Here is a 288,358-nt window from a genome sequence, read left to right on the forward strand (position 1 = left end):
CTCCATCCTTTCATCCTGTTTCATTTGTCTCTATTTTATTTACTATTACTTGAAATTATATTTCATAGTTTTGTGTTATTGTCAGTTTTACATCTTTCCATGATGACTTGTTTCTTGTCTCTTTTGGTCAGTGTTTAGTACTTAGTAGTTGCTCAGTAAATATTTATAGACTAAAAAAATAGGCTTGTCTGGTTTTTGTGTAGACCCCCGCTCCTCACCCCCCCCCCCCTTTTTTTTTGAGATGGAGTCTCAGTCTTATCACCCAGGCTGGAGTGCAATGGTGCCATCTCGGTGCACTGCAACCTCCACCTTCCAGGTTCAAGAGATTCTCCTGACTCAGCCTCATGAGTAGCTCGGATTACAGGTGCCCAGCACCACACCTAGCTATGCTTTTTCATATTTTTAGTAGAGACAAGATTTCACCATGTTGGCCAGGCTGGTCTCGAGCTCCTGATCTCAGGTGATCAGCCTGCCTCGGCCTCCTAAAGTGCGAGTATTACAGGCATGAGCCACCACACCTGGCCGACCCCTTTCTTATCAAAGTTTTCAACTTTGTCTTGAATTATTCAGAGGGAAGCTGGTTTCCAAATTGCATATAGTGATGTAGCACTAGATCTTTAAAAATGTCCTAGTCTGTAAAACAAGATTGTATTTGTTTTTTAAAAAGTCCTACCAAAGGAGTAATAGACATTTTGGAAAAGGGAATTAATATTCATTGATCACTTACTATATGCCCGCCATGATGCTAGAGGCTTTCCAAACGTTTTATGATTTACTTCTCTCAACAACTATTCTGGAAATTGAGTGTGAGAGAGAATAAATAACTTGACTAAGGCTGTATTGGGTTGAACAGCATCCCTCCAAATGATATCTCCAAGTCCTAAATCCCAGTTCCTGTAAATGTGAGCTGATTTGGAAATAAGGTATTTTCAGATGTAATTAAGGATCTCAAGATATACTGGATTTTAGTGAGTCCAAGATCCAATGACTATTATCCTTTCAAAAAAAGGAGAGACACAGAGACACACTGAGAAGATGGCCCTGTGAAGATGCAGGCAGAGATTGAAGCAATGTAGCTACAAGGCAAGGAGTGCCACATATTTCTGGCAACTACCAGAAGCTAGGCAAGAAATGTGGAATGGGACTTCTGCCCTCCAGATCTGCGAGACAATAAATTTCTTTCAAGCCATCCTGTTTATAATAGTTTGTTACAGTATCTTTATTTTACTAACACAAAATCTTGGGCTGGTAATGGCAGAGCAAGGATTTGAACCTGGATCTGTTGACTCCAAAGCCTGTACTCATTCCACTATCCCAGTTCGCTTCCCTGAATTCTATAGCAGAGGAGCTATCCTTGATCGACATATTATAACAATATAGAAAGATGTAAACGCAGAGCCCTATAACCAAACGAAATCTGCAAGCATAGTTGTTACCTTTGGTCATAGTATCGTCTCTATTCATGGCCAAAGTGCAAAGAAGACCTCACAAAAAGAAACTCTCAGCTGACTCCAAATAGAAAGGGTTGCAAATTCCAGGAAAGTGAGAAGAGAGATGCAGAGGAACTTAGCAGCAATAGCTATGAGAGTAGAAGATAATAAAGAGAGATTTAACTGGAGGGAAAGAGCAGCCCCTCCCTTTGAAGAGAAATATTCAAAGCACACAGCCGACTTGAAAAGGAGTCATGAAGAGAGACACGCAGGCGGCAAGTCGGATTTAGACCAGTCATGCAATGCTATAGCAAAAAAAAAAAAAAAAAAAAAAAAAAAAAGGAGCTAATATCATTTCGAGGTTCACTTTCAGAGGTGGAAAAAATCACATAGCTGACAGGTTGCAAAGTCCCTTTTTACGAGGCTCTAATGAGAAGATAGATTATTTCCGAGTCGCTTCAAACCAGAAAGTAGAAATGCACCAGGGTAAGGTAGGAAATTGATGAAAGGGTTAAACAAAAGTAATGCATGCAGAGGATAGATTGATTTCTGGGGACAGATTAAAAGCACTAAATATGTATCCTTGATGAGGTGATAATTAAGGTCACTGGGGAAGCCAAAGGAGCTGTCTGGGAGGAGATGAGAGGCCAGTATGCAGGCAAGTGTGGAATAGCATACAAAATCTCACACAGGCAAGCAGGTAAGTGGGAGTGATGGGGTGCAATCCACAAAGGATCATTCACAAAGTCTCAGCGCAACCTTCTGACAGGGTGAAGTCTATTGCTTCTCTATGTAACTCAAATTTCAAATGACCTTTCGCTGTTCCATGAGTGAAGTCATTTCCTTTGAGGAAAGGTGCTATATAAATGCAAACATGTAAGTCTGAGCTGGACAGAGTGCTAGAAAATAAATACATCCCGGAATCCTCCTGCCCTGATCCTCCAGAGACAGACTGGATGTGACCTCATGGATCTTTCTTTTCATCTCCTACTTATGGGAATTGTACCTGACACCACCAATTTTGTGGACCTTTTCTATCTGGGAAACTTACAAATAAGTGATATTACTGGAGACCACAGTGTTTTAATAAAAACGCTCTGAGATCCGTCTTCACCCAGCGTTTCTGGAAGAATAGTTATGTGGCTAACACTAGTGAGTCTGGAAAGCCCTTCAGCAGGAAAGACTGGGTCCTGATAGCAGAAATGTGACTTAACTCTGTTACAGGGATATCCAGGAGTAGACTCTTGTAGAAATCAAGTTTGCCCACTCTCTCTGCGTGTGCATGTACATCTCAGTTCCTTTGAAGTTTAGTCATATATTATTTAAGGTTCAATCCAAATGTTCCTTCTTCTGAGAGGCCTTCCCTAATTCCCAGGTCCTCAGTGAGCCTTCTCTGCCCTGGGTATTGTATCTCTATTTCACCGCTTGTCACAGTCTGAGTTGTCGCTTACTGATCTTTCTTTTACTGGCCCCTGTGGCCCAGGGCCTGGGAATCAGAGGTCAAAAGAATGAGTGCCATATTCTGCTTCTGTTCACCCCCTGAGCACAGCCCACCTCATAGGACCGCACTGACCTGCAGGGTCTAATTACCTATTAACAGAAAAGACACTAAGGGTGATTTTCTCCCAGCTGTGAATTAACTAAAAAGGTCACCCAAAAATGTGATTTTTCTCCCCAAGGAAAAGTGACATCAAAAGCTAATGAAATCTGAACTTTATCATTACCCACTGAACTTTTCATTTTGTTTTAGGATATTAAAAGAGAGAAAGAAGCATGCAGAAAGGGAAGAAGTTGAAGTCAGGGGTAGATCTTAAAAGGCTCTTCCACATTAGTAAGTGATCTTTGACCTTAGGCCACACACCAAGTGTAGATGGGTCACTGGTAAATTGAAGGCATTGTAGGAGGTTCAGTGTCATGTCTATTTAAAAAGATATATTGAGTGCTTATTATATGCTTGACATTATAATTGATAATAAGTATCTCTTGGGCTAGTATGGTGCCTCATTCATAGTAGGCAGTTGATATAGATATCTATATATCTATATCTATATCTATATCTATATCTATATCTATATCTATATGCTTTTAAATGAATGAGTGAATAAAGAAGTTTGAACCTCAGTGCTGTGGCCACAGACCCCTGGGGGTCCTCATTACAGAAGGACCTACAAAATTTCCCGAACTGAAAGTCATTTTTTAAAATATTTTAGAACCTAAATGATCTCTAATGATACTTACTGCCTACATTTGTTCTGGGTTCTAAAAGGAGGAGCAACTACAAAGTAGAATAGAACTTGTAGAGCAAGAGAAAGAGCTAGTGCCAGAGGGTCCAGCAAAATAGGGACGTGCCTGAGACAGCAGGATCCACGGAGGGTCTGTAATGAGGAGGGCAAAACAGGCATCTTAGAAAAACTCCATGTCTTTACCAGAGATTTCAGTAGATCAATTTATGATCCACTTTCCCATTTTCTGGTGTAGTAAGGATGGGAGTCTAGTACCAAATGAATCTGCATGTCTTACCACACTCTCTGGTTTAGCAGCTCTCAAATTTGAGATGCGTAAGAATTATTAGCACTATACATATGACATAACTATTCATTTACATAGCACTAGCAAAATTCCAGGCATTTGGAAAAGCCATTTAAATGCAGATTCCCTAGGCCCCATCCCTAAGGATTCTGATTCAGTAGGTCTGAAGCTGGAGCCCAGAGATCTATATTTTTAATAAAAGCCCCAAATGAGTCTGATGAGGGTGGCCCTGGGACGAAACCTGGAGAAAGCTATTTTAACTCCGTTAGCTTTATCACCTTAATAAACCTGCCTGTGTCATCATGAATGTAATGAGCCCCATCTAAAGTGGGGAGAGGTCTTTCCATCATCTTAGCCTCATCCTAATGGGTTGCAAATAAGAAGCCGTAGCACCAAGAAGTTAGTAATTCTTAACCAAAATTGCAGTTATTTAAAGGCAAGACTAGGCAGACATGACTTTTGCCTCCCGTTTCTTTATTTAAATTATCTTCCCTGATATCAAACTTAGTAGCATCCTGCACAGTTTGGAATTAAAGAGTATTTCTGTTCATTGGTCATAATTAGGCCCCTCTAATGAATATTCCATCAAGACTTCAGTTTCCAAGATACGCATGAGAAATGTTAAATCTTAGGCAGAAGTATAATATAGTGAGAAGCCCTGCTCAGTTTCTACCTTATAGAAATGTGATGATTAAATAAAATATTTTACCCATAGGAAGTCCTCAGTATTATTCCACAAATATTGTATAATCATTGATCCAATAGCAATAATACATTTTGTTTTTGAAATGGCAGATCAACACTTTCCTATCAAACTTCTGTTGTGAAGTACTTGCATTTTAAGAAAAAATCTCTTTCCCTCTGGCTGTGTGTGTGTGTGTGTGTGTGTGTGTGTGTTTATAAAGTTGAATCATACAGAATTGCCATTATTAACAATTTCTGATCTATGAAACAGCAATCTTAATACTGTCTACCTAGTATATTATATACTTATGTCACAGCCCAAGAAGTGAAAAAGTTTTTAATTTAAAAATTAAAAAATAAAAAATATACCTATAATCACAGTTTTGACAATACCATATTCTTACCAACTGAACTAAAATTTGACAATACCACTTGTAGCTCCAATTGTCAGAACTGATCATACATTACAGAATATTTACATACATACAATTGATTAGTAGGCAGGAGGAATTTCATGCTCAATTCTGTACTAGAGAGTTTTATATTTTTAATGTAAATCATTCTGACTTTAGTCAGAGGCATCATTCCTCCCACCGAATGGAAGAAAGCCAGTTTGGGCTGTTCTTTCCAATCTCATGTGTCTAGTCCTTAAAGCAGAAGAAAACATTGACTCTGAAAGGTCACAAGAATATTATTGTTGGCTATCGACTCTGAAATCCAAACAGCTCTCAGATTGCAAAAAACATCAATTCTGTCAAAAGACAAATTCCCGTTAAAGGGTCAATAAAATTGTGTAAAAGCAGAACCCCTTATAGAATGCAATTAGAAAACACAGATCAAAGGAGAAGTCAGGCCAAAGGTAGTTTGCTAAGTCTAAGAAGGGACTTGAGGAATAGATTTTTACATGTGAGCAGAGAGTCAAGGTTAAAGGAGGCAAGATAACATTTAAACTGGAAAGGTGATCACAATGTTTGTAAAGGCAAAGGCTTACAAAGCAAATTCTGTCCTATCAGCAAGCAATCGCTCCTGGTGACAGAAGAGGCAGAAGAGACAGATGAAGTAGCAAAGGTCCCTTTTCACAATACTTACTGTCAGCTAAAGACAAAGGACTAGCCCTTTTGGTTTGTTTCTTCCCTTCTTCTTTTTGAGTCAAACTTACTGAAGTATAATTTACAAAAGGAGGAGGAAATTGAGAGGTAGAGACGGACAAGCAATGTATACGTCTGAAATGTGACAAAGTGACAGGTGAATGGTAACAATTCATTAATCAACCAAATATTTTGTCTAGGTGAAGCCAAGTATAACAATATTTTCAAATCTATGACTCTATAGAAACATCAAGTGACTCAACATTATGTAGGCATAGGATAAAGCTGTGCCAGGGTGAACAGCAAGTTAAATCAATAACAAAATCAGATTAGAGGTGTCTAGTTCTATATTTACCCATTGATCAGGCATTTTGAAGACAGTGTCCTCTACTTGCTCATTCTTTTCTCCTTTCCCATTTTATCACTCTGCCCTCTGCAATTTGTACAGTCCAACCTCTATAGTAACATCATAAAATGATCACCAATCTAATCCAATGACAAGTTTTCCATCTTCATTTTTTTCTTTTTTTTTTTTTTTTTCTAAGGTGGAGGAGTCTTGCTCTGTTGTCCAGGCTGGAGTGCAATGGCGCTATCTCAGCTCACTGCTACCTCTGCCTCCCGGGTTCAAGCTATTCTCCTGCCTCAGCCTCCTGAGTAGCTGAGATTACAGGTGCCTGCCACAATGCCTGGCTAATTTCTATATTTTTAGTAGAGATGGAGTTTCACCATGTTGGCCAGGCTGGTCTCAAACTCCTGACCTCAGGTGGTCCACTTGCCTCAGCCTCCCAAAGTGCTGGGATTACAGGCATGAATCAATGCACCTGGCCCATCTTCATTTTCATTTTATTGTGTTGTGACAATTGCTATCCTAATCAGCTTAATCTCCCTGCCCCAACCTCCTGAAACTCTTTTCTTCTGTGGTTTACCTTCCACTTCCATGAGAGTATTTTTTTTAATTCTTATTGACATCTTTTCTTATATTGATTCCCCCCATCAATGTATGTATAGCCCCAATACTGTCATCCCTATTAATTAATTTTTCATTTTACAACAGTCTTTCCCTGAGTTTCCCTCTGCTTCCAGGACTTTTATATATGTTGTTGACTTTTAAATCTATTTTTAAACCTCTCTCCATGATACAAAACCCACATTTCTAACTCTGTGGCTTTGAGTAGTTTTGAATCTTCTTAATATGTCAGTCAATGTCTTTCCACCCACTCCAGCTGTCCAGAGGTGAACCGGAGCCCCAGTGCTCTGTTACATTCAGATCAGATTGCCTCAAAGTCCACAGAAGATTTACTGCCTTCTCCACTGTGCCATCTCCACCTGGATGGTATGTGACCTTCTCAGGTTCAGCATATCACAAGGAGTATTTTTCATTTCCTCTACATCTGTTCCTGCAATTTGTGTTGCCTATTTTAGTTAAAGCCACAGTAACCATCAAATCATCTCATAATCATCTTACCGTCTTCCTCCTTACCCCAGATCCCACTGGACACCACCTGCATCAAATCTACTCCTGAAGAGTTCTCAGATGTGTTCCCATATCTCATTCCTCCACTCTAGTCTTTACCACAGTCCCTCATCACATCTTTTCCTAAACTGGTTTTTAGTCAATAGTCTGTTTTTAGTCTCTCTGGCCCTCTACTCTACTTCCAAGGCTAAAATTAATCTCCTGCATTCCTGGCAGAGGCATCTGGAAGGCATATCTGCTAGAATTATTCCCATTTTTAGATTTTGTCAATGACTCTCCATCACCCTCAACATGCTGCTTTATGTATCATTCAAGACATTTGACATTCTAGTCCTAACCTCTTCTAAAAGCCCATCCTCTTGGCATCCTAATTACTTTATCCAAATTGCCCTGCCATGAACTCTCACCACTCTAGTTTTCTTTGCTCATCTTAGAACAACTTTGCTCATTCTCTATAAACCACCTTCACTGCCTGGTCAACTCCACACCCAGTTTGGTTGTCACTTTCAGAAAGAAGCCTCCAATAGGCCATAAAGTTACTGTTAATTGTCTCTCCTCTTTGCCTACAAAACGCTTTCTTCTTGCTATCAGTAGATTATATGACAATCTGTTTTTTCCACTTCCTTCCTTCATTAGGTAAATGAAAAAATATTTTTTGAGCACTTACTTGGAGTTGACACTGTTCTAGGTAACAGGGACCAATTGTGTGATGGGAGCTGCTCAGGCCAGCTCACAAGAGTCAATTGTACACATTTTTCCTAATGTCACATTCAGTGATGTCACAACAGTAGCTTGAAAGTGGCCACAACAGGAATATTTACACCAGAGGGATTGGCAAACACTACAAATCAAAGCTTATTTCAAACCTGTTTTATCAGTACTCCATCAGGGTTCCACCATACCTAAATCTTCTTACTAATGAAACACACAACTCTAGTGAAAGAAAAGCAGACCACACAAATGCTAAATAAGAAAATAATTTCTAAAAGTGCTTGAAGTTGCTAAGTATTAAGAAAACAATAGAATGAAGTGGACTATTCCAGCGTATTTGGTACTCATGTGAACAGCAATAGTATCAAGAATTAAGAGCAGGGCTAGAAGAAAGTGACAATGAGGATGAGCTAAATTCGTCCAGAAATAAAGGCAAGAGCCCCAGGGTCAGTAAATGATTTCAACCATTAGGGGCAGAGTGTAACAGTTTAATACATAGAGCTCGATGTATATATTATTCATTTTGTTTTATTCCTAGTGTCTGGTAGAGCGTAATAGATGCTTAGAGTTAAACTAGATAGAATCTTCTTGTATCCAGAGCCAGGTAACTAGTTCTGGGTTGCACATTCTTCTGCTCTTAACATATATTTTTATTAAAACCAACGACTCAGAGGGATAAGTTTCTTCCCTTACCATACAGAGTTTGCAGCAGCACATTACCCCACCTCCCTTAGGAGATAGAAGGGAATCCAACTAACCATTAATTATTTGAACTACTTTGATTAACATCCCTAGAGTTTGGTCTTTTCACTCAGGACTTCTCAAACATTAACATGTATATGAATCACTCAAGAATCTGACTGTGCTACATATTCTAATTCAGTAGGTCTGGGATCGGGTCTAAAATTCTGCATTTCTAATAAGCTCCCTGGTGATGGAGATGATGCTCTTCTGAGGATCCTACTTTGAGTAGCACAGTTTGGGCTTTAACCAATATTTGTTTTCATCCCTCAACAGAAAATGCCCTCTTTCTGGGAAATGTCATGCCTTCTTTAGGTAGCTGGTAAGTACTCGTGACTTACTTTCTGTGATCTGAAGTGTGGCTCAGGTAATTTCCTATTTTACGATTCCTAGTTCTAGTTCTTAAAAACACAGAATAATCCTAAACTCTCTTTCACATGGCCGCCTTTAAGTACTTAACAGCAAGCCTTCTCTGTCTGAGCAAAACACCCACAGCTCCTCCTGCCACTCTTCTGGCTAAGCAGCTTTGAACATGCCAGTCATTGTCTTCTCACCCATTAACTGGCCAGGCACCAACCAGTGTCCCACTGCCCCATTGGATCCAGTTAAAGTCACCTAAAAGTTCATGGGACCTTGACTGCCTTCACCATGCTGCAGTTCTCTGATGGTTTTGGATCTCATGTTCCAAAACTAACAAACTTCTCACTCCGATTCCTGCTTTAATTTGTTTTCTTCTTTAAGGTGCCTATAAACCAAAAAGTATCTGAGACAAGTCTTAATCAATTTAGAGATTTATTTTGCCAAGGTTAAGAACCATGGCCTGTAATACAGTCTCAGGAGGTCCTGAGAACATGTGCCCAAAGTGGTTGTTACATCTTGGCTTTATACATTTTAGGGAGACAGAAGTTACAGGCAAAGACAAGAATCATTATATGTAAGGTATACATTGGTTTGGCCCGGAAAGGCAAAACATCTTGAAGCAGGGAAGCTTCCAGATCATAGGTGGATTCAAAGATTTCTTGATTGTCAATTGGTTGAAAGAGTTGAAATCCGTTTGAGTTAAGGTAAGTTAAGGGGAGAGGGATATTGCAGAAGCCAAAGTTCTTGTCATGTAGATAAAGGCTTCAGGTAGCCAGTCGACTTCAGAAAGAATAGATGGTAAAATTCTCTTATTGAACCTTAAAAGGTGTCAGACTCTCTGGAAAAGACCTATTAAGAAACGAAGTTCTCTACTAAGTGCAAATTTTCCCCACAAGCTTTGCAGGGCCATTTCAAAATATGTCAAAGAAATATATTTGGGTGTAAAATACTTTGATTTCCTTCAGGGCCTGCTGTCCTGTGATGCTGTACCAGAGTCAGGTTGGAATTCAGTATCTTCTTGCTATAATGAGTCTGTTTTGTCAGTCTAAAGATTTCTGTTTTAATGCTGGTCACTTTTGGGTAAACTCCAAAGGGAGGAGGGTGTGATGAGGCATATCAGATTCCCATCCTTCCCCTCCCGCAACCCCATCATGGCCTGAACTAGTTTTTCAGGTTTTTTTTGGAATCCCCTTGGCCAAGGCAGGGCCCATTCAGCCTAAGTTTATTCAGGAGCTTAGAATTTAATTTTTTCTTAATATGCCTTTAGTTAAAAATTATCCTCAGGTGAAAGTGGCTAGCATATTTTGGGGTGGTATATTCTGCTACCCTTCATGTGCTTCTATTTGCATATTCAAAGACTTACCCAGGTGATGCATCCTGCTGCTGGTCAAAGGCAGATCTCTTAGGGTCTCCCCAAAAGTGAAGAGCACTATGGAGGTTTTATCTCCAGCTGATGCTGATGGTTCTCTCTTTCCCTCACAATTACTAGGTAGAGAAGCTAGAGTCTGATTTGGGTTGAAAATTTGGGATTTATTTGTTAAATTCCTTTGAACTAGGCTCAAAACAAAAGGCAATGCTCCAGGTGTGTTCTGACCTCTACTGAGCGGAACACTCACAGCCTGCCGCCATTTTAAATACCAGCCACTTGTGAATGCAGCGCAGGATCAAATTAACTTTCTTGGCAGTCTTGTGGTTCTGTTGACTCACCCTCAGTTTACAGTAAACTCGTGCCTCTGAGGTTTTCTCATGTAGCTGCTGCTTTCACAGTATCTTACAAATGGGCTTGTTCTCCTAATAAGAACCACTTCTCTGGCCTCTGTTGCCTGTCGAATATCATGTTTTAAAAATTCCCACAGAAATGTATGTTGTCTCTCTGATTAGATTACCCAGGGTGAAAAAAATACCTTGACAGAAAAGGCTGCAATAAATCAGCAAAGATTTCCACATCCTGTTGTAAATTGCAACAGGATGCAATTCACCTTGCAGGATCTGACATTAACTCTTTCTTCCCGGGACTGGTGAATATTCCTCCCTCTGAGTCTTTCTCCTGATTTGGGGTTGAATTCAAATTCTAGGCCCCAGAAAAACTGAATGGCTCTGCAGAAAAAACGATTAAAGGTAGGTTTCACATCATCTATATCGAAAAATTCTCGAAATGGAATTTGATTTCCTCCTGGTTTGGTGTTATGGATCACTATTGGTTGGGGTGTCCGCTAATTTAAGAGGGCCGCACGTCGCAAATATGCAAATATACAGGTGACACTCTTTGGACAAAACGTTGCTGAACTTAAAGTGTCATAGAAGTTCCTCTAAAACATTGATTTGTATTTTGTTGCTCTTCCTTTGTTCATTCACACACCCTGAGCATATCTATATCATATAGTTTATCATAAACTAATAATTTAATGCCGTGCCCATTATCAAATTGCAAGCTACCAAGAGCAGATACAAGATACAAGTCCCACTCAATTTTGCAGTCTAGGTTAGTCACAATTTCAGTCTTGAGCACGCATCAGGATCACCTGCAGGTCATGTTAAGACACAGATTCCCAGATCCCACTCCTGAGTTTCTGATTCAGCAGCTCTGAAGTGGATCTGAGCATTTTCACTTTTAACATTTCCCATGTGACACTGAAGCTGCAAGTTCAAGGAACAGATTTTGAGAACCACTGATCCAGAGCACAGGACAGTGTTAATATCATGACCTTGACAAATACTTCATGAAAGACAAAAGGCAAGAACATGGTAAGAAACACAGAAGGAAAAAAAAATATGTGATTAGGGCAGCAAAACATGAGATTAAGGAAGGGAAATTAAGTACTGATTTTGGACCTACCTGGGAATGTCTCAACAAAGTGTGAAGCAGGGTTTTTGCCTTCAAAGTCTAAATCAGAAACATTCCTTTTATTCCTCCCCATAGATTTACTGGAAATGATTTGGATTTGGTTGCTTCCCATTTTAAACTCTAAACTATATTGTCTAGTTAGTCTAGGGAACTCATTTGTTTATCTGTTTCTCCCTGGGGCAGAACATTGAGCAGCCCCAGGCTGACTTTTTTAGCTATCGCCCAAAGTACATTCCACATTCACATTCAAGAAAGTGTCTCTTCACAACTAAGGGCCCCAGGCAAGCATTTCAAATCCATCATTACAAATAAAAATTCTAATTTTTCTTAAAGTATTTGATGTTGCTTGATCTTAAACTTTTGTTTAATATTATGTGGACCAGAGAACCACTGGGTCGACTAAGTTTTTCTCTTTTTCACTCTGCTGTGTTGAAGGTTTGGCATTAACATAACAGTATGGTGGTAGTGAAATTCAATTATTCACATATATCACAACCACAGTGCTATCGTGTCAAAAGAGAAGAAATGACTGTCTTCCATTGAATTTATTATGCTATAGAAAGAGGAGATGACCTTTTTAAACCAGTAGTCTAATTAAATCTCTAATAGAACACAATGTTTTTGCCCCTAAGAGACATTAAAAGTTTGATGTTCCATTGGTGGAGATTGGGGCCGGAGGGCATGTAGTCTTTCTGGACGCATAGCTCTGCTACTTGTTTGATCTGTGAACTTGCACAAGTGATGTGTTCACAGAAGCGTGGCCTCATCCATAAAATGGGTACAATTGAAGTTAAGATAAAAACTTGAGAGCGGGTTAAACAGAACACAAAACCTCAGCATATGGTTGGCATTTAATAAGCAGTCAAGGGAAACCTGGATGAATTGTTATGAGCACCTGGGTTGTTTTGCTTTGCTTTGTTTTTCCTACAAGAGTACGTCGTTTACAAATCTTTTTCCCCTCTAACTTGTTGAGAGAGCATGCATTGTTCACCCGGCTGTTGTAACAATTCTCACATGATCTGTTTGTTATGCCAAGTTATTTGTTAGAATAAATGGATTTTTTAACAAGAAGCTTTTCATGAGAATGAGGTGTTTGAGGGAGACAATGCAATATGTCGTATGATTGAGTTCTATAACCTGGGTCGACTAAAACGATATTAAACCCAAGAATAGGTCAACATAAATTAACTCCTAGAACCACACATACCTTACCCCACAAGTGTCAATACTCCCTACCACAGCTACTGATACAGAAAGCAGTAAACGAAGAGTGCATCAGACGAGGCACCAGACTTCTCTGCCCTCAGTTGTGATTCTCAGCTTTGGTATCTGAAACATCATTTGATAGCTGGTGACCTTTGGGTCTCCGCAATCTAGCAACATCTGCTTCCTAGGATTTCTGGTCTGAATTCCTCCTCCTTTCTGATTTTCTTGTGTGTCTTCTCTTTCCATCTCTTCCTACTTTGCAGAGCCTGAGATCTAGTACTCCTCAAGAGGAAGGCTGGTTTCATCAATCTTTATCCATATACAGGCAGTAATACCTTCAAAGATGTATCTCTCTGTCTGGGTTTGTGTGGGTTGGATCAGACAGCAGGTAGAAAGGGAGTGTAATATGACATTCACAAGAGCCAACCCGTACAGTTTAGTTAAATATGTTTGGAAGCAAAAAAGTCACGTACTTTAAAATTATGCAGTGTGCTTCCTGTGTCATACTCCATATAGCCACCTTGTGTTTGCCAAGATGCAGTTTCTCATCAGCAAATCACTAGCAATGCGAACCCAAGTGGAACAAAAATCACCAACCTGGAAGCCCTGTGATAGGCCAGATCTCATTCATAGATATGTTTCATGATGTTCACAGGGTTCAAACTCATTGCCAGCATTTGAAACTTAGGAGATTTTACATTAAAATCAGATTTCCGGCTTCCCTTGAAAAATCAGAAGATCTGACTTGAGCGCACATTTCAGAACGCAACAACTGACTACCACTGAGTAGCAGCTGCTCTTTTCAATGGGCAGAGCTCTCCAATATGCTACTGTCATCCTGCCTGGATGCCTGCCAGGTCTCTGCTGGTGAATCCTGCAGTTCAGCATCATGTCGTGTACAGTGGTCTCTCAGGGAAGGCAGTTCAAGGCCTTCTTGGCTCTGCCTCTACCACTTTATGCCTCTCAGGACCCAAGCATTTTACTTTTTTAGTGAGAAGGTTGCAAGTCTATTCAGTTTGAGTCACATTTCTCTGCATAGTGTCTTATCAACATGGGAAAAAAGAAGGTTGCGTTTAGGCAAATATTCTTGTTTGCTCTTGCATTCCCCTACTTTAAAAATCTAAGATTGGAAAGCGAATTTGGGGAAAAGGACAAAGAGCAGTCCCTCTTCTCTGCTTTGGTTCTAGCTCAAGCCTGTGTCTAACCAAGGCAAAGAAAGTCTTACCCTAACACAGTAGAGATTATTGTAGTTTGTGATCAAAACCTTGTAGTGATATTTCTGGTGTTTCTCTCCAGAAACACATGAACTTCAGAATGAGAAAGGGATAAAGCTGTCCTGGATCCCAAGTAATATATCCACATACTAGCAGGATTATAAAATACTGGTTTTAAAAATACTGCATTAAAAACAAATGATTTCACTGTTGTGTCATTACTTGGTGTTAAAGCAATTGTAAATGTTAATGAAAATGCAGGTGCAGAAAGCAGATGATAAGACTTGTTTACAAAGTGGCTCTCCAGCTTAACAATACATGTTTCTTTTATGGTTTATAGATATCATCTCAAATAAAATAATAATTCATAAACCTTTGGCAATATGTCCATGCACTGACTAGACTTTCCTTACCCCAACTTGAGAAACACAAAATTTGCATAACAACAATTATTCCTCTATAGCACATTCCCTCTGAGATATCAGAAATCAAAAAAGCAAAGCACATCTTAAAACTCAACAATAAGAAAATAACCCAGTTTTTAAAAGGGCAAATGACCTGAACTGGCACCTCACTAAAAAAGATGTATAGATGTCAAAAAGGGTTACAAAAAGATGTTCAACATAGTAAGTCATTAGGGAATTACAACTCAAACAACAGTGAGATACCACTACACACCCAGTAAAATGGCCAAAATATAAAACACCAAATGCTGGTGAGGATATGGTACAGCAGGAACTCTCACTCATTGCTGCTGGGAATGCAAAATACCACAGCCACTTTGAAAGACAGTTTGGTGGTTTCTTACAAAATTAAACATACTCTTACTATAGGATACAGTAATCACATTCCTTGCCATTTACCCAAATGAGTTGAAATTGTATGTCCACACAAAAACCTGTTCACAAATGTTTAAAGCATTCATTCAAGAGGAGGTTCATTCAAGAGAATGAACCAAGTACATCAAAGATTTGGAAAGTAAAAAGGGCTTGAAATAGAAACCCCAAATGCCTTCCAATCCCCGGTTGCACCTGATTCATGATAGCTAAAGCTTGGAAGCAATCAAAGTGTCCTTCAGTAAGTGAATGGATACATAAACTGTGGTACCTCCAGAAAATGGAATATGTGGTACAAAAAACAAGTCAGCTATCAAGCCATAAAACGAAATGGAGGAACCTTAAATATATATTGCTAAGTGAAACAAGCCAATCTGAAAAGGCTTCATACTGTATCATTCCGACTATATGACATTCTGGAAATGGCAAAACTATAGAGACAGTTTTTAAAAATCAGTAATTTCCACCAATGGTTTGGGAAGGGGGAAGGAAGGATGAGTAGGGGAAGCACAGGGGACCTCTAAGACAGTAAAACAACTCTATATGACACTACAACGGAGGATACATGTAATTATACATTTGTCAAAAGCCATAGAATGAACAACACAAAGAATGATCCTAACGTAAACTATGGACTTTGGTTAGTAATACAGATATTGTTTTATCCATTCTTAGAAATGTACCACACTTATGCAAAATGTTAATAATAGGGGAAGCTGGGAGGAGACAAAGGGGAGAGATGAGAACTCTCTACTTTCTGTTCAATTTTTCTATAAATCTAAACCTGCTCCAAAAAAAAAGCCTGTTAATTATCTTTAATCAAAGCATGCTAATTTCACAGAGTTCAAGAGAGGAGGAGTCAGGACTGGTTCTGTGTCTTGTCTCTAAACACCATTTTACTCTCACTTTATTCTTAACAAGATTTCAGAACAAAACCAGATTAAATTCTGTTTAATGGTGAGTTGTTCAACAATTATCAGGTGTCCAATAACATCAGATACTAATAAACAGCGTCTTTATATCCCTTCCCTGAAGTGTAACTTAGACGAAGACAATTTTGGCCATCTCTCTGTCTTTACTGAATATTTTACTCAAACTAATTCACACAGAAAACTCAGTACTGTTGAGTATCCTTGCCAAATTTACCAGGGAGCTCTGTTTCTAAGGAGATCGTAGAAAGAATGTTTTCACTCCCCCAAATATGCCATTTTGCTTAAACAGAACCATAGTAGCCAAATCTCAGACCACAGTCTGTAGAATAGAAGCTGATTAATTCAGTAACTAGAACACTTTGTCACTCAGACTCCTTTCTTCTCTACTTTTTTTTTTTTTTTTTTTTTTTTTTTTTGAGATGGAGTCTTGCTCTGTCACCCCAGACTGGAATGCAGTGGCACCATCTCAGCTCACTGCAGCCTCTGCCTTCTGGGTTCAAGCAATTCTCCTGCCTCAGCCTCTCAAGTAGCTGGGATTACAGGTGCCTTCCACCATGCCCGGCTAATTTTTGTGTTTTTAGTAGACACAGGATTTTGCCATGTTGACCAGGCTGGTCTCGAACTCCTGACCTCAGGCAATCCACCTGCCTTGGCCTCCCAAAGTGCTGGAATTACAGATGTGAGCCACCATGCCTGGCCCTCTTTACTCTTTCAACCAATGCTGCCTCCTGTAACCCAGCCCGAACCACACAATATACACACATGCACACACACATACACACACACACACACTCACACACAGCCTGAGTCCAGGTCCGTAAAATATGAACTTTTTGCGATATGCTGAAAAATCAAAACCTGGCTTCAACTGGAGATTGGACTAGCAAAATCAATGTCAATGTCAGCCTCTAAGGGCAATTTCTGTATTCCATGTGATGTTAAGAATGAACGAGGTACATCAAAGATTTAGAAAGTGAAAAGAGCTTGAAATATACAGCCCAACTTGCTTCCAATCTCCGGTTGCACCATCATCCTCCATACCAATTTCCCTCAATGTAGAAGTTAATGCTTACTGCCTGCATTGTATCGAAGGACAATTTTTAGCGGCTGCACAGATTTGTGCAATAAATCCACAAAGAACCAGATTGAAAAGAAAGCGACATCAGAAATCAAAAAGCAAAGCATGCTGATTTCACAGAAAACTTAAAGATGTAAGATTCTCCTTTTTTTATTTAAAAAGTCACCAACAGGGGCCGGGCACGGTGGCTCAAGCCTGTAATCCCAGCACTTTGGGAGGCCGAGACGGGCGGATCACGAGGTCAGGAGATCGAGACCATCCTGGCTAACACGGTGAAACCTCGTCTCTACTAAGAAATACAAAAAACTAGCCGGGCGAGGTGGTGGGCGCCTGTAGTCCCAGCTACTCGGGAGGCTGAGGCAGGAGAATGGCGTGAACCCGGGAGGCGGAGCTTGCAGTGAGCTGAGATCCAGCCACTGCACTCCAGCTGGGGCAACAGAGCCAGACTCTGTCTCAAAAAAAAAAAAAAAAAAAAGTCACCAACAGGACAGAAACCCTATAATGTCTCATTTGTAATGAAAAGGACATTCCTTTAAAAACAGGCTTGTTGCTAAAAGCTGAAGGAATGTTAGCTGTATTTCTTTCAAACAATGTTGTTTACTATCTTCAACTTCCAAATTTGTTCTTTTAAAAAAAAGATATTCTTCATGTCGCCAGTTTTGACTGCTACATATGAAAGAAAGGTGAGCTGGGTGCGGTGGCTCACGCCTGTAATCCCAGCACTTTGGGAGGCTGAGGTGAGCGGATCACCTGAGGTCGGGAGTTTGAGACCAGCATGACTAATATGGAGAAATCCCATCTCCACTAAAAATACAAAATTAGCCGGGCATGGTGGCACATGCCTGTCATCCCAGTTACTCAGGAGGCTGAGGCAGGAGAATTGCTTGAACCCAGGAGGCAGAGGTTGCAGTGAGCCAAGATCGCATCATTGCACTCCAGCCTGGGCAACAACAGCAAAACTCCATCTCAAAAAATAAATAAACAAAATAAAAAAAGAAAAAGAAAGGTGAAAATAGCAATCATTGCAATTCATAATAATTTATACATAATTTTAATTATTGGGCTCATTCACCTGCCTATCCAACCTACTAAAAAGTAGAAAAGATAATTTTGTTACCTGTTAATGAAGGTTGGTATATGTCAACCCAACTGTACAGGTATTGTTAAAAGGTAAAGCACATAGAAAATATAGCACTGGAAAAGAAGAGGCAGATAAATGTGTGGTGATCCACAAGCTAGTTCAGCCACTGTGTAATTGAGAGTTAACTGAGGAGTAAATATTGCCTGGCCTCAGGATCAGAAAACATGGATTGAAGTTTTAGATCTGTTTGTGATTAGATGGGTAACTTTGTCCAAGTCCCATAACCTCGACGAAAATTTAGCTTTCTTTGAACCTATTAAATGAAAATATTACCTTCTTTCACAGGTTTGTCATGAGAAATAATTATAATAAAACAAATAAAAGTGTGTAGATCTGACATATGGTAGGTAATTGATAACTGTTGTTTAATGAGAATATTAATTATCATATAATTGCCTAGAATTTCATATTGCAACTCTGTAATTTTTATTTCTTTGCTTGTTTGTTGAGTTTTTGTTGCTCCCCTAAAAAAAGCCATCTATTTTAATATCTGCTGAGGTGGCCCCGATGAGTTTGTTAGAAATGGCCGGGCGCGGTGGCTCAAGCCTGTAATCCCAGCACTTTGGGAGGCCGAGACGGGCGGATCACGAGGTCAGGAGATCGAGACCATCCTGGCTAACACGGTGAAACCCCGTCTCTACTAAAAATACAAAACACTAGCTGGGCGAGGTGGCGGCGCCTGTAGTCCCAGCTACTCGGGAGGCTGAGGCAGGAGAATGGCGGGAACCCGGGAGGCGGAGCTTGCAGTGAGCTGAGATCCGGCCACTGCACTCCAGTCCGGGCTACAGAGCAAGACTCCGTCTCAAAAAATAAAAATAAAAATAAAAATAAAGAAATGGATGTAATTTTAACACAATTTGTATAGGTGGATGGTCGATATGATAAGCTAATGATGTAAGAAAATGCTTGCCTGAAATTTCACATTGCGTGAATCTTAAAGCAGAAACATTTGGGGATGGCTCAGTAGTTCTGTCTCTAGTGACAGAATCTGAAAATCCCTTTTGAAGTCTCTGAGGGACAATCTGTCCTCGTTCTTCTCGGAAAAGAAAGTGGAAATTTGCTACTCAGGGGCTACAGAAAAGAAAAAAAAAAAAAAAAAAAAAAAAGACAAAACAAAAACACACACACACACAAAAAAACAAATGGCAAACAGACTGCTGCAAATGTCCACAGGGCCCTCTGGGTTCCTTCCACTAAAGGATAAGCTTTCGAGTTTTTTTGGCACTTTCCGTAGAAGTAATTAAACTTTGGCAACTTTCGAATTTCACTGTTTCTCTTCTCTTCCAGATGGAGTGGGTGGGAAGGGAGGGAAGGGGTCAGGCTCCCCTTCTGAGAGATTCGATTCAATACTTCTCTCTGAAAAAAAAGATTTATTTTCTGGTAGGTAGTGTGCCAGCTTTATCCCATTCTCAGGCAGAATGCCCATCTAGGAAGTAAAATGGATGGATATTAGAAAATAAGGGGCTAAGCAGGACCGGAAGCCTGTGTCATTGCACTAACCTTCAGCCAAGTGCCCAGATGCTTGAGACGGTGGGGGGGCAGGGGGTGGGGAACAACAATATTAAGATAAATCTTAAATGGGTTTTATATCCCTATTCTTAAGTCAGTTTCCAACTATTTCCTAAACAACCACATACTTAACACCTAAAAGTGGGATGTTAAAACATGCATCAGATACTGGGTCCTTTGGAGGGGAAGGTTTGTGCTGGAACCAAGGAAATCTGTATTTGGAAAGATACAGTCCAGAAAGTCTACAAAGTAATGTGGAGAAATGGATGATGGTGGGGGTGGCTGAATGTTGAGGGGTAAGAAATCTTGAGTTCTGAGAATAAAAGGAAACCACCTCCTCTGGTTGAGAGATGCCAGAAGTTGCCCACATTCAGAATACATGTGGACCTATACTGCCTTTATCCTATCATTGCTTTCTTCTGAACTGTAATTGAACCATTTGGCATAGGGTTTCATCTACAATTGCAAGTCAGGTCTACACCCAACAACATGTCAGCAGCCAGGGTGAGAGGCCTGATTTAAGATGTGTCACTATTATGAATGAGGCCTCCACTGGTGCACTGCTGGAGGAACAGAGATCCTAGCATTCCACTTAGAAGGAAGGCTTTTGATATCGACTCCAAGAGATCAAAGCCATAGCTGAAGTCTCTCTTCCCTCCAGGCCTTATTTTTTTTTCTACTAATGCTTTTAACTTCAGAATTCTCATTTTCATAATCCAAAGACATTTCCCCTAGTTAAGTCCTAATCTTTAAATAATTTCCCATCTTGTTTATAAACTAGAAACAACCCATTCCACTAAATCATGATTATGATTTCACAATCCTGTTGTTAACTAGATCATTCATGTATTCCCCACTAGCTGGGTATTTTTCAACCCATTACAAATCTTTTCATATGCAAGGACTATATTAAACTCGACTGGAATTTGCCCAGAAATAGCCCTAAGTAACTGATAGCATACCCGGGTTTCATCTCAAATCAGGGCTATATATTTTGTGACTCTATTTCCCTCTCTTTGAAATGAGGATGAATTTCTTTTTATCAATTTCAATTTCATTGTTACTTGGTGAGCATACAACACCACAGCATCAACAGCTACTTTTTCTTGAATACTTAATCTCTCAGTGTACTAGAAGTCGTGCTGAGCACTTCACGTAACAATCAAGTTTAATCCTCAGAATAATTCTATGAAGGAGGAAATTTTTACACCAACCCCACTCCCACCATACAACATATGATAAATTAAGAATCTAAAACTCAGACTCATTGTTAGTGAGGATTAGGTTTTCTGTGGCACAGGGATTACTAATGTCTGCCAATGTCACGATATTTTAAAGAAATAAAAAATGGAAAGTAAAGAAGACAGGGGAGGATAAAGGAAAGAGGAAAAAGAGAAGAAAGAGAAGGGAGAGAAGAAGGAAGAAAGGGACGGAATAATTAAAAAACAGTAACTACTGGTGGTTTACATTTAATGGAGATAATTCATAAATTTTGCTTGTCCAGGTAATCTAGTGGAAAGAGTATGTGGTTAAGCCAAGAGCCCTGGGATCTGGCCTCAATCCATTTATTAAGCAGCTATGTGACTGTAAGCACATATTTATCCTGTCTGTCTCCATTTCTTTATCTATTGGATGGGGTAATGATGATAATTTGCCTAAACCACCTCAAAATAAAATAACATGGTGAATGTAGAAGGGATTGGAGAAATTAAAACTGTTTTTAAATGGAATGACACAATGTGTCATTACTGAGGATTCTGCCTAAAACACCAGTTAAAAACGTCTCCTTTGCTTTCCCTTTGTCCTCCATAGCTCACCACTTGTGCCTTCTTCTTAAGTCTTAATTGGCTGGGCAGAAGCTTGTCTGTCTTTTCAGAAACAGAAAGAACCTTACTCGTATCTCTTTTAAAAATCATTTATTTATTTGTTTATTCATTTATTAATTCATTGAATTAATTAACCCACTTGCACTCAACAGAAACTTGATTAAAGCTTAGCTTTAAAGTCACATTTTTGTGAAACGCACTACCTATTTTCAAGACCTCAATTCTAATTCAGAATATTTCCAGCAAATGCAAAATAATTGTATTATCAGCATAAGCAACATATAATTGGAAAGGTAAATATATTAAAAACAAAATCAAATAATGTACCGCCCACTTTCAAAATTCCAGGCTGAGGATTTGATAACCTTCAACTGAGTGTTAGCTAAGTCTATAGAAGAATCTGCTCATTATTAATTAAATCTGTGTAACTTTCTTTTGACAAAATGACTATCAGAGAGCAGACTTTTTCCCTATTATTCCCACTATCTCCTTTGACAACAAATGACCCTGTCAGCTGTTTGCTCCATAAGGGTCTGGCTGGAGGTTAATGCAAACAAGATGAAATGGAATAGTTGTAGTTACCACCAATCCTAGGGTATTTTAATATCCAGGAGGGTTTTGCAAAAGGAAAAGTCTGGAGAAATTACAAATGGTGTCCAGCAGGCTCTGGACCCTTGGAAAATGTCAGAGCTTACAGGGAATACTGTTACAGACTTCCTCCTCTGCCTTGATTAAATTAGCATCAGCTCTCCCAGGGGTACTACAGTAGTATTTAGAATGTTTAAGATTTAAAATGCTTTGGAACTGTGCCACTGAAAGAACAAGTCAGCCCAATTTTCTCTCTTCTATATTATCTGAACTTGATACTGTGTAGCCATAAAAGTAGATTCAGGAGTTGCTTTGGAGGTGAGGGTAAGGGTAGGAAAAGCAGGGCTCCCCACCCAGATTCTTTCTGGTTCAGCTTCCTTTCCTAGGAACCAGTTTCCAGGCTATAGGGATCTCTCCTAATTAATCTACCTAAGGTGCCTTCTGTAGGAAAACAAAAAGCAGATTGTTTGAATGATACAGTTAACCCATCCCATACTGCCAGGGGATGACCAGAACACAGTCTAGGAGGTATACACAGAGGTGGCTTGACAGGTAGGTTGTCACATGGCAGTTTTCAGAAAACCACATCCCGTATAGTCCTTTTGCAAGACCTTTAAGATATTCTGGGCACTTGATGAAGTATATTTTGGTACCATGAACATGTACCACCTGTCTGATAATATTTGTGTTTCTGGAAGACTCCATATGTGCACAAGGTTTAGTGCACAGTGGAGAAATTAAAGTCTAATATTTGAAAGAAATAACCATGTCAGTTTAATCACTTTCCAGACTAAGCATTCATAGCTCCAGCAGTGATAGGCAACACACTTTCAAAAGTCCTCACAAATTTGTTAACTTCCTCCGAACCTATTTCAGTTTGTTGACATCCTTCTCCAAAGATGTTGCCCAGAACTGGGCACATTATAAACATGCTCAGATCAGTAATAACTAGAAAGAAGCAATCACTTTTTACTTTTCAAAAATTAATTCAAAGTTAAATCTAAGATGGCAAATCAAGTGTACCATCATTTTGGGACTAAATGTAGTGCCAATTTAAGTAGTCTGTATATAATTCAGGGGGTATTTTGATAAGTTTTGTTTTCAATATGGGGGCTTTTATTATTAGAAGCACATTCTTTTATATATCAAGCACCTACTGAACCCTAACTATGATATGTAAAAAAGGTCTAGGATATTGTCACCCAGTTTGTTATTAACCAATTGGATCTCAAGCAAAAAAAAAAAAAATAGTTGTTTACCACAACTGTTCAGAATGAGCATAGAATTGGGGCTGATGATTATCCAAATCATTTGGGGAATCTATTTGGGGAATAAGAACTTGGATATTGGGTAAGAATGAAAATTACTGGCAAGGATAGGAATTGATAGCTTACTAGGCCATTGTGGAAAATGATAATATCACTGCTTATAGGCACTTACCCAAAGAAACACCAATTTACCATGCCATTATATATGCATTCACTTATCAATCCATTCATTCACTTCCCATTGCATTTCCCAAAGGATTTGAGGTACTTAGAAGAATGCATAGCATAAGTAAATTCAAAACATAAAACTAAAGCCAGAGACAATGTCATTTAAAATAAGAGACTGAGACCAGGAAGAAAAAGCATAAATACAGAGACAATTTGACCCTACATGGTTAAAATGTTCAATGGCAAATTTGTCCCCGGGCTTTATAGCAGCTAAAACAAAAATGGAAACATCTTCAGTTACATGATTCACATAGTCTTTAAAGAGAAAATACAACAAATTATTAGGGGAAAAACATATGACTATAGAATATTCTCAAGGCAGATAAAACAACATAATGCTAGTAAGTGTCCCTTTGTAACCTTTGTAACTCTGGCTTAAAAACTTAGTAAAATTTTTAAAAACTAAATAAAACTAGGTAAAATAAAGTCAGTTCAGTGCGAAACTAGTCACTATTCTCCCAACAGGTTTATCAACATCTCTCAAGAATCATTCTGAGACGTAGACTCTTAGCATTGAAAAAGACATTAAAATTAATAATCTATTTCAACCTCCCCGTCAAAGATGGAATATTATACACCCTCCTATTACACTTGAGAAATGGCTAATCACTCTGGAAAACATTCAGTAGCCCACTACTTTCTCAAGGCAGTCTGCTCCATTTTCAGATTTCTTGTTAATATCAAATTCATCCTTACATTGACAATTCAACAGTTGGCCCTAATTTTACTGCCCACAGAACAACAAAATCTAAGTTGAATTTCTATATTTAAATACCATTAACATATCTACAGTAAGTCATCTCAATGTAATATCCTTAGTATAGGTGCAGCCATGTTTTAAATTGACCCATTGTTTGTGAGGACAGTCACAGCAGTGTTCCCAACAGTGGGAAGCATACATACAGACGTAAAAGCGCTAAAAGAGTGATCGCTAACTCTGGCAGAAGTCATTAAGGATATTAGCTCTGCCCTAGATGGAATACAAAACAGTGTCATTGTTGACAAGAACAGTGATGGACAATTGCATTGCTCTACATTCCTTTTGGGCTAGTCATGGTGGCTTCTATATCATTGCTAATATTGATTTTGCACTTGGATCAAACAAGCAAGGTAGAACTGGCTATATTCTGCATTAGGGAAAAAGCTACTTCGATCACTAAGGTCAATCTCCATAGCCTCTGGAATTTGTTGTCTTGGCAATTGGCGTTCTTGGGTTCAAAGCATCTTACATGAACTATCAATTGTCATTTTATTCATAGTGTCAAGACTATGGTCCATTGCACTCTACTTGGAGTTTTAAATGCTTCTTCACAGTTTCTCCCTTATTATATGATTACCATGATGATACAACTAAAAAGTCAGTATTTCACAATACAGTTGACTATAGTGGCAGTCCTCTAGCAGTGAATATATGAAACCATGGACTTCTCTGAATGGGTCAACCCCTCATAAGCAAGAAAATGACAAAACTAAGGACCAAAGAGATCGAATTTACAGACAACAGTCAGACAAAATATGATGATAGAACTCTGACCCACATAGGAAGTCCAGAAAGCTATACCACAACCTCCAAAGCAGTCAGCTCAGGATGATCAGGACTGTATCAACAATGGCAAACTTTCTTACTTTTGTTCCCTCTCTTTTGTCTGTTTCAGAACAGACTAGAGAAAGCTAAAATCCTCCCCAAACCAATCACATAAGTTGCCTCACTTCTATTTATCCAGTTTCCCCTTGCCAACAATCTCCAATTAGATCACTTGAAGTTTTCCCCTTCTTTTCACTTACAAAGCTTTCCAACTACCTAACTGCTTCTGCATCTCTGCCAAACACAAGTGATAGTAGCTGACTCTCTTGATAAAGCAAGCTCTGAGTAAGTAGCCTCTGTCTATTCTCATTTGAATATTCTTCATTTATTTCCACAATACATGAATACTGCAAGTCCATCTTAAATATCCTCTTGAGTTCTATTACATACTATATTTAGGAGCCATATGCTTAGGAGTTTAATTGCTTTATGGAAAAAGATGTCTTATACTTCCAGTGATACACTGGTAAACTGATTCTGGGGTCAGGGGTGATGAAGGGAAAGGGCAAGAGAAGCCCTGATTTGCAGAATTTCCCAATTTCTCTGGTATAAATACCCATACCATGGCAAATTTCAAGCTACCACTATTTTAAAAGCCAGCTTGTAAAATTTCTGAATATTGAACCATCAGTTCCTGTAAGCTGGTGTGAGACGCTCTAGCACATCACTGCATGTTTATTTCTTCCAAAGCTTTTAACATTGTTCCTGACAGAGTAAACACAGAGTAAATGGTCAAAAACAGATAGATAGAAAATAGTATGTAAATAGATGGATACCTGGCTAGATAACTAGATAAGAGAGATGGATGGATAGATGGATGGATATAGGTAGATCAGATAGACAGATCAATAGATCAATCTATAATGGATACATGGACAAAGAAACAAATGGACTGATGGATGGATGAATGGATAAACACATAGATAAATCCATCTTACTGTGGAAAATAAGAACAACCTAATTTATTCCATGTGAATTTATTAAATATTGGTCACATGTTGGTCCATATTTTAGGTACACAATACTAGTGAGCCAAACAGACAAAGATCCCTGCTCTTGAAGATTAAATTTTAACAGGAGTACAGACAATAAATAATAAATGTAATAAGTAAATTTTATGATATTAAAAGTTGATGAGTAATATGGGAAAAAGAAGAAGGAAAGCAAGGTAAATAGATTCAGAAACTTTGAAGGTAAAGATGAGATATTTATCGTTTTTGACAGAACAGTCAAGGTAGGATTTAGGAACTCTGAAGGTGAAGGTAAGATATTGATGGCTTTTGACAGAACAGTCAAGGTAGGCTACATTAGGAGAATGAAAGTTGAGTGATGACTTGAAGATAGTTGTTAGCCAAGTATATCTCTAGGAAAAAAAAAAATAGAGGAGTCCACCAGGTGTTTCCCAGGAATTGCAAGAAAACCACAGTGTCTGGAGCAGTGAATGAGGAGATGTACTGGGAGAAGATCACATAGGTGTGGGGGCCAAGGGCCCTCTGAAGGACCGCTGAAAAATCAGTTCTCAGAAAGAAGATTAATAGGAGAAAAGGCACACAAAGTTATTTAATCTGTATACATAGGAGCCTTCTGAATGGAGATGTAAGCTCCCAGTGAGGAACATAAGTTTATATATCATCTTAAGGTTACAGAAAGAATGGGGACTCGGATCCTAGCAAAAGAGGTTATGGGAGGGGGTGGAGAAGAAAACTTTTGTTGAAGGGCAATAAATGATCACTACAGGGGGCTCAAGTGATCCTCCCACCTTGGCCTCCTGAGTAGCTGGGACTACAGGCACATGCCAATATGTCCAGCTAATTTTTTCTTTTGTGTGTATGTTTGTAGAGATGGAGTTTCCCTGCACTGTCCAGGCTGGTCTCAAACTCCTAGGCTCAAGCAGTTCTCCTGCATCAGCTTCCCAAATTGCTGGGATTACAAGTGTGAGCCACCACACCCAGATGCCTAAGATTGGTCTTTTGAGATGTTTTTCAGACTTTAGCTTTCTGGCAACTAACTCCACAGAGATGCATGATTCATACCTAACTGGCCCTGTGGCTCCCACCCGGAGACCAACTCAGTAAACGAAGATCATTTTCCAGACCCTATGAATTCATCCCCAACCAATCAGCAGCACCCATTCCCGTGCCCCCTGCCCATCAAATTATCCATAAAAATCTTAGCCTCTGAGTTCTTGGGGAGGCTGATTTGAGCAAAAAACTCATATATATCACTTGTCTAGCCCTGCAACAATTAAACTTCTTCTACTGCAATACTACTATCTCAGTAAATTGGTTTTATCTGTGCAGTGGGAACGAAGAACACATAAGGTGATTATAGTCCAAGAAAGAGGTGATGGTCCTTCAGACTCAAAAAGGAATGAGAGAGACAGGAGAGGGTTAGAGGAGATAATAGTTGATAATATAATGACATGGTGAAAAGTGGTAATTTTCTTGATTTATTAGAAATGTAAAGGCAAGAGAATTTGAATTTTGATCAATATAAGAGAGAAAGAAATTCATACATGAAGCCAAGGATTCTCAACTGAATAACAAGAAAGACAGAATTGATAGCAACTGAACTTTTAAAAGGTTAAGGAGTAGGTTTTGGAGAATGTATAAGTAGGTGAGAGGAGCAAGTTTTGAAGCATTCAGTGTGGAACATGATGAGTTAAAGATGTCTGTTAGACTTTTAGGTTTGGGGTTAGAAAAGAAAGATCCAAGCTGGAGATATAAATTTGGAATTAACGAGATAGAGGTGACATTTTAAGTTATGAGACTGGTTGAGATTACCAAGGGATTGAGGGTATAGAGAGAGGAGAAGATGACCAAGAACAGAGCTTCATGGCATTTCAACATTAAAAGTTCAAGGACAAGAATTGGAACCAGCAAATGACATCAAACAATAGCAGCCAGAGAGGTCAGGGAAACTCAAGAAAAGATGGCGTCCTGAAAGCTAAGTGAAGAAAAAAGAAAGTGACCAACTTAGTCAAATGCTGCTGACTGATCAAGTGAAATAAGGACGAAAGACATAGCATCTGATTTAGCAAAGTGGAGGCAATTAGTGAGGTTAGCAACAGTAATGTTATTTGAGTAGGCATAAAGGCCTCAATAGAGTGGGTTTAAAGAAAAGGAGAGTGAGTATAAAAGTAGTGAAATCAGATAAATAAATCTTCATGTGTGTATAAAATGAAATACTCTGTAGTATTCAGGTGTATTTGCTACTGTAAAACTATGTTCCAATGTATGATTGAGATTTTTAAAAATAGATTTTACTTTGTACTATTCTGGTAGTGAAGGGATATCATGTAGCATACTAACATGCTCTCAAATTACAAATTTTAACATTGACATACATTTGGAAAACAGAACAAAACAAAGATATTTAAAGGCACTGAAGAGTGACCAATAACCTTATATCATTATAAAAAGCATTCCCACAAAGAAAACTCCAGGTTAGATGGCTTCACTGGTGAATTCTATTAAATATTTGAGCGATGAATAATAGCAATATTCTTCAGGTTACTTAATAAAAAAAGAAGAACATTTGTTATTACATTTTCTGAAACTAACATTACTATGTGAGCACAACCTGACAAAGATGTTACCAAAAAAGAAAATTACAAATATACCTCAAAATCAAGGATGCACTAATCTTTAACAAAATATTTGCAAAATGACTCTAGCAACATATAAAAAGATAATAAATCATGAACAAATATGTTTTATCTCAGGGATGCAAGCTTGGTTTAAAATCAGTCATGGCTAGGCACAGGGGCTCACTCCTGTAATCCTAGAACTTTGGGAGGCCTGAGTGGGAGGATCACTTGAGGCCAACCTGGGTAACATAGTAAGACTTCATCTCTATTAAAATAAAAAAAATAGCCAGACATGTGTAACGGAGTGCACCTATATCCCACCTACTCGGGAGGCCTAGGCAAGAAAATTACTCAAGCCCAGGAGTTATAGGCTGCAGTGAGCTATGATTGCACTACTGCACTCCAACCTGAGTGACAGAGCAAAACTCTGTTTCAAAATTAAAAAAAAAAATCAATCAGTGTCACATAAGATAAAGAATCTCAAAAACATCAAGAAGAAGCAGAAACAGAAACACATATTGTATGATTCCATTTATATGAAATTCTAGAAATGAAAAATATAATCTGCAGTAACAAAAGGAGGTTAGTGGTTGCCTAGAGCTACAGATGAAGGATTAACTACAAAGTAGTATGAGGGAATGTTTTGGAATATTGGAAATATTTTATATTTTGATTATGGTTGGTGATTTCAGTGGTATATACTTTGACAAAATTTATCAAACAGTACATGTAAAGTGGGTGAATTTTATTGTATATAAATTACATGCCAGTGAAGTTGACATAACAATTAGTCAATGTAATTTATCTATTAACTGAATCATGCAGAAAAATAATTATTATCATGTCAGGTTTCTCAATTCCTGGTTGTTGAAAAAGACATTTAAAAATATGAAAAAGAGAAAACTTAGAACAGACTCTTTAGTGTTGAACTGGAGATATCCTCATGCTCTCATGGTTAAATAAATGCTATCTATATCTCCTATCTCCTAGGTCTGTCTGATGAGACTCATCAGTAGCAATGAGCACACCAAATCCACAGATCTTGGCTTCTAAGTTCTTTTCTCCAAAGAAATATATATATATAAGGTTCCTTGGGACAAAAGCTGATTCCACAAGTTGGACAGAGAAAGTACAAGGTTAGTAAGAAACATTTTGTGGTGCCAAGAACTAAAAAAGTGCTCACAGAATAAGGACATGTCAAAAGGAAAAAGCAGCAACATGAAGGGCCTCCCTGTGACCACACTGGGGCAACTTGAACAATAAAATAAATAATGAGACTGGTAGACTATAATCCATTGATGAATCCATGAATCCATACTGCGGAGAGAGAGAGCAAGAGAGAGGATAGAGACTGAGAGAAAGGGAGAGGGTTTTCCTTATCATAGAATGCTAACTAGTAAATATGAAGTAATGATGAAGTTAGAAAATCCCAAGGGGATGTTAAACCAGTGGTTTTGTTAGAGCAGGTAGCGAGGCAGGTATGAGCAGGGCAGGAGATGGTCCCCCACTCCAGGAATGTCAAGCAACCATTTGGTGTCAGTCTGGCAGTTGTTATATTGTCTCTCTAAAATGGTAATTAGTTATAGCTGGCACCAAGGAAAGGCAGTCTCCCAAGATATAAAACACTTGAAGCCAGTGATCAGCAGCATCCCAATAAGATCTCAGAAGGTGGGTGAGTGGGCTCACACATGGGTACTAAGAGGCAAAATAGCAAAGTTTAACTATTATATGACCTTCCTCTGGAAACACTCAATTGGTAAGGGAAAAACGTTTCTAATGAGCATGTGCACAACTTCAGTAAACACACTGCACACACGGCCCCTCCCAAGTGCTGGCAGGCCACTGTGCATGCGCACAGCTCACCCCAAGGGAAAAATCAAAGTAAGAGAAACGGAAACTCTGGAACCATGCTAATGTATAAAACAAGTCAAGGACCAAACAGCACACTTGGATCTCTCAAGTCTCCTGCTTGGCCCTCTTCATTTCATTCCTGCTCTAAAACTTTTTTAATAAACATTCACTCCTGCTCTAAAACTTGCCTTGGTCTCTCCCTCTGCCTTATGCCCCTTGGCTGAATTCTTTTTTTCTGAGGAGGCAAGAATCGAGTTTGCTGCAGACCCATTGGATTTGCTGCAGCTAACAGTTTGATAAGAAATGGGACATTTATGTGGCCTCAGAGTATTTGACTCATTACAGTGGGGGAAAATGACTCATTACAATGGGGGAAAATAGTAACTTTACAGTTTAGAAACCCGGCAGACAACACTTTAACCAAGTGATCAAATTTAACATCACCAATATTGGGATGACCAACACTATGTACCTCCTGATGTGATGCATTGAGATGGGTCCACATTACTTCTGTGGTATTGTGATATCGTAAAATATATATTTGGTCTTTGACCCCATTTCCTGGCATACAACTTCTAAAATCCTTAGAATCTCCAGTGATGTTTTTGTATGTTAATTTTTGACTGGTGGCTGGCAGCCCCTGGGTAGCTTCAGGATGGCAATTGGTCACCCAAAAGACCAAGATACAATTAGGGCATTGGGATTTTCAACTCCACTCCTAACTTTTAGAAAGAGGAGAGGGGCTAAAGGTTAAATTAATCAACAGTAACTAATGGTTTAATCAATTGTGCCAATGTAATGAAGCCTCCATAAAAACCCAAGAGGATAGGATTTGGGGAGCTTCTAGATAGCTGAACATCTGGAGGTTCCTGGAAGGTGGCCCGCCTAGAGAGGGGATGGAAGCTCTGTGCCACTTCCTCCATACTTCACCCTATGCATCTCTTCATCTGTATTCTTTGTAATATCTTTTAAAATAAACTGGTAAACACAAGTAAGTGTTTCCCTGAGTTCTGTGAGCCACTCTAACAAATTAACTGAATTTAAAGAGGTAATCGTGGAAACTGTGACTTCAAGCCAGTGGGTCAGAAGTTCTGGAAGCCTGGACTTGTGACTGGTGTCTGGGAGTGCAGAGGCAGTCTTGGGGACTGAGAGAGCACTTAACCTGTGGGATTACAGATGAAGAGATGCATAGGGTGAAGTATGGAGGAAGTGGCACAGAGCTTCCATCCCCTCTCTAGGTGGGCCACCTTCCAGGAACCTCCAGATGTTCAGCTATCTAGAAGCTCCCCAAATCCTATCCTCTTGGGTTTTTATGGAGGCTTCATTACATTGGCACAATTGATGTAGGCACTATATGTAGGTAGATTGCATCAGAACTGAATGGAATTAGAGGACATCCAGCAGGTATCCAGTGGTTGGTGTGTGGGGGAAAAACCCTTACTCATTTAATCACAGAAGTATTGCATTGATTGTTGTGTTGGGAAAGAGAATAGGAAAAGGCTCTGAGTTTGTGTTTTTCTCCTCAGAGGTACACTTATCAAAGATGCATAAAATGAATCTAACAATGAGAAAGCAATCACACAAATACAAATTGAGGGACACCTTCTTTAAGTGTCAAGGTTAAGACAGATAAATGATAAGTAACTATTCTAGACTTAAGTAAACTAGAGACCAAACTAAACTTAAAGTGGAATCTCAGACTAGATTCAGGACAAGGAAAGCACAGCCATAAATGCATATTATTGGGACAATTGAGAAAAGTTGAATACAGACTCTGGATTAGATAATCATACTGTATCAATGTATATTTTCTCATTTGATCATTTCATTGTAGTATGTGAGGAAAATAAAAGTGTTTTACACCAGAATATATTTCTTTGACATATTTTGAGATGGCTGTCAGAGAGCCAGCAAATAAAAGTAGCTCTGTAAAGCTGACTTTCCTGGGGGAAATTTACATCATCTGTAGGGAATTTGCATTGATACTGCCAGGCCTTCTCCCTTGTCTGGATCCAAGAAAGATTAACTGAGAGTCTGACACCTTTTAAGGTGTGAAGGAAACATTTACCATCTATTCTCTCTGAGGGTTGCTACCTGTGAGGTTTCATCTACATAACAAGACCCCCTTTGCAAGCTATATTAGTCTGTTCTTATGCTGCTAATAAAGACATACCAGAGACTGGGTAATTTATATAGAAAAGAGGTTTCATTGACTCACAGTTTAGCATGGCTGAGGAGGACTCAGGAAACTTACAATCATGGCAGAAGTGGAAGCAAACAGTTCCTTCTTCACATGGTGACAGGACAGAGAAGAATGAGAGTGAAGTGGGGAAAAGCCCCCATACAAAACCATCAGATCTTGTGAGAACTCACTATCATGAGAACAGCATGAGGGTAACCACCCCCACGATTCAATTACCTCCCACAGGGTGTCTTCCATGACACATGGAGATTATGGGAACTACAATTCAAGATGAGATTGGCTGGGGACACAGCCAAACCGTATCACAAACCAAGCCTCCTCTTCTCTCCCTCTTATAATTTGCTTTACCACTATATCCTATTTTTGGCCATTGTCCAAGCTCCCATTCTGTGTGTAGCCTCAAGATGTACATAAGCTTTTGTAGCCCACTGGAGAGGGCAATCACTGTGGTTCTCCCTGTGCACATAGTAATAAACTGGATTTCTTTTATCTTATTAATCTGCCTTTTGTGAGTTAATTGTTCAACAAACCCTCTGAGGGCAAAAGGGAAGTTTTCCCTTTGCCCCTGCATATGTAAGAGAAATATGTTACTGTAGCTATTATAAGAAAATGTCCTTGTTTTTAGGAAATGCATACAGAAATATACACTAAAAGGACATGATGTCTCCAAATTACTCTCAAATGATTACAAAAACATATATGTGGACAGATAGAGAAATGATAGATTAGATAAAGAAGTAGACTAATAGGTAATAGATAGGATGGCAGGGAGGAAGGGAAGGAGGGAAGGAAGGAGGAAAATTATAAAACAAATGGGGCAAAATGCAAACTATTTGGCAAATCCAAGTGAGGAAAGCAAAGATCACCTGGTGATCATCAAGCAGGCCACCCAGAGGCAAAACTTTTTACCTGAGGAATTTGAAGTAATTGGACTTCCCTACTATCTAAAGCAGGCATCTGGTTCCAGGTTTTTCTACCCAAAGTTTATAAGTAATTAGAATTTCTATACACCTCCAGAATGCATGCATATCGAATCTTATTGTGCAACCCTTGCTGACATTAAGGCACAAAAATGTCTACATATTTAACCATTTATCATGACCTATGTGACTGACATGATCCAAATTATCCGTAAGGTCCCACTTTAAGTTCCATAAATACCCCTAAGCAAAAATTCATCATGGGGCAGTTAGCCCTCTCTTGCTGAGATACCCCACTGCACTCTTCTGCAGTATACTTTCTATCTATAATAATAAAACTTTCCTTTTCAAACCTATACTGTCATCAGTAAATTCTTCCCAGTCTGTAAGTTGATCACTTTCTGATGCCGGGGCTCTGACACCTCACCCAGCACTAAGTAATCAGTACTTCATTCTGTTCTAAAATGATACCCAAAAACAGTATATTTCAAATCAACCGTCATAAGTTATTCATATTAAAAAAGATTTTTGTCCTTCTGTGTCCATGCTCACAGTGTGTGTGTGTATGTGTGTGTGTGTGTGTGTGTGTGTGTGTATGAAGATTCTGAAAAGATATGCATAAAACACTGTGAAAGATACATGAATGGGAAATATTTAATATTCTTTAGATCTTTTGTGATCAGCATATTCTCAGTCTCCTCAATAAACATTGATAACACATATTTGCCTTCAAAGAAATAATAAAGGCTTAACAGAATTCAAAAGACACTTGCTTCAATTTCCTCTGAGGAAGAGTCACTATCAATAAATATGGGTTTTTGTTCAGTTCTTGCTGCCTCCTCTTAAGGTCAGGTTTAATTCTTCCCCAAGAGGGGAACTAAAAACAAAGCTTAGTCACACTGCAAACAGAAGATTCCAGAGTCAAACTCTGCTTCAAAGGTGAGCCTGCTGTGCTCCATCACAGAGGCCCTGACACACACTCCAGGGATTGGATTTGATCAGGTTGTGGTTGCCGTGGTGTCTGACCCCAGGCAAATGAATTCTATATGCATATGAGCTTCAGCCTTATTAAAAATGTGGAAAAGCCAAATCCCAGATCCCAGCACTCCCTGCAGCAACTTCTCCCTTGCAGGACACAGCAGGCAGGCCAGTCCTCAATGGTTACTGCTGCCAGGTTTCTTCTGGTAGGGGCAGGAGTAGGGAGGCATATCTCATTGTTTAGGACAGCAGAATTACTACTGGCTGCATCCTCTCAGTCAGTGATAACTGGAAGAGATCAACTGTGTAAGAGGGCCTTTGATAAGACCTTTAGGTGATCAAGGCTCCCTAAACATAACTTCATTAATCACATTCACATTTATTCACACTCTGTAGAGTAGCCAACCCAGGCTCATTCTGATTTCAAATATCATAATATTTTATTAATGAAGATACAATGCATAATTTTAAAATTCTCTTTATGAACTTTATTCTTAAACCCACAGGTAATTTTCTAACTGTGCAATTAAACATAAGCATTACTTATACCTTTACGTAAGTTTATATTTAGGATAATGAAGAATAGTGTCAGCACATATGTAAGTTATTAGTAGTCCTTTCCATGTAAATGCACACATATACAAAGCAGTTACTTTTTCAGAGACAGGTTGGTGTCTAAAAGACAACTCTGGGTTCATAGTGAGTCGCTGGAGCCTGGGGAAGAACTAGAAGCTTCCTACTGTGCTATGATTCTTGCTTTGTGATTTTTATCCTAATGGTCCCCACCTCTGGATGTAACACAGCCCAGCCGCTGCTGTGTGATTACTACATGGATTCTCAAGGCAGCATCTTCCCTGTCTTGGTCACTTTCTGTGGTTGTCTGTGGGTACTCCGACTTTAATCAAAACTTATTTTTTCTGTCTTCTGAGTTTCTCTGAATTACTGTACTTTTAAAGAAAATATATACTAAAAGGTACACACCCTCACTGCTCTAAACTGAATGACAACTGAACATTTCCTTCAGCAAACCCAGGGCCACTTGACCTTTATGCCTTTGCTTACGCTGTTCCTTCTTCCACGAAAGCCCTCCTCCCACTTGCTGCCTGTAGAATTAGACCCACTTTCCCAAACCCTAACCAACACAAGCCTCTCCATGAAGCCTTTTTAACACCCCCAAGCAACCAAATATAATCTCCTCTTTCTCCAAACACTGAGATCATGCTGCCACATGTGAGCTCCGATTCCAGCTACCTTGCTGCACAATTGCTTAGTACAGCATATCCTTGTAGCACTCTGAGAGGAGGCCAAGGAGCATAGAGGTCCAAGGAAAAAGAGACAGCAACCCAACTTAGTTTGAATCCCTGATTCCTCACTTCCTTTCTGATTTTAGATAAATTATTCATTCTCTCTGTGCCTCAGTTTCCTCATCTGTAGAAGGAAGCTAAAAACAATACCTGCTCATAAGCTCATGGTGGGCGTAAGCTAAGACCATGCCTGCAGTGTGCTCAGTGAAGCAGAATAATTTAGCAGTAAGAAGAGAAGCCTCAGTTGCAAGTCTGATGGGTTCTAGTCCTAGCTCTTTAAACGTACTGAGAAATGAACTCTGACCCTTTTACTTGCTCAGGTTCCTTGTTACGGGGTCTGGGGAGTCATGCCTCACAAACCCTTAAAGCTCATTAAACAGGTTTTTATTTTGACTCAGTATATTGTGGCTTACTTTTCAATCAGACGCTAGTATGGCATCACATGACAAATAACGGACCCCACTTAACTTAGGCATTCCTTTCTATTGACTCCAAGTTTTTAAATGAAGCTTAACTCTGTCAACCAATTGCCAAATAAATAAATCCTAAACCTCCCTATGTCTTATAAGCTCCCACTTCGATATGTCCTGCCTTTTCAGACCAAACTATTGTATACCTCCCATGAATTTATTTATGATTTTACCTGTAATTCTTATCTACCTGAAATGTATTAAACCAAACTGTAACCCGATTGCTTTAGGTGCACTTTCTCAGGACCTCTTGAGACTGTATTCCTGGGCTACTGTCACTTACATTGGCTCAGAATAAAACACTTTATATATTTTCAGGGAATTTGGTTTTTCTGCCATAATTACTCTCTGTGTGATCTTGGCCATGTTACTCAACTGTTCTCTGCCCTAATTTTCTCATCCTACAAGGTATATGATAAAAATAGCAACTACCTTATAGGTTTATATTGACAGTAAATATAACACATGCAAACATAAGAACACATAGTAAGTTCTAATAAATATTATGATTTATTATAAGAACCACTCTGAGCTAGGTAAACTCATGACAACACTTAAATAACATTACTTGCTATCATTCAGTTATGAATGTTTATTGAGTGTCCCTAGTACCTCGTCCAGATAACTTCGAATTACAGACTAGGAGAGAAAGAGAGACAGAATGAGAAAGTAAGCAAGAGAGAGGGGGATTTATTATTCCTTTCTCTTCTCCTTTCTGACTCAGTTTTTTAGAGCATAATCTCTCAGATGAGAATGTTCTTGCCTGTGAAGCTGAATCTGAATTCATGGTTCTATTCAGTGCAGGGGCATGCCGACAGGCAGCGTGCCTGTATGTCTCAATAGACACTGAACGTCACCAAAGCCCTTGTCACAGTGAAAGCAGTGGAATGTGGAACATATGGCTAGGTATTCTTAATCATTTTCTTCCCGCTTCATCCTCACAGTCTGTCTAGAACTTTGAGCTCCTTGTCTCACCACTGTTCTGAATTTGCTAATTATTCCTTTCAATCTACTTGGAATGTAATTCCTGGATTTCACACCTAGTCTCCGGTCTGTGCAACTTAACCAAGTGATGACAGAGGAAGCCTTCCAAGAGAAAACAGTTCCTGGACTCCTTGAACCTTTATTTCTCTGACCCTTTGTTTATTTTATGTTTAAAAGGAGTGGCGTCCAAATAGCTCAGTCAGGTAAGGTGGCTCGTGCCTTTAATCCCAGTGCTTTGGGAGGCTGAGGCAGGAGGATTGCTTGAGACCAGGAGTTCAAGACCAGCCTGGGAAACATAACAAGACCTATAAAAAAATAAAAGTAAAAAATAGCTGGGCATCATGGCACACACCTGTATTTCCAGCTACTCGGGAGTTCAAGCTTATAGTAAGCTATTATCACACCACTGCACTCCAGCCTGGGCAGAGACAGTGAGACCCTGTCTCTAAATAAATTAATACATAAAAATAAAACAACAAAAGGAGTTCTGTGTGTATTTGCACACTTGAAATCTACTGATTTTACCTTCACTCCTGTTTTACTCTTATCTTTGGCCAGCATTCTATCTTCTGACTCTATCACACTCCAGCCTGCTTCCAATCTCCAAATTCTGGGGCATTTGCACAAATAATACTTCCAGTTCTGAGGAAGTACTAGCCAGAGCAATCAGGCAAGAGAAAGAAATAAAAAGCATCCAAAAATGAAAAGAAGAAGTTAAATTATCTCTCTTCATAGACAGCATGATTCTATATCTCTTCCATTATATACAAAAGTTAACTCAAGATGAATTAAAGATTTAAGTGTAAGACCTCGAATTATAAAATCTTCTAAGAAAACCTGGACATCGGCCTTGGCAAAAAATTTACGACTAAGTCCTCCAAAGGAATTGCAACAAAAACAAAAACTGACAAGTGGGACCTAATTAAACTAAAGAGCTTCTGCACAGCAAAAGAAACTATCAAAAGAGTCAACAGACAACCTAGAGAATGGGAGAAAGTATTTGCAAACTATGCATCCAACAAAGGTCTAATATCCAGAATCTATAGGGAACTTAATCAATCTAACAAGCAAAAAACAACCCCATTAAAAAATGGGCAAAAGACATTAACAGACACTTCTCAAAAGAAGACATACAAGTGGCCAACAAACATGAAAAAATGTTCCACATCACTAATCATCAGAGAAATGCAAATCAAAACCATAATGAAATACCTTCTCACACCAGTCAGAATAACTATAATTTTAAATGTCAAAACACAACAGATGCTGATGAGGCTGTGGAGAAATGCGAATGCTTATACACTGTTGGTGGGAATGTAAATTAGTTCAGCCACTGTGGAAAGTAGTTTGGAGATATCTCAAATAACTTAAAACAGAACTACTGTGTGACCCAGCAATTCCATTGCTGGGTACATATCCAAAAGAAAATAAATCATTCTAAAATGATCAGTCTAAAAGACACAAGCACTTGCACATTCACTGTAGCACGATTCACAATAGAAAAGATATGGAATCAACTTAAGTGTCCATCAGCAGTGGACTGGATAAAGGAAATGTACATAGATACACCATTGAATACCACACAGCCATAAAAGATGAAATCATGTCCTTTGTAGCAACATGGATGCAACTGGAGGCCATAATCTTAAGCAAATTAACACAGGAACAGAAAACCAAATATTGCATGTTCTCACTTATAAGTGGGAACTAAACATTGGGTACATATAGATATAAATATGGCAATAATAGACACTGGGGAGAGGGGTAGGGAGGGGGCAAGGGTTTAAAAACTTAATATTAGGTACTATGCTAAGTAGGTATATACCTGCTAATATTAGGTACCAGTACCTTGGTGGCAGGAGCAATTGTACCCCAAACTTCAGCATCACTCAATATACTCAAGTAACAATCCTGCATATGTGCCCCCTGAATCTAACATAAAAGTTGAAATTATTTTTTTAATTCCAATTCTCATATCTAAAAATACTTATTTTCCTCTTAGATAAAATAATAGCTAATCATATTTATATTCCCCAACTAATAACACGATGGTGTTTTTTAAAAAAATTCAAAATATTGTAACTTTTAAACTTTAGGAACTACAAACGCTAGGGCTTTAAAGATTATATAGACCAGTAAATGTATTTCCCTGACCCAGGCATGTTCAAATACCATTAATGTTGTATGGTAACTTAGATAACTAAGTCATTCTTTTGATTTTTCAGCTAAGGAAACCAAGACTCAAAGAGTGAACCTGAGAAACTAAGCCTTTGTAACTAAGCAATGGTTCTCAATAATGGGTGATTTTGATCTACAAGGGGACAACTGGCAATGTCTAGATATATTTTTGGTTGTCATACTATAGAGGTGTTACCTGTATCTAGTGGGTAAAGGCCAGGGATGCAGCTAAATATCCTACAATGTCAGCCTATACTACCAAGAATTACCCAGCCCAAACTGTCGAAAGTGCTGAGGTTGAGAAACTTTCCAAGCCAGAGAGATCACCCTTGCTTAAGTAATACTTTTAGGATCTCATTCCTGTCACATATCCATGATTATTACATAAGATCCTCATAATCAAAAGTAAACTCATTTCCCATGTCCTTGTTGAAGACAGGGGTTTGGCTTGTTTCATTTCACCACCTTCCTTGGTAATTTATTTTGTATTTCCTGACTGAGACTACAAATGATCTCATTTTTGTACCTATGTTGAGCCAGCAATGAAGTAGCTATATCAGAGAGATTGTGGGGAGAGGAAGATTTGATTTCTAGGTAACATTTGGGGGTTGCTCATGATAGCTGTACTCAACCCATTCATGGGTGACTGAAGAGTGCCCAAGGAGTGTTATGACACACAAATTGATTTGTTATGGAAACTGGCAGTGGGTGCCAGTGGTAAATGAGATTTCAAATGAATGATAAAATGATGATCCAATTTGGAAGTCAACATAATGGTTTTTGCAATGGCCTCTTTTAGGATATCATTTCATAAGCACTAAACAAAATAAACAACCCATCCTTTGAATTCCTTTCTATGATAATTTATCTGAATGAGAAAACTTTTAAGAAATGTTGCCACCAGATCTTGTCATTAGCCAATGGGGGAGGAAGGGAAAGTAAGAAGGGACCTATCAAAATCAAGAAATGACAAATATTGAGAAAAATATTTAAGATAAAAGTGGTCATTTTATTCCTATTTTTCCTTCCTTTCTTTTGTCTCTCCACTAAGCTTAAATGTCCTGTATATTGTTGAACTAAAAAGCCCAAGTGGAAATACAACTTCTCACATTGACTGTGAGCAAGGAGTCAAGACCACCCAGGCTTTAATTTGTTGAATAATATTTCATAACATCAAGTTCCATAATTTTTTTTCCAACACTTTGACTTAGTAATTACCCTTTTGGAACTCTCACCTACTAATTCAAATTATTGGAGTGAGTGAAGGAAAGTTTACATATGAAGATCTTATTTCTAGGGCTGCACAATACAGCAAAAATTTGGATGCAACCAAAATGTCTAACAGTTGTAAGTAAATTTTACTATAGTTAATGTAATATTGGAACAAAATACAAATATTAGAAGTATGAAGTCTTCAAAGCAAAGTGGAAAATTCTTATTATATTATTTAAAAATAAGTGGTTCCAAAATTACAGCTAGATAGGAGGACTAAGTTCTAGTGTTCCACAGCACTATTGGTTGAATATAGTTAACAAAAATGTCTTGTATATATTTAAAAGCAGTGAGAGGATTATGAATGTTATCAACAAAAAAATGATAAATGTTTCGGCTGATGAATGCCCTAATTACCCTAAATTGATCATTATACATTGTATACATGTATCAAAATATCACTCTGTACTCAGTTAAGTATGTACAATTATGTCAACTAAAAACAAAAGGAAAAAAATTAATGATCCATAAATGTATGTACAGATTGAGTATCAGTCTATAAAAATGTGCATGTAACACAGTCTAGAATAAATACCAAAATAACAAAAACAATGATAAAAATAAATTCATACATTTATGGTCCACATTGCTTTTCTTATTTTTTCCTGGGCTTTTCTATAACATAGTTAGAAATATATGCATATATGTATATGCATATATAGTTAAGTTGACTCAGACTCCCTGTTTTCAGCCAAAAGTATACTTTCAATACTAAAAGTACAAATTTGCATTTATAGCAAGTTAGTAGTAACAAGGAAAACTATAGTCAGAATTTTGGAGTGCATAGAAGAATAAGCATTATAATTTAAATTAGGCTGCAACAAGGATAAGGTCAGCTGTGTCGAAGCAGTAATGAGTGTATGTTAGAAAGTCCCTCCTGCCGGGCGCGGTGGCTCACGCCTGTAATCCCAGCACTTTGGGAGGCCGAGGCGGGCGGATCACAAGGTCAGGAGATCGAGACCATGGTGAAACCCCGTCTCTACTAAAAATAGAAAAAAATTAGCTGGGCGCAGTGGCGGGCGCCTGTAGTCCCAGCTACTCGGGAGGCTGAGGCAGGAGAATGGCGTGAACCCGGGAGGCGGAGCTTGCAGTGAGCTGAGATCCGGCCACTGCACTCCAGCCTGGGCGACAGAGCGAGGCTCCGTCTCAAAAAAAAAAAAAAAAAAAAAAAAAAAAACTAGCCGGGCGAAGTGGCGGGCGCCTGTAGTCCCAGCTACTCGGGAGGCTGAGGCAGGAGAATGGCGTGAACCCGGGAGGCGGAGCTTGCAGTGAGCCGAGATTGCGCCACTGCACTCCAGCGTGGGCGACAGAGCAAGACTCCGTCTCAAAAAAAAAAAAAAAAAAAAAAAAAAAAGAAAGTCCCTCCTAAGGTTAACTCAGCAATTTCACATTCTCTTCCATTAATGGTCTGATTATATACTCAAGAATTTCACAGAAGAAATTGGCCATAGACTTTATCTATCAAGCCAAACACAGCTTCTTTTCTTCCTTAACATCAAAAGAAATTGGTAGTTCCTCTGCCTATGCTTCACTTTCTGATGCATATAATCATCCAAACATGCCACAAGACAATTGTCCTTCTTAGATTCCCAGTATCAAATCCAGTCCAGAAACCTGGGAGCCATCATAGACTTTTCCCACTTCTTCCTCCTTCACCACCTCAACCAACCAATTATCCAGTCCGGTCAGTTGCACCTTCTGGGTATCTCTTGATGTGTCTATCTTGTTTCTGCCCTCCCTCCAACCATGGGCTTTACAAAAGCCTTCTGACTGGTCTCCCTGCCCCAAGTCCCGTTCAACGTTCACTTGTTAACAGGCAGCTATGATCGATCCCATTACTCCTCTTCTTAAATCTTATCAATGGATTCTTACTGTCTCTGAAATAAACTCCATCCCCTTAGGATAGCTCATAAGGCTCTTTTCTTCTGACCATTGCTTGCTTCTATAATTCTCCAATAAGTGCCCAAAATCAAGTTATATTTTGGCATGGAACACATTTTTCTCAGTGCATTGAGACTGATGTGGAGAAAGTAGAAATATTAGCTTCCTCATTTTAGTCACTATGATAATTTTAATATAATCTAATATCACATTCACATTTTTAACAGTAATAATTCACATTTAATTCATATTACATTAAAAGTAAAATCTCTAAATATTTGTTATAAATTTTGCAGTTGAGTGATGGCTTCTTGTTTTAACCAAAGTCAAGACTTCCCAATTAGCCTTTTAAGTTCCTCTTTTGAGATTTTGCCCAGGATTCCATTTTGCTAGATCTTTTTAGACACAAAATTTGTAACATAATGCAGTAGCTGCTTGTCCCAGCTTTTTGACATCTGAAAATTTCATCAACATTAAGACAAAGCAGTATAATTGAAGAACACTACTGACTAGTTGTCAAGCATTTAGAATGCCACTGAAATATTCTTCATCTAGGTTTTCACATCTAGGCTTTTACAAAAGTCTTTTGTTATACCCTAGGCTGGGTATAACAATATGCAAGCAAGATGAAAGGATGATGGTGGTGGTGAAGATGAGGATTAGCTAGTATTTTGTGTCAGGCACTGTTAAATTAAGTTTAGCCTAAAGCTGCCTGTATTCGTCTGTTTTCATGCTGCTGATAAAGATATACCCGAGACTGGGTAATTTCAAAAGAAAGAGATTTATTGGATTTACAATTCCACATGGCTGGGAGGCTTCACAAACATGGGGGAAAGGCAAGGAACAGCAGCAAGTCACGTCTTACATGGATGGCAACAGGCAAAAAGAGAGAGCTTGTGCAGGGAAACTCCCCCTTATAATAACCATCAGATCTCATGAGACTTACTCACTATCACAAGAACAGCACAGGAAAACCTGCCCCCACAATTCAATTACCTCCCACTAGGTCCCTCCCACAACATGTGGGAATTCAAGATGAGATATGCATGGGGGCACAGACAAACCATATCATTACACCCTTGGCCCCTCCCAAATCTCATGTCCTCACATTTCAAAACCAATCATACCTTCCTAACAGTCCCCCAAAGTCTTAACTCATTTCTGCATTAACTCAAAAGTCCACAGTCCAAAGTCTCATCTGAGACAAGGCAAGTCCCTTCTGGCTATGAGCCAGTAAAATCAAAAGCAAGTTAGTTACCTCCTAGATATAATGGGGATACAGACATTGGGTAAATATAGCCATTCTAAATGGGAGAAATTGTTCAAAAGTAAGGGGCTACATCCCACATGCAAGTCTGAAATCCAGCAGAGCAGTCAAATCTTAAAGTTCCAAAATGATCTCCTTTGACTCCATGTCTCACATCCATACCATGCTGATGCAAGAGGTGGGTTTCCATGGTCTGGGGCAGCTCTGCCCCTGTGGCTCTGCAGGGTATAGCTTCCTTCCTGGCTACTTTCACAAACTGGTGTTGAGTGTCTGTGACTTTTCCAGGCACATGGTGCAAGCTGTCAGTGGATCTACCATTCTGGGGTCTGGAGGATGGTGGCCCTCTTCTTGCTTACTAGTAAGTAAGTCCCCAGTAGGGACTCTGTGTGGGGGTTCCAACCCAACATTTCCCTTCCACACTGCCCTAGCAGAAGTTTTCCATGAGAGCCCCACCCCTGCAGCATCCAGGCATTTCCATACATCTTCTGAAATCCAGGCAGATGTTCCCAAACTGCAATTCTTGACTTCTGTGCACTTGCATGCTCAACACTACATGGAAACTGCCAAGGCTTGGGGCTTACACCCTCTGAAGCCATGGCCCAAGCTCTATGTTGGCCCCTTTCAGCCACAGCTGGAGTGGTTGGGACGCAGGGCACCACGTCCATAGCTGCACATAGCACAGGGACCCTGGGCCCACCTGGCCCATTAAACCACATTTCCCCCCAGGCATCCAGGCCTGTGATGGGAGAGGCTACCATGATACCTCTGACATGCCCTGGAGACATTTTCCCCATTGTCTTGGGGATTAACATTTGGTTCCTTGTTACTTATGCAAATTTCTGCAGCTGTCTTGAATTTCATCTCAGAAAATAAGATTTTCTTTTCTATCACATTGTCAGGCTGAAAATTTTTCCAAATTTTTATGCTCTGCTTCCCTTTTAAAACTGAATGCCTTTAACAGCACGCAAGTCACCTCTTGAATACTGTGCTGCTTGGAAATTTCTTCCACCAGATACCCTAAATTATCTCTCTCAAGTTCAAAGTTCCACAAATCACTAGGACAAGGGAAAAATGCCACCAGTCTCTTTGCTAAAACATAACAAGAGTCACTTTTGCTCCAGTTCACAACAAGGTCCTCATCTCCATCTGAGACCACCTTAACCTGGACGTCATTGTCCATATCAATATGAGCATTTGGGCAAACCCATTTGACAGGTCTCTAAGAAGTTCCATAGTTTCCTACATTTTCCTGTCTTCTTCTGAACCCTCCACAGTGTTCCAACCCATGCCTGTTACCCAGTTCCAAAGTCACCTTCATATTTTTGGGTATCTTTTCAGCAGCACCCCACTCCTGGTACCAATTTACTGTACAATTTCATGCTGCTAATTAAGACATATCCAAGACTGGGCAATGTACAAAAGAAAGAGGTTTATTGGACTTACAGTTTCTACATGGCTGGGGAGTCTTCATAGTCATGGTGGAAAGCAAGGAGCAGCAAGTCATGTCTTACATGGATGGCAGCAGGCAAAAAGAAAGAGAGCTTGTGCAAGAAAACTTCTCCTTTCAATAACCATCAGATCTCATAAGACTTACTCACTATCACAAGGACAGCATGGGACAAACCTGCCCCTATGATTCAATTACTTCCTATCAGGTCCCTCTCACAACACATGGGATTTCAGGTTGAGATGTGGGTGAGGACACACCCAAACTATATCACTGCCTCCTTACATATTTCAAGTTCAGCCTAAAGACCTCTTTGTACATAGTGAACTGTAACCTAACTGGATGTGGAAAGAGACTATAACTTACTCTTGTGTCTATCACTTTGACTGGTTTCAGCCAATCAAAGGCAGCCAACTATTCAAACTATGTTCAAATAAGGCAAACACCAAGCTGCAACCAATCCAGCTGTTTCTGTACCTCACTTCCACTTTCTGTACATCTCTTTTTTCTGCCCATAATTTTTTTTCAGTGACAGTGCCTGTGCTGGAGTCTCTCTGAATCCATTCTGGTTTAGGAGCTGCCCGATTCCCAAATTGTTTTTCTCTCAATTAAATTTTATTAAATTTAATTTGATGTTTTTCTTTTAACAACACTATAAGTGCTTTATATACATGTACTCTGCAGGAGGTACAATCATTAGCCCCCTTTTCTTTCTGAAGACTACACTAAAAAATTAAAAAGCATAAATAATTTACCCAAAGCACAATCAATAAATGATGGAGTTAGCATGTAGAAATGCTAAAGTCCATGTAAATATTAATTATCTTCTTCCTTCTCTCTGAGTCATCCATTATTCAGACAATTGTTTATTTCACTAATTTTCTACTTATGGGAGTTAAGCTTGTTTGCACATTTTTATCACTAATAAGCAATGACATTCCTGTATATCTATCTTTGTGTAGTTCTAGAATTAAATTTCTGGAAGTAGATTTCAGAGTCAAAGGTCCTGAAGGCCCATCATGATGGGTCAAGACGTAATCCAAGCAATTTGAGAGGCCAAGGTGGGAGGATTGCTTGAGCTGAGGTGTTTGAGATCAGCCTGGGCAACATAGCAAGACCCTGTCTCTATAGAAATTTTTTTTTCAATAAACAAGCCAGATGTGGTGGTGTGTACCTGTAGGCCCAGCTGCTTAGAAGGCTGAGGCAGGAGGACCACTTGAACCCAGGAAGTCAAGACTGCAGTGAGTCATGATTGCACTACTACACTCTAGCCTGGGTGACAGAGCGAGATCTTGTCTCTAAAAATAAATTGTTTTTTTGGTTTTTTGTTTTTTTAAGTTCATGAATTTTAAAATTTGAATATGGCTAGTTTGTGCTTTAGCTTTTATTTTCAAATTTTTGTTTATTTATTTACTTCTTTTTTTGAAACAGGGTCTTTCTCTGTTACCCACGCTGGACTGCAATGGCACAAACATGACTCACTGCAGCCTCAACTTCCCAGACTCAAGTGATCCTCCTGCCTCAGCCTCCCTTGTAGCCAAAATCTCAGGTGGGCCCAACCATATCTAGCTAATTTTTTGATTTTTTGGTAGAGACAAGGTTTCACCATGTTGCCCAGGTTAGTCTTGAATCCCTGGGCTCAAGCAATCCTCCTGCCTCAGCCTCCCAAAGTGTTGAAATTACAGACGTGCACCACCACACCCAGCCCATGCGCAATAACTTTTTTTTTTTTTTTTGAGATAGAGTCTCCCTCTGTCATCCAGGCAGGAGTGCAGTGGCATGATCTTGGCTCACTGCCACCTCCGCCTCCCGGGTTCGAGTGATTCTTCTGCCTCAGCCTCCCAAGTAGCTGGGACTACAGGCACCGGCCACCACACCTGGCTAATTTTTGTATTTTTAGTAGAGACGGGGTTTCACCATATTGACTAGGCTGGTCTCAAACTCCTGACCATGTGATCTGCCCACCTCAGCCTTCCAAAGTGCTGGGATTACAGGTGTGAGCCACCACGTCCAGCCGTGCAATAACTTCTATAATTAAAAACCTTAGGACCAGGTGCAGTGGCTCACATCTATAATCCCAGCACTTTGGGAGGCCAAGGAGGGTAGGTCACTAGAGGTCAGGTGTTCGAGACCAGCCTGGCCAACGTGGCGAAACCCTGTCTCTAATAAAAATAAAAAAATTAGCTGGGAGTGTTGGTGCTCGCCTATAGCCCCAAGTACTCAGGAGGCTGAGGCAGGAGAATCACTTGAACCCAGGAGGTGGAGGTTGCAGTAAGCCGAGATCACGCCATTGCACTCCAGTGTGGGTGACAAGAGCAAAACTCCATCTAAAAAAAAAAAAAAAAAAAAAAAATTTACAAATTTTGAGAATTGTATAGAACATATGTTATGTGTGTCCTTAGATTCCTTCAGGTATGTCAGCTCCTGGATCCCCAGTTGTGAACTTTGCCTTAGATGCCACCAGTTCTTGTTGGGCCCTTGTTGCACCCCTTGGGGTTGACCAGTCAAGTTCCTAAAAAGACCTTCTTCTTTGCTGCTACTAGAGAGTCAAGTCAACCATCCTTCCACCTCAAGTTTCTGGCTTCTTCCACCATTTCTTGACTTGGATGAGTGGCTGCAGAAGGGACCAGATAGTGCAACCTTAACATGTCAGTTTAACCTTCTGGGTACACACTTGGACTAAAAGGAAACAGGAAGGTAGGGTGGTGCACAGCATGCAGATAAATGCTCTTGCCTTCCTTTTCAACTATGTACAGCCTATCCAGCAACAGCCCACATAGCTGAGTGGACCTCCTTGACTGCTTTGACCATTGTAGCAATGCAACACTCTGCATTCCTTTCCATTGCCCTATCTCTCACTTCCATTTTTTGTTTGTTTGTTTGTTTGGTCTCTGGTAGTTTTCTGTCTCATCTGAGAAAATAAAGTTTATGAAAATGTTTTATAAATTATATATCATTTTGAAAAGGGAAAGTATTTTGATTATTGTGATTTTTGTTATTTTCAGGAATACTTAGGGGTAGATAGCCAGAATTTCATTTGGAAAAAAATAATTAAGATGGCCCCAATTTAAATTTTACTACTCTTTATCAGTCTGAGGAGTTTGAAACATTTTTTATCTTTCCGATTCTGTCTGCCTTCGGGGAGGTGTAGTTAATTATAAGCTTCATAGAAATACCAGCAGTACATTTCAGCGTGCTCCTAAAGAGGGCACGTTGGAATAAGGAGGAGGATCATGTGCTTGCATACTCCAGTGGACTCGGATCCAGCAGGATGCATACCCTAGCATGCAGTTCTATGGTGAGATTAGAATACAAAAGGAGAAGGAAGTAGGATGAAAGACAACTAGGATGAAAGAAAAATCAAGGACTTTCTGACCCTGCCCTACTTTCAAAGAATTATCTTCTATTTTACCAGATGTTACCTTTTCCAGTTTCATAGACACACGCATACACAACCAACATTTCCGGAAGCCTAAATCATCATCTCCTTCTTCTGTGTTCCCCTATGGCACCACTTCTTTCCATACTCTGCTGTCATTGCTTACTTAATTATCTGCCTTTGTGGCTGGACTGTAAACTGTAGAAGACATGAAAGTTGTCAGCTCTACTCCCTGTCATATTCTTGGCACTTAACATATTGCAGGATTTAAAAAAAAAAAATTCTTGAATGGTTAATTAAAGAAAGAATGAATGAAGAATGAAGATGAAATGACTATTGTCTGCCTTTGGTTATGTGCTTTTAGTTGTATATACATAAACCCAGTCACAAACTTCAGCTTAAAACAAAGTAGATATCTAGCAAATATATGTTGACTAATTGATGAAACAAACATTTAAATAAAAACATCTAATTATTGGCTTCTAACAACAGGATTCAAGGTTTTCTAAAATATTCTCATTTACATTCAGGGAACACAGGCATATATACAGAATTATTGCTTACTGCTAGAAAGAGAGATGATTCTTAAGGCTGTTCTATTAGATTGAAGAAATGCAGAAGAATGTTGAAGACTTGAACCATCATCTGCCTCTTATAGTGAGACATAAATAATACAGGGTAGTCACAGGAGAATAGAAAATTCCAGGCAGCAGTGCCACATTTATGGCAGCGGCGGCGGGCCTTCCAGAGCAGCCACTGCCATCACGCTGGCTGCAGCAGGGAAGCGCAGGCGATGGCGACAGGAGAAGCTGCGGGAGCAGCAGTGGTGATGGTCGGACTCCTGTGCCCTGCACCCTCGAGGCAGCCGACTGCACCGCCCCCAACATTGCGTGACTGGGCAGGACCAGCTCCCAGGCCCAGAGCCTCCACAGCTCCGGGCCCTGGCCCCATGTTGCTGCTCTCACCCACCACTACGGCGGGATGGGTGCGGGAAGGGTGCAGGCAGGAGGTGGACAGTCTCCAGAGCTTGCCCCTGGGAGCCTCCTGGAGCCCGCCACCCCGGCAACTGCCACGATGGGGTCGGGCTCAGCTGCCAGCCGGTAGGAGAGCAGCACGGTATGGCACGGAGGAACTTGCAGAAAGGGGCCCAGCGAGGACTGGAGTCCCCGCCCCAGACTGCAAGGAGGTGTGGCCTGGGCTGCACACTCCATGGAGCTGGCGGGAAACAGGGACAAGTGGGAACGTTGCCCCTTCTGAGCTGGCAGAGCGGGAGCTCCACAGGTGCAGCTGCAGCCTCCCTGTCACGGCTCAGGACCTGGGCATCCGCAGAGATGCGGGCTCGGAAGTGCCTGCGGGCTCGGAAGATGCGGGCTCGGAAGTGCCTGCTCCCACTCCCTGGCTTCTTCCCGCTGTCAATGCCCACTCCAAACTCAGAGCAAAGTCAAGGCTGAGCCTGGGCACTGTCACAGCCTGGCCAGATATGCACACACTCGGGGTAGCACTGACATGCAAGATGCCTGCCGGCTTGGCCCCCTCAGAACTTTGGGCACCAACAAGCATGGGAGGGAGGCTAAGGGGGTGCTGAGAACAGCTGGTGCTGGCCTTCAGGCTCCCCTTAGCATGAACAGCCTGGGTGTCATGAACAGCAGCAAGAGGCAGACAGTTTCCTGGTTGAAGGAGGCAGGTCCCTAGTGAAGCCCCACCTTCAAGTCAGGGAGGGCCTGAAGCCTGGGGGCTGGGCCACCAGACCCCCAGACCAGAGGCGGAGATTGTGGTGCTTTTTCCTGGGCCAACCCATGGCTGCCCATGGATCAATCAGCACCTACTTCCTCCCTTCTGAGGCCAATAAACACCCCCTCCCTTGACTTGAGCAGAGGACAGAGAGGATAGAGAAGCAATGGGGAGATGATGGGATGACCAGCTGCAGAGAAGAATTACCTTCTCTGCTGAGAGCTGGACACTCATCAGGATGACCTGCCTAGCAGAGAGGAGCTACCTTCTCTGCTGTGAACTGAAGACACGATGGGACAACCAACTGCAGAGAGAAGATACCCTCTCTACTGAGAGCTGCATAGTTGTTGGGATACCCTGCCTATGGAGAGGAGCTGCCCACTGTGGGCCCTCTGAGCTGTTCCATTGCTCAGTGAAGCTCCTCTTCATCTTGCTCACCCTCCACTTCTCTGTGAACCTCATTCTTCCTGGGTGCAGAATAAGAACTTGGCACCTGCTGAATGGTGAGGCTGAAAGATCTATAACACAAACAGGGTTGAAACATGCTCCTTGCTCACCATGTTGGGGGTGAAGAGTAGAAGAGAAGAGCTGCGGCCCTTCAGGGATCTCAGACCTGGGAGCTCCCTGGTCCAGGGCTGTGACTCCATCTTTGGGACCCCCTGCAGTTCCTGGCATCTCCAAACTTCAGGGTGCCACCATATTCCCCAGTGCCAGCCAGCGAAGCTGCTTGTGGTGCACCTGTTCCAGCCGCAGCTTCACCAAGAGCCAGTGTCCATGCCAGCACCTGGAGCTGCCCACCCTACAGCATCAGCCAGCATGTCTGACTGCAACAGCCAGACCACATGCTGCTCACACACCCCTCACTGCCCCGTGCCTGACTCTCCCTTGACAGGCATGGGATCCAGGCCAGTAGCAGGAGCCAAGTCCAGCCTGCCAGGTCAAGTGAACGGAACAAGCCCAGAGAGCCCAAGCAAACCTTGGGCAAATGCACCTCCAGCCACAGAGATTTCCAGCCAGAAAAGTGACACCCCCAAAATCCCATAAAAACACGACTACCAAAAGGAAACTGTTGAAATAGCTGCACAAGCTGGGGCTGAAAAAGACCCTGAAAAAGAGTTTGTGGACCAAGCTGGCTAAGACCGACTAGATCCAACGTGGTGCTGGATTTGACCTAGGTTTCTCCTAGAATGTCATTATATGCTCATTAACATACTAACACTCATGGGCACCATGACAGTTCGGGGAACACCCACATTTGGTGTAAAAATGGGTGGCATCACAGTTCTGAGAAATCCCCACTTTTTCCAGGAATCTTTACGAATGTTCTACCCCTTGATTAAAGAAAGCCATAAAAGTAGTGGCTGCAAATGCCTTTGCACATGACTCTCTCTTGAATGTGCCTGTACTCCCCTTTCTTGAGTGTGTACTTTTCACTTTGCAATAAATATCTGTACTTTCCCTATTTTCTGACTCATCCTTGAACTCCTTCTTACGATGATGTCAAAAGCCTGGGCAACAGCCGGGGTCAAGGTCCTACCAGTGTTTGGGGACCTCCCCCAGCCCACTGGTATCAACAGTCAAAGAGGATATTATGGTTTGGGATCCACTCCATTTTATACAGAGAGAATACCCCATGACAACTCTTCATATCCTGGACTCTGCCCTTCTCAGTATGGAAATGCTACTCCAAGCATCCCAGGTTGAGTCAATCCTTTTTCCCTACACTACAAGATAAATAAAACTCTGGATTAAGTCAATGCTTTCTTTGATTTTGTTTGTCTGTTCCTTAAGAGTATCTGGCTTATTGCATTTACAACAGTCACATGGGAGAGTAAGATTTACAGAGATAAACCATCTTTTCTTCTTCTTGGTCATTTGAAACCAAATTATTTTTAAAAGATCATGGGTCCTTTGAGGCTCAGAGGATTATCCCAAGTGCCAGACTTCCTCCTTATTTTACATAGAAGGAACAATTTTCTACAATGGGCATTTAAATTTCATGGTTCTCAGGGCTTTTCTAATCCCAGGAAAGATCCCTGCTGGCAGCTTTATTAGCATCTCTGCCTCTTGATTTTTATTTAATTCCTTTTAATATTCTATCATGATGCTGACAGACATTATAGAACTGAGGGCAACAGAATGAGGACAATATTTTACTACATAATTAAGACTGCAGTGAGTTAATAAACTGCTCATAATGTGCTTTGAGATCATATCCGAAGCAGTTTTTTAAAAACAAAACAAAAAAGACAACAGCAAGGTATCACTTGAATTGTGGTTAATAAGGAAGGACAGAGTGTCAACATAAATGGCCCAAATAGTATTTCTACTAAAATGATAGATTAGCATCTGGCTTTTTTTCTTTCTTTTTTTTTTTTTTTTTTTTTTTTTTTTCCTTGTTTTCTTTTTCTTTGAGACAGAGTCTTGCTCTGTTGCCTGGGAGTGCAGTGACATGATCTCAGTTCACCATAACCTCACCCTCCCAAGTAGCTGGGACTGCAAGCACTTACCACCATGGTCAGCTGATTTTAAACTTTTTTGTAGAGATGGGTCTGCCTATATTGCCCAGGCTGGTCTCAAACTTCTGGACTCAAGCTATCCTCCCACCTCAGCCTCCCAAATTGTTGGGATAACAGGCATGAGCCATCGTGCCCAGCAGCATCTGGATTTCATATTTGTATTTACAAAGAAATAAAATGGCATTCCAATGGCAAAACAGGCAATTGGAAAATTGTCCTCTTTTCCAAGACTTTGAGAAGGGAAAGATATTAGAGAATATGGGAGTGAAAATAAAACAAAACAAACAGTTTATGTAGCATTAAAATGTTGGCATAGATCAACAAAGTATCTCATACTAGGAATTACTTATTTTCAACTTTTAAATCATATTTATGATATATACAGCATCTCATTGTCGTTAAAAAATTTTCTGGGAACAATATCCTTGCCTTAACAGAAAAGTTGGAGTTCCCCAACTTCTTATGCTTGACCCTTCACTCTTTCCAATCTATCTCACCTCTTTGATCAAGGGTGTTCAAAATCCATGTTTCTCAAATTTATGGGAAACATGGATCACCTGGAGATCTGGTTAAAATGCAGAATCAGTAGGTGGGGCCTGGGAGTCTGCATTTCTAACAAATCACAAGTGCTGCTGATGCTCTGCTCCAGGGCCTATACCACCACTTGTGAGACAGAGCATCCTAAGAAGATTAGCATCCCATGCAGTCACAGAAGATTTAGACTGCTTAATCCAATACACATTTAATGAGATGCTTCATTGTTCTTGTGCTAATTGATAAGTAGGCAGAAACAGTCAGGGATTTAAAGCCTCCATTTGATTTTCATAAAGTCAAGCCAAGCACTTCTGGAGCTGATTTAAGAGCAAAAACTAGGAGACTGTAAAGGGCCCTCTAGAGATCCTGGAATCATAAGTTAGGGCATGATCTCTTCATCTTTTTGGGGGCGTTGCTCACCCTTTTAAGAATAACTTTAGAAATACAGGTATTCTCCCCAGAAAACTTATACATAGCAAACAAATAATTTTGTATGTATCTGTTCTTGAACTCTTGAAAGTCCACATAAGAAGATTGTTCAAAGATACCGATTTAAAATACCCTGACCTGGGAGTGTCCCAGGAGCTAGAGAAAACAAAGAAACAAAGACATCTTTAAACTCTCAATGGGATATTAGACAGTTTCTTGTAGTAGAATTAAGCTAATTACCTAAAAGCATGGATGAAGAAAAAAAAAAGTAAAAATGGGAGCAGGAATAGACTTTGAGACTTCGTGACAAAAGCCATGGGAAATTTTCTATCCCAAAGAAGATCAGAAGCAAGAGAAGAAAAACAAAAACTTGTCTCAAAACATCTTACCTTTTACATCTGGTCTGACTACCCTGCCTCAGTCTCTCAGTAACTGGTCTCTGGGCAGCTAGGCTCTGAATGTCCAGGGACACTTGCAAAAATGTAGATTCCTGGACCATGCCCCAGATCAAGAAATCTCGGGACACAGAGTTCAGACATTCTTGCAATTTAAACATTTGCAATTTATAAACTCCCCGAGTGATTCTCATGCACATTAATTTTGAGGTGGTCCTCAAACTCTCCTCAGATTACATTAACGAAAGTAAGACACCTCCTCCCCCAATTCAAAGATCAAAATTATATTCCTTTATAGGTTACCTGTAAAAATGATTCTGAGAATAGTGATCTAAAATATTTTTGCATTGTGCTCATAATTAGAATAGACTTTTAAATTCAGCAATCTTGGGGAAATTTAAATCTATTTCCTGCCCTGCCTCAACTCCTCATGCCTTTCTTTCTCTTCTCCTAGAAGAAGGCTCACTAATTGTCCTCTTCCCCTTCCCTTTTCTGGGACTTCACACACAAATTAACTATAATATAGATTATGTAGCACAGGAAATTTGATAGATAGAATAAATGAGTGGATAATAAAGGAAATGTCTAAATGATACATACAGATATTACTTGGATGTAGCTAAGCCTATAAATATAGGTATATGGATATTAGTGTCTATGAAAGCCAAAATCTGTGGTTCTCAACCCTGGCTGCATATTACACTTCATAAAATCTCAGAGTCTTAATCTCAGACCCCAAAGTTTCTAATTAGGAAGGTTGGAATAAGATGATTATGGTTAAGAGTTGGAGCCTAAGTGTCTTTATCTAAAATAGAAAAAGAAAACCACCATTAATGATCCTAATAGTCAATAAAAATACAAACAGTAAACATGTATTGAGTTTTTACTATGAAAATGGTGATAAACATCTTATAGGCAGTAGCTCATTCAGTCTTTACAGCATCTCCATGAAGTAGGAACTATGAGGAATACCATATTTACCACTAAAGCTCATAAAAGTCAGGAACTGTCTCAAGGTCACAACTGTGAAATGTAGAGCTCTCCCTGGAACTCTACATCTGATGCAAGAGCCCGTACTAAACAAAAAACTCTGCTTTCTTGTATATATCTATGATTAAAAACCATTGATATGGATGCATGTTTGTGTATATATGTGTGATATATACATATACCTGTGTGTTGGAGAGAAAGAATCTGTGTGTGTGTGTGTGTGTGTGTGTGTGTGTGTGTGTGTGTATCCTGATACAGAGGCAATTCTGCAGCTCAGGACACTCTTAGGGAGGAGAAGTGTCCCATCTGGGCTGTGCAAGTCCAAAGAACTGTGTGAGAGCAAAGGTTCTCTAATGAGACAAGGAGAGAAGTCAAGAGGAAGTGAAATGAGAAAAGGAAGCAACCTAGGAGGTTCCCTGATATAAAAAAATTGGCTGTTTCACTGAAGGTCTACTCTGCTCCTTATTCCCCCTGCTGATGGAAAGCTGCCACTTCGTGTGTTACATTCTTCTCAGCCCTCTTTGGATACTCTGGAAAGGTGAAATAAAGACCAGCCAGGATAAAATGAAAAGGAGAAGGGAAATAGTGGATAGAACAGCCAAAGTCACTTGACAACTAGCTAATTCGTGCTAAAAGCAGAGTGCTTTCTTCCTAGAAAAACATGCATACTCAAGAAAAATTGCAGAAGATTTTTAAGGGCTTCAACATTACACTGGGTCACCCTGGTCTGGGTGATCCATAAGTCCCCCGGATACCCAGCAAAGTTAGACTTGGTCAACATAATGTAGCAGAAACCATACCTATCTTTTAGTTCCAATTCTGTCTTCCTATTATAAATAAGAAAACTGTGACCCAGAGAGGTTAAGTGGCTCACCTGTTGCTGCAGAACTGCTTAATGACAGCCAAGTGCGGAAGGTGGGTCTTCTGCCCCTTTTACCAACCACATTCTACTAGGCAGAAAGCATGAGGTAAAAGCAAAGATCCCAGCAACTTATCTGTCTGGCTTCAAATCCTGGCTCAAAAACTTCTAGTTGTGGGACCTTGAGCAAGTTACTTAACCTCTCTGTCTCAGTGGCCTCATTTGTAAAATAGTAATAATGAGAATAATAATAAAACTGATGTTGTAGTGCTTTGCTGTACAATAGCAGACATGAAGTAATTTAAGAGATGTAAAGGGCTTAGCACACAACAAGTATGATAGACGTGTTTGTTATCATTACTGCTACCTTCACATTGTGTATGATAACACTGGAGCAGCCTTAATCAGCACTCATACATGCCATGAGTCTCAAATTTATCTTCTAAGATGTTCCAAGAAAGTCTGAAACTTTTCATTTTCCTCAACATGAGGTAGAGAGAATATGAGAACTGTTATAACACATTTAGGGCTTCACCGCATGGCAATATGGAGACAGAAATAAAAACCTTCCCTAATTCTTGGAAAGAATTTTATATTTTCTTGTGTGACCCAGTTTATTAGGTTGAATGGTATCTTGCCCAACGCCCAAATTTATCTCCTTATCAGAATGTCAGAATATGAGCTTATTTGGAAATAGGGTCACTACAAATATAATTAACTAAGTTAAGATGAGGTCATCCTGGAGTAAGGTGGGCTCTTATTCCAATATGTCTGGTGTCCTCATAAGAAGAAGAGGGGAGACACAGAGATAGAGGCTCACAAGTAGAGAAGGCCATGTGATGATAAAGGAAGAAATTGTAGTGATGTATTGACAAACCAAAAAACACCAAGGATTTCTGGCAATACAAGAAACTCAAAGAAATGAATGAAACAGTTGCCTTTACAGAGAACATAGCACTGTCAACACCTTGATTTCAGGCTTTTATCTTCCAGATCTGTGAGAGAACAGATTTATGTTGTTTTAAGCCATCCAGGTTGTGGTAATCTGTTATGGCAGCTACCGAAAATAAATATATCCAGCCTACAATCTGGGCTACTGCAAGAAACCCGGCTCTGATCTGCAATCTCTAGTTCTGTAGTAGAGCGCTTTGTTCCCTAAACAGCTAAGGCAAGTGGAGTGAATGAAGGGCCACTGGGAGCCTTGAACATGGAGTTCCAATGATTGAATTTCCTATATGAAATTAATCCGCACTAAACCATCTCCAATAATTTAAGTGCCCATTTCCAGCATGCGTGTTTTCTAATCTAAGCCTTTTTGAAATACTGTTTTAAGTTGTTTACAGCAGGAAACAGCCTCGGAGATGCTGAGATTTGCATATAGAAGAACTTTTGGGGAGTGCTTACTGTAACAATACCTGTGAGTTACTAGGGAAACAAGGTTGGGCAGAAGGGGAGGTTGAACCACAAGGGAATTGCCACAGAGGTGCCAGCTAATCCTATAGGGAGATCTAGAGCTGGAATGGCCCTTTGGAGTCACCCCAACTGAGGCAAAGAGATAAGGTTTTTGTATCCCCACAGATCAGCTATTGGATGTAGGCTGCAGGTAGGGAGGAGCCATACCTTTTGGGCAAGATGGGGTCCTTTAGTTACAAGCAATTCCTGGTTATAGACACAGCTGTGAACAACCAGGGGAAATGAGTGCCTGGGTCCTAAGGAGGGATCTCAAGGGTGGACCACAGCATCTACTACATGTATAGATGGAATTCTTTCTGCCTAATTATCATCTGTTATTAGAATGTGGCCATAAGAGATTCCACACCTGAACTAGAATTGCCTTACTCTGGGAAATAATCCATTGGGTGCTCTCAAATCATATCTAGTGGCAGGTCTGAGAGGTCTCAACCCTGCATTCTTGTGTCTTTCCTTCTTTCACCCACACATTTTCCATCTCCGCCCATTGCAACGTCTCTTAAAATCTCCATTTTAGAATGGCATCTGATCACATGTGGACAAAAATAATTTCGTCTCTTTTTCTACTTACCCAAGGACAGTGAGAATAATCATTTAAGGGCTTGGAAATTGCCATTCATTTACTTGTTCACTTATTTACTCACTTGTCAGCCATCATTTTTAATACCTACTTTATACTATACTAAGCATTGAGTATAAAAAAATGAAAGAAGAGATTGTGAAAGGCCTTACTCATGACGATGAGGAGTTGAATTTTATCGAGACACAAAGATACTTAGAAGGATTATGGGCATTACTGTGACTTGAATAGATTTGTGTTATTAAAGGAGCCCTTGTGGGTGGTAGAGCGGATGCACTGCAGGAAGGTCCCACAATACAAGGATGCAACTTGCAGGTAGAGAATTTAAACACAGGTTGAGTCACTCTTCAAACCTCAGCTGAGTTACCATCTTCTGTCCTTCTCTAAGATCCACTTTGCTGTCCAAGTTAGCAATGTTGCAAGGAGTAAGTTGACAGCCTGCTTGGGTAGAGGGACTCACATCCTCCTCCTAAGCTACCAGCAACCCCTGGGGCCCAGCCACTTGCCTTTGTGTATGCAAACACACCACATATGTGACCTCAGGTCACAAACACTCAGTGTAAAGCCCACAGCTGTCCACATAGACTGGATGCCTCTAAAAAAAAAACGAGCCCCCAAAGGATGCATCATTCCATTTTGGCTTTTTCTTTAACAGCCTCAATAGCTTTGGGTCCGTCCCTAATAGGTAAAGTAAATCTCTCAGTGGGTGGGATTTCCACATTAAATACAAGTTATAGATCTAAGTGTATGACCTAGCAACAGAGACTGTATCCCAAAGAAACAAAAGCCGGATAATTTTTTTTCTAATTAGCCAACCATAGACGGGAAAATAGAAGAGAAAATATCATATTAATAATCATTATTTTAAGGTAATAGCTTATGTTCTTTAATGTAGTTCCAATATAAATGTCACTGTAAGAAATTATATTTCATTTCAATACTAACAAATCAGGTACTTAGTGTGCTGGGGGAGAAATGATTGGAGCTACTTTAAAGCTGCATTAACCAGAGAAACTGCAAAAATATTTATATTCTTATGAAGGAAGGAAAGAATGCCCCTCACGGGTGTATTTAAGTATCCTCCATCTTTTGGATAAATGGTAACACTAAACAAAAAATGGAAAGATGACCTTAGAATAATAACCTCAAGACTCAACTGGGACTCAGCTTCCCAATGTACAAAAAGCATTTGCAATATGTTCAGGATGGAAATTTCTATGCTGCTTTATAGCTCATAGACTGCATTGTGTACCTCACACAAAAATCACCAAAACACCCAACTCTGGACTGGCTTCCTTCCCATGGGGTGGGCCCTCCCATATGTAAAATTACTCACCATGCCCTTGCTCACTGCCTGTGATTCTGCTCAGTTACTCAACAATGTTTGTAAGGACAGGAAAACAAAGAGAAGGAGAAAACTAATACATTCGGAGAGGTGTTTCATATAGAGAATGGGATTGTTAAACCAAAACCAGGTCTAGCACTATTAGGGCTTTCTCTAGCCAGTTCTCCCTCCATTCTTCCTTCTAGTAACCCCATGCAAAAGCCATTTGGAAAATTTCACGGGATAAATGCTGTGCCAATACCTGAAGGCCATCCATTGAGCGAGCCCTTACATTCTTTGTCCTCTCCAACAGCCTGTATGTACACTGCATGGTAGAGAGTTGGTGAGGGCCTGGACCGATGAGTCATTTAGTTTTCAAACAGCTCCAGAGGACTCTGAGTTTCCAGCTCTGAGTTTCCAATGCCATCGTTGATACTTATGTGACTAGAAGCTGTTAGTTTGAATTGGTGCTTGGAGAAACAAACTCAATGAAAGTCACGAAGCCAATAAATCTCTGAAGAGGTACACGGAGTTGTCCTTAAAACAAATGACAGGCCCCTTCCCATCAAGACACATACACAGAGAGAGACAAAACCTATGTCCATAAGGCCTTAAAGTCACAATTATTTCAAGCTTTTTTTTTTTTTTTTTTTTTCCAATCTTATATGCTTTGAATGACAAGGGAGTGAACAGATTCCTGATTATATAACCTCCAAGTACATTCACATATATGTTTTCTTTTAGTCCTTACAAAATCTTGTATGGTAGGATAAAAGGAGTCCTTATTAAAATCTGCATTTGATATATGAAAAAAAATAGGTTGCTAGAAGTAAGTAGCTTTCAACACTGCTGGTAAGTGAAAGAGTGAGATCTCTTGATGGCCAATCTCATGCTCATCCAATGATTTCAGCTCTTCTTATTCTTCATTTACATTAATGTGGGTGAATAGGATTAATTCAGTCAAAGAATTTATTAATTCAGTAACAAAACAATTATCTGAAGCAAGTCTTTAGACTAAGTGGCTATTTGACAGAATTAATAGTCAACATGGGTGGTTTGATAGCCCTGAGTTAAAAAAAATCTTCGACCATGTGAGAAGTTAGATAATGTGCATCGCCTGTCACACCCTGTACTCTCCTCGGTAACTAAGAGATTTCTACAAGCTCGGGATTGCCTAGGTGCCAAGTGCTTCCTAGCTGTTCCAGGAGACTATCAAAGCTAACACAATGAGCTCAGTGCTGGTGAGGTCCAGGTATTCTTGGGGTTGAATGGAAGTCACTGAGGAGGTCTGTCAGCTTGCCTAAGAAATTTACAAGAGTCTATTACCCTGGCACTGTCAAAATATCCTTTATTTATGCTTCTCTATGGGGGAGTGGGAAAAGCAGCCAGAACAGCCTGCTGTAGCAGCTATCCAGCTGCTCATGCAGTTAATATAGCTGTAGAAAGAATGTGATTTATACAAGAGCACTTTCTCTCAATGCTAGCATATGAGTCCGAAACCCACTCATTCTGGGAGACCCACACTGTGCACACACTTTTGTGTGCTCTGGAGACAGCAGGATAACAAAGAGAGCTACAGATTTAGATCAGCACAGAAGATGGAAACACAATAGATATATGTACCAACAATATCTACAGACTGACCTATGCTCTTTATGATATACATAGAACTAGTCCACTTGCTGCAGAAGACAAGAATTTTGTGCATATAACAGAGTCAGGCAGGCAGAGGTTCTGTAAAAGTTGGGGATGCACGTCAAAGGCTCCTTGCTGCTTTCTGGTGAGGGCAGCTGATTGAAGAACTAAATTGGAAAGCATGCACTCATTGCTTCCAGGATCAACATAGATGATCCTGCAGGTGAAAGCAATTGTTGATCCAGTTTTTCAAGGCAAGGGAGCAGGGCCAGACTCTATTTGGAGCCTTCTCCCCCTTTTCGGCGAGAAAGCAGGAACAAGCTGTCTGTAATTTCTATGTATTGCTGCTGGACAGAAAGCATGGGTGTCCTGCAGTCTCACATACCTGATAGGGGCCCTGGTTGCAACCACAGTAGCTGCTTTCCATGGTGTAGCTTCTGGACACCCCCATCTCTCTCCACACCACCACCCGGGCCGTGGAGGCTCGAGATTTCTCCACAAGGAAGCTGCAGCTGCTCATTGTGAATGCTGGTGCTAGTTTATCAAGGATTTTGGGAAGAGTCTACAATTTAAAAAAAATCAAACTATGATTAGTTGTGGGTGACTAGGGATAGTCATCATAAAAATAGCTTCTCAACATTGTTAAGCGTCTATCTATAAAACACTTGTTACTTTAAATCATTTATTAACTCTAAGAAATGGCTATCACTTTTAAAAAATCATTTTGCGGATAAGGAAACAGGCTAAGAAAAGTTAGAAATAGGCCAGGAGCGGTGACTTATGCCTGTAATCTCAGCACTTTGGGAGGCTGGGGCAGGTGGATCACCTGAGGTCAGGAGTTCAAAATCAACCTGGCCAGCATGGTGAAACCCTGTCTCTATTAAAAATACAAAAATTAGCTGGGTGTGGTGGCAGGCACCTGTAATCCCAGCTACTCAGGAGGCTGAGGTAGAAGAATCGCTTGAACCCAGATGACGTAGGTTGCAGTTTGCCGAGATCCCGCCACTGCACTCCAGCCTGGGAGACAGAGTGAGACTGCATCACAAAAAAAAAAAAAAAAAAAAAAAAAAAAGTTAGAAATAAATAGCTGAAGTCCAGAAAACTATAAAGTTGCTGGAAAGGAATCCAAATACCAACTGGTCAACTCCATAATCTTTCAGTTCCACTTTTCTGCATTGCTATGGACCAAGGCTTGCACACATACACTTGGCCTCATACATGAAAGAGTTGAGACTATGGAAAGCCTCAGATTTCACAGGGACTTGAAATTTACAGACTACATCCAGCCTCACTGTTACTTAGCAGGGTCATACTTGGGACTCTTCACTTATTTCACAAGGCCAAAGGGGCCAGTGATGATTCTAGAGAAGAAGCACACATAGTTCACTTCTTTCCTAAGAGTGTATAATTGCCAAAATGAACTTTTCGTCTCATCTTCTAAGCCAAAAATCTGAAGCTTGATCAATTACAAAACTTGAAAATCCATCCTCTCTGGGTTCATATATCCCACCTTTTCTTGGGGTAAAAATACTTTATTTATGACTACTTAACCTCCATTTAGAAGGCATCTCTAGACACTTGACACCTCGATTGACAGAAAGGGATCTTCCAGCCACTGGACCTCCTCCCCAGAGGACAATGACTCAGAGTTGATAGTATACACAGTCCTGAGTCAGCAGAAATACTGCACTTAGTCCCAGAACTTTTATAACATTAACAAGAAGGATTCTCTGATTTTAGTGCTGGCAGAATATGCATAAACTAACACATAATATAAAATTACATACATTAAACAATAGTGAAACCTTGGGCTTTTAGACAAATTACAGGGAGAAAGTAAAGAAGCATAACAAGTTAATGAGAATATAAATGAAAGAATTATTTTTAAAGAGATGTAGTTTTGTTAATTTCTAGAACATTGAGCAAATCTCTTACTATCTCTGGTACTTACTGTCCTCATGTTAAATGTAACTGTTAACTATAATTATTAATTATCTTATAAATTATGTTATATAAATATATTAGCATAATTATTAATATAATTTACTATGATCTCTAAATTCCTACATAGCCTCCAGACTTACAGGTCATCTAAAAAAAGGGAGATAGAATGCTAATGTTGTCTTCACTTGAGTGTCTACAATTGTCTCCTAATTGATTTCATCCTATCTACCATCGTCCCTCCCTTCCTATAATCCCTCAATCTATTTGTTCCTTCAAAATGCTCATTACAATTACAAATGAATTATTGTGTATGTATTAGTTGCTTATTTTCTATCTCCCCAGAAGCCTAGAAGTTCCATGAGGGCAGGTCTGTGTCTTATTTAGGGGAAAATCCCTACACATCGAGCAGTATGTTGCTCATAGAGGGTACTACATAATTATTTGCTAAAATAAATAGAATCTGCTAGTCCAGACCCCTGGGGGTCTGGTCAAATAGACGTAAATATATTGTTTCTATATCCTACAAGTAAAGTGATCAATAATACTTGTAAATAGATTTAATTTATCATTAGCGTACTATGTTGCAAAAGTTTACTCTTACATTGTTTAAGTGACTTCACCTTTTTTACTTAAGTGAAACTATTTTTTTCTTCTGTAGGTTGTGTTTCTCTCTCTCTCTCTCTCTCTCTCTCTCTCTCTCTCTCTCTCTCTCTCTCTTTTATAAAGACTTTATTTAAAGCAGCTTTAGGTCCACAGTGAAACTGAGAAGGAAGATGCAGAGATTTTCCATATGCCCCCGACTCCTGTCCATGCATGGACTCCCAATCATTGACATCCCTCACCAGAGTAGTAGGTTTATTGTAACTGCTGAACCTACATTGAAACATCATCAGTCAAAGTCTATAGTTTACATGAGGATTCTCTTCACTTTTGGTTCTGTACATCTTACGGGTTTGAAAAAATGTATAATGATGTGTACTCAAAAGTACAGTATTATCTAAAGTAGTTTTACTGCCTAAGAATCCCCTCTGCTCCACCTATTTCCTTCCAAATTCCTGGCAACCCCCATCTTTTTAGTCTCCATAGTTTTGCTTTCTCCAGAATGTCATACAGCTGGAAATACAGTATGTAGCCTTTTCAGGTTGTTTTCTTTAACTTAGTAATATCCATTTAAGGTTCTTCCATGTCTCTTCATGGCTTGATAGTTCATTCCTTTTCAGCACTGAATAATAATTTATTGTCTGTTTATAACAAGTATTGGGCTGGAGCTGTCTTTTCTTGTGATGTCCCCATTTTGGATTTGGTATCAGAGTAACACAGGCCTCACAAATGAGTTGGCAAGTGTGTCTCCTCTATTTTATGAAAGGATGTTTTTATGATTAGTACTATTTTGTTCTTAAGAGGTTGATAGAATATATCAACAAAGCCATTTGGGCCCAAACTTCCATTTGTAGGAAGAGTTTTCATTACTAATTCTACTTTTTTCCACTTAAAATAAACCTCATCAGACTGTCCATGTCTCCTTGAATCAGTTTTTGTAGTCTGTGTTCGCCTAAGAATGTATTCACTTGTTGGCATTTAGTTGTTAATGATACTCTTTTTTACTTTGTAAGATTTGTAGTGATGTCCCTTCCTTCAATCCCAATTTTGGTAACTTGTATCTTTTTTCTTTACTTTGTCTGTCTAGCTAAATGATGATCATTTTGTTGATCATTTTAAGAAATCAAACTATGAATTATTGAATAAAAAGCATGTTATTTATGGATGTTCTATTGTTCATATGATTTTTATTTCATTGATTTTACTTTGGCTTTTATTTTGTTCTTTCCTATACTTTGAGATTTATTTGCACTTCTTTTTCTTGTTTCTGAATGTGGATGCTTAGATTATTGATTTTAGATCTTTCTGCATTTCTAAATATTCTAAATTACAAAGTTCCCTCTATGTACTATTTTTGCTGCATACTATAAATTTTGATATATTGAGTTTTTTTTTTATTCACTTAAAGATATTTTCTAATTACCCATTGGATTTCCCCTTCAAACCATAAGTTAATTTGATACACATTGTTTAATTTCCAAATATTCACAGATATCCCAGATTTCTAATGAAAGTTAATTTATAATTTAATTCTGTTGTGTAGGTGCATATTCTGTGCATGTTTTCCATCCCTTAAAATATATTGATATTTATTTTATAGCCTATTATAGGGTCTATGCTGGAGAAATTTTGATGGGCACTCAAAAAGAATATATATTCTTTTGTTTTGAAAAGAACTGTTATATGTAAGTTAGATCAGGTATTCTCTACACTAATTTTCTGTTTGATTATTCTATCACTTACTGAGAGAAGATTAGTAGAATATTCAACTATTATTATTAAATTTTAAATGCCTTCTTTCAATTTTTTCTTCTTGTATTTCAGAGTATATATATTCACATACATTTATAATTGTTATACCTTGCTGATTAACTATTTCTTTCAGTATTATGAATTGCACCCTTAGCCCTAGTAATATTTCTTTTTTTAATGTATATTTTGTCTTATGTCAATATAATCATCTTTATTATGGTTACCATTTGCATGGTATATCTTTTTGCATCTTTTAACTTTCAACCTGTTTGCATTATTGAATCAAAAGCATGTCATTTATAGACAATATATACTTGAATCTATTTTTAAAATCTGGTCTTACAACCTCTGCCTTTGGAATGAAGGGTTTGTTCATTCATATTTAATGTCATCATTGATATTTTTGGATTTACATTTGCCATTTTGTTGTTTGTCTCTATATGTCTCATATATGTTTTGTTCCTCCTATACTATCTTCTCCTCTCATTATATCTTCAAATATTTTTTTAGACATTTATTTTCCTCTCCTTTTGGGCCTCCCATTACATGTTGGTTGATATGCTTTATGCTATCCTATAGGTCTCTACAGTTCTTTACTTTTCTTTAATCTTGTCTGTTCTTTGAATTGAATAATTTGGGATTAATCATCAAATTTACTGATTCATTCTTTACTATCTTGCCATCTCAAATCTGCTGACAATCCCATCTAGTGAATTTTTTATGTTGATTATGATACTTTTCAACACTGTCTCCTTCCTTCCTTTCTTCCTTCCTTCCTTCCTTCCTTCCTTCCTTCCTTCCTCCCTTCCTCCCTTCCTTCCCTCCCTCCCTCCCTCCCTCCCTCCCTCCCTCCTTCCTTCCTTCCTTCCTTCCTTCCTTCCTTCCTTCCTTCCTTCCTTCCTTCCTTCCTTCCCTCCTTCCTTCTGTTTTGAATTCTCTATCAAAGTTCCTTATATATTGAGTAATGGTCATCATATTTTGCCATTAACTTTTGCACATAATTTTCTTTACTTATTTGAACATATTTTAACAGTTACTTGGAAATAATTATAAATCCACTATCTTGGCCCACTCTGTTTCTACTGACTGCTTTGTTTCCTAAGGATGGATTTCACGTTCTTGATTCTTTACAAAATTGTAATTTTTGCTTGAAAACTGGACATCATAGATTATACCTTTTTTTAGCATCTCTGGATTCTATTTTTTAAATGTTTTTTAATTTTTAACTACTTTCCTGGATTAATCTGCAGAATATTTATTTCTTTTTTCTTCTGCAATGTGTGCCACTGATGTCTCTATGCAGTTTCTACATTCTTATTTAAATTATTTAGCTTGACATCTGTGGCTGCTTAGCATAGTGGTTATACAATAATTTGGGCAAATATGGTACTCAAATATCTTGAGTACATAAGACTTCCACTCTCTCTTGATTGATTTGTAGGTGATTTGGGAAGACATTCAAAATTGTGGCAGTTCTTAAGTCTCTTTGGGCTTTATTTCTCACTGGGCTCTCTTGGGTCTCCTCTGAAGAGACACATGTTTTTCCATAATCCATGTGATACAGTTTAGATATTTGTCCCCACCAAAATCTCATGTTGAAATGTAACTCCAAGTGTCAGAGGTGGGGCCTGGTGGGAGGTGACTGGATTACAGAAGTGGATTTCCCATGAGTGGTTTTGCATCATCTTCTTGGTGCTGTTGTCACAATAATGAGTGAATTCTCATGAGATCTAGTAGTTCAAAAGTGTGTGGCACCTCCCCCTGACTCTTTTTCTGACTCTGTTTTCACCATATGAAATGCCTGCTCCCCCTTCACCTTCTACCACGATTGGAAGCTTCCTGAGGCCTCCCCAGAAGCAGATGCCAGCATTATGCTCCCCGAACAGCCTGCAGAATCATGAGCTAATTAAACCTCTTTTCTTTATAATTTATCCAGTCTCAGCAATGCAAGAATGGCTTAATACACCATGTATTTACAGAGAGCTTATCTTAGCTTTTCTATGACTGTCTCATTTCTAAGGTCTCCCTTGTAAATTTCTGGCTCTGTGTGTGTGTGTGTGTGTGTGTGTGTGTGTGTGTGTGTGTCTGTCCTTTTGTTGGTAAAACTGCATTGCTTGATGACCAAATAGAGTGGAGTCAGGAGCAGCCCCAGTCAAAAAGGTTACAGACCCCTGCTGTTCTTACATGAAGTTCCAACAATTTTCAAGAATAAATGCTTCTCAATTTATCATCTGTATTTGGTCAATTTCCAGAGTCTTAAAAGGGCTGCTTTTCAAAATTTTCTTCTGTTTTATATTTGCGTTTTGCAGAGAGGATTCACTGACCTCTTTATACCAATGTAACTAGAAGTAGGTACCATTAAAGTTGATTAATAAAACTGAATAAATGTTGCAGAATGAATTTGAAATATAATAGGGCGCATAATTGTCTCTTCAATACTAAGGGTGAATGACCAAAAAAAACCTCTTAGATAAGTTTAACATGTTTAGAATTGTTCCACTTTCGATGGTAATGAAGGAATCAGCCTCTCAGCATCAGCAGGCTGCTGACCACTGGCAGATATCATGATGATAACATTAACCTGTCTTACAAGGACACTCTTCGCTGAGTCTCAATTTTTCCATCTGTATAATGAGTGGGTCCTTTCAATTCTGAGAAGATCCATTTGTATACACAAAAGTCTTTTTAGGCAGATCACCAGTGTTAAGATAATCATTTACAGATCATTATGTCCTAGATTTAGAGTGTCAGTGATAGAGGGAGTTATATAATACGTGGGACCCCAAAAAGCAAAGCTATTTGGGTTGAAAGCAAGGGATGTGACCAAACCATATTCACTTCACTACTTCCACATATGTCATAGTAGCCCATGAATCGCCTTTAAGGAAGCCCAAGGCACCAACAAACTCGATGTAATAAACTATGTAGAAAATATAACTTCCTCATTTCACAAGGGAGAAAAGTGAGGCTCAGGCAACTGACCCATTCACAGTTAAAGGAACTTATAGGTGAGTATTAATGTATAGATGGATTAATCTCTTCAACAGCATTGCTATTAAATACCACTGTGCTTATTCTCAGAGGCAGAAACTGGCATACCTATCTCTGTAATGTTACGCCTTTTACCTTAGCTTACGCTAATCTGGGCCTCAAAATATTTTTTGAATTTATTAATTAAATAACATGAATCATACACAAAAATTAAAATATAGTTAATAAGAACCCATGCTATAATTCCCTACAATGTCTGACTTCTGCCCCATTTCACGTCAGCTTCATACAAGAGACTTTTTTAAGGTTCTGTGTCTTATACCTTTTCCTGTGTATATAGGGAATTATCTATCAATATTATTACCTTCTCTTGGAAAAAGAGAAGTAAAAAACACACTGACTCTACATTTAAGATAGGACCATGGTAGATTTTTTTGATTCAAGATGTATCACACATAAGAGATCATTTTATATGGGTTGGGTCCACAGGAACTGCCCAGATGAATGCTTTAATTTACTCAACTAGTTTCCTAAATAAGATTAAGTTATTAAGCTTGTTATGGTTTATCATCATTACTCTGGTTGAGCCTTACAGCAAACAGATTATTGAGGATAACTGTTGATTCTGCTATAAAAGCCTTGGGGTGGTTGTATTGATCAGCGGCAGTCTATTTTTGATGGACTGGGTGAAGAAGGCTAGAGAAGAGGGGACGTATTTCCAGGTGAAATGGTGATTTGGTAGATTTTTACCTCTTAATACTATCATTAACCCTGGGAATGAAGCTGTTTTGCAGATAGTAAATTGCATACCCAGAATAACAGACTTAGAAGAGGCAGATACCATCATAATTTTCTACTTTTTCTACATAAATTGTAAACAAAGACCAGTTTTCATTTAGTGTTTGGGCAATTTTGCTTCTCTGTTTCTTCTTGATTCTCACTATGCAATAGCTTGTTGCCTATATCCTGATGGAAAGATGTACTCTTTTCTTTACCCCTCCCTAATTTCCTATGTGGTTTCATGGAGGAACAGTTGAGCTCTAATCACTAAAACTAAGGTAAAATAGAATTAGGGTCAGCGGATTACTGCTCCGTTTATTATGGAATGCTCAGGCAGAGAAATATGGATGGTTTAATGGCTTATGTTTGTTCATCCCTTCCTATTTATTTGAAGTCCTTTTGTATTCAGTATCATTCTGTTCCTTCCATAAGCTATGTAAGAGAGGCAGTATTTTTACTATCCTCATTTTACAGATGGGAGAAGGGTGGTTCAGTGAGGTAATGTTAATGACCTTATAATCACACAGTTAATAATTGAATAATTGCCAAGTCAGGCATTAAGATGAGTTCTTTTGTCTGTAGTTCTCATGCCTTTTATACAATATCAAACCATATAGAAAACAGAGGCAAAGCAACGAGGAAGTAAGTCATAATTCAACAAAAATTAGGAGAGGTTACACATGCCTCCAGCCTGCTTGTATTACAACCCTATGGTTAAAATAATCAAAATGCTTATTTACCAAAAAAAAAAAAAAAAAAAAAATTAACAAATGAATGGGGCATGGTCTTAAAGGTAAGAATAAAGAATATGGACACAGCATATCTGGTGTCATTCCCTACAGCGGCTTACCCTGTAGTTGACGTCCTCTAGGATAGTAGATGTGCCTACAGTGCATGCTGCTTGCCACAAGGTTTCCTTGACGCTACAGCCATAAAGGAACACATTCTTCTTTTGGGAGTGGCCATGGAAGTCACAGAAAACCTACAATAGCCCAACAAAGGAGAAAATACAACCAGGTCACGTCATTGGTTTCTTAAATCCACTTAAATCATATCTACTAATGTTCCATTGCTCAAAGAAAGTTTAAAATGTCAACTTTCTCAGATGGATGCTGTTGAGTTAGCAGAACCAACCATGTGGGAATCATTGATGTCTTTGGCAAGAGTGGTATTGATTGTATTGATGGAGTTATCAGGGGAGAATGTAGACTGTAAGGGTCTTTAGGAGTGAACAGAGTATGAAGAAACACAAGTCATGTATAGCTCTTTTGATAAATTTACTTGTGACTGGGTAGGAGGCATGGGCAAACCTGGAAAAGAAAATAGGAACAAGGGCATTTTGGCCGGGCGCGGTGGCTCAAGCCTGTAATCCCAGCACTTTGGGAGGCCGAGACGGGCGGATCACGAGGTCAGAAGATCGAGACCATCCTGGCTAACCCGGTGAAACCCCGTCTCTACTAAAAAAGTACAAAAAAACTAGCCGGGCGAGGTGGCGGGCGCCTGTAGTCCCAGCTACTCGGGAGGCTGAGGCAGGAGAATGGCATGAACCCGGGAGGCGGAGCTTGCAGTGAGCTGAGATCCGGCCACTGCACTCCAGCCTGGGCGACAGAGCGAGACTCCGTCTCAAAAAAAAAAAAAAAAAAAAAAAAAAAAAAAGGAACAAGGGCATTTTAAGATATCTATGAGCGTTTTAAACAATTTGATGAGAACACATGGACACATAGAGGAGAAAAACATGTTGGGGCATTTCAGAGGGTGGAGAGTGGGAGGAGGGAGAGGATCAGGAAAAATAACTAATGGGTACTAGGCTTAATATCTGGGTGAGGAAATAGTCTGTACAACAAAGCTCCATGACACAAGTTTACCTATGCAACAAATCTGTACTCATACCCCTGAACTTGAAGGTTAAAAAAAATTAAAATATAAATCAAAAGGAAAGATCCATCTAAAAGGAATGGGTGAAATATCCTAAAACAGAAGCTAATCAATCACCCTAATTTTTCTCTAGGTTCCAACGTGGTAAAGAATGACCATCAAAACACAAAGGGCTTATCAAACAAAGGATTACTTTTCATTCATACTAGAGATCAGCTATGACTCTGCTTTGTATATTTCTTCATTCTAGGATCCAGGCTAAAAAAGCCCTAATTTGAAACATGCTATTCTTGTGGTAGAGGAGAAAAATGGTCAAACGTAGAATCAGGTAATGGCCATTAAAGCTTCTACTGAAGTGCAGCAAACATCATATCTGCTTACAGTACACTGATCAAAGAAAGTCACGTAACCAATTTTATCAGTGGTATGGGAAAGTACATTCCTCTTACAGGGAGGTTCTGCAAATCATATGACAAGTGCAGTGATGCAAAATCTTGTTATAAGGAGAGATGCTATAATGGAGAAAAATAATAAAATCTAAAAAATGACCACAACTTTTTTTTTATTCTTGCATGCATGACCGTTTGCAATAGACTACGTTCCATCTTCATCAATAGGTGAAGTACATTTTCTTCCCCTCTTGAATATGTGCTTAGCCGTTGATATGGTTTGGCTGTGTTCCCACCCAGATCTCACCTTCAATTATAATAATTTCCACATGTCAAGAGCAGGTCCAGGTGGAGGCAATTAAATCATGGGGGCAGGTCTTTCCCATTCTGTTCTCCTGATAGTGAATAAGTATCATAAGACCTGATAGTTTTATAAAGGAGAATTCCCCTGTATTCGCTGTCTTGCCTGCTGCCATGTAAGATGTGACTTGGTCCCTCATTTGCCCTCCACCACAAATATGAGGCCTCCCCAGTCATGTGGAACTGTGAGCCAATTAAACCTCTTCCCTTTATAAACTCCTAGTCTCACATATGTCTTTATTAGCAGCATAAGAACAGACTAATACAGCCATGTAGCATCTTTTGGTCAATAACAGTGAGCAAATATGATGCAAGCTGAGGCATAGTAAGGGGTTTGCTATCTTGCTGTTCCCAGGAACCTTGCAACAACAGTCATGTGAGTAAACATACGCTGGGCTGCTGGATGATGAGAATCTCTGCAAAGTCATCCCGATTGACCCAGCTGACATGTCAAGCCAACCACCAGGTATGTGAATGAATTTATCTTAGACCATCTAGTCCTAGCCAACCTGGCTCAGAGCAGAGGAATCATGATGCATAGCTTTTGTTTAAGTCACTCAGTTTTGCTGTGGTTTGTTATACAACAAAAGCTAAGCGTTAGAATAATCTCTTCTCCTAGTCTAAATACTTGTTTCCCTCCCTTCCACATACAAAATATATTTACCTATTCCCCAAAGAAGATACCCCTAAAGAGCCCATTCCATCACAGTATCAGTCTCAGCCCAAATTCCGTTATAGTTTCTATATCCTGTGCGTGCCTTCTCCTTATCTAGGAACAAAAAGGCAAGTCATCTGTTTTCTATTCATCTACCTACAATGGTTGAATGAGGAAACAATATCCCCAGTAACACTCATATTTCAAAGGTGATGAATAAGATGGGTATAGCAGTCACTGGTTCATAACAATTCTGTAATGCTCTCATCCAGGCATCGTGAAATGCCTGCATCCTTTGGGTAGGGCTAGTTGGTTGATTAGACCCTGGTTCTGCTCCCTGTCAGTAGCTGTAGAGTATTATTTTTTCTACAAATATTTACTCTTTCCTTGGGAGGTACTTATTTTTCCTGTATCTTTCTTGGCCATGCATGAAAAGGGCATTGGACAATATGACCCACTTGAAGGCAAAACTGCTAACTGCTCCAATTCCTGATGTAGAAGTTTGGGGTCCAAAGATCATTTTGGTCTCAAAAAATCATAGTCTCTTTGAATCAAAACATTAAAAGAATGGAAATGAAACACATGACAGTAAAAGAAAATATTTTTCTTTTTTTCTTGACTTTAATTTCTCTAAAACACAACTGACAGTTTAAAAAAAAATAGTAGCAATACAGTGCATGTTTATAGCATATATAAAAGTAAATGTATCACAATCATATTATAAAACGTGAGAAAAATAAATGGTCATATACTGTTATAAAGTCCTTGTTGTAGAGATGAAGCAGTATGTTATCTCAAGGTAAACTCTAATTAATTAAAGATAGATACTGTAAACAATAGGGCAAACGCTAAATTACTTTTAAGGGGCATAAATAATAATTCAAATGTGGATGTATATTGGGATCATAAAAATGCTCAATGAATAAAAGAGAAAGCAGAAAAGAAAGGAACCTCTAAGAACACATGAAAAAACAGAAAACAGCAAAATGGTAGATTTCAACCCAAACATATCAATAATCCTACTTATTGTAAAAGGTCAAAACACACTAATTAAAAGGTACAGAGTATCAGATTGGATAAATAAGAAAGATCAAATATATTCTGCCCACACAAAGTTCATTTTAAGACACAGGTTGAAAGTAAAAGGATGTAAAATATACTATGCAAATACAAAACAAAAGAATGCTAGAGTAGCTATATTAATTATCAGATAAAATAGACATCAGAACAAGAAGAATTATCTGGGATAAAAAGAGATACGATAGTTGATGTGTCCCTCCTGTCTTTGGTGGTTAAGTGTTACCACTTGGCCTCTGTACTCTGGGATTGCATAATCTCCATGAAATCAAAGACCCCCATCTCACCGGGCACAGTGACTCACTCCTGTAAATCCCAGCACTTTGGGAAGCCGAGCCACGTGGATCACCTGAGGCCAGGATTTTGAGACCAGCCTGGCCAACATGGTGAAAACCTGTCTCTACTAAAAATACAAAAAATTGGCCAGGTGTGGTGGCAAGTGCCTGTAATCCCAGCTACTCAGGAGGCGGAGGCAGGAGAATCACTTGAACCTGGGAGGTAGAGGTTGCAGTGAGCCGAGATTGTGCCATTGCACTCCAGCCTGGGTAAAAAGAGCAAAACTCTGTCTCAAAAAAAAAAAAAAAAAAAAAATCTAAATGGTGGCATTCGCTACAAACCTGGCTTTCAAAGGAGAACAACTGCAGAGTTTGCCAAGGATGAAGACGCTAATGTATTTCTCATTGCTTCATGGAGGGAGTGTCTTCTGAGCCCTCTCACAGACAGGATAAACTCAGTATACATTTTTATCTCCTAGAGACTTTGCATACTCTCCCCTACATTATGCCAGCAAAGCTCTGGAATCTTGACCTTACTAAACATAGACTATTGTTGAGCACAACATTCATTCAACCAACCAATTAAGCTATTAGATCCATTTCCAGCTGCTCAAGCTAACAAATTAAATTTAGAATCTCTAGATTGCATGAAGTCAGACAAATGTAGTGAATTTCTGCCCTTATTAGAATACTCCTACACATGTTGCCCAGGTTTCTAATGACATATATTATCAAATCTTGTAATTCTTTTGTGTGCAAGCTATTTCTTTTTGGGTAACAGCATGTACTTATCTTCTAGGATCATGCTGTTACTTGATTCTAGTTAGGAGATCAGGAGGCAACATGAGGTAGTTGTTGTGGGTCTTGAAAAAAATGGGCTCCCTCTCTAGAGGCATCTGTTCCAGGTGATGTTATTACAGAATTTTCCAGCAGGGGAAAGCTAGTCTCCTTAGCTGCTAGTGCTATTGATATGTGGAGGCCTGCATGATGTCCTATTCTAGACTTTAGAGGAGTGGGTCTCTCTCTCTCTCTCTTTTTTTTTTTTTTTTTTTTTTTTTTGAGACATAGTCTCTTCCATCCAGGCTGAGAGTGCAGTGGTGCAATCATGGCCCACTGCAACCTTCGAAATCCTGGACTCAAGTTATCCTCCTGCCTCAGCCTCCCAAGTAGCTAGGACTACAGGCCAGTGACACTATACCTGACTAATTTTTAAAATATTTTTGTAGAGACAGGATCTTCCTATATTGCCCAGGATGGGTCTCAAATATTAATATACATCAGAATAACCTGGAGATCTTGTTAAAGCAGACTGCTGAGCCACACGCTGGCAATTCCGTGGTTCAAGTACGTCTGGGTAGAGCCCAAGAATTTGCATTTCTATCAAGTTTCCAGGTGATGCTGATGCCCCGGTCCCAGGACCTTACTTTGAAAGCCTCTAGTCGAAAGGAATAAATAAAATAATTGTTTGCGGTTTAATCCTCTACAATCATTAATTTTCCACCAACTTTTAACTCTTACATCTCAGTTTCTCTCTGTGAATAAACACTCACCATTCTTATGAAAAGTGTGCAAACAAATTAAAACTGTGTCTTAGCAACAGACTTCTCAATAAAGCCAGAAGCTATGCCTCCTTGGTGACAAGCACTCCTTAAATGCTAAATTCAACTGCAGAAAATAGCTTTTCTTCCTCCCTGATCCTTATAGACTCTGAAAGAGGAAGTAAATGACAAATTATAGAGCTCTTCACCTGCAGGAATAAACACGGTTAAGCCCTGTGAGTTCTAGTAGCCACAGAAGATTCAGAGTGAAGGAGAAAGAGACATTGTTCTGCGTGTTGCTCAAATGATATCCCTAAAAATAAATGCCTGTTAATTCTAAGAAACATGTGTTTCTCCAAATTACAGGGTGCAATTACAAGGCAATTATCAAGTTATTTAAGTTGAGGCAGTTTTTTCTTTTCTACCGTAAGATTTCATACTTAAACTTCTTTTCAGCAAAATTCTTTAACAGGTAAGCAGAAACTGTTCCCAATACAATATTTACAGGTTAATAAATAGCTCTATTTTTTTTTTTTTTTTTTTTTTTTTAGACAGAGTCTCACTCAGACTGGAGTGCAATGACCCAATCTCAGCTCACTGCAACCTCTGCCTCCCAGGTTCAAGCGATTCTCGTGGCTCAGCCTCCTGAGTAGCCGGGACTACAGGCGCCTGCCACCATGCTCAGCTAACTTTTTGTATTTTAAGTAGAGACAGGGTTTTGCCATGTTGCTCAGGCTGGTCTCAAACTCCTGAGCTCAGTCAGTCTTCCCACCTCAGCCTCCCAAAGTGCTAGGACTACAAGTGTGAGCCACCGCGCCCAGCCTCAATAGCCCTATCTTGTTATTGATCAATAGATTCAACAAATGTTTACTGGGTACCTGCTATATAACAGGAGAAGTTAAACTTTTAATATAACATAGCACTGCTCTCCATAACAATAATAATAGCAACAACAGTTAATTTATTGAAGACTCTAAATAGCATGCTAAAAACTTAATCTAGATTATCCCATGATGAAGTAGGTGCTATTATTATGCCCATTTTGCAGCCAAGAACACTGAATTCCAGATAAAATAAATAACTTGCCCACGTTTGTATTGTTATTATGTGAATAAATATTGGAGCCCCAGTTTGCCCTAACCCAGAGGCAACGTTTTAAAACACTTTTCATTTCTATATTACCTCGTCTAGAAGCTGATTTGTTTATATTATACCACAAGCCAATAGGTAATTGTATTACCATGAGAGAAGAGCTGAAGTAGAGATAAGCAGTGTTCTCTGAGAACCCAATAAGAACAGATGCACACTTCTAGCGGGCAACATTCACACTGCACTCCAAGGGAGCAGCACCTTGGAAGTGTGCGATGTGATGCTTCTGGGATTCTCAAGGGAAGTTATTCATAAGATGAACCTTACTGAGTGAGAACTATCCAAGCAAATGACAAAAGAACGAGAAGGATCCATGGATCTGAGGTATTACAATAATTAGGAATAAGAGGGGAGAGTGAAAGGAGAATAAATTAGGTATCTATAGCAGTGGGCTGTGGTCAGATCATTAAGGCACTTGTACATCATTCTAGGATGCTGAGACATTTTCTTGAAAGTGGTGAAGGAGGCTTTAAACTATTTAAGCAAGAAGGAGCAAGATGATCAGATCATTGGAACAGAAGTGTTAAGATGGGAGGGACTGAGACAAGGCAAGTGAGATGAGAAGGGCCTAGCTTAAGGCACCAGACATAAGTATATAAAGAAAAGAAGTTTTGTGAGAGTAAAGAAGTCAAATCTACAGGAGTTGGAGACTAAATTGATTTAGAGGCTAAGAGCGGAAGAGGTTAGGAATAACTCCAGATTTCCAGATTAAGTAAATAGGCAATGATTGTCCTTTTTCCCAAAGGCAAGCAACATAGGAAGAAATGCAGAATTGAAGACTTGGTATAGTTTCATCTAGTTTCCTTTGAGCTGGAGTGTTTAGTTTTGAACTTTTGGCCTTTGGCTAAACCAGTTCCCCTCTCTGTGTCTCAGTTTCTTCATCAGGAAAGTATATGGTATGGATTGGATTATCTCCCTAGGACCTTTTCCAAAGCATTCTTGTCTGAGCTAAATTGCAAGGTTAATTTAGTTAATGCAAACATGAGTTCCATGATTTCTTGCTCAGCAAAGAAGTTGATGAGGACCAGATTGCCATACTCCTCACATGCATTCCTCATCTCCTTCTTCCTTGGTCCCATTCTGGTTCCTCTACAAGTTAATAGGTCCCCCTTGTTCAAGAGGTTACCCTCTCCCTCTCAAACACCTCTGCCTTAGCCATTCCCCTTTACCCCAGGGCTCACCTATTCCTGATTGTGTTTACTGCTCTGCTTTGCCAATGTAAGCTGCTGTGTTTTCCATTCCTGACATCTGGGTCTCATTCCTACTTCCCAGTATCAAGACATTTGCATTATTTATACCATTGCCACAGGAAAATGAAGGCAAGGCTGAAGCCTAGAGGAGATATATTCTGAAGAATATGATGGAAACCCAAAACAGCAATGTGTCTAATTAAACCAACCGAGGCTCACTAAAGCCCTGGAGGTTCCAGCTTGTGCACAATATTGTGCAGATGGCATTCAGCCCAAGTTCCTAAATGGAGTTAACATCTCTATGAGGGAAATGATATTGGTGACATGTTCAGCTACCTTCCAAGAGGCCAATTTGCAAGACCACATTTCCCAGTCTTATTACTGATAGCCATACTCTCTCCTTAGTAAGTGCTTCATCTGAGTCATCAGCAACATCCAGTCCTAGCTGAGGTTAACCACAGTAGTCACGTGCAAAATTTATTCCTACAACCACCTGAAAGGGGATTTTATGCTCTGTTTCCTTTCCCAAAGTGAAAGACTGAGACTTTCACTTAAATTGGGCCATTACGGGCCAAAGTTTCTATATGGCCTTAGAAAAGCAGTCTTCACTTACAGGTCAGTCTTGGCCCCCTCCAATGGTCACTTACGGGAGAAAAATGTCCCATTAAACTCAACAGAATGTATCAATAACCAACTGCTCATGAGACTGCCCAGAGTGGGACCCTTTACACTGGGGGAGGTTTTTGGCCATCTCATCTCAGTATTATGTATTATAATGTTCTTCTTTCCAAAATATTTCAGTTACATTGAAAGAGCTCCTGTAAATCAACCCAAAAACATACAACCTAATATGTGGCTTTGTTTTGCATCTAATACCCTTCTGATAAGTAATGATTTTAATGTCTATTATTTATTTGAATGCCAGATATGTGCCAGTCACCATGCTGAGATTTTACACTCCTCTATGATCAGTATAAGAAGTCCTAAAAGGAGGATATTATCCAAATATAGAGATGAGGTTCAATTTCTTCTAAAGTTAAAGGAGGTTAAGCAACTTGCCTGTGGCTACCCATTAGAAAGTGATGTGTGATATCTTAAACTCTAATCAGCATGGTTCTAAAAGTTTTCCAAACAAAATATTTAAAGCATTTGATGGATCAGTGATGAAGAACAATATAACAAAACCCTCAATTAGCGTATTTGAAAGTGAGTGGTCTTGCTCTTGCGTTTTTCCACTCTTTATCTCTGGCCAGCCCTCCCTCCATGAGCGGTAAGCCTATCGCCCTGAGAAGGCACTTATGCAGTGAGTTCCTGGCAGATTCCTCAGGAGTTAAATCTGTTCCCTTTCCCCAGTTTCAGACATTGAAGGGAGAGAAGCAGCACTCTGGATGTCACCTTTCTATACAATCCCTGCAACCTCTCATCCTGAGAGGCCTTTGCCATCTGTCTCTCTCAGTTGCAGGTATTGAAGTTCTCGAGGCAAAAGCATTAATCTATTTGGTGTACCAAGCTCAATCACAGCAGATGGTTATTGGGACCTCTGTCTTCACCATAATGCGGGATTCAGACTAGACTCTTTGACCTATAACAGGGCTTCTATGTTGTCTGGGTAAACCCTTGAGGTAGGCTGGGGACTGAATACTGACCTAGCACCACGCCTACTCAGTCCTGGTTTGCCTTGGTTTTTGCCTCTATTTCTGATTCACTTTCCTAACTGAGAACTGTTGATTGCCTTGACCCCAAAGGATGGACCGTGCTTTGCTCTGGGCAACCCTCACTGTCTGGGATGAGAACTTTAAGCCCTATGTCCAACGCCCTTGGCCATGATCATTGCTACCTTGCTGTGTTTACCAGATTAGTTTTCCTCAGACATGCACAAGTCTCTTCCATGTCTTCATTGGAAGCCTCTGTTTTCACTTCTGGCCTTCACGGAGAGCAGCCTAAAAGCAAAACTAGTCCTTCTGGCCCTGTCTCCATGTGTTTCTTGCTTTTCCCCATTTCCATCAGCTCTGGGCAGAGGTACCTTCACAAAGGCTGATGAGGAACATGATCCAAGCAGTTACCCTCCTATTTTCCCCTCCCCTCCATCTCCTCACTTCATTCCATTCCACAACAAATAAAACATAAAAAATTTGTTTAGACTTCTTTGAAAATCCTGACTTGTCCTTCCTCTAAGAATATCCCAGATTTTTGGCAAGGCACAGTGGCTCACGCCTGTAACCCCAGCACTTTGGTAGGCCGAGGCGAGCAGATCATGAGGTCAAGAGATAGAGACCATCCTGGCCAACATGGTGCAACCCTGTTTCTACTAAAAATACAAAAATTAGCTGGGTGTGGTGGTGCGTGCCTGTAGTCCCAGCTACTCAGGAAGCTGAGGCAGGAGAATTGCTTGAACATGGGAGGCAGAGGTTGCAGTGAACTGAGATCACGCCACTGCACTCCAGCCAAGTGACAGAGCAAGACTTCATCTCAAAAAAAAAAAAAAAAAAAAAAAGAATATCCCAGATTTTCAGCTCTTGTGTTACACAGAAACTACATTGACGACACTGTTGACAGCAAGAGAAAAAATGCCCTTTGCTTTTCACTAAAATTTACCAAGAAACTGAAGCAATTAAATGTAAATTATTTGTATCAGTAAAAATATACACAAAACTTGGTTTCTGGTATGGTAAAGAAGACTTTCTTAATCTTTATTCTGATAGCATGGGAACAATTCCAAATAAAAGAATATGGAATGAAACTGAAATATTTTTAATTCAGGACCTTTATGGGTATTCTGTCCCTCTTCCTGACTATGGAACAGGAGTGTTTGTTCTTTTCCTACCATATCCTCAAATGCAAAAAATAAAAAACAAAAAAAGGGAAATTCTAGATGTGGTACCTTAACATGAGTCATGAAAATAAGCGAAAATAACACTTGTTCTTCTGCTACTGCTAAGGAATGAAGTGGAAATAAAACAAACCATGTGTATAAAATATCTTGAGGCCCTTGGCGACAAGGGTTATACAAATTAATATGCCATCCTTATTTTCCCTCCCCTTTTGCGCTTCTTTTAAAAAAAGCTGATTAACCCAAAACATATGCCAGAGGGACAAAATAAAACAAGAAAAATCATTTAAGTAGCTAAAAATTCTATTCCATTGGGCCCCAGAGAAAGACAAAAGCAAAATATGCCCACCCTGTCCTCTGGCAGAATGCAGCCCAGTTTGTGTGAGTTATAAACAGAAATCAATGCGCTCTTCAAAGAGCACTGAAATCCCTTTACCAAAATGCACTCACATAGTGAGAGCCAAGAGGATAGGAATCGATCCCACTCCTAATTCCAAAGCCCCAATTACTTGAACAGCACAGGGGCCAGGCCAGCTGCAACATGGCAGCTCAATAGATGCTGTCCACCTGCCTCCCCAGGAGCTTGCTGTAGTAGCCTAAGAGCTTTCTTCCACTTCCAAGGATGTCCCCGACTGTCCTCATGTGCCCCCTTGGTCATGAGCCTCTTGGTTTTTAGGGGGAGCTCCACAAAGGGGAGTTGGTTCAATGCCTTCTGCTAGCTGATTGTAGAGCTTGTCTGCTTCTTTGGGCTTCTTTGCTTATATGCCTTGTCTCTGGCTGGATTTTTCTGACTTCTAAACAGACTTTCTTCTACAACCTTTCTGCTCTGTCCTGGGAAAACTGTTTTCCTTGACTCACATGTCTGTATGCTAGTCAGCTTCATTTAGGGGAGCCCCCTTTGTCTCCTCATTGCATTTTAAATCTCTGTAGCTTTGCTTTATTTTTAGTTTTCTATATTTAGGTAAATGTGTACCTAGAGTGAAAAACACAGATCCTGAATATATAGTTCAATGAGTTTTTGTGTAACCGGCTCTGATCGTGATATTGAACATCTCCACTAACCTATAAAGTTCCCTCCCAGCCCCTATTATTCAATGCTCTTCCTCAGAGGCAACCACTGTTCAATTTATGTCCTCATAAATTACTTTTACTGATCTTATACTTTACATAAATAGACGCTTAGAGTATAGAGTATGTAGTCTTTAGTGTCTAGTTTCTTTCACTCGATATAATGTTTATGAGATCCACTCATGTTATTGACTATATCATAGTTCATTCTTTTTTGGTTTGGTTCTGATTTTGGTTACTGAATGATATTCCAATGTATAAATATATCAAACTTTGCTGTGTCTGTATCTAACATCTGGACTCTCTAACAAACAAAAGAGACAGAAAACCTGGGTTAAAGAAAATGGGATCAGGTAGCGTGATGCTTCCAGCTTTGTTCTTTTGGCTTAGGATTGTCTTGGCAATGCAGGGTCTTTTTTGGTTCCATATGAAGTTTAAAGTAGTTTTTTCCAATTCTGTGAAGAAAGTCATTGGTAGCTTAATGGGGATGGCATTGAATCTATAGATTACCTTGGGCAGTATGGCCATTTTCATGATATTGATTCTTCCTATATATGAGCATGGTATGTTCTTCCATTTGTTTGTGTCCTCTTTTATTTCACTGAGCAGTGGTTTGTAGTTCTCCTTTACATCCCTTGTAAGTTGGATTCCTAGGTATTTTATTCTCTTTGAAGCAATTGTGAATGGAAGTTCATTCATGATTTGGCTCTGTTTGTTTGTTACAGGTGTATAAGAATGCTTGTGATTTTTGCACATTGATTTTGTATCATGAGACTTTGCTGAAGTTGCTTATCAGCTTAAGGAGATTTTGGGCTGAGATGATGGGGTTTTCTAAATATACACTCATGTCATCTGCAAACAGGGACAATTTGGCTTCTTCTTTTCCTAACTGAATACCCTTTATTTCTTTCTCTTGCCTGATTGCCCTAGCCAGAACTTCCAACACTATGTTGACTAGGAGTGGTGAGAGAGGGCATCCCTGTCTTGTGCCAGTTTTCAAAGGGAATGCTTCCAGTTTTTGCCCATTCAGTATGATATTGGTTGTGGGTTTGTTATAAATAGTTTTTATAACGAATTTATTGAGAGTTTTTAGCATGAAGGACTGTCGAATTTTGTCAAAGCCCTTTTCTGCATCTATTGAGATAATCATGTGGTTTTGTCTTTGGTTCTGTTTATATGCTGGATTACAGTTATTGATTTTGCATCCCAGGGATGAAGCCCACTTGATCATGGTGGATAAGCTTTTTGATGTGCTGCTGGATTCGGTTTGCCAGTATTTTATTGAGTATTTTTGCATTGATGTTCATCAGGGATATTGGTCTAAAATTCTCTTTTTTTGTTGTGTCTCTGCCAGGCTTTGGTATCAGGATGATGAGGGCCTCATAAAATGAGTTAGGGAGGATTCCCTCTTTTTCTATTGATTGGAATAGTTTCAGAAGGAATGGTACCAGCTCCTCCTTGTACCTCCAGTAGAATTCAGCTGTGAACCCGTCTGGTCCTGGACTTTTTTTGGTTGGTAGGCTATTAATTATTGCCTCAATTTCAGAGCCTGCTATTGGTCTATTCAGGGATTCAACTTCTTCCTGGTTTAGTCTTGAGAGAGTGTAAGTGTCCAGGAAATTATGCATTTCTTCTAGGTTTTCTAGTTTATTTGCGTAGAGGTGTTTATAGTATTCTCTGATGGTAGTTTGTATTTCTGTGGGGTTGGTGGTGATATCCCCTTTATCATTTTTTATTGCATCTATTTGATTCTTCTCTCTTTTCTTCTTTATTAGTCTTGCTTAGCGGTCTATCAATTTTGTTGATCTTCTCAAAAAACCAGCTCCTGGATTCATTGATTTTTTTGGAGGGTTTTTGTGTCTCTATCTCCTTCAGTTCTGCTCTGATCTTAGTTATTTCTTGTCTTCTGCTAGCTTTTGAATGTGTTTGCTCTTGCTTCTCTAGTTCTTGTAATTGTGATGTTATAGTGTCAATTTTAGATCTTTCCTGCTTTCTCTTGTGGGCATTTAGTGCTATAAATTTCCCTCTACACACTGCTTTAAATGTGTCCCAGAGATTCTGGTATGTTGTATCTTTGTTCTCATTGGTTTCAAAGAACATCTTCATTTCTGCCTTCATTTTGTTATGTACCCAATAGTCAGTCAGGAGCAGGTTATTCAGTTTCCATGTAGTTGGGTGGTTTTGATTGAGTTTCTTAGTCCTGAGTTCTAGTTTGATTGCACTGTGGTCTGAGAGACAGTTATAATTTCTGTTCTTTTACATTGGCTGAGGAGTGCTTTACTTCCAACTACGTGGTCAATTTTTCAATAAGCGTGATGTGGTGCTGAGAAGAATGTACATTCTGTTGATTTGGGGTGGAGAGTTCCGTAGATGTCTATTAGGTCCACTTGGTGCAGAGTTGAGTTCAATTCCTGGATATCCTTGTTAACTTTCTGTCTTGTTGATCTGTCTAATGTTGAAAGTGGGGTATTGAAGTCTCCCATTATTATTTTATGGGAGTCTAAGTCTCTTTGTAAGTCTCTAAGGACTTGCTTTATGAAAATGGGTGTTCCTGTATTGGGCGCATAATAACCAAACAGCATGGTACTGGTACCAAAACAGAGATATAGAATAATGGAACAGAACAGAGCCCTCAGAAATAATACCACAAATCTACAGCCATCTGATCTTTGACAAACCTGAGAAAAACAAGAAATGGGGAAAGGATTCCCTATTTAATAAATGGTACTGGGAAAATTGGCTAGCCGTAAGTAGAAAGCTGAAACTGGATCCTTTCTTTACTCCTTATACAAAAATTAATTCAAGATGGATTAGAGACTTAAATGTTAGACCTAAAACCATAAAAAACCTAGAAGAAAAGCTAGGTAATACCATTCAGGACATAGGCATGGGCAAGGACTTCATGTCTAAAACACCAAAAGCAATGGCAACAAAAGCCAAAATTGACAAATGGGATCTAATTAAACTAAAGAGCTTCTGCACAGCAAAAGAAACTACCATCAGAGTGAACAGGCAACCTACAGAATAGGAGAAAATTTTTGCAATCTACTCATCTGACAAAGGGCTAATATCCAGAACCTACAAAGAACACAAACAAATTTATGAGAAAAAAACAAACAACTCCATCAAAAAGTGGGCAAAGGATATGAACAGACATTTCTCAAAAGAAGACGTGCATACAGCCAACAGGCACATGAAGAAATGCTCGTCATCACTGGCCATCAGAGCAATGCAAATCAAAACCACAATGACATACCATCTCACACCAGTTAGAATGGCAATCATTCAAAAGTCAGGAAACAACAGGTGCTGGAGAGGAGGTGGAGAAATAGGAACAGTTTTACACTGTTGGTGGGATTGTAAACTGGTTCAACCATTGTGGAAAACAGTATGACGATTCCTCAAAGATCTAGAACTAGAAATACCATATGACCCAGCCATCCCATTACGGGGTGTATACCCAAAGGATTATAAATCATGCTGCTATAAAGACACAAGCACACGTATGTTTATTGCGGCACTATTCACAATAGCAAAGACTTGGAATCAACCCAAATGTCCATCAGTGACAGACTGGATTAAGAAAATGTGGCACATATACACCATGGAATACTATGCAGCCATAAAAAAGGATGAGTTCGTGTCCTTTGTAGGGACATGGATGCAGCTGGAAACCATCATTCTCAGCAAACTATCGCAAGAACAGAAAACCAAACACCGCATGTTCTCACTCATAGGTGGGAATTGAACAATGATATCACTTGGACTCTGGAAGGAGAACATCACACACCGGGGCCTATTATGGGTTGCGGGGAGGAGGGAGGGATGGCATTGGGAGTTATACCTGATGTAAATGATGAGTTGATGGGTTCTGACGAGTTGATGGGTGCAGCACACCAACATGGCACAAGTATACATATGTAACAAATCTGCACGTTGTGCACATGTACCCTAGAACTTAAAGTATAATAATAATAAAAAAAAAAAAAGAAAATGGGAATGGAGTCACAAGAAGGTCTTTTTGATATCAAATGAATCTCTGCGACCCATCAAATGAGAAGCTTCCTTTCCTTTGCTCTGTATAGTAGCCCCAAGCACAGAAAACTCCCAGACTTTCAATTTCACAAGGCAGAAAACACAAGAGATCATAGGCCTACAGATTCTTTGAGGAAAGAACATTTCTCAGCCTTACTAGAATAAAATCCAAGGGAAACTCTTCTTCATGCAAGCCCAGCTCAAATGGTACTTCTAATCTCTGGCTTTTCCATAACCCTGCGAGAAAATGACTCAACCCTTCATCTATGTTCCTATAACAGCTCACATGGGCCTTTGTTACAGTACTTACTATTTTCTACCCCTCCAGTTTCCCTGTAGACCTGACTCTACTTTCTACCAAAGTAAAATGTGGGTTCCTCAAAGAAAAAGACAATCTTAAATAAAAAAATTTATTTGTATCCCTGACACCTAGCACCATTATACTTGTATGATGTAAGTGAATGAAGAAATGAATGACTGCCTACATTGGGTGGATGAGTGGGTGGATGGATAAGTGGTTGGATGGATGGATGGATGGATGGATGGATGGATGGATGGATGGATGATGGATGACTAGGTGAGTGGATGGACAGATATAAGGATGAGTGGAGGAATTACACAATATGTGAATATTGCCATATTCACTATAAACTGACTTGTCTGGTACTTAGCAATGCTCAGCACTCTCAGGGTACTGCTTTTTCTCATAGCACCACATTCTTTTTGGTCCTGGGAGTTTATATTAATCCACTCACCAATAGGCAAATGGCTGAATAGTATCTAGAACAGGTGGAACTTCCTAGCCACCATAAAGTGGCTTCCCAGTGCTTCAGAAAACATTTTCATAAGAGCCAGTAGTTGGGCAGAGTCAGAGTTAATCTTGTCACAGAGGAAATCTTACCAGCACAGGACAGGCCTGAGTGCTGAGTGAGTGGCAGTGCTTCTGCTGCCGGCAGGAAACTCATTAAATATAGCCTCCTAGGTAACTAAAAGGTGATGTTGAGCCCATTAGAGAGCTTTGTAACACTGTGAACAGCATTTAGTGCTCAGCTGTTTCTCACCCACCTCTCAGATGGTCCCAGCAGGAAGCACGTCTGTGGCTGTCATGTTTATAGCTAATTAATGTTTATTTATATTTTTAAACAAGCCTTTCACCTGTCATGCTTTAAAATAAATGTTCTGCTCTTCAATTAGAGGTTGTCAGAGCAGAGAGGAATTCTGTTTTGTTGTGGATTGAATGTGTGTGTGTTTAAATGTGTATTATATAGGGAGTTCTTCCTTTTAAGTCTCACTCTCTGTCTCTCCTCTTAGAAGCTAAAGCTTTCTACTCAGAGAAACATACTTTTTTCAAATTTTGACGTGCTATGCAAGCCATGTGCTTGCTTCCAGAGGGTAGACTGCAGAGATTACGGTGCCTTCTAAGATTGGAGGAGGAAGGTCAGAATGAAAATATTGTACATTTTCAGGAGTGTAGAACCAGTATTCTTGTTCTTAACTTTGCAATTTCTTTTATTATTATTATTATACTTTAAGTTCTAGGGTATATGGCACAACGTGCAGGTCTGTTACATATGTATACTTGTGCCATGTTGGTGTGCTGCACCCATCAACTCGTCAGAACCCATCAACTCATCATTTACATCAGGTATAACTTCCAATGCCATCCCTCCTCCCTACCCCCTCCCCATAATAGGCCCCGGTGTGTGATGTTCTCCTTCCAGAGTCCAAGTGATATCATTGTTCAATTCCCACCTATGAGTGAGAACATGCGGTGTTTGGTTTTCTGTTCTTGCGATAGTTTGCTGAGAATGATGGTTTCCAGCTGCATCCATGTCCCTACAAAGGACACGAACTCATCCTTTTTTATGGCTGCATAGTATTCCATGGTGTATATGTGCCACATTTTCTTAATCCAGTCTGTCACTGATGGACATTTGGGTTGATTCCAAGTCTTTGCTATTGTGAATAGTGCCGCAATAAACATACGTGTGCTTGTGTCTTTATAGCAGCATGATTTATAATCCTTTGGGTATACACCCCGTAATGGGATGGCTGGGTCATATGGTATTTCTAGTTCTAGATCTTTGAGGAATCGTCATACTGTTTTCCACAATGGTTGAACCAGTTTACAATCCCACCAACAGTGTAAAACTGTTCCTATTTCTCCACCTCCTCTCCAGCACCTGTTGTTTCCTGACTTTTGAATGATTGCCATTCTAACTGGTGTGAGATGGTATGTCATTGTGGTTTTGATTTGCATTGCTCTGATGGCCAGTGATGACGAGCATTTCTTCATGTGCCTGTTGGCTGTATGCACGTCTTCTTTTGAGAAATGTCTGTTCATATCCTTTGCCCACTTTTTGATGGAGTTGTTTGTTTTTTTCTCATAAATTTGTTTGTGTTCTTTGTAGGTTCTGGATATTAGCCCTTTGTCAGATGAGTAGATTGCAAAAATTTTCTCCCATTCTGTAGGTTGCCTGTTCACTCTGATGGTAGTTTCTTTTGCTGTGCAGAAGCTCTTTAGTTTAATGAGATCCCATTTGTCAATTTTGGCTTTTGTTGCCGTTGCTTTTGGTGTTTTAGACATGAAGTCCTTGCCCATGCCTATGTCCTGAATGGTATTACCTAGCTTTTCTTCTAGGTTTTTTATGGTTTTAGGTCTAACATTTAAGTCTCTAATCCATCTTGAATTAATTTTCGTATAAGGAGTAAGGAAAGGATCCAGTTTCAGCTTTCTACTTACGGCTAGCCAATTTTCCCAGTACCATTTATTAAATAGGGAATCCTTTCCCCATTTCTTGTTTTTCTCAGGTTTGTCAAAGATCAGATGGCTGTAGATTTGTGGTATTACTTCTGAGGGCTCTGTTCTGTTCCATTATTCTATATCTCTGTTTTGGTACCAGTACCATGCTGTTTTGGTTACTGTAGCCTTGTAGTATAGTTTGAAGTCAGGTAGCGTGATGCCTCCAATTTTGTTCTTTTGACTTAGGATTGTCTTGGCAATGCGGGGTCGTTTTTGGTTCCATATGAACTTTAAGGCAGTTTTTTCCTATTCTGTGAAGAAAGTCATTGGTAGCTTAATGGGGATGGCATTGAATCTATAGATTACCTTGGGCAGTATGGCCTTTTTCACGATATTAATTCTTCCTATCCTTGAGCATGGAATGTTCTTCCATTTGTTTGTGTCCTCTTTTATTTCACCGAGCAGTGGTTTGTAGTTCTCCTTGAGGAGGTCCTTTACATCCCTTGTAAGTTGGATTCCTAGGTATTTTATTCTCTTTGAAGTGATTGTGAATGGAAGTTCATTCATGATTTGGCTCTCTGTTTGTTTGTTACTGGTGTATAAGAATGCTTGTGATTTTTGCACATTGATTTTGTATCCTGAGACTTTGCTGAAGTTTCTTATCAGTTTAAGGAGATTTTGGGCTGAGATGATGGGGTTTTCTAAATATACAATCATGTCATCTGCAAACAGGGACAATTTGACTTCTTCTTTTCCTGAGTACCCTTGATTTCTTTCTCTTGCCTGATTGCCTCGCCAGAACTTCCAACACTATGTTGAATAGGAGTGGTGAGAGAGGGCATCCCTGTCTTGTGCCAGTTTTCAAAGGGAATGCTTCCAGTTTTTGCCCATTCAGTATGATATTGGTTGTGGGTTTGTCATAAATAGCTCTTATTATTTTGAGATACGTTCCATCAATACCGAATTTATTGAGAGTTTTTAGCATGAAGGACTGTTGAATTTTGTGAAAGGCCTTTTCTGCATCTATTGAGATAATCATGTGGTTTTTGTCTTTGGTTCTGTTTATATGCTGGATTACAGTTATTGATTTTCGTATGTTCAACCAGCCTTGCATCCCAGGGATGAAGCCCACTTGATCATGGTGGATAAGCTTTTTGATGTGCTGCTGGATTCGGTTTGCAGTATTTTATTGAGGATTTTTGCATCGATGTTCATCAGGGATATTGGTCTAAAATTCTCTTTTTTTGTTGTGTCTCTGTCAGACTTTAAGTTAGGGAGGATTCCCTCTTTTTCTATGGATTGGAATAGTTTCAGAAGGAATGGTACCAGCTCCTCCTTGTACCCCAGTAGAATTCAGCTGTGAATCCGTCTGGTCCTGGACTTTTTTTGGTTGGTAGGCTATTAATTATTGCCTCAATTTCAGAGCCTGCTATTGGTCTATTCAGGGATTCAACTTCTTCCTGGTTTAGTCTTGGGTGAGTGTAAGTGTCCAGGAAATTATGCATTTCTTCTAGGTTTTCTAGTTTATTTGTGTAGAGGTGTTTATAGTATTCTCTGATGGTAGTTTGTATTTCTGTGGGATTGGTGGTGATATCCCCTTTATCATTTTTTATTGCGTCTATTTGATTCTTCTCTCTTTTATTCTTTATTAGTTTTGCTAGTGGCCTATCAATTTTGTTTATCTTTTCAAAAAAACCAGCTCCTGGATTCATTGATTTTTTTTGGAGGGTTTTTGTGTCTCTATCTCCTTCAGTTCTGCTCTGATCTTAGTTATTTCTTGCCTTCTGCTAGCTTTTGAATGTGTTTGCTCTTGCTTCTCTAGTTCTTGTAATTGTGATGTTATAGTGTCAATTTTAGATCTTTCCTGCTTTCTCTTGTGGGCATTTAGTGCTATAAATTTCCCTCTACACACTGCTTTAAATGTGTCCCAGAGATTCTGGTACGTTGTATCTTTGTTCTCGTTGGTTTCAAAGAACATCTTCATTTCTGCCTTCATTTCGTTATGTACCCAGTAGTCATTCAGGAGCAGATTATTCAGTTTCCATGTAGTTGAGCGGTTTTGATTGAGTTTCTTAGTCCTGAGTTCTAGTTTGATTGCACTGTGGTCTGAGAGACAGTTTGTTATAATTTCTGTTCTTTTACATTTGCTGAGGAGTGCTTTACTTCCAACTATGTGGTCAATTTTTGAATAAGTGTGATGTAGTGCGGAGAAGAATGTACATTCTGTTGATTTGGGGTGGAGAGTTCCGTAGATGTCTATTAGGTCCACTTGGTGCAGAGTTGAGTTCAATTCCTGGATATCCTTGTTAACTTTCTGTCTTGTTGATCTGTCTAATGTTGACAGTGGGGTGTTGAAATCTCCCATTATTATTTTATGGGAGTCTAAGTCTATTTGTAAAGTCTCTAAGGACTTGCTTTATGAATCTGGGTGCTCCTCTATTGGGTGCATATATATTTAGGATAGTTAGCTCTTCCTGTTGAATTGATGCCTTTACCATTATGTAATGGCCTTCTTTGTCTCTTTTGATCTTTCATGGTTTAAAGTCTGTTTTATCAGAGACTAGGATTGCAACCCCTGCTTTTTTTTTGTTCTCCATTTGCTTGGTAGATCTTCCTCCATCCCTTTATGTTGAGCCTATGTATCTCTGCATGTGAGATGGGTATGCTGAATACAGCAAACTTATGGGTCTTGACTCTTTATCCAATTTGCCAATCTGTGTCTTTTAGTTGAACCATTTAGTCCATTTACAATTTAAGGTTAATATTGTTATGTGTGAACTTGATCCTGTCATTATGATATTAGCTGGTTATTTTGCTTGTGAGTTGATGCAGTTTCTTCCTAGCACTGATGGTCTTTACATTTTGACATGTTTTTGCAATGGCTGGTATTGGTTGTTCCTTTCCATGTTTAGTGTTTCCTTCAGGATCTCTGTAGGGCAGGCCTGGTGGTGACAAAATCTCTAAGCATCTGCTTGTCTGTAAAGGATTTTATTTCTCCTTCACTTAAGAAGCTTAGTTTGGCTGGATATGAAATTCTGGGTTGAAAATTCTTTAAGAATGTTGAATATTGGCCCCCACTCTCTTCTGGCTTGGAGAGTTGCTGCTGAGAGATCTGCTATTAGTCTGATGGACTTCCCTTTGTGTGTAACCCAACCTTTCTCTCCGGCTGCCCTCAACATTTTTTCCTTCATTTCAACTTCGGTTAATCTGACAATTATGTGCCTTAGAGTTGTTCTTCTCGAGGAATATCTTTGTGGCGTTATTTGTATTTGCTGAATTTGAATGTTGGCCTGCCTTACTAGGTTGGGGAAGTTCTCCTGGATGATATCCTGAAGCATGTTTTCCAACTTGGTTTCATTTTTCCCCTCACTTTCAGGCACACCAGTCAGACGTAGATTTGGTCTTTTCACATAATCCCATATTTCTTGGAGGCTTTGTTCATTTCTTTTTCCTTTTTTTATCTAGACTTCTCTTCTCACTTCATTTCATTCATTCGATCTTCAATCATTGATACTCTTTCTTCCAGTTGATTGAGTTGATTACTGAAGCTTGTGCATTTGTCACGTATTTCTCGTGTCATGGTTTTTTTCTCTGTCAGTTTGTTTATGGCTTTCTCTGCATTGATTATTCTAGTTATCCATTCTTCCATTCTTTTTTCAAGATTTTTAGTTTCTTTGTGCTGGGTATGTAGTTCCTCCTTTAGCTCTGAGAAATTTGATCGACTGAAGCCTTCTTCTCTCAACTCGTCAAAGTCATTCTCCGTCCAGCTTTGATCCATTGCTGGCAATAAGCTGTGTTTCTTTGGAGGGGGAGATGCGCTCTGATTTTTTGAATTTTTTGAATTTCTAGCTTTTCTGCCTGGCTTTTTCCCCATCTTTGTAGTTTTATCTACCTTTGGTCTTTGATGCTGGTGACATACTGATGGGGTTTTGGTGTGGGTGTCCTTTCTGTTTGTTAGTTTTCCTTCTAACAGTCAGGACCCTCAACTGTAGGTCTGTTGGAAATTGCTTGAGGTCCATTCCAGACCCTGTTTGCCTGGGTATCAGCAGTGGAGGCTGCAGAAGATAGAATATTGCTGAACAGCGAGTGCTGCTGTCTGATTCTTGCTCTGGAAGCTTCATCTCAGGGGTGTAGCCCGCCATGTGAGGTGTGAGGTGTTGGTCTGCACCTAGTAGGGGATGTCTCCCAGTTAGGCTACTCAGGGTTCAGGGACCCACTTGCGCAGGCAGACTGTCCGTTCTCAGATTTCAACCTCCGTGCTAGGAGATCCACTGCTCTCTTCAAAGCTGTCAGACAGGGTCATTAACATCTGCAGAGGTTTCTGCTGCTTTTTTTTTTTTTTTTTTTTTTTTTTTTTTTTTTGGCGATGCCTTGTCCCCAGAGGTGGAGTCTACAAAGACAGGCAGGCCTCCTCGAGCTGCAGTGGGCTCCACCCAGTTCGAGCTTCCTGGAAGCTTTGTTTACCTACTTAAGTCTCAGCAATGGTGGGTGCCCCTCCCCCAGCCTTACTGCTGCCTTGCAGTTAGATCTCAGACTGCTGTGCTAGCAATGAGGGAGGCTCCGTAGGGCGTGGGACCTTCCCAGCCAGATGTGGGATATAATCTCCTGGTGTGCCATTTGCTAAGACCCTTGGTAAAGTGCAGTATTAGGGTGGGAGTTACCTGATTTTCCAGGTGTCATGTGTCTCAGTTTCTAAAGGGATTCCCTTCCCCCTTGTGCTTCCCAGGTGAGGCAATGCCTCGCCTTGCTTCAGCTTTAGCTGATTGGGCTGCACCAGCTGACCAGCACCGATTGTCTGGCACTACCCAGTGAGATGAACCCAGTACCTCAGTTGAAAATGCAGAAATCATCGATCTTCTGTGTCACTCATGCTGGGAGCTGGAGGCTGGAGCTGTTCCTATACAGCCATCTTGCTCGCACCTCCCACAGCTTTGTAATTTCAATAGCTTTAGTAGTTTTTGGTTACATGGATGTATTCTATAGTGGTGAAGTCCCCTTTAAGTGTACCTATCACCTGAATAGTGTACATTGTACCCAAAAGGCAATTTTTCATTTCACTCCTCTCCTACCAACCCCCTTCTCTTTCTCCACAGTCCATGACACCAGTCTGTATGCCTTTGCATCCCCATAGCTTATCCCACTTAATGAGAACCTGTGGTATTTCATTCCTGGTTTACTTCACGTAGGATAATGGCCTCCAGTTTCATTCAAGTTGCTGCAAAAGATATTAATTCATTCTTTTTTACAATTGAGTAGTATTCCATGGTATATGTATATATGTGTGTGTGTTTTTACATATATATATATATTTATACACAGACACACACATATGTGTATGTGCATATTTATATATGACACATTTTCTTTTTCTTTTTTTTTTCTTTTTTTTTGAGATCGAGTCTCGCTTTGTTGCCCAGGCTGGAGTGCAGTGGCGTGATCTCGGCTCACAGAAAGCCCCACCTGCCAGGTTCACACCATTCTCCTGCCTCAGCCTCCAGAGTAGCTGGGACTACAGGCGCCCGCCACCACACCCAGCTAATTTTTTGTATTTTTAGTAGAGACAGGGTTTCACCTTGTTAGCCAGGATGGTCTCAATCTCCTGACCTTGTGATCCACCCACCTCAGCCTCCCAAAGTGCTGGGATTACAGGCGGGAGCCACCGCACCCGGCATACACCATATTTTCTTTATCCACTCATCAGTTGATGGGGACTTAGGTTGATTTCATATCTTTGTGCAATTATGAATTATGCTGTAATAAACAGATACGTGCAGGTATCTTTTTAATATAATAACTTTTTTATTCCTTTGAACAGAATCCCAGTAGTGGGATTGCTGGATCAAATGGTAGATCTCCTTTTAGTTCTTTGAAAAATCACCATACTGTTTTTCACAGAGGTTGTACTAATTTACATTCCCATTGGTAGTGTATAAGCATTCCTTTTTCACTGCATCCATGCCTACATCTGTTGTTTTTTGACCTTTTAAAAATGGCCATTCTTACTGGGGTAAGGTAGCATCTCACTGCAGTTTTAATTTACATATGCCTAATAATTAGTGATGTTGAGCATTTTTTCATGTTTCTTGGTCACTCATATATCTTCTTTTGAGAAATATCTGTTCATGTCATTTGCCCACATTTTAATAACATTATTTCCTTTTTGTTTTGCTGATTTGAGTTCCTTGTAGATTTTGGATATTAGTCTTTTGTCAGATGTATAGTTTGCAAATATTTTCTTCCATTCTGTAGGTTGTCTATTTACTCTGTTATTTCTTTTGTCATGCAAAAGGTATTTAGTTTAATTAGGTCCCATTTATTTTTCTTTCTGTTGTATTTGCTTTTGGAGTCTTTGCCATAAATTATTTTCCTGTGCCTATATCCTGTGGAGTTTTTCTTAGGTTTTCTGTGAGAATTTTTACAGACTCAGATCTTAGATTTAAGTCTTTAATTCATCTGAGTTAATTTTTGTGTATGGTGAGAGATAGTGATCCAACTTCATTCTTCTACATGTGGCTATCCAATTTTCCCAGTATCATTTACTGAATACATATTTTTTTCTACTTGGTCGAAGATCAGCTGATTGTAAGTGATTGGCTTTATTTCTGGGTTCTCTATTCTGTTCCACTGGTCTATGTGCCTACTTTTATACAAGTGCCATGGTGATTTGGTAACTATAGACTGGTAGTATAACTTGAAATCCACTCATGTGATGCCTCCAGATTGTTCTTTTTGCTAAGGATTGCTTCAGCTATTTTTTGGTTCCATATGAATTTTAGGATTGTTTTTTCTAATTCTTTGAAAAATGATGTCAGTATTTTGATAGGAATTGCATTACATCTGTAGATCGCTTTGGACAATATGATGATTTTCAAAATATTGATTCTTCCTATCCATGAGCATGGGATATTTTTCCATTTGTCTGTGTCATCTCTGATTTCTTTCATCAGTGTTTTGTGGTTCTTGTTGTAGTGATCTTTTACCTCCTTTGTTAAATATATGCCTAGGTATTTTATTTTTTGTAGCTATTGTTAATAAAACTGAGTTCTTGATTTTATTCTCAGCCAGTTGTTATTGGCATACAGCAGTGCTATTGATTTGTGTACATTGATTTTGTAACCTGAGATTTTATTGAATTCAGTTATCAAATGTAAGAGTCTTTTGAGGGAGTCTTTAGGGTTTCCTAGGTATACGATCATATCATTAGCAAACAGAAATAATTTGATTTCCTCTTTTCCAATTTGGATGCCCTTTATTTCTTTCTCGTGCCTGATTGCTCTGGCTAGGACTTCCAGAATGAGGATTCTTAAGGGAAAAGAAATCACTTTGCTCTCTAAGCAAAAAAACATTGACGATTGACTCAGCAAGCCTAGATGGTTCAAATCCTGCACACTCTGAAATAAGATCTGTCCCTTGAATGACTCTCGGAAAATACACTTCACACTCTTGGAATATTCTGCTGGATAACAGATCTTTCGTCACCTTGGGACTTGGGCCATGCCAGATGGTTGATGCTAAAAATGTGACTTGTGTTAGGGCTCTAGGACCATGAGATATCAATTTGACCTCTGGAGAGATGGGAAACTGAGTAAGATCAGCCATGTAGGGTATTTGATGGCTACATAACTGACCCCCCAACAAAAACTCTGGACACCAGAGCTAGGTGACGTTTCCTGGTTGGCAACCCATATTGTTGCTGGAGAGTCAAGCACTGTCCATATATCTCTACTGGGCAAGGACAGCTGGAAGTTTGTACCTTGTCTCTCGTGGACTCTGCCATGAATGCCCTTTACCTTTTCTGATTTTAATCTGTGTCCTCTGAAGGTAATAAATGGTAATTATGAATATAACTGCTATTCTGAGCCCTGGGAGTCCTTCCAGGGCATCACTGAGCCTGGAGATAGTCATGGGGCTCCCCAACACACGCTTTCAACAGTAAGTAATGAAGAGAGGCTATGTTGCAGGGTAGAAAAACATATCAGAACTGAATCCCCACTCTGCCATGCACCTCTGGGTGATCTCATTGAAATCAGTTTATTTGTTCATCTCCTTTGAGATTTCAATACGATTCTACATTATATATTCATCCATTTTAAAATTAAATATTCGTTGAATGTGCCACCTTTTTGTCACATAGTAGATGTTCAAAAAGTGGCTAAAGGTAGGGATGATTAATTGATTTGGCCAGTATGTGAGCTTCTTCACTCTATTTTAAGTTCGTTAGGTTAGGTAAGGACTCTAAATTTGGACATATGCCTCTCTACAAGTTTGTAGACAGGTAAGTTCACGGTTTGTAGTTAATAAATGAGCATTTTCATATGGTTACTTGGTTGCCATTTTCTCTTTATTATCTTGAGCCAAGTCCTCTGATTTCAAACAGTGTTTTTTAAATCAATTGTGTAGTACTAGAGGCTTGGGAAAACAGCCTAGATATAAAAATCCTCGGGACAGCGCCAGAATAATATTTGGAATATAGTAAGTGTTAGTTGAACATAAACACCTAGAGGATTTTGTTCCAAACACTATTGAATAGGTATATACATTTTCTTTCTTATGCAATAACTGAAATACCAGAAAAATGAAGACTTAGGATATGGAATGAAATATAATTTTTTGCCCAATTTTTACCAATGACTACTACACTGGGGGGATGCCTTTGTTGTGGGGTGAATTGTGTCCCCTCAAAAGATGTATTCAAGCTCTAATCCCTGGTACTTGTGAATGTGACCTTGTTTGGAAACAGGGTCTTTGCAGATATAATAAAACTATGATGAGGCCATACTTAATTAGAATAAGCCCTAATACAATGACTGATGTCCTTATTAGAAGAGGACAACTTGGACACAGAGGGAAGATGGCCTTGTGAAGACAGAGGCAAAGATTAGAGTTATACTGCCACAAGCCCAGGAATGCTAAAGATTGCTAGCAACCACCAGAAGCTGGAACAGACAAAGAAGGAGCCCTCCTTAGAGCCATCAGAGTGAGCATGATCCTGCCAACACCCTAATTCCAGACTTATGCCTCCAGAAATGTGAAATAAGTTTCTGTTGCATTACACAAAGCCACCCAGTTGTGGCAGTTTGGTACAGCGGCCCAGGCAGCCAACACACAATGCATCCCCCATTCTATCTTGTCATACATAGGTTTTTGGTTATTGTCTATTAGTGCCTTGACAGAATATAATCTGCTTCCTGGAAGGTAAAAGGAAGCGGCCAGGAAGGTGGAGGCAGAAGGAAGTGACTCACCACAGGACTTCGGCCAATGCTGCTCAGGTGGTAGAGGAGGCCTTTTGCATGGTAAATGGTTGGCTGCAGATGAGCACTGGGAGAAAGCCATTGTCTGTTCAAATCTTCCCCGCTCAGTGAGCATCTGTGGCTACAGGAACAAACAATAAGCAAATAAATACACATTCAGAAGAAAATAACTTGAGAAAATAAAGCTCCACAAGATAAACAATTAAACTAATGAGTTCAAAACTTTCCTCTGATTTCTGCCCAATTGGCATCAATTTCAGACGTCCAGAAAGCTGTAGAGCTGTCCTTTAAGCTCCAAAGTATCATAATTATTCACAACCCCCAAATGAACTAGAAACCATATTTGACTTGCTGTTGGATTATCAGAGTTTTAAGACAAAGTTGGAAAATGTAGTTCTCTATTATATACATCCATGGGGAATAAATTTAATAAATTTCTCTAGGCTATGGATTCTTCAGTTCTACAGATAATTAAGTTGTATTCAATCTATCATACTGGGTGTGTTACATATGATATTTCCAGCTGGTTCAATAACTCTGCAAGGTAGACATTAGAGCACCCCAATGAAGAGACTGAGGCTTAAGTATGATTAAATAAATGGCTGGAGATCTAGGTCATAAGAAAGAGCTAGGTTTCCCCCCCAGGTTTATTTGCTTCGAACCCTTATTCTCTCTCTTTTATTGCACTGCTTGACATTTACCAAGAGAATCAGAGTGCCTTTTTCAAATATATCATCATGGTATGTTAGAGCAAGAATGAGCTCAAAATCATACATTCCCTCATTTGGGGAATGATGATGTTCATATTCAAAAGTGCCAAGTTACTTTACAAAAGTGACCCAGCTGGTAGTGAGAGGATTGACCACCATTCACAGTGAGGAAACTGAGATGCTGAGTTGTCAGGTAGAGTGATCCTAAAAACCCACAACCACCAGAGATTACCAAGGGCAGCCCCTGCACAGGACATGTTCCCAGTAGTCCTGCTAAAGTATTATTTACTCAATAGTGTCAATGAGCTAAGTGCCACAGATTGGGAGGATCAGCACAGCATCTCCAAAACCTCCAGCACCCCCAGCTCCTCCCAAGCCCTCCACCATTGTCCTTCTGCACCCAAGCTCAATGGAATTACTAACAGTTCCCACTCGACTTATGGCCTCCAGAAATGTGAGATAAATTTCTGTTGTTTTAAGCCACCCAGTTTGTGGTAATGTGCAGCAGCAGTCCTAAGAAACCAATACACAATACATCGTCCATTCTATCTTGTCATACATAGGATTTTGCTGGGGCTCCTCCATCCTCATGCACCCTTACCTCTTCAACATTTAGGGGATCAATCTGCAGGGGAATTTTCTCTGATTTTCCAGGTCATTGCATCCATCTCCTATTTGCTGCAATAACATCCTGAGGCCGCCTTGATCAGAGTCCTTATGAAACCATTTTGGATGGATTTTTATTTTTATGTCTCTTGACTTCCCAATAAGACTAGGAGCTTCCTGGGGGCAAGGACAGTGATAGTCTCTTGGTCACCATCAAAACTCTAATATAGTAACTCTGTCAGAGTTGATATTGGGTAAATAATTTGGAAAGAATAAATTTACCAGCATTCATATGCATATTCAGATATGATTTCTGTTTTGTTTTGTTTCAAACACACTGTTTTCAATAAACATTGGAGGTAAAAAGAAGGTTCAGTCTTCAGTCTTCTCCTTTTACCACTTATTCATTTCCATGTTCCTGAAATTATCTTTAAATATTAGCTTCCTGCTGGCTGTCAGACCCTCTTACAACTTACTGGAAACTGCAAATCTTTAGATTAATCACTTATCCTGATTTCTCCATTAAAATATTTTGACTTGATAAATGGCAGGTCTTGTACATATTCCTCTCTGGCTTTTTTTGTTCTTTGCCTGCTTTTTTTCTCCCTTTCTCTTTTTAATAGCAATAACATCTAGAAATAGGGTTTATCAGTTCTGCCTGATGACCAAGGATGAAGGTAAAATATGAAGCAGATTTTCAATGCCGATAGCAATAGAAAGGAACAGGCAGCCCAGACTTGCTCTCGAGCACATTTGCTGTGTTTAAATGAATTTCTTTTCTCAAATCAAGGTACTTGCAGGCACAACATCCCAGAGCCCCAGGATTCTCTTTGACTGCTCTGTGATTTCTCTTTGCCTTGACCTGGATTCTCATCAACACTGGGGATTTGTTTTTTCCTTTGTAACACTGACTATGATGAAATTAGTTGAGGCCCTTTAAAAGCATTTCTGCTTGTATAAATGAAAATGCAAGCATTACATGTGTCCAGCAGCCAGCAATTCTGTATGAACTCTCTCTACGTCTTCTTTCCCTATGCTCCATGGAAACCAAGTTCAGGGGCAATATCTACATGGAGAAGGCTCACGTATTACCACCTTGCAGAAATACTATTTTAGATCACAATTTCCAAGAACAAAAAAATAAAGTTTTGTGCTGAAGCCAGAAACCCAAATTTGAATAAGATGACCTAGTTCCAACTCCAAGCTGCTACCAGATATAGGATTTGAGACCTCTTTGACAATCAGCATTCTCATGTGTGAAATAAATAAGTCAAACATCCCCCTAGGTTTATTTTGAGGATCGAATGAAATATCTATTTTAGATATCCCTATAGAGAAATACCGTATACTTCTATCTCTACCTATGTCTGTGTCCATGACTATATCCACATCTGTATCTACGTCTACATCTTCATCTACATCTAAAATGCTCTAGGATGCATAGCACAACTTTGACTACATTCACTGGTCCCTCACCTCATCCTAATTTTTTTTTCTTATAAAGAATGATCAGATAGCTATATGCAGGGTGAATGGAAGGGAAAAGTGTCTTGACTAGGAACTCCAGGCAAGACGCTGTGATCAGTTTTAAGTAACAGTTTACTTGGACACATCTAAGGGTAAGGGCAGTAGGCTGAACAGAAAAGAATTTAAGAAAAACTGAAAAGAAATAATCAGTAGAAATTGCTGATTGAAATTTGGATTGTTAAACAGCGCACAAAGGAGGACCACATCTAAGATTATCTAAATATAGAGATTTGGAGAGAAATTGGGCCAATGTAAGACATACAGAAGAAAGCTCTTATTTTGGGGAAAATTTGGTTTGTTTGTTGTCTTTTTTGGAGAGGTAGAGGCAATGAATCATTCCATTTGTGCAGATAGATTGTGTGGATTTGGGAAACCCATGTGATTGTATTTGTCTTCAGGACTCTATGGTGGTTATGATTTGGAGAGTATCTCTGTGTGTGCCTAGGGTTTTGGCAGTCCCTATATCTATGCAATTGCAGGTTATTATAATATGTACAACACCTCGAGTGCTTTTCCTTTTAAAGTAAATCCATTTGCTTCCAATCTCTGAATCCATTTGGCATTTCGTGTTAATAATATCAGAGATTCGTGTAGTCAGAGGAACTGTTGCTGCTCTTCCTAGGGATTTGTTTCAAGCATTTGAAGATAAAATGCACTCCATCTTCTTATCTACTGTAGCATTTCTGAAATGACAGCTGCTCCTTCTATGGGGGGAGAATTAGCAGATGGACAGCTATGACTGACTGGCAATAAATTCAGTGTCTATAATCTGAAAAGGGGTCCTCTCTCAAATAGTTTGAAGTTCTGCTTTCTTTATAAGAATCATAAAATGGTGATTATTGCTACAGTTGGCCCTCCGTATCCATGAATATGGAGGGCCAACTGTACTAAGCCATTTTATATAAGAGACTTGAACATCCACGAATTTTGGTATCCATGGTAGTGGGTGTGGGGAAGGTGTCCTGGAACCAATAATCTGCAAATATCAAAGCACGATGTTATTTTTCCCTCCACTAAAAACTGCAAAGTTAAAGGAAAAAATTATCCACTTCATTTTGTTTTTCACAAATAAAGACATTTGATCTGACTTGCCCCCCTTATTTTAAAAAGCTTTAGTTTAAATAGCTGGTTTAAGATAAAGTTTATATGCACTAAATATGCCAGATCTAGGATGCTCAGATATCCAGTTTGTCTAGGAATGTTGCATTTTTAGCTTTGAAATGCTTGCATCCCAGTGACTCTCTCAACAAATGCACACCAGAAATGTAATAACCTTGCCTAGATCCTTAATTTTAGAAGGTGGTGCAGAGCTAGAATACTTGACCAAAACTAGGCTGAATTATTTTGCACTGACTGAATGTTTTTAGGCGGGACTTTCACACTCCACTGAGGCTCAGGCATCCTTATCACCTATGTTTTCCTAGATTGTTTCCCATATGCATTATCTTCCTGTTCTTTTCAGGCATTTGCAGCCAATGTCTGGAAAATTCCTAATCCTTAAAACTGAGGTTTTTTCTCCAGCCTGGGTGACAGAGCGAGACTCTGTCTCAAAAAAAAAAAAAAAAAAAAAAAAAAAAAAAAAAAAAAAAACTGAGGTTTTTGTGGGGCATATCTCTTTCCTTAAGAAAAGAGAAGAAAGCTTCTGATCTCCAGAAAATATGGTCATTTTATGACGAAACAAAAGCATCTCAACTGAAGTTATCAAAGAGTCAATCAGCAGCACTAGTCCTAACTAAAGGGTCACTGAATAGAAGCCACCAGCTGCACGATATTCTGAGTAAAAGGGAACTTTAAAGGCTGGACAGTTTCAAGGACAATGATGTAACTAAAAATAATTCTTTTAACATTAATTGTGGATCTCGTTTATCTGCTGAGAACGGGGATCATCCAGAGGTTGAGAGACAAGTAATACAACCAAGGGCTTTAACAACTAGATCCTGAACTACCAGGACTCCTAAAGCCAAGAAAGGACTGCAAGCAGAGGAAGAGTAAAAGTGAATCACTTTCTAAAAACGAATCTATAGAGCTGCCTTCAGAATACAAGAGGATTAAAAAAATCTCCCATCCGTCCACAACTAAAAAGTAGAGGGACAGAGTCCATCAGACTGAATAAATGATCCCAGGCTCGATAATATTAGTGCCTGCAGCACAGCAAGCTCTGGAGCCTAAAGAGAGGCAGCATGTTTGAGATTTAGGCAGCAGCTTCGCCATTCACTACACATCCTAGGTGCAGAAGGCAGCAAGGGTGCAAGAGGAGAATATCTATGAAGGCAAAGAGATACATTAAAGCTTCAAGAACACGATGAACAGCATGGGGGACCATTGGCCAGACACTGCACCCAGAGCTTTCCAAATAAACATGTTTGGATGGAGAAAAGGAAAAAAGAGGAAAAAAGCAAAAGACAACTTCATTTCAAAGCTACAAAACAACTAGAGTTGTCAGCAACATATTATTATGTTCAGGATATTTTTTGTCACGCAAAATGCTCAGGAGAGTCAATAATCCAGAGAGCAAGGGAAGATAAGAGATCTAACACAGGTGTTCCTACACACCTCCAGGAACCCAGGAACGGGTTATCAGAGGTGTGATCACCCCAGAGCCCAGAAATGGGAAAGCCAAAATCTTTAAAGGTAGGCCAGAAGAACTGACCTGGGTTCAAATGTCATCTTTGTGAAAGAAATTACCCAGAGTTAACATTTGAACTTTGGTAGGTCTAAATATAAAATAGTTGTTCTTTATGTCCTTGTTCCTCCAAGGGTAGTCACAAAGGAGGGGCAACAACATTACCTGGCAGCCTGTTAGATATATAGAAACTCTAGTCCCAACCCTGAATCTGCATTTTAACAAAATCCTAACGGACTGTGTATGCACATTAAGTGAAAGAAGCAGTGCTTTCTACTAGACTTTAAGGAAAGAAAGAAAATTAACATTTACAAAGGAATTATTACTTTATAAAGGGATTTATTGCCACCATGCTTCCAGGAACTAGAACACATATTTAGGATTTTTAGCATCTCATCTGGAGCAGAGCCAGCTCCAAAAGCTTGGAGACACCCCTACTTAGGTACTTGCCCACCCCATTTTTCCCACCGTTGTGTTAGTCTCTTACATATTTTAATTTGAACATCAATAGAGAAGATTAAAATGTGGTTTTTATTTCTAAGTTATTTTCACAAGTCTGATTTCAAAATATCATTCGAAAGATCACAAGACCAGGACGACTTCAGCTGAAATCAGCTCAGACCAGACTAAGCGATGAGCCAGATTAGCTGCAAGTATAGAGAGAGCCCTACAGCATCACTTGCATCAATCAAGAGCACGTGATCAGTTAATTCACATTTCTTTTAGTTTTGTTGTTGTTGTTGTTGTTGTTTTGTTGTTTTGTTTTTTGTTTTTGAGATGGAATTTCACTCTTGTTGTCCAGGCTGGAACACCATCCTGGCTCACTGCAACCTCCGCCTCCTGGGTTCAAGTGATTCTCCTGCGTTAGCACCCAGAGTAGCTGGGATTACAGGCATGTGCCACCACGCCCGGCTAATTTTTTGTATTTTTAGTAGAGACGGGGTTTTGCCATGTTGGTCGGGCCGGTCTGGAACTCCTGACCTCAGGTGATCCACGCACCTCGGCCTCCCAAAGTGCTGGGATTACAGGTATCAGCCACCGCGACGGGCCAGTTAATTCACATTTCTACACAGCACTTGTTCCCACATACAACTGACTCAATGAAAATAAATATTACTCCCTATGAAACAGCCCTCTAAGTTAAAAGTTTCTTTTTTTTTTTTTTTTTTTTTTTTGAGACGGAGTCTCGCTCTGTCGCCCAGGCTGGAGTGCAGTGGCCGGATCTCACTGCAAGCTCCGCCTCCCGGGTTTACAACATTCTCCTGCCTCAGCCTCCCGAGTAGCTGGGACTACAGGCGCCCGCCACCTCGCCCGGCTAGCAAAAGTTTCTAAAGCTATGTCATCAGACTGTGAAAGAAAAATACATCTCGGGACCCCAAGATCATTAAGCCAAAGGGAAAAGTCAAGCTGTGAACTAATTATTACTTTTATAATAATTAAAGCAAATAGAAACCTTTGAAAAATTCCATACCCACGCCTGATAAAGGCAATCAAGAAGATAAGAATTGATAGATACTGTGTGTGTATGTCTGTATATACACACACATGCACACACGCGTACATTCCTAAAGCCAGGAATTCTGTCTTCAAGGAAGAATGTTATTTGATGGAGAAACTCCAGAGGAATTTCCACTAAGAGCAGGCACAAGGTAATGAGGAGCACTCTCTCCACAACTCTTCAAGGTATGATTAGAAGTATTACCCAATGAACCTAGACAAGAGGCATCATTCAGAAGAATGCAAATCAGTAAAGAAGATGTGAAACCATGTGTATTTGCAGATAACATTACAGCATACCTAGAAAACCAACTATTAACTCAAACAGTAAAGGAATTCAGTGAAGTAGCAGGATACAATATTAGCATACAAAAGTAAATTTCCATATAGGAGAGTAGTTGAATAATTTGGTGCAGTCACAAAATGAGGTATTATGCAACTATGTAAAAAAAGAGGAAAATCCCAATGAGATGATATGGAGTGGTAATTTTTAGGATATGGAGTTAAATGATAAAGTTGAATGAAATACCACTTTTAAAAATAAAAATATACAGTTAAGGGATAACATAGCATAACTAAGAATGAAGGAGATGAACAATATACATGCATTTATTCCTTTGTGCAAAAAATACAAGAAAGATAAATCAGAAACTAATAAGACTGATTGCCTAATGAAGGCTGGTGTACATGGGGTATAACACATAGAGAATAGGTAACTGGGAATGGGGCAAGAAGATTGAGGGGCAAGTGACATTTCCCTGAACACACCTTTTTATCTAATTTCAACTTTTAGAACCAAGTTAACATTTCACATATTCATATCAATCAATCAATCAATATAATCAAACACAGGAGCCATGGAGAAAACCCAAATGGGTTACAAACATTTATAAATAAACTCTGCCACAAATGACTAACACTAAAGGAAGTAAGAAGAAAAGAACTGAACTGAGTAACTTTAGAAAATAAAATTTTGGCTTTAAATGATAAAGCTAAGGACAAAAAGAATGACACACAAATTTGTTTTTCATAGTAGTATACAATTCTGAGCTAGCAATTCTAAAACTACTTTATGTGTATTCTAGGATTGAATAAATAAGTAAATCAATTATGAATAAAAACAACCAGGTTTCTAATAGTTACAGAAAGGAATTACAAATAAGGAATTAACACTGTGATGTTGTACTGAAATCAGAGGTATCAGCATGAACTCATGATTTTATATTTACAGACAGATGGATAAAGAAATAGATGTGTGTGTGTATTCAAACATCTATTTCCTAGCTCTGTCTACTAGAAGAACCAAGAAATACTAACACCCTATTAGCAAGAAACATATCTAGTTCCCAGATATCAGTTTCTAAATACCATTAGTCAATAAAAGAAATCAGGGCTGCTTGAAGAAATGCCTGGTTTCAGAGGTGGGGCAGAAGAAAAGAATATCCGTCTAGAACAGAATATGTAATGGTGCCAAAAAGTAAGGAAGTATTTTTAAATAATGGGGACATGTTGAAATGATGCAGAGATCAATTCTAAGGGAACCACAATGGCAAAATTCAGTAAGATTTGACCACAAACAATAGTACTATGTTATAACCCATAGAATAAATTAAATATTCATAAATTCATAGTGATATAAATAAATAAGTAGGGAAGAAGAAGCAGCTCTTAATTTTAGTAGAATTCCAATTAGTACATAGAGAAGTAGATTTATACATTTAGAGAAAAATTTAAAAAACTTATCATTTGACGAACATCACAGTAATAATTGATACAAGCAACAATCAGCAATGTAGCTAAAGATAGTGGGTAAAAGTGTGATGAGCAACGGAAGATTTACATAGACTCAGAGTATCTCCCCACAAGACGCTTACTATTCCCAAAGGGAATAATAGTAACTTTATGATGGAGAAGTTGGAAGACACCACTTTATTCAAATGATCAAAGTTAATACCACCATTTGTGAGGCATATCAACATCACACACCCCTGATATGATACAACTGAGAAGGGTACAACATCCCCTGAGTGACAACCTTGCCAGAAATACAAAGTCACTGTTCAATTATGAGGAAACATGAGACAAACCCAATTCAAGGGATATTCTATAACTCACCAGTACTCTTCAAAAAAAGTCAAGATAAACAGAAAAAAAACCCTGAGGAACAATTTTAGATTAGAGGAGATTGAGAAGACACAACTACTAAATGCAATATATGATCCTGAAAAAACAGCATTATTGGAATGATTGGTTAAATCTGAATAATGTATGTAATTAATACTAGTGTATTAATGTTAATTTCCAGGTTTTAATCATTATCTTACAGATATGTAAAATGTTAGCATTTAGGTAAGCTGGGTGAAAGATATACAGGAATATTTTTATACTATTATTATAACTTATTTGACAGATGTAAATTATTTCAAAATAAATACTTAAAAGAGTTTTAAAAGTTATAACTTGAAAAAAGGAAAAAATCTATAATTTATAAAAAATAAGAATTAGAAAAACTAAAAAATCAGGTAATAATAAATGGTTAAAAAAAGCAAATATCATTTTGTAAATAAAACCTAGTGTAGAAAGAACACAAACATGAATAAATAAGACAAATAATGCCTTTAGAGAAAAATGTAAAATTAAAAACTTTGTTTTAATTCTATAGAAGGGCAGAAAAAGATAACAAGGACTCAAGGCAAAGTGACAAATATTGAAGACAGGCAAAGAACACCTAACATAGTAGTTTCTGAAAAAGAAAAACAAAGCCAAGGATCAAAAGAAATACTCAGACTTCAACCAACACCAAGAGATAATCTAGTGATATTACTGGATTTTAAAGAAAAGAAACTCATTGGAAATCTTGGTAATAACAGGATAGGACTTACCGAGGAAAAATTAGATTACCCCTTTTTGAGGACAATGCTTCAAAAGAAAATTGAACAGGGATATTCAAATAATTAAATAAAAATATTTAAAGAAAGAAAATGTGAGACAATGAAGTCCAGAAAAACTGATTTTTCAAAGGTAGAGGTATAGACAAATTATTATCAATATTCAGAAACCTAGGAAATATCATTCCCCATAAGCCTTGTCCTTAAAAATATATTAGAAAAACCCAGATAAACAAAATGAGCAGAAAGATATGGACATTTTCAATTTTTGCAAAAGTAATTTGAGGACACTTCTGCCACAGACTTGATGTTACCTTATTATAATGGTTTCTTCCACTAGACATTCAGCACTTTGAAGACAAGATAGTGTTTTGTGCACCTCTGTGTCCCCAGAGCCTGAAAGAGTAACTGGAACACAGATATTATTTCATAAACATATATTCACATGAATTAAAATGGCACTTAATTGTATATTTTAATGCCCTAAACTGTGCTCAAAACCTTTTTGTTAAACCTAAAAAGCAAAATAAATGCTTTCTGACACCACAAAAGCAAGAACACATTATTCTCTACATTTATTTATATCTTGGTTGTTATGTCTGTGATGTAAAATGAAATGGAAAATTATATATTTCATTTAATATTGAAAGCTCCTATCACACGGGAAAAATAAACGAGCCCTAGTTCATCCTTTTGTTTTAAACCAGGTGAGTATCAAAAACTGTTCTTCCTCCCAATCACCATTATCTCAATCATCATCATCATCACCACCATTATAATTCACATTCATTAAGCACTTATTTTGAACCATGCCTTTTATTAACTGCTTATATGTATTCTCCTCATTGATCTTCACAACCACCCTAGAGGCATTTGTAATTATAATTTCCATTTTGCAGATGAGAAAGTTGAGATTTAGAGATGTTAAATAACCTGCCGAAGGTCACACAGATAGAGTAGCCTCTGAATAAATAGTAAACTATGTAACAGAGAAGACAGTTACTTATATGATGCAAAAATGTCTTAACCATCTAATTCGCATGATTTATCCAGTGTTTGCAATGGATGAAAAGGGATGGGGAAGAAGCCCATGGAAATGAAAGGTGTCTGCTTCCCACACCTGTATGAACCAATGTGTCTCAGCTTCTGTCTGATTTGCCTGTTGAACTTTGGAGTCCAATTTTGTTTGAAGAAAGGATTTCACTGCTTAATATTTTAAAAATAGATGGGCTGTGAGGCCAATGCTGTCATCTGACCATAAGCCTTAGAAATCTTTTGACATCTTTGTGGTTTTCTTCTATGTAAAATTAATATTCCTATTCCCATTTGACAAGTTTGTATCAGGTACAAAATTATATTCAAAAGACAAAAATGTCATATAAAAAACATTTTATTCACTAATTCACCATACATTTATTGTTCAACTAGAACACCTACTATGTGTCAGATACTATTCTTATTCTGAGGATTCCAGCAGTGAATAAGTCCTTCCAGGAATTTACATTCTGGGGATTATTATCAAGTGCCAACTCCAAGCACATATCATGTCTCTCTTGTTCTGTCGGTTTCTCAGCACCAACCCATCACAGTGGTCAGAAGGTGACAGACAATGAATTCACCTTTATCTGAGGAATAAATGAAAGTCAACTCCCCATTCTACTGCCATCAGAATATTCTTTCTCTGGACAGTCAATCTCTAAATTAAAACTGCAGCTTTATTTTTTACTGTGAATTCAACAGATTTAATTATGAAATATTGATAGTTCCTGATCATCTCCATCTCAGCTGAGGCTTCCCCTAGGCTGCTGCAGTCTGCTTTGGATTAAAAGTCATTGTATGTTCCTTGTTGGAGAGAAACCTTTAATAGAAAAATATCATGTAATGTTCAAAATCATTAACGTTAAGAAAAATAGACATTGTTTTGTATAAAGTTGCAATGGAACTTCTAGTCTCCTAGCCCTAATGCAAAAAAGTTGATAAAGAAATTTAGAGCTGAGTTTTCTCGAAGAAGCTCAGAAATTAGAGTCCTGTGATGAACCATAAGACCCCATATTTATTTTCCTAGTTGGAAAGAATGCATCAGGTTTTACTTGTTCTTTTTTTCTATGCCTAAGAGCCTTCCTCATATTCAGATAAATTTTCTTTACAGACCAGAAAGGAATCTCCCTGGTGAGTGGATCAAGTCCAAATGTGTCTCTAGAGAGTAACAACTCTTCTCTTTCCAGATAACTAGTAGATGTAGAAAAGAAGGTGATTCTTATGCTTTCTTCAGAGGATGTCAATGTGTCTAACTCTGGGTGTATAATAAAATCCTCATTCATCTCTTAGGACAAGGAACACAGATACAGAAAAACACTTTCTGCTGATTGGGTCTTTAAGTAGCTAGGAAACATTTATCCCATTCCCTGAAAGCAATGCTGACTGCCAATACCATCCTAGGTAAAGGAATGGCAAGAGTCATCTTGGAATTCTGGAGTTCCTTTTCCTTGATTTCTGGTAGGAGAAAATGGATAGCACTCAGTGCTGAAGAAGAAATCAGAAAAGAAAAAAAAAAAAAAAAATAGAGCTTTAGCCTTGGTTTTGACACTTGCTACGATGTAATCCTAAGCAAGTTCCTTAGTTTTGGTTGGCTCAGAGATGTTTTGTTTGCTTTGTTGTTGTTGTTGTTGTTTTTAAAGCAGAAAGTTAGAACACATGATCTGTATCCAAGGTGACTTTCTCCTTTGAAAACGCTAATTCTAGGTAAAGGCATGCAAAAGAAAAGACAAAAGTGACAGTGGCATACATAAGGTGAAGAGAAAGAGAGGGGAGGTAGGTTAAAAGGTTTCATCTTTTGAAGCCCAAATTCATAAGGAGAAAAACTGCCTACGATTTATTATCTCCTATATAAATTGCAGCTATTGCGTCCTCACTGTTTTTCTCCTCTCCTATCTCTCATAACGTTTCTCCTCCAATTTGACATAATTCCAAATGTATATTCAAATTCTTTCACTGGCTCCTGTTACCTAAAAAAGAATGCGTAAACTACTTTGGCTGACATTCAAGATTTTCTACAAACTGGTCTCAGTTCACCAGTCCAATTCAATCTTCTACTGCTGCCCAACACAAACCCAGTGGTCCAAGCAAACCATATTTCCTTATTGTTCCCAGGCCACTACGTGCTCTCCTAACTCTCAAATCCTCTCACCTGCTGATGGAGCCATGTCTGAAGTCCCAATCTTTTTCCTCTCCATCTCTTTCTTATCCTACTTGTCTTTCAGGAAACTTACCAAGCCTTGCCCCTTTTATGAGACTTCCTTTGACTACAATCTATAGCAATTTCTCCAACCTCTAAAATTCCTTAAGAAAACAAAAATGGTGAAAAGTTTATGTGTATATCACCAGATTCTGGCTGTGTGCATTCTAGTCTGGATCTCTTGCTGTATAAATTTGGCCAAGTTATTTAACTTTGTTAAATTTTGGAGTGTTCAATATCAGATGACGAATACTCCTGTCCTTTGATTTCTACCTAAGGGTGATATCAGTATTTAACTCACAGGATTTTTGATTGTTTGTTTCTTAGGCTTAAGTGTCATAACACACTTAAGGCACTTAGCAAAATGCTTCGTACATAATCAGTGATGAACAAATATTTGCATTTTTTAAAAGCAGTTCTTTTTAGCATTCACATTTGCATCACCATCAATACTGTCCTGAGATTTCGCCTAACTACAGATTTAGATTATAAATCATTTGAGGATAGTACTGCATCTTGTATGTTTATTGAATCTGCTTCAATACTCATCATCATGTCCTACATTTAATGGATCTCAGGAACTACTTGTAGTATACAATCTTAGAGACTAATTGGATCATCAATATAGGGCTTTTTTGAGACTTTCAGTAAATCATAAGAATAAAATGAAAATAAGAGGAGAAAAAGCTATATTTATCATTTAATCCTCAAAAAATCCTATTTTATATTTGAAGAAACTGCAGTTCAGAAGGTTTATGTAACTGTTCATAGACACGTATTTCAAGCACGAATTTGATCCCAGGTCTTTAGCCAATGAAAAATAGGTGTCCTGGAAAAAGTCTGGAAATTTCTTTACCTAAAACACAATCTTTTTCTAATCCCTTCTTTTTTCTCACTATTTTTCCCCTCTCTCTCAACACACTCTACTATTTTGTCGCAGAAAAGCTTTTGTGTTGGTTTGAATTCTATCCAGATCTTCCACAGCCTGTTGATATTGTTCAGCTGAATCACACACACAAGTGGTTCCAGGAAATTAAAAGGCAAATGACAGGCCGGGCACAGTGGCTCACACCTGTAATCCCAGCACTTTGGGAGGCCAAGGCGGGCAGATCACGAGGTCAAGAGATCAAGACCATCCTGGCCAACATGGTGAAACCCCATCTACTAGGCTTCCTAAACAAAGAAGGAAGGAACACCAACTACCCTCTCTCTATTGTCATTAAATGGCTCGCCTAATCACTGGCTGCTCAGGTCAAATACATTACAGTCATCTTTAAGGCATCCTTATCACATACCCGTAATCCTATTTAACAGCAAATCTTACATGCTCTGTCTTCAAAATATTTAATATATCCAGAAACCAAGTACAACTCACCACTTTCAACACTACCACCCTGCCTAAGCCACTATTTTCTTTTACCTGGACCACATCAAGGGTTTCTTAACTGCTTTCATTCTACCTGGCAGTCTCTTTCCCCAAATATCCATGGTTTACTCTCTCAAGTTTCTGTTCAAATGTCATCTCATCATAGAGGATCTTCTTCCCACCTTTCACCTGCTTGTCACCCTCTATTTTCCAACCTATATTATTTTCCTCACTACACTTAACACTATCCATCATTGCATTACATATCTACCCTAGTTTAGTTCATGTTCCCTCTTCCCCACTAGAGTGTAGGCTCAATGATAACATGAGCCTTGCCTATTTTGTTCAACTACTGTATCCTCAGCCCCAAAAAACAATTCGTGACACATAGAAATCAGCTTATCAATAAAGAATGAATGGATGAATTCTCCAGTCTCTAGTTTCTGGGAAACATATTTTTATGGTCTGAGTATATTTTCCTTTTAGAATAGTTGCAGTTTGAATACGGATATGGTATTAATGGATCTTCCATGAAATGATTAGATCTTCATCTTTCTTACTGATAAGTAAGCTTGATTCTTTTCAGTGATCTAGCTCCTTCAAAGATATTGCATTAACATTTTAAAGTTATTTTACTTTAATTTATTTCCACTAAGATCCAACGAGAAAATCAGAGGGCTTTATCATTAGTAGTTTGGCTGCATCTTTTTATTCAGGGAGTCATTTTTGCAATATGAGAAACCAAAACATCTTTATAGTTAGGTCTCATGGATCAGAAAAAAAAAATGTTATCTTCAGTTCACTGGGTATTTTAAACTAAAATATACACTTTGAGCTAAACATAGTCAATATGACTTTTATATATATTTATAAAAGAAAATAATTCTCACAATAATATTCCTTAAGAAAAATTATCCTACATGACATGATACCTGCTTTCCTTCTTTGTTGCTCTCCCTTAAAGTTGAGAAAACCTCAAATAAATCTTGAGGAAATAAAATGTACACATTTATTTATTCCATGCCAATCCTTTTAGTACAAGACTCTAGGTGCTACCTCTCCTCTCCCTCTAAGGCTCCAAATTGGGTAACCACAATTATCAGGAAGGGGCTGTTTTCTCCTTTCACTCTGTCATCAGTTCTGAATTTATATTTTACTGGGCTCTGTCAGGTATAGTGCAGCAGATGGCAAGTGGAATCCAATTTAGTGATGTCTTGCAAATTGTGTCAAGACTCTTCAATTAAAGTTGTTTTCTTGAAAAGCTATTGGATGAGTGTTAGCTCTGTTCACAGGCAAAAGGAATCAGCACCGCACTGGTCCTTATTTGACATGACTCAAAGCTTCCTGAATGGAAACAGACTTTTTTCCAGGGGCATTTGTTGAAAAAAATTAGAGGCAATTCCTAAACATCATGGATCTCCAAGACAGTAGTAAACAGTTGGACAACCAATGGGCAAACCACCAAACTTAAAACTAAAAGGTGGGGAGAAAATGTCCACAGGGAGATTTTGAAAGCTCTAAAATATTTAGAGAGACCTGCGTGTGTAGGATTGTGTATACACTTGGCTATGTGCGTGCTCAGGAAAGACCTAAAAAGGCCCTGAGCTCTCAATTGTGACAAACTTTGAGGCTCTGAACAAGCAGGAAGTGAAGATTAAAGAAGAGATGTAAACTGTCTGACTGAGTGTTGAAGACATGCCCAGACATCAACAGTAGGTTCCCTAGCAAATACTATGACACTTACTGGTTACAGAACACTAAGAAACTCTGTCTAATCATTAGAAGACCACTAAGCTAACCAAGCAAAGACTTTAATGGCCACACATGACAAGAACATAGACTTTACAGATTAGTTCGAGAAGTCACTAAACAAACAACAACAAATCCTGGGTTTGGGGAAGAATCTGATTTCCAGAATTGCAACATTATGTATTTAAAATTTCTACTTTTCAGCAAAACATTTATGAGATATTAAAAAAAAGAAACTATAGACCATATAGAGAAAATATAACAGCTAATAGAAACTATCCTTGTGGAAGCCCAGATATTGAACTTACTGTCTAAGACTTAAATAAGCTATTATGCATATGTTTAAAGAACTAAAAAGAGAGAGAAAAACAGGTCTGAAGAACTAAAAGAAAGTGTGAGAATGATGTCCCAGCAAATAAAAACTATCATTAAAAAACAAAAATTATACAAAATAATCAAATATAATTTCTGGAATTCAAAAGTACAATACCTGAAATTTAAAAATCACTATAGATACTCAACAGAAGTTTTGCGCAGACAGAAAAAGTATTCAGTGACTGGAAGGGGGGGTCAATGGGATTATCCACTTTCATAAATAGAGAGAAGAAAGGACATAAAAAATTAACAGAATCTCAGAAACTACTGGGACACCATCAAGCATACAAACATACATCTAATAGGAGTTCCAAAATAAAAGGGGAAGCAATAGAGAGACAAAGAGACAGAACAAATAGTTAAAAAAAAATGGCTGAAAATTTCCTAAACTTAGTGAAAAACATTAATTTAATCTACACATCCAAAAATCTCATTAAACTCCAAGAAAGATAAACTCAGGGTCCACACCTAGACATGTAATAACCAAAATATCAAAAGAAAAAGAGAATTTTGAAAGCAACAAGAGAGAATTGACTAATGCTATACAAGAGACCTACAATGAAATTAATAACTAATTTTTTTTCAGAAACTGTGGAGGCCAGAGTCAGTGAGATGATATACTCAAAGTGCTAACACAAAAAGACTGGACATCAATAATTCTATACTTAGCAAAACTATTTTTTAATGGAGAAATTAATTTGTTTCCTAATGAAGAAAATAGTAAGAGAATTTATTGCTATGAAATCTGCCATACAAGACACACTGAAGGGAAGGTTTCAGGCTTAAATGAAAAGACACTAGACAGTAACAAGAATCTACATATAAAAAAATCACTGATAAAGTTAATACATATGTAAATATAAAAGGCATTGTAAATGTATTTTTAATTATAACATTTCTTCCCTGATTTAAAAAACAATGGCATAACCTGTAATTATAAACTGTGCTAATGTGTATACAATATATGAAGATGTATTTTGTATGATAATAGCACAAAGAAAGGGGAAGGAAATGAAGCTATATAATAACACATTTTGCAATTAAGTTTATTTTAATCTGACTAGATTGTTAGATATCAATATTATCAATCCCCAAGGCAGTTACAAAAGAATTCAAAAAATACTATAAAACTAATGAAAACAAATTCAAATAGTACCTTGAATATTTATTAACTCAAAAGAAATGAGAGGAATGGGAAAACAACAAAAAAAACACATAGAAATATAGAAAACAAATAGCACAATGATATACATAAAACCTTTTTTAAAATCAGTAGTCATATGAAATGTAAATGGATTAAACAATTCAATCAAAAGATTGAGATTAGAATGAATTTTTTAAAGTGTTCCAACTACAAGCTGGCTATAAGAGATATACTATGAATTCAAAGACACAATGGGTTAAAAGAATGAAAAGAAAATACCATGCAAACAGTAACCAAAAGAAAGATAGAGTGGCTATAGGACTATCAGATATAATGTACTTTAACTCACAAACAGTTACAAGAGACAAAGAAGGACATTAAATAATGATAAAGTGTTAATTCATCAAGAAGCTACAACAATTGTAAATATGTGCACAACTAATAACAAAGCACCATAATGCATGAAGGAATAACTAAAAGAAATGAAGTAAATAGTCAATTCACCAAAAATCGTTGGAGATTTCAGTTCCCCACTTTCAGTAATGGAGAGAATAACTACACACAGAATCAAAAAGGAAACATAAGATTTGCATAACAATATGAAACAAGTAGATTAACAGACATCTATAGAACACTTGGTCCAACAAAAACAGAAAGCACATTTTTCTCAAGTGCACACATTCTGTAGAGTAGATCACATGGTTGGCCATAAAACAAGTTGTAATAGTAAAGCAAGTAAAAACAAGATTAAATCATACAAATATATTATTTGACCAAAACCAAATTAAATTAGATATCAATAGCAGAGGGAAGTTTGGGAAATTTATAAACAAATGGAAATCAAACAATGCACTCCTAAATAATGAATGGGTCAAAGAAAAAATTACAATAGAAATTAGAAAACATTTTGACATTAATAAAAATGAAAACACAGCATATCAAACCTTACAGGATAAAGCAGAAAAAAATACATATTTGTAAATGCCTATATTAAAAAGAGATTAATTATTTAAAAAAGAACAATCACAATTCAATAATCTAGCCTTTTATATTAAGAAACTAGAAAAGAAGAGGAAATTAAACCTGAAGCAAGCAGAAGAAAAGAAACAATAAATATTAGAAGAGAAATACATAAAATACAGAATAGAAAAACAGTAGAAATGTCAATGAACTAAAAGTTGGTTCTTTGAAAACTGATAAACCTTTTTGCCAAACTGACAAGGAAAAAAAGGAAGAGAAGATACAAACTATTAAAAGGAGAAATGACAGAGGGAACATTACTATCAGCCTTACAGAGGCTGTAAGGAAATACTATGAATAATCACATGCCAACAAATAAGAAAATCTAGATGAAATGGACAAAAAGTTAGAAAGTCACAATTTACCAAACCTGACTGAAGAAGAAATGGAAAATCTTAAATTCAAATAGACCTATAATAAATAAAAGCTTGAATTATTAATCAACAAAGCTCTCACAAATCAAAGCTCAAGGCCAAGTATATGACTTCACTGGTGAATTCTGCATGGCCTCACTGGTGAATTGTACCAAACTTTTAAGGAAGAATTAAAACCAATCTTTCACAAAACTTTCCAAAACACACATAAGAAGGAAACAATTTCCAACTCATTCTATGAATCCAATATTAGCCTGATAGCAAAACCAAAGATACCATGGGAAAAAAAGCTACAAAAGTGTCCCTGATAAATATAAGCCCAAAATACTCAAGAAAATACTAGCAAATCAAATCTAACCACTTATAAAAAAGATTATATATGTTGTTCACGAACGAGTGAGAATCATCTCAGGATTGGAAGGTTCGTTCAATGTATGTAAATCCATCAGTGTAATACACCATATTAATAGAATAAAAGGTAAACACAATCATCTCAAGAGCTACTGAAAAAACATTTTATAAAATCCACCATATGTTCATAATAAAAACATGTTAAAAAAAAAAAAAAAGAAACTAAGAAGGGAACTTCTTCACTCTGATAAACCCACAGCTTTTATTTTACTTAATGATAAAAGACTAAAAGTTTTCCTGCCGTGATTTGGAATGAACCAAGGTTGTCTTCTTTTACATCGAATCAACATTGTATTGTGGATCCTAGCCCAGAGAAATTACTCAAGAAAATGAAATTAAAAGCATCCAGATAGGAAAGGAAAAAGTAATACTATCTTTATTGGCAAATGATACAATCTTGTACATAGAAAATTCTAATTAATTTACAAAAAAATAGAGGTAATAAACTAGCTCAGCAGGGTTGCAGAATTAAGATTAATGCACAAATATCAATTTTATTTACATACACCAGCAATGAACAATCTAAAAATAAAATTTAAAGGCCAAGTTTACTTACAATAGCATTAAAAAGAATAAAATACTTAGAAATAAATTTAACTAAAGAAGTGTAAGGCTTTTACACCACAAAAGACAAAACATTATTGAAAGAAATTAAAGAGTACTTCAACAAATGGAAGATACCCTGTATTCATGAACTTGAAGACTTGATATTATTAAAATGGCACAACTTCCCAGACTGATCTACAGCTTCAACACAATCTCTATCATAAGTCCGTCTGGATTTTTTAATTTTCAAAATTTGACAAGCTAAGCTTAAAATTCACATGGAAATGAAAAGAACAAGGAATACATAAAGCAGTATTGAAAGAGAATGAATCTGGAGGACTTACACTTCCAAATTTCAAAATCAGTTACAAGTATCAGAGCAGTTATGATACTGTAATAAAGATAGACATAGATCAATGGAAACAGAAGTGAGAGTCTAGAAATAAGCCCATATATTATTGATCAAATCATTTTCTACAAGGATGCCAAGACAATTTAATGAAGAAAAAATAGCCTTCTCAACAAATGGTGCTAGGGGAACTGAATATCCACACATAAAAGAGTACACTTGGACCTTCACCTCAAGTAATACATGAAAATTAACCCCAAACCAATTATAGATCTAAATGTAAAAGCTAAAATTATAAAACTCCTAGAAGAAACATGACAATAAATCTTTGTGACCCTGGGTTAGGGTATGGTTTCTTAGATATAACATCGAAAGCAAAATTAAAAACAGATAAACTGAATTTCATCAAAAGTAAAAACTATTGGGTATCACAGGACACTATCAAGAAAGTGAAAAAGACACCCTGCAGAATGGGAGAAAATATTTTCTTATATTCAATAATACAAACAACCCAATCAAAGGCTAGGTGAAATATTTGAATAGACATTTCTCCAAAGAGGATATACAAATGACCAATAAGCTCATTACAAGATCTTCAACATCATTAGTCATTAGGTAAATGAAAATCAAAATTACATAAAGATACCATTTCATACCCACTCCATTGACTAAAATAAAATATAGAAAATGACAAGTGTTGGAAGGAATGTGGATCAGTTGAAACTCGTATATGTAGATGGCGAAATATAAAGTGGTTCAGCCACTTTGAAGTAGGTTTGCAGTTCCTTAAAGTGTCAAACATAAAGTCCCCATCTGACCCAGCACCATATTATCTGACAGTTCTACTCCTGGATATATATCCAAGAGAACTAAAAATACATGTCCACATAAAATCTTGCACATGGATGTTTATAGCAGCATTACACCTATCAATCCGAAAGAGGAAACAAGCCAAACGTCCATCAACTGATGATGAAAAACAAATGTGGTATCCCCATACAATGGAATATTACTGAGCCATAGAAAGAAACAAAATAGTGATGCGTTCAACAACATAGATGAAACCTTGAAAACCTTGTGCTGAGTGAAAGAAGGCAGACACAAGAGGCCATATATTATATGATACCTTTTTTATGAAACATCCAGAATAGAAAAATCCACAGACATGGAAAGCACATTAGTGATTGCTGGGGACTGAGAGGAGGGGAAAACAGGGAAGAATGGCTAACAGCTTTCTTTTGGGGAGGTGAAAATGCGCTGGAATGAGACAGTGGTTGTACCACTTTGTGAATATGTTAAAAACCACTTTACCCACTTGAAATAACTGAATAGCATGGTATATGAATTAGATCCTGATTTTTAAAATGTAATTGCAAACATTATGAAAAATACGTTTCGTATTCCAAATAGTCCATTCATTAGCCCCTTAATCACCATTTACTCTTTCCGCATATGGCTACCTATTTCCATACTAGAACTTGGGATAACCTATTTTTAACTTTCCAGTTTCTTGTGTGAATCTGCAACTTTCATTTTTAGAAGTCAACCACAATTTATTAGCAAGTTCTCTAAAACCTAATGATTGTCAAGGAGCCATGAGACAAACATAAAGACTCCCTCCACAAATGTATGCATCATAAAAGGAATTTCCAGGGCTGACTCCAACAGCCAACCTCATAAAGCTCTCAAGTCCCACCTCTGTGATGGACAGGTATCTGTCTATTCTTTAGAAGAAGGAAATAGCACCATTTTCTTCCGTTGTCCATTTTGTCCGGCAAGTCAGCATGACTACAAACCCAGGAATTCTTCAGCTTTCACACAACTAACATAAAAATAGCTCAGATTGGCAACTGACAAGCTCTTTCAGTAACCAAGGGAGTCACACCTGTAAAGCTGCTAGGTATTCACAGGTGACTTCCCTGATGCTATGATGTGATGTTAGTTAATTTGATCTCTCTGAAGAAGGAGGAACAATTCCCTGCTCCCTCCATTTATATAACAATAGAATGTTTCTGCTGCTCATTTGAAACTATGTCTACTGACTGCTAACCAGGTCACTACTTTCACTTACCTAGTTGGCAGTTTAAGATGGCATAATGACTTATTTACAATTTACAACTTTAGCTTCCTTTAATGCATTAAAAATGCATACCTCCTACTAGCTGAATCCATGCTCAAAACCTCATTCTATGGGATCAGTCCAGAATTGAACTGTAATACCAATTAGTAGAGGATGCATTACCTGTTTGATATTCTGCAATAAATAACTTCAATTCAATGTACAGTCCTCCTTTTCAGACTGAATCAACACACTTTATAGCTCCTACCAGGCAATCTTGCTGTGGTAATCCTTTCCACAGATTTGGTTCTTGCTTTGGAAACTCTTCCTCAACTTCTAAAATATTGCTTTGTCTAAGTCCAGCTTTCCTGGTTCCATTACACTTTGTTCATAATTGCATACAGACCCCAACCCTTCTCAAACCCATATTATTCTTTTCTCCTGGAATCCCAGCCTAGCCAGAATCATCAGGCCTCCTGCTTCTTGAGGAGAGATTAGACAATTCTCAGAATTAACAATAGCATGTCTTTCTATGCCAGGCAAAAATTATCATTACTCCCTTTGCTGATAACTGTTGGTTGTCAAGTATCTGTGTGGTTATAATTGTGTCTAACTATAATAATTTTACTAAATAAGAACTTTGTTTCTCTGCATAAGGAGAGGTCCCTCTGTTCCTTCCATTTAAAATATTAGAGAGGATGAGCTCAGAGCTGTAGTCCATTTCTGGTCAGAATGTGGAATTGGGTAAAGAAGTATATCTGTGTCACTCTTCATGGACAGGCGGTCAAGTACACAGGTCATTTCTGTAGATAGATAAATGTTGCACCAAGTCCCTCTAGTACACAGGCCATTTCTGTAGATAGATACATGTTGCACCAAGTCCCTCTAGTACACAGGCCATTTCTGTAGATAGATACATGTTGCACCACGTCCCTCTAGTACACAGGCCATTTCTGTAGATAGATACATGTTGCACCAAGTCCCTCTAGTACACAGGCCATTTCTGTAGATAGATACATGTTGCACCAAGTCCCTCTAGTACACAGGCCATTTCTGTAGATAGATACATGTTGCACCAAGTCACCTTTTCTATTTCTCTTCAAAAAGCAGGTGTGTGCTAACTGCCTCATGGTCGTTAGGAGAAGAGTAATATGGGAAGAAAAATTCAGGCCTCTACTTTGGCAATTGGCAAGTGATCCTTACATTTTAAAATCGCTTTAAGAAGCCCTTTTCCTAATTTCCTGCCTTCACTCCTCATAGTTTTACATAAAACATTAAATATGGGAATTTCCTTTGTTTTCCTAAATTGATGATGATTATTCTCACCAGAATCTTGTAAACAGGCCTTGCAATTCTCCAAAATTGCAGGGATGTATGAAGATATTTTAAAATTATGGGTATAGAAATATCTTAAACAATAGAAGGATTACACACATACCAAGTCATATTGTCATTCCATTATTACTGGGTTTCCATCTACTCACAATGTCATTTTCTAAACCCAGTAATCAATCAAATCATGTGACAAATCTGGGAGAAAAGTATGGTAACACAGTGAATATCTGCTTCAAATTTCTTGCCAGTGGATGAGAAACACTCTTGTTATAGATGAAGCTTTTTGTGTTAATTCTGATGCTAAATCACTCAGTTTTATTGAAGAAGCATGTATGGTGCAACCTTTGTACCACTCAAATGTATATTTAGTACCTGTCATGGCACTAAGATATAATCCCAAGAAGTCTACCGTCTAGTTATTGAGGCCTGCCAACCAAAACCATAAATATGTGAAAGAGATAAAACCGAGGTGTGGAAGCAATTAATTCTGAATTGGGGGTCAATTATAAAGAGGAAAGCAGACAGCCATTTATAATTATAAGTTAATGTGTTATGTCTCCCTGGGATATTTCTAATTATGAAATGAAGGACCCTATCTTCTGTTAATAGAATTTCCAATGTCTGTAAAATCTTAATGGAAAAAAATTTTGTTTAAACACATAAGATTGAATATAGGCACTCATTCATTATACCTCCAAGAAACCCCCTCCAAAATTACTGTAAAGAATTTTAGAAATATTTATACATCTTCAGACACAAAGAAAATAGCAAAGAAGGATGATAACAGACAAGAAATATCTAAATATTGAGAGATTGAAAGCAGATGTTCTAGCGGTATGTGATTTAGCAATTCAGAGATCCCTCAAACTTATGTGTCAAAAGAAAGCAAGCCAATTTATGTGAGAAAAAGGTCATGAACTGGGTGCACCAGGTAGCTCTGAATGTGAGACTTACAGAAAATGTCCAAAGACAGAAGGCTTGGTTGAAAATCTACATTAGGAACAATCAGATCCTGAGTCCCATACTCCAGGTTATAAGACTAAGCAATATCCCCTCCCGCTCCAGGTCAGAAAACGGGAGATTTATTCCCATATGATTGGGCCCCAGGTCCCTAACCTAGGGGCATGAAACACAGCTGAGGGAAGGGTGAGGTCCCATAATAAAAACAGGAGGACACATTTCAGTGAAAATAAACAGAAATGTTTTGAACGTTTAAACATTCCCTTCAAAGCAATGGCAATGATATTGTGAGAAGATTTAAGAGTAGTAACGATAAATAACTGAAAGTAGCAAAGAAACACTTCAAGGAGCTGAGGGAAAACAATTTTTAAATTAGAATTTTGTAACTGGATAGAGTATCATTCCAATGAAGATGAAATAAAGACATTTTCAGACATAAAATGAGGTTTCAAATTTACTTCTCGTAAATTAGTAGTAAAGAACTACTAAAGGATGTATTTTAGAAAGAAGCAAAAAAAGGCACAGAGAAGGGAAGCGAGATGCAAAATTTACATAACTACTGAATATAAAATAGCTGACTTTCTTTGCTTCGAATAAGTGATATTAAAATTAAAAACAGTATCATGGAAGATGAGAAAGAGTGTTTGATGGCTAGTTAAGTCAGCGTTGCTAATGTCCTCATCTCATTTGGGAAGGTATTGAGATACTGCATATCTTTAGATAATGTAAGAAACAAAATTTAAATTAAAGATTTATTTTAGATTGTGGTACTCATTTCACAATGTATATGTATATCACAACATCATGTTGTACACCATAAATATATTCAATTTTTATTTGTCAAATATACTTCATTAAGACTAGAAGGGAAAAGATGCATTTTTAAAATGCATTAATGCTCTATACTGTTGAAATACTGGAAATGTTTTATTTCTTGCACTACAGTTACATGAATGTTCATTTTGTGATCATTCATTTCTATCATGTACAATTTTATGTATGTATATTGTATTTTGTTATTTTTTAATTAAAGCAAAATCACCAAAATAATAAAATATAATTAGTAGCTTCCAAACCTGCAAAAGTAAAAAAAAAAAAAAAAATGTTAAAAAATTTGTAATCCAAGGAAGCTATCAAAAATGAATTTTAAAAAGAAGTTAAAAAATGATGTTAAATAGCACAAAACAAGATGGAAAAATTAATCCAAATAGAGGAATGCTCACAATAAACATAAAATTAAAGTAATCTATTACAAGACATTACTATATATTGGATTTTTAAAAAAAGGTATATGATCTCTGCTGGATGCATACTTAAAACAGCTTATCAGGAAAACATTGTGTATTAATCAATTTTCACATGCTATAAACAATACCTGAGACTGGGTGATTTACAAACGAAAGAGGTTTAATTGACTCACAGTTCCACATGACTGAGGAGGCCTCAGCAAACTTACAGTCATGGCAGAAGGCAAAAGGGAAGCAGGTACCTTCTTCACAAGGTGGCAGGAGAGGCAGCAAGTGTGAAGGAGGAACTGTCAAATATTTATAAAATCCTCAGATATTGTGAAAACTCACTCTTATGAGACCAGTATGGGGGAAACCGTCACCATGATCCAATGACCTCCCACCAGGTCTGTCCCTCAGCATGCGTGGATTATGGGGATTACAATTTGTGATGAGATTCAGGTAGAAACACAGAGCCAAACCACATCAGATTGAAAATAAAAATTTAGAAAAAACGACTCAGTAGGCATATTTTTACCTGGTTTAGCAATACTAGTATTGGCGGGAAAATAGAATTGAGGGCAAAAACGTTGAACAGGATAAAATAGTTCCAAGGAGATATAATATTGGGATTTTTTTTTATAGACATCCTTCAGAGATACAGATCAAATAGGAAAAAAAGAAAAAGCAGGATAAAAAATCTATATAATACATCAAAAAAAGCTTGATCTTAAAGAATTATATCCCAGAGAAGATGCATACTTTTATACCATATATAGAATATTTGTAAAAAATGTTCTCATGCTATGTCAAAAAGAAGACTCACTATATGTCAAAAAATTATTGTAGAGGCCAGGTTGTTTAATCATAAAGGAATTGAATTAGAAATCAAGCATCACCTTAAAAGTTATAAGAACAACGTTCCAACAATAATAACCTCTACTATGACCTTCTGGCATCAAAAAACATAATCTATCAATTTATGTGTTAAAGAAATGATGGAATAAAAATGTAGAAATATAAGAAAATAATGCTTATCAAATTTCTTTTATAAGATTTTTTAAAAAAACAAAAGATAGTCAAAATAAAATGAGTTTGTTCAAACCTAGGAAAAATTATTGGTGTAAATCCAAGGAAAGAAGAATCAGTGGAATACATGGAAAAAAAAAGCAAATTATAAAATAGAAAAAATAGAAATCATCAGCAAATCCGAAATAATATTAAGAAAGGGACTAATGAATTAGGTAAACATCTAATAGCTACTGGAAAAAATTATTTACAACAAAATCATTAATCAAGTTAAAGGAGGACACTATGTAAGTATTTAAGAAACAATGCACTAAGAAACTCTCACAACCATGAAGGTATATACACCTAAGAACATCACTTCAGAATACAAAAGCAAAAATAATTACAAGGAGAAATTGACAAAATCACAATCATAGTGAAAGTTAAAAAAAAAATACCTCTCACAGAAACTGATAAATCAAGCTGGAAAAAAACGACATTAGAGTTTCGTTTTGTTTTGAATTTTAGAAATTTTCTTGGAATGGGGTGTGTTTGTGTGTTTGCTTTTAATTAAAGAATAATTCAATAAAAATTTTCTATATAAACATTGTAAATTAGCCATATACAAGCATTAAAAGTTGACCAAAGACATCAAAGAAAAAAATATAAAAGCAGAAAAGGAGAAAGAGGGAGAAAGAAGGAGAAAGAGAGAGAGAGAAAGACCGGAGGTGGAGGTACAATTGATGCCAGGTTCAGGACAGTTGCAATTTTGGAGAAGCAAGGATGAAAATTGGATTGTGAATGGATTCAAAGGGGCCTTACATCTTTATCTACAATACGTTATTTATTTAAAAATAAAACCCTGAAGCAAATATGTAAAAGTGTTAAACTTTGTTAAATATTAGCATTAAGTGTAAGTGTGTTCCTTATATATCATTTGCACATTACTTTATGTCTGAATTATTTAATAAAACAAAACAAACGCATAAATAATAATGGCTCCTGATATACCTGTATAAAATGATAACTATCTAGACTTATTTTTTAAAGGTCCACGTTCTAGAATAAAGGCTGACATTTTCATTTAAAGCAAGGATAGTTCTAAATAAAAGTACTAACTGAAAAATCCTGAGTCAGAGTTTATTATTAAACAAAAGTAAATAAATTGTTTGTGTTTCTAAGTCATGATGTTGATCAGTAGGTGATAATAAGTTAGGTCTGAAGAGACTGTCAAGATTAGGTTGACTGAGCAGAAAGTTGAGTTCCTTATCCCAGACTGGAGACATCAACCCTCTAAGCACACCATTGTCCTGCAGAACATACAAAAGCAGCATGGGAAGAGCCAGTGAGGAGAAAGAATGATGGTACTCAATAGTCAACTTTCTTATGTTGAGGTGTGACCATAAGAAAGAACAGAACCACCTACAAAATTCTACTCTTTATAAGAAAAATCTTTTAGTAGGAAGAAGATTAGCTGTAACCGTAAGAGTAATTTAATGTACAACAGACATGTCAAATGAAACTCGTCTAAAATAAAACAGGTCACCTTCTGTTACAAACATGACCCCACATCAACCTGCCTCATATTAACCACATAATAAAGTGGATAGACTAGAATCACTTTATAGCCAGTACCTCAATGATCTTTGGAAGAAAATACTCTTGATAAACACTTAGAGTAGAAGGTGACTCGTCTCCCACCTCTTACCTCGTGCTCCAAGGTCACAAGGGCTGAGATGTCAGTGAGCATCAAGGGTTCAGAAATGAAGGAAGAACCAGTCTGCCTGCAAAAGGGAGAGGTTTGGAAAAGAGATTTGTGGCTCCAGAAAAGGAGTAAAGAAGATGAGAAAACAAAGGAGAATGGAAGGATAGAGTGAAGAGAGGAGCCATGCATTGATATGAAGCTAAATAGTCTAAATAGTTGGGGCAGTCAGAGGAGGGGGAAGTGGGCAAGGGGATGTTTGAGTGTAGGACTGTAAAGGAAGTAATTTTTCAAGCTTTCTTTCGTGGTACCCAAGACCACCATAAACTCTTCGCTGGAGTCTATGATGTTTAGAGATGTGTCTGTGTATGTTTTGCAGGGAAAAGTGAAGGGAAGTTTTAAATATGGATAAATATTGTGCAAAAACCCACAGCATTACAGAAGAAAGGGTGTGGACTCAAATAATGAGAACTTAAGCTTCATGAAATCTTGAAAATACTGGGAAAGCCTCAGACCTCCAAAAGTGAGGAATGTGAGCTCAAGACCCAATTATTCTGGCTCTCAGTGGGCCAAGAGACGCCACCTGGCAAAAGGTTGTCCTCCTCTGTAAATGATGCCATTGTCCTTGGGCATGCTTGAGGCATCCACAATTTCTCTCCCCTTCATCTTTCACATTTTACTGGTTTACCTTCTCCCATGTGTCTTCCAAATGTCTCTCTATTCTCTTCCTTCAACCCCTTTTCCTCCCAAATACTCCTCCTCTTGTAGCCTCCATCTACCCAGCCCCCAAATAAGAAAGTGAGTGGTATTTACATCCATGTCTTTCTAAAGCCCCTGATCACCATGTTGTCTCTCTTCACCTCCTGAATGTTTTTGTGTGTTTTTTTTTGTTTTTTTGTTTTTTTGTTTTTTGAGATGGAGTCTTGCTCTGTCACCAGGCTAGAGGGAGTGCAGTGGCATGATCTCGGCTCACTGCAACCTCCGCCTCCTGATTCAAGTGATTCTCCTGCCTCAGCCTCCTGAGTAACTGGGACTACAGGTGTGCACCACCATGCCCAGCTAATTCTTGCATTTTTAGTAGAGGTGAGGTTTCACCATGTTGGCCTTTGACCAGGATGGTTTCAATCTCTTGACCTTGTGATCCACCTGCCTCAGCCTCCCAAAGTGCTGGAATTACAGGCGTGAGCCACCATGCCCAGCCTATATCCATCTCTTTCTAAAACCCCTGATCACCACGTTGTCTCTCTTCACCTCCTGAATGTTAGTCCTACCACATCTCCACTTTCACCATACTAGTTCAAGCTTCTACTTCCCCTGACCTTGAAATTGCCTTTCCCTGATCTTCTTCATCCCCTCTATACTACCCTCAAAATAATCTGTCTTAAGTACTTATTTTATCTTAACACACACTTGCTTAAAACTCATCAATGGTTTCCTATTTCTTTTATCATAAGGCCCAGTCTTAGCATATCCTACAGTTTCACCTTTTTTGTTACTTTTGTCTTTTTTTTTTTTTTTTTTTTTTTTGAGACAGAGTCTGTCACCCAGGCTGGAGTGCAATGGCACGATCTCGGCTCACCGCAACCTCCGCCTCCCAGGTTCAAGCGATTCTCCTGCCTCAGCCTCCCATGTAGCTGGGACTACAGGTGCACATCACCACACCCAGCTAATTTTTGTATTTTTGGTAGGGATGGGGTTTCACCATGTTGGCCACGCTGCTCTTGAACTCCTGACCTCAAGTGATACACCAACCTTAGCCTGCCTTTGCTACTACTGGGAGCCATACTGATCCATTTGCAGTTCTCTGTTCATAGTCCTTCAAATTTTGTACATATGGCTCCGTGGGCTGCCCCCTCCTACCTAGTGGACAAGTCACAATCACCTTACAGATGCTACCACCCCTGAGAAGTTCCCTAAATACAGCTCAGCACTTTTCTTCTATATGCTTGCATCACTCCATGTTCATCTTCATCATAGCTTCACTCACAATGAGTTATAATTCAATTTACACAAATTTCCCTCACTACCCTAGGAACACTCTGAGGGTAGGGATTGTGTTATCTTTAAGTCTCCATCTCTCATCCAAAAATGAAAGTAAAATCTACTTCCAAGGGCTATTGTGAGAACCAAGATAAAGAATGAATGTGTAGTATTAGGCGAGTGCCTGGAACAAAATTTTTTAGAAATATAATTTCCCTTCTATTTTCTGTACTCCCATTCTTCCGCTATGCTCCACGTCCCCCGCCACCCCTTTCCCCCGGCACCAACACACAGCCGGAACTTACCCTAGGGCTTAAAACTGAGCATATCGTCACTAAATATGTTTGGAAGAATAACTAAAAGTTTCATTAATTTTGTCTAGTGCTTAACAGTTTGTGCAGTGTTTTTACTCATATTAGCTGGTTTCATCATCAGTATAAACATATCCCCTCTCTTCACCCACCCTATCCAATCAACCTCTCTACCCCTGATGATTTCTTTACTGATTCTAAAAACCACACCCCTTCTGTCTGTCTCTTCTGTCAGATCTAGTCTGTCTCTTTCCTGGAAGCTGTAAGAATTCTCTCTTAACTTTAAAACTCTCTTCTGTTGGACTAGTGCCCTATACAATAGCCAAAGTGATCAAAAGTGCACTGTAATTGCTGTACCACATCCCTGCCTGAAAGCCTCTAAAATTCCCAGAGCTCTCTGGATAAAGTCAGGAAAGACCCTTTAACAAGCCCTACAAGGCCCCTCATGACCTGGTCCTCACATGCACCTCCAGCTACATAGGCTACCACTGTATCCTTGTCTCTCTATGATCAAATACTGCTGAAGCTTTTGAAAATTTCCACATATACCATGCTGGTTCACACAACCTTGCTTCCTGTCATGCTATGGTCACCATCTGGATAACCCTTCTCTTCTACCCTGGCTTACAGACATTAATTTCCCTGGACCCTCAGACTGAGAAAAATACCCCTCTTCCGTATCCCTGTAAAACTCAAATAGAACCCCACATGCTCCATATCAAATTATATAGAACTCGGTCTTATATATGTCTGACTTCTCAATTCACCCTAGCCACTTCAGGAGAAATAAATCTATTTTCGTATAACCACAGTGCTAGACAAAGAGCCTAGAAAGAGTAAATGCTCAATAAAATTCTGTCAGTGGAAATGGAATAGAAGTGAATTTAGCAAGACTGGTGATACAATCATCATCCAGATTTCCTAGAGGAAGAGACTGAAGCTCAGAGAAGTTACAGAACAAATTGGCCAGAGACTTGGAGTCTGTTAAGTGGTGGAGCTGTGGATGGAATCCACGTTCTCTTATTTCTAAGTCTATGCTGTTTTTTATAGCAGGTGCCACTGAGAAACAATATTTCAATATTCTCTTTATTTACACGATTTCACTTTAATCATGAAGTCACCTAACCAGTTTGCAATCAGTTTCCTTATCTATAGCTCAGTGATAAAAACAGTAAGGCTAAATGACAGCTGCCAAGATAAAGAGGCAGATTTCAAATCCTCATGTTGGACTTGTTCTAGAACAGTGGTGTTGTCACGCAGATAAATTAAAAGTATCTGCCTGTAAAAAAAATTCATCTCAACTTATCAAAGTAAATAAGCATCCAAAAGCAAACATTTCCCCACAACTAACCAGATATCTCCTGACCTCCTGCCCGTGTGAATGACAAAATCTTCCGAGGCTGCAAAAATGAGAGGAACCTTTCAATGTAACTGAGCAGAGGTTTACAAATGGATTCATCAGAGGAAATTGCTAAAATGCCTACAGGTACAAGAGGTCCCGTATGTTCCATCTACTTACGGATCCAGCAGGGAAAAATTAAGTTCTCAGAGTGAAGGCAGCCTGCACACACTCCAGGGATGATGAAAGAGCGAGAGGAGGCACCCATACCTAATTATGTTAATTTCAGCAGCGCTGCATCTGGAGTAACTTCTCAAGTGTAACGGCAATAGAAAGTATGAGATAAGGAAGGAGGCTAAGATGGCTCAGTGGGACCTCATAGCTGCCTTGTGGGACAGTGGGCCCTCCGAAGCACTTTATGTTGGGCTGTTTGAGATAACATAAGGCAATCTGAGTGTGAAACCCTGGGTACTCCAGTATGACTTTCCCCATGCATCCACTGAAGAGGATAATTTTATGTTTTATTTACTGTTTCACTTTTCCTGCCTGCTGTTTCTTTTTAAGCATATAACTTAGGTCACCGATCAGAAAATACCACCCAGCTATCAAGAGAAGTTTCAAAGGCAGGCAGACTTTCTTTAGCTTTCTTGGCATCCCTAAAAGTGACATGTGTCCCCTGCTGAACGAACGCTTCTTAATCATCTAGACCACAGCTCAGTAAACTTTTTCTGTCCAGGGCAAAACGACAAATGACTTGGGCTTTACAGGCCTGACCATCTCTCATAACTAGTTAGCTCTGCTATTGTCGAGATAAAGCAGCATCATGAATGAGTGTGGCTGTGTTCTGACAAAACTTTATTTACCAAAATAGGGTCAAAGGCCAGATAGAAGATAACAGATCTCATCATCTATGTCATTGCTCCCTCTGGTTTTATTCTCAGAATTAAATTAGTTGCTTATTTGTATGTTTTTTGGCTCATTGACAAAAGTGCAGGAAAAAAATGACAACTTACCAATAGTCACATCAAGTCAGATAATGTATATGGAAATACTTGGGAAAATTTTACAAATATAAGGCACTATCATTAGCACTAGCAAATCCAACCAGATTTGACAGGAGTTCATTCATTCACACTTTTCATTGCCTAGGTATATTTTTGTGCCAGGCACTGTGCAAGACCCTGCAAATATAAAAGCAAATAGAAGGCCTCTTATCATAAGGAGATTTTGGTCTAGTCCCAAAGGCAAAGAAGCCAGGGCAGTGCAATGCCAGGGCTTATCACTGCAGCCAAATAATGGTTTAGACTCTTACAGATGTAATTTCCTTTCTTGGCCTCTTTTATCAATATCTTCTCTCCCCCAACTCCTGCAGCCCTTCTGCTATGAAGACTAGTTAGTCCAAGAAACTAAAGATCAGTACCTCAGGATAAGGGAACAAAGAAATCATTGCTCAGCTCTTTAAATCCACAGTAAAATGATAGTCTTGAAAGCCAGATTTCAAGCAGAAGAAAACTAAATTTGGTTATTATTTTTTTTTCCTATCAAGAGCACATGCTTGGTGGACTAATTGTAAAGAGAGAAGAATGAATATTTGACTACAGGGAAATTCCTTCTGCAAAGAAAGAGGAAAGCCCTTCAATGCTTGTGAGAGAAGTTCAAGGAAGATGAACATTTCCCCATCATTAGAAAGGACCTGGTAGGGAGGGGTGATGAGTTGTAGGTGTTGTTGGAAGCAAGGAGGACAGGTATGTATATATGTAGGGAGGAATAGAAAACAGGGAGGTAGAAGAGGGGATGAGGGAAATGTGTCAGAAGGCTGAAGAGAGGAAACAAGAGGCTCTGCTCCCAATAATGTGTATGGCAGTGCAGGTGGTGCTGGATTGGAGGGCTGCCTTTGTGACCCCATAGATTTTATCTTAGGAACGCATCTGAGTCTTATGTCCTGGTACTGCCTTACCATCATGTCGCCCTCAAACTGTAACTGATCTATCTCCCTGGCTCAATCCATGGCTAGATTTACAAGACTGGAGCTGGGTCAGCTCCTAATGAGAAGCAAACATAGTTTGGGAGCTGGAACTGGACTTCACATTTTGGCAGCAATCTCGGGGGTGAGAAGGAAGGGAAATGCTTTTCAGTTGGGATAAACTGCATAGTTGCTGGATTACAACACAGAATATATATCTTCAGGTGACTTCCCAGCTGCAGAATCCTGGCTTCAATTAGAGACCTATATGTCTAACCATTTTATCATTTTTATACATTTAGGAGCTCAAGTGTTTGCTCTTGCAGGCTGCAGCTGGGTTGCCATCAACTCCCAGCTGTTGTTTAGCTGAAACACCACAACTAAAACTATGGGCTAGTATGACTAGAAACCAAATTTGGGGCTGAGTAGAAAAGTTCAGGATGAGTTAATGATGTTTAGTGCTTTTATTGTTTGCTTCGACTGGGTACACCCCACTCATTGAGAAGAAAGCAAAGGAGGGGAACTTGAAACTCATCCAGACACGTTTGAGCATCCCTGATATAAAACAGGCATGCCCTGCAGACCAGTGTTCTCTCAGCGACGTTCCATTATGCAGGCTTCTGGTTTTCCAGACTTTCCCAAAGTCACCAACTCAGAGACTTAATTCCAAATAAGATAGGTTCGACTGCTTAGAGAAAATATGAATTCAATACTCAACATTCAGTGCAGTGTTGTTGGACAACTGAAAGAAAAATAATATTAATCATGCAGTTGATTCCTTAATAGATGAGATTTAGGGGCTGACTAAATGCATCAAGCTTGCTGTCTGGCACTGGTCTCAGCCTCCTTGCCAACAGAGCTTCCATTTTCCTTTAGATTGAAGCTACTTTCCTTTTAAAAAAAAAAAAAGTCAGGGGACCTTTTTAAAGTTTTAGCTCATTTCATTACCAGAGGTATCTCGATTCGTAAGAAGCATCTTTATGAGGCCCATATTATCCATTGATTCAGCCTAGTACAAAGGTGTTCCTGAGTTAGTAATACCCCATCACTTATTAATTACTATTTTCACCATTGTTCTGCACATTGGCAAGGAGTCCTCAGTATTTTCAGCACCACAGGATTAGGGCTTCACTTCATCTTCCATGGGCTGGGGGGCAGCTGCCCTTGGAGGATGAAGCTCCTTTTTCAAGCAAAGAGTTACAATAGGGAGAGAGAAATTTTCATGTGGACTGAGCTTGTTTCTGAACGAACGCTGCACCCTGTGGCCATCTCCTTGTGACGTGACCTTGCCATCCCTTTATTCCTGATTATAAAACACTCTTTGTTGCCAGTTCTGGAAGGACAGGAAAGACTGAAACAATAAAGAGCTGACAAGCCCAAGGGCTAGCAGGATGTTAGAACCTGAAAATATTGGGCGACTACAGATCCTGGCCAGTTTTATAGCAAGGAACGTGCAGCACCATTGGACACCTATGGGCTGAAATGAAGAGGATAAGCATCCAGCGGGTTACAGAAAGAGTAGAAGCTGGAAAGCTATGCATGCAGGGTTGGCATTCAAGACTCAAGCTGGGAACTCAGTCACTGATCAGGAATCCCTGTACAGAGGTCCAAGTTGAATAAAAGTGTATAGGCAAGAGAAGGGCAAATGCATGTAGATGGGCACAGCTGAGACACAAGTGTCCATAAGCAGGGAGACATAAAAAGAGAGAGGGAGCATTTGCGCTCCAAAAGACACATGGAGATTCACTGTATTGGTCAATATCTCACAGGAATGAGGTTGAGAAAATAAAATTATAATAAAAACTCTGTAATATAAAAAAGGTAATTTCATCACAATTCTCAAGTTCTTTGCTCATGACAACTACTGCATGTATCTCTTTAATTCATGCAGCTGTTGCTTGCCTGCTCTGGGAAATGGGCTGTGCCCAGGTGCCTGGGTCCTAAAGCCCAATCAGATCTCAATGTCCAGCCAGTGAGGCAAACATATACATGACCATGCTAAAATGTGACAGCAAAGGTAGTGATGAGATTCACACAGCAAAAGCATGGAATCATTACTTTTGCCTAAGTAGGGATTGACATGGTGGGATGATTTAGGAAAGATTTTAGAAGAGAAGGGACTTATATCCTGAACCTAGAAGAATATGGAAATAGAAGGGACAAATGAGGGAAAGGTAAACCGGGCAAAAGGAGCATAAGCCAAAGAATCGAGAGCTAAATATTCACAGCATGGATCAGGAGTCACGAAGCCTTATAGAAGATTTGTCACATGCCAAACATTGTGCTAAGAACCCTCATACTTGATCGTTACTTTACAAATAGCACAAAACTGTCAGCCAGACATTATATAATTATCTCCAAATTAAAGATGAGGAGACTAAGCTGTGTAGAGGTTAAGCATCTTGACTAAGGTTCACATAGTTAGTAAACACAAGAACCTAAATGTCAACCCAGTTACAGGTGATGCCAGTGCTCAGCCTCTTAGCTGCTATGCAATTCTGCCTTTCTGAGTGTCTAATGTATTGGGTTTGAAAAGAGGAGGAGAAGGAAAGGAGAGATGTGGTCAAGGTTTGTGAAGAGTTTTGGGTGTGATTTCAAAGTTTAAACCTTTAGACTGGGATTTGTCAAGGTTGTTTCTACAGGCCACCTGCATCAGAATAAGAATAAATTTTGAATGAATATATCTACAACACAGAATGAAAATTAAACATATCTCAATATGTTTTAGGAGTTTGCAAACTATGGTCCACGGGCCCCATCTAACCCATCATCTGCTTTTATATAGCCCTTGAGCTGAGAAGAATTTTTACATGGTTGAGCAGAAATCAGGAGAAGTATATTTTGTGTTATACGAAAATTATGTAAAATCTAAAATTCAGTGTACATAAATACAGTTTTATTGTAACATAGCCATACCCATTTGTTTAGATATTGTCTGTGGCTGCCTTTGCACTATAACAGCAGAGCTAAATAGTTACATCAGAGACTGTGTAGCTGCAAAGCTTTAAATATTTACTACAAGCCCATGACAGGATTTGTTTGATCCTGCACGTGTATTAAAAATAAGCATAGTTGTTCATATATAAGCAGTGAAAAATCATGGGTGGAATTATGCTGGTATTGGCTCTTAATGTCTTTTCTTTATTCAGATGTGGCTTTGAGCAGCACTCTTCAAACTTTGCACAAAGATCACTGAAGATTCTGGTAAAATGCAGATTTGAATTTCACAAGTTTGGCACGAGGCCTGAGATTGTGCATTTCTAACAAACTCCAGGTGATGCCAATGATACTGGCCCACAGACCACACTTTATGTAGCGACAGCTTAGCGGATCTTCTATTCCCTCCTGTTCAGGTGTCATTTAGACTGTTCAGGGATGCAGATGCTGCTTTGGCTAGATGTGCTCTGCTCTTCTCTCTGCAAGGAGTTCTCAAAGATGACTGAGGTTCAAAGGTAGTTTTCCAAAATCTTTACAAAGCATTAGCAAGTGGGAACTCGTAAATACAGTGACATATTCTAAGTAAAGTGGGGCATGTAAAAAAGGTAAAGCAGAGTGGAACAATCCAGGAAACTATTTCAAGCGTTTTCAATCACCTCCAATGATTCTGATCTGGCCTGATGTAAAGTTTTGAAAAAGTTCTCATAGCAGTTCTCTAGAATTCATCTCAGTTGAGTAACACAGCTACAGATTTGGAAGGAAACAGACCCCAACAGAGGAAAGAGATGTTTTGGAAGTTCTTGATAAGATATGGAATACATTGATAATAGGATCTCTTTTAAATGCATTTCATATTCGGGCAATAGTATTTCAGTGTGCCAAGGGTGAGAGAGTACTCAATCTCAGGCGAACTAAATGTATCGAAATGTGGAAGAAGCCAACCTGTTTCTATTTTAACACAGCCTTCCTTAAAGAATACCTTTGAGCTCAAGAGAGTCTTAGTCATAGAATCAAATACCACTCAGATTCATAAATGATCCCTTGCATTTTTAGTTTGGGAAAATATTAAGGCTTATCTGTTTTTTCTTTATGTTCAACTGATTAAAAAGTGGTCCAGGACATTATGAACACGTGTTACAATATCTCCTCTGCGCCGGCGCACAGATAAAAATGATTCGTTGCTCTCCTCTGTGCAGTTCTTTCCACCTCACACTCCCTTCAAAATGTACAAAACCTGCCTTGCTTCCTTCATCTCCTCTCTCAGCTTCCCCTCACGGTTTCTCCCAAAGTCTGTGCGTTCTTGCAATTACAGGTTCCCAATTACACACACTTGTTACTTGCTTGAGGGGAAAGAAAGTATACTTCCTCTTTCGGCAGCTGCTCAAGCCAGATGTTGCACTGGCAGGCTGTGATTGGCTGGCAGATGAAAGAGAATGGCTCTTCATGGATAGATAAGAGGAAAGAGGTAAGCAAACCTATTTCAGCACTGAATCAGCGGGTCCTCATTAACCTGATTGGAAATGTCCTTCAAACTTGAACTAGAAAACAGGGAGGATATTGTCACAAGATCATTCAGCTGAATACTGACTGCTCCCTCCCTGGCTAAAATAGCAAGAAGCTTCATTTGGGGAGATTATAACAGTATTCAAGATGAGCTGGGATTCATTTAAGCTGCATCTGCATTGGCAAGCAATAATTGTAGGGATGCAGAAGTTTGTTTATTTTAACAGCTAAATGTTTGTGTCTCAAAAACCAATGAAACTTTTCTGTAATCACTTTGGAAATGTGCTTGAACCATTTCATCTACCCAAATCTTTCCATTGTGTTTCTCAGGCAATGACAATAGACAGTGATTGGGGCAGAGTTAAGTAATCATCAACTTTTCCCCTTGCCTCCTTGGAGCAAGCCTGAAACTGAATGAGAAATAAAAATAAAATTTTAAGCCCCCTAATGGACTGAAGGGACACCCTCTTGGTCAAGAGGAACTGCAGAGAAACCTCGGAAGATGAGTTCCTGGCCATGATGGGATGGGAGGTAGGACAAGCCTCATTATACCTCCCTCACTAACTGCCATTAGGTTTTTTTTTTCCTGGGGGTTAAATAAACCAGCCTTTTGGAAAGACCGGCTCCACCATCAATATCAGCCAAACCCCTGACATCAACCACTTTAAACTGCCCCTCTCTTTTGCAGTTTCAGCCCAACCACCAACTAAGATTCCTTCCTGATAAGAGGCCATCAACCATGAAGTGGTTCTGGCCAGTCTACAGAGGATGCACAGTAAGGGTTTTCATGTTCTTTGCTTCACATTTTTATGTCAGAAGACTGAAAACTGCAACTGCAGATCACGCCAGTGCTGCCGTATTTTGAACATGGGCCCCATGGAGAGGCATGCAGCTCAATTGAGCATGTACATGTTTCTCCTTTTATACATATTTATGACTCCTCCCCTAGCTTATAAATACGTATATTCAGCCACCCCTCTCAGCATAAATTTTTGTTCCCTTTTCTTCTCCCTTGAAGTGCCTGTTTCTGGCTTCTGGCTGGAGGCTATGTTTCCAAGCCTGTCAGAGTGGCCACCCTGCATATTGTAATTCTTTATGAGAAATACAGCTCTCCTTTCCAAATTTATGAACCTTGTCATCCTTCATTTGACATGATGAGACATACTTTGCTTGGCTGATGAAGCTTTGGTTGCAATGATTAAGAGCATGTAAAGCAAAATGATTGAAAAAAAAATTTGATCTATGTTGACTGTGTATAGACCCAGTTTGGACATTCTGGGTGGCAAGAACATGACTATAAGACACAAAGTAGGTGAAATATGCCAAGGTTACATGTAAAACTATATTTCATTTGTTTTCTCTTCTCCTGTTATGCAGGTGAGATGAATTGAAGTAGACGGTCTTCACACTGCTTCTTAATATAAAACATGAAGGAGTCAGCCAGGGTTTCAGTGCAGTTTGTTTTAATTATAGGTATCAAAAGTCACCAGATGAAATAGGAGGAGAAAAAAGCATCTCATTCAGAATAGATTATGGGAAACCATTATTTTTTTAATCCAATGTAGAGTTAATCCTTCTAAAAGATTAGACATTTATGGCATACTGGCCTGGCATCTGCAGCTACACTCCTGGGGATAAAGCATGGCAGAGGCCATTTATCTCCATGCTCTGGGCAGGAGTTGATAATAATAATAATTAATAACCATTTGTGCTCTCTAGCTCCCTTCAACTGGGATCTCAGAATATTTTACTGACACAAATTCATTAAGCCTCAAACTGCATCTGGGCATTCAGGAAGTACTTGAAGACTAGTCTTGTTATTGTTTTATATTTGTATTGCATCTTTCCTCCAAGGAGCTCAAAAGGATTATAAATATATTACCAAAGTAGGTTAACTCATCAGAGTTAAGAGTCAGGATCACATTGCTTCTGTCTCCTTTGTGCAGGAGTTCCTAAGCTGTGAACGATGAGTAAGGCTGGGAACACAGCAGACTACTGGACTTATCTCTACCAACATCTATACATTACTTTTTCTATTCAATGTTTAACCTCTCCAGAAGCAAACATGGCTTTCCTCTGTCATTCCACTTTTCAGCTATATTAAATGAGTCATTCAAGTAGAACACAACCCCTTCTACTTCAGTCAAGTCTTGAGTCAGAAAATATCTATCAGAGATGCTAGATGGGCTTTTCAGAAGGGTGAACAATAAATGAGGTGACGGCCAAAGTTCTCTCTAGTTCTAAGATGATGATTTGGCAGAATCTGAAGAAAATAAAGTACAAAACAAGTAACTCTGAGTTACCATTCCATTATAGGAATTAATACTGAATGAACAATCAATAGTATAGGAAAAGATTGGCAACAGTGCAACAGTTCATGGCACTGTTGTTCTTAAGACTGGAAAACTGGAAGCAAGTAAAATTCCAAAAACAGCACAGTCATGCCATAAACATAAGCACCACAATTTGGGAAATTATTAATATGCACTCATTGCGTATGCCAACCCAAGCTCAACATGCCTTAGGATTCAGAGATAGAAGCTATAAGAATAATAAAAGAACCCAGAAAGTCCTGCTTCCAGAAGGTCACATATTCAATACAGGGCAGTAGTAAGAGCGTGAGATCTGGAAGCAACTATTTTAAATTTTATTCTCAGCCCTTTGTGTGATCCAGAACAAGGCACATGACCTTATTAGACTTTGACTTCCTTTTTCATAAACGGTGGTTTAAAATATCTACCTGAATTGTTCAATGAAAGGTTAGGAAAGCATCTAGCACACAGTAGGTACTCATTATTCTTATTGTCATGAAACACTCAAGAAATCCTCTAAACATGGCAAGGCACTGAGACAGAAAAGTGACTTTTCTTTTTTTTTGCTCTGTCCTTCAACTGTTATGTTCAAATTTCATTTCATGGGAAAGATTTTACTCCTTCTTCTTCTTCCTCTTTTGTTCTGCTACCTCCCTCTTAACTGATAAATCCTACCCATTGAAAATAGTAACCAGCCTTAAATGGCAGGAGAAAAAAAAGTCAAGAATACCCAAGAAGTACTTTTGCTATTGGAATAAGCGTCCAAGTTCTTAGCATGATGGTCAAAGCCCTTCACATACTTCCCAGGCTTCAACCAGACTAGAATGCTCACCATTGCCTAGATATTCTTAGCCTTTCTGACATTATGTTCCTTCTTCATGCTATTCCTATGGCCTGACAATCTCCAACTCTTAAAATCCTGCCTAGCCTCAGAGGGCAATCTCTTTGCCATACCTTCCAAGAAAACATGATCTTATCTTCCTTTCTGCTTGAGTCTGTATGACAGTATATAGTACATTCTTCCCTCTCATATGTATGTATATTTATTCATAGGCATTTGTAAGTTTTATTCCTCTGTAACACTGTGTACTTTTTAAAAGGATGACATCACATTCCTCTTTTCATAGTACTAGATTCAAATAAATTCCTATGCTCATGATTGATGTTCAATGAATGTTTATAAAATAGAATTTAATTGGCAATTTCTGGTGCAAGTTCTCTTGATAAGATTTTTCACCACTAATTTCCATTAGCATGGCAAAAACAACCACAAACCTGAAGTCTAACATAAGCACTTAAGAGAAAAAAAAATGAACTTTGATGCTTTGAACGTTGGCAAAACACTTTTTTAAGTTGTATATATTTAAGGTATATAATATGTTGTTATGGAATACATATAGATAGTAAAAAAAGTTATTATATTGAAGCAAATTAATATATTTATCACCTCACATAGTTACTCATTTTTGTGTGTGGCAAGAGCTGCCAAAATCTACTCATTAAACATAAATACCAAACAGTGCAGTTTTATTACTTGAGTCCAGCAACACATATTCATTCTTACGAAATTCAGACCAGTCATCTAGATGGGGGTATTCCAGCCCATTACATATAGAAGTTCAAGTCAGGACAATTCTCCAAAAGAAAATTTGGCACAACTTATCAAAAGCAAGAAAAATGTCCAGAGGCTCAATCCAGCCACTCCATTATGGGAATTAATACCAAGTTAATAATCAATGGTATAGGCAAACACTGTCCGCAGCAAAACACTAGAAGCAACTAAAATTCCATAAACAGCATAGTCATGCCATAAACATAAGCACCACAATTTGGAAAAATTATTAAGATCAAATAAATTTTTTTCCATTCCTAGGAAAAATGTCTTCTATGTAGTCATTGAAATACTGTCTCAGAATAGTTTTGATATGAAGAAAATATATACATTAACACAAAGTATGTACTATATGACCTTTTTACAAAAAAGCAGATAGAAAAAAATATACATACTACATACACATAGAAAATGATGAAACTTTATATGCTAAAATATTAACAGTTATTAACTCACCAAAATAAAATTCTAGGCAATTTGACTTTCTTCTTCATGTTTTTTTAAAACTTTAATTTGTATTTATTGGAAATCAAAGCTATTTAAATAAAAGACCAATAGAGAAGAATTTTCCTAACAACTGACCAAGAATTTTTCACCTGCATTATCTCCTTGAATACTTAGAATGGTCCTGGGAGGGGGCCTCACTCTTCCTATCACATTCAGTCTTTCCCTGGGAAGCCTCCTAGACTGGATCGGGGTCCTCGTTCTGGGTTCCTAGAACAAAATCCAGTACCCAAACCTATTTTTGTGCATAGAAGAAATTGGTATGAAACCTAAATGCTACAAAATTATAGAACAGTATTCTCTGCAAAGGACTTATAAAGTCATTACAATTATATTTTAAAGTAACATTTCATTTAATCTAATGTTAGAGTAAAGTAATATATACTATTGTAGTTACAAGAATATTTATAAAATGGGTTGAAAGAAATCCATTAAAATATTAACTGTGATTAAACTTTGATTCTGGGCTAATGGGTTGTTTATTTTATTGTTTTGTTTTTTGTTTTTTGAGATGGAATCTCACTCTGTCGTCCAGGCTAGAGGGCAGTGGTGCGATCTCGGCTCACTGCAACCTCTGCCTTTTGGGCTCAAGCAATTCTCCTGCCTCAGCCTCCCAAGTAGCTGGGATTACAGGCATGTGCCACCATGCCTGGCTAATTTTTATATTTTCAGTCGAGACGGGGCTTCGCCATGTTGGCCAAGCTGGTCTCGAACTCCCAACCTCAGGTGATCCACCCACCTCAGCCTCCCAAAGTGCTGGGATTACAGGCATGAGCCACGGCACCCAACCTATTTTATTGTTTTGTCTTTCTATATTTTCTAAATGTTCTCCAATTAGCATGTTCTCCAGTTGGAATATTTATACTCAGATTAAAGAAAATTTAACAAACATACATAATACTGGTCTCTTTGCATTACCTGTAAAATTGTACAATGTTAGGAAGTGCATCTACTTACCACAAAGCCTACCACTGTGACTAAAGCACAGAAAGATGTAATTATAAGCTTGTTGAGGAACCAATTAATGACTTATCAATTCACTGGCCAATCAGATGTCAGAGAGGATATCTTAGCCTAAGGCCATAGAAGCAAAGGAGTAAAAATGCCTGAACCTTAACCAGGTCCTGTAATCACCAAAGCCTATGAACTTTGTCACTTTGCCTTTCTGATATGAATCCTCTAATCATCTGGACTAGTTTCCTAGGGCTGTTGGAACAAATTACAACAAACTTGGTGATAACAGAAATGTATTCTCTCACAGTTCTGGAGGCCATAAGTCTGAAATCAAGGTGTCAGCAATACCAGACTCCTTCCAAACTCTCTAGGGGAGGATCTTACCTTGCTGTTCCCAGCTCCTGGTGACTCCAGGATTTCCTTGGCTCATGGTTGCATCACACCAGTCAGTGGTTCCATCTTCACATGATCTTCTTCTTTGTGTGTCCTCTCTTGTGTGCCTTATAAGCACACTTGTCATTGGATTTATGGTTTACTCAGATAAACTAGGGTAATCTCATTTTGAGATCTTTAACTTAGTTACATTTGCAAACACCGTCTTTCAAAACAAGATCATATTTACAGGCTCCTATGGTCAAGACATGCCAATATCTTTTTAGAGGTCACCATTCAACATACTACATCACCCTTAAATGACCTTCAGTTTTAAAAACTTGAATTTCCGGATTGTTGGGGGTGCGGAGCAAGATGGCCGAATAGGAACAGCTCCAGTCTCCAACTCCCAGCGCGAGCGACACAGAAGACCGGTGATTTCTGCATTTTCAACTGAGGTACTGGGTTCATCTCACTGAGGAGTGCCAGACGATCGGTGCTGGTCAGCTGCTGCAGCCCGACCAGCGAGAGCTGAAGCAGGGCGAGGCATTGCCTCACCTGGGAAGCGCAAGGGGGAAGGGAATCCCTTTTCCTAGCCAGGGGAACTGAGACACACAACACCTGGAAAATCGGGTAACTCCCACCCCAATACTGTGCTTTAAGCAAACAGGCACACCAGGAAATCATATCCCACACCTGGCCGGGAGGGTCCCACACCCACGGAGCCTCCCTCATTGCTAGCACAGCAGTCTGTGATCTACTGGCAAGGCAGCAGCAAGGCTGGGGGAGGGGCGCCCGCCATTGCTGAGGCTTAAGTAGGTAAACAAAGCTGCTGGGAAGCTCGAACTGGGTGGAGCTCACAGCAGCTCAAGGAAACCTGCCTGTCTCTGTAGACTCCACCTCTGGGGACAGGGCACAGTAAACAATAACAAACGCAGCAGAAAGCTCTGCAGACGCAAACGACTCTGTCTGACAGCTTTGAAGAGAGCAGTGGATCTCCCAACACGGAGGTTGAGATCTGAGAAGGGACAGACTCCCTGCTCAAGTGGGTCCCTGACCCCTGAATAGCCTAACTGGGAGACATCCCCCACTAGGGGCAGTCTGACACCCCACACCTCACAGGGTGGAGTACACCCCTGAGAGGAAGCTTCCAAAGCAAGAATCAGACAGGTACACTCGCTGCTCAGAAATATTCTATCTTCTGCAGCCTCTGCTGCTGATACCCAGGCAAACAGGGTCTGGAGTGGACCTCAAGCAATCTCCAACAGACCTACAGCTGAGGATCCTGACTGTTAGAAGGAAAACTATCAAACAGGAAGGACACCTACACCAAAACCCCATCAATACATCACCATCATCAAAGACCAGAGGCAGATAAAACCACAAAGATGGGGAAAAAGCAGGGCAGAAAAGCTGGTAATTCAAAAAATAAGAGCGCATCTCCCCCGGCAAAGGAGCACAGCTCATCGCCAGCAACGGATCAAAGCTGGACGGAGAATGACTTCGACGAGATGAGAGAAGAAGGCTTCAGTCCATCAAATTTCTCAGAGCTAAAGGAGGAATTATGTACCCAGCGCAAAGAAACTAAAAATCTTGAAAAAAAAGTGGAAGAATTGATGGCTAGAGTAATTAATGCAGAGAAGCTCACAAACGAAATGAAAGAGACGAAAACCATGACACGAGAAATACGTGACAAATGCACAAGCTTCAGTAACCGACTCGATCAACTGGAAGAAAGAATGTCAGCGATTGAGGATCAAATGAATGAAATGAAGCGAGAAGAGAAACCAAAAGAAAAAAGAAGAAAAAGAAATGAACAAAGCCTGCAAGAAGTATGGGATTATGTAAAAAGACCAAATCTACGTCTGATTGGGGTGCCTGAAAGTGAGGGGGAAAATGGAACCAAGTTGGAAAACACTCTTCAGGATATCATCCAGGAGAACTTCCCCAACTTAGTAGGGCAGGCCAACATTCAAATCCAGGAAATACAGAGAACGCCACAAAGATACTCCTCGAGAAGAGCAACTCCAAGACAAATAATTGCCAGATTCACCAAAGTAGAAATGAAGGAAAAAATCTTAAGGGCAGCCAGAGAGCAAGGTCGGGTTACCCACAAAGGGAAGCCCATCAGACTAACAGCAGATCTCTCGGCAGAAACTCTTCAAGCCAGAAGAGAGTGGGGGCCAATATTCAACATTCTTAAAGAAAAGAATTTTCAACCCAGAATTTTATATCCAGCCAAACTAAGTTTCATAAGTGAAGGAGAAATAAAATCCTTTACAGATAAGCAAATGCTTAGAGATTTTGTCACCACTAGGCCTGCCTTACAAGAGACCCTGAAGGAAGCACTAAACATGGAAAGGAACAACCGGTACCAGCCATTGCAAAAACATGCCAAAATGTAAAGACCATCAAGGCTAGGAAGAAACTGTATCAACTAATGAGCAAAATAACCAGTTAATATCATAATGGCAGGATCAAGTTCACACATAACAATCTTAACCTTAAATGTAAATGGACTAAATGCTCCAATTAAAAGACACAGACTGGCAAACTGGATAAAGAGTCAAGACCCATCAGTCTGCTGTATTCAGGAGACCCATCTCACATGCAGAGACATACATAGGCTCAAAATAAAGGGATGGAGGAAGATTTACCAAGCAAATGGAGAACAAAAAAAAGCAGGGGTTGCAATACTAGTCTCTGATAAAACAGACTTTAAACCATCAAAGATCAAAAGAGACAAAGAAGGCCATTACATAATGGTAAAGGGATCAATTCAACAGGAAGAGCTAACTACCCTAAATATATATGCACCCAATACAGGAGCACCCAGATTCATAAAGCAAGTCCTTAGAGACTTACAAAGAGACTTAGACTACCATACAATAATAATGGGAGACTTCAACACTCCACTGTCAACATTAGACAGATCAACGAGACAGAAAGTTAACAAGGATATCCAGGAATTGAACTCATCTCTGCAGCAAGCAGACCTAATAGACATCTATAGAACTCTCCACCCCAAATCAACAGAATATACATTCTTCTCAGCACCACATCGTACTTACTCCAAAATTGACCATGTAATTGGAAGTAAAGCACTCCTCAGCAAATGTACAAGAACAGAAATTATAACAAACTGTCTCTCAGACCACAGTGCAATCAAACTAGAACTCAGGACTAAGAAACTCAATCAAAACCGCTCAACTACATGGAAACTGAACAACCTGCTCCTGAATGACTACTGGGTACATAACGAAATGAAGGCAGAAATAAAGATGTTCTTTGAAACCAATGAGAACAAAGATACAACATACCAGAATCTCTGGGACACATTTAAAGCAGTGTGTAGAGGGAAATTTATAGCACTAAATGCCCACAAGAGAAAGCAGGAAAGATCTAAAATTGACACTCTAACATCGCAATTAAAAGAACTAGAGAAGCAAGAGCAAACACATTCGAAAGCTAGCAGAAGACAAGAAATAACTAAGATCAGAGCAGAACTGAAGGAGATAGAGACACAAAAAACCCTCCAAAAAATCAATGAATCCAGGAGTTGGTTTTTTGAAAAGATCAACAAAATTGACAGACCACTAGCAAGACTAATAAAGAAGAAAAGAGAGAAGAATCAAATCGACGCAATTAAAAATGATAAAGGGGATATCACCACCGACCCCACAGAAATACAAACTACCATCAGAGAATACTATAAACACCTCTACGCAAATAAACTGGAAAATCTAGAAGAAATGGATAATTTCCTGGACACTTACACTCTTCCAAGACTAAACCAGGAAGAAGTTGAATCCCTGAATAGACCAATAGCAGGCTCTGAAATTGAGGCAATAATTAATAGCCTACCAACCAAAAAAAGTCCAGGACCAGATGGATTCACAGCTGAATTCTACCAGAGGTACAAGGAGGAGTTGGTACCATTCCTTCTGAAACTATTCCAATCAATAGAAAAAGAGGGAATCCTCCCTAACTCACTTTATGAGGCCAACATCATCCTGATACCAAAGCCTGGCAGAGACACAACAAAAAAAGAGAATTTTAGACCAATATCCCTGATGAACATCGATGCAAAAATCCTCAATAAAATACTGGAAAACCGGATTCAGCAACACATCAAAAAGCTTATCCACCATGATCAAGTGGGCTTCATCCCTGGGATGCAAGGCTGGTTCAACATTCACAAATCAATAAACATAATCCAGCATATAAACAGAACCAAAGACAAGAACCACATCATTATCTCAATAGATGCAGAAAAGGCTTTTGACAAAATTCAACAGCCCTTCATGCTAAAAACGCTCAATAAATTCGGTATTGATGGAACGTACCTCAAAATAATAAGAGCTATTTATGACAAACCCACAACCAATATCATACTGAATGGGCAAAAACTGGAAAAATTCCCTTTGAAAACTGGCACAAGACAGGGATGCCCTCTCTCACCACTCCTATTCAACATAGTGTTGGAAGTTCTCGCTAGGGCAATCAGGCAAGAGAAAGAAATCAAGGGGATTCAGTTAGGAAAAGAAGAAGTCAAATTGTCCCTGTTTGCAGATGACATGATTGTATATTTAGAAAACCCCATTGTCTCAGCCCAAAATCTCCTTAAGCTGATAAGCAACTTCAGCAAAGTCTCAGGATACAAAATTAATGTGCAAAAATCACAAGCATTCTTATACACCAGTAACAGACAAACAGAGAGCCAAATCAGGAATGAACTTCCATTCACAATTGCTTCAAAGAGAATAAAATACCTAGGAATCCAACTTACAAGGGATGTAAAGGACCTCTTCAAGGAGAACTACAAACCACTGTTTAGTGAAATAAAAGAGGACACAAACAAATGGAAGAACATACCATGCTCATGGATAGGAAGGATCAATATCGTGAAAATGGCCATACTGCCCAAGGTAATTTATAGATTCAATGCCATCCCCATCAAGCTACCAATGAGTTTCTTCACAGAATTGGAAAAAACTGCTTTAAAGTTCATATGGAACCAAAAAAGAGCCCGCATCTCCAAGACAATCCTAAGTCAAAAGAACAAAGCTGGAGGCATCACGCTACCTGACTTCAAACTATACTACAAGGCTACAGTAACCAAAACAGCATGGTACTGGTACCAAAACAGAGATATAGACCAATGGAACAGAACAGAGTCCTCAGAAATAATACCACACATCTACAGCCATCTGATCTTTGACAAACCTGAGAGAAACAAGAAATGGGGAAAGGATTCCCTATTTAATAAATGGTGCTGGGAAAATTGGCTAGCCATAAGTAGAAAGCTGAAACTGGATCCTTTCCTTACTCCTTATACGAAAATTAATTCAAGATGGATTAGAGACCTAAATGTTAGACCTAATACCATAAAAATCCTAGAGGAAAACCTAGGTAGTACCATTCAGGACATAGGCATGGGCAAAGACTTCATGTCTAAAACATCAAAAGCAACGGCAGCAAAAGCCAAAATTGACAAATGGGATCTCATTAAACTAAAGAGTTTCTGCACAGCAAAAGAAACTACCATCAGAGTGAACAGGCAACCTACAGAATGGGAGAAAATTTTTGCAATCTACTCATCTGACAAAGGGCTAATATCCAGAACCTACAAAGAACTCAAACAAATTTACAAGAAAAAAACAAACAACCCCATCAAAAAGTGGGCAAAGGATATGAACAGACATTTCTCAAAAGAAGACATTCATACAGCCAACAGACACATGAAAAAATGCTCATCATCACTGGCCATCAGAGAAATGCAAATCAAAACCACAATGAGATACCATCTCACACCAGTTAGAATGGCGAACATTAAAAAGTCAGGAAACAACAGGTGCTGGAGAGGATGTGGAGAAATAGGAACACTTTTACACTGTTGATGGGATTGTAAACTAGTTCAACCATTATGGAAAACAGTATGGCGATTCCTCAAGGATCTAGAACTAGATGTACCATATGACCCAGCCATCCCATTACTGGGTATATACCCAAAGGATTATAAATTATGCTGCTATAAAGACACATGCACACGTATGTTTATTGCAGCACTATTCACAATAGCAAAGACTTGGAATCAACCCAAATGTCCATCAGTGACAGATTGGATTAAGAAAATGTGGCACATATACACCATGGAATACTATGCAGCCATAAAAAAGGATGAGTTTGTGTCCTTTGTAGGGACATGGATGCAGCTGGAAACCATTATTCTTAGCAAACTATCACAAGAACAGAAAACCAAACACCGCATGTTCTCACTCATAGGTGGGAACTGAACAATGAGATCACTTGGACTCGGGAAGGGGAACATCACACACCGGGGCCTATCATGGGGAGGGGGGAGGGGGGAGGGATTGCATTGGGAGTTATACCTGATGTAAATAACGAGTTGATGGGTGCAGCACACCAACATGGCACAAGTATACAAATGTAACAAACCTGCACGTTGTGCACATGTACCCTACAACTTAAAGTATAATAATAATAAATAAATTAAAAAAATAAAAATAAAAATAAAAAATTTAAAAAAAAAAAAACTTGAATTTCCTCTATTTTTCACTCTAGTATACATTTTACTTTGAACATAGAAGCAATGGAATGCCCTGAAGAGCGAAGATTTACAAAGAGAAGCCAACACCACTGTAATCCTCTGTCCTCACCAAATATTAGAAATGTGATTTAAATATCAATAACATACAAAAAAATTGAAGAGGAGTGAGTGCTTCCAAACTCATTTTACAAGGCCTGTGTTGATCTGATACCAAATCCAGATGAGGACACTAACAAAAAAAAAAAAAAAGGCCAATATCCTTGATGGACATAGATATAAAAATTCTCACAAAATGCAAACAAAGTGAATATAACAGCACATTAAAAGAGTCAAACACTGAGATCAAGTGGAATTTCTCCCTGAGATACAAAGATGGTTCATCATGCACAAATCAATAAATGTTATACACCATCTTAATAGAATGAAGGATGAAAATCATATGACTATCTCAATAGATGCAGAAAAAGCACTGACAAAATTCAACATCCTTTCATGATAGAACCATTCAACCAAGTAGGTTGAATTCAACCAAGTAGGTAGAAGAAAATTATCTTAATATGAAAAAGGCCACATATAATATTTAAAAGCCCATTTATGTCAATCCCACAACTAACATTATATTCAGTGGTAAAAATATGAAATATTTTCCTCTTAGATCAGGAAGAAGAAAAGGATGCCCTCTCTCACTACTCCTATTCAACAGAGTACTGGAAGTCCTAACAGGAGCAATTAGGCAAGAAAAGGAAATAAAAAGCATACACATTGAAAAAGAATAAGTAAAATTATCTCTGCTTGCAGGTGACATAATTTTAGATATAGAAAACCCTAAAGATTCCACCAGAACACTGTTAGAACTAATAAACAAATTCAGTAATGTTGCAAGACACATAATTAGCATATAAAAATCAGTAAAATTTCTAACACTAACAAAGAACTATCCCCCCCAAATCAAGAAAACAATCCCATTTACAATAGCATAAAATAAAACACTTAGAAATACATTAAACTGAGTTGAAAGATGTGTACACTAAAACTATAAAACATTTATGAAAGAAATTTGAGAAGACATTAATAAATTGGAAGACATCTCATGTTTAAGGATTGAAAAAGTTAATATTGCTAAAATGTCCATGCTATAAGTGATCTACATCTTCAATGCCATCTTTATCAAAATTCCAATGATATTTTTCATAGAAATAGGAAAAGCAATCATAAAATACATATGGAACCACAAAAGACACTGACTGGCCAAAACAATCTTGAGCATAATGAACAAAGCATACCACGAAGTTGTAGAAATTAAAACAGCATGGTACTGGCATAAAAATAGACATAGACCAATGAAATATAATAGAGATCTTAGAAATGAATCCATGCAATTACAATCAACTGATCAACAACAGTGCCAAGGACAGACAATGGGAAAAGGACAGCCTCTTCAGTAACTGATTTTGAAAAAACTAGATCATCACATGCAAAAGAATAAAATTGGACCCTTATCTCATATTATATGCAAAGTCAATTCAAAATAAATTAAACACTTAAAATCCAGATCCAAAACTGTAAAACTATTAGAAAGAAACATAGGCAAAAACTTACTAAGATTAGTCTGGACCATGATGCTTGACTATGATCTCTAAAGCACAGGCAATAAAAGCAAAAATGGACAAATGGAATTGTGTCATATTAAAATGCTTCTGCACAGCAGAGGAAACATTCAATAGAATGAAAAAACAACCTACAGAATGGGGGAATATATTTATATACCATACATCTGTAAGGGGCTAACATCCAAAATATATAAGGAACTCAAACCAATAGAAAGAAACAAGTAACTTGTTTTTTAAATGGAAAAAGGACCTAAATAGACATTTCTCAAAAGAAGACATACAAACAGCCAACAGGTATATATAAAAGAAGTTCAACTTCAGTAATCATCAGGGAAATGCAAGTTAAAATGACAATGAGATATCACCTCATACCTGTGAGAATAGTTTTGAACAAAAAGACAAAATATAACAACTATTGGGGAGGGTGTGGGGGAAAATACCCTTTGTACACTGTTGGTAGCAAGTAAATTGGTACTAGCATCCTGGAAAACAATATGGAGGTTCAAAAAATACTACAATGAACTACCCTATGATCCAGCAATCCCACTTCTGGGTACATATCCAACAGAAATGACATCGGTATGTCTAAGAGATCTCTGCTTTTCCATATTCAGTACAGCACTATTCACAATAGCCAGGATACAGAATCAATCTAAGTGTCCATGGAAAGATGAATGGATAAAGAAAATGTGATCCATACATGCAATGAAATAGTACTCATCCTTAGAAAACAGGGAAATACTGTCAATTCAGGACAAGATGGATGAGCCTAGAGGATATTATGCTAACTGAAATAAGCTATGCATAGGAATATAAATACTGCATGGTCTCATTTATATGTGGAATCTAAAAAACTTCTAATTCATAGAAGCAGTAAGTCGAAGGTTGATTACCAGAGGCTGAGGGAACAGGAAAAGGAAACGAACAAAAAGCTGTTGTTCAAATAGTACAAAGTTTCAGTTAGACGGTATGAGTAAGTTCTGGAGACTTGTACTTCAAGGTGCCTATAGTTAATAATAATGTATTGTATACTTGAAAACTGCTATCAGAGATCTTGAATACTCTCATGACAGAAAACAAACTATGTGAGGTGTTGGATACGTTAACTAGCTTGATTGATAGGCATTTCACAATGAACGCATACATCCAAACATCACATTGTGCACCATAAATATATACAATTTGTATTTGTTAATTATACCTTGATAAAGACAAAAAGTCAATCACAGACCACTCTGCCTATCCCACTTCATTTAGGTTCCAAGAGGGGAGATAAAAATTTCTATTCCTCTTCAGCTTCAAGATGAATAGTTCCTCTCTCCTAATTTCTGTACATCCTCTCTCATGTCTATTGTACACTCTTTTAATATCATAATTGCTGAATTATTAGCTAAGGAATTTACAAACTCTACTCGTTATTCATTGGTGATGAAGAGAAATGCCACGAACATAAACAACACAATTTTAATAAGCACAGGAGCCTTATTAGTCAGTGTTTAGTCCAATGTAATAAATCTGATAAAAATGGAAGCTCCAGCAAGGGCTAATAATGAGATCATTTTAAGACATATCAAACAATTCTCTCCTCAGAAGAAGAGGAATGGCCAAGTCTGTCCATAACAGGTGTTTCCAAGTTCCTCTGGGAATGTGACCTGCCCCTGGAATTAGCCTGAATCAAAACGAGAGAGCCAAGTGCCCAGAATGCAGATTCCATCAGTGGGGTCTGGGAAAATACACCCCAAGTTTAACAAGGTTCATTCTCTAGGGAGGCTCGGTAATTTAAGCTTCAGCATGCCAAAATTTTGTGCAATGGACAGAGTTTCTAGACTTCCATTCTGAAAGACAGACCTTGCAAAGTTTGTCTAAAGATCCATCTCAGGACCAGTTAGAAAAAGGTGGCTAAGGAATTGAATGCCTTGTCTAATACTTTCTTCTTACAGGACAGGAGGAAAAACAGATATGCAATTTTTGTTCAAGGGCTTTGTGTGAACTATCCAAGTATCTTCAGGTAGGAAGTTCCCTATCTGTCCCCATACTCTCATTAAATACTTGCATGTCTAGAAGCAGGGACACAATGATTTAAGTCATATTCCTGCCCTGAGGAGTTTACAGTCTAATGGGCAGAAACATGCAAGTAAAAAAAAAATAAAGGAACATCTGTAAAGGTGAAATAAACAAGCAGAAATGATGCAGCAGGATTCCTGGGCAAGATCACCAAATAGAAACAACTCCGGTCCGCAGCTCCCAGCCAGACCAACATGGAGGTGAGTGATTTCTGCATTTCCAACTGAGGCACCCAGTTCATCTCACTGGGTGCATCATCACAGTGGGTGCAACCCATGGAGGGTGAGCCAAAGCAGAGTGGGGCATTGCCTCACCCAGGAAGTGCAAGTGGTCAGGGAACTCCCTCCACTAGCCAAGGGAAGTCCTGAAAGACTGTGCGATGCATTCTGGCCAAGATACTATACCTTTCCCATGGTCTTTGCAACCCTCAGACCAGGAGATTCCCTCAGATGCCTATTTCACAAGTGTCCCGGGTTTCAAGAACAAAATGGCAATGCCATTTGGGCAGACACAGAGCTAGCTGCAGGAGTTTTTTATTCGTACCCCAGTGGGGCCTGGAATGCCAGCAAGACACAACTGTTCACTCCCCTGGAAAGGGGGCTGAAGCCAGGGAGCCAAATGGTCTAGATCAGCAGAACTCACCCTGATGGAGCCCAGCAAACTAAGATCATTGGCTTGAAATTCTTGCTGCCAGCACAGCAGTCTGAAGTCGACCTTGGACAATCAATCTTGGTGGTGGGGAGGAGTGTCCGCCATTACTGAGGCTTGAGTAGGCAGTTTTCCCCTCACAGTGTAAACAAAACCATCAGGAAGTTAGGACTGAACAGAGCCCACCACAGCTCCCCGAAGCCTCTGTAGCTAGGCTGCATCTCTAGATTCCTCCTCTGTGGGCAGGGCATCTCTGAAAGGCAGCAGCCCCTGTCAAGGGCTTAAAGATAAAACTCCCACCTCCCTTGGAAAGAACCCCTGGGGGAAAGGGCGACTATGGGAGCAGCTTCAGCAGAATTAAATGTGCCTGCCTGCCGGTTCTGAAGAGAGCAGCAAATCTCCCAGCACAGTGATCCAGCTCTGCTAAGGGACAGACTGCCTCCTCAAGTGGGTCCCTGATCCCCATGCCTCCTGACGGGGAGACATCTCCCAGCAGGGGTCAAAAGATACCTCATACAGGAGAACTCTGGCTGGCATCTGGTGGGTACCCCTCTGGGATGAAGCTTCCAGAGGAAGGAGCAGGTAGCAATTTTTGCTGTTTTTCAGCCTCTACTGGTGATACCCAGGCATACAGAATCTGGAGTGGACCTAAAGCAAACTCTCACAGACCTGCAGAAGAAGGGCCGGACTGTTAGAGGGAAAACTAACAAAAAGAAAGCAATAGAATCAACATCAACAAAAAGGACAACCATACAAAAACTCCATCTGAAGGTCACCAAAAGTAAACACCAAACGTAGATAAATCCATGAAGATTAGGAAAAATCAGCACAAAAAGGCTGAAAATTCCAAAAATCAGAAAGCCACTTCTCCAATGGACTACAACTCCTTGCCAGCAAGGGAACAAAACTGGATGGAGAATGAGTTTGATGACTGACAGAAGTAGGCTTCAGAAGGTGGGTAATAACAAACTCCTCCAAGCTAAAGGAGCATGTTCTAATCCAATGCAAGGAAGCTAAGAACCTTGATAAAAGGTTAGAGGAATTGTTAACTAGAATAACCTGTTTAGAGAAGAACATAAATGACCTTATGGAGCTGAAAAGCACAGCAAGAGAACTTCATGAAGCATACAAAAGTATCAATAGCCAAATCGATGAAGTGGAAGAAAGAATATCAAAGATTTAAGATCAACTTAATGAAATAAAGCATGAAGACAAGATTTGAGAAAAAAAGAATGAAAAGGAACAAACAAAGAAATATGGGACTATGTGAAAAGAGGAAACCTACATTTGATTGGTGTACCTGAAAGTGACAAGAAGAATAGAACCAAGTTGGAAAACATTCTTCAGGATATTATTCAGGGGAACTTCCTCAACCTAGCAAGACAGGCCAACATTCAACATTTAGGAAATACAGAGAATACCACCAAGAAAAAGAAAATTTCAGGCAAATATCCCTAATGAACATTGATGAGAAAATCCTCGATAAAATACTGGCAAACTAAATACAGCAGCATGTTAAAAAGCTTATCCACCACAATCAAGTGGGCTTTATCCCTGGGATGCAAGGCTGGTTCAACATACACAAATCAATAAACGTATCCATCACATAAACCGAACCAACAACATAGACCACATGATTTTCTCAATAAATGCAAAAAAAGGCCTTTGATAAAATTCAACACCCCTTAATGCTAAACACTCTCAATAAACTAGGTGTTGATGGAACATATCTCAAAATAATAAGAGCTATTTATGACAAACCTATAGTCAATATCATACTAAATGGGCAAAAGCTGGAAGCATTCCCTTCGAAAACCAGCACAAGACGAGGATGCCCTCTATCACCACTCCTAGTCAACATAGTATTGGAAGTTCTAGCCAGGGCAATCAGGCAAGAGAAAGAAATAAAGGGTATCCAAAATAGGAAGAGAGGAAATCAGATTATTTCTGTTTGCAGATGACATGATTGTGTATTTAGAAAACCCCATCATCTCAGCCTCAAAACTCCTTAAGCTGATAAGCAACTTCAGCAAAGTCTCAGGATACAAAATCAATGTGCAAAGATCGCAAACATTCCTATACACCAATAACAGACAAACAGAGAGCCAAACCATGAGCAAACTCCCATTCCCAATTGCTACAAAGAGAATAAAATACCTAGGAATGTAACTAACAAGGGATGTGAGGACCTTCGTCCTGGGAATTACAAACCACTGCTCAAGGAAATAAGAGAGGACACAAGCAAATGGAAAAACATTCCATGCTCATGGATAGAAAGAATCAATATTCTGAAAACGGTCATACTGCCCAAAGTAATTTACAGATTCAATGCTATTCCCATCAAGCTACCATTGACCTTCTTCACAGAATCAGGAAAAAATCTACTTTAAATTTCATATGGAACCAAAAAAAAAGCCTGTATAGCCAAGACAATCCTAAGCAAAAAGGACAAAACTGGAGGCATCATGCTACCTGACTTCAAACTACAAGGCTACAGTAAGCAAAACAGCATGGGACTGGTATGAAAAGAGAACTGGTATGAAAACAGAAACAACACCACACATCTACAACAATCTGATCTTTAACAAACCCAACAAAAACAAGCAATGGGGAAAGGATTTCCTATTTAATAAATGGTGTTGGGAAAACTGGCTAGCTATATGCAGAAAACTGAAACTGGATCCCTTCCTTAAAACTTATACAAAATTAACTCAAGATGGATTAAAGATTTAAACATAAGAACTAAAACCATAAAAACCCTAGAAGAAAACCTAGGCAATACCATTCAGGACATAGGCATGGGCAAAGACATCGTGACTAGAACACCGAAAGCAATGGCAACAAAAGCCAAAATTGACAAATGGGATCTGATTAAACTAAAGAGCTTCTGCCCAGCAAAAGAAACTATCCTCAGAGTGAACAGGCAATATGCAGAATGGGAGAAGATTTTTGCAATCTATCCATCTAACAAAGGACTACTATCCAGAATCTACAAGGAACTTAAACAAATTTACAAGAAAAAAAAAAAATCAAACAACCCCATTAAATGTGGGCAAAGGATATGAACAGACATTTCTCAAAAGAAGACATTTATACAGCCAACAAACATATGAAAAAATGCTCATCATCACTGGTCATCAGAGAAATGCAAATCAAAACCACAATGAGATACCATCTCACGCCAGTGAGAATGGTGATCATTAAAGTTAGGAAACGACAGATGCTGCAGAGGATGTGGAGAAATGGAACGCTTTTACACTGTTGGTGAGAGTATAAATTAGTTCAACCATTGTGAAAGACAGTATGGCAATTCCTCAAGGATCTAGAACTAGAAACACCATTTGACCCAGCAATCCCATTACTGGGTACCCAAAGGATTATAAATCATTCTACCATAAATACACATGCACATGTATGTTTATTGCAGCACTATTCAAAATAGCTAAGAATTGGAACCAACGCAAAAGCCCATCAATATTAGACTGGATAAAGAAAATGTGGTGCATATACACCATGGAATACTATGCAGCCATAAAAAAGAATGAGTTCATGTCCTTTGCAGGCACATGGATGAAGCTGGAAACCATCATTCTCAGCAAACTAACACAGGAACAGAAAACCAAACACCACATGTTCTCACTCATAAGTGGGAGTTGAACAATGAGAACATATGTGCACAGGGAGGCGAACATCACACTCCAGGGCCTGTTGGGAGGTGGGGGCAAGGAGAGGGATAGCATTAGGAGAAATACCTAAAGTAGATGACGGGTTGATGGGTGCAGCAAACCACCATGGCACGTATATACCTATGTAACAAACCTGCACATTCTGCACATGTATCCCAGAAGTTAAAGTTGAAAGTAAGAAAGAAAGGAAGGAAAGGAAGGAAGAGAGGGAAGGAAGGAAGGAAGGAAGGAAGGAAGGAAGGAAGGAAGGAAGGAAGGAAGGAAGGAAGGAAGGAAGGAAGGAAGGAAGGAAGGAAGAAAAAGGAAGGATGCAGCAGAGGAAACAGATCCTGAAGTCTCCCAGCAGGAGTCAGTGAACAACTTAAATAAAGGAAAGAGCTTGGGCTGAGACCAAAAGGCTTGCCTGTGTAGAGGACAGATGCTAATAAGGATGTCATCATTTATTGATCATCCTGCCGCAGATATGGCCCTCCATACAATACATGGTTATCTCAATTAATCCCCACCACATCCCAATAACAGAGGCTCAGAAAGGTCATATGCTTTCTGGAAATGGTAGAATTTGAACCCAGATCTCTGACTCCTAAGTGTATATTCTCAACTCCTATAGGATTCTGCCCTTTGAAATTGATGCAGGCAGGCACAGTTGCCATTTTTTATTGCCCAACAAATGAAGCTACTCATAGTTTGTAAGTAATTGTCAAAGGAAAAGGAATACCACAGAGCTAAGACTTTCTATGGGCTGCATGAGGCAGGGAGGGGTTGTATGGTAAGATTTGAAGCAACAGATGTTGCAAGCAGTTTGGTCACCATGATCCGATTGCCACTATGAGCACGTGGAAAATAAGCAAACACGGTGGGTGAACTAACTGTAAGTGTAGCCATAGGAATTTCAGCAATAAAGAGACATGAAAATTCTTGCAAAAGGAAGGAGAAAGAAAATATAGGGCACCACAGAGTAAAAGATGAAATTGAAAAGAAATGTTGATCAATGTCAGCACATTTGACGGTTTGTGTTTTATATATGTTATAGATATTTTCTGGGTTTTATATACACCCATCTATATAAATGTTTGTGGAATGTAAACACTAGTTTGAAAATTACATGGCATTTATATATTTTTTAAATTGTGTTTTCAGCATTTAGGTATTGCTATGATACTCCTGTGAAATCTTAAAGGAAAAAATCTGTGAGGATTAATGAGATCTTAAAACATATCTGCATGGTATGTGTGCTCTAGGGAGATAAGTGCTACATAAATACAATATTATAACACGTTCTTCTCAGACGGGGTCCAGGGAAGACTGGTGGCTAGGTATAAAAGGGGCTCACTGAAGATTTTTCTCTACTTGAAAAGAATTTGGGTGAGCAATATGCTACTTTGGTTGATTCCTTCAAAGATAGCTCAGAAGGATTCTATACCTAAAGCAAACATTTTTTTTGTAAACCCAGTCCCATTCTCCTAAAAATTAGTAGAGTGGTTGCAGGACTTTCTAGAGTGTTGATACCCCCACGCCCTGCCACGGATGAGGCATGGTAGAGGCAGCTGGGGCCTTTGAAGCCCTGATCCCAGGCTATAGCCCAGACCAATGACATCAGAATCACCCAGGGTGGTTTGTAAAGCTCCCTGAGGAGCTGAGCCAAGGTTGACATCCACTGACCTAGAATGCATTTGCTTAGCTCACATCCAAAACAAAGAAGAAAATAAGATCATATCATTCTTTGAACTTCTGGGCTGGAAATCATTTGTTTGGGTACTGAACTGCCAGTTCTCTCACATGGGTCAAATTCGACAGAAACAAAATGCAAGGTTAATAGTAGAAAATAGCAAGTGGTTGTGACCCAAGAGGCAGAGTGGTATACAGACAAGAACTGGAGCAGCTGCTAGGAGCCCAGGAAAGGATGCGCAAGGTCAAGAGTCAATGGCACAGAACTAGCACTAAAGGAACTAGGAAATCAGAGACAAGCATTTAAGGAAAAGCGGCAAGGAAGGCCAATTAATTCTGCCAACCTTCATCTTCTTTGCCTTGGCAGAATATCTCAGACTTCTCTGATGGTAAGGATTTCCTGGGGTATATGTTAAACTTGCAAATTCCCAAGTTCACCTCAGGCCCTCTGAATTCCTGTCTCCAGGAGAGGTACCTGGGAACCTGGGAAGCTGTATGTTTAACAAGAACCATTGTTTGTTGTTGTTGTTGTTTGTTTTGTTTTTTTAAGACACAGGGGATTGTTCTATGTGTTCCCCAAACTGGTGTGCAGTGGCTGAATCATAGCTCACTGCAACCTCAAACTCCTGGGCTCAAGGAATCCTCCCGCCTCAGCCTCCCAAGTAGCTAGGACTATAGGTACTTGGTATACCTATCACTATGCCTGGATAATTTTTTTTAATTTATTTTTTGTAGAGACAGGGTCTTTCTATGTTGCCCAGGTTAATTTGGAACTCCTGGGCTCAAGCAATCCTCCCATCACGCCTCCCAAAGTGCTGGGATGATAGGTGTGAGATGCCTATCATCCAATAGCCTCCTTTTACCTTTGTAATGGTGCAGTTTATCCCTTGACATCTGAGAAGCTGCAAGTGACACCTAAGACCAGGAGACCAAATTCAGCCAAGTATCAAGTAAACACTCTTCTATTGCTGAATCTGACCAGCCTGGCCCTGACAAAAAAAAAAAAAAAAAAAAAAAAAAAAAAAGCCCAATTTACAAGGCTATTCTCTCTACTTGTTTCAGAAGCAGGAAGATTTTGCCATCAATTATGCTCAAGCCTTGATCCTAAATTTTTCCTCAGTTTTAAATTCTCTGGAGTTTCCATCATATAGTAAATCACTAGGCACTGTAGCTATGTAAGCTGATTTCATCATAAGAGTAGCTCTATCTGTTGGGCAATAAAAAATGGCAACTGTGCCTTGCCTGCATTAATTTCAAAAGGCAGAATCCTGTAGGAGTTGAGAATATACCCTTATGGGTCAGAGATCTAGGTTCAAATTCTACCATTTCCAGAAAGCATATGACCTTTCTGAGCCTCTGTTGTTGGGATGTGGTAGGGATTAATTGAGATAACCATGTATTATGTGGAGGGCCATCTCTGGGACATGATAAGTTATCAATAAAATCATATAATGGAATCAAGACCTAAACTGGGAAAACTTTTATAAGATCTTAAGTTTTTCATTCCCAAATCTTTTTTTACCCAAACTATTTATGAGAATAAAAATTATGAAATTTATGACCAGTGTTTGATATAAGCATGTTGAATAAAGATTTAATCACCACATGTTTTTAGGCAAGCTGAAACCAGAGAAAGCAGTACTGTTATTCCAGTCTCAATCCTGGGGACAAATGAACATTTGTCACTCACTGTGGCTTCGGTTTCCCTCACGCATGTGAGTGTATGCTCCTGGTCTAAATGACAGGAGGCCAGAGGAAAACTGGTAGTATAAAAGTGCGATTCCTATTGATCTTACCACATTGGCAGCAAGCTCTATAAATGTGATATTACACTGGAAACAGTAACACTGCAGCTGTTCTCCTTGAGGTGGGCACTATTCGAGGGAGCCTGTTATACTTACATAATTACTGCACATACACAGGCTCCATGCCAACACATGTGAATATAAGCCAGAGAGAAGCAGAACCATCTAGTTTCTTGGATTCAACTATAATTTGTAAGCAAGCATACAGAGGAGCAGTAGTTCATTTGAGGATATAGATGACATTTTACCAAGCTTTAAAGGCAAAAGGTGAGTACAGTGATACGTTAGTAATTAATGAGACATGTAGCATATAATTAATTCATAAAGACTTTGAGCAGTGCACAGTGGGACCTTGATATGCCTATTTGCCTCACAAATCAGCTGCAATTTCCATTCTATTTTCTTAGCTGCAGTTTCTTCATAGCACTTAACTACACAGGGTAGTCTGCAATAAACCTAAAAATTATCACCTGGGTCTGCAACCCAGGGTACTCCCTCTGCAGTGGGCACTTAGTGATGGTGTGCCTTTGGTGAGCTCTATAACCTTCTCTGCCTTAACGTTCTCATCTCTTAAATGGGACAGTAAACGTATTGCTCACATACAACCATTGAGATAAATATGTTAGAAAATTGATGTGGCCAGACTATTTAGAAAGCAGAGTTCAGCTTGTTCAGTGACAAATGGTGTTAATGTAAGCTTTGTTCTCCGTTCACAAAAAAGATAGCTCTGATAGAAACAATGTAACAGACTGACTACAGCGGAATGAATGGTATACATGCCTCTATATATTAGATCCAATTGTAACAGAACCAGTTTACATTAAATCTGTCATTTGGTGGGAAAAAAAAAGAGAAAGAAAATTGATGCAAAATGGATAGCTCAATTCTTGGCACACAAATGTAAATTATTATAATACGTCATTATATAGATTATATATGGCATAATATATCCATTACAAGATTATATTTCACATAATAAAATTAATTTTAGTTATTTCATTTTGTAGTCTACTTCTTAAAATTTTGATTTGATTTTTATTTAAAATAAACTCTCTTCCAAATATTGGAAAACACAGGCTTGATTTTTGTACATTTCTTCAGATTGTTACTTAGTCATACTAATTGACCTCATTTAGACCAACCTTCTGAGCTTCTGAGTTTTTTTAACTCTTTTTTTTCAAGTGGCAATATACGAGGACAGTCTATTTGGCTTCCAAAATGGAAAGTAGGACAATCTTTTCTCCCTATTCAACCTGCATTGTCTTCACTTTTATTCCATCAGCCTTCCGTTTATACTAGACTACCCCTATGGTTGAAAGCACTGAAAGTCGAAAGAGGCCAAGGGCCCCACAGGGAAGAATCTGGGGCACTCACTAATCCTAGGCCCAGAGAGGTCTGAGAGGAATTATGAGAAGCAATGACTGAAGTATGTGTGTCTAGCATTGCCCTCTCTTTTGCTGGTAGATTATTAATCTTTAACTTTGTCAAAGTGGATAATTTATATAATCCCTTGACATCCTCTCAACCAACAAAGCTGTATCATCCTGTGTAATGTGACTACTAGGAAGACATATCCTGGACTTCTTCTCCAGAGCACTTCTAATCTGGTTTCATTTTAAGATTATTTGGTCTTAAATCTTTCTACAAGATATGAAGCTTAAAGCATAGTGGGGACACTTTTCCCAAGACATAGATGCTCTAACCATACTTTCCTGATTCTAAAATCCTCCTGAATAGATTAAGACAAAACTTTATGACAATCACTCTTAATGTCAAGTATTCTCTGGATGTCCCGCCCTCTTCAGAAAACAGAGAATATTTTGGAATTGGCTCCCAGTGGGGTCCTGGGTGCAGAGGCTGCGACGAACCTGTTGAGTGAACCTCCTCTTTACCAGAGGGAAAAAACCTTAGTGTGTCAACTATAGCCTGATTGTAAACCAAATGCACATTTGAAGTGTATTCTTAAGTTTTGAAATTTTTTTTGAATGTAGTAATATTAGCTAGGCTGCATAATGAAAGGGATTTTGTCCATTTTGTTTACTAACAAGGCAAATAATGGTGTGTTCTTTCTCTACATATATAATTTTTGAAATGAATCCATAAGGAATACCTAATAAATGTATCTGTCTTCAGAATGTAGGTAATCCTTTCTGAAGATATTCAAATGTTGGTCATTCCACCTAGTCAACACAATAGCAAAAGTTATAAAGTCTGAATAAGAGAGCATTGTAGATATGCTCTATTTTATAAAACCAATCCAGTAAAACTGACATTTCATTAAAAAATAATCACAATTCCTTTCTTAAAATGAAGCATCAAAACTGACATGAAATACATAAACTGTATTTGCTCTAGAGACATGTTTAATCACAGTTTCCTCACTGAAATGTTCTAATCAATGTGTGGCTTTTATCAGACCTCTTCTGAACTTATTCTCCTTGGGGACTGTTGCCCCAAATGTAAGATCCAGCCTACAGACACGCATGTCAACCTGAAGAATAAGCCTCTCTGGGCCTTTATTTTTTTTTTCTTTCTTTTTCTTTTATTATTATTATTATTATTATACTTTAAGTTCTAGAGTACATGTGCATAGCATGCAGGTTTGTTACATATGTATACTTGTGCCATGTTGGTGTGCTGCACCCATCAACTCGTCAGCACCCATCAATTCGTCATTTACATCAGGTATAACTCCCAATGCAATCCCTCCCCCCTCCCCCCTCCCCATGATAGGCCCCTGTGAAGGCTTCTCCTCTGAATACCACAATGGCTAGAGGTTTTTCTTCTCAGCTGCTCTCAAAGGCATCATCATCTACTGTGCCCATGCTGCCTGGTCACTGGGAAGAATACTAATGACTTTGTGGCCATGAGCCCTTAAATATTGAATTGAAGAAGCAAAATTTGGAAATCCAATGCTAGATTTTTCCAACATATTTTCAAGAGAAGGAAAAGAGAAACAGTATGGATGGAATAGGTAAGATAGCTTTCTAGAGTAATGAGTCCTTTGTGTCTTTTTTCAGTTTAAGAGAACATTATTCAGATCAATGTGATGGGACTTATTAATGCAAAATTTACCCAACTCAGATTGGCAGCAATGAAAGACAAGCCATGCCATTGTTTTGTTTGTTGTTATTGTTTTAATCTAGAGGAACAGTTTCTATTCTGAATTTTAAAATGGATTGAAATTTCAACTGACATACAGAAAACTATACATAACTTGCAGTCTGTTCATCTATATAGAACACCAAAGTGAATGACAATGAGGTGAGGATATCACTGAATGAACATTATTTGTCAGATGTGTTGCAAGGAAAAATGCTAAAAACTAGTGTTGTGGGGATGGAAGGATGGAAAGACGGATGGATGGATGGATGGATGGATGGATGGATGGATGGATGGATGGATAGGTAGGTGGATAGATGGATGAGAAAGTATAGGGTAATGGCTATGAGAGATCTGAACAAAAACTATTTGGATTCAAATCCTGGCTCTGCCACTTACTACCTCTCAGGGAAAAAAATTGCATGAACTCACCTATAAAATGAAGATGTTGAAGACAAAGATAAGACAATGCTGATGATATGTACCTCAGAGAGTTTTTGTGAGAATTAAGTGATTTTATAGACTCCACAGCACTTAAAACAGTGTGTGTATATTTTAAGCACAAATGTTAGCTTTTATTATGTTAGGAAAAAAGAAAGCCAAATTTTATGCTAAGCCATATTGCTTATATCTTGTTTTTCTACAAAACTTTGGAGTTTACAAAGATTGTTCACGTATTTAAATCATTTGATTGCCAATACAGGCATATGATTTAGATATAATCATAACAATTTTACATTAAAAAAACAACACAACCAATTTGGAAGCAGGATATCTTGCATTAAATCACAGTTTAATTTAATGGAAAACCCAATGCTAGAGACCTGGGCTCAAAAAATGGCTTTGAAATATTTTACCTCAGAGATTTTGGGAAAGTCACTTAACTTTTCCGACCCTGGGTCATTTATCTATAAAATGGTGATAAAATGGTGATACATTCATTGTAACATTGTTATAAGTTTTGTTCTTTTATCCAATAAATATTTATGGTGTGCCTCCTATGCACCAGGCACTGTGCCAAGAACCAGACACACTGGTACAACACTACAAATGCCAGGTATTTCAACAAATCGATAAATAGTCCCACTGTTTTCATCGCTTTTATCATCAGTTGCTATTCTCCCAGGGAGAGGCCAGCAAAATCGGATCTTGAATCAGAGCTTGCTCTTTGTAATAATTTAATGAAGTTGCCTAAAATTTTCCTGACAGGTAAATGGTCAGTAGTGTCTTAAGGAGGCAACAGTCTGCTGTAGACAGACGGCTTGACCACTGAAGATTTCATTGGGAATTGACTTCAAACATCCATTATTTTTGCTTTTTTGTTTTTATTTTAAATTAAGATTATTGAGGTTCCATTTACATACAACAAAATGCACCCATCTAAAGGGTAGTTTGATGCATTTTCACAAGTGGGTACGTCTCTGTAATCACTCCCACAATCAAGGTATAAAATTTTTTCATCACCTCAAAAAGTTTCCTCATGCCCCTTTTCAGTCAATAGCCCACCCCTGTTTTGAGAAAACCATCAATTTAGATTAGTTTTGTCTATTAAAGGACTTCATAAAATAGAATCATTCCATGTGTAGTCTTTTTATGTTTGGTTTCTTTGGCTAATCATGTCATTGAGGTTCATCCATGTTGTAGCATGTACCAATATTTTGTTCCTTTTTATTGCTAAATAGTATTGCATGGATTTGCTGCAATTTGCTTATTCATCCATCTGTTGATAAATATTTGGTGAGTTCTCAGTTTGGGGTGATTATGAGAACAACTGCTATGAGCAATCATGTGGACATGTTTTATTGCTCTTGGGGAGACAGTGGAAGTCACTGAATCATATGATGAGAGTATTTGTAAACATAACTTCAAAAATGTTTTCCGAAGTGGCTGCATATGAGTTCATCCCCACTGGCCATGTAAGAGAGCTCCAATCGTTCTATATTTTTGCCAACAATTGGGTTCATTTTTAATGATTAAATAGGCAAAAATAGTAAAAGGAATTCCATGTGGACAGGCACAGGACTCTCAGAAGCCACCACAGTGTGCACTTCTAAGGGGACTTTTCTAAGGTTTATCCAAAGATTCAGAAATAACAAAGTCTTCCATACGTAGTGAAGAGAGTGAGAAAAAGACACACAGATGGGTGAGGGCAATTGAGGAAAACAAGAAAGAGTGAAAAATAGCAGACTACCCTAAAAAAGGCAAGTTATATCTGTCAATGACCAAGGTGGAGAAGAATGGAAAGAGAAGCTCCATAAAATTTACAGAATTATTTTAATTGTCTATTCACAAAACAAATATATCTATCATATCTATTATAAAATATCATATTTTAAAAGTACTACACACAAAAAAAGCCTATTTATTTTTCAATGGGTAAGGCTGGGGTTTTGTTGGTGCTTTTATTACAAAGCTTTACTCAGATATCCAGGGGTTGGCAATAGCTGCCAAAGCTTCTTCATTAGCCCACCTCTAAGAATGTAAACACTGAAAACAGTTATTTTAGGGTCAGGCACTGGAAAAGATGCTAATAAAATAAATTGACCAGCTTTCTACGGATGAGAAAACTCTAAAACCTGACGGCTTTCTGCTGGTAACTGCAGCAGTAAATTCAGGCAATTCTGGATAAATGTCAGGCTGCTTTTGGGAAGAAAATGCCTCCATCAAGCTACCAAAATATTATGAAAAGTGGTATGGAATTGCTGTAGGGAGAAGTGTTCGGGCTGTCTCCTCTCTTTTCCCAATCTCCTTCACAAAGCAATGCTAGACATGATGTATTTTGTATTATTAATACCATTGTGCCTGTATTGGATTTGAAGATTCTGGAACATTCATCTATATTTAATTTAGGTATCTGTCTATTTCTGTAGAGAAGGGAATATGAATGGCTGGTGGGAATAGCTATCTATATTCAATAGTGCCCAACACAATTATTCTACATGTTTTGTGTTCCCTTACATCCTTTTATTTCTTTAGCATGTATTCATTCACTTAACAAACAGTAATTGAGCACCTACTGTGTACTAGGCATATTCTAGAAACTGAAGATAGAGTCGCAGACAAGACAAAGTCCCTGCCCTCAAGGAACTACCATAGAGAAAAGGGCAAAATGCAATAAACACATCACTGAACATATATCGTGTAACATAAGGCTAAGGGCAGTGGAAATGATTAAGAAGGGTAAGACATATAGGATGTGCTATGTAGAAAGCACTTTATAATATCAGATAATCAGGGACCTAATTAGGTTATTATTGAACAGAGCAGACCAGGTACATACCAGGGGAAAGAGCAATTCCAGCAGAGGGAACACTCAGGGCAAAGAGAATGAATCTGGAACACACTTGTCACTTTCTGGGACACTGGGATGTCTCAGAAAGAGCAAGGAGGCCAGTGGGCAGAAATAGCAAGGTGTGTCAGGGACAGTGTGAGGAGACGTGGGCAGAAGGGCAGCAGGATCACATCTTAGAGAATATTTTGTTTCATTCAGTAAGAACATTGGTGTTTACCATGATTGAGGTGGAGCCACTGAAATACTTCTGTGTTGAGAGCTTCCTTATGCCCCATCTTTCTCTGTGCACTAGGATGTGACAAGATGTGAATAGGATAGGATAGGATGTGAATAGGATGAGCCTCTACACTAGCTAAGCACGTGCTAAGGACAGGTGATAAAGATTTGGAAGGCTCAGTTTTTCCATGGAGTTCCTGGTGTAGTTGAGACAGGGAGAGTAAATGGAAATTACATTACAGTGTCATAAGGTAATATTCAGTGCATCATGAGGTTACAAATGAGAGGCACCTCCCACTCACTAGGAGAAATCAGGAACAATTTTTCTGAGACAAGTGTCCAGGTGAGAGTGGTCAGCACTGGAGAGAGATTGTGGAATGACACTCAAGAAAGGGAATACCATGCACTGAGGGACAAACGTATGACCACTTGGCCTGCCCGAAGACCTGTGAGTTTTCCAACATGATGGACATACAGAGCATGCCTATAATAGGGAATGGAGAGAATTCCAGGAATGTTAGGAGATGAGTCTAGAGATTACACTTAGATTATTCCTAAGATTTCTAATGAGTCTATATAATGTGTCCAGGCAAAGCTACTATGGCTGGCATAAAGCTCCTCCTCCAATCCATGGAGGCTATCTTTAGGATATAAGAGCCAATTCATTGAACAGCTAGTTCAAGTAGAAATTTCTGAATAATAAAATCATCAACACTAGTAAAAGACAAGATTTTTTTACAGTCTTGAATGCCAGGCAGAGGAGTTCAAACTTTATCTAGTGAGGATTAGAAATGACTGAAGGTTTTAAAATATGGTAAATGCACCTTTTGGGAAGTTTAACTTTACAGACGTGCAAATCATATAGAATTAAGAGAAAACAAAAAGGAGATAGGAAAGCACATTAGAACAGTGGCCAAGGCCTGGAGAAAAAGGGAGACATGGGAAAGACATTGAGAAGGTGGTCTCTGGTAGGTAATGGAAAATGGAAAAGGGGACATGATCTGCTCTTGCCTTCCATTACTCATTTCTCCTTTTGGTAGGTAGCAGCAACTGGGTTTTCCTTTGGAGGAATTACCTCTATCCCATGGTATGCCAAATTAATACAGTTTTTAATCAGAATTCCAAGCCCTCTCTGGCCAAAGTTTGGTCATATGACCACAGGTGAAAAGCAGGAACTAATTAAATATTCAGAAGCCTAAGAAAGGCTCTTTTCTGAGAGATTCTGGTAAAGAAGAATTATAACACAATTTCAATTAAACAAGTATTTCTTTTAAACAACTATTCTAAGTATACCAAAATGTAAAGAACAAGGTCTCTATCCTCAAACTTCCTGCATTTTAGATGTATCTAAGGTCCTTCTTTCCCTCTGCCTTCATTTACACTCCTTCTCTTAGCTTGCATGACCAGCAGCGATAGAACAAAATAGCAAAGGCAATGGGATGCCCAAAAAGTACTGAGAAAGTCACACATGCTGAAATTTAGTGAGTGGGAAAGACAGTGTCTAACCAGTTCAGGTATGGCAAAAACATAATCTCAAGGTATACAAAAATGTTCCATAATGAGCCTGTATATTTAGTAAGTCAATAACTAATTCTTTTGAGTATGTCTGTACATATGTATACATGTCTAAATTAACATTTTCAAACAAAGAATGGATATCCATTAAAACATTTCCCAGAAGATATTATTAGCTGATGACAAACCCCAAGAAGAAAATATCAACTTAAACCTATAAATATTTGGAATATTATAAGGATAGTGCAGTAAGAATATCTATTGATTAATCAGTAACTAATGAACATAAATAAAATATTACTAACAATGGCTCTATTTAAAGCATATTCCATGCCTAGGTACTAAGCTAGAGAATTTTTATGCAGCATCTTCTTTAACACTAACCACAAACATGTTATATGGGTGTTGCCTGCATTTTATAGATGAGGCTCATAGAAGTGAATTAGCCTCTTCAAAGTTACAGTCAGTACATAACTAAGCTAGAATTTGAGTCCAAATGTCTCTAACCCCAATTCTATTATTCTGACCCTCTTCTTAAATAGTAGTAGTCAAAAAAGTTAGGTTTTGGATAAGAAAGTAGTCATTCTCCAGTCTGAATACACAGAATGAATACTGTTCAAAATTTTTGTAGGTTGAGTATAAGAGACAGAAAGCATGTGGCCCCAAACACTTCATTCCAGAGCAAACAGCCAACCAACAAATCCAGTTCAACTTTTTAACGACTTCTCTCCTTAAATGTGTGATTTTACCACTGTCTACACATCCAACTCAGTCAGGGAGCCTTATAAAAACACATATGTCCCAAATTCATACCTAAAAATTATAATGCATCAGGTCCAGGGTAGGGATTTGACAAGGAAAAAATGTGGAATAAAAAAAATAAGCCTCTCCTGGGAGAATCTAATGGATAGTCAAGGATAAGCATTGCTGCCTTAGATAGCTAACAGTCAAATCCATCAAGAAATGTATCCCAATCATCACGGGAGGCAGTTGAACTGAATGGCTTTATGCCACAGTCAATTTATCAAGATAAATAGAGACATGATTTTTATCAGGCCAATGTTCATGGAGTCAGAAGTCACTGGTATTGATGGCAGGGGTATTTATGAGCTGCTGGAGTAAGCTGACATGCAGGACTACGGGTAGGTGAACAGATAGCACACAAAAGGGAACTTTGAAATGCCACAATTTACTGTTAACTTTAAAAAAAAAAATAGGCCAGTGAAAGAGAAAGGGGGGTTATTTGCAGCTTATTTCTCGGCATACAGAGCCACGGATGTCACTTACTATTGTAGCAAACCAAAGTATGGCTCTCCTGGGTAGAAGGATTGGACATGCCATTCCTCAGTCACTCCACTCACAGGCATGCATGCAACAACCCAGAATCTGCCTCACTGAATACCAGGAGGCTGCCCTAGCTGGACACATAACAGAGTTCTGCTGCCTAGTCCCAGCTAAGGCTTCCTACCTCCTCCACACTCTTAACAGACATCTTACGCTGAGCACTGTACCAGGCGGTGGTCCGGATGCTTTATGTGCTATTCATTACTTAATCCTTGCCATAAGCCTGTGTGGTAGGTAAAATAGTTCCACGTTTTTACAGAGCAAGAAACTGGGCCACTTGGCCAAGAATCCACACAGATAGTTAAGTACAGACCAGGGTTTCAATCCCAGGTCTTGCCATCTCCATAGCGTAGACGTTCAACCACTGTATCACTACTGAATATGCTTCTCAAGGACAGAACCCCATTCTACCAATTGAAGATCTCACAACCCACTTCAAAGACAGCCAGTATGAGTTGCCTTGAATTTTTCTGCAATTACATCTGTCCTCTGATCCTTTTTTCTTTGCCTGGGAGAAAAAAAAATGCCTTTGATCCTTCTAAGATATATTTTTGCAGTGCTTAAGCACAGTGTCTGGCACTTAGTAAATTAGTTATCACTGTGGCTGTTGTTTTGTTGTTATTACCATTGCCTCCTTGACCAGCCTATCTCTATTTATTTTCTGAGTTCCATTTCCTCCTTTTGCTTTAGAAATGTACTCATATTTTGGCATTGATCCTCATATTTTCTCTCTATATACTCCTTACGGGGCTTTGTATCTATTCTTCCAGCTTTAACTTTTTGTGTTACCCTCAAAAAACTGCACCTGTAACCTCGACTTCCCTTCAGTGCACCACATCCTTATTTCTCATATACTCGCCACAAATATCTCCATACAAATATCTTGCCAGCCAATGAAATTCAAAGTATTTGAAACTGAAAGAATTATATTCCTTCTGAAATCAGTTTTTTCTTTTGAGTTAAATTTTAATGGCACACTATGTCCCATAGTAACTCAGGTTAAACATTTCATAATTACATCTAATTCCCTCCTCTCCCTTTAACCTTCATAACCAATCAATTACTAAATATTCTTGAGTCTACCTGGCCTCAGGCCTCTCCCTGCCAATCTGATTGCCCCCACATTCAATCAGAGACTAAAGAGATGTTAGCCTAGCTACTTGAGGGACGTTCCTTTCTTCTGATTCACCTTCCTCTAAGACACTCTAGACACAACTGTCATATTAATATTCCCAGATAGGCCAGGTGCATCTCTCTACTGTTAAAAATCCAAAGTGTTGTTCCTTAACTGACAATGGGTGGGGAGTTGGATCTTTAAGTAATTTTTAGATCAGTAATTCATGTAACCTCTTCTTTGTACTAGTCACCTAGACATGGCTCTACCCCCAATGATATCAGCATGCTTAACTCATGAGTGGGGATTCCTGTCTGACCTGAGATAATTGATGTTTTATCTTCTCTTTGGTCACAGGAGTTACCCAAGAAAAGCCCAAAAAAGGAGACAGGAAATGGTGTTCGTAAACAATGATGGCTAACAAATCCAAATACTACCCTCTCTACATCTCTGGCCCATGATGAGCTTTGGTTCTTACTCCTCTAACTTCCTTTCATTTATTGATCGCATTTATTCTATTTTGATACTTTTTTTGTTTTGTTTTGGAGACAGAGTCTTGCTCTATCATCCAGGCTGGAGTGTAGTGGTGTGATCTCAGCTCACTGCAACCTCTGCCTCCCAGGCTCAGGTGATCCTCCCACCACACCGTCCTGAACAGCTGGGACCACAGGCCCGTGCCACCACCACTGGCTAGTTTTTGTATTTTTTGTAGAGTCGAGGTCTCATTATGTTGCCCAGGTTGATCTGGAATTCCTGAGCTCAAGCGATCCTCCCACCTCAGCTTCTCAAAGTGCTGTGATTATAGGCATGAGCCACTGCACCCAGCCCTGTTTTGATACTTTTGTATTGCCTTACATTATTAGTTTTGTTAAAAAGCATACTGTCCTCTCTTTTTATTCAGAAAATCTCATAAGAACTGGCCTTCTCAACTCCAGATATTCCATGCTGGCCTTAAATAGTGCTTGGCCCTACCAGACAGTCAGTAAGTATTATTAGAACCTAGTGTATTGTTGATGCTCATTTTGGATTACCTAACTATTTGGAATGAGATTTTGAGCAAAGTTTCCTCAGCATGGCTATTTGTATCAGGTGGCACTTTTTTGGTTTTGAGTGATTTAAAACACAACTCATCTTGACTTAAACACTTTGACTGATGTCGCTGAAACACCTAGACATAGATTTCAAGTCAGACAAATCAAGAAGCTCAATTGATACATAAAGGATCCAGTTTCTCTCCATCTCTCCTCTCTGCTTTCCATGGTGTCAGCTTCATTCTCAGGCTACACACAGCAGTGCCCAACAGCTTAAGGCTTTCCCTGGCTATAGCAAACAAAATGTCCACTACAATTCTGGGGCTCACATCTTTATCCACTGTCTTCAGAGGAAAAGAGTCATTTGCAGTACCTCTAGGTTTTAGGATTTACTCTCTACCATTGGCCTGAATGGTACAAATGTGGATCTATCTTTTTAAAATAACCACATGGTGGAGAAGAGGCAGAAATTAAATACACAGAAGGAAATTTGGGTACTGGTGGCAGGAAAAGAGGGAAATTAACTTTAGGTTAAAACCAATAACTTTACTACACTGATCATCAGAATCACCAGATAAACATAAAAATTCAGATTTATGGGCCCTATATCAAAACTTCTGAATCAGAATCTTGTTCTAAAGTATAGGATCTGCACTTTATAAAACCTACTCAGGTAATCCAGACTGTGGGATCAAAGCATCTTGCTTCTGTCTCTTCCTTTATTGGTTTCTGTAACACAGAACAACAATCTGGATATATATTTAAAGGATATAAAATAATGCTTAGAAAGAAATATGAGTACCAAGGAAACTAACTCTGTAAATATAACAGTGTAATTATTTTCAAAAACCACTTCTGCCTGTAACCTCATCTAAAATAAAAGCATATGAGCTGCAGGGATGTCTGATTCTGATCTTTCAGACTCACTAACACAGATTTATTTTCTTAGATGGCATGATGAGCAGTTGCATCTTTGAGGGGAGTAGAAATCTATCCTCCTGGGTACCCTGGACCCATTGTGAAAGTCACAGATATAATATCACAAACAGAAATTCAATATAAATGGAAGTTTCCTCTGATGATACAAAATAATCAGAAACTTTATAGGCATTTGCATAAGCGTGACAGGAATGTTAGAAGGATGAAGTGCTAAGAAATCCAAGTTCCCTCCTGGCACAAAACCTGCTCTCAAGCACTGGCTTCAGAGCATTCACTTGAGCAATTCTAATACTGCTTGCCATGCCAATGAAGTTGCAGAATGCTCCGTTGAGCTTGTCTGGCCCAGGAGAGATCCTAGGCAACACCAGGGCAGTGCATCTGGAGAGGGAAAGGAACAGAACAACTGCAGCCAGCTCCAATTCCTCACCTACTGGAATGAAGGTTTAATATGCTCAACTGATTAAACTTGAAGAAACAAATCAACATGCAAACATAAAGGGAAGACAGATGTGAGGGACAGGAGAGTGACAGGTTGCTGGAGGGACTCACTTTAGCTCATCCTCCTGAATCATGTCTGCTCTCTTATGGTGAGCAGGTCATTTTCCTATCTTCTCCCAGCTGTGTATAGTCTTGCTTCCTTTTCATTCACCCACCTCCCAGGCACTCTCTACCAGTCTCTCTCTCTCTCTTCTTCTTCTTCTTCTTCTTCTTCTTCTTCTTCTTCTTCTTCTTCTTCTTCTTCTTCTTCTTCTTCCTCTTCCTCTTCCTCTTCCTCTTCCTCTTCCTCTTCCTCTTCTTCTTCTTCTTCTTCTTCTTCTTCTTCTTCTTCTTCTTCTTCTTCTTCTTCTTCTTCTTCTTCTTCTTCTTCCTCCCTCTCTCTCTCTCCAAATCAAGTGCTCTGAGGAAGCCAACATGATGGATAACAGATGTTCTTTGACATATTGTGTCATTTATCACACAACAGCCCCAATCCTGCTAACAGGGCCTTTCCCATATGTCACTGTCGACTTTTACATGGCCCCAATGCATCAAAAAGAAATGGTTTAATACAACGTGCTGTAATTCCTGAGTCACAGCTCAATGGAGGGGTTTGGGACACCGAGCTCCCTTTCCTTTCCACTTTATTTATTTGTTTCAACTGGCTTTTGTGCCTGATAAATGGATGAATGAACTCATCTGAGGTCACATGGAGGGAAAAAACATCCACAGAATTGTGCTTCAGGTTGGAAGAAAAAGGGAAGGTAGGTCTAGAGTGAAAGGCAGGAAATGCAGGCTGCACTCTATTACCATACTCCCTAGCAGACACTTGATTATTTTCTATGGAGCAGGGCATCTGCCATGCTTAATAACAAGGAGTGCTCAGTGGTGAAATTCTATAAATCCAGACTGACAAGGGAGTGCCCCGCTGTGTCCCCACAGGGAAGAGAGTTGACTACATCAACTGCAAGGGAAGTTCCTCTGACCAAGCCTTCACTGAGGGCTGCTCCTGCTTTGGCTGAAGCAAAAGGGTTTTGAGGTATTTCCTGTTATAACCCATTCATCCCAGAAGCATCGCTATAGCAACAAGTCACATCTTTGTAAGCACCAAAGGCTATCGCACGTAAACACTTTATAGATTTCTTTCTCTCCAGATCCTCATGGCCAACTTGCTACTCCCGTCAGCTTGCCAGTGGGCTGCATCTCCCCCAGGATGATGGGCTTCAAGTCAAACTGAGTGCCAATGTGATTGTTCTTGAACCCATCTGAGGCCTTTGATGCAAGCCACATCCATTCCCATGGGAAGGAGATAGGAAGATGCACACAGTAATAACACAGATTTTTTTCACACCCCAACTCACACAGGCAAAGACATCGTGGTTTCCACCTTTTTATATATATGAGCACCTACTCCACTGGACAATGAAAATCTTAAATTCACATTTTAATGTATCTCAATTTATTTTTTTGTTTGAATTGTCTTTGGGGTTAAAACAGCTTTGTGGGAAACCAAATTAAGTGAACTCAGAATTTAACTAAGTTAAATTTTCTCCCCTCCTTCCTTTTTCCCAAGATGGGATGTGGTTGTCCTGGGACTGTGACGGCATGGGGAGCAGGTGGCCCCTTGTCTTGTGCTGGTCTCTTGACTGCAAAGGGCTGGGCTGGCCTTTAGGTGTGGGCTGCTGGCCCTGGTGCTGACCCCCAGCACACTCTCCCTTTCTGCCGCTGGATGTTACTGCTGGTTTTCTTGCTGTTATTCATAGCTCTGCTTTTGCTGCATGGACAATGCTCCCAAGGATCCTAAGAGCCACCTTGGTTCTTAGTACCTGGGACTCCCATTCAGGCCTTAGGCAGGATGGCCTGTCCCCAGATAGCTTTTGGCCCTAGGCTCACTCTACCCCTGTAGTGAGCCTTTCGGGCAAGCTCTCCAGCTAGATTTCCAGGAACTCTTCATTTCTGACAGTCATGTGAAAACTTTCAGGTCGTTTCTCACCATGCAATAGCTGAATGAATCCGGGTAGGGCTAACCCCAACTCTCCTTCTCCCTGAACACTAAAGTAAGAATTCCTATCCAAGTGACTTACTGGGTCGGGATATTCTTTGAAGAAAAGTGGAATGAGGAAAGCCAGCAAGAGGGGAGAAAAAAAGCCAGTGAGATTGTGTTCTCCGACAGATATATAAAAAGGAAATCCCCGACACCACTAATTAATCATCAGGGAAATGCAAATCAAAACCACAGTGAGATATCATCTTACCCCAGTTAGAATGGCTATTATAAAAAAGACAAAAGATATGAAGTGCTGGCAAGGTTGGGAGAAAGGGGAATGCTGGTACGCTGTTGGTGGGAATGTGAATCAGTACCACCCGTATGGAAAACAGTACAGATATTCCTCCATAAACTAAAAACAAATCTATCATATGATCCAGCAATCCTACTACCGAGTATTTACCCAAAGGAAAGAAAATCAGCATATCAAGGTGATACCTGCACCCTTATGTTTATTGTAGTACTAGCCACAATAGCTAAGATATGGAGTCAACCCAAATGTCTATCAATGAATGAATGGATAAAGAAAATGTGGCCTATATATACAATAGAATACTATTCAGTCATAAAAAGAGTGAAATCCTGTCATTCATGGCAACATGGGGGAGTTTGGAGGACATTATGTAAAGTAAAATAAGCCAAGCACAAAAAAAGAAATACCATGTTTTCTTTCATATATAGAAGCTAAAAATGTTGATCTCATAGAAAGAGAGCATAGAATAGCAGTTACTAGAGGCTGGGAAGGGTAAGGGAGAAGTGGGGAATGGTGAGAGGTTTGTTAATAAACACAAAATAAAATTTGATAGGAGGAATAAATTCTGGTGTTCTGTAGCACTGTAGGGTGACTATAATTAATAATAATTTATTGTTTGTTTTTAAATAGCTTGAATTTTGAATGTTTCCAACACAAAGAAATGATAAATATTTGAAGTAATAAATATGCTAATCACCATGATTTCATCATTACACATTGTATACATGTATCAAAAATCACATACTCCATAAGTATGTGCAACTATTGCAAATCAATTAAAAATAACTAAAATGAAAAAAAAAAAAAGAATGTTGTCTCAATAGGAGATTCCCATCCATCTGATCATACAGGGAAACTGAGAGGACAAACTGTACCCACAGCAGCCATGAGTCCCATCTGGAGATCCCTGGTGCCCTGCAGCAGCTGATCATTGGCCAAAGGCCACAGGGGCTGAGTGCAGAGAGAGCTGCTAGGTTTCTCTGGCTCAGTGACTTCTGTCTAGCTGAGGGCAACGTCAGAAGAGTACAACAGTTTTTCCTTGTCAGACAATATAGCATCCGGGGAGAGATGCACAGGCTGGTACAGGAGATCCAGACAGAATAGCAGTAACACCCACGACACTGCCGCCATCACTTTTACTTCCCTGCAGCCACCTTGCCTTGTGGGTAGGAGCAGGGGTTTGGGGGAGAGACCCTCCTGCACAGCAATTGCATCTCTCTGCTTTTTCTTCCAGAGTTCTAAATAGAGATAGTCACATCTGTCTCCCCTGCTTCCTCTTCACCCTTCTCTAACACATGTTCCCCAAAACACTTCAGCCCTGACAGTGGAGGCCAGGAGGCCTATGACGAAGCACTTGCTTTTCTTGTTGTTGTTCTTTTGCTTCCCATAATCCACCAGGGCTATAAGAGGTAGCTTTCTACTTCTCTCTCCAGCACTGATTCTCCTGCTATTAGATTTAGTTCTTTCTCAAAGTTAATTCATTCCAGTCATTTCCTTGAGCTACAATGGTGCATTGAATGAAGGAAGAGAAAGTGGCTTACAACAATGACAGATCTAAAATGATCCTTTATTAGGATTGTTATCGTTATTAAAGGAAAGATTAAAAATATACTTTGAGTCAGGCTCTGGGGTTGACATTCCCAATGAAATTTTGAAAACCGTTGTGAAGTAGATACGATTAGATTCACTTACAAATGAGGAAGAGGCATCTAGGCCAGAAAAGTAAATGGCAGGCTGGACACAGGTAACAGGGAATGAAACCAGAACGTGAAACAAGCTCTGGCTGATTCAGTGGCTCAGGCTCATTCCGTTATACTGTAGCCCTTAGAATATTCAGAGATGGGGGAAGTTTCTCCTTCACTCTCAGCCTGATCCTCAGATTCAAAGCCAGGGATTTTTGTTTTCTTTTTCTGACCTGACCATACGCCTTTAAAACTAGCTGAATACCACACACCACATAGCTGGTACCCAGTGACAAGGCACAGCCTCCCAGTTCCTTGCAAACAGTTGTCTCAAGCCAGGCTTTGCTTCTACCTTGGCTCTCGGCTCCCTTCTCAGTTCCTGAGGGTACTGGGCTCGTAATGTTCTAAATTTCATCAGTTGTGTTATCATCTACCCCACCCCTGTGGATTTGGCAGCTTTCCCTTTGATACGCAGAGCTCTTTCAAGCATGACCTTAACTTTCCTTAAGTTGTTCTGATCCTTCCCTGTCCAAGAACTGATCTCAGTCCAATAGCTGGGAGGTCAACTGCACAACAGGCTGCTGGGTTAGCATCCCTGCTGGGCTTGTCTCTTCCCTGTGATCAATGCAGACAGAAGATTCTGGCTTAACTCCTGCTGCCAACTCCATATTATTACATTCATCTCCTGTAATTGATCCTTTGGCTGGATAACAGCTATGGTTAGACTCTGGAGAAGGGAAGCTACGCAACCTCTTCCAGTAAGAGGGATACAATGCCTCCTGCCCAAGTGCACACACTGTTATTTAGTCATTTAGTCCTTTTAGGAATAATGGTAAGGCCTTGGCATGGGCCTGCTGTCACAGATACCTGGATATTCTCCCAGAAGCATATCCATGTCATTGGCACACCTACTCTCACACCATCTTCAATGGTTCTCAAAGTCATTTATTAAACAGAATGAATCAGTAAAAGCAGTCCATTAGGTGTGTTCTTCACTTCTTAAAAAGTGATAAATTTTGTTTGAGCAGGAATTGGAGAGAGGTGCTCAAGAATTTTTTTCTTTTCCATAGCATGAGATTTTGAAGATTTTGGTTCCAAAAGAAAAACATTAGGTCAATTTTTTTTTTTAAAAAAAGTAAGATTTGGACTTCACTAATTTAAAGGGTTCTTCAATGACCAGTGATAATTACATCCATGCATCCAAATTTGCTGTAAGAACAACCATCACTCTCAGGGCTACGTAATACAGTCACATGGCACAATAACCACACCGAACACCCTTTATACTACAGCTCTTGCCAGCAAGCCTTCACCTACCATATTTGAGAAAATCATCTTTCTTGAGTCCTTATAGTAGAATGGATGGTTTCTGTCCTTGTTCTTCAACTGTATTTCTAACTCTAAAGGTTAGGTCTTTACTCCGTCTGTCCTGACGCTTGCTCTAACGTATGACTCTGACCCCAGTGTCCACTCCTGACACTTGTTTGATCTTTTTGTTTCTTGAGCTTGTTTCCCATGCCTGATTCTGATTCTGATGCGTGTGCTACTCAACTTTTGTATCTCGTGTCCCAATAAAAGGCACCTTACTTCAACTATGTTCCATTGATTCAACTGCACCTATGAGAATATTCTCGAGTTTGATGGCAGCTCCCTGGCTTCCATTCCTACTGTGTTTGTGCTGCAGTATTACAGCAGGAGACCATGTCAAAGGCACAGTAGGTACATACTCTATCTTGGATTAAAGCATCAATGATATCATTCACAAATATGTGTCTTGGAGCTAACTACTGGGCTCATTTCCTTGTCTAGTAAGAAAATCGACCTCATAGAATGGTTATGAGGAATAAATGAGATTGTGTCTATGAAATAGTAGGCACAGTGCCTGGAATAAATTGGTTAACTTCCATTACCTATTGTTGTTGTTGTTGTTGTTGTTATTATTAGTAGTATTAGTATTAGTATTAGTATTCTCCATCCCATGGCAGGGATAGGACAATCACACATATCAGTTTAGCCCTTGAAAACAGATTCTTGATCATAATTTCAACTTCTCCTTTCTTGATGATCTAAAAAGGCTTTTACAAAGATATCAACTTCTGAGTATAGCCAAATAATATATAAACCAACCATAAGTGATTATGTATTCTTAAGCATTTCTCTGGTTAGGCAGATTCCCTTATTATTTTTTAAATTATTCTACCCATCCCTCATGAAAATAGCATTAAAAGTTTCCTGACCCAAAACGTCTTAGATCCCAATGAATGATTTTCAAAGTATCATTTGCTCTTTTTCTTTCATTATTATTCAGCCTACAGTGTTTCCATTTCATAAAAACACAACATGGCAGCACAAGAATCAAACACAAATTATGGTGGAAAATTAGTCAATAAACTTTTATTATATTAGTCCTTAATGCTGTTATTAATATTGAGGGACTTAAAATTAATTTCTATCCAGGGAAAAATTATGGCTAAAACTTCAGATATAAGGCTGGCTAGGGCACTGATGAAGACCACTTCAGGAACCCTCTGGCTGTTCTCACTGGGACTGTGTGCTCTGACATAAGGATTCTCCCTAAGTAAATTGGGAATGCTTCTGTTTACACAGCCTACCTGCTATAGGCTGTTAGAGTGATTGAGGCCTGAGGAACAGCAGCTGTTGGAGAGAGGAGGAATATACTCATTTCATAACACCTCAAGTAAATGTATTTATTGGAGAACCACAAGGAAATGCCACAATGGGATCAAGTTGTTGCTGCCTGGTCATGGTTTGAAAAGTGTTGGATTTCTGTGCTTTGCTCAGTATTGCCTTGTCTTACTCCTGTTGTTGACCCTGTTAGTGATCTTTGCTGACTCCTGCTGAATTGAAATGCATTTATTCATTTATGCATTCCTTTATTCATTCTTTCAACTGATAATGCATTAAATACTAAGCCTTGGAGAATAAAAAATGAATGAACATTGTTTCTGCTGTCTTCAAATTTATAGTCTGCTTGGAAAAAATTAAAATGTACCATACTGGGCAATTAATACTGAGCCATAAGAATACAGCTCCCTATAGGGAGTTCAGCTGAACGAGATGTCATCTCTAAGTGTGGGATATCAAGGAAAGTCATGTGGGGGGAAATGTAATTATCCCAGCTGGAGTTTTCAAATTTGTGACCCATCAGTGATTTTTAAATTAGTTTCAACATTTAAATATTGGTAGATAACACACACTTAATTTTTTGAATTTTTGACTACCCTTAAATATTGGGGACACTAGCAGCACAAGTTTTATGTTCACACATAGAAACAAGCAGGAGATGAGATGCTGCTACCCTGCATACACTGCCCCGTTATGACATCCTCACCAGGACTCTTCCACCCATCAGCATTCCCCACCTGGTCAAGTTTGCTACCCGCGAACAAGATTTTCAATAGCAGGTAGGGCTTGGTAGGCAGGAGACAGTGGAGGAGGGAGAGGTGCCAGATAAAAATATATGCTATCAGGCCATGCACTGTGGCTTATGCCTGTAATCCCAGCACTTTGGCTGAGGTGGGTGGATCACTTGAGGTTAGGAGTTCAAGACGAGCCTGGCCAACATGGTGAAACCCCGATTCTACTAAAAATATAAAAATTAGCTGGGCGTGGTGGCTGGTGCCTGTAATCCCAGCTATTTGGGAGGCTGAGGCAGGAGAATCGCTTGGACCCAGGAGACAGAGGTTGCAATGAACTGAGATGGTACCACTGAATTCTAGCCTAGATGACAGAGCAAGACTCCATCTCAAAAAAAAAAAAAAAAAAAAAAAAGACTATTAGTTATATATGAATTTAGATAAGTAGATAATTTTTTAGGATAAGCATAATCCATTAAATATTGCATGGGACATACTTGTATGAAATATGATTGGTTGTTTATTTGAAATTCAAATTTAACTAGATGTCCTGTATTTTTACTGGTTAAATTTGGTAACCCTGGATGGTGATAGAAGAATTGGGGGATAAGGAGGTCATTTCTGATAAAGTAAATGTTATTTTTAAAAGTAGAGAGAGAGAGATAAAGCATATTCCTGAGAAAAGGAGTATTCCAATCTGCTCAGAGCATGTGACTGGGGAGAATTAGGAGATAATAAGATAATAAAAATAAGAACTTAGGTATATTGAGCATTTCATGCCAGATCTCATGCAAAACAGTTTACCTAGATTAGCCTGCCTTTTGTCTCAAAATCCACCTATAACATTCACCGTTTTATAAGAAAACTGAGACTTGGCCTGGTGCAGTGGCTCAAACCTGTAGTCCCAGCACTTTGGGAGGCCGAGGTGGGCAGATCACGAGGTCAGGAGTTGGAGACCAGCCTGGCCAACATGGTGAAATCCTATGTCTACTAAAAAAATTACAAAAATTAGTCGGGCGCAGTGGCACGTGTCTGTAATCGCAGCTAATCTGGAGGCTGAGGCAGGAGAATAGCTTGAACCTGGGAGGCAGATGTTGCAGTGAGCCGATATTGCGCCATTGCACTCCAGCCTGGGCAACAGAGTGAGACTCTGTCCAAAAAAAAAAAAGAAAGAAAGGAAAGGAAAAGAAAAAAAGAAAGAAAACTGAGGCTTAGCTGGATCATGTGCTTTGACCTGTGACATTTGGTTGGCAAGTGAGAGAGGCTGGATTTGACCTCAGATGGCATGAGTTCATCCACTCTACACAACCACCCATGATAGAAACAGAAGGGTGGGAGGAGACAGAAGAAGAGAATGGGAGCTCATAAGGGTAGGATTTGCACTTTTTAAAGCCTAACCTCCATCCTGAAGTGCTCACTCCGTGTTACTTGAAATTGCTGATGCTCTTGTAAGAGGCTTAGCACTTTAGTCACCAAGCAGGATTAGGATCAGCTGAGATTGTGACAGACTAGGTGGCGGGACCCAGCTGAGTTGGGGAAACTGCATGCATATTGGGAAAAAAAGGAAATGAAAGGTCAGGATAAGGTAGTCCCTTAAGAGCACCAGACTGTGAAGAAGGGACTACATCTTATTGTGATTTTTAAAATTATGGTGCTCAATAAATGTCTCATAATGGTAACATAATGGAGCTCTGAAGCAGGAGCAGTGCCTCCTCAATCTTATTTAAAGCCCTTTCTCTTTTCTCTATTGGAGAGAAGAAGTAGCTGATCATTGGGCTAGTGCTTCACAAAAAGCCAAAATTACTTCTACAAATACCAGGACTCAGGGAGGGGAGTTTTGGTCATAGTACCAAGATATTTAGAATTCTATCTAATATTTGACAGCAATATTTATTCTCAGTCTTTCTTATTTAGCTTCTCTAGTACATACCTTCATACATACCCTCAGTGTCCTATTGACACTGAGCTAACTTATAAAATTATAAAAACCACTCTCTCTGGCAGTAGCAACTAGGGGAGAAGCTGTTTTAAAAATAGTTTCAATGGAAAATTCCCAAGAAATTTTGAGTCATTTTATGGAAAAAAAAAAAAAAAAAGTCCTACTCAAATCCCTCTGCACAATGATGCTTTTTCAAGATTTGGCAAGGCCAGTTTGTTTTATTTTGATGAGTTACAGAGTCTTGAAACATACTAGAAGTCCCAGCTTTTGTGATTACTTACTCTTTATTGTCTCGTAGTTATTTTCCAGAACCAGAAGCAGTTCTTTAGGCACTCTCTAAAAAACCTATATAAACTTCCTGAGTCTTTCCTCAGCTAATCCATTAAACTAATTAACTTTTGGTCCCTATTCCTTATTAACAGCTGCTGCTCTGCCTATTTGCAAAATAATAAATTTGAAATCATGGTTGTCAACTATTATTATTACTAATATAAGTCTTCCCATTAACTTAGTGCAATTGTTATGGCAGCAAAGGTCATGTCTCTGGTCTTTGTCACTCTATACACAATGCTTAGCACAGTGCTTGTCACCTAGTGGGAACACATTAACTCTTTATTAAATGGATGGCATGAGCTAGAGCTTCCTGGCCCTGACATTCTTCTTGCACATTAAGCTAATCCTGGATAAGAGACCATCACTCTGAACAAGAACCTTGCTCCCACACACCCAACAGACACACTTATCCCATTTTTACATCTATTTTTTTCCTTAGCTTAATTTTATCGTTCTCCATATTTACCTACTTTCATTATTTATTTCAAATCTCTTCTTTGGTGCATCATTTGTTGCAGTCTTGCCCTTTCTCCCCCACCCGACTCCAGCAAGGCACAGTTCTGGGCAGGAGATGAGACTTTCTCTAAGCTTAGCCCTCAATAGGATGCTACTAGATCTCCCTACATACCCTCTCCAATACCACAGAGAGGGGTAAGACAATAATTTTCTATATGCATGCAAGGCTTAGAATTGAGGATTTCACTAAGAAATGGGGGGGAATAAAAGAGCGAGAGGAAAGGGATTGAAGGGAAAGTTAAGAAGCTCCATTGCAATCACCCTGAAGTACCATCTTAGGGAAAGAAAACTGAATTTAAATATTCCTTTAGACTATTGAACCACTGTGAGAAGAAATTTTAGTTAATATAGGATTAAAGATAGTTGTTAATAATTGTTGTGTTGCTATATATTGGTAACACATTAGTAATTATAATAACAATAGCTGAAGTTGTATTGAGCATTTACTATATGCTAGGAACAGTGTTAGGCACTGTACCTTATTATCTCATTGAATTAACGGGTTCTATTATCTTCATGACTTTACTGGGAAGGAATCCGAGCCTCAGAGAGATAAACAAATGTACCTGAAGTTACTGGCTAGCTTGGAAGTTTAAGAATTCTGGCTCTAGAGCCCATTTGCTTCACCTATATACTACACTGGGTTAGTGACCAATCTGAAAATTAACTTCAGATGCTCCAAATTCTAAAGAAGCTCATTGAATTTTAATAAAATGACACAGAACCTTAAATCTCTAATTTGGCTTGAACTTCTGATTCACATGGAGGTGATTCTTTTAAAATTAGCCTAAATGGAGCGCCTTTCATGGCTTAAAACATAGGATTCTTCAAAAATGTAAATTTACCAAAAGTCTGATTAAAGTGAAAATATTGACTCTCATCCAGTGATATCACCCTGGTTCTTATCTAGTAACAATAATCCTCACAATACTTAGTAGAAAATCTTCATAATTCACAACTTGTCTTCTCCCTGCCTGATCTCAGTCACCCACAACTGCCTTCAGCATAACCTCAACTCAGAGCTAAAACAATGAAAACATCAAGAACATAAAAGGTAAAAGGGACAGAAAATTTAATATGCAAATATTTTAATGAGGGAATCATATGTCCTTATGTAGAGATTTACTTGGTAGGTTAATGACAAATATGTATTTCCTTCCCTTTCTAGTCCTTTCCTCCTAGAAATTATGAAAAGAACCATCTAAGTTGTCCGATCAGTATTTCTCCCTGTCCTACGTATTTCAGTTGAATGGATTTACAATAGCTCAAGGATCTTTCAGCTCATATATTCAATAGAAAATCTTACTATTGGACACACACCCTAATTTGTAAGCTTTAGTAATTGCTGTGGCTATGTGAGCAAACCAAATTCAGAACAATAGGACATATAAGCCCTGAATGTTCTGTGTTCATTTCTTCTACGTCAATTACAGCTGGACTATAAACCTCTTCTGAGAGGAAGCCATGTCCATTTAGTCAAGCTTTACATACTACCCTGGATGATTCCAGAGACACACCTGACATTAGCTGCAATGCTACAGATATAGTTCCCTTATCAACTCTGACATCCTCTGGTGTCAGATATTTTGGCAGCAGGTAGAAATGTAGCAGAGAGAAGACCAACTAATGGATTCTATTTAAGGACGTTTGATGAAAATGTTGACTGGCCCATGACCGATTTTATTCTTAGTGCTTAAATGTTAGTTAGTCAGTCAATTTGAATGTTAATTAGCCATAATGACAAGGAGTGTCTCTTTTTATGATCCTCTTAAAATGTATCCAGGGGCTAATAAGTAATGGGTGCATCCCATAAATATAATAAGTAAATAAATTAGCATCAGTTAATTTAAATGTAAGCAAACTGCACTATCTGCTCTTCCTGCATTTCAGTTATTTTCCTCTCAGCATCTCTTCTCGCCTCATCAATTTCACGATCTAAACAATATACTCTACAGCTGAAGAGCAAGGTCAGACATTATTGAATGCAGTGTAAAGCAAGTGGATCTTTTTCACTTTTTAGCCACATGTTGTCAGATAACTGGGTGGTTAGAATAAAGGTCAAAGGAAATGAGACTCGTAAAACTCTGTTTGTGCGGACAACTGCTTTCACCACGGTGATTAATCCAGATGGTTAGCACTGTCATCAAAAAGGTTAATTTGGTCAAATAACTACCTAGACTCAATTTTTTGAAAGCTGAAATGACTAGGTAAGTGAAAACTGGGTCTCAATAGCTTTTGTCTCTGTAAATTACTGTCTCTTAGAGGAAAAGGCCACAGGGACACATTCCAGTTAGAAAGGAAGGGAAGAGAGTTATTTGAGAAAGATGCTGTTATTTCATCCCTGCCCCTGCTTACTCATTCACTTGTTCACTCAGTATTAGCTTCTGGATTGCATTAATGGATACATTAACAAAGTTAGCACATCTAACAGAGACAGGCTGATGCTTGGAGACTGAGTGGGAGTAGACACTGGAAGCTTAAATTGAGGGGCACCCTCCCTGGAGGTACCAATTGCCACATAGTGCATGCCAGAGTTCTCATGGAACATCCCTACTGGGTTTTAAAAGTAGAGACCTTGACAAATTTCTCTCTACAAGAAATGTGAATGGCAGTCGAAGTTGCTGCTCTATCAGTCAAGGGGCAGGATTTGGGAGCAACTGATTTTCTTAGACAGATATATTTCATTGAACATTTTATTCAGTCTTCCTTGCAGTAGAAACGCCAATGTAATTTCCAGGGAACAGCTTGAACAGGGGCCTTCACCTTCCTCCTTCTAGAAGGGGCTAAACAAGTTCATTTAGAAAGATGCAATCGTCCTGGTTCTATTTAAATTTTCTCTACCCATCCATTAACTATGTGGCTAATGCAAAAAAAAAAAAAAAAAAAAAAAAAAAAAAAGAAGAAGAAGAAGAAGAAGAAGGAGAAGAAGAAGAGGAAAGGAACTTCATCTTCTTCTAGGAATTTATTCAGAATCTTCATCTTTTCAAGGCCAGCAAGTGGCTTCTTCTCAATCCTCCCAGGCCACTGACCTTTGGCTTTAGCTCCTGTATCCACCCTGCTCCGGCCTAACAGACTTGCCCTGACTTGAGCACAGCTGAGTCATCCTTGGGCACTTTGTTCTTAGATCTTGAATGTGCACGCTTTCCCTGATGTGATCACCAGGACTGGACCTCAGCATGACCCCTAGCAGCCCTGCAGCCAGGCCCTGCCAGAACCCTGAGGGAGACATGGGGACAGGGGCCACTCCAGTCAGTGCCACCTGCCCCTGTGCTGACACACTGGCTTACAGGCATCTGCCAGGGGCTGCTCCTCATTGTTCTCAAAGTGAAAAAAACCTCTTTCAATTTTTCACACCACTGGACCCAAGAAAAAAATTAAACCCAAAGCAGAATAGCCTCAGGCTTTAGATCTCCCTACCTCCTTCAGGCTTTTATCTAAGCTCCTTTATCTCTGGTATCCTTGGTGGTGACCTGACATTATTTAAGTGAAAAAGGTTGGTCAGCAAGAGTAAAGTATAAAATGAGAGGGAAAAAGAGTAACTCTACAATACAGAAACCCAGCAAACATTACCTCAGCAAGGTCAACATCAATAGTGATAAGTCGTATTGATATAGCTCTCTTAATAGAATACAATAAAAATGGCACTTTACACCTATGGTCTTCTTCCCAAAAATACACACTAACACAGGCTAATCATGAAAAAAACATTAGCTGAATCCTAATTAAGGGTCATTCTACAAAGTATCTGACCAGGGCTCCTCAGAACTATCGAAGTCATCAAAAACAAATTCCAAGAAACTGCCATGGCCCAGAGTAACCTAGGGAGATGAGAGGACCAAATGTAACATGATGTCATGGATGGGATTCTGAGAACAAAAAAATACCCTAGGTAAAAACTAAAGACATCTGAATAAAGTATGGACTTTACTTAATAGAAATGTATTAACATTGGCTTACATTAATTGTAGTTTGACATGTACGTAGTTGTTTGTCAGGAGGTCAGATCCCAGGGCAAGCTGGACTCAAGCCCTTATACTAGGTCCTTAGCAAACAGAATCCCAAGCCACTAAGTTAAAACGTGATCCTGGGAACTGGGGTGCTGAGAATCACAAGGGCCCCAGAAGGATGGGAGGATAAGAGGTGAGTCCCTGGATTCTAGGGCTGACTGGTGGGAGAGGGGATTCAGAGCTATCGTGTTACCAGTACACAGCCCAATAGCCCTGGGGTGTTCAGATCTGCTGGAGCGAGGGGAAGACTTTGAGATTATTTAAAACTGACTTTCCCATATCACAGCAACCAGGAGTCTCAACCAAGTAGAGTCAAGGAAGGTAGAAGGGTCAGAGAAGTCAAAGAGGGGATAACATCATTAGCACTGTAATAGGGTCCTAATAAAATGACCACAAACCAGTCCAAAAGCTGATACAGTGTATTAAGTAAGCATTAACATTTGGAAATGCATGTGGAATCCTTTGGCTTACCAGACATTGCATAAACACTCAGGATTACTAACAAAGTAAAATAAAAGCTTATAAACCAAGACTAATTAGTGTGAAAGTCAGTCTAAGTTACAGAAATATTTTACACACAGTTCTTTCACTTTGTCCTACAGAGACAAAAGCAGACACTATGGGTGGCATTAGTGCAAATATTGGGATACTCCGAATTCCCCTATTGCAAATTACTCAGAAATGTATGTGGTAACAGACACATTCATGAACACCATATTACGTGCCCTGTGCTTAGCACTGTGTGTTTAGCCATCCAGGTGTATAGGTTAAAGGTAACCCTACCAAATACTTCATAATGGAGGGAACGTTATATTCATTTTACTTATAAGAAAGTAGGGCTATTCAATTTTATGCAACTTGTCCTAAGACCACTTGAGTACTGAAACCGACACTGAAAGAAACAGAGAATCCCCAGATGCCAAGTCAGGCACTCATCTCTCCTGTCATGGTTTCAGGTCAAGTTCTGGACAGCGAGGTTCATCGTGGGATCTTACGAGGGGTTAGCAAATTAATAAGGTCACTGCTAACAAGCAGATAGGTCCACTAAAATACTGGGACTTTGAGCCAGGTAGACCAGGTTCTAATCCCAGTTCCACCACTTGGTAACTGTGAGAACTTGAGTAAATTACTTAACCTCTCTGCTTCTCGGTTTCCTTATCTATATAAGGCATTTTAGTATTACCTCTCCCATAGGATTGTCACAAGAATTAGAAGAGATTTTGTACTATAAAATGCTAGATACTATTTACATAGTAAGCAACCAGTTTAAGAATTTATTTTAAAAATATATATGTATCACAAAGTTACACTGTAATACAACCTACACTCTCAGAAGTGAGTGCTGTGAAGTCTTTGTTCTCTCAAAGCCCCACTCAAACCTCAGTTATCACCTGTGGACTGTTATACCTTTGTTGTCCTTCCAGAGCAAGGTTAAATCTCAGTGTGCTTCTTCTTTGCTTCCACAACAAGTTACTGATGCATCTATTAAAACATCTATCCTATGTGCAATGGTTAGTTCTTCTGGGACTTTCAAGCTTGATGTGTGCTTTGAGAATAAGATTATATCACTGCTTCTTTAAGATCTAGAACAGTGTCCAGCACTTGGCAAAAGTTACACACACCCACCCACCCACCCACCCACACACACACACAGACACACAGAGAGAGAGATATTTCTTTAATCACTGAATTCTCCCTCAGGGTGCTTAGTAAATCCTATTAAGAAAATATTATATATCACAACTAAAACATATGCACTGAAATTATGATTTACCTTTTCTAAGTATACTCTCCAACATATAACATTGATATGATGCTTTGATTTGCAATGTCTTAGAAATTCATAGATTGGCTACATCAATGTAGACACTCTAAAATGTTGGAATTGAAATAGGCTCTATTCCATTGTGCTGTCCCCCAGAAAAGCAGCTCCAGCCTTCATCATTGAAGGCTAAAGAGCTGACTGAACTCCAGGCCAGTGTGGGCAAGGGTAAAGAATATTTATCAAAGTCAATGCATTGTTGCTATTTGTTTCAACTACGAATTTCTCTTGGGTTCCTTTTAATGTCTCTGGCTATCTTAGAATTACAAGTGGCAATGCTCAAAGGCCATGATAGGAAAAATGCCTGATTTCACATACAACATGTCCTGCAAGGAATTCATTTGCCTGAAATAAAATGAAACATGCAGACATGGTTCAAGGTTGTATTTACCTACATGGTGAAAACAGAGCCTGAAATTATGGGGGCGTGAGTATTCAGGAGAGTAGACCTTTTATGTTGATTCCTCAGAGATGAATTGAAGTTATGGTCCCAGGAGGCATTTGTGCAACACTTCCCTGTTGCCCTAACTGTCAGATTTACATTGTGAGTCTGCTGGGTCCAGCTATAATTTTAAATTTGATAGCATGGCTGACAGTCTATTATGCTCAACGCATTTTTCAAAAACTTTTACTTTCAAAGAAAAATCACAACTTTCTTATTCTTTTCTCCTCATCATACGTCCATGTTGCTAAGGTGCGGTCTTGGAATTTTCTTGGTCTCAATGTGGTAGAATAGGCCCACCCCATGGAGCTTTGCCACAAGACTGGCCCTGGAGAAAGGCAGAGGCCAAGATCCCACATGTGGCATGTTTTAAACCAGTTCTGAGAAATACCATTGCATATCTGTTTTCTCACCATGCAGAGTATGATAGGAACCTCCCAACACAGAGAGCACTCTACTTTCTATTCTAGACCTAAGGTCCTCATGACATGGTGATCCAAGGAATGGGGTCTTTGTGACACTCTTTGGAATGTCTTTGTGAAGAGGCAGAGTGAAGGGAAAGGATATTATCTATGTGTTTCTGGAATCTTCTGTGAAACAAGCAGTCATATTTTCCCACCTGTGTCTATTCTATTTCTCAATATTCACTTGTCAGTAGCACTGGTCCCAAAGACACTATCTCGTCAGGGAACGCCATGGAATCAGAAACTTCTGGGAGATAAACATTTCCATTATTTTTTCTTTCTTGCTGTAATAGATGAGAACCTGAGTCTCCAAAAGGGCAAAGTTATTTAACCACAAATCAAGAAAAGGTTTCATGTATTCCTTTGCTTTTGGAAAGACTCAGTTTATTCCCAATTTATTCCAGGAAAGTAGAAATCCAAGTTAAAATTAATGGCCTTCAGATATTATTCTGCAAACTCTATTATTAAGCCATTCTCATGATTGACAGCCCCAGTGGTCAATATATAAGTCCTTAATTCTAGTCATAGTGTTCCCTATTACAGAGTTCCTCTTGCTTGGTTTTCTCAGAGGAGAGGTAGAACTCAAATGAACTCATAAAATAACAAACACATATGAAAAATGCAATGCATATCTTTTACTGGATTTGTCCAATAGACAACAAGGACTCTGAGGAGTAGATTATTTCTGATTGGAAGTTAAAGAAGTCTGTGTATTTAGAAAAAAGATGGGGGAAAATAAGACTTCCCTGGAGTATTCCTCTCTACTATATTTCCCCTATTTGGGGATAGTTAATTGTGCTGCCATAGGAATGGTTCCTCGAGCCCAGGTACTGCAGGTGGCACCCTACAGTAGCAGGAGCTCCATCTTCTGTCTTTGTTTAGGAGTCTTTCTACCCAAAGCTGCCTTGCTTGAGGATTCCAGATACCCAGGGTTTCATTTGGATTTGTATAAAATTCCACCTTCATGTTGGCTTGGTTTTTCAGATCCCTCCCTTTTAGTGAGTTTATTTAGGACCCTTTTTAAATACTAATTAAACCGAAAAGCATGGTGGTCTAAGAGACAAGCCATCCATGGGCTACACCCATTATACCCTCTTTGAATCCCAGTTACACCATCTACAGAATGGAGGGTCAGAGACACCTGAAGAAGTATTTGAGATCTATCCCATTTTGTATGCTACTTCTCTCTACAGGGTCAACAATAATAAAGGAAAAGGGAGAGGGTATATGTCCGTAAGCTTTGCCAACTTCTATCATGTTCACAGTATTTGGATCCCAAGGAAAAACCGGGAACATGAGCCTTAATTCCTGGAGAAGACACAGCTGGGAAGAATAGGCCTAATCAAACACAAAAACCACTAGTGTTGAAGTCAAAGTAGTTGTGACTCCATTAACTACATTAAGGGATGCCACATAATAAATCATCTACAGTTTTTGAGAATAAACTAGTATACTATTAAATAATTACACTGGAAAACCAAATATAAACTGGGGCAGTCCCATGAAAACTACTATAAGTGGTCAAAACTTTATGAATGGTCACTTTGTTAAATGCCAATAGGTGTCCTTTTTTTTTTTTTTTTTTTGTAACTATGCACTAAAATTGAAGAATGTATTTTATCATGAACTGTGGGTCTCAATGCTTCAAACAGACTGAACAAAATAAAATAGCATAAAAGACACTGAATGGCAACATAAAGCTGGAAATGTCATTTAGGACTCTGGAGATGTCCTAGTTTCAAACTCAGAAATATTGCCTAATTAATGACACACAGTATGTACTAAAACATCTTATGAAAGACACTAATATTCATCCTTATGCAATTTCTGTTTTTTGGCTGTGGATATTACAAAAAGGTCTAGCACATTTGTCATCACCCTTATAAAAATGAAACTTTTATAATTTCATTTCATAAATTGTTCCTCTTTTTCCCTCCTGCCTATTAAAAAAAAAAATTGTATGCAGTGTCTATCCCAGTAATTCAGTCAAAAACAAAGTCATTTAGCAACAAAGAAAACATGAAGTCAATTTTTTTTTCCTTAGGTGATCTCCATTTGACTCAAATTGAATAAAATAAGGTCAGGTGCAGTGGTTCATGCCTGTAATCTCAGCATTTTGGTAGGCTGAGGCAGGCGGATCACATGAGGTCAGGAGTTCAAGACCAGCCTGGCCAACATGGCAAAACCCCGTCTCTACTAAAAGTACAAAAATTAGCTGGGTGTGGTGGTGTGCACCCATAATCCCAGCTACTTGGGAGGCTGAGGCAGGAGAAACACTTGAACAGGGAGGCGGAGCTTGCAGTGAACCAAGATGGTGCCATTGCACTCCAGCCTGGGTGACAGAGTGAGACACCATCTCTTAATAAATAAATAAAATGCAAAATACATAACAAAGTGCACAAAATAAATATCTAAGCAGCCCTAATTGGGCAGCTATAGGATATGATCCACAAAGGATTTCAACTGATATATGCATTTATATTATAATGTATTCTTACAGCAGAACAGCCTAGGGCTACATTTAGACAGGGCCTCACTCATGTCCACTGCTTACTTTGGCACCATGTTTGAGGCTTCAGTTGTTGGCTGGTTTCATCTGGCTCAAGTTGATACTTCCTGAAAGAACCTTCATAGTTAGAACCAACGGTGTTTAAACAGCATTGTCCCTTTGTGAATGAACCCACACTATGGAACCATATACAATTTATCTTGGTGCTCACTTAAGCAAATAGCTGATAGACACAAAATATATGTAAAATCATTTGACAGACCTGGGAAAAGAGATTTTCTTTGTCCTGGATCTGCCAGAATCCCTTTCTTTGGTGACAAAGGTTCTAGGTTTTCCTTTACTCCTTTTGTACATCATAAGAATTTGTCTTAGACCCACCCATGGCTAAGCTGATATTCCTTTGTATGAGGCCTTTTACATTAACTTCAGAGAATTCTCAGTCTTTCAGAATACAAATCTTCAATGTTCAAGTTCTAAATATAGAGTTTTAGCTAGCTTTATTTCTACATTGGTTCCTGTTTTCTACTATATGTGTGCTGCTATGTATGTTTTACTATATAGTAGAGAAGTAACAATACTCTACTCCAGCTGATGCTTTGAAAAAAAAATGTTTGCTGCCTCTCACATGGAGTTGGCATTTTTCTTCCTGTTTCTCTTCATGAATTATCGCTGTGTGTTATTTTTATATCTCTCTCTCCCTCACACACAAACACATGTCTTTGTCCATCCATACCCACAACCTCTCTCCACAATCATCTGTGTGACAGTCAAAACGATTATACAGATGAAGAGCACAGAATTGGCCTACTTTCAGAATTGTCTAGTATATTAAAAATACAGACACCTAGACCCCACCTTGCTGCCTTGAATCAGATATCAGAAACAATAGCAGGTTGGCCCTGAACACCACTATTAGAAAGCTCCTTGGGGTATTCTGATGATCAACCATATTTGGAAATCACTGATTAAAAATTACCAGAATTTTAACTGAAAAATAAAACACATTTTATTGAAAGTGTCTTCTGCACTCTACAGGAATCGTTGACTTTAACTTGCTTCCCAATTTCTATTAATAGTCTGGAATGTTGCTGGTTTTATTATTATTATTATTATACTTTAAGTTCTGGGATACATGTGCAGAACGTGCAGGTTTGTTGCATAGGTACACACGTGCCACGGTGGCTTGCTGCACCCATTAACTCATCATCTACACTAGGTATTTCTCCTAATGCTATCCCTCCCCTAGCCCCACACCCCGCAACAGGCCCCGGTGTGTGATGCTCCACCGCCTATGTCCATGTGTTCTCATTGCTCAACTCTCACTTATGAGTGAGAACATGTAGTGTTTGTTTTTTTGTTCCTGTGTTTTTCTGTTCCTGTGTTAGTTTACTGAGAAAGATGGTTTCCAGCTTCATCCACGTCCTGAAAGGGACATGAACTCATGCATTTTTATGGCTGCATAGCATTCCATGGTGTATATCTGCCACATTTTCTTTATCCATCCTATCACTGATGGACATTTGGGTTGGTTCCAAGTGTTTGCTATTGTGACTAGTGCTGCAATAAATATACATGTGCATGTGTCTTTATAATAGAATGATTTATAATCATTTGGGTATATTCCCAGTAATGGGATTGCTGGGTCAAATGGTATTTCTGGTTCTAGATCCTTGAGGAATCACCACACTGTCTTCCACAATGGTTGAACTAATTTACATTCCTACCAACAGTGTAAAAGTGTTCCTATTTCTCCACATCCTCTCCAGCATCTGTTGTTTCCTGACTTTTTAATCATCGCCATTCTAACAGGAATGAGATGGTATCCCATTGTGGTTTGATTTGCATTTCTATAATGACCAGTGATAATGAGTTTTTTTTTTCATGTTTGTTGGCTGCATAATTGTCTTCCTTTGAAAAGTGTCTGTTCATATCCTTTGCCCACTTTTTGATGGAGTTGTTGGTTTTTTCAATTGTAAATTTGTTTAAGTTCCTTATAGATTCTGGATACTAGCCCTTTGTCAGATGGCTAGATTAAAAACATTTTCTCCCATTCTCTAAGTTGCCTTTTCACTCTGATGAAAGTTTCTTTTGCTGGGCAGAAGCTCTTTAGTTTAATCAGATCCCATTTGTCAATTTTGGCTTTTGTTGCCATTGCTTTTGGTGTTTTAGTCACGCAGTCTTTGCCCATGCCTATGTCCTGAATGGTATTGCCTAGGTTTTCTTCTAGGTTTTTATGGTTTTAGGTCTTATGTTTAAGTCTTTAATCCATCTTGAGTTAATTTTTGTATAAGGTATAAGGAAGAGGTCCAGTTTCAATTTTCTGCATATGGCAGAAAAATTTCCCAATGCCATTTATTAAATAGGAATTCCTGTCCCTATTGCTTTTGTCAGGTTTGTCAAAGATGAGATGGTTGTAGAAGTGTGGCATTATTTCTGAGCCCTCTGTTCTGTTCCATTGGTCTTTTTATCTGCTTTGGTACCAGTACCATGCTGCTTTGGTTACTGTAGCCTTGTAGTATAGTTTGAAGTCAGGTAGCTTGTTGCCCCCAGCTTTGTTCTTTTCGCTTATGATTGTCTTGTCTATATGGGCTTGTGGTTTTGTTCCATATGAAATTTAAAGCTGATTTTGTAATACTGTGAAGAAAGTCAGTGGTAGCTTGATGGGGTTAGTATTCAATCTATAAATTACTTTGGGCAGTATGGCCATTTTCACAATATCTTTCCATCTATGAGCATGGAATGTTTTTCCATTTGTGTCCTCTCTTATTTCCTTGAGCAGTGGTTTGTAGCTCTCCTTGAAGAGGTCCTTCACATCCCTTGTAAGTTGTATTGCTAGGTATTTTATTTTCTTTGTACCAATTGTGAATGGGAGTTCACTTATGATTTGACTCTGTTTGTCTGTTATTGGTGTATAGGAATGTTTGTGATTTTTGCATATTGATTTTGTATACTGAGACTTTGCTGAAGTTGCTTATCAGCTTCAGGAGATTTGGGGCTGTGACGATGGGTTTTCTAAATATACAATCATGTCATCTGCAAACAGAGACAATTTGACTTCCTCTCTTCCTATTTGAATACCCTTTATTTCTTTCTCTTGCCTGATTGCCTGGGCCAGAACTTCAAATACTACGTTGAATAGGAGTGGTAAGAGAGGGCATCCTTGTCTAGTGCTCGTTTTCAAAGGGAATGTTTCCAGCTTTTGCCCAGTCAGTATGATAGAGATACGTTCCATCAATACCTAGTTTATTGAGAGTTTTTAGCATGAAAGATTGTTGAATTTTATCGAAGGCCTTTTCTGCATCTACTGAGATAATCATGTGGTTTTTTGTCATTGGTTCTGTTTCTGTGATGGATTATGTTTATTGATTTGCATATGTTGAACCAGCCTTGCATCCCATGGATGAAGCTGACTTGATCATGGTAGGTAAGTTTTTTGATGTGCTGCTGGATTCAGTTTGCCAGTATTTTATTGAGGATGTTCACATCGATGTTCATCAGGGAAGCTAGGCTGAAATTTTCTTTTTTGTTGTGTCTCTGCCAGGTTTTGGTATCAGGATGATGCTGGCCTCATAAAATGAGTTAGGGAGGAGTCTCTCTTTTTCTATTGTTTGGAATCATTTCAGAAGAAATGATATCAGCTCCTCTTTGTACCTCTGGTAGAATTCAGCTGTGAATCCGTCTGGTCCTGGGCTTTTTTCGGTTGGTAGGCTATTAAGTACTGCCTCAATTTCAGAACTTGTTATTGGTCTATTCAGGGATTCGACTTCTTCCTGGTTTAATCTTGGGAGGGTGTATGTGTCCAGGAATTTGTCCATTTCTTCTAGATTTTCTAGTTTATTTGCATAGAGGTGTTTATGGTATTCTCTGATGGTAGTTGGTATATCTGTGGGATCAGTGGTGATCGCCCCTTTATCATTTTTTATTATGTCTATTTGATTCTTCTCTCTTTTCTTTTTTATTAGTCTGGCTAGCACTCTATTTTGTTAATCTTTCCAAAAAACCAACTCCTGGATTCATTGACTTTTGAAGGGTTTTTCATGTCTCTATCTCCTTCAGTTCTGCTCTAAGTATTTTCTTGTTTTCTGCTAGCTTTTGAATTTGCTTGCTCTTGCTTCTCTAGTTCTTTAATTATGATGTTAGTTTGTCAATTTTGGATCTTTCCCTCTTTCTCCTGTGGGCATTTAGTGCTAATATTTCCCTCCAAACACTGTTTTAGGTGTGTCTCAGAGATTGTGGTACATTGTGTCTTTGTTCTCATTGGTTTCAGAGAATTTATTTCTGCCTTAATTTTGTTATTTACCCAGTAGTCATTCAGGAGCAGCTTGTTCAGTTTCCATGTAGTCGTGCGGTTTTGAGTGAGTTTCTTAATCCTCAGTTCTAATTTGATTGCACTTTGTTCTGAGAGACTGTTTGTCATGATTTCCATTCTTTTGCATTTGCTGCGGAGGGTTTTACTTCCAATTATGTGGTCAATTTTAGATTAAGTGCTATGTGGTTCTGAGAAGAATGCATATTCTATTCTGTTGATTTGAGGTGGAGAGTTCTGTAGATGTCTATTAGGTCCACTTGGTCTAGAGCTGAGTTCAAGTCCTGAATATCCTTGTTAATTTTCTGTCTCGTTGATCTAATATTGACAATGGGGTGTTAAAGTATCCCATTATTATTGTGTGAGAGTCTAAGTCTCTTTGTAGGTCTCTAAGAACATGCTTTATGAATCTCGGTGCTCCTGTATTGGGTGCATATATATTTAGGATAGTTAGCTCTTCTTGTTGCACTGATCCCTTTCCCATTATGTAACGCCCTTCTTTGTCTTTTTAAATCTTTGTTGGTTTAAGGTCTGTTTTATCAAAGACGAGGATTGCAACCTGCTTTTATTTTATTTTATTTTATTTTATTTTATTTTATTTTATTTTTTTACTTTCTATTTACTTGCTAAATCTTCCTCCATCCCTTTATTTTGAGCCTATGTGTGCCTTTGCATGTGATATGGGTCTCCTGAATACAGCACACTGACTGGTCTTGACTCTTTATCCAGTTTGCCAGTCTGTGTCTTTTAATTGGGGCATTTAGCCCATTTACATTTAAGGTTAATATTGTTATGTGTGAATTTGATCCCGTCATTATGATGCTAGCTGGTTACTTTGCCCATTAGTTGATGTAGTTTCTTCATAGTGTTGATGTTCTTTACCATTTGGTATGTTTTTGCAGTGGCTAGTACTGGTTTTTCCTTTCCATATTTAGTGCTTCCTTTGGGAGCTCTGGTACAGCAGGCCTGGTGACGACAAAATCTTTCAGCATTTGCTTGTTTGTAAAGGATTTTATTTCTCTTTCACTTACAAAGCTTAGTTTGGCTGGATAAGAAATTCTGAGTTTTTTTTTTTTTTTTTCTTTAAGAATGTTGAATATTGGCCCCACTCTCTTCTGGCTTGCAGGGTTTCTACAGAGAGATCTGCTGTTATTCTGATGGCTTCCCGTTATGGGTAACCCGACCTTTCTCTCTGGCTGCCCTTAACATTTTTTCCTTAATTTCAGCCTTGGTGAATCTGACGATTATGTGTCTTAGGGTTGTTCTTCTTGAGGAGTATCTTTGGGTTGTCACTGTATTTCCTGAATTGGAATGTTGGCCTATTTTGCTAGGTTGAGGAAGTTCTCCTGGATAATATCCTGAAGAGTGTTTTCCAACTTGGTTCCATTCTCCCTGTCACTTTCAGGTACACCAATCAAATGTAGATTTGGTCTTTTCACATAGTCCCCTATTTCTTGGAGGCTTTGTTCACTCCTTTTCATTATTTTTTCTCTAATCACATCTTTACATTTTATTTCATTAAGTTGATCTTCAGTCTCTGATATCCTGTCTTCCACTTGATTGATTCGGCTATTGATACTTGTGTATGTTTCATGAAGTTCTCCTGCTGTGTTTTTAAGCTCCATCAGGTCATTTATGTTCTTCTCTAAACTGGTTATTCTAGTTAGCAATTCCTCTTTTTTCAAGGTTCTTTGCTTCCTTGCATTGGGTTAGAACATGCCCCTTTAGCTCAAAGGAGTTTATTATTACCCACCTTCTGAACCCTTCTTCTGTCAATTCATCAAACCTATTCTCCATCCAGTTTTGTTCCCTTGCTGGTGAGGAGATGTGAGCTTTTGGAGAAGAGGCATTCTGGTTTTAGGAATTTTCAGCACTTTTGTGCCGTTTTCTCCCTTATCTTCATGGGTTTATCTACCTTTGTCTTTGATGTTGGTGACCTTCCGATGGGGTTTCTGTGTGGACATACTTTTTGCTGATGTTGATGCTATTCCTTTCTGATTGTTAGTGTTCCTTCTAACATCAGGCCCCTCTGCTACAGGTCTGCTTGAGTTTGCTGGAGGTCCACTCCAGATGCTGTTTGCCTAGGTATCACCAGCAGAGGCTGCAGAACAGCAAAGATTGCTGCCTGTTCCTTCCTCTGGAAGCTTCATCTTAGAAGGGCACCCACCAGGTGTCAGTTGAAGCTCTCCTGTATGAAGTGTCTATCGACCCTGCTAGGAGATGTCTCCCCATCAGGAGACACACGAGTCAGGGACCCACTTGAAGAGGCAGTCTGTTCCTTAGTAGAACTCAAGTGCTGTACTGGGAGATCCACTGCTCTCTTCAGAACCAGCAGGCAGGAATGTTTAAGTCTGCTGAAGCTGCACCCACAAACACCTTTTCCCCCAGGTGCTCTGTCCCAGGGAGATGGGAGTTTTATCTATAAGCCCCTGACTGGAGCTGCTGCCTTTCTTTCAGAGATACCCTGCCCAGAGAGGAGGAATCTAGAGAGGCAGTCTGGCTACAGCAGCTTTGCTGAGCTGCAGTGGGATCTCCCCAGTCCAAACTTCTGGGCAGTTTTGTTTACACTGTGAGGGGAAATCAGCCTACTCAAGTCTCAGTAATGGCTGACACCCCTCCCCCAACAAAGCTAGAGCATCCCAGGTCGACTTCAGACTGCTGTGCTGGCAGCGAGAATTTCAAGCCAGTGAATCTTAGCTTGCTGGGCTCTGTGGGGGTGGGGTCCACTGAGCTAGACCACTTGGCTCTCTGGCTTCAGCCCCTTTACCAGGGGAATGAATGCTTCTGTCTTGCTGGCATTCCAGGCACCACTTTGGTATGAAAGAAAACTCCTGCAGCTAGCTCGGTGTCTACCCAAATGGCCACCCAGTTTTGTGCTCAAAATCCAGAGCCTTGGTGGTGTAGGCACCCAAGGAATTCTCCTGGTCTGTGGGTTGCAAAGACTGTGGGAAAAGCATAGTATCTGGGCTGTAATGCACTGTTCCTCATGGCACAGTCCCTCACAGCTTCCCTTGGCTATGAGGGAGTTCTCTGACCTCTTGCACTTCCCATGTGAGGCAACAGCCCATCCTGCTTCTGCTCAGCCTCCATGGGCTGCACCCACTTTCTAACCAGCCCCAATGAGATGAAGATGAGCCAGGTACCTCAGCTGGAAATGCAGAAATCACTGGCCTTCTGCATTGATCTCGCTGGGAGCTACAGACCGGAGCTGTTCCTATTCAGTCATCTTGCCAGTCGCTCCCCAAATTTTGCTGTTTAACCCCTGAAAGTTTACCATATGTGGACAAAAGTGCCTAAGATATGCAGGACATATCTTAGTCACGTATCTTTGATAGTATGTCACACTATAAAAAAATTTTCAGTCTTTGCCTTCTAGGATCTACTCATATCCAAGAGGGAACTTGGTTAGTACTACAGAGCATTAAGTCAATGGAAGTAAAACAATGTAGTGTCATAAAGCATTTTCCAGATTAAAATACCTGAAGTTACAATGATTTGGGCTCATATGTTACATGTCAGTTCAGTGAACCAAGGTCAAGGGAATCGCAGTTTCACACCCCCAGACTAAATCATCCAGATAAGCATGATGAATGATCTATTCTGGGGACAGGAAAGACTAAGTGCTGCAAGTTCTCAATTATGAGAGGTGCCTGTGGGAAGTCTGAATCATCCTAAGTCAGGAGTTGGGGTCTCCTCTTCACTCTTCAAAGGCAGTTGCTGAGCCCACCCTTAGCTTGAGACAATATCAGTAATCTATGGAAAATTATCAAGACTAGGGATGAGCAAATATCTCTCCATTTTTGAAAAAGGAAAAAATGGCAGATGAAACCAGTGAACTTGACACCGATCTTCAGCAAAATCCTGAAACATATCAAAGGGGAAATATGGGTTCTCTTAGAAAAGGAAGTAGAACTCATAAACCCAGAACCTGTAACCAAGAACAATTTTGTGAATTGTTCCAGCTGTGCCAGCCCAACTTTGTTTCACACTTTGACAGGTTATTAGATAAGGAGACAGAGTTTAACAGGCCTTCAGTGAGGAATTTGCAAAAGTTTCTCGAGATATCCTTGCAAGTTTTATAAAGAAAGATGGGTTCAGTGGCAGCACTAAAATAGATTAAAAAGTAGTTGAATGATCATAACTAAATGTACATGTGCCTTTGGTGACATGTCTTCTAGTACTGTCCTTGGTTCACTCAAGTTCAACAAATGTATCAGTGACATGATAAAAAGATAAAAGAAATTCTTGTCAGCTCTGAAGGTTCCATGTAAACTAGTAGAAAGCCAAATAAAATGGATAGGAGATTCAAGATCCAAAGTGGTCGCGTAAGAATGGAATCTAATTGGATGAAACAGGGATGAGTGGGATTCAAGACTTGACCCATCTAGATCAATTATGGACTGATTCAGCAAGAAACGTTCAGGTTAATGGCAATTAATATAAAAAATAAATTAGAGGCTTTGACAATAAGCTGAAAATGAGTTAGCAATAGGATTAGGCCATCAAAAGAGCTTAAGACTTCATGCTTCAGGCTTCATGAATAGCAGTTGGGTTTTCAGAATAATAGTGGTGGTCATCTGGGAATTCCATCATAATAAAAACCTAGATATTCCTGGGGTCTGAACATGCCTGTCTCCCATGTAGACCGGCATGCTCTGACACTTCCCTGCTTCCACTGCTCACACACTCTTTGCTGCTGGCTAACCCTTCCTTCAGCTCTCAATGTAGATGCTACAGGAAGTTGTCCCAGACCTCACGACCAAATTAGGCCCCCTTTCTCTGGACATCTGTATGGCTAACAGTCATCAGACGATGTCTAACGCTGTATGATACTATTTTGAATTGTCTGTTTCCACCTCTCTACTGTAAACAGCTTGCTCTGTTCAACGTTACATCCACAGGTTTACCAATGTTTCTTACTTGGGATATGTTCAATGAACATTTATTGGATTAATGAGTGAGGTAATTCAGATAACAATAAGGATGACGGAAGGATCAAAAAATACATCCCAAGACAAGTGATTGAAGAAACTACAGATTCTTACTCTGGAGAAAGGAAAACGTATGGGAGTGATATGAGTGCAGTCTTCAGTTGTGTGAAAGTCCAAAGAAGAGTAATTCTACTTATTCTACGTGGCAGGAAGGATAGAAGCTTTGAGAGGAAACGTATTAACATGGTTTAAGAAATGACTTTCTAAGAGGACCATCAAAAATGAAAAAAAATTTGCATGAGAGGAAATAAGTTCACACACTATAGACATGCTAGAGCACAGGCTGTTTGGCCACGTGTCATGAATGCTATAAAGGAATTTTAAGTGCAAGTTGGAAAACTGGACTAGATGTTAAGTTCTCCAAGATTCCATGGTTGTATGATCAAGTCACAGTAATATATTCATGTAGAGCTCACACTGTCTTCCTCTGTGGAATAACAGGGATAAGATCTTTGTCCAAGAGAAATTGCATATCACTGGAATGGAAGAGTCCATTGTCTTTTGACTTGATCTTATCTATGCCAGGAAACTGGGTAAACTTTTTACAAAGCATAGAATCTCTAAGCTTATTTCTTTTTCCATACAATGAAAAACTAGGTTGAACAAAATGATTCTGAATACTATTATGGATATATAATCTATTTTATGTTATTCAATGCCTTTAAATAACCTAGCCAAGGAGAACAACTTGTTGTTTCAGATGATATCCATTACATTACATGCATTATGGCTGAGTCTCTCAGTGACCATCAATAATGCAATTAGAACACTCAAGATGGCTGGATTAATAGCTAGATATTGAATTACATTTTTTTATAAAAAAGTGTTCCCCACATGAGATCAGATGGACTTCAATGGCCCTGATTACTGTTGAAAGGAGTCTTGCTGGCTGAGTTTCCACAGTTACTATCACAAATGACAGGTACTAATGTGCTGCAGTCTCCTTCTAGAGAGAAACTCAGCCTGATGAGGACTCATAAACACTCGGATTTTTTGCCCTGACATTGGAAAGCACAGTCCAAGCTTTGGACATTTTCATTTAGCACTGCACTTAGGAAAATAAAAGAAAAATTGATCTCGGCTTTGCTAGCATCAAATCTCTTGACATTGTATTGGAATAGGCCATCTCTTCCATGAATACAGTTCCCTTTAGGTCACGTCAAAATCACAAATCAACTTCTTAGAAACGAGTCAATATTTAGTCATCTCTACTCAAATTAGATCTTGGCCTGGACTGAACTTTGTTTGTTTATCAAATACATGAACTGTCTGAGGGGGTGCCTTCTGAAAGAGTGGACCATTCTTAGCACAGAGATATCTACATTATTAGGGAAAGAACACAGCAGAAAATGCAATAATAACCTCTTTTTCCAAGGCTAAGAAAAAGCTACGAAAAAAAAAGTCGTGTGAAAATACTATGACATATAGGCACTTGTTTTTAATACACTAGGAATGAAGAATATATTTTCTTTGTTTTTTCAGTTTTCATTGTCTTAACTATAAATGTGAATAATCATAACATTTATAAGAGCTCTACTTAGTGTATGAAATGGATGACAGATTAAAGATCCAAAGTGGTCTCAGAAGAATGGAATCTAATTGGATGAAATTGGGATAAGCATGGTTTCAAGACTTGATCCATTTAGATCAACTACAAAGTGATGTACCAGGAAACATTCAGGTTAATGACAGTTAATATTAAAAAAACTTAGATGCTTTATTTGACTATGAACTAAAAATAAGTTAGCAATATGATTTAGCCATTGAATGAACTTAAGGCTTCATGCTAAATACACTATTTAGTGTATAGTATATTAGCTAAATACACTATTTAGTTTATTTAATAGTGATTTTTATAAGTGTTAAAGTATAATAACTGTTCTTATAAGTGTTATTTACTTTAACATGTATAAGAGCACTATTAAGTATCAGGCTTATTATATAGTAACTCACTTAACTCATAATGGCCTTATTAAAAAGGTCATTACTTGCTATTATCCCCATTTTACAGATGAGGAAACTGAAGCACAGCAGATACTGTGGTGTATCCCTCAGAGTACCGTTAGGACCAAGGAACTCATTCCTCAGCTCGTTTTGGTTGCTGAGGCTCACAACTGAGTACTTCCCCTAGGAATTGCCCTCAGCCAAAGGGATCTTCTTTTCCTGCGGTTGTATCCCCTCCTTAGGGGAAGCCCATACTCAAGAACTGATCATTGGTGGGGAGTACAAAGTAAAGGCTCAGTCCATTTGTCTTAATTCCAGACATTGAAAGGCCATTGGGTAAAGAGGCATCCCAGCTTTAGAGGTACCCACTGATCATCTGAAGCCTTTGTAATAGCAATTGCATCAAAATTCAACTGTACTCTATGCCCAATCCAGCTTCCCTTATGTTCTTATAGGTGTTATTCCCAAGAACACAACACGATTAATTTCCTACAGCAAGTCTCCATCTTGGAGACTGTGTTATAAATAACCCAACCTATGACAAGTTTCTTGTGCAAGGTCATAAGCTAATAAGTGGCAAACTCAAGCAATACAGCTCCATTCTAAGTGTTCTTAGCCATGATGCTAATGTGCTTCTTTTTAAGTGGCTTAATTTTATGTCTGCATCTCAGTTAAAAGCCTGGGGAAATATTGCCCAAGTTGAGTGATCATTAATGTTCCTCTAGACAGTTTAGGTGTACTTCAACAAATGTGACCCTGATGGAGTAAGTTCAGGAAATGGCGTATATTTTTTCCCATCTTGGAGAGTCTCCTTGCATGTAATATTTTAATGGCACTGAACATTTCTACAACTAAAAGAAAACTTGTTTACCCAAAATTTTTTGAACTTTTCAAGCCATAGCACCCTCTTGTGTGAAACATCTATTAGCACCAACCTGCTAGTGTCCTGCAGAAGCCATTAGGAAAATGCTGGTCTGGAGATACTATCACTTTTCTTCCAAGGGTCTTCTGTCTCCCCTTTTAAAGCACCCTCGGACTTCTAACTGCCTCTGGAAAGCTATATTAGACAGGCTAAAATATTTCTGATATTTTAACCAACTCCATGCAGAGCTTTTTGCATTCTCTCTTTTTTATGTAAATTTAAGGGGTACAAGTGCAATTTGGTTACATGAATATATTGCAAAATGATGAAGTCTGGGTTTCTAGTGCATCCATCACCTGAATAATGTACAGTGTACCCATTAAGTAATTTCTCATCACCCATCTCCTCCTCACCTCCTTATCGAGTCTCCAGTGTCTTTCATTCCATACTCTATGTTCACGTGTATACATTATTTAGCTCCCACTTATAAGTGAGAATGTACAGTATTTGTCTTTCCATTTCTGAGTTTTTTTCACTTAAGATAATGGCCTCCAGTTCCATTAATGTTGCTGCAAATAACATGATTTAATTCTTTTATATGGCTGAATAGTATCTCATTGTGTATTTATATCATATTTTATTTATTCAATCATCCATTGATGGACACTTAGGTTGATTCCACATCTTTGCTACTGTGAATTGTAAATGGTAAAAGTAAACCAAAAAGCTTCTGCCCAGTGAAAGAAATAATCAACAGAGTGGACAGACAACCTGCAGAATGGGAAAAAAAATATTTTCAAACTGTCCATCCAAAAAGTGACTAATATCCAGAATTTACAAGGAACTCAAACAACTCAACAAAATAAATAAATAACTCCATTAAAAAGTGGGCAAAGGATATGAATACACATTTTTCAAAAGAAGATATGCAAATGGGCACAAGCATCTAAAAAATACCCAACACCACTAATTATCAGAAAAATGCAAATTAAAACCACAGTGAGATAATATCTTATACCAGTCAGAATGGCTACTATTAAAAAGATTTTTAAAAAACAGATGTTGGTGAGGAAACAGAGAAAAGGGACCACTTATAGACTGTTGGTAGCAGTGTAAACTGTTATCCCTATGGAAAACAGCATGTAGATTTCACAAGGAACTAAAAATAGAACTACCATTCAATCCTGCATTATCTGTCTTCATGTCTTAATGAAGAACTTATCTTTACTTTGCATTCCCAAATGTCATAATATTATGCATAATAGTTTACATAAATGTCTGCCTAGGTTGCAAATACATTATCCTTGCATGTAATGGAGATTCAGTGGGGAAAGTTTTAGGCCTGGACTTCAAATTCAACTCTAACATTGTGGAGATTTAAGAACCTACAGTCACCTTACTGAGCATCTTTTATTTTTATCTTCTATAAAGAAAGGGTGGGGCTGGTTTGTTGAAATGTAAGATGCCTTTCACCTCTAACATTACAGAATTCTATAACTTCTGATTTCATGTATAATGTAGTGGTAAGTGGGCAGGATCTAGAATCAAAACAAAAAGAAAAAAGAAAGAATACTGAATTGAATATTCTTTTTATCCAAATACTATCTGTGTTCTGAATGCCCTGGGATACTTATTTTGCTCTTAAAATATTACTTTTTTCATTAGTAAAGTCAAGATATTATTAATATTTACCACAGAGGGTTGTGTGAGAATTAAAAGACAATATATGTAAATTGTTTAGCATTGTCAAACATGTGTTAAGTGTTCATTCAATATTTGCCATTTTCTTGTAATGTCATTGATGGTGATGGTGATAGTAGAGATGGTGGTGATGGCAGTGATTGAGGGAAGAAGTGTTACAGTAACTGTGTCTAAATTTTGTATTTGTCCTATATTTCAAATGTGTAGATGACAAGGCCACTTGTTTAGAGCAACTTAGAAGGGCACACGGTCACATGAATTAATAAATGCATTTGAAGTTTAAGGATGGTGTTGAAGAAAGATGCTAAGAGGCATGGGAAAGCCACTATGCTGCACCATCTCATCCTTCCACACTCAAGAGCAATTTGGAGAAGGTTAAGGAAACCAAACACTGACAATTAGAGTTAAAACACCGTGTATCGGGACTAAACACTGAACATACGAGACTTAGGATCAAAGAAAAAGACAAGCAACTCAAATACCAAAATAACTTGGAAAGATGACTATCAGAAATAGGGTAATAGTCATGATTAATGAAAAAGAAATAAGTATTCCACACTTCCTCTGTGGCCATATAAAAACAAATGGACATAAATTGCTTTTGGATAAAATTAGATTGGCTATAAAGAAAAATAGTTTAACTCTAAGATTGGTCAGCACCAGCGTATTCTACAAAAGGGTGTACTGTGTCCTCGACTTGGAGATCCACAGATGATGGGGTGAATGCATGTCTGTGTAGACTAGTTAAGAGAATGTTATCTACAGAGGGAAAAATGCCAAGTAATTATTTGCAATTCCCAAGCTTCAATGATGATGCAACTTAACATGCTAAATACTGCTGTTTTCCAACATTGGGCTGCTCACGAAGAGATTTTTCAAGGGATTCCTTGGGCCAAATTTCTCCTTTTAAGACCTAAGGGATAAGTCAGCTAGGAGTGGGTATTTCCAAAGAGCAATAGCAGCCAATCCCTAATTAGACACAATCTCCTAAGCAGGGTATGAACAGAGTGGCAGAGACTGGCACTAGTAAATTAAAATTTTAAAATCCTGCTGTAATCACTCCCCTGCTATGTCCCCTCCTTTAAACTCCACTCTCAGTTATTTTTTATTTATTATAATTAGTTTAGTAATAAGATTTGTTTCCATATATATTGTTTCCATATATATGGAATATATATAACTCTGCAGAGTAACAAACAAAAAACAATGGGCAAAAAGAGTTATGTTTCTTATTTATCTCCCTGGTCGTTAGTTATTGGACCAGAGGAAAGGGTGGGGGGCAGAAAGAAGCTGGAAATAGAAAAGAAAGCATTTTCTGTGGAGTGAAGACGTATGGGAGCATATTTGCAAGATGAAAGCTGGGTAATGAAGGAGTAAGGCTAGTAATCCAAAAGGGCTAGGTGGCTCAGAGAGATGAATCACCAAGGAAAAGGCAACCTGGAAATTGGGGCAAGGAGGTGGATCTGCATTATCAAAGTGTATGTGCTGCCTTTGACTTTCCTGCTTATAAACTCTGGACTGCCAGGCAGAATAATCCAGAACAGGGAGCAGAAGGCTCTCAGGCAATTTTCCAATGCCAGCCTTTGAGGTGCAATTCCTTCTAGTTCCTGATAGGGTGTACTTTTCCAGGAAACTGGGCTTCTGTGATCTTGGGGCTTGGGTACCCACCCCAGGGAGGCAGTCCCCAGGCTGGGGAAGACAGGTTCCATGGACCACAGATGCTGCTCATTATAGACACCCTGAAAAGCTCTTGGAGATGCCTTGATGGAGGCTGATGATAGGCTAGCTTCTGAAGGCAAGAAGCCAGGGTTTTTATCCATTCCAAGGTGCCAGTTAAATCTATTTGATGAGTAAACATGAGGAAAAAAGGTGTTAGCTGAACTCCCCAGTTCCAAGCTTTCTCTGTTGCTGAATTTTTTGTACCATCTATTCAGTTCTATACTTGTTCCATAATTTTAAAATCAAAAGGATAACCAAAACTTTAACAAAATCTCTCTATATGAAATATATATATATATATTTATTTATTTGACCTTGTCTCTTCCTCTGCAAAATTTAGAATTTCTAGCCTATTGCCATGGCTTATCCTGGATCTCTTTGCAAAATTAAAAAATGAAAAGCAGGAAAAAGATTATTAAGACTGCTTGGCCTGGCCATTGAGAAGAGTGTAAATGCCCTACCATTGAAATTTAGGCATCAGAACACAATAAAAGGAATGATTACCTTTGTTCAGTACTTAATAGTTTTGAAGTACTATGGTATTTGATTGTGATATTAATCAAGTGAGGTGCAGTGGTTAGGGCTTACTACTCCCCAAAAAAGCAGAGCAAACAGGGGTAGAGGAGTTAAGTACATTGTCCAAAGCCACACAGCTATAAAGAAGCTAATTTTGACCTAAAGTGGGTCTTCTTCTGACTGTCTTGTGGGAATATTTTTATACTATATCACTACCACAATCATCACAGATGAAAACAAAGCAAAAGCCAGGGAGAATGAAAGAGAAGTAAAAATTGTTTCTCCTTGAGAAAAGCAGTAAGATTGCATTACAGTTCTGATAACACAGGGACAGGCTTTTCCTCTTCCTCTGCAAAATCAGAGCACCCCTGAGAGTAAATACCAAAAGAAAAAGCTTCCTCAGTTTTGGCGGGGGTTGTCAGGGCTATGCTTCCTATTTTCCCATTATAGACTTTCATGTATTTTAGGAAGCCATGTATAACATTCATCCCTAAATACATGATAGATGTGATGGAAATTGAGAAATAACACATCTATATTATACCCAAGGGTTTGCTTTATAAAGACTTCTAAGTTTATGTTGAAATAAAGTGTTAGAAGTGGGGATGCTAAGAAGAGAGATGTCTAAAAGAGAGATGTCTAAATTTAGAATAAAAGAATAGATGCTCATCTACCTCCCTCTATCCCTGCATCCCTGCCAGGATTTCTTCCTCCTATAGGAGGACCAGAGGAGGGGAGGAAGGAAAGGACAAACATTGGAATGCAGACAGACATCAGAAGCTGCCCAGCCAATGAAAGAGCAAAGCATTGAACAAAACAAATGCATTTCCCGAGGAACCTCAGCCCCAACTTGATCAATGATTCTGTTACACTGAATCATTTTTAATTTAATGCTTCTGGGAAGTGAGGGGGGAAAACCCATCAACTACAGGCACAGTTGGCAAGAGCTGGGTATTAGAATTTGGCAGCATTTATTATTGCTGTTTATGAAGGCATAAATTAGGTTTATGCTGATATAATTAATAACTCTAAATTCGGGAATAATAAATAGTAATATTTATTCAAAACTGCAATGTCTGAGGAAGTCAAATGGAGTCCTCAAGCTCCTGACGCCTTCTGTGTATGCAGGCGGTGGTGGGAATGGGGTGTAAGTGAGGAAGCCCTTGGGAACACACTCCCAGAACCCAGCCCCAGCACTATGCATCATTTAACACTATGCAAATGACTTAGCAGCAGGACCTTAAGAGTTTCCAGAGCAAGTAATTTCCATTTTGATCTCTATGAACAAGTTCATCAGCAAGATTGAGTGTGTGGCCCGCTAGAACCAGGGCCCTCAGTGCTCTCTGAGTCCGTACTACGTCTGTGGTTTACGGACAGAGGTTTGGACGGTTGCACCAAGTGCCATGTTCTTCATGGGTCTCTCCACCTCCTTCCACTTGTCTGAAGACGCATTGTGGATGCCCTGCAAATTCCCTACAGACGATGATTTGGGAATTACTGACAGAAATTTGCCAGGCAGGAATTTAAGACAGAAAACAGTTACTTCTGCATATTTTTTAAAATTTAAATATGTGTCTTTCATTTTATAAAGTTGTAAACAAAAGCTGTGAGATTAGACTATTCCTATAATGTTCCTTTTTTTTTTTTTTTTTTTTTTTTTGTCTAGGAGAATATCTTCGCATTCAAAATGGCTGAAACCTCCACCCCTACTTTTTTCCCAGTGAGGGCAGGAGAAAGTGAGGAAAAATTATAGTTCCTCAGACCCCTTCTGAATCAGAATAACAATTTTCCCCATTTTTAAATATAAGGAAAATGACACAAAGGAAGATTAAAAACCCTTTTGCCCATCTCCCCTTCGAGCATCTTGACACAGAGATGAATAAACAGGATAGAACCAGAACCTAGATTGACATTTTCATCCAAACACTCAATCTCTGCTTCATGTCTCAAAATTCTTAAATTTTTCTAAAAACCAAATAAAGCAAAAATTTCCATCCACCAATAATTCTGCTCTATTTCAAACAGTACAAAATAGCAAAGCAATCTAAATTAAAATGTGAGGAATGAAACTCAGGAATTAAACATGATTGCAAGTTTAAGCTCCTTTGTCAGCTCCCAGGAAGAGCAGTTGAGTTCCATGTGGAAGGAACAGATGACTGGTAGAGGTTAAGCTTTAACTGCTAAGAGATTGTGATTTTCGGATAGAAAACATTTCACAGAGAGATGTTACAGCAGGAGCTTCGAATTGCCCTGGCCTGTGCCTGAAAGGAGAAGTTTGCAGCTGAAACCTTGGAATGAGAATTCACAAGGGACTCAGGGGAATATTACTCCCCTGTCTTTTCATTAGCATCATTTCTACAGAAAATATCAACAGAATTATTCATTTCCCAGAGGCCACAGAACATGTAGAACTTTCTCCTACAGGTTCTTCAGCTTGTGATCATGTAAGCTTTCAGAGGGGATGCAATGCCTTGATGAGTTACAGATTGAAAACTGTTGAGAAACAGAGATAGAGACAGGGAAAGAAAGAGAGACAGAAACGCCTGCTGGGAGCTCACCCTGTGACAGCCAGTTTCCCTCTGCCTTTGTGGGTCTCCCCTGCTTCTTCCTGTTGCTCCTTCTCCCTCCTGCAGAGGAGTCCTGGTTCTCTGTCTTAGCTTTGAGGGTGAGCACTGCAAAACTCACACCCATAGGCATACAGGGAATGTGCATTTCAGAAGCCAAACAAGGACCAGTGAATCATGGGAAAGGGAATCATTCCCCCACATGATCCAAGAGTGCCACAGTCGTAAATCCAGCTTGGAAGGATCCATGGACCCCATGCTTATTAAACCTCAGCCTGTTGGAGAATGCCCAGACATAAAACAAGGCTCCCCAGTATGTCTTTAGTAATTCTTTCAAGACAGTAAATGATGACTAAAAGGAGAAAAAGGAAATTAAAAATGCTAAGCGATTGTTATGCCCACAAGTACAACAAAACCATGACTTCAATGAGTAGTACACAAACTTTATCTTCCTATCTGACCTACAGTAAAACATTTTAGAGTCCTTCTGTTCTGGAATGACCTTACCTGGAGGGCCACATTTTCAGAGACTTTAGAAAGATTAGGTATACTCAGAACTAGACTTACAAAACATATATTGGGCACTTACCACTTCCCAAGTTCTATGCTGGAAACATTCAAGAGGAAAGACACCAGGATGATTGTCTAGAGGCTTTGACATAGTGGGGCTGTATAGCCCTAATGAAAAGAACAAGAGCTTAGCAACCAGATGAACCTGAGTTTAATTTCTGACTCTGAAACTTATTAGACATGGGACTGACCTTGAGTATGTCACTCAATCTCCTTTTGCCTCAGTTTTATTTTTTGGTCTGTAAAATGAAATTAAACTATTTACTTTTTCAGGTAGTTGCAATAAATAGAAATTATAAATATAAAAAATAAAAATTAAAAATCATAAGTTTATCCAATCAGATTGACAAAAAATGAAAAGGTTGATAATGTGTAGTGTTAACAAGGATAGGAGGACCAGTCACTTTTATCCATTAGTACAAGGAATATAAACTGTGAATTTTCTAAGGAGGGTAATCTGGCAACAATATGTATCAAATATAAAATATGCATAACATCTGACTCAACTGACTACTTTAAAACTTTATCTTAAGAAAATAACCAGAGAGGGGGGCGCCCAAGATGGCCGAATAGGAACAGCTCCAGCCTCCAGCTCCCAGCATGAGCGACACAGAAGACAAGTGATTTCTGCATTTCCAACTGAGGTACTGGGTTCATCTTGCTGGGGTGTGTTGGACAGTTGGTGCAGGACAGTGGGTGCAACCCAACGAGTGAGAGCCAAAGCAGGGCAAGGCATTGTCTCACCTGGGAAGTGCAAGGGTGAAGGGAATTCCTTATCCTAGCCAAGGGAAACCATGACACACAACACCTGGAAAATCGGGTCACTCCCACCCCAATACTGCACTTTACCAAGGGTCTTAGCAAACAACACACGAGGAGATTATATCCCACTCCTGGCTCGGAGTGTCCCATGCCCACAGAGCCTCCCTCATTGCTAGCACAGCAGTCTGAGATCTAACTGCAAGGTGGCAGCAAGGCTGGGGGAGGGGCACCCGCCATTGCTGAGGTTTAAGTAGCAGCCGGGAAGCTCCAACTGGGTGGAGACCACTGCAACTCAAGGCGGCCTGCCTGCCTCTGTAGACTCCACCTCTGGGGACAGGGCACACCAAACAAAAAGCAGCAGAAATCTCTGCAGATGTAAATGTCCCTATATGACAGCTTTGAAGAGAGTAGTGATTCTCCTAGCACAGAGGTTCAGATCTGAGAACGGACAGACTGCCTGCTCAAGTGGGTCCCTGACCCCCAGGTAGCCTAACTGGGAGACATCCCCCACTAGGTGCAAACTGACACTTCACACCTCACACGGCCGGGTACACCTCTGAGACAAAGCTTCCAGAACAACAATCAGACAGCAACATTTGCTGTTCAGCAAAATTCTCTCTTCTGCAGCCTCCGCTGCTGACACCCAGGCAAACAAGGTTGGAGCGGACCTCAAGCAAACTCCAACAGACCTACAGCTGAGGGTCCTGACTGTTAGAAGGAAAACTAACAAACAGAAAGGACATCAACACCAAAACCCCATCTGTACGTCACCATCATCAAAGACCAAAGGTAGATAAAACCACAAAGATGGGGAAAAAGCAGTGTAGAAAAGCTGGAAATTCAAAAAATCAGAGTGCCTCTCCCCCTCCAAAGGAACACAGCTCCTCGACAGCAATGGAACAAAGCTGGACAGAGAATGACTTTGACAAGTTGAGAGAAGAAGGCTTCAGTTGATCAAACTTCTCAGAGTTAAGGGAGGAAATACAAACTCAGTGCAAAGAAACTAAAAACCTTGAAAAAAGATTTGACAAATGGATAACTAGAATACCCTAATGCAGAGAAGTCCATAAACAATCTCATAGAGATGAAAACCATGACACAAGAACTATATGACAAATGCACAAGCATCAGTAACTGACTCGATCAACTGGAAGAAAGAGTATCAGTAATTGAAGATCAAATGAATGAAATGAAGCGAGAAGTTTAGAGTAAAAAGAAATGAACAAAGCCTACAAGAAATATGAGATTATGTGAAAAGACCAAATCTATGTCTGATTGGTATACCTGAAAGTGACAGGGAGAATGGAACCAAGTTGGAAAACACTCTGCAGGATATTATCCAGAAAAATTTCCCCAACCTAACAAGGCAGGCCAACATTCAAATTCAGGAAATACAGAGAACGCCACAAAGATACTCCTTGAAAAGAGCAACTCCAACACACATAACTCTCAGATTCACCAAAGTTGAAATGACGGAAAAAATGTTAAAGGCAGCCAAAGAGAAACGTCGGGTTACCCACAAAGGGAAGCCCATCAGACTAACAGCAGATCTCTTGGCAGAAGCTCTACAAGCCAGAAGAGAGTGGGGGCCAATATTCAACATTCTTAAAGCAAAGAATTTTCAACCTGGAATTTCATATCCAGCCAAACTAAGTTTCATAAGTGAAGGAGAAACAAAATCCTTTACAGACAAGCAAATGCTTAGAGATTTTGTCACCACCAGGCCTGCCCTACAAGAGATCTTGAAGAAAGCACTAAACATGGAAAGGAACAACCAATACCAGCCATTGCAAAAACATGCCAAAATGTAAAGACCATCGATGCTAGGAAGAAACTGCATCAACTAACAAGCAAAATAACCAGCTACATCATAATGACAGGATCTAGTTCACACATAACAATATTAACCTTAAATGTAAATGGACTAAATACTCCAATTAAAAGACACAGACTGGAAAATTGGATAAAGAGTCAAGACCCATCAGTTTGCTGTATTCAGGAGACGCATCTCACATGCAGAGACACACATAGGCTCAAAATAAAGGGATGGAGAAAGAGCTACCAAGCAAATGGAAAACAAAAAAGGCAGGGGTTGCAATCGCAATCCTAGTCTCTGATAAAACAAACTTTAAACCAACAGAGATCAAAAGAGACAGAGGAGGCCATTACATAATGGTAAAGGGATCAATTCATGAGGAAGAGCTAACTATCCTAAATATATATGCACCCAATACAGGAGCACCCAGATTCACAAAGCAAGTCCTTAGAGACCTACGAAGAGACTTAGACTCCCATACAATAATAATAGGAGACTTTAACACCCTACTGTCAACATTAGACAGAACAACAAGACAGAAAGTTAACAAGGATATCCAGGAATTGAACTCAACTCTGCACCAAGTGGACCTAATAGACATCTACAGAACTCTCCACCCCAGATCAACAGAATATACATTCTTCTCAGCACCACATCACACTTATTCCAAAATTGACCACATAGTTGGAAGTAAAGCACTCCTCAGCAAATGTACAAGAACAGAAATTATAACAAACTGTCTCTCAGACCACAGTGCAATCAAACTAGAACTCAGGACTAAGAAACTCAATCAAAACCGCTCAACTACATGGAAACTGAACAACCTGCTCCTGAATGACTACTGGGTACATAACAAAATGAAGACAGAAATAAAGATGTTCTTTGAAACCAATGAGAACAAAGATACAACATACCAGAATCTCTGGGACACATTTAAAGCAGTGTGTAGAGGGATATTTACAGCACTAAATGCCCACAAGAGAAAGCAGGAAAGATCTAAAATTGACACCCTAACATCACAATTAAAAGAACTAGAGAAGCAAGAGCAAACACTTTCAAAAGCTAGCAGAAGGCAAGAAATAACTAATATCAGAGCAGAACTGAAGAACATAGAGACACTAAAAAACCCTTCAAAAAAATCCATGAGTCCAGGAGCTGGTTTTTTAAAAGATCAACAAAATTGATAGACCATTAGCAAGACTAATAAAGAAGAAAAGAGAGAAGAATCAAATAGATGCAATAAAAAATGATAAAGGAAATATTACCATGGACCCAACAGAAATACTAACTACCATCAGAGAATACTATAAACACCTCTACTCAAATAAACTAGAAAACCTAGAAGAAATGGATAAATTCCTGAACACATACACTCTCCCAAGACTAAACCAGGAAGAAGTGGAATCCTTGAATAGACCAATAACAGGTTCTGAAATTGAGGCAATAATTCATAGCCTACCAATCAAAAAAAGTCCAGGACCAGACAGATTCAAAGCCGAATTCTACCAGAGGTACAAAGAGGAGCTGGTACCATTCCTTCTGAAACTATTCCAATCAATAGAAAAAGAGGGAATCCTCCCTAACTCATTTTATGAGGCCAACATCATCCTAATACAAACGCCTGGCGGAGACACAACAAAAAAAGAATTTTAGACCAATATCCCTGATGAATATCCTCAGGGATGCAAAAATCCTCAATAAAATACTGGCAAACCGAATCCAGCAGCACATCAAAAAGCTTATCCAATATGATCAAGTGGGCTTCATCCCTGGGATGCAAGGCTGGTTCAACATACAAAAATCAATAACCATAATCCAGCATATAAACAGAACCAAAGACAAAAACCACATGATTACCTCAATAGATGCAGAAAAGACCTTGGACAAAATTCAACAGCTCTTCATGCTAAAAAACTCTCAATTAATTCGGTATTGATGGAACATATCTCAAAATAATAAGAGCTATTTATGACAAACCCACAGCCAATATCACACTGAAGGAGCAAAAACTGGAAGCATTCTCTTTGAAAACTGGCACAAGACAGGGATGCCCTCTCTCATCACTCATATTCAACGTAGTGTTGGAAGTTCTGGCCAGGGCAATCAGGCAAGAGAAAGAAATAAAGGGTATTCAATTAGGAAAAGAAGAAGTCAAATTATCCCTGTTTGCAGATGACATGATTGTATATTTAGAAAACCCCATCACATCAGTCCAAAATCTCCTTAAGCTGATAAGCAACTTCAGCAAAGTCTCAGGATACAAAATCAATGTGCAAAAAACACAAACACTCTTATACACCAGTAACAGACAAACAGAGAGTCAAATCATGAATGAGCTTCCATTCACAATTGCTTCAAAGAGAATAAAATATTTAGGAATCCAACTTACAAGGGATGAGAAGGACCTCTTCAAGGAGAACTACAAACCACTGCTCAATGAAATAAAAGAGGACACAAACAAATGGAAAAACATTCCATGCTCATGGATAGGAAGAATCAATATGGTGAAAATGGCCATACTGCCCAAAGTAATTTTTAGATTCCAATGCCATCCCCACCAAGCTACCAATGAGTTTCTTCACAGAATTGGAAAAAAACTGCTTTAAAGTTCATATGGAACCAAAAAAGAGCCCGCATTGCCAAGACAATCCTTAGTCAAAAGAACAAAGCTGGAGGCATCACGCTACCTGACTTCAAACTATACTACAATGCTACACTAACCAAAGCAGCATGGTACTGGTACCAAACAGAGATATAGACCAATGAAACAGAACAGAGCCCTCAGAAATAATACCACACATCTACAACCATCTGATCTTTGACAAACCTGACAAAAACAAGAAATGTGGAAAGGATTTCCCATTTAATAAATGGTGCTGGGAAAACTGGCTAGCCATATGTAGAAAGCTGAAACTGGATCCCTTCCTTACTCCTTATACAAAAATTAATTCAATATGGATTAGAGACTTAAATGTTAAACCTAATACCATAAAAACCCTAAAAGAAAACCGAGGCAATACCATTCAGGACATAGGCATGGGCAAGGACTTTATGTCTAAAACACCAAAAGCAATGGCAACAAAAGCCAAAATTGACAAATGGGATCTGATTAAACTAAAGAGCTTCTGCACAGCAAAAGAAACTACCATCAGAGTGAACAGGCAACCTACAGAATGGGAGAAAATTTTTGCAATCTACTCATCTGACAAAGGGCTAATATCCAGAACCTATAAAGAACTCAAACAAATTTACAAGAAAAAAACAAACAACTCTATCAAAAAGTGGGCAAAGGATATGAACAGATACTTCTCAAAATAAGACATTTATGCAGCCAACAGACACATGAAATAATGCTCATCATTACTCGCCATCAGAGAAATGCAAATCAAAACCACAATGAGATACCATCTCACACCAGTTAGAATGGCAATCATTGAAAAGTCAGGAAACAACAGGTGCTGGAGAGGATGTGGAGAAATAGGAACAGTTTTACACTGTTGGTGGGACTGCAAACTAGTTCAACCATTGTGGAAAACAGTGTGACGATTCTTCAAGGATCTAGAACCAGAAATACCATTTGACCCAGCCATCCCATTACTGGGTATATACCCAAAGGATTATAAATCATGCTGCTATAAAGACACATGCACACGTATGTTTATTGCAGCACTATTCACAATAGCAAAGACTTGGAATCAACCCAAATGTCCATCAGTGACAGACTGGATTAAGAAAATGTGGCACATATACACCACAGAATATTATGCAGCCATAAAAAAGGATGAGTTCGTGTCCTTTGTAGGGACATGGATGCAGCTGGAAATCATCATTCTCAGCAAACTATCACAAGAACAGAGAACCAAACACCACATGTTCTCACTCATAGGTGGGAATTGAACAGTGAGATCACTTGGACACAGGAAGGGGAACATCGCATACTGGGGCCTGTTGTGGAGTCGGGGGGCGGGGATAGCATTAGGAGATATACCTAATGTAAATGATGAGTTAATGGGTACAGCACACCAACATGGTACATGTATACATATGTAATAAATCTGTACATTGTACACATGTAACCTAGAACATAAAGTATAATAATAAAATAAAACTGAAACAACAACAACAAAAATAACCAGAAAAAGATCACTAAGAATAGACAAAATATTTATCTCTCTACAGTTTATAATGAGGAATTGTTGACATTAATTATGGCCCCATCTATACTAAAAGATGGTTATTTTTAAAACTGATAATTTAATTTGTATTTTGCCATAGGAAGATGTGGTTAGTTTATAAATTATACTACAAAATATATTATCTTATGAAAATCAAAATAGAAACATACTTAAAGATTTAGCTGATATACCTAAAGCTGTCAATTTATAGACAAATGGCTAAAATATCTCCTTCAACTTGCTAATAATGTTTTTCTCTGGGCAGCTTGACTCAGGAAGACCCTCTATGTTACAAAATTCCAGAGGTACTGTGTAATTATAATAGATTATAATGTAAATGATGCACTTTGGAATTATACAATGCAATACTTGTGAATTTAGGTGCCTTTAAATTTCTTCCTTAAGCTTTTTCTATACATACTGAATTGTTTATAATAATGATGTGTCATTTTTTCCCACTGGAAACAATAAAATCATTTTGTTTTTTGAAAACAATGAAGTCACATAGACACAGTGCTAAGAACCATACTAGGGCATGTTGAGCACTCCGTAAATAGATATTTTGCACTTATTTTCACCTGTTGCTAAAACTCTGTAGTCTACAGTGCTCAGATGCCCTTGACAGTTGACAGTAGGTTCTGCCAATGAGAAGCCCTAGAGAAAGATAGGAAGGCAAGTTGAGAAAGAAAAACACACCCTTTCTGTTTCCCAGTTCCAGTTACAAGGCCAGAGCAACTGCCATCAAATGTGTCAATCCCTACTCCTTCAGCTCCCACAGAACCAACATTGCTGCACTCCATCAAAGGCATTAGCAGCAGGAAGAACCAAATGGTTCTTTGCTATTTGGATACGGGCCACTCTAAACTCCTTCACCCTCTAAGCTGTGCCTGCTGTGCACTGAAGCCCTAGCCAGATCAGTCTCCCTTCGCAGAGTTCCAAACACCAGCCTCATGGAGCCCCTCAACCTGCTAGGTTCTGGTAACTTCTCCTCTTCCATTTGCGTCCTCCATTATTACGGGCGGTAGCTGCCTCTGCAGTTCTGGTAGCTGCCTCTGCAGCTCTTAATCTCCTGGGTTTTGTTTGTTTGTTTGTTTGTTTGTTTGTTTTTGCATCTCCTTTTGAACTTAGACTTCTACCACTTGCATGAACCTTGTATTCGATTTGTACTAATTCCTTATATTAAGTCTTATTTTTGAAACACCTATTATCTTCGCTGTATCATGTATCATTTTTATAATTAGAAAACAAATCTATTTTATTTTCTTAAGTGTTCTCATTTTACTGAGTACAACTCTTAAAATATATTAGCCATTGTACTGTTCCCACTGTTCCCTTAGGAATTTCGTTAAGTATTAGTGCCACTTTTCCCCTTCACCAATCTTAGGCACAGGCACTTTCTTTAAAGCCCAGTAGCATAGCTGAAACAAGACTAGAAGACTGATTAACCCTTAAATAGTCAATTATATAGCAACAGATAACTACTCAAAAAAATTAAAATTGATTATTAGTATAGCTGTTCTCATTCTCAAGAGGCTACTTGTCTCCTCTGGCCTCCTCCATAGGGCAGATGCTGTCTTTCCTCTGTGACCTACAGGGACCCCGTGGTTAGACCTGAGTATTCCCAATTTAAGGCTCAGGAGCATTGCTTCTTTCCCTTAAGGGCCCATTTTTCAGGCACCTTTTCCTGTTCCAGAATTTTCTCTGTTCCTGGAACAGGATGATTAACCGTGAGAATAACTAACATACTCATTGACTACACACTTCTTCCTGTCCACAGAGAAGCCTTCATGGGTACCAGCAGCATGGATTATAGTGAACATGGCAAGTATGCTCATTGCCGTGATCTACAGGCCCAGCATCACTTGCTCCTGGGTTATCTGCATGATCCCATGTAGGAAAGGCAGCAGCCCAAGAAACAAATGAGACTGAAACTTTCCCCAGTCAATTCTTTGGGGTTTCAGAGAGTATCTTCTATTCTTACTTGTTCAAATCAAAAGTGATATACTTACTAATCACTCCTCTGTTTATTTAAATTCAATAGATCTGTGAAATCCAAAAGTCTGAGGACCACTGCTGCATGTTATTATATCAAAGGACTTTAAATACATTCAAAAGTAGAGCTGAGGTCAAAATGGGAAGGAAAAGGCATGGTCCAGCCCAGAGGTGGCAGTCTAAGTCCCTGGTGATCCTGGAGAGTTGAGTGAAAGTGGGTCACGGAACAGAAGCCCCATGACAATAAATATTCACAGTCAGTTGCATGGTGTTTGCAGCCAAAAGCTGGCAGTGACAGGGAAGGACATGGCATTCTCTAGTAGAGAAAGCTGGAAAGTCAAGGTAGAGTATCCAGGATCAAGCCAAGCTAGGAAGTGAGGATGAACCAATTCATTCATCCTAGGCAAGAGCGGCAGAAATCTGGGCAAGGCTGCGCCATGGCTTCTTCCAGGCACCCTGGATATGAAGGTCTGAGTCAGTAAGACGAATTTCAGAACCAGCCAGGTGATGGGGCGGAGACTGCATTTATTAATCTCCATCCAAGGTTGGGAAGACTTGATAGACCAAAATAAACAGGGATTTGAAGTTAGCTCTCCCACAAGCTAGTCATATAACCTTGGGCATGGGGGTGTGTGTGTGTGTGTGTTTTCATTACCTAGACGATTTCTTATACCAGTTCCACCTTGAACTAGCTATGTAATTGTGGATAACTCATTTACCTCTTTGGTCTGTTTCCTTATCATTTGAATGACTGGGACTAAATAATATATAAGAATCTGCCCTGCAAGAACATGTTAAGGTTCTTACATTCTAATTCCCTTAAATAACTACAGCAAAGTAATGTAGGAGAGACTTAAATTCCTGATTCTGTAACACCAGCTGTTTAAACTGCACTCAAAACTAAACCCCTGTGTGCTCCAGTTTTCTTATCTAGAAATTGCATAGAAGACCTACATTTGTTGGGCTATAGTGATGACTAATAAGACAATATATGTAAAAGAACTAGCTTCTTTCTTGGTCCATAAAAGGTGTTGAATAATTTTTTAGATAGATTCTGTGAGTGCTCTTATTGTAAAGTCTTCACAACCCACAGTGGAATAAACACTACTGGCACTAACTTTAAATGGTCCCAGATTGTTAAAATGGTCAAGATTTTTTATGTGATTTTTATAGTTTGATTTGTTTCCTCTAGTGCATTCAGCTATTATGTTTTAATACCTTGGTGTATTTACTTATAGTAGAGTCTTTGCTCTTTATTGCTGTTTGCTTCTGTTCCACAATGGTCTTGAAAAAAGATAATCAAGTTTTTAGAGTTGTATATACTCTAAGAATCAATATGCCCTGGTTCTCCTGTAAATAAAATGTTAGACTGTGTATTGACTTTATAAAAATTATTTTGTCACTACTGCTCAACAACCAAGACAAAAAGATTGGGAATCATGCTTGAATTTCTTCTCCCTCACCCCGTGCTTGTTATATATCATGTCTACCTTTGATGCAGTTCAGGAATCACCTGTCTTCACCCCACTTACCACTCTAATCCAGCCACCAATTATCACTTCTGCTCTAACAAAATCTGTTGACCACCCATTCTATTTTTACCCCACCTTGGGAAGATTTTTAAGTGTCAAGGAACCGTTGGATCAGTCCTCCTGATTTACTTAGAACTCAGCCCAATTCAACACAAACTTCCAGGCCAGAAAGATGACAAAATGTTTGTTTGTTTGTTTTTGAAATTAACATAACCTTCCATATTTGTATTTTCTTTTCCTCTTCAGACAAGTTGCTAAGAGATCCTTGGCTTGGCCGGACTCCCTAAATTTTGCTGGGAAATCATGCCTTTATTTCACTGGCCACTCTTACCAAAAGCTATCAGCCACTCTCAGAAGCTCCATCACCATCACCACAAAAGGAAACTGGTCTACTTTTACTCATTATTGCAAGCTCCATAAGGTCCATTTTTATTTGTGAGAGAGAAGTAAAGCTTTGTAGGTTAAGTGCTAAGTTCAGGTTTTGCTTCTCTAATCTTTATGCAAGATTTGCCTCTTTGCTGATCAGACAACACACAGGACAGTTTTTTCACCTTTAAGAAGCCTACTAAGAATGTCCACATTAATCACGTCTATTGAACATAGTACTGGAAGTCCCAGCCACAGCAATCAGACAAGAAATAAAGGGCATCCAAATCAGTAAATAGGAAGTCAAACTGTCACTGTTTGCCAATGGTATGATTGTATACCTAGAAAACCCTAAAGACTCATCCAAAAAGCTCTCACATCTAATAAATGAATTCAGTAAAGTTTCAGGATACAAAATCAATATACACAAATCAGTAGCACTGCTATACACCAACAGCAACCGAGCTGAGAATCAAATCAAGAACTCAGTCACTTTTGCAACAGCTCTAAAAATAAATAAATAAATAACCTAGAAATACACTTAACCAAGGAGGTAAAATACCTCTACTAGGAAAACAAAACACTGCTGAAAAAAAAAAATCATAGGTGACACAGACAAATGGAAACACACCCCATGCTCATGGATAGATAGAGTCAATATTGTGAAAAAACCATGCTGCCAAAAGCAGTCTACAGAGTAAATGTAATTCCCATTAAAATACCATCATCATTCTTCAAAGAACTAGAAAAAACAATCCTAAAATTCATATGAAACAAATAAACAAAAAAAGAGCCCGCATAACCGAAGCAGTACTAAGAAAAAAGAAAAATTCTGGAGGCATCTTTTTACCTGACTTCAATTATACTATAAGGCTATAGTTACCAAAACAGCATGGTGCTAGCATAAAAATAGGCAGGTAGACCAATGGAACAAAATAGAAAACCCAGAAATAAAGCCAATACTTAACAACCAAGTGATATTTGACAAAGCACACAAAAGCATAAAGTGGGAAAAGGACATGCTATTCAATAAATGGTGCTGGGGTAATTGGCAAGCCACATGTGTAAGAATGAAACTAGATCCTCATCTCTCACCTTATACAAAAATCAACTCAAGATGGATCAAAGACTTAAATCTAAGACCTAAAACCATAAAAATTCCAGAAGATAATATTGTAAAAACTCTTTTGACACTGGCTTAGGCAAAGAATTCATGACTAAGAACCCAAAAGCAAATGTAACAACAACAAAATAGATGAGACCTAATTAAACTAAAAAGCTCCTGCACAGCAAAAGAAATAATCAGCAGAGTAAACAGAAACCCAGAGTGGGAGAAAAATCCTTGCAAACTATGCATCCAACAAAGGACTAATATCCAAAATCTACAAGGAACTCAAAAAAAATAGCAAGAAAAAAACTCCCATCAAAAAGTGGGCAAAGGACATGAATAGAAAGTTCTCAAAAGATTATACAAGTAGCCAAGAAACATATGAAAAAAGACGCTCAACATCACTAATTATCAGGGAAATGCAAATTAAAACCACAATGAGATACCAGCTTACTCCTGCAACAATTACCATAATTAAAAATTCAAAATGTAATAGATGTTAGCGTGGATGTGGTGCAAAGAGACCACTTTTACACTGCTGATGGGAATGTAAACTCGTACAACCACTATGAAAAAACAGTATGGAGATTCCTTAAAGAACTAAAGGTAGAACTACCATTCGATCCAGTAATTCCACTACTGGATATCTACCCAAAGGAAAAGAAGTCATTATATGAAAAAGACACTTGAACATGCATGTTTACAGCAGCACAATTCACAATTGCAGAGATATGGAACCAACCTAAGTGCCATCAACCAAAGAGTGGATAAAGAAAATGTGATATATATATATGTGTGTGTGTGTGTGTATATATACATATATGTATGTGTGTGTATATATATGTCTATATCACCATGGAATAAAATGGAATGAAATAATGGCCTTTGCAGTAACTTCGATGGAGTTGGAGACTATTATTCTAAGTGAAGTAACTCAGGAATGGAAAACCAAATATCGTATGTTTTCATTTGTAAGTGGGAGCTAAGCTATGAGGACGCAAAGGCATGAGAATGATACACTGGACTTTGGAGACTTGTCGTGGAAGGGTTGGGGGGTGAGGGATAAAAGACTACATATTGGATACAATGTACACTGCCCGGGTGATGGGTGCACCAAAATCCCAGAAATTACCACTAAAATAACTTATCCATGTAACCAAAAAAAATCTCTTCCCCCAAAACTGTTAAAATACATTACAAAGGACAAAAGACCACAGTGTCACAAAAAGGAGCCTATTAATAAGAATATACTCAGAGAAAATCAGCGAAGATGAGAACATCAGAAAAAATACCATATACAGAAAATTTAGGTGAACCGCCTCAAGGTTGGAGAGAACTTCACATGGGGAAGTTCAGGCATGGATGAGGGGGATCAGATTTTATCCATGGGATATCCTAAGGGAGGAATGATTAAAATGGGTGAAGCTCACAGGAAAAAGATGAAAACACATGTCCCCTCCACCTGATTATACACAACAGAGTGGGCATGCCCTGAAGTAAAATGTCAGTCACAGAACTAGTTCAAGCAGAAATTAGATAAACCATGTGTTAGATATGTTCTAAGGAGGGCTCAGGCACTGAGACTTTTAAGCTCTTTTATGATGAGACATTATATATTCAGGCAGTCTCAAGTTTTTTCATAATGTTGTGCTATGACCTGTGGATTTTTCCTTCAGTAGAATAACACTACGATTTCCAAGTCCCTTTCAGCCAAAATTGTTTGGGTAATCCAAGTGATTTACAAAGTGCCTTGAGCTCCATGATGAAAGATGCTATATAAATAAAAAGGTAATTTTAGTCATAATAAATAATAGTAATGATGATAAATGCCAGTGTCACTAAGAAGAAGCTGGCCTGCCATTTGGGAACCCAAAGCAACCAGCTATGAGCTGGAAATAATGTGTGTCCAGGCCAAGATGATACTCAGTGACTGAGATCACATTAACCTTTAAACCAGAGATCTGGATAAAGCCCCTGATTTGGAGGTGTAAGCATTTAAAATTGAAGAAACTACAATACTTAATCCCTGAGCTTGAATATTGCCTTGGGCTTCTGAGACCTTTTCCAGAATGGTCAACAGGGAGCATATTGTCTTCCACTTCTAACAGAAGAGAAAACTGACTAGGGCAGGAGAAAAGCCAGAATTCCCAACGAATCTTATGACTCTAGATCCAGGGCTCTTTCCATTCTCTACTGGACCTCGGACAATTCCAGCTAAGGAGAGATTTCGGAAAAGAGCCAATTTGGATGAGAAAATGTCAAAATGGGATCATGTCCCTCAAGATGCCTTGCATAACTGTTTTTCATCCATTTAGGCTGAGAAAGCTTGTAGTAAAATCCTTGGCTGCTCAAGCAGGGAGGAGCCATTCACTGATGTCCCAGAGCTGTTCTCTGCCGTTAAAGGAGCACAGAGCAAGAGCCGGCTGAATTCTGTTTGACCAGGAGCGAACACTGCTTTGGGGCCTTTCAAGCTTGAGAGCTCAGAAGGCTAATTGCTTTCCAAGTTCTGATCGAGTTTCTTAGTGAAGGACTTGGCCTCCCATTTTCCCATGTGCTTAAAGGCCAATCAGTCACCACAGAGAAAGAGAACAAATCCTGCTCTCTGCCCAACATTCTCTGCCCTCAAATAATCATCATAAAAAAATTAAACAAAATGAAATCCGGCAACTGCTAAGCTGGGAGGAGCTCACCTGTGAAGAACACATAGGTGTCTTATCTCTGTGTGTGTGTGTGTGTGTACTGAAATATTATTTTTATGATCTGTAGTTTTTATTTGCTTTCCTTTAGCATAGTTTAACATATTTCATCATTTGGAATTTATGCTTTTCATCTTTTTGTAATTTATCATCTTCATAGTTTTAACCTTTTTAATTTATCTATCTTTGGTGCTTATCTTTTGAAGCTAGTCTATTCTCGGCTGTTTAACACTTAAATTTTTTCTTAAAAAATGAATTATTTCATTTTTCTTACATCATTCTTATTTAAGTCATTTTCATTTTATCTCTTTGAAGTTTTTGGTTTTGTTTAGTATTTCTTTGTAATTCTCATTTTATCTCTTTCATTTAACAATTTTAATATTGCTATATTTTATAGTTGTCTAAATTCTTTTTTGCTTCTTTGATACTAATTTTTTTATTAAAAATACATTTTCCATTTGTAGATTTTGAATTTTTTTCATTCAGTATTTTCAGTTTATCTTGTATTCTCTTTTTCTTATAGCATATAATGTCCATTCCTATAGTAAAAAGAATCATCTATTACCATGGCAAAGGGCTTTATCGTTTGCCCACAAAGTTTGAAAGACGTCTTTGTGGATGTTTATCCTGTCACCCTCATGCACCACCTGTGTGACTTTGGGTGCCTCATCTGATGTCTGGGCCTCAGCTCACAAACTCTGAGAACGTGGCCCATTTCAACGGAGCAAACCAGGCATGGAAACCATCTTTCCCATCATATATTTCGAAGAGTTCTGTAAGGGCTAGGTAAAGAGAAGAATGACCTCAACCTTCTATTTTTCAGCCAACATTTTATTTAGCTAGAGGGACACCATTATTATAACTGTATCCTATTATATCTGACTGAGAATAAAGATTTCCCTGTAGTAAATATTAATAAGTAAATAAAAGCATTGGTCTTACTCTGAAGAAATCACAGTTTGAGCCCTGACTTTGTCATTAACCCACCATGTGATTCGGACAAATCATTTGATTACCCTGGACACCAGTTTCCTCCTTTTTAAAAGAAAAATGTTAAACTAGATTTTTCCTCTGCTATTAATTGCCTATGATTCTATAGCTTCCTATTTTTTTAACTTATTTATTTTGAAGAGACCAGGTCTCACTGTGTTGCCCAGACTGGTCTTGCACTACTAGTCTCAAGCGATCCTCCTGCCTAGGTCTCAATTCTATACTTTTCTATTCAGAGAAACCATGAGACTGACATCAGTGTGTATGGAAAGTATGCTGTTATTTGTACCAAAAAACGGAAAACCAAGAGTTTATTCCTGGCAGAGTACGGAGGCCTCTCCAATCACGCCCACCTGGTGAAATGACAGTGTTACTATGGTAGCATAAATGCAGCTGGGCTGAGCCAGGTGCCTGACATACTTGCCGTTGATGACACCGTCTGGGTTGAGCATGGGTATGATCTTGAAGATGAAGTTTTCCCTCAAGAGCCTAGCCACAGGGTCACTGCTGACCAGGAACTCCAAGGTACCCTTCATCACCCAACTGGCATTGCTCTCTCCTGGATGAACTCGAGCGGTGATCACCTGATATGGACGATGTCCTGCAGAAAAAGGGACATAAGAAGATTAAACCCAAATTTGCTTTCCATTTCCATCAAGATGGTCTCCAGGGGACCAGATTTTCACATGATTGACATGAGGTTTAAAATAGATTGATTGTTTCCAACACATATCTGATCTACGTTTACCCATTTTCCATCCGCCTCTGTGGTCTGCAAGACTCAAGAAAGTATGAAGGTACAGCTCAAGGCTGTCATCAAAAATGTAACTACTTGGTGGTATGAAAAGAACCCAAGAAGCAGATTTTATCAAGATCACAAAAAACAACTAACTCTCCAGAGTTCAATAGCATGATGCCAGATGTCACAGATCTGAGATTAAATATTATCTTCATCCCTCACCACCTCTGGGATCTCAGGCAAATGAATTAATTTCTTTGACACTATCTCCTATCTATAAAATGGGGACATAATACTGACCTTATGTGGTTGTTATAAAACACAAAAAGATGTAAATATAAAGCACTCACTATATTGACTGCCATTCAGTACGTGTTAGCTATCTCCCTCCTCATTTGTAAAGTCTGTGGGTGGGATGATCCCTCTCATTCCTTAGCAGAAATAGAAAGCAAGTAACGGAAGCAGTGTCTTTGGAACTCCATGATTGTAAGACACTGAACCCAATCCTTGAGAGAGATTTGACAGAAGAGTTAAATACGTGGAAGCTCAATCTTGGAGTCACAATGCTTGCTTCACTTTGCAAAGGGAATCAGGAAAACATTCTCCACCCAGTTACAGGTAGTGTATTGACATGAACAGTCTTTATGGAGAATGCACTGATGAGGGAAAGATAGGAATGTCTTCCCTCCTTTGTTTATAGAAGATAACTGGAGTATTGTACTGCTGAAATGCATTCTAAAACCATGTCTGGGCTCAGGTGAAAAATGTGTTTTGATTGATTTAGTGATATCTGTCTTCCATATACTCAGGGAAGAAAGGGTAAGATTGTAGCATCATCAAGAACTCACCATGTCTACTCTAACCCTTTGTTCAATTTTGTGGTTTTTTAATGACTAATTTTTCCTTTTGTATTCTCATCCAATTCCCATTGCTCCTAAACTTCCTCTAATGACAAGTACTAAGTATTTGCTAAGTATAAATACACCAGCCACTGAACAACTTAAAAGTTAATAAGCTAGTAAATTATTTCCATATTATTCAAATCACTTTAAGTTCAAAGGTCTTTTTTTCCTTAAACAGTAGCATTTTTATTAATTTATTTATAATTGACATACAATCATTAGACATATTTATGTTTATGGGATATAACGTGATGTTTCAGTGTATGTATACATTGTATAATGACCAAATCTGTGTAATTACCATATTCATTATTTTAAATAGTTATCATTTCTTTGGAGTGATAATATTCAAAACATTCTTTTTTAGCTATCTTGAAATGTACATTACATTATTATTTGCTCTAGTCATCCTATTGTGTAACAGAAAACCAGAATTTATTCTTCCTAACTGTAATTTTGTACACATTGACCATCTTCCCCTGTTTCTCCCTTGCCACTACCTGTGCCCAGCTCCTGGTAATCACTATTCTACTCATTATGGAGGTCCCTCAAAAAATTAAAAATAGAACTATCATATGATTCAGCAATACCACTACTGTGTATATATCCAAAGTAAATAAAATCAGCATTTTGAAAGATATCTGCACTCCCATGTTTATTGCAGGCACCTTGATCATGTTTACTGAATTTCTGTGTTATTCATAACAGACAAGATATGAACTCTACCTAAATGTCCAACTACAGATGAATATGTGTGTGTGTGTGTATATATATAAAATATATATATAAAAAATATATATAATATATATATAATATATATATAAAATATATATATATATCATTGCATGTGTATGTGACTATATATGTGTGTGTGTATACATATATACATACATACACACACACACACACACAGATAAAATGGAATACTACTCAACCATAAAACAAAATGAAATTCTGTCATTTTCAGCAACATGGATGAGCCTGGAGGACACTGTGTTAGGTGAAATAAGATACACACAGAAAGACAAACATGATATGATCTTACTCATATATAGAATCTAAAAAACAGTAGCCTTTTTGAGGATACAAACTGTGTCTCAAATTGTGCACAAAGAAAGAAAAAATCAAATATCTCTTGATAACAGAGCTAAAGAATAGGCAATGGAAGATATAAAGAAAACACCTTTAAGTTACTGAATTATGTTATTATCATCAACTAAGACCAAAAAAAAACTCAACACTATCTGTCTCTTCCATATTTCTGCTGACAGCCATTAATCCACTGAGGTCTAGATTTAAGGGGTGTAGATCAGTGCATTTTTACTGACTATGGTGAAAACAGGTCACTTCAGCTCCTTGTAGGTCACCTATACACTGGAGGTGACACTCAGCTATATTTTCCCTTAAGCAGATGTCTTGAGCATATTCCAAGAACTGCAGGAGCACTGGGTAGAAAAAGTTGAATAAATCATAGTCCTTGTTCTCTAAGAGTCCATAGCGTATGTCAGTAGTGACAAATATGAAAGAAAATAATTACAAGTGAACTAATGGAGGTGTATACAAAACACCAAAATCGATATGACTGAGAGAGTTAAGGCCATTTCCAGAGATGTGATGGTATTCACACTGGGTCTTGCAGAATAAGTATTATTTAGCAGCTGGAGATGGTGAGGAGGGTCTTCTGAACAAAGAAAGGGACATATGCCAAAACCAGTGGCGCAAAGGTCGGTGAATTAAAAAATGAAGACAAGTTACATGTGACTTAAGCAGAGGGTTAGAGAAGGGGGAACATAAATTTTAAAAAGTAGGCTAGTATTAGACTGGTAAGATACTTTCTTATATATTTTGTTTAGGGATTTGGACTTCATCCTGTAGATCAGACACTCTCAACCATAGAGTCAGTGTCTCACTGATATCCTGTGATAAGGAACAGAGTATATTGCAGAGTCATCAGTTACCAATAAAAGTGCCAGAGTTTGCTTATGATATTACATACATGGCACAAACTGCCAGTCACCTGCCTTTCTCCCTTTCTTTCTTATTACCAGAGCCCTGATTTTTGAAGGGGAAGGAATTTGCCCATATTAAAATACTAGCTTCATGGATCCTTTTGTAGGTAGGAGTGGCCATATGACACAGTTGTGTTCAGTGAGATTTAAATGTTACTAGACCGTGAGTCTTTTTGGAAAACTAATTAAAGGGGACAGTTTCATCTGGTAAATGTCTACTTGGTTTTTGTGTCTTGTCCTTTGCCCTTCTTCTTCCTCCATTTTTGCACATAGATGTGAAACCTTCAGATGAGAAAGCCAACTTGAGAATCAAAGTCACATGCTAAAGATGGCAACCATAAAAGTAGAGGGAGCCAGGGTTCCTACCAAATTCCTTAAGCAGCTATCCCACATTTTCACCAGCTTCTTCATTGCTTCCGGATATTTGAGAACAGTAAACCACTATTTGGTTAGGCCACTGTACTCAAGTTTTTGCTACACCCTGTCAAATTCAATGTAAGATCAGATTTAAAGTTATATATAACATGCATTCATGTGTGCTTTCTAGATTGTGGAGAAGAGAGTGATATAGTTGTAGGGAGAATGATATTTGATGTGTGTGTTTTAGAAAAGAACAATTGAGAACCACTATCTTAAGAAAAAGGGAGTTGATAAATTTTCATCTGAAGCAATATATGCCAAAGACTGCTTTATAAAATTAATTCTGAAATTATTGTAGATGACACGTTTACCCAATCAGAGAGTACAGCATAGTGAATTAGAGAACAACTTTGGGAGCCATATTTCCAGGGTTCAAATTCCAGCCTTACCATTTTTAACATGAGATGAGTTATGTAAGTTTCTGAAAAAACTGAGCAATGGATTTGTCTTACTTTTTCCGGGCTTCCATAGCAAAATACCATAGACTAGGTGGCTTATAAACAACAGAAATTTCTTTTTCACAGTTCTGGAGGCCAAGAAATCCATGATTAAGGTGCCAGCAAATTCTGTGTCTGGTGAGGGTCCACCTTCTGTTTCTTAGATGACCTTCTTTTTACTGTGTCTTCACATGTGGAAGGGACAACTGAATTCCCTCAAGACTCTTTTCTTAAAGTACTATACCCTCATGACCTAATCAACTTCCAAAGGCTTCACCTTCTAACACCATCACTTTGGGAATTAGGATTTCAACAAAGAAATTTTGGGAGGACATACATATTCAGTCCATAGCAGATTAGGTGTTCTGTACATAGGACTAATGACTCACTAACTGAAACTTTCTAAAAAAAATGTTGGAAAGAAGGAGATGTACAGTTAGCTAGCTGGGCACAACTGAAATTAACTGGAGGTCAACTTTCCTACTATATCATTCGCTCACAGTTGCTTTTGCTTTTTCCAAAGCAAGCTGTGTTGGCATGCCAACAAAAAGCTTGTTTCGAAATAAAGAGGCTTGATGAATTTGTACCCAATCAGTATCCTATTTTCAGTTCTATAACTCCATATCACTCTCTTTGTGATTTTTGAACTATGTTCATTTGCAGCATATTGGACAACAATGGTAAGTGCTTTCAGCCCAGCAAGAAGAAATAAAAAATTGCTTAAGCTCTTGTAAATTTTTTACACTAACAAAACACTTCCATTGTCTGGGCCAGTTGGCTTCCATTGCCTGATATACCCAGTACAACACAGTACATTAATCAATAAACCAAATGCAAGTTCTAACAGAGAGCCATCAACAATGTGTTTCTTTCCATTGGAGAGTCAAGTTGATAATCTGCTGTACTGTAATACACCACAAGACCTTGCAGGCTGTTCTAGTATCCTGAAGAAGCAAATGGGGAAAACGATGGATTCTCATGAAGACATAAGCAGTATTTTAGCCAGTTCTAGTTAGCTTTCCTCTCTTCCCCTCTGTGATTTAAGACAATTTTGCAGTCATGTTGGTAAGTTAAACTTACAAGACCATTCAGTTGTAGCAGAAAATGGTACTCCAGAGAACTCATAATGGACAACAGCGGTAAATAGTATGCATCACACATACCATGTGATTTTTTCTTGCAATTGACAATCTCAGTCTTAGTAACTCATGTCTCCTTAGTGTCAGGCAAAAAGTGCCAGATATTTGCATTTTTTTTTCTGCAATTAATAAAATATGTTTCAGAGACCACCATAGTCTATGGGGGAGTCATGGTTTGGACAGATTTTAATTCTTAAAGCTACATATTGAATTTATAGTGGTAATGACGTCTGTAAAGAGAGATTAGGAACAAGTAGGGGATTGAATAATGCCTAAGAGATATCCAGTCTTTAGGCCAATGAAAAGTTGAGTAAAAGTTGAAGACAAGTGTGATGATAAACATGTGTACCCAACTATATAAACATCCATTCATTTATTTCTTCTTTCTTTCAACAATGTATATTAAGCTCCTACTGGCACTCTGCAGGGTTCTGTAGATTACAAGATAAATAATGATTTTTTTGCCTTCAGGAAGCTAGTAACAGTCTGGTAGGAAAGACAGGCACACAGATAATTACAATCCAATGTGATCAGGGACATTCATCAGGATATTTTCAAACACAGTGGAATAATCATTGTGACATCATTTATACTAACGCAAACAACTGCAAATGACTTAAAAACACATTCATAGGAAAGTAGTTCAGGAAACAATATGCAAAACAGAATGCTATGCAGCCATTAAAAATGACACATAAGTTTTTTTCTGTCGACACAAAAAGATATCTGTGATATAATGGTGACTGAAAAAAAAAAAAACAGAGGATAGAGTACATCACAGAAGGATCCTGTTTGTATGTAGCTGTAAAATGTATCAAAAGGTATCTATAGAGAGAGACAGCTGCAAGTAGAGGTAATCTAGGTGATTTTTAGGTCATCTTTATCCCTATCTGGAATGTTTGCTTTTTTAGAGAATAATAATCATATGTCAATTTCACAAAGGCAAAGTGTTTTCAAATACTAAGTAAGGCACCACAGGAGAGGAAGAGTAAAAAAATGAATTTTCACAGAAAAGGTAACATTTGATCTGCTCTGTCCAGTTTAAGTGTTTGCCAAGTAAAGAAAAGAAAAAAGAAAGGTAGTAGAAATGGCTTAAGTAGATCTATTTGCAAACAACTGAGGTCATAAAGTGCGTAATATCCAAGGAAAAGTGAAGTGGTTTAATGTGACTAAAGCACAGGCCATTTGTAAGGCAAGAGAAGGAATGAAGGTACAAAAACTAAGTTTGTGTCTGCTTCTGCAGCCCTTTCTGGGGCATACTAAGGGTTTGGGAGCAATCTTGTATGCTATGGAAGCACCATAAAAAAACAAAACAAAACAAAACAAAACATAAAAAACATTATGCAAAGGTATGATCTGATGGGGCTTCTTGGAGTTGAAGAATTAGATGGTGGAATTAAGGGGCAGAAGAAATGGCCAGGAGAGCAGGTTTGATTTCAAGGTGGAATCATGCAGCTAACATGAAGTCCAGCTATCCTAGAAGAGAGTGTATATGGACCTGATAGAAGGAAAACAGGATGAGGAAGGAAGGAGACAGGAAACAGCAGTGGAAAAGGAAGTGGAAAGATTCTGAGAAAAAAAAATTAAAATGAGAAAAATTTGTATATATAATACACATGCTACTATGTTTTCCAAAAAAAGGTATATGCTATGCGCATTTTATGCACTGTGCATTTTTCATTTACCAATATATCTTGGAGATGTTTCCATATCAATATTAAAAGATGTTTCTATCTTTTTTATTAGTTTTATTGTGATATAATTTACACAAAATAAATTTTACCAGTTTTAGTGTTACAAGTCAATAAATTTTGACACATGTATACAGTGTCGTAAAACCAAATAAAATTATTATCATCATCTCCAATATTCCCCTCATTTCACTTTTCAGGCAATCCCTTCACCCCACCCCTAGCCTCTGGCAACCACCGATTTGCTTTTTATCACCATAGTGCTTTCTTTTCTGGAATGTCATAATAATTAAATCATACAGTGTGGGTAGTGATGGCTCACACCTGTAATCCCAGCACTTTGGGAGGCTGAGGTGGGCAGATCACCTGAGGTCAGGATTTCAAGACCAGCCTGGCCAACATGGCAAAACCTTGTCTTAACTAAAAAAATACAAAAATCAGCTGGGCATGGTGGTGCACAACTGTAATCTCAGCTACTCAGGAGGCTGAGGCAGGAGAATCGCTTGAACTCAGGAGGCGGAGGTTGCAGTGAGCCAAGATCGCACCACTGCACTCCAGGCTGGGTGACAAGAAAAAAACTCCATCTCAAAAAAAACACAAAACAAACCAAAAAAAGCATACAGTATATAACTTTTGTGCCTGGCTTCTTTAACTTAGCATAATACTTTTGAGAGCTCTCTATGTTGTTGGATGCATCAATAATTTCTTTTAATCACTGAGTTGTATTCCAGAGTACCACATAGCAGTGAATATGCTACAATTTGTTTATTCTCTCACCTCTTGATAGACATTTGAGTTCTTTCCAGTTTAGGGCCATTATGAATAAAGTTGTTATGATCAAAGAATGTTGTTGGGTACAATGTTCCATATACAACAATTAGGTCAAGTTTGTTAGTCATATTGTCTATATTCTTACCAATATTATATCTGCTTGTTTTGTGAATTATTGAGAGGGGTATATTAATATCTCCAAAGATGATTGTGGATTTGTCTATTCCATATTATAATGTTGTCAATTCTTTCTTTATTTTTAGGCTATGTTATTCACTGCACGCAGATTTAGAATTATTATATTTCCCTGCTTAACTGAACTTTTTATCATTATAAGATATCTCTCCACTTCTCCTAAGGCGTTGCCTTAATGTCTCCTTTGCGTGTATAAATATAGCTTTTCTAGCTTTCTTTTGGTTAGTATTTAAAATACATATATTGTTCATCACTTTACTTTCAGTGTTTCTATATCTTTACAAGTATTTGTCTTTTGAAGCACCATATAGTTGTATATTGTATTTTATTTAGTCTAGCACTGTTTTATTTTAATTGAAGCATTTAGTCAATTTCCATTTGATATAATTAATGATTTATATTGGCATAATGCTATCAATTTAGTATTTGCTCTCCATTTGTCCTAACATACGATCAATTCTTTTTCCCATCTGACCTTCATTTGGATTGATTGTTTTCTTCCCATTGTTTCTTTTTTCTCCTCTATTAGCTTAAGTTATATATCCTTCTATTCTTTTTCAGCAGTTACCTTAGAGATTACAAGGTACTTCTTTGATTTATTATAGTGTAATATAATCTACTATATTTTAGTTTCCACTACATATCCTAAAATCCATAACACATTTACATTTATTGTGTAATAAAGTCAATATTGATTTAAACCACATATTTACCCTTTTAATTACTCCTCACTCCTTGCTGCATCTACAAACTTTCATCAGGTTTCATTTTCCTCCTGCCTGAAACTCACCTTTTAGTGTTTCTTCTGATATGAATCTGCTGGCAGTGAACATATGCACGTCTTGTTTGTCTGACAGTGAACTCATTTTATCCTCAGTTTTGAAAAATATTTTTGTTGGGCATAAAATCCTATCACCCCTGCTCATAACCTCTCCATTTTCCACATCTCTCTCTGTTTCTTCCAACAAGATTGTGCAAGAACTTGACAGCTTTTAACAGTCTTTAGGTACCTGGAAACTTGTCTCCTCATTTTGCAGAAATAGAAATGTGTCTTTTTGTTTTCTGTTGTATGTGTTCTTTTTCATGTTTTCCAAGATAAGAAAAAAAAAATCTTTTATTGAAATTTCCAAATTATGGAACTTTCTTATACTCCTTATTTTTTTATTGTTTTCTGTTGATTCTCTTAAAGTTTCCAGGAAGATAATCCTAACACCTGCAAATAATAAAGTATTTTCTTCTCTTCAAAAGCTGTATCAGTTATTACTGATACCTTTCTAATTTCTTAGAATTTCCTCAATACCGCAAAATAAAAAGAATCCTTTAAATTCATGCCATATTATTACAACTGGTAGATATATGACATAGTAACAAATAATTCTGACTAGCTCTGTTCAAATATGTGGGATTGTATGTAAACACATTCATGGCATTTTTATAGCACCTTGCAGCAGAGAAGGCGTTTTCACCTGTATTATTCCTTCGGGCCTTTTCACCTGTATTATTCCTTCGGTATTGCGAGTAAATCTGTGAAGTAGGCAAGGCAGGAATTATCACTCTCTTGCTTATAAGGCAAGAAAAGAGAGAAAGCAAGGGAAAATCTTAGGTGTTCTGAATCAAAATCCAATATTCGTTTCATTTCATTATGTATTCTTTTGCCTGTATACATTTAAGAGGAAGGCCAAAATGAATCTTATTGAGACAAAATATGATATAGTGAGGAAACAAGTACCATGTAAATCATGAATTGGAAGATTTTGGTTTGAGATCTGGTTCTGCCTCTTACTGATTGAATGGATTTGGGACAATTAAAATCTTTTGAAATCTCTGTTCTCTACTCATAAAGCAAGGCTCTCTTAAGTCTTTGCTGCACTAAATTTAATGATTATCAATGGCAATGTGAAACAGGGTAGATGAAAGTCAAACGTTTTAGCCAGTGGTTTCAATATGCTTTAATTCTATTGGTTCCTTCAGTATTCTTTTAATCAAGCTGCTAACAGGAAGCAAAATTACATGGAGCTTCTTCATCTCTCTTTTGTCCTTTTCCAATATTCAGATGCAAGTGCTAATAAGCAGAAAAGTGGTCCAAAGTTGGATGGTAGCAGAAGAAAACAGAAAGTGCAGGTAATCACAGCTAATGATCGGCTTCAGAACAACCAAGTGTGAGATGGCTTTCTCTTGCTTGGACACAATTCCTTCCCAGTTGAGCATGGTTTGTCTGCACCCAAGCTGTCTTTTACAAACTCTTAAGCTACGATCTTTCTGACCCATATACCACCGGAATAAGAAACTGACCAGATTATCATTTCCAAACCACTTACCTTCGCCAGAAATTGTTCATCTTCAGCCCTACCCACCTTCCAGTGGCAGGAAGTGGCCCCAGACCCTGTCCTTCCCAGAACTTTGCACTCTGCCTTTTCCCCAAAACCTGACATGTGACCTTCGTTACCTCCAGATGGCAAGGAGCACAAGAAGCTGTGATGTCTTTGTGTGATGGGATGGATTTGCTTAGTTTTCACCAAAAAGGTGTGGGGATTCATGCATTGGCAGAGGGGGTAACAGAGATTCTGATGGTCCTACTCACCACACTGGGGATTCTTGGGGGCAGCAGGGAGGAAAGCATGGAGGCAAAGGCTGACCACAGGCCCTTTGTAGCTGATAAGCTTTGGAAACTGATTGAAGGATAATGAACATTCTATTGGCAGCCTCCAAATCTTTTTCTTAACTCTTTTCAGCTTCTTCACAAATTGTAAGTAATACACACATTTTCCTATTAATGTCCAAGACCTTCAAGCCCCACCCTCTCTCTTTCCTTCTCTCTCAAACATATATCCCCCTTTCTTCTTCACTGCATTACTACAACCTCTTCCTTAACATCTGGTCCAGCCACACAGCAGCCTATGAGGTGTAAAAACAAAAACCTAAAGCTGATGGCATCACTTTCCAGGTAATACACTGTAGTAGGACCCACAGTCCTTAGTCTCCTCATTGAAAGTGTACCCCACTCCAGCTGGCCCAGCCAATTGGTCTCATTTTCTGTCACTCCTGAACCAAATACCCGTGAAGAAAAGAAGAAGAAGAAGAAGGAGGAGAAGGAGAAGGAGAAGGAGAAAAGGTAATTTTTAAAAGTCCAGATAGGAAAACCAGTTAGGATCCTAACATATGAAAATAAAACACAGTTCTGTGCTTCAAATATCCAAAGGACGCACACATCACTTTAAATTATTTGGACTGGATAGTGGTCACCCATCAGGACCCTTCCCTTTATGTGACCATTGAGAGTCTTGAGAGTCTTCATCCATGAAGTGGCAGACAGGACCATGTGCCCATTAATGTATTTAACATTTATTGGGTATCATCTTCTGTGTGCCAAAGACTATACCAAACCCTGAAGACGTCAAGGAGTGTTAGACAAAGTTTCTGTCCTCAAAGAACTCCCACTTTCCCCATGGGAAACCAATAGGTATTTATGGGAAGTGAAAGAATTTAAGCCTTTCATAAATTTTCCTCTACTAGAACAGTTTATCTCAAACTCCAACATGTGTGTGAATCCACTGGAGATCTTGCTGAAATGCAGATTCTGCTCCAATGAGTCTGTGGTGGTGCCTGAGACTCTGCATTTCTACCAAGCCCCCAGACGGTGCCAAAATTAAGGAATCAGACTTTTGAGGAGCAAAGCTCTCCCCGTTCAACAGAGACATAATACAAGCCGCATCAGTAATTTTATATTTTTTAGTAGCCACATTTTTAAAAAGCAATGTAAGGTGAAATTGATTTTAATAATATATTTTAACCCAATAGATAGTAAAAATGACTATTTCAATATGTTATCATATGAAAAATGATGAATAAGATATAGGTATTGAGTGAAACTTTTTGGTGCTAGCAGACTTTTGGGGTGTACTTTATACTTGTAACACAGAGCAATTTGGACTGATTGCTTTTAATTACTCAATAGCCTCAGATGGCTCGTGGCTGCTGGATTGAATGATACAGCCCTAGACCCTCTGCCAACTTCCTAACTAAAGCCCCTCACCACGCTGAATAGTAAAAGTTTATTATACCCCAATGGAATGGAGCTGAGTCATTGAGAAAATGAATAACAGAATAAGGTTTTTTCCCCTCAAAATATTCTGTTTTGTTGCCTTCTTTCTCACAAAACTATCCAATTTCAAAATATTACAAACTCATATTTCTTTGCAAAGGATAATCTTGCCTTCTTATTTTGTACCCTCTGTCTCTAAACTATAAGAAAGTGAGCTCACATAATGGGGATAAATGAAAAGAAAATCAGCAAATCTATTCCTGGGCAATTTTCAGATAACCAAGAGGAAGTGGTGTAATCGAGGCTGAGATAACAATTTTAGACTCTGCATAAAGATGAGCCAATCCATCTGCATTCCCTCATCTGCATCCAACTGTACAGATTTTTCTGGAAATTTTGTTATATTATAATATGCTTAGAATAAAAAATAATACATCTGTGCTATAATGATACATAATATATACACTATAATAATAAAGTATTTGGATTGGGTTTGAGAAATTTACTACACACAGAAATGGCAGTCACTTGGGAGAAGTGTGTAATCGCATCAGGAAAATTGCAGACAGATGCTGTGCACCCGCCCCCATCAGTCTATCAGCTGATTTCACTTAGGGATGTTTGCAACTGTGCCACAGACCTGCCGGCTGGCTCACTTGTATCCCACGCTACTAGCTCCTTTGCCCCCAAATCTCCCTGGTAGAATTAACATTGCCAGGAGGAAAGTATTAACTGCTTCCCTCAAGCTTCAGGAGTTCTCATGAAAGCTCCTGACACCTCAAGGCTACCAAGGGTGGGGCCATATCACTTCTGTTTGGCTGTTCATGGCCAAGTCTCAAGCAATCCCCTTCCAGAGCTCCTGCCCTGAGCACTACCTCAATGGAGCCACGTGGTACAGCAACCTCTAGACACACAACCAAAATGAGATGGGAAGGGGAGCGTGACATGCTCCACAAAGATTCATTCAACACATCCCACCCTGTTACGCTTTATTACATTTCGCCAGGCTTAGACATATTATAAAGCACTGAGAGATAAGAATCTTGAAGAAAGAGAAAGCTATTGATTTAATTCAGAAAACTTTGAAATACATTCTAGCGAATAATTTTGCTCTCAGGTCAGATACGTTTCTTGCTCTGCTCTTTCCCACATTATTTGCCTGAAAAAAAGTATTAGAACAGAAGGATCCAAAATCCTTGAGGAAGCAGGCTCTGGGCTCTGGGACAGAGTTTCCTCTAGAAGCAAAGGCACTAGAGGCACCGCGACACTGCAGTGGGCTGAAGTGGGTCAGCTTTGTTATAGGATGCCATTACATGTCAGCAAAGAAGGGCAGGGAATAGGTGAGAGGAATGAGAGGAAACAATGTGAAATCATGTGCAACGAAATGTTTTATTACTTTTATTTTTTTGAGATGGAGTCTCACTCTGTTGCCCAGGCTGGCGTACAGTGGCACAATCATGGCTCACTGCAACCTCCGCCTCCCAGGTTCAAGAGATTCTCCTGCCTCAGCCTCCCAAGTAGCTGGGATTACAGGCGCCACCACCATGCCCGGCTAATTTTTCCCTTTTTAGTAGAGGTGGGGTTTCACCATGTTGGTCTGACTGGTAACCCACCCGTCCTAGCCTCCCAAAGTGCTGGGATTCCAGGTGTGAGCCATTGCACCTGGCCCAATGAAATATTTCAGATAAGCAAAGAGGAATTTTTTTTTTTTTTTTTTTTTTTTTAATGTACTGAACTCCTACTCTCTTCAGTGCAGCATCCCTCAGGAATCTTGCGCTTCCCCCAAACCCTTTCCAGCTCCAGCTATTTAAGACAGCTGACATCTAGACAGCAGAAAAACTACTACATGAGAACAGCACGATGAAGAAATGACAGTCCTGAGCCATAAGGACCAATAAGGTAGAAGGTGAAAATGTAAGAATCTGAAACTGAAAAACAGATGTCACCAGCTGACACCAGAGCAGAGCCATTCAAAATGGAAACCGTGCCAGGAAATTTCTATATCTAGGTTACTTGCTTTGAGAGGTGGATCGTTTTACTCTCACGAAGCTTAGCATGGTTCAGGTCGTTTGCGGAGTTCTGGAGGTGTTCAAGGAATGAGGGAAAGTCAGCAATAGGGAAGTGGCCTTGCTGCTTTGTTACTCCACAAACAGAATTACGAGCTGTTATGGGCTTATGTGAATTTAAATAGAGCTATTATATTTTAAAATTAAGGCTGAGCTGCTGGTTTATGGTAAGAAATGGAAGGAGGGAGCAAGGAAAGAAGTCAGAAAAAAATAAAAAGAAAGGGAATGAGAATTATTATTATTGTTATTGTTACTGCTGCCACTGTTCCACTCAAAATGACTACAGTGGTGGCCTGCCAGTTCTCCACTTACATAACCTGACAAGGGTATTTCTGATTCCCAGTTGCTTGGCAACCTGCCTTTTATGTTTAAGCCATTTAAATATATTCACTTTTTGAATTAGGTATATTCACAGATGACTGGGCAACAAGAAAGGGCCCCTGGCAGGCAAGAGCTCCTAGGATGTGTGGAATCAACAGAGTGTGTGGGGAGCAGGTCTGGTCAGAGAGCCTGACGGAGAATATTAGTGACACATTTAGGCCTGAAAATGGGAAATTGAGATCCGCATACAAAGTCTTTTGCTGCTTGCAAACAGTCTCAAAGACTTATTTCTGGCCCCTTCTTTTCAAAGTTTACTTCTGCCATCCTAAAACCTTCTTGCGGGTCTGTGTGGCATACCAGCAGTGACCTAAGACAATGGCTTCAAAACCCAGCACTTGGGCTGAGATGGGTGGGTTACTAAAGGTCAGGGAGTTCAAGACCAGCCTGACCAACATGGTGAAACCCCACCTCTACTAAAAAGGGAAAATTAGCTGTGCATGGTGGTGGCACCTGTAATCCCAGCTACTCGGAAGGCTGAGGCAAAAGAATCTCTTGAACCTGGGAGGTGGAGTTTGCAGTGAGCCGGGATTGTGACACTGTATGCCAGCCTGGGCAACAGAGTGAGACTCTTTAAGCCATTCTCTGTTATCCTTCTCTGTTAAGGACCGTCCAAGTTCAGGCGTGTCCCCCGCTTCCCCACCCCCCTATTCCCCTGGGCCTGATGTGGGGAAGGTACCCTGCATCGCCACCCTTCTAGTCAACTCTTCTGGAAATGGGGACGGGGGTCCCACAAGACACCTACATCACAGAGGTACCTGGCACCCAGAGCAATACTAAGCCCCGTCATTTCCATCTCCTAAATACCTTTTTGGGTATTTTCCATCCTCTCCATTCCTATTTCTTCCAAATATTCAGTGGCTACCCATTGGCCTCAAGATAAAATCAAGACTTCTTATTGAGGCACAAGGCCCTTCATGATCTGCCTTCCCAGTGGGGAGATGTTCACCCCATGCCACAGACTCCCATCTGCACCCCCACAGTACAATTTGGTTCAAATACTCTGTTCTGCTCCTGATCTTTGTACAGGCCCCTCCTTCTGCAGGAAAGCCCTCTCATGCCCTCTCTTCTTGACCAGCTCCCTTGGACTTCGTTTACCTCACATTTCACCCTTTCTGGGATTCCTTTCTTTCCTCCTTTAGAGACTGAATTAAGTACTCCCGTGCCTGTGCTCCTACGCTGTCTGGCCCTGATTTCTACCATGGCGTGGGTCATTTCAGTCGATCCTGCCTTGTACTTCTAGATTTCTCTGTCTCTCTCGAGCCAGAACAAGCCTCAAGGCAGGGAAGACACACAGGGTCCTTTACCCCTAAGTTTCCGGTCTGCCTGGAGCCAACACACTTTGTAAGATTCAGAAAAATATTTCAGATCTGAAAAAAAAAAAAAAAAATGCATTGGCTCCAAAACATGAAAAGAAACTATTAAGTTGAAATAATTATTTAATTGTCAAAAAATAGAATATTATGTCAACTTCATTAATTGTTAAATTTAGTATTCATAAGAATGTCATTGACTTTGAAAGCAATTTGTAGGTAAGATTTCCATACTTCACAAGAATTCCCAATTACAGACAATGATGGCAAAATAATCACTCATAAATTAAATATCATCCATAACCAAATAGTTGTAAAAACAAACATGAGATTATTTCAAATTTAGTGACAAAAAAGATATTTAATGTGGGTTGTGATTGCATTTTATTATGTTTAATATGCTATATGATGGGCCCTCCAATTCTTAAAGTATCTCAGGCCTAAAAAAGATTTTAAAAGGGCCCTGAGTATATGTGTTTAATTCAATTTTGTTTCCCCAGTAATTAGAAACCAGCACAGTGACTGGTATACACACACACACACACACATGCACACACACATTATAAATAATGTGGATTAGAACAACAAAGAGTAGTGAGTAGAATATTACCCTGTCTGAGAATAAGGCAGACATTAAAGGCAAGAATTTTAAAAGTTCTACTGTGTAGCCATTAAGAGACGTGGCTCCAGAGAGGATTCATATGGGAATGAGTAGCTTTCAAAGGACACAGTTTGAAAGTTGGAGCCTAATAAAACAGATTTTTAAGCCATGCATGGGCATGAGTGGCCTTGTAAATGAACAGGAAGTTAATGGAAATACTTCTTTTTTCTTTCAGGGTTTAGAGACAGAGAGAAAGACAAACACCAAAGAAATAGAGAGAATGACACAGATGGATGGATAGGATATACGGAGGGAGAGAAGGAGGGGGGAAGGAGAGAGAGGGGGAAAGGGAGGGAGGGAGGGAGGAGAGAAGGAAAGAAGGAGGGAGGAAGGAAGGAAGGAAAGAAGGAAGGAAGGAAGGGAGGGAGGGAGAAAAGAAAGGAAAGAAGAAAAGAAGGAAGGGAACAAGAGAGGGAGGAAAAAAGGAAAGAAAGGGCCGGGCCCAGGTGGCTCACACCAGTAATCCCAGCTACTCAGGAGGCTGAGGCAGAAGAATCACTTGAACCCGGGAGGCAGAGGTTGCAATGAGCCGAGACTGCACCACTGCCCTCCAGCCTGGGCAACACAGCAAGACTCTGTCTCAAAAAGAGGAAAAAAAGAAAAAAGGAAGGAAGGGAGGGAGGGAGGGAGGCAGGTAGGGGAGGGAAGGAGAGAGGGAAGAAGGGAACTCTGGGCCCAGAGTATCTATCTGTGTGACCAAAGTTGTCTATCATGTGAGAATTTTTTGGTCATCAGTTTTTCCTGAGCAGTACATAGATTTAAAAGTCCCCAGGAAGTCATTTAATACATCCTAATGACATCCTTCTAGTGCCTTGGTTTAAAACAATCCCCTAGACCATGCCAAAGGATTGTGCCAGAGATAAGACTTACAGATTGCATGTAAATGGATATTTTACAAATCAAGTCATCATTTAAATTTACTTTGAGAGCTCCCAATTTTGAAGCACCCTGCTATGAATCTTTTTGAAAAGTTAAGAGTTCTCACAGTTATTTTCTAAGTGAGACACAGCTACATGGTTAAGATCGGACTGCTCTGCTGCAAAGCCCTTGAAGCCAGCTCTGAAACTCTGTAGAGAAGGGCAAATAAGCTGTATTGCAATCACTATGTCCTGTGTCATTGAGTAGCCTTGACTTGGGTTAGAATCTTGACTGCCCACTCTTTATGGCTAGTCATTGAAGTACACTGAGTTTTACAGCTTTACTCACAAAACTGGGGAAAATAATGGTCCCTATCTCATGGGATTGTTGTCAAAATTAAATATGATAATGCATGTAAAGCATTTTGCAAAGTATATGCCACATATTAATTGCCAAATCAATGCAATTAGTTAAGTTGTATAATTACTGGCATTATTATTAAGGAGAATTATATTATTATTATTCAAACTGTACTCAATCAAATGAATGAGTGAATACATTATTGGTGTGTCCATATATAGTTTGAATGAAAACCACTCAAATTTGAATTTAAAGTCTTCTATATTACATAAAAATTTAGAAAGATGGAAATAATGAAGAGTGGATATTATCGTATTAATTTATGTAATAATATCATATTCTGTTCCATGTGGGTAAGGCAGTATCCTTAATGGTTAAGAATAAGGGTTTTCAGGTAGTCAGATGGACTGAGATCTAAACTAAAGTGACCAACCAGGCACGGTGGCCCTTTACTAAAAATACAAAAATTAGCTGGGTGTGGTTGTGGGTGCCTGTAATCCCAGCTACTCAGGAGGCTGAGGCAGGAGAATTGATTGATCCAAGGAGGTGGAGGTTGTAGTGAGCCGAGATCGCTCCATTGCACCCAGCCTGGGTGACAAGAGTGAAACTCTATCTCAAAAAAAAAAAACAAAACAAAACAAAAAAAAACCTAAAGTGATCAACTATCCTTCTTTGTTAAGGACTGTCCAAATTTTAGCCGTGAAAGCCCATGTCCAGGTGAACTCCTCCATCCTGGGAAGACTGGGACAGTTGGTTGCCCTGAACCCTCGCCCTGCCGCTGAATTTGTGGCTTGACTTTGCGTGTTACTTACACCCGGCCCCAATTTGTTCAGCTGTGAAGTGGGTATAATAATAATAATCCCATCTCACTGCATTGTAAAAATTAAAGGAGACAGAATAAAGAACTTAGCCTGAGCCAAACACACAGGAAATGCTCAGTAGCACCTATTTGTAAGGCCCTGTGAAGTCAGCATCGCTCTCAGAATGGCCCAGTTGGAAGTTGAAGCTACTCAGTGCTTCTGTGAAAAACAGCACTGGATTACCAGGGCTGGCTGAGTGATTGTATTTCCTCTGTTCTGCTGAGGCAAAGGGGTCTCTAGAAGACTGGCCCCTGGAGACAGACCCCCAGAAGAAAGTGGCAAGAGAGGAAGGCTGATGAGAAGGGAAAAAATTTCCACTGACACAGAAATATCTTCTGTGGTAATCAGCATTGATGGGAAAGGGAAATAAAGGGAATTTATGTGACAGTTTAATAGGGTTTTGTGAAATATGGTATTATTTTAAAGTTTGCCTGAGTGGGGCAGACAGCACATTAAGGTAACTCCAGCTCTAAAAAGATGACAATACTGCATTTTAAACTCTGAAATTTGCCCCACTCTTTCTTTGCTGTATTATGCAGAGTTTTATATATTTGCATTATACATACATATGTACACACTGTGGTGCGACCTGTTTTAGATGCAAAGTTGGCAAAATGAAGCATGAAGCCCAGGTTTGTAATGCCTGGATGTTATATATCAGAACTTAAATTCCCATCCAGGTATTACAATCTATCTTTTTCCTACCATTGTTATTTGTTTTAATGGTCTCTATTCTACCATGGGAAAGAGGAGAGGACCACAGCAGATATGTATCTTAGGAGCATGAGATTTTTTGCTCAGGTAATCATACAAATAACACCTGCTCACATTATCTCTAGAGGATAAAAATAGAGAAATCAAAGATGACCTCCAAATCACCAGGTCCTGGAATCCCCACTGTAGGAAGGGGCTGGGAATATCTGGCCCCTGGACCTAGAGAGCATGGCAGCCCTCAACTGAACGACAGCAGCCCTAACCCACTCCACATGGTAACTTAGAGTTCACTTAGTGAGATTAAAGTACTAGGAACCAATTACTCTGAGATGTCACTTATATAAAATAAGTTTGTAAATTATAATACAAAATAAAGTAATGAGAGAAGCCTTTGGGACCTGATAAAAAGTAATGAAAATGGAGACTTGGAAAAACAGGACTTGTTAGCACTGACCAGGAAAAATTGTGCTCTCATTTTAGGAGTCTGAAACAGTTATTTAGAGCAAAAATGCTGCTAGAATAAGCAAGGCCAATCTTCAGGCTGTGAGAACTACCATATCTTCAACAGCCAGCCCCCTCTGCTCTGATTCTGTGCTGAAGAAGCTGCCTTCTGCGATGTATTTCAGTGTCCTGAGTGGCTCACCTCAACGGGACTGAGACACACCATGTGAGTGACCTCTTCTAGTTCCTAGTAAAGGTATGCACATATGTGAGTAAATATTTAATGATAAATTAATAAATTTGATTGTGATTTTTAAAATCCACCTCTTGGGACATTGGTCCATAAAATCCAAACCACCTGGATGAATGGATGAAATCAAGTATCTGAGACTGCAAAGAGAAGGCTAGGGCTGGGTCCATGGTGGTTCTGCACCATTAGGCCCAGCCAGAAAAACCTCACCAGCATAATCCTGACTTACAATTACCTGGCCCACTCTATCTGGCTTTCCCATATAGACAGGATCATGAATTAATACGGTCTAGCTCTGTAGAGTCCCTATAATCTGCTTTGCCCTGTGCCACCATTTGCAGGGTAATTTCAGAAAAGAGGAATTTAAGAGTTACTAATTATGCAGTGAAGCATCAGTTTGACCCAAAGATAAGTCTGGCCTTTGCCTTTGGCTACTTAGAGGAGACTCACTGTGCCCCTAGAATGCCCTACCTGATTGGAGTATATTTGCTTGGGTGCTTTGGCTTCAGGACTAACAATGTGACTTAAGATGAGAGCTTGAGCCATGCCCTAGCCCTAGCAGTTCTAAGCTCTGGAGGAACTGGAGACTAAAGGTATTAGCCCAACCTCTGCAAGGAAAGAGACCACAGGTCAGCCATATAAGCAGTATGCAGTCAAGCCCCAATGTAAACTCTAGACACCAAGAATTGGATGAGCTTCCCTGGTTGGCAATACTTTACACCTGTTATCACACATCATGGCAGTGAGGAGGTAATGCCAACCAGGATTCCACAGGGAGAGAGGGAGCAGAATCTCCACATTTAAACTCCTCCTGGACTCTGCCCTATGCATCCCTTTCTTTGCCTAGCTCTAATTTGAATTCTTTCCCTATAATAAATTATCACTGAGTGTAGTAACTTTCAGTGAGATGTTCAGTGCTCCAGCAAATCATGGAAACTGAGGGTGATTCTGGGAATTTCCCAAACTTGCAGTTGGTACAGAGTGAGTGCAGTTTTGCAGGAACTGTTCAGACGTTGAAGTTTGGGTAAAAATATATCCCTAACACTGACCTTCTTCTCATCTAGCTGATAACTGTCTCTGATTCTGACATCAGTGACATCCTTCTGACATCTTTCTCCTTTGTCCCATTAAGTCTCTAACTTGGCAGGAAGGTTTAAAACATGTACCATATTCTCAGCTAAAACCTTGGCACCTCTCTAGCATAATTCTGCTCTCCATATGCTCATATAGCCATGAACTAAATTAGATAAATGCCTACTCAGATCCATCTTGATGTAAGGCCCACCAACTTGTCCGTAGCAGTTTGGCTGCCTGGCTCACGAGACTTTGAGAATGTGAATGCGTCAAATAGGACTCCACCCTTCCTTTCCCAACATGAGCCCTGCCTAGCCATTGGCAGTGGCCCAGAAGAATGCATTTCTTTATGGTATTCTTTGACTTCTCCTTCACCCATGGCTCCCACACCTAGGTCTTCTACCCTTTGCTCAAACTCAGTAAACTATAAAGCAACTGAACACAGAAGAAGCAGCAGTGCAAAGTACAGATTTTTAGGGCCAGCTCAGGGCTATACAAAAGACTGCGTTTCTTCCCTGTATGTACTTGCTCATGTGGTCAGCACATGCCGAGTACCTTTCTTGCATCAGGTACCATGCAAGCCACCAGGGATGGATTAGTGAAAAGGCCAACATAACATGAGAACAGGAGAATTCAAGGAGTTTAATATGATGCTACAAATGAAGATCATGAGTTCTGTACCTGACATGGTTAGGCTCTGTGTCCCCTCCCAAATCTCATCTTGAATTGTAATTCCCATAATCCCCATGTGTTGAGGGAGGGACCTGGTGGGGGGTGACTGGATCATGTGGGGAATTTCCCCCATGCTGTTCTCATGATAGTGAGTGAGTTCTCACAAGATCTGGTGTTTTTATAAACGTTTGGAATTCATCCTTCGTGCTTCTCTTTCTTGCCGACTCGTGAAGAAGGTGCCTGCTTTCCCTTCTGCCATGATTGTAAGTGTCCTGAGGCCTTGCCAGCCATGTGGAAATGTGAGTCAATTAAACCTCTCTTCTTTATAAAGCCAGTGTGAGAATGAACTAATATAGCCCCTTTCAAGGCAAACCCATACCCAAATATCATCTTACCAGGGGTCAGATAGGCTGCCTTGGGTCTGACCAAAAGGCAAGGGAAGAGTTGAACCCAACTGATCAAGTAGAGAAAGAGTGTGACAGATTCCACAAAGGGAAACTAACAATCTGTAGCTTTAGGACCAGACAACAAATTAAGAAACATTTACTATGCGTCCATCATTGACTAAGCATTGTGGTTCTTTTGACCCAAATTATCCTCAGGACAGCTCATGATGAATATGATACTGTAAGCACCATTTCACAAATCAGAATACTGAGACTGGGAATAGTTAAGTGACTGGCTCAAGATAATACGAAGAAAAAGTCCTAAAGGCTGTGTTCCAAAGCAGGCAGTCTGGTTCCTGTGTGCCACATTCTTAATTAAGCCCTGCTACATTTCCAAAGAAATAGTTTCATGAGAGATAGCCATGGAGCAAACCAGGAGCTAAAAGCAGAGTCAAGAACTCTGAGGTTCTTTTGGCCAGATAGATGCATGAGGCAAGTGTGTGACTGATGATCCTCAATTTACCAGTTTTAGATAGACAACCTAGCTCACTCCATTCCACAGACTGTGCTCTAACTCCAACCATTGTTGTCATGGCCAGAGAGACTGGGAGGGGAAAGCAGATAAATCAAAATGATCCATCACCACCAGTGTATACACAAGACAAGTCACATGCCCTGAAGAAGGTGCTGCCTGGTTCTCATCATCTCCTTCATATGGTCTTCCTATTACTTTTATGATATTTAGACAAATGCAAGCACTAAAGTCAAACATGCAGACCTGTAGGGCATCCATTAAGATGTATCCATGAAACATAAAATAACACTTATCTTCATAGGCTTTGTAATAAATCCATAGACGTTTCCTCGCCAAGATACAAATCTTATTTGGTTCAAAATATCAATGGATACCAGTAAGTATTTACACGCTTAATTGGAGAGACCTACGGATTAGAATTTAGAAAAGCTGAGTTACATTTCTGGGTTTGTTTCTAACAATTGCTGGAACCTTCGCCAAGTCAAGTAAGCACTCTAGACTTGAGTTTCTGTCTAAACATGCAACCAAGTCAGACTTAGGTAGGAAACCCACAGGAGTTCCTCACCTGCTAACCTCTGTATGATGGTCAACTTTCATTCATACAGCTCATGCCACAGCACCTTGTCTAGGGCAGGGGGTAGTGAATTAAGTTAGTAACAGCTCCTATACAGCAAGTCCTGTATTTAGCATTTTACACACATAATTTTACTTATTCCTCACCATAACAAAGCAAAGGGGTTTTATAGGTTCCACTTTAAGTAAAATATAAATGGCTACAGATGTTAATTATGCTCATGGAGAAACTCCTTGTAAACAGAACAATAACTTGAACCCAGACCTAATGTGAGACTTAACCCCTGGTCTTTCCAGCATGCTGTGCTTTGCCTACAGTTTTTCCTCTGTTACCTTTGTCTTTGTCCACGGGCTCTTGACCTTGTTATCCCCACAATCTCCACCTGAATCTTCAATTTTCTTTGCCTGGTTCTCTGGTCTGGATTCACACTCTGGTGCCTGCTCTCCCTGGACTCCTGGCCACTGGCCTGCCTAGTGTACCTTCTCCTCAGATCTGCTAGAAGACTTAGATTTCATCTCTGGCATATAGTACTTTCTAAAACTCTCATCCAATACAGCTAACCTCCTGGTCCTGGCCTTTAGAGCAAGCCTTCTATGGTTCCCATGCCCTCCACCATGCTGGGCCATTCCTATTCTGTCCCTGCTCATGCCCCAGCATGTCAAGGTGATTTCTCTGCCCATGAGAGCAGAGCTTCTAAGTTGAAAGGGTGCCAAGACCTCTTCCGGGGAAAAGTAGTTAATTACATTATAAGAGGCACACACTCTAGAAGAAAATTGCACATAAAAATTCAGACTAGAGAATTTCAAGCAAAATATCACCAACCTTTTCCTAAGGATATGTTGATTAAACCACAAGGAGTTATTTAGGTGAGGGTCAATGAGGTATATTTGTAAAGGTAATGACCCATTAGGCTGCATGCTATTTGAAGGGGATGTGGGACTAGTTTCAAAACCTCCTATTGCTTTGACCATTTAATTACATGCCAGAAACTATAAACAAAAAGAAGGAAGAAAGAAAAGAAAAGAAGAAAAGGAGGGGTTACAGGGGTAGATCAGTTCTTCCCAGCACTTTAACTAAAATTGACTCTTCTGGAATTCAAATTTCATCCTTAACACCCAGTAACAGCTTGATTCCCTGGTCTGTAGCAGCAGCAAGGGCTGGAGGGACCTCTTCCTCACTATAGCTACCTTGATACCTTCTGCTCAGAGCCCTATATACCCTACCCCTTGTCTTCTTAATTTTTCCAGAGAATCCTTTGTAGCATCTAGAATCTAGCCAACCAGCCTGGGGTGAGACAGAGAACAACCTCCCTGATGGAAACAGTTTCTCAGGTATTGGTCCCAGGTGACATTGTAGAGGTAGCCAGGAAAATTACAACCATAAGAGAAAAAAAGCAAGTCTGTATTCCAAATCGGAATGAAGTATATAAGCATATATTTGCATTTATGCAAACATGTGCATATGTATGAATGGAGAGAAATAGAGAATGAATGAGAGAGAAAAAGTGGCAGGCAGAAAGACAGAAAGGAAGACAGAGGAGACACTCAAAGAAAAGACACCAAGGGAGGAAATGAGGGGTAGAACGAATGGGAGGAGGGAAGGAGGGAAAGAAGGGAAAACAACCTACATTTGACCTTAACTTATGCTACATTTGAGGCCAAGACTAAGCCAACAAAATGGGTGCTACTCTTGGCTGAATTGGGACATTCTCATTCCAAATCCTGGAAAAGCACAACATGGAGTCTGCACAGAACTCATATGCACATCATGCCCAGGCATGCTGATGAAGGTGAGGGTCTGTCCTATCTACCATCTCTGCCTGGCCCCAGGCCACATTATACCAGGATGAAAAGCCCAGCAGCTATGGGTCCATTAGCATTGCACTTTTGGGGAAATGCTGGGTGGGTGGGGAAGCAGAGGAGCATAAGATATGTCTGAGGGATGCCAGGTACCCCAGCCCCAGATGGAAGTGACCACTGCCAGGAATGCAGGCAGATGCTGCTCTGACAGTGGCTCTGCACACCTCACCTCCCACCTACAAGCAGCCACTCTCTACCACTTTACCACAGCCAACCAAAGTTGTGCTAAAACACATTAGAAATGGTGGAAAGAGGCAGCATTGTTGCCTTAGCCTCTCCCCTCACCACACTACCCCCTTTGTGGGTCTCCCACCCACCTAAAAATATTTTCCATTAAGAGAGAGATAACACACTTCTGCACACGGTGTTGGAAACTGGGACACACACATAAATGGTCTTGACCCCAAAACCTCAGATTCTCAGCCAGGGTGAGGTATGGGAGTCCGCACACAAAGAATGATGATGTATTGTGATATGTAGTAGTAGAAATGTATGTATATGTGTGTATGTTATTTATATCTTATATATGCAATGTGATTATTATATATGTATAACTGTATATAATAAAAATATGTGATATATATGAAGTACATGCAGAGGACAGGCTGTGAGCCAAGACTTGAGGGGTGGAAGAAAAGACACTCCAGGCAGAGCTCTTCATGCACAAAATTATGCAGGCAGCTCACTCCAATCTCATATCCAACTCCACCATTTCCTTAAAACTGACTTTGCTCCAGGCCCCAATGACTGCCATTGTTTTTATTCCTGTGAACTCCTTTCAAACCTCTTTGTTCTTTGCCTACCAGTCGCATGGAGCACAACTAAATTTTTTTAAAAACACTCTTTTCTCCACATTTGCAGGCACTTAACACCCCTCATTTTCCTCTTACCTCTTCAGTTAGCCCCATCTCCAAATCTGTACTGGACTATGCTGCCATTTCTTTCTTCTTGAACCTGGGCTTTCTTTGCTCACACCAGTCAATGCCTAAGTGATCTTATCCATTTCCAGGCTTTATATATCATCTGAATGCTGGTGATTCTCAAAGTCAGGTCTACAGCCTTGGGCACTGCTCTAAACTCCAGACCCATAGACCCAAGAGCCTTCACATGCTTCACATGCAGAGGCACAATATGTAGGTGCCTTCTGTGATCACTTTGGCACTCAACTCAAGTCACTGCACACCTACTATGCACAAGTCTCTTACATCGAACAGGGCATATACAGATCTCTTCCCTCAAATAGTTTACTGCTAGTGGAAAGAGGAGAGAGGATTAAGCAAGGTCACGGATAATGCTACACTAAGAAAGATGGAGATGTAAGAGCAGATAAGTGGAGGCAAAGTAGTATAGATCGGCTCAGGTTAGATATCACGGACTATGATCTGGGCAGGTGTCACTTGTACTGGCATTAAAGAATAGAAACAGGTCAGGCGTGGTGGCTGAATCCCAGCACTTTGGGAGGCCAAGGTGGGCAGATCATCTGAGGTCAGGAGTTCAAGACCAGCCTGGCCACATGGTGAAACTCCATCTCTACAAAAATACAAAAATTAGCCGGGCATGATGGCGGGTGCCTGTAATTAGCCCAGCTACTCAGAAGGCTGAGGCAGAAGAATCACTTGAATCCGGGAGGTGGAGGTTGCAGTGAGCCGAGATTGTGCCATTGCATTCCAGCCTAGGCAACAGAGTGAGATTCCGTCTTATTTAAAAAAAAAAAAAAGAAAAGGAAACAGTGGGAATGAGGCTTACTAGGTAGCTGCAGATGTGAATCCTCACTCTAAGACATGAGAATATTACCCAGGGTGGCTAATACTGGTTTAATGGCCAGAAAATTTTTTCTAATTACCGATTTAGCTGCACATCATATGTTTTTATATGTAATGTTTTCGTTGCCCTTCAGTTCAAGACAATTTTAAATTCCAGGGTGATTTCTTAATGAAAAATTAAGTTTCTAAATATTTTTTATGACAGAGATGGAAGTAAATTGCTCTCTGCTCATAAAACCGGTGACTGATTTTTTAAATTGCCGATAATTTTTTTCTTCTGTGACCCAGAACATGGTTAGATTTTATAAATCCATTTGTTGGCTGTGAAATTCTATATATACCAATGAGACATATTTGTTTAAATCATATATTTTATATGTTTGTTCCCTACCTCCTTGTAATTCTATCTGCTTTTGCTTTGTTGATAGGGGCTTGATACACCACACGACTGTATTTTTTATTATGCAGTAGCCCTTGTTATCCCTATCATTAGATTTTCCATAATTTTTTCTCATTTAATATTAATATTACTGCACAAGCTTGTTTAGTGTTTATATCTGCAAACCTTCTTTGAGGGTCATCTTAAGTATGTCTCTTGTTAGCAGAGATGGAGATCGATTTCATTTTTCTCAAACTTTCAATTTTAGCCAAAAATAATTTACTTTAACCCAATTATTTTTATTGGCGTTACTGGTTATGTATGTACACTCATTTTAACCAACTGATTTTGTGTTTATCAGTCTATTTTTATTCCTTTTCCCCCCTACTTTCCAATCATGCCTAAGTTGATGGGGTTTAATGTATTCTACTCTTTGATTTAGCTATTAGTGTCAAAATTATAGATTTTATGTCTTGACTTTAGTGGTTTTCTTTAGCCTATAACTATTCTGAACAAAATTTATGTATTTACAATGTATCTGCACCCCCAAAATATGACAAAAATTTTAATGTATTTTAAGTACCCATTAAACTCAGTCTTCCATATTGACATTGCTGTCTATAGTTTGCTTTATCAAATTAAACAATAAATTAGTTTTTGTAGCCAGTCCTTTCTGTAATTTCTTATAAAATGTATCAATTTCTATATTCATCATCATTCCTTGTATAACATGCCTGTCATCTCTTGTTTACTATTCTTCTTGCTGAAGTGCATCCACTAATTGTTCCCTTATTGAGGGTCTTGTTGGTAGACTTTTTTCATCTTCAATGACTGAAAACATCCGCTTTTAACTTCATTCTTTTTTTAAAGACATTGTGCCTTGTTGCCCATCCCTTTCTTTCAGTCTAACTGTTGTCTCTTTGAAAGTCATCTGTTTTATTACCTTGTGTAGATTCTCAAATTTTCTTTTTATCCTGTTGTTCTGTTGATTCAATATGATGTTTCTAGGTGTGGATGAATCTTTATTTCTTTTGTTTGATATTCAGAATACACTTTTGAAAGACAAATCTTTCCTCTATTTTACAAAAATTTCAGCTATTACATCTTATAATACTGCTTCTCCACCATTCCCTTCATTCTCTTCTGGAAGTTCTATCAGATAAATGTGCGAGCCTCTCAGTATATCCTCATGTCTACTAACTGTGCTTACAGAGATGTTTTATTCCATTCCTCTTGTGCTGCCTCTGAGTAGATTTCTTCCACTTCATTAACTTCTTCTTTAACTGTGTCTAGGATTAAATTTATCCTATTTACTTTTTTTGAATAAACTGTATTTATTTCATTTACAAGATTTCAAACTAGTTAATTCTCACACTTCTTAATTGGCATTATTTCTTCATTTATCACTTTGAGCATCCTAAATGTAGTAACTTTAAAATCTTCATGTAAAATTTTTATATATTTGATATCACATAGAGTGAATTTGTGGTTTTCTTACTGGCTTTGTTGGCTGTCTTTCTCATCACATATTTTGGAAGTTTTATTTGTTATAGGCTCATGTTGAAAGTGGGTTTTCCTTGGTTGTTATTTCTCTCTCTCTCCCTCCCTCTGTGATCATCATACCTATCTAGTGGTGCTGTTTTTGCCTTCCCTCACCTTCAGACCCCCAGTTCAGAAATACGAGGGAGCTCTTTACCCATGGTGATATTAGGACTATAGCATCTTGGTGCTATTCCTGGATGCATCTTTATCCTCCTGACTTTGTAGGTCCATTGATTCTGAAAAAAACAAATTCCCAAGTCCTGAATCAGCGCTTATTTATTTTTTTCAGTGTACTTCTCTTTGTGGGAGGGGAACTGAAACCAGTTCCAGCTTCTGACATCAAATAGTGAGGCTTACTCTAGAACCCTAACCCATGTGTATTAGTTTTAGGAGAAATAGCCCAGGAGTAAAATGCTAGCTACTATGTCTCCTTCTAGTCTTAGAGCCCAGCAGGCCACTGACTTAAGCCTTCCTCAGCAGTTCAAATTTCTGGTCTATTTGTGGTCATAACAACTTATTTCTGAACTTATGTTCTTTTCACATGTTTAAATTATTACATTTTATCTACCAATGTCATATGTTTGGATGACAAGGAAAGTATCCTAAAAGCCTCTTTTTCTGAAATCATACTTGTAAATATGGGAGAAGGAGGCTGAGCTTCACATACTATGGATTACATATCTAAGTTTTTCCTACCTTCCTCCCTACCATCCATCTCTTTTCTTCTGGTAAAAAAAAAAAAGGGCTATGTTTTTTTAGTTAACATTTGCTTCTCCACTTTCAGCCTACATGGTTCAGGCAAGTATGATCCCTAGGTTTTGGGCACAGGAAACTTGCGTATTATATCATCATTCCTCCCACCACCACCACCACCACTCTGCCTCCAGCAGACTGACTGGTAAAAACTGGCACCAAAATCAGTCTTCTAAGAGGTAGTTCTAGGACTTGTATTTGACCTAATAGGAAAGATGCTTCACGCAATTCCCTTCATACTAGAATTGCTAATTAGTAACATATAAACTTGTATCTCTAGTAGTAAACTAGGCTATTAGAATTCCCTGACAAAATACATTCCACACAGAGGGGAGCACAGCAAAAGGCTAAATTCTAAGGGCATTGTTTAGTTTTTGGATAAAACCATGCTTAAAGATTCCATTTTCCCAAACTTTTGATCTACATGAGCCCATAGATTTTTCTACTTTGCTGAAACCATTTTAAACTGGGTTTTGTCACTTGGTTCTAAACAGTTCTTAACTAATGGTCAGGCTTCCATGGAACTAAATGAAATTAAAAGACACATATTCACACATATAGACACATTATTTCAGATTTGGTGAAAAGTTTGAGCTGACCCCAGTCGACCCACCCCTAGAAGATAGACTGAATATGAGACATATTTCTAAGCATAGTCCACAAGCCCCGGTGTCATAGAGTATGGGGTCAAGGCTAACACCTTATTGCTGGAACAAAAGCAATCACTTAGCCGAGCTTCATCTTATTTTATACATGGACAAGAAAGACAGTAAAGGAACTTTTTTCCCCTCGAGATCATATAGTTTGTTTCCACAGAGCTGAGACTACACTTCTGAGGCAGAAGTAATTCTGGGATTTGGGAGTCTGGACATCTCCTGAATGCTTCTGGCATAACTTGTTTGGGGAATGTAAAGAAATATGACTGGTAACATCCTTCCAAAGAGTAGTTCAGAGACTGAACAAATAATAATGGGCAAGATGTCTGGGAGAGACAGGCGATGCCAGGGTAGATGCACACCTAACTGAACGATTTAATGTGGAGGCAGCAGAGTAGGTGATTAAGAGTATCGATCCTGGCTGCATTTGAATCCTGGCTCTACCACTTGCTGCTAACTTGAGTCATTGACAATTAATCTCTCTTTGCCTCAGTTTCCTCAACCATAAAATGGGGATTAAAAATAGGATCAGCATCATAGGATATTATGATCATTAAACGAATTAATATGTAAAGATCTCTGAAATGTTGCCTGACTCTAAGTAAACCCCTTATGGGTCTTCATTAAATAAGTACTACTTTGTTCCTCTCTAGCCTTAACCAAATTCTAGTGTGTTAATTTAAAAGGTCGGTTTTCAGCCATTGTCTCAGATTCCTTAAGTCTTCCTTCATTTAAAAAATAGAGCTGAATGAAGAATGTAGGGGAGGATTGTGTCACAGCCTTTTCTAGATAAATTTCTTGGCGATAACCAGAGATTAAACCAGAAAGCAACACATTTAATCAAGAACCTGAGCAACTTTATGAAAATATTTGCTGCCAGACTTGGGGACACAAAGGGCTAAAGAAATATCAGGTGCCTTTCTTCACTATGTGCACAGAATCCACTCTGCTTTGATTCAAGTTTCTCAGGGGGAAAAGAAGATTTTTTTCTAACAAATTATGAAAAGGCACTACAATCAGAGTCTTCCATTATCACAGGGATAAAATATCAATTTTTGTCAGGATAAAACGAAGCACAGATTGGCCCTGATAGGGAAAATTAAATTTCTAGCCTCCACTTGATTTGATATTTATCATTCCCTTACCCCAGAAATGTTCTGTCACAAAACATTTTTTAAAATGTATTCATCACACACCAAACAAGCTTAAAGGCTCTTGGAAAGCAGAACTGAAAAATAATGTGTGTGACTGAGAAAAAAATCAAAGGTTTGAGTGAGAAAAAGGGATAAAAAATCAGAAATATGAATAATTTCAGGCAGCTCTGTAAAGAGATAAATGGGTATAGAGAATGTAAGAATAAGTTTCACATAAGAGAGGCAAAAATTCAATCACCCACTCTCTGAGACAGAGCTAGCAAATGGTAAATTTCAATTTATTTTTCCAAACAGTTGTTGAAACAGTTGCACCCCTCCATCTTGGGTAACAAAGACGTGGAGATCTACAGCAAGCAGTCAAGTGCCCATCACATCCTTATTGTCAGTTTCTCCCAACCAAAATGTTAAGATCAGAAGAATTCAGATAACTCAAAATTAGTTCTTACGGATGAACTTCTCTGTAGAAAAATTTCAGACTACTACACATTGACTTGAATAGCTTAGATGAACCTCTTCTGACTAATGTAGGAGATCAAACCTAGGCTATTAATTCTAATTAATCCAACTTTAAAGTTTTTTTCTTCTGTCTGGACATTGCTGTGACACTTTTTCAGTTACTACTGCTTGTCTCTTGTGGAAATGAGACTTTTCGTTCCCTCAGTTAGCAGGGCAGTTCTTGAGAGGTAAATAAATCAATGATATATATATACATATATGTGACATATAAATCAATGTGACTTCTGCTGGCTGTCTAAACACTAATGCAAGAAGTAATAATCATAAAAGCATGGAAGGTGCATTGTAAGGAATTAGGACAAGTTCTGATATTCAGTTAATGTGCTACCAGCCAATTTAATTCAAATGAAGACCCTACCATGTTGAAGGTAAGGTGCTCTTCTAAGTAACTTAAAGAATAAAAAAAGGGATTGAAACATAGTTTCTGTCTCTATGGAGATAATAAATATTAAAACTGAAATGCTAAGGGCACACATTACTATAAGAAATCAATACAGTTGTATATAAATGTACAAAGTAAATAATGTGGGATTTCAAATATGAGGCAGTGGTCAGGAAAGAAGATATTTTCTAACACAACATGTGTAGAAAAACATTCCAATCAGTGGGAGCTAGGGCAGCAGTCAATGGCAGACACATTAAAATTCCAGATTAAAGCTTCATGTGGTACAAGTAGGTGATAAGCCAATAAAACACCAAAATGGTAGCAGGATCTGGAATCACCTCACCTAGGCTCAAATGCTTACTAACTCTATGACTATAGCACATAATTAACGTAATTATCGAATTATAATAACAGTACCTACTTCATTGGGTTACTAAAATCACTTAGCACAATGCCTGGCCCACAGTGAGCTCGCATTCATGTTCACTATTATTAATGGCTGCTATTCATGGTGGTTAAAGTATGTAGAGAGCTGGTTCCTACATTGTGGAGGATCCTGAATTTCACACTGTATTTAATTTTTTCAGTGAGGGAAGCTAAGTGATGGTGTCTGAGGAAAACAGTGATTAATCCAGAGTACGGAAGTTATGACGGAAAAGAACAGAGACTTTGTGCATGGTGATTATGAGTGAGAAAGTTTCCGATGAGAAGTAATAGGCATCGCACTAAAATAGAGATGGGGGAATAGAAAAGCAGGATGCTCACCTGAAAGAAATCATAGTAGAATATAAAAGCTGGGCACTGATTATGGAGTAAGAGAAAGAATCAACTCTGATTACTAAATTTTGAGCCTGAATAGTGTGGATAATGGTGATATAAGGATGAGCAAGTTAAGAGGGAGTAGGAGTTGCCGAGTGGGATAGGGGGAGGGTTATCAATTGGGTTTTCACCATGCTGGCTCTGAGGTTTTTAGGGGAACCAAGGAGAGCTCTCAAGCAGGTGTTTGGAAATATGAATCAGGGATTTGGGAGATAAGTCAGGCCTAAATTAATGAATTTGAAAGCCATTTGCACACAGGTCTATAGCTAAAATGGAGTAATCATAAACGTGCCTGAAATACAGAGAAATAAGCAAAATAGGTGAAGATCGTTCCCTGGGGAAACTACGGTCAGAAATGTGAGAGGGAATAGAAAGGAAATCAGTATGATCCTGCCATGGAGATCAAGGGAAGAGAGGGCTTCCAGAGGGTGAGGAAATATATCATCCATACAAAAGGGTCATGAAGAATTCAAGTGGAGACAAAGACAGAGAAAATGTTGCTTGATTTGACAAGGAAGAGATCCTGGAGAGGCTTATTATCATGAGAACTATTTTAAACCAGAAAGTAACAAAGAATATGAGAACAAACCTCTAAGTACCCATCACTCAGTAGAATGATGATGGAAGAGTAGTATGTCTAAATGACACCAGTAAGATAACAGAAGAGGAGGTGCCCAGTTTGCATCTGCCCACACAAAAATTGATCTGGCAATCATCCACAGACAAAAGTGCCTTTGTCTTTAGGATCCAGATAAGCTTTAGGATCCAGATAAGAGACTGAAAAACCCCTGGCAACGCTCATAACCAAGGAGATCCCCTTTGAGAAAGCAGGCCCCTGCCCCAGTGGCAGTCTTACCAAGCCTGGCCACAGCTGCAGACCAAAGAAGCCCCATTCCCCTGTAGACTCAGCTCCGGCCCCACTTGACCACCATTCTACAACCAGCCTGATGTGTCAAGAAACTCCAGAGAAGCCACACCTGTCCATGCCCCTGGTATTAAACTCTTGGTTAAAACTGCAAATCCTGAGGCAGTCCTGTGACTCATTTCTAGCTCCAAGCTCCACCCTGCCAGTCCAGGAGCAGTCCTGCCCACCCAGGGAACTGGGTGAGGGCAGCAGACACATCCACCTCAACTCTTGGTAGCAATCCAGCTGACTTTGGTGCCTACTGCAGATCCTGAAGTAGCTCTGTGACTCAGCTCTAGCCCTGCCCTACCATAGTCCAGAGTCAGCCCTGCCTGCCTGGGAACCCAGTGACTCACATCCATGCTTCTTGTGGCAGGCCCTCCAACCTCAGTCTCAGCTATGGAGCCTTAAGCAGCAGTGAGATTCTGTTTCAGTCGTTCTATGTTGCAGTCCAGGGCCAATGCTATCTGTCCAGGCATCCAGGAGACATGTCTATCCCTGTCCCCTATAGTAGGCCCTCTGAACTTAGCTGAATTATGGATTCTCAAGCAAACCTATGACTAGGTTTTATATATATGTATATATATCCATCCTAAGGGAGTCCTTTGAGTTGAAACAAAAGAACATTAATTAGTAACATGAAAATATATGCAAGTGTAAAACTCACTGGTAAAGATAAGTATATAGTCAAATTCAGAATACTCTAAAAATGCAATGGTGGAATGTAAACCAGTTTAACTCTATTATAAAAGTTAAAAGACAAAAGTATTAAAAATAACTAGATATAATAATTTGTTAATGGATACAAATATTAAAAGATGCAAACTGTAACTTCAATAACATAAAATGTGTTGAGAGAGTAAAAGTATAGTTTTTGTGTAACTGAAGTTATTAGCAGCTAAAAATACTGTTATAACTGTAAGATGATTTACACACATTTCATGGCAGCCTCTAATTGATACACAAAAGAGAAAAAGAAAGGAATCAAAGCATACTGCCCCCAAAAGTCATCAAATACAAAGGAAGACAGAAGCAAAGAAGAAAGAAACCATGAAACAGTTGGAAAATAATTAACAAATGGCAAGACTAAGTTCTTACCTATCAAAAAAAGTAAATGGATTAAATTCTCCAATCAAAAGACATAGAACGGTTGAATGGATTTTTTTTTTTTTTTTTTAAGATGCAACAATATGCTGCCTATAAGAAACTCACTTTAGCTTTAAGGACATACATAGGCTAAAAGTTAAAGGGTAGAAAAACATATTCCATGTGAAAGTAACCCAAACAGATCAGGGATAGCTATACTTATATCAAATAAAGTAGACTAATACAAAAAATATTGTTACAAAACACAAAAAAAGTTATCATATACAAAAAGGTCCATTCAATAGAAAGATAAAACAATTAAAATTACATATCCCCCCAATATCAAAGAACCTAAATATATAAAGCAAACATCGACAGATCTAAAGAAGAAAATAGACATCAACACAATAACAGTAGGAGACTTCAATACTCCACTCTCTATAATGGATATATGATCTAAACAGAATATCAGTAAGGAAAAAGCAGAACTGAACAGCTCTACAGACCGAATGAACCTAACAGAAACATACAGAACATTCCGCCCAACAGCAGAATAGAAGACTTTCTTCTCAATTGCATGACAGATCATGAGTTAGGTCACTAAACAATTCTTAACAAATTCAAGAAGATTGTAATTATTCCAAATATCTTTTCTGAACACAATGGAATAAAACTAGAAATCAGTAACAGTAAGAAAAAGAGAAAATATATGGAAATTAAACAACATACTCTAACAACCTTTGGGTCAAAAAAATGTTAAAAATATTTTGAAATGAACAAAAACAAAAATGCTACATAACATAATGTAATGGGATACAGGAAAAGCAATACCAACATAGAATTTTGTAGCTATAAATGTCTACATTATAAAAGAAGAAAGATCTCAAATAAATGTTATACCTTTAAGAAACTAGTAAAACAAAAATAAGACCAAAATTATTAGAGGAAAGAAAATAAATATTAGAGAAGAAATAAATCAAATAGATAATAGAAAAGCAATTTAAAAATTAACAAAACTAAAAGTTTGTCTTTTGAGAAAATATGCAAAATCTATAAACCTTTAGATAAGTTAAGAGAAAGAAGACTCAAATACAAATTGGAAATTAAAGAGGCGACGTTACAGTAGATATCTCAGAAATAAAAAGGATTATGAGGGACTATTATGGGCAATTGTATACCAACAAAATTGATAAATTCCTAGAAACATGCAACTACCAAAACTAAATTAATAAGAAACAGAAATCCTGAACATACCAATAATGAATAAGGAGATTGAATCAGTAATCAAAAACTTCACCAAAAAGGAAAGACCTGGAGCAGAAGTCTTCAGAGTTGAATTCTACCAAACACTCAAAGAATTAAAACCAGTCTTTCTTAAACTCTTCCAAAAAAGATAAAAAGAGAGCATACATCCAAACTCATTTTAAGAGGCTAGCATCACTCTGATACCAAAGACACAAAAAGGAAAGGAAACTATAAGCAAATATCCCTGATGCACATAGATTTTTAAATCCTCAATAAAATACTAGCAAACTGAATTAAAAGGCATATTAAAGGGATCATGCCCAATGACCAAGTGGGATTTATCCCTGAGATGCGAGGATGGTTCAACATATACAACTCAATCAATGTGATATGACACATTAACAAAAAAAAAAAAAGGAAAAGGAAAAAACCCTACATTATTATATCAGTAGATGCCAAAAAAGCATTTGACAAAGCTCAATATCCACTCATGATTGAAACTCAACAAAATAGACACAAAAGGAGCTTACTTCAACACACTAAAGCCATATATTAATTGCCCACAGATCACATGATAATCAATAGGGAAAGCCAAAAGGGTTCCCTCAAAGATCTGGTACAAGGCAAGGATGCCCACTTTTACACCTCTATTTAGCATATACTGGAAGTCCTATCCAGAGCAATTAGACAAGAAAAATAAATAAATAAATCACATCCAAATCAGAAAATAAGAAGAAAAATAATGTCTGTTTGCAGATGATATATGATATATGTAGAAAATCCTAAGCATTCAGCAAAAAACCTTTTAGCACCAATAAATAAATTCAGTAAATTTGCATACAAATATTAGTCACACTTCTATACACAAACAACAAAGTATCTGAAAAGAAAATTAAGAAAGAACCCCACTCATAATAGCAACAAACAATAAAATATTTAGCAATAAACTTAACCAAAGACTTAAAAGACTTATACACTTATTTTATAATTACATATAATTACAAAATATTGATGAAGGAAATCAAGGAAGATAGAGATTAATAGAAAAACATTTCATGTTCAAGGATTGTAAGAATTAATATTGTTTAAATGTTCATACTATCCCAGTGATCTACTGATTCAATGCAATCATTATCAAAACTCCAATGACATTTTTTACAAATATAGAAAAAAGTAGTCCTAAAACTGATATGGAACACAAAAGAACTTTGAATAGCCAAATGAATCTTAAACAAACAAACAAATGAAAAGCTGGAGGCACTACACTTCTAGGTTTCAAAATATATTACAAAACTGCAGTAATCAAAACCACATGATAGTGGAATTAAAAAGAAAAAAAAAACCCATATGGATAAAAAGAATACAACAGAGAGCCAAGAAATAAAACTGAGGAAGTACAGTCAATTGAATTTCAAAAAGTGTGCTGAGGACACTAAATGAAGAAAATACAGTCTCTTCAGGAAGTGCTATTGGAAAAACAGGATACCCACATGCAGAAGAATGAAATTGGACACTTATGTTAACCACACATAAAAATCAAATCAAAATGGTTTAAAGACTTAGACATAAGGCATGAATCTAGAAAATACTAGAAGAAACTAAGAGAAAAAGCTTGTTAATATTGGCTTGGGTGATGACTTTTGGATATGACTCTTAAAGCACAGTCAACAAAAGCAAAAATAGACAAGCAGGATTACACCAAACTAAAAATGTTCTAAATAGCAAAGAAATCAATGGAGTAAGCAACCTACAAAATGGAAGAAAATACTTGCAAATCATACATCTGATAAATGGTTAATATTCAAAATATATAAGGAACTCAAACAACTCAATAGAAAAATTAAAACACAGCCAAATTTAAAAATAGGCTAAGGACCTGAATAAACATTTCTCAAAAAAAAACATACAAACAGCCAACAGATGTAGGAAAAGATGCTCAATGTCAATAATCATCAGAAAAATGCAAATGAAAACCACAATGAGATACAACCTCATACCTATCAGAATGGCTATTATTTTAAAAAGATAAATATTAGCAAGGATGTGGAGAAAAGGGACCCCTTGTACACTGCTAGTGGATATGTAAATTGGTAAAGCCATTATGGTAAACAGTACAGATATTCCTCAAAAAATTAAAAATAAAACTACCATATAATTCAGCAATCCCACTTCTAGCTATATACTCACAGGAAAGGAAATCAGGCTCTTGAAGAGATATCTACACCCCCGTGTTCATTGTAAGATAATTCACAAAAGCCAAGATATTGAAACAACCTGAGTGTTCCTCTACAAATAAATGGAAAAAGAAAATGTGTGTATATATATAAAAGAGAATATTATTCAGCCTTAAAATGAGGGAAATCTGCCATTCATGACAATATGGATGAACCTGAAGGATATTATGCTAAGTAAAATAAGCCAGAGTCAGAATTACAAATACTGCATGATCTTACTTTTATGAGGACTCTAAAAATTTCTAACTCATAAAAACCAAAAGTAACATGGTGGTTTTCAGGGGGTAGAGTTTGGGGGAAATGGGGAGATACTGATTAAAGGATACAAAGGTTCAATTAAGAGAGATGAATAAATTCTGAATACCTACTGTACAGCAAGCTGACTATAGTTATTAACATAGTTATTAATATACTGAGTTATTAATATACACTTGAAATTTGCTAAGAGAGTTTATCTTAATTGTTCCCACCACAAAAAAGTATAACTATGTGAGGTGATAGATATATTAATTAGCTTAATTGTGGAAATTATTTCACAATGTATCTCCACATCAAAACATCATGTTATATACCTCTTAAATATATAGAATTTTAATTCATCAAATATACCACAATAAAGCTGAGAGGCAAAAAGAGTCATACATTAAGAGTTTAAGGCCTGTGCATGCATTGGGGAAGCAGAAATGCCAACTTTTTAATTTTAAAATTGTTAACAAATTATTACTTCATGGAAAGATTCAGACTGGAAATGTAAGGAGTAGCAGAGTTAAGGGAATATCGTTTTAGTAAAGAAGCACGCTATGTTAAAGCAAAGAAAGTGCCCTGGAGAAGATATTAGAAAGGGAAAGGAGGGAAGTAGATAAATGTATGAGTAAATCAGATAGAAAATAAAAAAGAGAGGACTGAATCCAGGAAGGTAAGTTAGACTTTGCTAACCACAAGGTCCTTTTTTACCCTACATAGAAACAAAAGTTTAGATGGAGAGTAGAAATCAAAGGCAAATAGGAAAGATTAAAGAGAAGTTCAGGTGGAATTGTTTTAATTTTGATAGAAACAGTGAATTTTAATATTTGGGTTATCAAGCACAAGCCCACTTCACTGTTGTGCCAATTCTATAATTCTCTGTACAGAATCCTGGCAAATGATCATTCAGTTTTGATTTAATTACTTCAGAAGACATAGAATTCATTATCACACAAATTAGCTAATTCCATTTTAGACTCTTCTAACTGGAAGAAAATTCTTTCTTATCCTAGGTTGAAATCTGTTTTCCTGTTGCTACTACTCCTTAATCCTGCATCAGCCCTCTGGGACCACAGGGATTTAAGTAAATCCCTCTTTTACGTACATGACTCCCTGTTATGTGAAGATAACAATCATGTTCCAACTGAGTTACTTAGTCCATGTTAAAATATTCTGAGTCCTCAAATGTTCTTCCATTCACAAATAAGCTCTACACTGGTAGTGCTAATGTTTGCCCAACAATGAACACAAAACAGGAAACAAGGTTATTCTCAGGCAATATGGGAATAGAATTGTTTTAGAACTTGAGAAAAATGGAAAGTATTTGTATCAGTTGGTATGGATGTTGCTAAAATGTTGGACATTTCTGGTACCCATGTGGGACTCAGCTGACTCAAATGTAAAATGAGAATCTGCATCACCTTGTTTCTCCAGCATGCTCCACAGAAGAGCTACAGAGCAAATTGCCGGAGATATCACCAAAAGGAATACCTCCTCATTTGCCCATGGTAAAGACAGCCTTAACTCTTGCTCTAACTAAAAAAAAAAAAAAAAAAAAAAAAAAAAAAAAAAAAAACTTGATCTCAGGAACTGTAGCCCTGCTTCTCACTTCCTTCCAGTACAATTCTCAGGGTTAAAAGCCTCAAAAGATCATCAAACTCGTGGGACACAGCATGGGATCTGTGCTGAGTCCATCTGATCCACTCTAAGCCATCTGCTTAGATTCTAGCCCAAGACTAGCAAGCTAGCCTCTCATTTCCTCTCACCTTCAGAAAAAAACAAGGCCACCCTTATTATTTCTCAGGATATAAACTCAAGGTTTGGACATTAGCTGATCTTTCAAGAAGGTATTTAACTCCCTTAGCTATTTTTTGCTTCATTTTCCCTATTCTCTAACAGACACATGCGCGCGCGCACACACACACACACACACACACACACACACATCTGTCGTCCTAGATATAAATCCAAATAGCTTTTTCTAAGTTATTCTACTAAGCCTCTCTCTGGGTTAACTCTAAACCATTCTATTTTTAACCTTTTTGATTTTATTCCGATCAGTCTATATTTCTTACTTCCATTTCCATTACCCCTTCCCAGCCTCACCAAATGGCCTCTCCCTCTGCTGTGTGCTTCCTGTCAATCCAGCTCTTGCTTACCATAAATTAGCATTTTCTAGTATCCACACTTAGATTTAAAAAACAGAAGATAGCTAGCTCTGTTGACTACAAAGCGAGTGCACAGGTACTGCCCAACTGCCTAGGGGGACTGTCCATCCCAGTCTGGTGCTGAAAAGAAGACAGGCAAGCAGAGTGGTGGCTCCCATGAGTGCAACATTAAATTCTTATAATCAGGATGTTTGCAAAGAATGAAGCAGGAGCTGTTTTCTCTGGGTAAAGTCATGGGTGAGCTTTCAAAACACGGGGAAGCACAAATAAGAAAAACCTCCAAGAGATGTCACTGTGGGAAAAGGACAGGCCCAGTGTTGATAGAAACCAAAGCCTCATGCCCCCCTTCACCTGCTGTTCCCCATCCCATAGAAAGCAGACATCTCAGTGTTTCAGCAGGACCAATTTTCTGTTGTATTATTAACACATTATAAAATTGCTTTGAAAATGGCAACTATATATCTGCATGTATATACACTATAGACACATAAACACAGATACATACATATATATTGGCTGGAAGATTTGTCAAGTTTGGCAAAAGCTTGGGTGAAGGCTGAAGATGGGTTTGAATTTCTGACAAAATTTAGGAGCCAGCAGCCCTCAAAAGTGGATAGTACGATAATTTCACACATGGAATCTCTCTTCTTAATTTATCATGGAAGAAGTTTAAAATGGTCAAAATGCATCATGCTTCCAGACCAGTCCTTGGTGGTATGTGCCAGAAGCAACTGACCATAAAGCTGTGTATACCTGACCCATGAACCATTTATTTACTCTAATATGTTATACAGTATGTGATACTTTTCCTGAAATATCTATGTATGTTCACGCACCAAAGAAGAACATATATACCTTTATGTAAACACAAATATGTGGATATGTTAGTTTTCTATTGCTGCCATAACAAATTATAACAAATCTAGAGACTTAAAACAATACCCATATATCTCACAAGTCTGTAGAATAGAAGCCAAACATAGTTCTTACCAAGCAAAATGTCACCTGGCCTGGGCTCTTATTTGGAGGCTAAGTGGAGAATCTTCTTTGAGCTTATTCAAATTTCTTTTTGCTGTAGGGCTGAAGTCCCCATTCCCTTGCTGGCTGTCAACTAGGAGCCTCTCTCAGCTTCCTGCCTCCATCTTCAAAGTCTGCAACAGCACATCAAGTTTGTTTCATGCTTTCAGCGTTTCTGGCTTCCACATCTCTTCTGCCTCCTTTTCTACCATATCTGATTCCAGGAACAAAATGGTCTGTTTTTAATGGCTTGTATGATTATATTGGGCTTGTTTTAATAATCCACAATAATCTCCCTATTTTAAGATGTGTAACCTTAATTATTTCTACAAAGTTCCTTTGCTATGTAAAGTAACCCATTCACAGAATCAAGGGATTAGGGCAAGGACATCTTTGAGAGACCATGATCTGACCTCCACAATGGATGTATCATCTGAATTCCTTGATATACTAAACTTCAACTGTCATTTCAAAACTATTGGCTGATTATGCAGATCTATGCATATCATGCTAATATGTCTCTCCTCTGTTTTCATATTTCACATGTTTGTAAATCTACTTAACCTTATTTAATTGTTGGTTATCATTCCTATTGATGTCTTCTACCTCAGCCCCATTCAATCCCTGGTCCTTTTCTGACAATAGCAAAGAGTACAGGTTTGTGGTTTGTGTTACAATCTAACCAACATGAGTGGGCCATGCTAATTGGTCTGTCTCTTATCCAAGATGTCAAAGACTTGTCTTTGATTTTCATCCACTCTCAACAATCCTACCATAAACCATCTAATGCCTTAGCAGCTGACTGCACTGGCCCTCCACTTATATTTGCCTACGTAATCAAATGAATTTCTTCTTACCTATGCCTACCTGAACCATACCTTGGAGCAATTTTACCTTAACAGTCTATGTGGATGCCCTCTCAGGGACCAGTTTCTGGGAGAAAGGATCTGTTGTTCCATGTACAAGGTGTGGGAATACCCCTTCTCAAGTATATGGAAGTCATGACAGCCATGCCATTGAGCATCTGCATCTATGCGGAAGTGCAAATCACTTGCCTCATTAGTGTCCTTCACAGAGCTACACTCTCTGAAATTAGAGTATTGTTCTGTAATATATCAGCACGCTGTGTCTTGAGCCATGCATGAAAGAAAAAAAGCACCAGCTTTTTCAAGGATACATCAAGTTTATTATAACCACAACACTACTCTAGTTTCTTATCGTCCAGCATAACTCAATGATTGGGTTCTCATACGACTCTCATCTCTCAGGTGTTTTTTGAGACATCTGCTCCCTTGTTTCTAATTTTACTTCCATTCTTCCCTAAAAGTCTGGACTCTGTTTTTGGGCATTCTCTCTATCAAATCTGTCTGTCCAAAAATGAATTCCAGTAACTCATCCAGATGATATGTCTTGTGGTTTCCAAGATAAACCTCTTTTATATCTACATTTCTCTGCTACTTTCATTTCCCTTATTCTTCAAGTGATTTTATCGTAAAATCACACACACTGCAAAATAATTAGGAAATTTTTCTAAATGTGAAGAAATTGGAATGGCATGTATTTCATTCTCCTGGAAAGGCAGGGCTTTCCACTTTGGAATCATGATGGGTTTCATTAATGTTCTCCACAGTCCTCTCTTTTCTTTTCATTAGGAAATGAAACTTGACCTAGAGCTGACCTCAGTGGCAGCCCATTAGATACATCCTCGCTATTAAGAACATTGCTTTGTATTGATGGTCCTTGTTTATAGGCATGCAACCAAATTTAAGCTGCAAGACTATCTTGGTCCTGGCCAATTTAATTTCACAAATAGAGTTTTGTGAAACTCTGTCTTACTCTTTTCCTGGCAACAGCCTGAATATTTTCTGATAGCCCACTGCTGATCCAACTCACTTCCCTCACTCAGCTTTTCTGCAAAGCATGGTAGAAAAGCTACAATGGATATACGAATTGTTGGACCAAGGAAAACTAATTGGAAATCACATCTAAACTTTTTAGTCAGCCATCTTTCCATCCTCTTGAGTTTCATATATACTGCAACAGATGCTTTATAAAAATAACAACATATTCTGCAAGAAAAGAGATTTTTAATATCTTTTTATATCATTGAAACAAAAACTTTTTATTTTTTCTGACATATAAAACACAATCCAAAGCATGATCCTCTTAAGACTATTAAGCTACTTTCCAACTTAAGAGGTTGTCATAACCTGAGGTCTCTAGAAAATAGAGACACAGGCAAGAAATAAAGTGCTAATTCTTTCTTTGAGAAGCCCAAACCATGGGCCTAAAGAGTAAAGAAAAAGTTGCCGGGCATGGTGGCTCACGCCGTAATCCCAGCACTTTGGGAGGCTGAGGCAGGCGAATTACTTGAGGTCAGGAGTTCGAGACCAGCCTGGACAAGATAGTGAAACCCCGTTTCTACTAAAAATACAAAAATTAGTCATGTGTAGTGGTGCACACTTGTAATCCCAGCTACTCGGGAGGCTGAGGCAGGAGAATTGCTTGAACCCAGGAGGCAGAGGTTGCAGTAAGCCGAGATGGCGCCAGTGCAACGTACCCCATCCTGGGCGACAGAGCAAGACTCCATTCCAAAAAAAAAAAAAGTAAAGAAAAATAACAGGAGACAAGGAAAGATGCAAAACCGTGAAAATATTGCACATTGATTCACAGCATTCCATGAGTAGATAGAACAGATCACTCGGCACATGAATTGTCTACTGACAAGTTGCAAAGATCAACCATGTTTCTAAGAGGTCAATAAAAGGAAGAAATGGGGAATAATTTCTAACTGTATCTTTCTTGTCTTCTGTTTCTAGTTGGTCAGAGTTCATCTCCCAGGGTATTAAGCCCTTCTCTATATCATAGTTGCCTTAGTGACTCAAGATGCCACAATCCAAACCTTCATTGTGTGGTTCTGTTCAAGTCTAGAAATGGCTGTTAAGAACCAGGAACTGCAGTCTTGCTACTGGTCAGCCTAGCCACTCAGAAGCAGCATTAGAGCAGGAGTCTGGCCTTCCCAGAACAAGTGACCTGTCATGTTGCTCGGGCATTGGGCAGCACTTCCCACAGGAAGGAGGTAGAATATCTGAGGAGTCCTATAAATCATGTGCCTGCTACACTAGATGTCGCTTTTAATATAAGATAAAGGCTTAAAGAACACCCTTGGTCTATGTTTTGTCAAAACTAGGTAAACAGAAAGGAAGGATATGTGAAAATATTTCTAATGTCATATTTATACAGAAATAAGTGGTCTCAGCTTGTAGAGAAGACAGAAGGTGAACAGAAAGACAGAGAAGAATCCCAAAGTTACTTGTCTCCAGTAGAAATAGATGTAGAAATGTATTTTATATTTGATCTTCTGGATGTAAACTTATAAAAAAAAATCCAGAAATGTGAAACCTATGAAGTGAGTCATTAGTGGCTGAATTTTATTAATCTGATAAAAGGGTAGTAGGAAGCTAACCTTTCTTCCTCTAATGATCAAATATCTTCTCTTGTGGCACCTTGACAAAAGAAAAATACTTTAAAACATTTTCAGTGATGATTACCGTAAGTTCATTCCCCAACAGCCTTTTAAAAGGTGTACAAGTGTTACCCTGAATATCCACACATGACCAGATTTACAGATGCCACATTACCTAAGCTGGGTCTTCCAAAGGCAAGACTTACAGCACCATGTGTGCAAAGGAGTGGCCTTCAACCTTCAAGGGTACCATTGGTACCCCACCAATGGTAGAGGAGCACCATGCTTTCTCTTCATGTGGGCTTCTGACATAAATTCTCTGGAGAGTAAGTACTATCATTTGAATGTCTGTCCCCTCCAAACCCATATTTAAATTTAATTGCTATAGTAACAGTATTAAGAGGGGGGACATTCAAGAGGTGATAAGGCCATAAGGACTTTTCCCTCATTAATGGATTAATGCTGTTATCATAGGAGTGGGTTTGTTATCTCAGGAGTGGATTTCTTATAAAAGGACAAATTCAGCCCCCTTTGCCTCTCTCTTACCTACTCTTTGTCCTTTCCCCATGGGATAATGCAAGAATAAGACCCTTGTAAGATACTGGTTTCTCTATTTTGGACTTCCCAGCCTCCAGAACTATGAACCAATAAATTTCTGTTTATTATAAATTACCTAGCCCAGCAGCACAAAACAGACTAAGACAGCAGGTCTGGCATAACTATGCACAAAGTGCTTAGCTCAGACCAGTGAAATTTAAGACAGGCTTTTCCTTGGCCTGATTCTGGTCTCTGATACAAAAAGTATTCTCTTGGGTATCACTTAAATGCACTTACTTTTTAATTTACTTTTTCTTTGGATTGTTCTGTTGAAAACTCTCCAATGGATTAACATAATTTCCATTAGGGCATAGGCCACCAGGGCATAAACAGTTTCACAGAGAAGCTGCCAGAGTATAAATTCCTAACAGAAGCATAACAAGAGGCTTTGGAATGTTCTTCTGGATTACCATGTAATATCCTGATATGTTTTCCAGACCTTTAATCTTGTCATTCTCTAGCCCTGATAGCCAAACTTCTGAAACTAGCTAACTCAACAGAGTGCCTTGTAGGACTCCTGAGACCATAGCCCATCATCTTCTCTCTAGCCCGTGTCAGTAGATACCACTATTAACGTATTATAGGCAAATCCTGGAGACCAAGCACATGTATAACTTACTGCTACTACTGGAGAAAAACAGCCCATGTATATGGCACAGCAAAGTCAGAAACATTATCTTACACAGAGATGACACCCTACCAGCACATGCTCACTTCATATTATCTTCATATATCTTCTGTTCCAATACAACACGGGTTCATCACCTTTCTTTGTCAAACAACCACTCAAGACTTCACATCAGCTTGAAAAGCAACATGTTCAGTTGATATATTTTGGGCTTTAATATTAAATCAGAGTCTGTCAATACTGACTACAGCTCTTTGTGAGATTCTTTTTGTGAGTTTCACCTCGCTCATATTTCCAAACTGAGAATAGCAATTGCCACCTCATAAGCTTGTCCTAAAAATTAAAGAGAAAATGCGAAAACATCCCTGGCACACAGGGGGTGCACAATGTTAAGCATTACTCACTCATCCATGATTTCTATTTCCCAGGCAAAACTCACAGCTCCACCATGCACACATTTATGTCTCCTGGTATGTGACACTTTTATGAACCAGGAGAAGATGCTTGTTCCAGTTTTTGCATGGTCAAAAATTAAAAGTTTGCTTAGTACTTTTGTCAAACTCTTTATGTTATAAGCTGCTTGATCCTCACAACAACTCTATAAACTAGGTTCACTATTTTCATTTCATGGAAAGGAAAACTGAAGTTCAGAGAGAACATGTGAGTTGCCCAAAGATATATAAATTGAACCCTTTTCTTTCCTTCCAGAGCCCTTTCCAATAGGCCATGTTTCTTCTATTTCTTGTTCACATCAGAACTTCCTTGCTGAGTTGACAGGATTTACACAGACATCTCAAACTTAAGGAACATCAATCACAACTTGGAAAAGTACAGCCTCAAGACCTCAGAATATGCTCTACTGACAGCAGTGAAGACAAGTTCACTGCAACTGGCTTGTGTGTTAACAGTCTTTGTTCATTTATTTAGGAAGCATTTATTGAGTTCCTACTATGTATATATCAATTAACATTAAAGGAATCAAAGAGGCAAACGCATGCCCCCTGGTCTTCCAAGAGTTAACAAATTAGTTGACATACCAACACACAAAGGCCCAAAAAGTTAAATAACATATAGGAATCAGGTGAGAAATTGCAAACATAGAAACACCTCAAAGCATATATAATTAAGTATTAAGGAGACCTATAGACTTAAACTCTACAGCAGGGTTTTTATATCTCATCATTCTCAACATTTTGGATCATATAATTCCTTGTTATAGGTGGTTGTCTTGTGCTTTGTAGACTATCTAGCAGCATTCCTAGTGTATTAACTTCCTAGGAATTCGTTTCCACATGAATCAAGTGGCTTAAAACAATGACTTTATAGTGTCACAGTTGTGGAGGCTAGAAGTCCAAAATCAAGATGTTACCAGGCCATATTTCCTCCAAAGTCTCTAAGGAAGAATACTTTTCTCATTTCTTTTAGTCTTTGGTGGTTCTTGGCAATCTTTGGCATGCTTTGGCTTGTAGCAGCACAATCCCAATCTTTATGTCTGTCTTCACATTTCATCTTTTCTCTATGTCTGTGTCTCTGTGTCCAAAGTTTCCTTGTCTTAAAAAGGACAACAGTCTTTGGATTTGGGCCACCCTGATTCAGTATAACCTCATCTTATCTTGATTACATCTGCAGAGACCTCTTCCTCAACATGGTCACATTCATAGTTTTCTGAATGGACATGAATTTGACTGGGAGGGGCACTATTCAACTCAAGATTCCTGGCCTTAACCCACTGCAGCATCTTCCTCCTGTTCTTTTTTTTTTTTTTTTCTTTTGAGATGGAGTCTCGCTCTGTCACCCAGGCTGAAGTGCAGTGGCGTAATCTCAGCTCTCTGCAACCTCTGCCTCCTGCGTTCAAGCGATTTTCTTGCCTCAGCCTTCTGAGTAGCTGGGGTTACAGTCACGCACCATCACACCCAACTAATTGTTGTATTTTTAGTAGAGACGGGGTTTCACCATGTTGGTCAGGCTGGTCTCAAACTCCTGACCTCATGATCCGCCCGCCTCGGCCTCCCAAAGTGCTGGGATTACAGGCGTGAGCCACCGCATCCAGCCCTCCTCCCTATTCTTACCACCAGTGGTGATCATCAAAAGTGTCTCCAGACATTGCCAAATGTCTCCTGGAGGAAAAATCACCAGTAATTGCAAAGCAGTCCCCTGCAGAGCTCAGAAGAGGGGGATACTTTTGTGAGCTGCCTATTCAGTAAGGTGAAAACACAGTAGGTGGGGGTTAAGGCAGGGCTGGTTTCTTTGACTTTTCACAATTGCGTCTCCCTTTCATTTTTCTTTCCCCTTTGTTGCTATTTATTTCTTCTGTTTTTTATTTCCTCCTTTTATTTTCTTATTCTCGCTGCCTCTTCTTTTCTCTATTTTTCTTTCCCACCCACTTCTCAGCAAGTCCCTTCCTTTCCCCTTCCTTAAGAAGATGCTGTGGACTAGTGACAGGAGGAAAGCCAGCACGGAAGGCATCAGATTCCAGCTGGGAGGTGAAAGAGAGGTAGGGGTGAATTGGAAAGGCATAGAGACAAAACAGACTCAGTCCTTCCCTGTCACCTGTGAAGAATGGCTCTTACCCAGCCTTTTCTCATTCAATAGTTTATTAAATTAAAGCAATGAGGAAAAAAAGAAGAAGAAATGTAAAAGGAATTATGAAGTCTTGAGGAAAATTACGTTTTTTAAGGTTAAGTAGCATGACAATGGCAGCTGATAGAGCAAATTAAATTCTAACTGCACCAGTGATTTGATAGATATCATTTTGCTAAGTGTTACTAAGAAAATGCCTTCTTGGGGATATGAAGCTCAAATTCAGAATGAACTCTTGTCAGTTGTGGCATTTTATTCCATTAGGTGAAATTCATTAATATAAAGAAGAAAGGGTCAGATGGAAAATTGAAATTTGTAAAACATATTCAGAGCATTTTTACAGAAAATATACATGCAACATCTTCAGGAAAGCATGTATTTATTTCAGAACCAAGAAGGAAGGAAAATATTTTACCTTTGCATCAGTGAGCAATTACAGCTGTCACTAGAAAAAGTTCATTTCTTGAGACATTTGAAATGCTTGCATAAAATAGGCTTTGTCTCTGTGAACCCAAAACAAAGCTTGCCAATGACTCACCCATTGCAGGAAAACATGCTCAGTCTACTAGGGTGTAACCCTGTTGTTACAGGTAGCAAGATAAATCCAGCAATGACTACAATTACTTTGGGCCAATCCTGCACATCATGAATTTTGAACACCAAAGACAATTGCCAACTGGGAGTTTCCGGTAACCATCTAGTTATCCTTTAAAAAACTAGTAAGATGGCTGTTGTAAAATACTCTCCATGAAATATTTATCATTCGTTTAGTAGATCACTTCTCCTAAGGCGTTCACACAGGGCTAGCTAAAAGAGTTACAAAATCTTACTTTGCCTAGATGAAAGCAAGTCTGCCTCATTAGTAATCAATTACCAGCCAGGTCAGCCCTAAGAAGTCATTAATATATACCTTTTACTGTCAAATCCAGTAATTGGGCACCACATATTCAATAAACCGTCAGACGCTATTATTAATAAAGCCCTCAAAGCTCCACCAGGATCCATATTGTGTAAATGAAGCATCAGATGGGGTAATTTTTCATTGCCTTCCAAGTTGTCCTACAATAGATCAACACAAAACAGCCAGTGCTTGGACCCAAAGGCAGAGTCTTGCTGTATGGCACACTGTGACCATGGATTCTCAAAGCTTCCAACAGAGGTATACAAGCACAAGCTTTTTCCTGTGGATGTTAAGCTATGACTAATTATAAAAGGTCCATTTTTCAGAAGTTCCTGATTCCTCCTCTTCAATGTGCAAGATTTCCAGGTCAGCAGTGCTGCTATTCCCTTGACCGTAAAGAATGAGCTTTCACTTGACCATAAAGAATGAGCTTGGCTGGGCGCGGTGGCTCACACCTGTAATCCCAGCACTTTGGGAGGCAGAGGCGGGCAGATCATGAGGTCAGGAGATTGAGACCATCCTGGCTAACACGATGAAGCCCCATCTCTATCAAAAAATATTTAAAAATTAGCCAGGCATGGTGGCGGGCACCTGTAGTCCCAGCTGCTTGGGAGGCTGAGGCAGGAGAATGCCATGAATCCAAGAGGCACAGCTTGCAGTGAGCCGAGATCATGCCACTGCACTCCAGCCTAGGCAACAGAACTAGACTTCGTCTCAAAAAAAAAAAAAAAAAAAAAAAAGAATGAGCTCATATCCTATATGAAGTAAATACTTTTTAAAAGGAGGAGCTATGGGCCAGGCGCAGTGGCTCACACCTTATAATCCCAGCACTTTGGGAGGCCAAGACAGGTGGATCACGAGGTCAGGAGTTCAAAATCAGCCTGGCCAACATGGTGAAACCTGTCTCTACTAAAAATACAAAAATTAGCTGTGTGTGGTGGCACGCACCTGTAATCCCAGGTATTCAGAAGGCTGAGGCAGGAGAATCATTTGACTCCAGGAGGCAGAGATTGCGGTAAGCCGAGATCATGCCATTGCACTCCAACCTGGGCAATAAGAGCGAAATTCCATCCAAAAAAAAGAAAGAAACAGAATGAGCTCATATGCTATATGAAGTAAGTACTTTTTAAAAGGAGGAGCTATGGGCCAGGCACAGTGGCTCACGCCTTATAATCCCAGCACTTTGGGAGGCCAAGACAGGTGGATCACGAGGTCAGGAGTTCAAAATCAGCCTGGCCAACATGGTGAAACCTGTCTCTACTAAAAATACAAAAATTAGCTGCGTATGGTGGCACACGCCTCTAATCCCAGCTATTCGGGAGGCTGAGGCAGGAGAATCATTTGAATCCAGGAGGCAAAAGTTGCGGTGAGCCAAGATCATGCCATTGCACTGCAGCCTGGGCAATAAAAGCGAAACTCCATCTAAAAAAAAAAAAAAAAAAAACGGAGGAGCTATGTATGTCTAGTGAAAAGAAAAGAAAGAATTGATTGAAGAAATTATAGCAGCCAAAAATCAGCAAGAAGGCCAAAGAGTAAGGATGGTAAATAACTCTCTCTCTTCAACCTATTAAAATGCCAATGACCCTGATCCAGAGAATCTTCAGGATTTTTCCTAATGCAAGACTTTATGTATTCAAGCATTCACTCATTGAAGATGGATGATCTATCCATCTATTCATTCTGTCATTTAACAAACATTTATTGACCAACCAATTGTCAAGCCCTAAATGGGGAAAAAACTTAACTAGAAAAATGACCCAACATCTTTATCTTTTAGAAAAAGTTAGAGATTTCAGAAGCTGCTCTCCCTCTACCTGCCTTTCCCCTGCAACTCCTGGTCATCCTTCAAGTCTCAGTGTAAATGTCACTTCCACAGAAAAGCTTCCCTTGACTGCTTCCTCACAGTTAGAGGTGCTTCTTTTGAACATTTACTATTAGTTAAGTAATTACTTTCAAACTTTCTTTAATGTCTATGTTCATAAGAAACTGTAAATTTCTGTTGTGTTTATGACAGTATTCTTTGTGCCTAGCACAGTGCCTGGAACATAGTAGGTGCATAATTAATGTTGCTGGCTGATGGACTATTGGTGCCACAAACTGTGGGAGGGTAAACACTAGAGGGATGGCTTAGCAGCAGCAGAGTCTCCTGAAAAAGAGCACAGAGTCAAGGCCTTTGAATAACAGTTATAGCTTTACTTCCAATAAAAAAAAAAAAAAAAAAAAAGTCTTCTCTAAATGTTCTCTCTCTCTCTCTCCTAAATATATGTTCCCTGCAGGTAAAATGAGATGGATAATATAAAGCTCAAGCAGGCCAGTAGAGGCTGTGTAAAGAATTTTGACATGATTTGTTTATTATCTTCTTTGTTCACTGCTGTTCCCCAAAGTCTAAAACAGTGCCTGAAAAAGAAGAGGTGCTCAATTACTATGCTTTAAACAAATGAATAGATTGATTAAATAATTAATTGCAGGAAAATTATGCTCCTCTGTTCACTGATGACATTATATGACTCTGGAAAGGAAAGGAGTCAAGCACAAACAAAGGGCCCTGAACAGGGCATGGCAAATCAAGTTCCCTTCCGTGTTTTTCCATTAATTACTATCATTTCTGACAACACTGGGTTCTGGGGCTCCAGGAAGAGCCTACATTTTAAGTAACAAAACATTAATAGTTAACATTGTGAAATTACTTATCATGCTGAACAAGGTGCCTTATTTGCATTATCTGATTTTATAATCAAAATCACATATGGAGGTATTATTACCATCATTACTTTTAATGATGGGTACCAGAGAGGCTCAGAAAATTTGAAAGATATGCTCTAGGTCATACAGCTAACAAGCAGAAGACCTGTGATCCAACCCAGGACCATCAACCTCAGAGCCCTCGCTCTTAACCCCTGGACTATGCTGCCTCCTCCTAAAACTGTGGTGTTATGAACTCAAGGCTATCCTACACGGCTGCACAGCCAGTACACTGCACAACTCTAGGGGTCTCCATTCACATAGATGTTGACGGGAATGGTGTCCTCTGGATCTTGGCAATGCATAGCACTGCTCAGACGTGAAGGGATAAGACCTCATGACACCAAGCTATTGGCTTCAACCTTGGCAGAACTTCAATATTCACCTCCCAAAGAAGTTTTGGAAAAGAATGCTGCTGCCATTCATTGTCTCATCACACTATTCCAGTGATTACTCAGTGTGACAATAACAGTGGTTCTAAGGCCTATGGTACAATTCTGCTTTTTTGTCCAAATCACTTTGGCACAAGAGCCATGCCCCTCCAGCCCATGCTATGCCCATCGATACACATTTACAGTAGATTTCATTCAACTCAAATGGCCCTCCAGTTAATTTACACAGTGCCAAACTGACCTTTCCAAATGTGTCCCACAGCACAGGGAGAGTGAGGGAAATTTACTGCCAGGAACCAAAAATATGCTACCTTGTGAAATATGGGTTTTTTCATGGCTTGATTTGAACTTCATATCAGAAACTGTGGAGTTGTTCAATGATTATTCACCATTTGAGGAAGGGGAAAGGCAGTTGAGAGGCCTTCAGGGGCCATATTTCATAGCCCTATCAGACGTTCATACAGGTGATTAAAAGCCCTGCGAGCAGCGGCAACAGCAGGGCCTGCTGGTCACATTCTAGAGAAATAGATGGATTTCTCTAAAAGGGAAGAAACTTAAGAACCCACAGGCACTGGAAAAGTTGGTACGAATTTCCCCAGTGAATTCATTTGAGAAGAAAAATTTCTCAAGCCTTCCCCTCCTCTCCCAATCTTTTGTTCTTCCATGAAAATCTATCACAGTCCCTTTAATCCATGCTTTTCTGAGCACAAACATGATTTCAATGCCATTTGTATTGAATCCACTCTACCATGAAGCATCTTCCCTGTAAGGAGATGCAGGAGCAAGAATAATTTCCAAGCCGACTGGGGCATCATTTCAAGCATTGGCAGGAAACAGCACATGAAACAGGAGAAATCAGCAAAGGATAGTACAGGATCCCGGGGCTAGCTGAAACACCCCTAGCCTCAACGCACAAGGGGAGGGAGCCATTACAGGTACTTAGAAGCGATGACAGGATGAAGGGGACCCCACCAAAAGCTGGAATCTTAAGAGGAGGGATTCATAGCCAAGGAGGAAGCTGGGAGAATAAAAACCATGCTGTCACTCTTCCTCCCTTTATCTAATCTTTTGTATTATCTTCCATTGGCCAAACCCAATCAAAGCCATTCCAGCAAAGATGCAGGTCATAAAGATTAGCCTCCCAATTCATACAGTCACTCTCCAGGACTAGAGAATAGATATGGGATATTGGGGAGGTGGGTAACACGAAAATGTCCAGCACATCTAGAAAAATGTAAAAACCCACCTTTATCCTTGACCCCCAAACCTGTCTCTAAGTTAGTGGAGATCATTCGTCTGTATATGCCAATCTGAATGGTGTGCAGCAATACAATTACATTTAAGTTATATAACCCATTGCCAGTTTGATGTGAGCTTTCTCCGTTGAATTTTCAAAATGCTGCTCTCATAGGAAAATCTAAAAATGTTCTAATTACTTTGAACATATTCTTCCTTCTCTACTATACTATAAACTCCTTTAGGGCAGAGAAACATATTTTGTTAATAGCCAACATAAATCTAGTACCTACTTACATCAGGTATTCTATATGTTTGTTATTTCATTTAATCATCATTACATACATACAGAGCAGAAAATCAAAGCTCTGAGAAGCTTAGTTTCACAGCGACACAGTTAGTATGGGGCAGATCAGAGATCCAAAGTCAGGTCTTTCTGACCCTGAAGTCCAAGGTATTCAACATCCTGTCCCTCTGTTTCTTTTCATTTTTGAAATCTGTACAATGCTTAGTAAGGTACCTAATAAACAGCAGGCATCCACATGAGAGTTTGTTGGATGGATGAATGGGTGAATAATATAATTTAATAAAAAAACACACAATACTCAATCTCTATTACTATCGTCTAAGCCAGATTCTCTTTACCTCCTTCATTAATTCATTTCACAATCAGTTATGAGGCCAGCATTTTCTTCATCATCCAAAAAGATAAGAAAGAAGTAGGAAATATAGCCTTGGGTCTCACACAGTGTAGAATATTTCTGAGAAAAACTAGTCCAACGTATACAAGTCAAGGAATATAATTGAGTTCATAATCAAATTATATAGGGAAGACCAGAATTTGGCTATTTCCCAAATGTTCATCCTGTGAAAAGCTTAGACAGTGCTCATGAACACAGTGAGTACTGGGCAGGCAGAGAAGTAGCAGTAAAGAAAGGATGTTAGATAACAAGAGGAGAAACATACAGAACTGAGAACAAAATTGAGAAAGGGTTCATTTTCAGAAAGTAGCCTTGATTAGCACGAGAAAAGCCTGAGGGAGGAGAACACTAGCCCACTGCCTTTCACAAACCAGTATTTCAGAAAGTAATTACTTATTTTAACATCTGGATTCACGAAATATTCATATAACCTGAATAATATCTTATTCACTCTGGAAGGACTAGCCTTTTTTGATAAATTTTAAAGTTAAATTCTAAAATGAAGGCTTTTTTAAAAAAAAAAAGTTATTATTAATGTTCCTTCCTCCTTAAAGCAATGACTCAAGTGGCCTACTCACAAGTAATGAGGAAGGACAAAGGACATTTCTGACCAAAATCCCATCAAGGTTCGGGGCCCTCCTGAGTCTGGGGAATTCGACTGGTCTCTAGCTCATAGTTACATTTCTAATCTAACAGGATTGCCTAGATCTTTGTAGTGCTCGAGAATGATACACATGAGGAAAGGGCATAAAATGATAAGTTCTACAATCTGGCAAGAATGAAGACATGAGGAATCTTTAAAAGGCACCTGAGGACTGCCATTTCTGGGAATATATAGTAGATGTACCCTTCCTGATTCCTCCCACTAAGTACAGCTAAAATCTCTGGTCATTACATAGAAAACAAATATAAAAAGTATCTGAAAAGTGAAGAGAAGCAGGTGGACCAGCTCAGAAACTCAGGACCCAAGAATGACCTCAGGGTAGGTTGGTTGTTGTTCTGTTTTGCTTCCTACATCCTAAACTTGGAGCTGAACAAGTCAGCAACCCAGAAATGCCAATTGTCACAAACAAAAAGACCCCCATAAAAGCCTGTTCTGTCTAGTCAGAAAAAGGGCAACCTAGCAAATCAGAAAACTTTTACATAACATTCCAGTCAAACACTACACAAAAAACCCAGGGAGACTAGACTTCCACTCTGGCCAGGTCCCAGTGAGGCACCCTAAGTGGGCCACTTCCCAGCACAGAGGTGTGTCAGAAAAGGTCAGGTAGGGAACCCACGGTGTCAGCAGGGAGACCTGGACTCTGCACATGAGAAGCCTGGACTCCCAATTCCTACCTCAACAGTTAACGAGGAGCCTAGCCCTGCTCCCCACTGGGGTGGTATCAGAGGAGCCCTAGTGAGCACAGGGACTTTCACCACCATTATTACTTAATGAGGTGTCAGAAGATACCGTGTGAGGAGTAGTGGTCTGCACCTTGCCCTCCCAGCCAGAGTGGTATCAGTACAGGCCTAGTGTGGAGCCAGAATCCTCACCCTCAACCAGAAGCAAGGTTGAGGCCACCTCCCTTGGGGATCATCAGAGGGTTAGTGGAAAACCTGGATACGCAATTCTGGCAGTAACCGTGGCATCCCCACCCTTCCTCTGCCAGAGAGGTATAGAGTAAGCCACTTTGTTTCCTAGGACTACCATAAGAAATTACCACCAATTAGTTGGCTTACATCAACATTAAGTTATTCGGTCACACTTCTGGAGGCCAGAAATCTGAATCAAGGTTTCTTTCAGGGTCACGCTCATTCTGAAATTTGTAGAGGAAATTTTTCCTCACCTCTTCCAGCTTCTAGAGCCTCCAGATGTTCTTTGGCTTGTGACAGCATAGCCCTAATCTTGCGCTCTGCATTCACGTGTCCTTCCCTGTGTCTCTTTGTATCCTCTCCTCCACGTTCAACGAAGGATTTAAGGCCCACACTGAACCCAGGATGACTCCATCTCAAGACCCTTAATTAATTTCATCTGCAAAGGCCCTGTTTTCAAATAAGATCATATCCTGAGGTTCTGAATAGACATGAATGGGGGGCAGTGGAGGCAATATTCAACCCACTACACTAGCTAGAACAGAAGGTTTAAAAAAGATCCAAAGTCTCATAATATCATAGCTCAAAATGTCCAGGTTTCCATCAAAAAATCACTCATCATAGAAAAATAAAAAATAAAAAACAGGAAAATTGTCCTGAAAAAGAGCAAGCAATAGAAGCTAACACTGAGAAGACAGAGATGTCAGAATTAGCTGACAAAGATTTTAAGCAGCTCTCATAAAAATGCTTCAACAGAAATGAAAATCAAAAAGATCCTCAGCAAACAAGTAGAATATATAAGGAAGGATGAAATAAAACTTTAGAACTGAAAAATACAATTATTGTAATAAAAAATAATTAACGAATAGGCTAAACAGCAGAATGGAGGGAAAGAAGAATCTTTTAACTTGATGATAGAGCAATAAAAATTACCTAATCTGAACAACAGAAAAAATTCACTGAAATAAAAGAAGAAATCTCAATGACCTGTGAGACAAAATAGAAGATTGAACATTCATATAATTGGAGTCCCCAAATTATAGGAGAAAGATGGTGGAGCCAAAAAGGGAACTAAAAGAAATAATGGTTGAAAACTTGCCAAATTTAGCAATAAACAACCTACAGATTCAAGAAGTTGGGCAAACACCAAATAGGATAAGCTCAAAGAAAGCTAGAGCAGGACATATTATAATTCAATTTTGAAAAATGAAGAAAAAAATTCTTGAAGACAACAAGAAATGGGTAACACCTTACCTATCGGGGAAAAAACTGAATGGTAGTGTATCTCTCATCAAAAGCTAGAGGCCAAATGAAGTGGCACAATATTCTTCAAGTGCTGAAAGAAAAGGACTTTCAACCCAGAATTCCATACCTAGTGAAAATTTCCTTCAAGGATGAAGGATCAATAAAGCAATGTAATATCTACCATATTAACAAACTAAAGAAGAAAAACCACACAATCATATTAATACATAAAAAGCACTGACAAATTCAACACCCACTTATGATAAAAATTGTCAGAAAAATAAGAACACTTATAACCCTCTAGTAGAGGGTTACATCCTCAACTTGATAATAATCATCCACAACAAACCTACGGTTAACATGACAAGACAGGAATGTGCTTGGTGGGTTCTAATCAGGAGGTCAGGTGGCTGACTGGGGAGAACAAGATGGAGAGGCAGAGGTAAGTTCTGAGAGGTGACGAGGGCAGTTTCTGTGGACACTGGTAGCAGTTGTAGGGATGCTGGCTGGTAAAAGACTGAGTGCTGTCCTCCTAGCATTGAGAGCAGAGCAAGGAGATCCACTTTCACCACTCTTTTTCAATGGTCCAGGAAGCTCTAGCTTTACCTGGATGGCTGAGAACAGTCTCTACACGGGTTTTCCTCCCGTTTGGGCAGCCCATTCAAACCATTTAGCCTGGGCGTCATTCTTGATGACTTTCTTTCTTGCACATCCTTCGTCCAATCCAATAGCAAAATCTGTTGTTCTGCCTTCAAAATGCGTGCAAAATACAGCCACCCCCCTACCTTTGTGGTTCTGTTCAATGTTACCACTATGCTTTCCTGGATCAGGGCAAAGGATTCTTCAGGGGTCACCTTTATCCCTACACAGTGCCTTCATAACAGCCAGAGTAATTCCTTTAATAAATAAAACATACCATATCACTCTTCTACCTCAAGCCACCAATGGTGCCAAGTTACTCAAAGAAAAAGCCACCATCCCTACAACCGCTACCAGTGTCCATAGAAACTGCCCTCGTCACCTCTCAGAACTTACCTCTGCCTCTCCACCTTGCTCTCCCCAGTCAGTCACTTGACCTCCTTGATTAGAACCCACCAAGCACATTCCTGTCTTGGGGCTTTAAAACATGTTGTTTTCAAATGCACTTCTGCAATTGCTATTTTCTTTGCCAGGAAGAGTTCTCCAAGTCTCTCTCCTCCAACTGTTACCTTTCACAGAGACTTCTCTGACCTTTTCTCATAATTCAGAGCCCATGTCTCCCTGGCACACCTTATCCTCCATTTTGCTATTCTTTCTTCCATTTCCTTTAGAACCATTTCAATTAATCTGTTTATGTGTCCCTTCACTAGAATACAAAGTCAAAGGGCAAAACCTTTTCTTTTTTGCTTCTTACTTACAGCTGTCTCTCCTAACTAGAAGTGTCTGGCATATACCAGATACTTGATAAATATTTGGTAAATGAATGAATTAAAATAATACCCTACATGCATCTTTCTTATTTTTAAAATGTATGTTTTGTTTAGCTTCCAGGGTACATGTGCAGGATGTGCAGGTTCGTTACATAGGTAAACACGTGCCATGGTGGTTTGCTGCACCTATCAACACATCACCAAGGTATTAAGCCCAGCATGCATCAGCTCTTTTCCCTAATGCTGTCCCCACCTTCCACCCTCCGCCCTCCCCCGACAGGCCCCAGTAAGTGTTGTTCCCCTCCCTGTGTCCATGTGTTCTCATTGTTCAGCTCCCACTTACAAGTGGGAACATGTGGTGTTTGATTTTCTGTTCCTGCGTTAGTTTGCTGAGGATAATGGCTTCCAGCTTCATCCATGTCCCTGCAAAGGATATGATCTCATTCCTTTTTAATAGCTGCATAGTATTCTATGGTATATATGTACCACATTTTCTTTATCCAGTCTATCATTGATGGGCATTTGGGTTGATTCCATGCCTTTGCTATTGTGAAGAGTGCTGCAATGAACATACATATTCTATATGCATCTTTCTTCCTCTTTCTTTCCTTCCTTCCTTCTTTTCCTCCCTACTTTTTTTTTCTTTTCTAGAGCTAACATAAAAAAGCCTACTGGTAGTACAAGACAGTGTACTGAATTCTTGCAAAACATGAGTGACTAGGTTTGTCTGTTTTCTGCATAAATCTGTGTATGTAAACAAAATATCACATGAGAATCAAATAGCAACTCAGTTTACAAAAAGTGTACCGGTGTAATTCTGTGCAAATCATTAGATGAACATAGGAAAGAAAGAGAGAGGCACTGGGAACACAAATGCTCCCGGGATTTCTAAATTGTTTTCTGTGTTCACCTAATGCTTCACCCTAGAGAGTGATGCTAATTCTTGTCCCCATTCCCTGACAGCCAGAGTCCTTAGGAGTGCTTCCTAACACTCTAGAAATACAGAGTCTGGTGCCCCCTTCACTGACTTAGACAATCTTCCTGTGCTAGAAGACTATCAACACATGAAGAGGTAGATGGCAAGGTAATTTTTACTTAGGTTGGGTATGCAAAGATCATATGTCAGCATAGG

The 288,358-nt window shown here is 38.8% G+C and overlaps 1 protein-coding gene across 1 annotated transcript; it reads right to left on the minus strand.

Moving 5' to 3' along the window:
- Positions 1 to 60,195: 60,195 nt before the first annotated feature.
- Positions 60,196 to 228,481, minus strand: LOC140710655 (cytosolic carboxypeptidase 4-like). Its single transcript, XM_073012912.1, has 5 exons — positions 227,965 to 228,481; positions 97,956 to 98,085; positions 70,380 to 70,511; positions 61,848 to 62,024; positions 60,196 to 60,297 (listed from the first exon to the last, which is right to left on the minus strand). The coding sequence occupies exons 1-5, from the start codon at positions 228,078 to 228,080 to the stop codon at positions 60,196 to 60,198; spliced, it is 657 nt and encodes a 218-aa protein (XP_072869013.1). The 5' UTR covers positions 228,081 to 228,481.
- Positions 228,482 to 288,358: the final 59,877 nt, after the last annotated feature.

Source organism: Chlorocebus sabaeus, chromosome 29, assembly GCF_047675955.1.
Source record: "Chlorocebus sabaeus isolate Y175 chromosome 29, mChlSab1.0.hap1, whole genome shotgun sequence".
Classification (NCBI taxonomy): Eukaryota; Metazoa; Chordata; class Mammalia; order Primates; family Cercopithecidae; genus Chlorocebus; species Chlorocebus sabaeus.

Bases quoted from the DNA above. Each gene is read 5' to 3' on its own strand.
- LOC140710655 (XM_073012912.1), bottom strand. From the start codon at position 228,080: ATGAAGGGTACCTTGGAGTTCCTGGTCAGCAGTGACCCTGTGGCTAGG. The intron at 70,512-97,955 runs GTGAGTCACTTC...GGGCTATTGTAG, and splicing joins GCATTGGCCGAAGTCCTGTG to GTTTTCTGTGACTTCCATGG. The intron at 60,298-61,847 runs GTATGTGAGACT...TGTTTCTCCAAG, and splicing joins GCAACCAGGGCCCCTATCAG to CACCAATTCAAACTAACAGC.